This window comes from Ixodes scapularis, unplaced genomic scaffold (assembly GCF_016920785.2).
Source record: "Ixodes scapularis isolate PalLabHiFi unplaced genomic scaffold, ASM1692078v2 PGA_scaffold1__304_contigs__length_218370807, whole genome shotgun sequence".
NCBI classification, from domain to species: Eukaryota; Metazoa; Arthropoda; class Arachnida; order Ixodida; family Ixodidae; genus Ixodes; species Ixodes scapularis.
In genome coordinates, this window is record NW_024609846.1 from 62,584,101 (window position 1) to 62,818,573 (window position 234,473).

Below are 234,473 nucleotides of genomic sequence, written 5' to 3' on the forward strand. Positions count from 1 at the left end.
CTAGATGCATAAAGATAGCAATACCTTTTTGTGAAGTAGAGGACCCACTCATGAGAGCATTATGTTGCGTGACAATTCCAAGAAACCCAACACCAGAAAAGTGGTTCCGCTTTTAAAGGTGAGTACAAATGAGAAGGTACTAATGTCGGATAGAACACTATTAATTCTGGCATGTTTCCTGGATTAGTTGCTAGAATCAACGACGGCAGGAAACTAGCCAGAAATTAAAATGAAAGTGGCCATAAAGATCAAAGAATCCCTGAGTGAACAAATAGGATCGTTATGCGTTCGACTGATTTCCGCTTGCCGTAGGGGCCATTGCATGCTTAGAGAAAGGTACGACTTACGCACACTCAATTTATTTGATCCAGTTGCATACATTCCGGTAAATGCACTAAGACATATTTTAATGGCACTATCACTTTTTACTTGCATAGTATTGTTTTTGTATGGCTACCATTTACCGCTACACTCTAAAAAAAGTCTTTGCGTCTACTTTCACGCACAAAACTCGGAGACCCAATCACCGCAACTTACGGAGGCAGTTCAGCGAATGACGATGCGGAAACATATGTTTAGATTAAAGAACGCAGTCTGAGTTGTGACATTAAGCAATGCAAGCTTGACGTTTCGCATTGCTAAATGTCACAACACAGACTGCGTTTTTTGGTTTAAACATGTGTTTCCGCATCATCATTCGCTGAACTGCCTCCGTAAGTTGCGGTCATTGGCTGTCCGAGTGTTATGTGTGAAAGTAGACGCACAGACATTTTTTAGAGTAATATTGAGAAGCTAATAAATTTTATTGCAAATTCTAACACGGAGTTCGATAGCTCAATCGTGTAATCTCATATTTTCTTTAGGCTCCGCGCACACAATGATTTATTATTATTTTATGAAGTCTGCAGTTCCTTGAAATATACATATTATGTTTCTATGAGCCACAATCAACCCAAAAGAAAAGGAGAAGGTGAGGGGTGGCGAGCAATTAAAAAAAAAAACATAAGGGTGACGCGCCCTTAGCTTAATGTTGATTATAGATATTTGCACAGGATGAGCTTGTTGGGTTGCAATACATGAGTGGGTATAATATAGTAAAATAATACTTCAGACTTTTGCGCAGGAAGTTGAATAGGGAAAGCCTTGTTAATTAAAAAAAAAATCGAATACTTTATTTTCCCATTTAACGAAAAATGGGGGAGGCCGAAGAAAAAGCTGATAATTCAGCTTGACATGGTCCTCGGCCACTCTACAGAAGCAGTCGCGGCGGCAATGGAAAAATATATTTACCCGCTAGTTAAACACGTAAAAAGTGAACAACATGTAATACATAAATATAATTTTTTTTAATTACTTACTTTGCGCCGACTTCCATCACGTTTGATGCGTAGACTTAAACCTTTTACAAAAATTGGAGCATTTTGCGTCAATTAGGTTGATGTACGGATATACAGTTTTTTTTATTCTTTACAGATTTGGTTGTAAAAAATGAATGAAAGCTACACTTATGCGGTTAGCGGGAACGAGTTATACAGCAAGGGGGACTTTATATGGGTGGCTAATCTTTCCGATAAGTCGGCTAATTAATTAATATATTTTAATTAACGTTTTAGTTAGTGAAAATCGACATATGGTTCTAATCAGAAACGTACTAAGCATTATCGAAAACCACCAAATTAACTATTTTTAGAACGACTTGAAGCTCGTGGGAAACTTGGTGACGCACCAAAATTATCACTCTTGAAGCAGGCGCAAAGCTAGCCGCGGCAGAACGCGGATGATTAAAACATTATCGCCTTCCGTCACTGCCAGCTTTGCGCCTACTTCACTAGTGGTCACTTTGGCGCGCCCACAAGGTTCCCACGAGCTTCAAGTCGTTAAAAAAATAGTTGATTTGGTGGTTTACGATAATGCTCAGAAAGTTTCTTTTTGAACCGTATGTCTATTGTCACTAACTAAAAAGGTAATTAAGGAATTCTGATTAATTACCCGACTTATGGCACAGATTAGCCACCCATATAATGCCCCCCTTGCCATATATCTCACTCGCACAAACCGCATAAATGTATCTTTTATGGCTTTTTAAAACAAATCTTAAAAGAATAAAAAGCTGTATATATATATATATTATGTCTTCTACGTCCAGCAAGCAGCGAGGTGGCACAAGACGCATGGCGTGGTCATTATGTTTCAGCTCCTTGCTTTGTGATTCGTTCTTTGACATTCTTACTGACTTAGGTGGAAATCCAATTGGCTTCCCAACAATAAACAAAATGCTCGTTGTTCAGACCTACTAAAATCACTCTGGTTTATTAGAGCTTCAAGTGCTTACGTCCTGCCCAGTGTCGCAGTGCAGACGACATTTTGCGTCTAAACGTATTTTAAGTCTCCGTATGCACCTAGCTCAAGCCCTCTGCAGATTGCAGCGATTAGCTCTTCCATGTGCTTTGTTGGAAAGTAGGTGGACTGGATCTTCTTTTAGAGCGAAAGCTGCAGTGACCATGAGGGGGAGAGGGCAACCGGCAGCACAGGCGGGCGGGTGTTGGTGGTGCGACACCCCTGGGCACCCCAGAGGGTATATGGGTCTACCAATGGATGCCATACTCGCTGGGTTTCCGTGGTTATCGGTACGTCCTAAGAGCCTAGACAAAACAGTTTACCATTGGAGGTGTCCCTTCACATGAAAAAAGATGCCTAACATCAACGTCGTCGTACGGTTCCTGCCTTGTTATCGGAGTTACCAGTGGCCATCGCGCAGCGATCAGCACGTTTGAACGCATAGTCAGTGTCCTTCATGTACGTGATGTGTGCCTAACTTCCCTTTATGTACCACATGTATACACAAACACAAATTTTAGTCGCATTTGAATTCCCACTATCACGTTTTCGCCGATGTCGTCTTAGAAAGAGTCCTGTATTGTTTATTGGTGTCTATTTATGTTACCGAGATCTTATAATTACGCTGTGAGGAAGAAAATATCGTCTTGATCTAGAATGCAAACATGTGCGTGTTGGATGTCTTATTTGCGGAGTGGTCAATGATCAGTGTTTTATTATTACCTAATGCCACGATACTGCATTACTCTACAAAGTGTGGTTATTTTTTCATAGAAGTATGGGAGGAATGTTTACTACCACGTGAAATAGTAGCATTACAATTCGCTCAAGTTTTGCTGGTAAGGAGACATTCGTTTGAACATAACTATTTTTGCACGAAAGGTTGGGTGTATTTTTTTTCAAATCTTTATTTTTTCTTTTTGCATCTTATTTCTTTCGCCACTCATATATATTCGGAGTAGTTTGTTTGGAATGAGAATATTTATTTTATCTGTCGTCGGTGCTGACAGTGACAGTCGCGGATAATCTCCAAGGTTTCCAGTCAAGCGTCCCAGCACGGTCGCGGAGTTACGCTGTTTTTAATTAAATGAGGCGATTCACACACAATAAAAATAAAGCATGTCACCACTCCGGGTTCTTAGCCTACGAACAGTCATATATAGTAAATCACTTTTTTTTTTCTAAATTCAATCCATATATAGGTTTAGTTGCTTTACCCGTGCCAGGAATCACCTTAGAAACTGGCTGACGTCAGAATATGAAGCACTCCAAAAATCAAAGCAGAAAAACGAGTCATTTTGGCCCAGTTTATATCCACTGTACATTTATGTCGCCGTGAGCACGATTAAGCATAAAATATTCACTCTGGAAGAGTTAATATCTTCAGCCCAAAATGTGAATGCTTGAACCACTTGTCTGATTTAAATGACATTTACAGGCTTCTTTTCGTTGATGTTGAGAACATTTCTGCCAAATCCAGTTAACCTGGGTGAAGTACAAAAAATTTGCAGATGTCCAAAGATGAAAGTGGGCCTGTCTGTGTAGGAAAACTATCGTTTTGAAACTGTTTATAAATTTGTCATTTTAAATTGTTATATTGCTTAAGGACAGTTCAGAGCAGATAACTTTGGAGGTATATTTCTATATTATACAATTTTTCATGGAAAAAGTCGTATAAACACAAACAATGTTTTTTTAAGATTTCCATCCTTTGTCCAAACTTTTAGCACTTGAGCATAAAAAAATTACGAAAATAGAAAAATACAAGCTCCATAGGTATCTCCACATTAAAATTTCACCCCAGAAAAACTTATAAAAATGAATCCAAGTTACGAAAGAACAAAAGATAGTTTTCCGAAAGTTAAATTTATGCCAAAAAGGGGAATGGAGAAAAATGCGTTCAAAATGTTACAACCTCAATTTTTTCTTTAGCATCAATGGACGGAACATATTTTATATACAAAAAAAAAAAACTATGCAAGGTAAACTAATGAGACTTTCTGGGAATTCTCCCTCGATGTTGGTGGAGGTAAATATAACATTTTTTATATTATTGTTTTGTGCAGAAATTGTTTTTTTCTATATAGTGCCCCCCCCCCCCCCCCCCCCCCCTTAAACTGTCACGTCCAGCTCCTCAGCTTATTTGCCCAACTATACTGTCGTCAGGTTGCTAAGAATAAGTCTGTTCAATCACTCATTCACCTCTCGTACATATCGTATAATATAGTGGTTCGAATTCTGCAGGTTTCACGCGTTAAGAGGTTATGATAACGTCTCCGAAACTAAATGAGGTCTCATTTGATATTCATGGCTTGCACGTGACGTGAAACAGCACCGTAGAAGCCGCCATTGGAGCAATGGCAGCTTCTAATGTGCCCGTACCTTATGCAGCAATCATTTGGCAATATTGAATTTGTTCTTTTCGGCAAAGCTTGCCGCGAAGAAGACATTTGATGGTGTCAAATGTATGCTGCAGAAGGTTCGGACAGAGGAGCATGGAACGGAGCAATGTCGGCTGACGTGACGTCAATGCAAGCCATGTATAAAGTTGTTGAATATTTTCAAGGTGTACATATAATATAACCTCTTCCTAAAGATGGTTGGTCAAGGCTTTCCCTCAACTTTAGTAAGGCAACCCCGTTGCAACGCAACAGAACGCCATGCGGCAAACAAATAAAGATTGACCAAATATAATAAAGATATCAAACACCAAACACGAACAACACCTGGCGAACATGACTTGGTACTTGGCATCTATCTCTGCCTCTGATTATTTTTATCTACCGACCTCATGCGGAAGCGCATACGTGCACAGCTTTGAGGAACGCCCTGCTCGGGATTTCAGGACTATTGTCTGGTTTGTCCAGTTAGAACGGTATTTCCACAGTCTAATGATTTGTTGCCTATACACCGTGTTTCTTTTATATTAAGATAATTTAGCTCAACGCAAATGAACGTACAGGTGAGTTTATATTCCTGCAGAAGAAAAAGACAGCCAATCACGGTGCAACAGAAAGATTCCAGCAAATGTGAAGCTTCAAATATGAACAGCTCTAAAACATACACTGTGCGTAGGGACAAAGAACAAGAAAACCTCATGCTTTTTGGTCCCTTTACAAATCACAATTTTTAGACTTAATCGTATTATGAGTTACGTCATTATTTGGGACTTGGTTATTGTTCGACGAGATTGGCTTTATCCTTGTTCTGCGCGTTAGTGAGCTCACGCACGTTGCTTAGACTACAAGTTGAAACGACGCAGTTATTGTTGTTTCCTTGGCACTCATTGCATAATCAGCGACTTTCTCACCCGAAAAGTCGAATTTGCATATACAAGAAGGATGCATAAACACGAAGTCAATTAGTAATCTTTTGACTTGGTTTGAACTTAGACGTGCCATGCAATATATTTTGGCTGAAGTCCACAATGTATGATTGTACTCTTTTTTTTTTTTTTGGCGATACTAGGCGAAAAAAGATCTTCCGCGCGAGTCTGGCAGAGTGCCTGGCCAATTTCATGGGCGAAGGGAAAGCAATTCACGTGCATCGGAAGACCAACAATCGCGTCGCAGACCATAAAATATGAAGAAAGGGGCACCGTAATTTGCTAATACGAGCAGTCGGCTTTTCGCCGACCTAGGCAGTGAACTTAGCCTCGTGACCTTGAGTAAACAAACGTATTTATTACGTGTATACGTTCTACCAAGGCTACGGTGTAGTCAGAGGGAAGGGTAAACAGGATCTTCCGCGTCGCTATGAACTACCTCCGAAACGCGCTCGGAAAACACAGCCCGAGAAAGTCCGGCAAGAAAGGCACGCAAATTTGGCCTCCCCACGGACAAACTGATTCACAAGGAGAAAAAAAAGGCGGAATGGCCGAGTACACCCGACTCGGTAGGAAGGTGAGTCAGATAATCCACCTTCCTCCCCAAATCACCGTCATGTTCCAGCGGTACTCTGACGACGCGGCGTGGCCGTAGAAACATTTTTTGGGCAAAAATCGTGTTCAGACCAAGGAACTGGGAAAACCAATTTGTCATGATTCACGCCGAAATCCAATGCAATGTAAGGACATTGGACTCTCCTAAAGTTTTGTTCTACTGAAGATGACTGAGTAAGAACTCCTTCTCAAAGTCGGCCTTTCGAGCTGACGCTAACCAAAATTTTACTTTTTTTTTTTTTTTTTGCGCAGTGACCGGCACAGATGGCCTGTTCGCGACGTAGGACCCTGGACGCTTTAGAGTCGCATATACTCAGAGGAGCCTGGATGCATACTTACCCTTGAAACACAGAACCAATGATGAATATCTCTTTAATTGATTCGATTACTTAATAAGGTGAACGATATATTGTGCTCAAATGGTCATGCAGTCCCAATGGCAAGTAGACATCCCATATCTTTAGCGACTCGGACCTCGTGTACCTCGAAGCGTAACACAGCTATCCTCCCCAGTGGTGAAACTGATTTCGGCAGAGCATTGAATTGTGCCCTGAGGCTATCACAAGATACTATGTATAAGGGCACTTCTGAGAATGAAGAGCTTAGCGTTAAATTGCAGTCGTTACCGCCAGCATTTAGATTTCGCGTACATGCTACTTTCCAGACGCGGAAGCCTGTAGCCGTTAAAGAAAGAAAAAATTGCTCTTAACGACGCGTCAAGGTTTTGAGCGAGTTGTCTTTCGCTTGTTAAAGATCAAGGCCGGCATCACTTCCTGATCCGCTCTCTGTAAGCATTATTCACCCCCTGACCTTTCCTAAGCTATCATTACTAACCACTTCCTTGTACAATGTATACTAATGGCTGGAACGTCGTAAATCTATTATGCGCTCCATCCCCTCAAAATAAATTTCACACCAGTAGCTGAAAGCAGGTAATGTTAGAATATTATTGGTCCCATTTTTCGGATACGGGTGCCCCATTAGCCTCGACCCACAGATGCTATCCAGAGGGCGAGTAAAGTATTGTTAGTCAAGCAAGACGTACATAGTACAAGCTTTCTGGTTTATTCTTTCAGTGATACATAAAGAAGACTGCCGCAGCGGTTTGGGGCAACCAAATTGTTCAATGGGGCGTGTAGGCTTCTGCGTCTCAAGTACAAACTTGTAGCCTAAAGTGCGCGGGGTGCGCCAATTGGACTTCGGCGACAAAAGCGCGGCGTCATCGTCGCATTAGTCCAATCGGCGCACAAGGTAAACTTGGGCCCCGATTCTGCTCTTGATGAGTCAAGTTCCCGTATACAACAAGAAAATACTTTGCTCGAAATTCTAAGTTACTCACATTTTTTACGTTGGGAAAACAAAAAAAAAGGGAGAGTACTTTTGGAACACGAGGAAAAACAACAACAAATGAAGTGTTTTGTTTTTGGTGTCGACGGAGCGTGAGAGATAACCTTCATTTTTGTCGTTTTACAACGCGTATTTGGTGTACAGCTAATGTTTGTTCCAATTCAAAACTCGTTTTACTAAAAGGGACAAATATATATATATATATATATATATATATATATATATATATATATATATATATATATTTTTTAATATCTAACTAAACAGTGATCTAAGGCGTATTTGGAAAGCTGTCATTTTGAAGAGTAACAAAGTCCTCAAAAGAAGTCGTTGAAAGGCAAACTTGGGGAATTCGCTACTATTTCCACCCAATGTCAAAGCTGCAAAAAAAAAAAAAATGCTTCGTCAGATGTTAAAACCAACTCGCGCGTTCGTGTACCTTAGCTCGCCAAGCAGAAAGATTGGTTTCTGACGAGAATGTCCATGAGGTTTCGATACGCGGAAGCACTTCTCACTGTCAACATACCTGGACGTCAAAAATATCTCGCGCAACAAGCGTCCTTGTCGCCACGCGGTAACGGTTGTTCGCTCAAAACGTTGACGTCGTTTTTTTTTTTTTTTTTTTTTGTATAGCTTTAGTTTGCAATTTGCATAGTGGCGTGTCTGCCTGCGACAACACTGAGCCGACATATTCGAGGGTCTAGACGCGCACTAAGGCGACTCCAGCCTCGGGGTGACTAAAACATGCGTAACACACCGGAACCGTCATTTCGAAAGCTGTGTGGACCGATCTTGTTTGGAAACACAGCTGTATACACACGAGCGTGTCCTACGCAGTCCGCGCTTGTCGTCTGCGGACCGCGTGGGGCGAGGGGGATAGCACGGGCAGAGCAGCAGCGTAGAGGATGGAGAAGCGTGCGGGCGAGGCGTAGCTTGGGAAGGCCTGTCCGCTCAGGCGCATTATCTCATCACGCGAATTTTCTTGCGCCAATCGCGGCGGAGGGAAGCATTCGCGGTCGGAATTCACGGACGATCGATTGCGTATGGGATTTCTTGTCCGATGGCATGGCCGAAGGGATCTTATTCTCGGCGTCACGTTTTGGGTGACCAGTGCATGTGGCTTCCGCGTTGCGGGTAACGAACGACACTGAAGTGGCGACGGTCAAAGGCGACCTCTGGCTTCACCAGAAGCGTAAGTAGGGAAATGTTTACCACCGCTTGCACTTCCTCTTACAACGACAGCATGCGAAAGTTTGCTCAAAAACCTTGTCCTACCTTACCCATATTTGAGGAAATTAGCTTAGGACTTGCTCTCCCGCTGAACACTGGTTGTAAAAAAATCTTCTTCGAACTGCACATAAGGCCAAATTAAGAATTTGTTAAGAGTAGCAATGCGGAGAATTTTGGGTAGTTTGTAGCAGTTGCACATATCCAAAAAAAAAACAAAAAAAAAATATGGAAAACAACGCGGACAGGAATAAAGATTAGATTTGACCCCGGTCGTATGTTTTTCTTTATCGCACTCCGTGCTTTTTGAGTTGTTTATTCCTATAAGTTGTCTTCCATTATTTATCTTTTCAGGTTTGCTTCGTACCGTTTGTCGAGATTAAACCTTAGCTAAAATTATAGTTTAGGCAATGCAATATATATGTTGCTCAACTAAAAGACTATTCTGATCGTTTGGAAATCGAGCAAAGTTCTCTTTTCTTTTTTTGTGCACGCAATACTCGGGTTTCTGTGCGTGTGGTTCGTTTAAAATCATATTATTCATTTATTGTTTTCTGTGTATTTTATTTTAACAAGCTTACGTGTTTCCACAATTCCCATAAAGGTGAGCCACTTTTACTTCGCCACGACTAATCAATAGCAAGCAGGACTCCTTTTTTTGCTGGCTCCTCCCCGGCTAAGTATATACGGGAGGCATCTTTGCTTAATTGAAATATAAACGGGGCTCCTATTAACTCTTTTACCGTTTACAAACACATTAGCCGTCTCTTGCCCCCCGCCCAAGGAACTTCCTGTCGCTCCGTTTAGGCAAACGTTTCGAGCCTGTTGATGTCAACATTTTTTGGACGATGAAGTTCTACAGATATTACCAAGTTGAGCATCTAGCAAGGTGTAGTTCGGCCGTGCTATATAGCAGAAAAGGGGGATTGGTCGTCTTACAGGAGTAGTAAATAGTCTCCCATAAAATCTCTAGCGAAGAGGTCATTTTGTTAATTAACTAGAAAACTCGTCATAAATTATTTCATGAACGCTGCAAAAAGCGGTGCTATAATGGGTGTTCGTCCTCTCCATTGACCGGAATTTCGCGGGGACGTAATTTGCCAACAGCGCCTCCTTCCGGGGTTTTCAATTAACCGGTCTATAATTAGTGTCAGTTTAAATTCAGACGCAGCAGCCGCTACGTGTCAAGGAAACCAATCAATCAGCGTAATAGGCTCAAGTCACTGGGCCTTTTCTGTGTATGATTGGTTCAGCGATGGTAGGACACATACATAAACTTGACGAACGTCATGATTGTACTCATTTGACTCTGTCCGCTTGGTCCCATCAGCTCTTAGCGTCGGCATGCACCTGAACTGTAGGTGAAACAAAGTATTAAATCACTGAGGACTTGGAAAAAAAAACACAACAAAAAAAAAACAAAAAAAAAAACAACGCAATGCGTGGTTTGCAACAGTCTTTCGATTCGGAATAGTTAGCGAATTTGGGAGCAATCTCATTGGCTGCGGAGTGATAGATGCTGAGGATTTGCCAAGCGCCGCGTTTCTTAAGATATCAGTGACTATTGGAAACTCCAGCCCGTCGCTCGCCCTCTCGTGGATGAACGAAGAACCAGAGGAGTGGGGACGACGGAGGAGACGGTGGCAGGGATTGTTGGTCTTGGTGCTGCTGTTAACGCGAGGTTCTGGTAGGCGTGTTCGTGCGTTGTGCAGCCTTAAAAAAGAAAAAAAAAACGAGTGCGATAAAATAGAAATTATTTTTTCCGCTACGCAATATTTAAAATTCACCATTTTCATTTTCTTAACGCACATCAGCATCTCTGTCACCGATGATATCTGCTCCTGCCCAGACCTCTTCGTGTTTGTAGCCAAATGAATTAATTTGAGAACACTGTTCAGGGTCAGCAAGCAGGCGCTCGGGAAATTTCGGAGAATCTATCCCCGTCTCTTCCGCCATATTGAGACTACCACCCCACCATTTATAGGGCGTTGGCGTTGTGAATAGTTCTGGAGAGTCTCCGCAGGTAGCTGTTGGTACAACGTTAAAATATTTTGGTTGAATTACATACTTTTCTTGAATAGAACGGAAGCCCGTCTTTGCAAATTTAGCTGCACGTAAATGATATAAATATATCTTGGTTATTTTAGATATTGGCATTAAAATTTATTTACATTTATAGCACACGTTTCAAAATGTTATAGGGTTAGCAATGTCTAGTACACACTAAAACAACACGTTTTCTAGTGTAACGAATGAAATGTATTTTTGTAATTGTTTGTGAGTTATTATTGTAAGCAATCGTACTTACTAATCGTATTTACTTACATCTAAATTGCTCAGTACGTGTGTTTGAAATCTGCCTAGAACACGACACTAAGATACCATTACATGAAGAATTATATATATAATCTCAAACAATCCTCGAGCTCGTAATATATATTCGAAATTTAATCATTAATGTGATCATTGACACTATGATCGAAAACAAATGCATAAAATAAAAATTATTTTAACTACTGAACAAAATCAAGACCTATGAACAGCACAAATAATCTTCTTTTCTCAAAAACGCCAGGATCCCGATGATTCCCTTTGGCTATATCAACTTTCGTATTTTAATGTAGCATATATCCAGTTATTGCATATATATTGGTATGTTTCTTAAAAGATAACATGGTCAAAACGAAAACTAGGCACTTTACACACTAGTCTACTCGTATTATTATGTTTAAAATCGTTTTAATGTTAAGCCTAACATGTATAAACCTGTATAGGCAGACACAAGAAACGAACACGAAGAGATGAACAAGGACAAGCGCTTGTCCTTGTTCACTCCTTCGTGTTCGTCCTTCGTGTTTACGCGGCCCAGCTCATTTAGCACCATTAACCAACTTGCACAACAGGTCTTGATATCCCGAACTGTATCATGGGAATGGTTACTCATTGTTAGGTTTATACAGCCTAGATTGCACGTGCATATGTTTTAAGACGAAGAAAATAATATTCGAGTTGAGGGTTGGGAGACAACCGGGCTTACGCGATCGTATCCAGCTTAGTTTCGTCACAGCCGAAACCATGACTTCGACACTCGCGGTCAAACATATGTCACAATTGTTGTTATTTGGCCCGAACTCAAACTTTTATTGCGATTCAAGCAGCGAGGTAGACTCGATCAAATAGTTCAACTTGGAATGACCTTCGTCAAAAGTACAACGGCGTTTAGAGCATTAACATTTTATTTGGTACAGCCACGGGTGCGTTAAGCCTTGTCCAGGGAAACAGCTCTATGTTGTAAGAACCTGTTGCGTCCTTTCTGTAGAGCCAACGTGGAGGAAGCCCGCACATATTATGTGAACGGCGGCGCGCTCCGTGTACCCAAGACGACAGTCACCCTAGTGTTCTGTTTATCATTTTGGTTTTATTTATTTTTTAACATCTCATAAATGGCGGTTTTAAATAAGCTTCTGATATTGCATCAAAAGTCGAATTTCTAAATGTTATAGAAACAAGCATTTACATAAAAACGCAAACCAAACGAAATCACTGCTCAAACAAATTGTAAGCAATATGCGGGTGCACTGCGGGCCGGTCTTGGGCAATTGAATATACCCATGACCGAATGCGAAACGGGTGCGCCTTCCAAGGCCGTGATACATTTGTGAGGCGCAGTTTGTTTCCTCGCATCGGAAGAAAAAAACGCGCGAAGAGACAACTAAAAATAAATGAACTGTCAGGATAAAGCATGCTTCAGTCTTCACTGAAACGTATTGGCACAAACGAGCGATTGCCGAAGCTGACGAATATGCGACTCCTGGCGTGCAGTCACGCCAACAGAGAGGGATCGAAATTGCGTGGCGCGTGCTGTATTTATAGCACGGTAGAGGTCGACAGACTGCAGCCCTTCACGACACAGTGGTCTTGAACGCACGGTCACAGAACGCCGCTTTTCTGTCTAAAGCGTGAAACACATGTTAGCAAGAATCGCGTCGCGTCGCGCCGACGCTATGACGTGGCCCAATGCCGGGCCGTCACGTGCGACGGTTGCTATGGCTACGCTGCTTGGCGGCGCGGTTCGTCCCAACTTTTGCTCACATGTGTTTTGGGCAGGGCTAGAGAGAGATACTCCAAAACGTATTCGGGAATGCAAATACTGAGATACATGTATTAAGGCACGCAATACAGATTCTGAAATACTTTGCCTTTTACTGAGACACTCCTGCAAAAAACGGCGAAAAAGTATTCCATAATAGAGATATAGATACTTAGAGAAATGTATTTGTTCTCGAACGGTGCTACGTAGGGAGGGTGTATTTCGTGGCGAAAACAAATGGTGAGTTATGTGCTCCTTTTTTGTGCGATTTTATGCACTACGCCTTACCTAGAACTCTTTGCTTATCATTAATGCCACTAAAAATGGTGTCACGCCCGTTGAAGTACATTGTTCTAGAACTGTAAAGAGTGATTAAAGTAGAAGTTTGGGCTAGTTGGTATTTCATGATTAAAGATTAAAACAGCGCAAGGACACGGACAAGAACAAGAAGGACTCCTGTTCTAAAGAAAAGCAGGGTTGCACCAAAAAACACCACGACCAATTCGTAGACTGTGTGGAGGGAGTAGTGTACTCTATTCCCCTCTCGTGTGGCAGGAGATACGTCGGGCAAACGGGGCGATGCCTCAATGATCGGCTGCGGGAGCACAAGTATAACGTGTTTAGAGTTGTGTCAGGTCACCTTGGCCTGCACTGCCGAGACTGTTGCTGCGCTCCCGTCTTTGACAAATGTGAAGTGATTAGGAAAAATAAAGACAAACTCACTCGGGAAATCATTGAGGCGCGGGTAATTGGAAGATTGGGGCAAAACTGTGTCAGCATTCCGTCACTATCTTTGTCAGATAAGGAACGTTCCTATTTAGACAAACAGTGACAGTGCATAGGGATGGCTAGTGAGCACGTGGTATCCAGGTCAAGGTTTTTATTCATGTTTGTTTGTTGTGACAATACACTATTTATACTCGCTGTTAGAACGAATAAACTTCAGTTGTAAGTCAGAGCCTTGTTTGTCTACCTTCTTGTTCTTGTCCGTGTCCTTGCGCTGTTTTAATCTTTAATCATGTAAAGAGTGCCTGTTACGCTTGGCAAAAGGCGTCTTCCCGAAATGAACCCTGTTTCGCAGTGAAAGCGAATGTCACACTGTCGGTCTTATATGTTTCTGAGTCACCTACAGTGGACAACAGAACCGTTCCTTTTCTCCTTTAAACTCCTTTACAGCGTTCGCTCTGCTAAACGGGAAAGAGTGGAGGGCTTTGTGAGAGCAGTTGACATTGTTATTCTTGCAAGTAACCTTATAGGGCGGATGCATATTATGAATTCCGAACCAACTGGCACGAAGCAGATGTTTTATTTTTTTTTAATTTATCGTAAAAAGGACAACAAATGAAACGAGATACCTAAGCCTGGCAAAGTATCGCGATACAAGAGATACATTGAAATTGTAATTCATTACCGAGATACAAATACATTTTCAAATGTATCTTGATACAGAGATACAGATACTCGAAAGTATCTCTAATATACTATCACGATACTGCCCTGACCTCGGTTCAGGCTTCAGGCTTTCGCCAGCCACGCATGCATGCACACATCGAGTCTCTTTTGGTTTGACTGCCGAAAGCACCGATATCTTTTTTCATCTACTGCTTTACTGTCATTAGATCTTGGAAAGGGTTGAAATGTCAAGAAATCATAAATGACAGTACCAATGAGGCAAAAAGAAAAATCTTAGTTAATAATGACTTGCCAAAAAAGCAAAAAAAAAAAAGAAAAACCGAGATTGAAAGGTGAATATTGCCCGGCCACTCCTGATCTCGCTGTATTTGAGAAACTGCAATGTCGCACGTGGCGATTTTATCGTTCCGGCGGTTAGTACCTTGTGTTATTTTTTTTTTTTAGTGCCGATAATATATTTTTGTTCAAGGGATTTGGGAACGCACGTCCCCAGTTGCATGCAGATAAAATGACTCCTTTCTGGCTTAAATAAATTGAGGCTAATATAATACATACCATGATACTTAACGTTCCCACGACATTTCCACAAGCGCAAATACCGCCCAGTGTCGGTTAGACAAGTGCCACAGCTAGAATACATACGGAAAGAAATGTTCACAAAGACAAGTTATAATCTAAGAAAAAAATACTAAATAACAAAACGATGCCTTCTCGTTAAGGTTAGCGACCGTGGTGGACCTCTGGTTCTGAGTGTAAAGTGGAAATTAGCAGATTAAGTACATAACTTTAGTATCCAACTTTGGAAATATTTCTCTTAGTTGCCACATTAAGCTCAAAGATGTGCTGCCAGTTCTTTATATGCCATAGCTGCCGTTAAAAATCAAACTACTAAATTTGGCTAAGCGCTTTTCAATGGCATATTTATTCCCTGAGAAGACTAAATACTAGAGCTAGTTGAGAAAGAGTGTCGGAAGTCCCAAGAGGAAGTGACGTAAACCTGCATAGAGGGTTTGGGAGCGAGTCATCGCAAGGCGATGCGGTGATTAGATTTATTCCAGAATGTTTTACATTCCACTACGCAGTCCACGATAGTTATTCTTCTTCTTCTTCAAAAAAAAAAACAATAATAAATTACATGATGAAAAAAAAAAATAACGCGCCCGACATTTTCCTTTCTCGGGCATGTAGCTTCGCGCGCTTTTTTTCCCTTTGAGTTGGTGTGGCGGACTCAGGACGCCAACTTCGCAAAGAACAGAGTGGAACAAAGCGGAACAGAATTTAGTTGCTTGAAGTTTAGCACCAGGTACGAAACATGTCAACGACGGGCTGCAAATTTCTAGTTGGGGTGTGCTAGCGAAAACGAATACGTAAAAAAGTTGCTTAAGTTTTGGTAATTATTTGTATAATTATCACTTAAAGCTCCCTACCTTACGGTTGACGCTGTCGATAACGTTATCTCGAAGCAATCATTTCTTTATTTCAAGAGCCATTAAAATTTAAACAGGAGTTATTCAGTTTTTAGTAAAACTCCTAGCTTGTAGATGTACGAAAACTTCGCTTATTCCGACATAAATACAGTCTCAGCCAATCTTATTTGGAGCAAAGTTTGGTCGTATATAAAAATTGTAAAAGCTCTTTCTTTGTAACCTAACTGCTGTGCTAATAGCAGGATATCCGTCGTGTTTTCCTTTTCGATTCCCACCAAAATCCGTAAGCGCACGAGGATAGGTGTGGAGTGACTGCACGGTTATTCTTTGGGCATTTGGAGAGGGCTTTAATATTCCAGTTAATAGTGGCATTCAGATTTTCCCTTATAAATATGCGGATTATCTCGGTAGCCGCATAAGTACAAGTCTGGTGTGAGCAATTTCGAATGTTACTATATATATATTGTTGTTACCCCTCCCTTAATAGCCTTCAAGTAAGGCTGACAGTATTGTTAAATAAATAAATAATAAATGTGGAGTGCACAACTTTCGCAAAACGTAATCCGTTCACAAGACGGACGCGTATTTGCTTCCTGGAGTGGTGGGCATATAGAAGGTTCTGCCAGAGCGACAGAAAACATTGATCGGGTTGATATTGATCGGGTTGCAACGAAGAGCTGCAATCAAAGGCAAACGACACAATAGCGTTCTAGACTTCGAGCTAAGTATGTGCGCTGAATCTCAAGATAATCAACCCCGTAAACAGAGTAAAAGCGACCGGAAATGTTTGTGATTGAGAATGAAAAACCGGCTGCGGGATCTGAATCTGCTGACTGCCAAGGTGTTCGATAATACGTACGGTGACTGTGGGGAAAGTCCGCATGGGTGCGAGCCAAGATTCCAGCAAACAACACTTCTCCGCATGATCTAGCGTCAAGCATTGATGCTTCCATGAAATGAAACTAATCCCTTTCGCAATCGATAGTCGCCGGTTGCTATCGAGTGTGTGAATAAGATTGACTGCAAAAGTACTTCTCTCGACGTCTATGTTTGGTCACGATTGAGTGTTTCTGTGTCTGGCGGTATGGTGATTATAAAAGTGGTTGATATTCTCGAAGTAAACAGTCAAAGCTGAAACCAGAGAATCAGTCATACTTTCTTTCCCAGATTATGTCGAGCAACGGCAAATTACTCTTTGTCTTACATGTAGAATAAAGGTATCGTCACAGAATCCGTACCAATTATTAAAGTTGCCATATCTACTAAAGCCTATCTAAGATATGTGAGGGAGTTCATTTGTATTTATGTGTATATTCCAAAAAACATGCATCAATAAAATGTTATTCGTTCAACGAAGCTGGAACTTTTTCTAATATATTGTCAAAATATTAAACTAATGTAACACAAATATTCGGAATGAACTTGATGATTTCTGCATACTGTCGCCAATACCCTTGTATGTCGCAAAATTATTCATAATAAAATAATTAAACATTAATCTTGTATTGTTTAAGTGCATTGGTTTATATTTAAGTGTGTTGGGCCTACCTTGTAATAATATGAACATAATGTTCAGCACTTTAAAAATTGGAACAAGCATTATCCATTTTCAGAGGGTGATTGTCACACAAGAATACAGAAAAAGTTGGTAAAAAAAGGTCGTCTCGGCCAGAACGTTAAATGTATTCACTTTCCACATTCTGTACTATGAAATATAAATTTTACTGACGTTAGTTTGTAGAAAATATCTTCTGAAGTATTTGTGAAAGAAGTTCCGGAGAAAAGAAAACCCCGTTTTTCGGTCTTTAGAAGTAAGCTATACATCGCAGAAAGCTCGAACTCTGTGAGAATCTGAAACTAGTGGTTGGGATAGAACGCGAAAGATTGAGATCATGACGTAGCATTTGTCAGAGAATAATTGAGAAAAAAGAAAATTCTTTATGAGCCGACTTCCACCAAAGCCTACTATCGCTAAAAAATAATAATATTGTCAACGCTTGTGAAATTTATATCAGTGAAAAACACTTGTCGATTAGAAAGATAATATTGTTATCTTTCTTTCTGAAAATTTTGTTTTACTGAAATCGATGCTACAGGAGCTAACAATGATGATTCTTGTTTTGATAATATTATTCATTGATAGACATCGGCTCATAGCCAAATGTTTATCTTCTCAATCATATTTTGACCCAGGTAACGCCATGTTCTCAAACTTTCGTCTTCTATCACAACCTCTAGCGTTACATTCTTACGAAGTTTTAAGTTTCAGAGATGTATAGCTAACTTTTCCCGACTGAAAAATGCGGTTCTCTTTTCTCATAAAGCACGTTTATATCTTTCAATGTATGATGTATGCTTCTGCTCACAAAATAAGAGATAATAAAATCACGAGGACTACTTTACTTGTTTAATGCTCGGGAAAAGCTTTAGATGGCTTTTTTATGCATATATTTTGTAGAATGTTTTGGCTGAATGACAAAGGTATGGAATCGCAGTCCACATCATGCATTGAGTGAACATTTTCAGCCAAGCATGAAACCTATCCATTAGGAGAAATCCTGCGTATGCCGAATTCCGTTCCAACCTCAAAAACTAGGTATTTTTTTTACTTCTGTCTCTTTTTTTTACTTTATATTGAAAACGTACGGCAATGTTAAACATGTACAGAGCGCGACACGGTTAGCGCGAACAAGCGATCGCCGGATTTTTCAGTTTTTCCCTATGAAACTAAGGGAAGTCATCTAAGTTTTACTGCTAGGGAAAGAGCTAATTTAGTTCTGTAATGTAAGCGATAACATTTCGTGCTCGCTAATACTATTTAGAAGTAAAATGCGAAAATGCGCCGGTGTCGTGTTCGCGCTAACAGTGTCGCGATGTGTACCACGATTCAAACTAAATCTCAAATGAATACGTGCAAACCTTGCAAGGATAGGAACAACTGAACTTCTTAACAAGATACTAGGAATAAAATAGCAAGAAAGACCATTCTGCATCGAAATTGTCATGGTCGTCACACATTTTTTTTGTGTTAGTTACTGAAGCACCAACTATAAGTAACGTGAAATGAACTGGGACAACAAATGAATACAAGACAAAGGCAGAGATAAGATACTATTTTTCAGAGGAATGTGTAGCTCGGGATTAAGTTAGAAAAATGTTAGGCAAAGAAAAAATACAAACTGATAAATATGCCTACACTTTGGTAGGACGCTTGCATTTTTTTGAAATTATGAGGAAGCAGCGGCTTGCGAATTATAGTTTTTTTCAAATCAATGCTGCAGTAAAATAGTTCTGGGAAATAATTAATATATTTTTTAATGTGCAGAGAAGTCGTTAATTTTCTTTTTAAAGGTCTGAGTTAACTTTTGTAATTGTATTTTGATCTGCGTTGCAACAACTCCAACTCGGAGCTTCAAATTGTGTAGCCTGTGATACGGAGATACTCGCATTGATTGTAGACTATATGTGAAAAGAAAAGCATTTTAATTGTTTTGTGATGAAGAAATTGTAAGAATTTTGGAGCGCTGGTTTCACGTGAACATATGTTATTGAAAGAAGTAACACACATTTTTTTATACTAAACATCACGCGACCAACAACTAAAACCCAAATAACCAAATATAAAAGCTTCGTAAAAGTGCAAATGATATTATAGGCGACGGGAAAGATTTCTATTGTAGTGGTATAGTACACTCCAGTACATTTTTCTGCACATTTTTGCAATCTTATGTCTGTTTGGTATTCATGGGATATTCCTCGTGGCTAGGAGGGTTGTCACGTATACACGAGGGATGTCAGATAGACTGTATTGTGACTACGACGCAAAAAGGGAAGCAGCACATAACATTTTACCCTAAAAAATCGACGTTAATCTTTCCATTCCACAGTACAACTGATTTGCATTTGCAGTTCCCGTGTTTCTAACCTCTGCGTCGTCAATCATAGGATTTTCTCAAATGACGAGGTTGTCTCCCCTGTGTGGCAATTTGTGACTAAGACAATCGTTAGAAATTCCCAGGCTGAGTCAGAAGGAACAGCAGACTGTTTCTTAAAATTAAAAATAAAAACGTTTTGCTGAATCGCAAGAGATGTTGCAGATACAAAAACTACTAAAGACGGGGGTAGACCATGACCGTTGTTTCGCCATTCCGTAAGCGGCGAAGGTTTCGAAGACAAGTTTTAAAGCGTTTGTACAGAACCTAATAAGTTGCCAAGACTCAATATTGGTTTTCCAGTTCATGTAGAGGTTGGCTAAAACACTTAGAAGTGGAGAGGGTGAGAACGCGCTCGTTTTGCATCTTCTGCAACTGACAGGAGCTCGCGCTTAAAATGAAAATCTTGGAGTCTTTCGGGAAATCCCACCTTAGACAGTTGCTTTTATAATTGTTATGTGCGTCTTAGCCACACTTCATCGTTCGCCTCTCTCGAATACAGGTCTAGTTCGCGATATGGCGCTTCTTTATAAGGTGCTTAACCCTGTTCTTGATTTCCCCTTGCTACAAAGTAGAATCCCATTTTATATTACTGGACGAAAAATACATTTTCATATTTCTGTTTTGCCATTCTGGTTTTGAATGTAGGCCTCCACTGAAACGCATGACGCTTATATATGGCACGTTAGAAAGCTTTGACGTGGACTTCTTCACTAGTATATTTTGAGGAGTTCAACAAGAGTGCATAGAAATGATAAACAGTTAGTCATCTTTCTGTATTTCGCCTCATACACGTGCACCCCTCTATAGGCCTGGAAGCTCTGTGAGAACACAATAAACATGAATTCAATTAATGATACAATTAATTAATTTTAGAGCACGATGAGCGCGGACCACATGTTCACTGAGAAAACGGCCCGTTTCAACTCGCAGCAGCATGGTCCGGACAGCATCCACAGCTGGCTCACTGCAGGAGCATGTGCGCTTTCCACCTTCTTCGCCTTGGCTCCATTGAGGTCGTCCGGGATCCTTTATGTCATCATCATGAAGGAGTTCAGCGTGAGCCGAGAAGAAGCGGTCTGGACCATCATGCTTCTTGGGGGGGCAAGAGTGTTGTCAGGTGAGTTTCTTTCACGGCTTTACTTTCAATGCACCTATCCGTACCCTACAGCGTAATGAGTTACAACAGCCAATCATTGAACCTATTTCAGTTGCTGTTTTCTTGCCAACGCGTCAATTATATAAGAAATGACAAGCCTTTCAAATATCAGGCTTCTCGTTAACGTAAAATAGGACTTCTTAGTGCACAAACAAATTGGTAGAAATACTGGCTACAATGATTCTTGCCCGGCATCTCTCGTAGTATGCGACAGTTCTGCGATACGTTCTGTCATAAGGGCGCTACTGCAGAGCTACCGTGTTATAACAAGGTACTGCGAATTTCGTAAAGAATTGTACTAATTGTTTGTGGCCCCCAATCTTCTTACAGCTCTTCTGTTGCCTTGTGCATGGATGGATGGATGGATGCTAACGGATGTACTATTTATATAGGGCGGTAGCTTGCACCACCTGTACTAGAAATTAAAAACCAAATGTATGATCTCCTTCCTTCGCTAATTTGCTTACCCTCTGCAATTTCGTAACTATAACCAGGCGGTGTGGGATATCACTAGGAGAACCTTCGGGGAATCAGCAAAAAAACAAAACTTCACCCCCGCTTCTTCCGCCCTGCGAGGGAGTCGCCAATATTCCTGTGGTCAAACCTAGTCGGCGTTACCCCGGCACTGGGCCCACTGGAAGACAGGGCGGAGGCTTTGGGCCGGAGTCAGGCGGAAGGGGGTCCCAATTTGCGTCTGCCCTGTGTACCACAGCTGTGTCAGCTAGTTTTATTTAATTCTATTCTCCCTAAATAATTTCCTCCAGTCTTCCGATTTCCTCTTTGTTATTAAGATGCACTTATCATCCATTATTCGAATCTCATCTGCATGCCCCAGCTCTCCGGCTGAACACGTTGTCCCCTCCGGGAGGGCAGGAGCTAGCCATATGCACCTCAACACCTCATGCTCTAATGTCTCATTTTTTTTATTGGCATTCAGAACACCTCGTATGCACTTTTTCATACCTTGTCTTACATGTCCTAGTCCTCAATGCTCCTGTTCAAGCATCGAATAACAGCAAGCTCCACCGTACATTATCCTACCAATGTATATTCCTTATTTCTTGTTTTCGTACCAAACATAGTTAAGGCTTTATTTTCCTGTATTCTTTCCCCTCACATCTTTCTCTGGGCTTATTTTACTTTCATTTTACTTTCTTTTTCACAGAGGTAGCCTGTTTTGCCCCTGAACCTGACTGTCGGCATTGTAATTTTAGTTTCAGGGTACGGTTTGTTCATTTAATGTTCAAACGTTTTATGCATAGAGGCTTATACACTTTTCTCGCCCATCGTGTATCCTCAATTGTGACCAAGGCTGTCACAATTGAGGATGCACGATTTGACAAGGATCAAGTTGGCAGTGCACAAGGCTCTGATGCGGAGGCATGGGGTTCGAGCCCTGCTTTTCTAGTTTTTATTTTTATCTTTCTTTGCTCCTCTGGAAGGTTCCAGATTAATGTTGGCACTTATAGACCAGATTGTTTTAGCGTAGCTCGTAGACGAGAGCGGCGCTCTACTCCCGACACCGGACGGGGCTTGCTGCACAGGTGGGGAATGCGGAAATCGCGGTGGTACGCCGCAGTACGCACAGTCTACACGATTGCTTTGAGAGTGCCGTTTGTATTTCTGTCGTGTGCGATTTTAACACCGGTTTTAACTCCAGCGCACACGGGGAAAATGTCTGCTAAACCGCACTCCCCGCGAAGTGCCCGAAGGGCGGCACCCTAGTCGGCAAAAATATGGCCGCGAGTTAAAACGTCGAAACTTCGGGTCCATACTATTTTCTGCCTTTTTCTTGACAATAGAGTGCACATAAAACCAGCAGTAGCGTGCTGCGTCAGTCATTCTTAGGCACATAGATTTTTGTCCTTCTGTTAGCCGACATCGACGCAAAATGCTAAACAGTAGATATTGTATTTTGTTGGGAAACATGTTTGTTACCTTAAACCGTTAATTGTTGCAGTCAGTTTTTGTGAGAATATAGCACTCAGTTCATATTAAAAAAGTCATAGTGTTCTTCTTGATTTTCCAAAAAATTATGAAGACACTAAATGAAAGGTAAACTCCTCACCACTTTCTCTTTGCGATGTTCTTATGTCTAAAGTGAATCAATAAGGTGGAATGTCGGTTACAAAGAGACAGAACAGATTTCATCCCCCATCACGCACTAATATTTAGCCATAATGACCAAAGTCATAGGTTCAAAATTCCATAGCAGTATTTCAGGTCGTTGGGACCAGACCCGTACTTAGTGATATAATACCTCCCTTCTTATTTTACCTGCGAAGTATGTTGAATAGTTGAACCGGTTACGCTCACTTGCAGACTCCTAAGTTTAAATAGGGTAGCAACTTCGCACAACTTGAGAAGCCCAGTCTTTACAAAAAAAAAAAAAATACAAAAAAAAAAGGTTTGATTAAAAAAAAAAAGAAACTGTGTTTTTTCATTTACGTCGGTAAGTCGAGCCTTTATTTATTTTGCTCTTTTTGTCATAGGACTGCTGGCGGGACCCCTGGGCCACCGCTTCACTGCGCGGCCTGTGATCATTGTAGGAAGCGTAATCTCAGCCCTCGGTGTCATGCTCAGTTTCTTCGCCGACTCTATTGGGACGCTGCACGCCGCCTTAGGAGCAGTGCACGGTGAGTGATTTCTCCGGCGTCCATATATTTCGATATGGTATTTTCATATTCGTATTGTACTTTAGGAGCGACATATTACTGAAGGAAAAATTCTCTGAACGTCGTGGAAAAAAAAAGTTATCTTAGCCGCTTCATATCAATGCATATATAGTGGGTAACGTCTAAAAAATGTCTTATGTAATGACACGGGAGACGTGTGTTTTTCTCTGTCGGTACTGCAACTTCAATATACTTCGTCTCGCCCTACGATGGACTACACTCTAAAAAATAACCATGCGTTTACTTTTCTGCACAACACTCGGAGAGCCAATCACCGCAACTTACGGAGGCAGGTCAGCGAATGACGATGCCGAAACATATGTTTCAACCAATAAACGCTGTCCGAGTTGTGGCATTGAGCAATGCAAACCGTCACTCTTGCTTTGTTTAATGTCTCAACTCAAACTGCGTTTTTTGGTCCAAACATATGTTCCGGCATTGTTATTCGCTCAGCTGCCTTCGTAAGGTGCGCTTATTGGCTCTCCAAGTGTTGTGTGGGAAAGTAGACGCACGGGCTATTCTTAGAGTGTAAAGGCAAAAGCCTCGGACCGCGAGATCCAATCACGAGCCACTTAGAATTTGCGGAATATTTCTCTTCGATGCACGTATCAGTGCCTGCGTCTCGGATCATTGATGGGTATGAATGGAGAGTGGTTCTAAACGAATAGCACTGAGTGACTCAACAATTTTGAATTCCGAAGAAAGCCACGACACACAAGCGCTTTGCAGTGTCGAAGCTATAGAAATCATGCAGGGCTTTTGGATTCGGGGCATTATTCGTACTCCTCAAATCTGGATGTCGTAGTTTAGCTTGAAACGTGATTGCACTTGGCGGCCCGTTGCTTTGGACTTTAGTCTATTGTAGGATTAGACAAATTATAGCAAGGTTTTTTTATTTTGAATGGTTGATAACAACCCCGTCAAATATAATTCTACAAAATAAAACGGCAGAAATAACAAGACCAGCATCTCTTTTGGCAGATATGTTCATACAGCGTCAGAGATTAATGGCGTTATTGAACATTCCGGAATTGAAAAGCGGAGAAAACAAGAAAGAACGAATGGCGTTTGAAGGTATACCTCAGTGGCACTCTGGACCGTGGAGCAGGACCGCCATTCCCAATGCTTCCATGCCCTATCACTTTTAACTCTTACGAATTCTCTAATAGGGTAGAACAACATGCGTATTAAAAGGAAAAACTTTTTTCTAACATGTACTCAGAAAGTTCTATGAAATATTAAATCAAGCCGGAAGCACAAGTCATCTTTTATTAAAAAGTAAACCATGCACTCTAAAAAAAAAGGGTACCACCTTACACCCTTTTGTCCCATATAATACACCCCAAAACTTAATTTCGACGTAGAGCGCCCTATAGTCGAACAGACGGCACCAAATTTTACCAGGGGCTTGATAACGGTGCGATATAACTTATTAAATTGTTAAAGTACGTATCAGAGACCAAAGAAAGAAAACACGGAGCTTTTGCAGTACGGCCAAGAAAACTGCGCTAATCTTTTTTGTGGTCAATATTACGTACATCAACTATCTTAATAAGTTGTACCACACGGATATCAATCCCCTAGTAAACTTTGGGGCCGCCTCTTCGATTATGGGGCGATGTTCGTCGAATTGAAGTTTTGGGGTGTATTATATGGGACAAGGGGTGTAATAATACACCTTTTTTTCTGAGAGTGTGCCAGCTTTTGCGCACACCACGAGGGAATTAATGATTTAAGTTTCATAATGCGGACAAGCGGAGAAAGCGACAGAGGTAGCATTTAGCCTTAAACTTGTGACAGGCATTTCGATTCAAAGCGCATATATGACAGAATTGATATTCCAGCATGTTTGGCTCATCTTAGTTCCGATTGAGCGCAAAGAATAATTCTTACATATCATGCACTGAAGTGTGGCACAAACGCGAACATCGCAAACATGACTTACTCATAAATTAAAGCACTCGCCAAACTTCAACCTTTACCACATAAGTCGTTGCGACGAATAGACACTATATTCCGCATTAGTAGGATTGACAGAAGGTCTTCATTTTGCAACAAAAGAGACAAACGGTAAAACGGGTGCTCCCTTGTTTGTTCCGTTCGTGTCAAATTCCAGTGATCCATACTGAGGCTTTGTGGTTAGGTGAAGTGAATGTGTAGACATTTTTCATTTTTATGTTGAGGGAAAGTTAGGAAAATATGATATAGGCATTTGCTTGTAAACTTCCTAAGTTCTATCGTTCACGCTGTTCAAGCATGCGCATTACAATTTATTTATAAGGTGCCAGTACCTAAATTAACTTTCGAAAATACTTATGAACGTGGTTACAAAGTGCTCATTTGGAAGAAAAACGCGCTATCTTCAACACAAACGCACAAATATGTATGCAAGCACGCACAGACAAACGCCCACAAGTATAAAAAGAGACAAAATACAGATACTTGCTTGCGCACGCACACACGCCAGCACACACACACACAAACTCACGCTCGTACACACAGACACACATACTAAAAAAAAAACACGCACAAAACAATGCGCACTCACAAAATAAAATTTATACCGCTGGAAAAGAGCTCCCTCCTTTCGACGCAACATTCGTGGGCTGTACAAATGACTTAGTTGCAAAGAAAGACAATTTCTAATCTTACTTTGCGTGACCGAAACCGCTCAAGGAAGTAGCTGCCGCCTGTCACGCGCTGGTAAAAATAATCTGACTTGTTAAACGTGGCTTTGACGACAAAAGGAACGCTTGGGGTAAGTATAAAAATAGGTTGGTATAGTTTGGTATAACTTGATTGTGCCAATTCCGCACACATTGTAGCGGTCACTTTGTAATGACTTGGCAATGGGTAAACTAATGAGTTTTAAACTGACTACTTCGGTTTCTATTTGATAAATTATGTAATTATAGAAAGCAACAAAATAATTCAAAAAGGTTCTGACTCACCTAAGCGGGAAGGATTTTTGTTGAATAAAAAAGAAAGATTCCAAGTCTTACACCTGGAAATGTACGACGCTTATGAACCGAGCTAAAAATAATCAGTCCAAAAACCAGACCACGAAGCGTTTTCGTGTGTCGATGACATGTATGGTGAAAGTGACGCTATTTTTTTCCTTCTTTACTTTTGCTGCTTTCAAACCGGGAGTGTCATTTATATTACTCTAATTCATCACAATCTGGCCCTTTACGTGATATCCCGTACCTGCGCTGTCTAGGCCGTCGAAAACATATTAAAATGGGCGAGATAAGATAGCAGACGTAGAAAAATTGGTTGAGCGACTTAAGAAGCGAGGCTTTGCACGCGCGTTTTACGGGGGGTTGCCACGATGCTGTTATATCCGAAGCTACACTGTTACCCAAATTTTGATAGAACTGAAAATGTAACGTATGATGGGCTGCAATTCTTCAAGATAAACGGCAAGGGCCCGGTTCATAGTTTCTGATATTTCCTCACTGCACTTTTTTGACAGCAACGATGAAATCAATATAAGCGTCTGTAGGGGTTTGTGAGTACAAATAAAACCTCTATTGAAGATTGCCGCTTTTGCCAAGGGAGGAGGCGTACGAAGCCAAACGTCAAATGTTGATGGCAGGTTAATCAAACATAAGGTATTTCATCGAGGAATATTATACGCCATTAAACGTCGCTGGACGCAGGCTGAGATAGGCACATGGCAGAACCGGATATTTGTTCGTGCTATTCACTTAAAGCTGGAACTTTTCCCCTTGAAAGTCGGCACTACTCGACGTTGGAGGACAAACTGCCATTTGCCCTCAATCCGACCAACGTGTGCTCGATCCCGATCACTGATCACATTAGGCACCCCTGCGGTTTTGGATGCACCACATCACCTTTTCTGACCGTCGCAATAAAACTGACCCAATCAAGTAAGAAATTAGACTCAGGGCATAAGTTCCGTATAAAGATCTTTGACTGCTTGGCGTACGGAATGCTACGTGACCACTGCTGACACGCCACACATCTGGGTTGAGCAAAAGAACCGCTGACCCGTCAACGTCTTCGTCGGGATCACGCGCGGCTTTGGGTCAGGCATCTACAGGTTTTCCCGCTCATTTTAATCCAAGCGACGACCAATTTAATCCCGGGGTCACTCAATTTAATCCAAGCGCCATACAATTTAATCCAAGCGCCACACAATTTAATCCCGGGGTCAGTCAATTTAATCCACAATATATATATATGCACTTATTGTGTTCAGTGGTCGTGTTTTGCTTACACATTTGGGAACTTAGAATACTTGTTTATACAATATGAATTTTGGGGGGAGCAATTGATAATTTGTTCACTAATCTGATTACTTTGAGTTACTAGTGCCACTATTGACGAGGCTTAATTGATATGTTGGTTACTCTTTCTACAGCGCAGCTATTAGGCACCCGTTTCTGACTTAAGCGGCGTCGGCGTCGCCCACGCCGTCGGCGTAACCACGCGGTGCATGATGGGCAAATTCCCCCGCTAAATTTAGCGAAAAATTTCCTCGCTAAATCTAGCAGAAAATTTTCCCTGCTAAATCTAGCGGTACAATTTTACTGCTAAATCTAGCGGAACATTTTCCCCGCTAAATTTAGCGGAAAATTTTCCCCGCTATATTTAACAGAAAATTTCTCCCGCTAAATTCAGCGGAAAATCTTCCCAGCTGGATCTAGCAGAAAATTTGTCCCGCTAAGTCTAGCGGAAAATTTTCCCCTAAATCTAGAGGAAAATATTCACCGCTATATTCAGCTGGAAATTTTCCCCGCTAAATCTATCGGAAAAGCTTCCCCGCTAGATTTATCGGAAAATTTGCCCCGCAATGTCTAGCGGAAAAGCTTCCCCGCTAAATCTAGCGGAAAATGTTTCCCGCTAAATTTAGCGGAAAATTTTCCTGCTAAATCTAGCGGAACATTTTCCCCGTTAAATTTAGTGGAAACACTTTCCCCACTCTATCTAGCGGAAAATATTCCCCGCTAGATTTAGCAGAAAATTTCCCCCGCTAAATCTGGCGGAAACTTTTCCCAGCTAGATTTATCGGAAAATTTGCCCCGCAAAGTCTAGCGGAAAAGCTTCCCCGCTAAATCTAGCGGAACCTTTTTCCGCTAAATCTAGCGGAATGTTTTCCCTGCCAAATCTAGCAGAACAATTGTCCGGCTAAATTTAGCGGAAAATCATCCCAGCTAGATTTAGCCGAAAATTTGCCCCGCTAAGCTTAGCTGAAATTTTTCCCCGCGATATCTAGCGTAAAATGTTCCCCGCTAAATTTAGCGGAAAAAGTTTGCGCTAGATTTAGCGGAGAAAATTTGTAGTGCCAAAGCGCGACACTTATTGTGGTGGCTCACGCAACGTCTGGAGCTAATAGGGTATTTTCGTAGATCGTTTCTGCTGTCCCGCAACGCTCTCCGCAACCAGCTAAGCTAGCCGGAACTCTACAGTCAAGGCCATCGGCGCGCCGGCGCAGTAGCGGCTTCTTTGTTGTGGAGGGCTTAGCGGAGGGGGAAACACGGCCTACAAAAACTCCCTATTGACGTTTTAAGCGTGCAACACGAGCAGCACCGCTGGGACCGAGCTCCGGGCTCGAACAGAACAGCACGAGACTGGCAGCGTTCCACGGTGCAGCAGGGCGTCTCAGCGGAGCCCCCTTTTGATGATCTTTTTCAGTTTTATTGCGGTTATAAAGATCAGTTTGTTAATTTGCATCGACGGACGTCTTTCCTGAACCCCACAATTTTTCCGCTAAATTTAGCGGGGAACATATTTCTCTATATTTAGTGGGGAAAATTTTAAGCTATATTTAGTGGGAAAATTTTTCCGCTAAATTTAGCGGGGAAAATTTTCCGCTAGATTTAGCGGGGAAACTTTTCCGCTAAACTTAGCGGGGAAACGTTTCCGGTAGATTTAGCATGGAAGATATTCCACTAGATTTAGCCGGGAAATTTTTTCGCTAAATTTAGCGAGGAAAATTTTCCGGTGTATTTAACGGGAAAAAAGTTCCACTAGATTTAGCGGGAAAAATTTTCCGCTAATTTTAGCGGTGAAAATTTCCTGCTAGATTTAGCGGGGAAATGTTCCACTAGACTTAGCGGAAAACAATTTCCGCTAGATTTAGCACGGAAAATATTCAGCTAAATTTAGCGGGGAAAATTTTCCGCTAGATATAGCGGAAAAATTTTCCACCAGCTTAAGCGAGAAAACTTTTCCGCTACACTTCGCGGGGAAATGTTTCCGCTAAATCTAGCTGGGAAATTTTCCCGCTAGATTTAGCGGGGAAAACTTTCCGCTAGATTTAGCGGGAAAATTTTCCACTATATTTAGCGGGGAAACTTTTCCGCTTGACTTTGCGGGGCCCTTTCGCTAAATCTAGCTGGGAAAATTTTCCGCTAGATTTAGCGAGGAAAGTTTTCCGCTAGATTTAGCGGGGACTACTTTCCGCTAGATATAGCGGGAAGAAATTTTCCGCTATAAGTAGTTGAAAAATTTTACACTAGATTTAGCGGGGAATATTTTCCGCTAGACTTAGCGGGGAAAATTGTCCGTTAAATCTAGCTGGGAAATTTTTTCGCTAGATTTAGCGGGGAACATTTTCCGCTAGGCATAGCGGAAAAAATTTCCACTAGATTTAGCAGCAAACTTTTCCGCTAAACTTTGCGGGGCAAATTTTTCGCTAAATATAGCTGGGAAAATTTTCCGCTAGATTTAGCGGGGAAAACTGTTTGCTAGAGTTAGCGGGAAAAAATTTTCCGCTAAATTTAGTGGGAAAAATTTTACACTAGATTTAGCGGGGAAAATTTTCCGCAAGACTTAGCGGGGAAAATTTTCCGCTAAATCTAGCTGGTAAATTGTTCCGCTAGATTCAGCGGGGAAAATTTTCCGCTGGATTTAGTGGGAAAATCTTTCCACTAGATTTAGCGGGGAAACTTTTCCGCTAGGCTTTGCGGGGCAAACTTTTCGCTAAATCTAGCTGGGAAAATATTCCGCTAGATTTAGCGGGGAAAACTTTCCACTAGGTTTAGCGGGAAAAAATTTCCGCTAAATATAGCGGGAAAAATTTTACACTAGATTTAGCGGGGAAAATTTCCCGCTAGACAGCGGGGAAAATTTCCCACTAAACTGCGGGGCAAATGTTTCGCTAAATCTAGCTGGGAAAAGTTTTCGCTGGATTTAGCACGGAAAGTTTTCCGCTAGATTTAGCTGGGAAATTTTTCCGCTAAATTTAGCGGGGGAATTCACCCATCATTCACCGCGTAGTTACGCCGACGGCGACGGCGACGCCGACGCCGCTTAAGCCGGAACGGGTGCCGAAGAGCTGCGCTCTAAAAAGAGTAACCAACATATCAATTAAGCCTCGTCAATAGTGGGACTAGTAACTCAAAGTAATCACATTAGTGATCAAATTCTCAATTGCCCCCCGAACTTTCAAATTGTACAAACAATTGTTCTAAGTTACCAAATGTGTAAGCGAAACACGACCACTGATCACAATAAGTGCATATATATATATTGTGGATTAAATTGACTTACCCCGGGATTAAATTGTGTGGCGCTTGGATTAAATTGTATGGCGCTTGGATTAAATTGAGTGACCCCGGGATTAAATTGGTCGTCGCTTGGATTAAAATGAGCGGGAAAACCTGTAGTCAGACATCAAACTCAGCTTCTTCGAACGTTCGAGAGTTTTATTTCTCGAAGCGTGAAAGGTCGTATATAACCGAATTAGACACCTGATCAGCTGATTTGCAGATCGGGCGCCGAGCTCGCAGTGCAGCCGTTTGGTGATGCCATATTGAAAGCAATCAGTTAATGAAGAGAAGGTGGAGCTTTAATGTCTGCTGCTGATTTCTAGTTTTATTTGTGATACCTCAAAATTGACAGAGTAATCTGTACACCATAGCCTTAAGTATACGTTTCATGACTGTTATTGGTAAGTGCCATAGAAATTAATCTTTCACTCTTTTTAAATGTCTCAATAGCGATTTTTAAATATTTATTTAGATCACATGCGTGGACATCCGTCCACGCGGGATCAAAAATAAAATGAAGAAGTAAGGAGTCATCTTGTTGGTTTGGAGGGCGCAGACAATTGTGAAGTACGTTCGACCAAAAAAAGTCGCGTTGTAATTTTTTAGATATCTGACACCACCCTGTATCGTCTAAAAAGATTTAAATAAAAAAGCTTGCAATGGGTGTCAGAGACTTTAAAATACAATAAAACTCATAAATTCTATCTGATAGACTGTGATCAAAATACTAGAGGATTAAGTATACGCAAGCAGCTGGAATGACAGGGGTCATGTCATAGTCACAAATAGGTTAGCTACTCCCAGGAGACGTTTTACAGTGATCCTTTAACTGGCTTTGTTGAGTCTGCATAATCACAGTTTCGTATGCACACGTGACGTCGCAAGAAATTTAAACTCACTCATACCGCAATTGTATCATTAGAGTACCTCACTTGCGCCATTCGTTCTTACTCCCATGCCGAACATAATGTTTATGCATGGTCACAAGTGAATAATGCACGAATTTAAATCAAAGACGCTATAGCCCTCCCTTCCTTCTCACTCCTTAAAAATCTGTGAAGTAGCTCAGCGTGCACATTTAAAAAAAAATCTTATGCCTTATTTTATGTTTCATCACAGGTTTCGGAAGCGGGATCGTCTACGCAATGAACCCCATAGTAATCAGCGAACACTTTGTCAAGTACAAGGGACTGGCGATGGGCATCAACTTCGCCGGATCGACGCTCGGAACCTTCGTCTTTCCCAAGCTTCTCGAATATCTCGTGGGTGTGTTCGGATTTCACGGCGCCCTACTTATCTTCGGTGGCTTACTACTCAACTCCGTCGCGTTCAGCCTGTTTCTCCGGCAGCCCGTCTGGCTCAAGTCAGAGAGCACCACAACTTTAAACGAAGTCACCGATGAAACGGAGTGCCAAGGGCGTGCCGAGCAGTGGACCATTTCGGGATCTATAGCCGACAGGGACGCTATCGTTAAAGACAAGCCCGAATCGATGCTCATGGGCTTGAGCATCTTCAAGCTTCCCATGTTCTACGTCATCACCTATTCGTTCATCTCATTCAATTTAAGTTACGACTGCTACAACTCCCTTTTCATCGACTTCGCCATCGACAAAGGAATTCCGATGAGCAGTGCGGTGACTATGATGTCTCTTTCCTCGGTGCCTGACCTGGTTGGAAGGCTGGTCCTTCCTGCTGTGACGGATCGGGGACTGATCAAGAGGAGGACATTAATGATGGCCCTGCTCGCTCTAGTCGGGGTCCTGTACATTGTGCTGCCTTACCAGCAAGGCTATGACATCATCTTCGTGCTAACGTCCGCTGTGGCACTTCTGCTCGGCTGTGGAGTCGTACTCTTCCCTGTACTGCTCGTCGAGTACGTCGGCATAGACCGAATGGCTATGGCGACTGGCATGCTGACGGCCCTGTCGGCAACGTTTTCCTTTGGCAAGCCGTCCATTATCGGTAAGTTTATCTCTGTTAGTAACATGGTGTAATACTCCAAAAAAACAAGGACGAAAGTGAAGGGAGAACTGGACAGGACGCGGCGTAACTTTCAACTGAATTGTTTATTTCGATGACACAATTTTAATAATATAAAAGCAGGCACACTTGGCAGAACACAGTGATATGGTCTAATTATTCCCCCCTCCCCCCCCCCCTCAAATGCCAGCGTCATTAGTTCTTCAAATTGTAGAATTTCATCAGACAAGGACAATTGCTTACACAATAATTGTCGCGGTGGGACCTAATCAAAAAGGCTTCGTGAATTTCTCTGGTCGTTTTTGTTTTGTAATGGCCCAGTTCTCCCTTCGTTTTCGTCCTTGTTGTTTTGGCGTATTACACCATGATGCAAAAGCAGCTAACCCAACTAGACATCCTTACTCTGTTAGTAATTTTGTTCGTATTTTGTTATTATACGAATGTTTTTTCTTGTTTTAGCAAGAGAAGATTATGCTGATTGGTCGGTTTTCGTCTTTAACCTGCATCGACCGTTTTTCGTTTTGTTTGTGTTTTGTTAAATATACAATAACTGTGGAACATTTCATTCACTAGCCTGAGGCCATGTATTCAAATGACAACTGTGTCGCCAGTGCTTTGGAATAAAATAACTGCGGTTAAAAATTATGAAATAAGAGGGTAATTATTTTGTAAGACCCTGTTAATTTAGTAGGCGACATGAAGATGTTTAAGCTTATGTAGAAATTTATTTTTCAACAGGGCGCTATTATAAAATTCACATAATTTTTAGGCAGTAATCCTTACAGATTACCTAAAAAATACTTTAACAAAAGCAACATCGCATCTTTCTCGCGAAGTAAATACAACAACTAAGCTCTGAATCATGAAAAAAACGCTCTGTTTTTTATCGACTCCAGTATATTTTATAAAAATTAATTTTCCTTCATCACGACGGAATTTTATAGCAAAAAAACATATCATGTAACAAAAAAAATTGTTTTCTATTTTTATTTTTTATCAATATAACCACACACATCGAATAAATTTAAAAAGTTGTCTATCACCTCGCTGCCTTTTTGAAATAACAGTAATTCGTTCAGGAAGGAATTTATTGAAGTAAACCTATTGATTAGCGGCACACTAAAATAAATTGCACATTACATTTTCCTGTCTTTCGACATGCATGAGTTTCGGAATGTTTTAAGCGTCTTTATTGTAATATAATTACACATGAAAGTTTACTATTTGTTTCCCTAGTACCAAATGGCGCAGAAATATTAGCATGCTCTAGTAATTCATATATTACGAGCGAACGCTGCAGAAATAAATGACTTCAATCTTAATAGTCAGGCTAAGTGGCTCCGGTGCAGACCAATACAGGGTACATACTACGATATAACGGGCGTCCGCAAGAAAACCGAACCCTGTTTTTCGCACCGCAAAAATCCACTAGACATTGCGGAGAGCTCCAGCTTCGTCAGAGCATAGCCCTAGCCGTTTGAGCAAGATACCGAATTTTCGGCACCAACCGCTATAGCATTCAAAAGTTATAAGTTATATTCTGAAATTTTCAGTGGAAAAACGGGGTCAATTTTCGCCCGTTTTCAGTTTCTGGCGCCATAGAGCTGAACGTATTCGAGAGCTCCTTTGGCTGCCATTTTCCCATTGAAATTTTCAGAAAAGTTTATAACTTTTGAATAAGATAAGGGGTGGTGCTGAAACTTTGGAATCTTGCTCGAATTTGAGCTGGAGTGTGAGCGCTCCACGATTTCGTCGTCTATTTTTGCGGTGTAAAAAACAGGGTTCGGTTTTCTCGCGGACGGCAGGACGGCTAAAGGCTCACAGAGCTTGCATTCATGTTCCTGATGTATAGGATAAAACCCTTGGCGGTCTTTTAAAATTTATTTAGGATTTTCAACAAGAAATTTAAGCTACAGTCTATTTATTTATATCAAATTTCAGAGTGTCCTGCAGATTTGCACAACTATTTAATGGTTATACTTCAGAAGTAAATAGCACCGAACACTCTCTATCTAAACAGACGAATGATGTACGCTTCAACATCCCTTTCGTCGATCTAGAGTTTTACATTTTCACCACGCAGGTTTTTTTCGCGACACCCTGGGATCCTACCACTACCTGTTCGTGGTCTGCGGTTGTGTCGCCATCTCAGCGTCGTTGGCCTGGGCGGTTGTAGCAGCAGTCAGCCGCAACACCGTCAAGACAAAGTGGACTCTTCAACACGCCTTTACGGGAAGAGACATTTCCCCGGGAAAGTTTTCCTACCTTCCCTCCCTAATTATGCTCGACGACGGCCACTACGTGGACTACAAGCGCGTGGCGCGGCACAGCGTGTCGTCCATATTTTACTGAAAGTCAAAACATTGTTTCATTGTAAACTATTCACTTCACCAATCGCATAGAAGGATGCTGCGTTTCATAAGCTGGAGTCACGGATGGTTGCCGAGAGCATTTCATTGTACATCCCTGGCTAGCCCAAATACTTCATCGTTACAACGTGTTCGAAAATCTGATTTTCTTCACGGTCACTGTCGGCCTAAGAAACACGGGCGCGACAAGTCCAGAACGTCGTATTATTGTAGATGGTGTTCGAGGTAATACAAACAACTGATATTCGTACCTTTTACGCATACCTCCAGGATAAGAGGTAAAATAAATATCAAGTTGAACCGTTGTTTCTAACAGTAAATAGAGAGTTTTAGGGAACCGGTTTTGCACGTACGATACGGTACCGATATGCCCTCCGATACAAACTACGCATGCGCTGCAGCAGAGGACTCGCATATGTGCAGTTCATACCGGGGGGCCATGGTTACCATTAAAGATGTGCATAACCGGTTCCCTATAACTCCCTGATAACGCGTACTATCAACTTCACAACTGCCAATCCGTATCCAATGACGTTGTCGTAATCACTCGCGTAAAGTGTGCCCCGTTTTTGGAGTTGCGGTTTTTGATTGAACTTGCATTAGACAACATATTTCTCCTCGAGTCACAGCGCAACCGCCGTTCGTTACCAGCCTGGTGGACCAATTAGGTAGCTGTATGATGCAACTACTTGCTGCATCATGCCTGGATCATGAGTCGCCTTTTGTACCGTGGCCTCTAGCCATCAACACGCAGGTTTCTACATAAGCGCAAGATGCCTTCTGCTTGTGCAGAATGGCCTATACGTCCGTATTTGTAAACGACTTGAGTGTGCGTTTGTTTAGTTGAATAGTATACCTGATTTAGCTGATGCGGAAAGGAAATATTTTGAGTGCATCTAATCAAGATGTGAGTTGATATTTAAGGTGTGTGTTGAGAATGAATGCGGAAAACGACCATTGTAAACGTACGATAAGAACTGTTTTTAGAAGCGTTATTAGTGCGTTATGTGAACTTGCGATGCTTTTGGTACGTAATGACGAAGCATGTGTAAATTAAACATGATCTCATTGCATTTTTGTTCGGACGTTGTTCAAATAAATTATAAATGAAGAATTTTCTTAAGTCCATAGCGACTCTGTAGAAGGTAAGTATTGACTGAAGCCTCTGAAACAATTTTTTTTTTCGAATAAAAAAATCATAACATTGCTAGGGGGATATACGCCTAAAAAAATCGATGACAAGACGATAAGGGACAAACAGGACAGGGCTTAACTTTGAACTGAAAATTATCAGAATATACAAAAAAATGTTAAAACTGCACATGCGCAAAGAGAATATACTTATATTAAAAATCGCATAGGCCGATTGTCCACGACAGCGCTCATTTTTTATCTCTTCACGATGAGGAACATTCCTTTATCACCGAAGCCTTTGTCATTTATTAGTGTTGTCCGGCTTCTTGGGGTTTTTAATCTAAGTGTATCCTATTTGTGCATGCACCGTTTTACCATTTTTGTGCGTATCCTAATAAATTTAAGAGAAAGTTATGCCCTGTCCTGTGTGCTACTTACCTTCTTGTCCTTGTTTTTTTACCGATATATCTATGATCAATCAGAACAAACTAGCCCATCTCGCAGTTTTAATACAAAACATTTTATCGCATATTTCTGCCGCGGGACACATTCTGCCTAAGTAACGGTTCCGAAGTATTCGTGTATTTGAAGATGTAGACCGTTAAATAGAAGCGGGTTTAACGGTATCGCCCATAACAAGTCTTGCGAGGTATATATCCATGATAAAACGTTTTCTTAAAAAAAATTTTCATTTGCGGCATACATGACCTCCCCAGGCACGTAAAAAATACGTTATTTGTGTGTTAAGTGTCTCTTTAAGTAAGCCCTCTGTCAAGTGATTCTTTTACGTTGAAGCAGTGTTTTAAAATATAAATCATTCGCACAAAAATAAACGCTTGTGCTTAACCTTAAAGTTGGCGCAAAACTAGGCGTTTGTTCAAGCACCTGAAGTTTCTGAAGACGCCGCAGCGACTGAAATATTATACAACTTAAAAATTTGTTCTCTTGAAACGCTGATTTATTTTAATTGTTTCGCACCTACCCGTCCTAAGATAGGAAAACCACAGTGGTAGCTAGAAAGGTACTCTTACGCAAGCGACAAGTACGTGCGTTTTGCAAATCAAGAAATGGGCACCTCGGGACCTCTAATGTAAACAGTGAGCAGAAAGAGACGACTGAGATTAAATGTGCACCAGGTACAGTTTTAGAAGCCAAGTTAGCTCAGAAAGTCTTGGATAAATACTAGCTGCGAAACTGCTAGCTAAATGCTCCTCTAAAGGACCATACGGCTTGAGATAGGGTTCATTTTTATTATTTTTGCTACATAGTGCAGCCTGTTTAAGAGTCTCTAGTGAACACACCCGGCATCCATAGCATCCATTGCACTACCTCAGCGCCTAATACATTTATAAAATTCAATTAGCATAAGACATGGGTGGTGTTTTGTTTAGAATTATTCACTTACTCGGAGATAAGAAACTAGGGTCATGAGAAATTCAATTTATACGACGGTGTTTGACAGTGTGAGGCCTTTCAGGTAACTTTTTACTTCTTTCTGGCGACTGTTGATACTTAACTTACTAAAAAAGAAAAAAAAAAACGTGAAGCAATTAATTTTTACAGCAAAGCGTGACAAGAAAATTGTTTCGAAACTATGCTAAAACACTTTGAAAGGCTTTATGTCTGTCGCTCGGACAGACAGTACACAATATCTGAGAAATTCTGGGCGGACCACAAGTAAGCCTTGACCTCCGTGAAGATTAACACACCACAGGACTTGAGCAAATTATAAAAAAAGTTGCCAAGCTAAACCGACACATCTGTTTTATGGGCATCTTGTCTCCGTGTTTTTTATTAAATCAAAATGTTCTGAGATATTCGCCGCCGCGAAGACATTATGATGGCACTACATTATGATGGCACCTTAAAAGGCCTTTATGTGGAAGGCCTTTGGGCAAGCGCCAAATCAGCTCGTGATTCTGACTTTACGCGTGCATGTCTTGTGGAATGCAATGCTACACTTATTATTTAGAAGCCTCCCACCTAAAGGCTTTCGAAATTCTAATGTGACAGTGGTGTACACCAACTCATGTTTACAAACAAACCGGAGCGCCCGGAGCGCCCCTAGCGGACGCCACCGGCGCCGCGCAATGCGCGATGGTGGTGTGGGCAAGAAGCTCGCCGTCGCCCATAAACAAACCATTGAAATGCGATGTTGTCGGCGTCGGTGTGAGTCCCCGCGCTCTTCTTCGCGTTGAAATTGTTGATTCTACGTCCTTCTAGCGATGTCTGACTACTTGAGCGGCGTCAGCGAAATTAACGAGGCTCGTTACACCGCAAAACGTCCCGTGAATAACCTGACATGCGGCGATTCATTCCGCGTCGTCGTCGCAGAATGTACGCTAAAGCCTGATTCACATGATTAGATTTCGCTCGCAATTTTCAGTAGCGACGTCGCTCGGACTGCAAAAGCGTGAACCGTAGCTGAGATGGTTGACGTCGATACCTAAAATCGCAAGCAGAATCTAACCAAGTGAATCAGGCATAACAAGTCGGTGATGGCCAGTGGTAACAATGATCAACATCTCCTTGTATCTACTGTTGACGTCGAGCCTGCTTACCAACCTTCAAACTTAAGTCTTTTGAGGCCTGCACTTACTTCTTATCGCAAGTACCAGGCCCACGTTTGGTCTACGGGCCGGTGTCCTCTAAAAGAGGAGACGACAAGCAGAAACGTTTGAAAGAGCAGACGACAAGCAGAAACGTTTGAAAGAGTAGACGACAGTTCGAACGATCAGGTGACCGTTTGAACTTGAAGACGCATTGAACGTAGTCCGCAGGTGGTCCGTACAACTTGACGGTTTTCCAGCGTTCATTTTGGAACAAAACAAATAAACCTGATGGCCAGAAGTATCCGTGACTTCAACCCAAAATGCTTCCCGCCCAAGCAATCGTGGTCCGACGGCGTCTGGTTAACCCTTTTCGCGGCACATAACCACGTTCTCGGACGAACCGAGCACATGAAAACTGACCTTCAAACCTTTCTCGACTCTTTTGGTACAGCTCCAGTCGCAGCATTTTGACGTGAAGGCAGGTTTTTGTCTGGTTCCTTTCAAAACAACGCAGGAATACACGTCTCACATGGGCACTTCCGCCCACAGCCCCGGACCGGAAGTGCGTCCGACGCGCCACCACCGCGCCGTGAAGTAACAGAGATGAGTTCGTATATACCGTAAGTCCGTTGAGAAACAAATGTTTGGCCCAAGTTTATTAGTACAAATAGTGTTATTTGTATTTCAATATTACCAATGCCAAATAATTATCATTCGCAGATAAAGTTTCTATCATATACGAAAATTCTTCAAGATTCATCAAGAGCATTAAAACCCGGAGGTTACGAGAGTTCTCAACTCATAAATATTTAGAGTTAAAAAATATCACATAAACTATACAGTATACTATACTATATTCTTAAAATTTGAGTGAGTGACATCATCTGAAGTCGCGCCATGCATTTGGTACGTAGTGACGAAGCATGTGTAAATTAAACATGATCTCATTGCATTTTTGTTCGGACGTTGTTCAAATAAATTATGAATGAAGAATTTTCTTAAGTCCATAGCGACTCTGTAGAAGGTAAGTATTGACCCTCTGAAACAATTTTTTTTTCGAATAAAAAAATCATAACATTGCTAGGGGGATATACGCCTAAAAAAATCGATGACGAGACGATAAGGGACAAACAGGACAGGGCTTAACTTTGAACCGAAATTTATTAGAATATACAAAAAAATGTTAAAACTGCACATGCGCAAAGAGAATATACTTAGATTAAAAATCGCATAGGCCGATTGTCTCCGACAGTGCTCATTTTTTATCTCTACACGATGAGGAACATTCCTTTATCACCGAAGCCTTTGTCATTTATTAGTGTCGTCCGGCTTCTTGGGGTTTTTAATCTAAGTGTATCCTATTTGTGCATGCACCGTTTTACCATTTTTGTGCGTATCCTAATAAATTTAGTAGAACGTTATGCCCTGTCCTGTGTGCTACTTACCTTCTTGTCCTTGTTTCTTTACCGATATATCTATGATCAATCAGAACAAACTAGCCTATCTCGCAGTTTTAATACAAAACATTTTATCGCATATTTCTGCCGCGGGACACATTCTGCCAAAGTGACGGTTCCGAAGTATTCGTGTATTTGAACATGTAGACCGTTAAATAGAAGCAGGTTTAACGGTATCGCCCATAACAAGACTTGCGAGGTATATATCCTGATAAAACGTTTTCTTAAAACAAATTTTCATTTGCGGCATACATGACCACCCCAGGCACGTAAAAAATACGTTATTTGTGTGTTAAGTGTCTCTTTAAGTAAGCCCTTTGTCAAGTGATTCTTTTACGTTGAAGCATTGTTTTAAAATATAAATCATTCGCACAAAAATAAACGCTTGTGCTTAACCTTAAAGCTGGCGCAAAACTAGGTGTTTGTTCAAGCACCTGGAGTTTCTGAAGACGCCGCACCGACTGAAATATTATACAACTTAAAACTTTGTTCTCTTGAAATGCTGATTTATTTTAATTGTTTCGCACCTACCCGTCCTAAGATAGGAAAACTACAGTGGTAGCTAGAAAGGTACTCTTACGCAAGCGACAAGTACGTGCGTTTTGCAAATCAAGAAATGGGCACCTCGGGACCTCTAATGTAAACAGTGAGCAGAAAGAGACGACTGAGATTAAATGTGCACCAGGCACAGTTTTAGAAGCCAAGTTAGCTCAGAAAGTCTTGGATAAATATGATCTGCGAAACTGCTAGCTAAATGCTCTTCTAAAGGACCATACGGCTTGGGATAGGGTTCATTTTTATTATTTTTGCTACATAGTCCAGCCTGTTTAAGAGTCTCTAGTGAACACACCCGGCATCCATAGCATCCATTGCACTACCTCAGTGCCTAATACATTTATAAAATTCAATTAGCATAAGACATCGCTGGTGTTTTGCTTAGAATTCTTCACTTACTCAGAGATAAGAAACTAGGGCCATGAGAAATTCAATTTATACGACGGTGTTTGACAGTGTGAGGCCTTTCAGGTAACTTTTTACTTCGTTCTGGCGACTGTTGATACTTAACTTACTAAAAAAAAAAACAAAAAAAAACGTAAAGCAATTAACTTTTACAGCAAAGCGTGACAAGAAAATTTTTTCGAAACTATGCTAAAACACTTTGGAAGGCTTTATGTCTGTCGCTCGGACATACAGTACACAATATCTGAGAAATTTTAGGCGGACCACAAGTAAGCCTTGACCTCCATGAAGATTAACACACCCCAGGACTTGAGCAAATTCTAAAAAAGTCTGACCTAAAAACACAGCTCAGACTGCGTTTTTAGGTCTAAACAGATATGTCTTCGCATCGTCATTCGCTCAGCTGCCTCCGTAAGTTGTGGTGATTAGCTTTCGGAATATTGTGCGGAAAAGTAGACGCATGGGCTTTTATTATAGTGTAGTAGTAGGCATATTTAAACAATTCATGCCATAAATATGTCAAAAAGTTCTGGTTATAAAGATTCAAAGTAAGTAAAACAAAATGTCTAATTTTTGTTAATTGCACTAAAGAATATCACACAGATAGCTGACTGAGCGATAGAAAAAAATCGCTCGGTACACTTTAGACTGCTTACGTATCTAAATGCGAAAGCATTCCTACATGTGACGGCTTGAGGCACACGAAAGAAGAGGAAGAGTGGAAGACGAAGGTTCAGATATAAGAGGAAGAATTCGTTTAGCGCATTATGTAGACTAAAGAGAAAGAAGATTTCATTAAAATAGTTGCTAATCCAGCGCCGTGTCTGCCTTCTTTTGTTCGTCTCTGTGTGTGTGTCGCTAAAACGTTCAGCTGGCACCTTAACAAGCATTCTTACACGCAGCACATTCCTACAAGCAGTGTGCCACATCGTCTTCTTTCTCACGGCCTTCCGGCGGTCACATCATGCTCGCGCACTGCGCAGGCGCGGCAAAACCCGCTGGCTTCAAGACGGCTTCCGTGACGACGCATCTGCATTGCTGTGCTTTTCTTTGTGTTTTATTTCTGACGCGCGACGCGCGTCCGCTTTGACCTTGAGCGACCCCCGCCAGCTTCCGTGCCGAGGCATCTGCGTTGCTGTGCTTCTTTGCGTTTTATTTATGAAGCGTGTGCTTGATGACGTATTTGTGTGACCATCTTTTGGGCACAACGCCGCCGCCGCTTTTTCGCGTAATGAGGCAATTACGCGATAATTAAGGCTTTAGCCTTAATTATCGAATTTGAGCAGGCAACCAATATTTTCCCGAAGACTTCCCCTTTTATTCCTCGCGGCTTTTATACTTTCGGACGCCCGGTATTTATTGAGACTACTTCCCAGCACTCTCCCTACTTCCAAGCTTCTTGCTTAAAAAAAACATAAAAAAAAACGTCCCGAGCGCTTGAGGCGCATAAATAATTTACACATCCATGTGCCGGTCCCTCGAGAGTTTCGTCACGGTCACGTCCTCTTGGGGGCAGTCAGGTTGCAGGTTCAAGACCTTCTTGTTCCGGTTTGCCTCCAGAGCCAGGACGACGATCCACATGAAAGCTCCGAACAGGATCAGGGATCCGCATATGGTGAAGAGAGTATCGTAGGCGCCGATCTCGTCGCGATAGTACCCTGAAAATACACAACGGAGTCCGGTTTGAACCAAGTGGCTCCCAGCACCGGAGAGTTACTCAAGACAACTGTACAAATAATTTTTGGCAACATTGCTTTTCTCCAGATAGGAATACCAAATATTTTGAACGGACATTAATCTGGCGGTTCCCACAATTTAAAGGCTAACGCGTATTTCACACTCTCTGCAGTAGAGGACACTTGCGGCTGTACGCAAGACCCGTTGTACGAAAATACCCCCTCCAGTATTCACTTTTGCGTCTCAGAGCGTCCCTTAAAATATATGTATTTTTCATACCGTTGATAAATATCTTATTCCGACTTATCTAGTTTTTTTTATGAATTTCCAAATCAAACTTTGTGATACATACGTCATATGTTTTACGTATATACTCAGTATAGATGTCCATATGTAAATGAACGTCGTCGTTATGCGCTAGTCGTCCCTGCGTGTTTTTGTTATTATGATAAACTTATAAATTCGAGAATCGATGGCCAACCGTTTTTACCACCACGGCCGCTCGATCCCCTTCATCGGAAGAAGGGATCAAGGGGACGTCGGGGTATCATTAGCGAAGGTGCCGCTGAAAATAGGGTACTCGGTGCCTTCACTGCCGACCCCCACCTGTCGACATCTATAGGCTGTTGTGGCAATGAGACTCCTTTGGTTAGCACACGGCAAGCGTAGGTGGGGATTTAAAGTTTTTCGTTTCTAAATTTTTATGACAGGAAAGTTTTTTCAGTTAAAATTTTTATTCCCTTAATACACGTTCTTCGGCCACTGATGTGCCAACCTTTAGCTTAATATCTCCAGACACCAATTTATGCGTTTCCTTCAAACAGGAATCGATTTCTTTCCTTTACGCTGTAGTTAATACCGTTGCCGCGAAACCTGCCAGCCAAACCACGTGAGGACCGAAATGCTGAGGTGGAAGGAACAGCTAATGTAAATGATTTCCAACGGCACATGGTGCAAGTGGACCAAGAAAAATTACAGCATACGGTGTTGGACGGTTTTATTGACCCTTATTCTTTCCTATTCATCATACTTTTGTTCTGGTCATATTTTATGTTATTGCAGAATATATTTGTAGAGCATGCTTCGTTTGGACTTCCAAGTGCATTTTTGTTTTTCGTTTTGCAAGTTTAGGTGGCTTTTACAGGTTGAGCACTCAGTTCTTAGCGCTTAAAACCTTACAATCATAATGAAATTTATTATGTGTTATCATGAAGATACGTAAAGTGTCCATATCTATTTGAAATTGCAACAACCTAATAATGTTTGCGCAAACTTTTAACTTCTTAAGGGCTTCTAAAAAAGGGCTTTATAATAACTTTTATTTATTTCCTAAATTAAAAAAAATTGTTCACAGCTTTTGGCTAGATAGTGGCTCTCTGCACTTCACAGGGAGTAAAATGAGTTACTGTATCAGGCTCCTAATACAACTTTAGTGTGCCTCGGTGTGTGCATAAAAAAAAATATATATATATTTTTTCCTGCCTCTGGACACAAAATATACAACCTAAATGAAAACTAATAATTCGTTCTAAAAGGAGAGGGCACAACTTTATAACTATCTGATGTCTTATCGTCTTAGCAAATCAAAAATGCGCCTCCTAGCGGCATCTTCTCTTAAAGTTAGGGCATTTTTACAATTTCATTTCAATCGTTAAATGCTGAATAAAGATGCAGATAACAAGATTCCTTTAGCAGGAAGAAGCTGTCGCCACTCTTTCATTTATTTCTTATTACTGGAAGCATGTCAACACAACTAATATTTAGAAAATAGTACTTATCCTGGGCACCAACTGCAGCAGCAATATTTGCGCTTGCTTAACAACTATCCGTAAAATGCGAAAATAAAACAACGATATCGTGTTGGCACTCCATCGAGCTGTACCAGCGGTACCTAGAGGCAGCCCTAGGCACGAATTGAGCACCAGTGCTGCATCAGAGGTTGGCAGGAACTCTTGTTCTCACTGACTGAACACGAATTACAAGAAAAACACCGACGAAGCTCTCGTGTTCAGTAGCTCCAGGGCAGTGAACAAAAGGCGCCTCAATCGGCTGCTGGTCAGCTCGGCTGGTGGCCAGAATAGGAAACTTTTCTCCACGCTGTGCCACCGAACGACCGGGCACGATTGCTGCCTTACAGGCCGACAGTGCACTCGGACGTTCGAGCTCCAGATCAGGCTTAGCGACTGAGGCTGCAGACCTTTACAGGCTTATCAAACGTTCAGGTAAGATGGCGCTACCTGTCCAACAAAACTTCATAACGTGGTCGGTATATGTGCTCTCGTAAAGGCCTGCTGTAGGTGACGTAGAAAACAGAAACTTACGGCTTTACCCCTAGGTGGTGTTGACTGTATACTAGGGGTGGGCGTCGATTCCAGTTTAATCGACACCCTTTAATTGATTAATTACTCGATTAATCGGGTTCGTTCATTCATATGAACGCTGTTTAAAAATCGAATTTAATCTTCTTTTGCCTTTGCTGTATAAGTGAAAAAACGGCGCAATGTACAATTTCTGATTTAAATCAGCATATATATGCAGTGGATAACCGTTGAGTTACATACACTCACTAAGTTTTACTTCAGCCACAGAATCAAAGAGGTTCGTTGATATATATACTTTGGCATTACCGAACACCTCTGATTGTTCGCCCGTTTAGCGCGCGAGCAGGCACTCGCGCGGCACTGATGTAACCGGGACATGTACAAAATTATTCAATCGTTAGCAAAAAAAAAAAAAAAAATCTCGCCCCTACTGTTTATTTTAGGTAAGAATTTAACATAAAGTTGGCCTTCATACAGGTGTACTCGTCCACGTCTGCGTGGTGAAGGCGTTAAATTTTTACTTTCTTGTTTTTCAACATTTTACCGATTAACCGGTTAAAAAATTAATCGCGACTAAACCCTTAATCGAATAATCATTAAATTAATTGATCAAATGCCCAGCCCTACTTTGTATACATTTATTCATCTTCCGAGGAAGGGTAAGGGGGCCCGCGGTCAAAGTGCGCAGACCGGTTTTTTTCTAAATCCGTATTTGAGAAAATAGGCAATTGGTGCTTTTTTTCACTGTAGCACATTTCTAGTTGCACCTGACAGAAGAAACCACAGCGATGCAGTCGATGCTCCTCTCATCCGTCTTTTTCATTCATTCAGCCAATGAGAACCCTCACACATTGTTCAATGGCCATATTGTATCTGTGTAAAATAAGGTGGACGCCTTAAAAAAGGTGGGAGCCTTTTTGACATTGAGACAGTATGGCCAATGGGGCGCGATATTGCTCGGTCATCTCCGTAGCAAACGTAATTAGAGAATATGGTAAAGATATTCACTAAGAGTGGAGTTTAATGTCTCAGAAACAAAATATGGAGATGCACCTCACCATTTAATTTCACAAAGTAGCGCTTGCCGCCAACACGTGTTCTGGGCCAAATTCTTGTATGCTTTGGGGACTAATGCCTTAGAGTTAAAATTTATAAATGAAAGGACTGAGAATGAAATCTTGGTCTCAATGAAGCAGGCGTTCGCGTAACCTCAAGCACTCGCTGTTCAAAAATTCAAGTTTGTATCCACCAATTATCCAACCTTTAAAAAAAATAAAAAAGCGAAACAAAAAAAGCAAAAACAAAAGTTACACAAAAACTTACCGATGACGGATGGTTTCGCAAAGGAGAAGAATCCCGCAGAGGCGATCACCATGCCGTAGGCCATAGACACCCTTTCAAGTCCCAAGTACTCCGCAAGAAGCACCGGAAAGAGAACAAGTATGGTGCCCACGAAGTAGGCCAGCGCAATTGCAATCGCGAATAGGAGTCCATAGCTGTGAATATATGGCAGCACCAGGAAAAGGACTCCGAAGCAAATGAAGGTGATAGTAATCAGACTCCGATTCGTCAAAAGGCCCTTGTCGGCCGCCATCGGAAGAGTCAGTCTTCCCGCAACGTCGGCGATGGCGCTCATCGAGAGCATAGTAACGGCGCTTGAAACAAAGACACCACGATCGACAGCAAAGTCCACAAAAAGGGATATGTAGCACTCAAACCCGAAGCTGTACACAACGAAAGAATACATGAGTACGTAAAATATGGGATAGGTGAAGACGCTAAGTGCCTGGCGGAACGTCCCACCCGTTTGCTTATTCTGAACTGGATTACTGCCTTTTAGCTCGAGCGCTTCGTTGACTGATTTCAAGGTCGAGCCCTCTGCGCTGTGAAGAGCTGCGGTCTTAACCCATCCTGGCCGGCGAAGGAATAGGCTGAAGGCTAGAGCGTTTAATATAATGGCACCAAAGATGAGGAGACAGCCGCGGAAGCCGAACTTGTTCGTAAGGTACTCGAGAAGCTTCGGGAAAACAAATGTAGCCATGGTGACGCCTGTGAAGTTGATGCCCATAGCGAGCCCCTTGTTCTTGACAAAGTGCTCGTTTATGAACGTTGGAGATACCACGAAGATCATTCCACTTCCGATGGCTGTAACAAAGGAAAAAGGCACTTCGTTTTAGTTTTTGCTAGCGCGTGCTGATATTTTAGGGAGACTTGCAGAGGACTTGTAATTTTTGTCGCGTTGAGTGCATGGTGTGTTTCATTTCATAAATTGCTCGTGAATTGAGGTACTCAATATTAACGTAGATCTTTCCGAATTTTAAAGGTGCTTTTGCTAGGCTATTGTCGATTTTTACAACAATTTATTTACTTCTGTCACCTGATATTCTCTGTCTTACTGTGACTGTGATACACAAGCCCCCATCAGGGGTGCTGAATACAATTAACTTTTGGAGCTGTGCGCCTATACTCTGAGTAGGATGGCAGGGTGATCTGCTGAAATGTCTGTATGTGAACAATCTTACATATCTAGAGTTTTAAAAATTCCAATCCTAAGCAAAGTGAAGCAACCTGTAGGCATTATAACTCTTGAAACAATCTTAAACATAAATAGTAGGCCTTCTTTAGCCAGCATAAATGCTGTGATCGTTTGTCTCGGTCAGGAGTTTTTCCCTTATCTAACCAAAACGTTGCTAAATCACGCTTTAAGATAGGATGGTAGCTGACGCGGTCTCATACCTTGGTCGCTGTTTTGCATATGTGCGCTTGACTTATGAACGACTCCACCATCTAAGATCTGTTATCTGTTATTTTACGTTATATGCTCAATAATATTTACGTCAGTGTTTAGTATAGGTATTTGTACGTAAGAAGTACTGACGAATATGTTCGACATAACTTACCATGAACTACACCCAATGTAACAGTGAGGAATTCAATGGTCGTCGCGAAATAGCAGAGCATCGCTCCTACAGACGCGATGAGGGCTCCAGCGATTATCACTGGCCTTGCCGTGAACCTGTGCGCCAACGGTCCTGTGATGAGGCCTGCAAAAAGTATGAAAGAATAAAGCCAGCTCATTTCCCGTGCGCGATCGGCTTTAGAAAACTCTTTACTAAACGCTACGAACTATGAACCGCAATTTGTTTTTATATTCACCTTCTCATAACGTGAGACTTCTATATAGAAGCAGGAAGCCAGTGTACAATATACTAGAACGACAATAAAAACCAGACTGCGGGTAAAAAAGACAGATGCACTAGAAGGTGTCTGTTTGTTTCTGTCATGCTTAATATTCGCAAGCTCGTTTGCGCCCTTACATTCAGTGCGTCATTCAGTTATGACTTCTTCTTAAAGAAAGCCATGTTAAAAATAACCCTATACGATCTTTTTGGTGTCTTTCCACTTTAGAGATATTTTCATGAACAAGGACTTCTTACTTAAGGTACTCAGCTCATTCTTGTTGCTTTGACTAAAAAAAGAATGAATACACAAATATTTCAATTTGATCACGATGAGTCACCGGGAATAATTATTGACTCAAAAATCGTTGAAAGTGATTGCGCGAAAATGTAATCTTTAGACTAAGTAACGAACCTAGTTTTAGAGCTTGCTGAATATAACATACAAATAAATTACTTCTAAAAGAGTACGAAACTGCTCCCGGTATCGTTCCAGTAAAGTCGATCAGTGTTCAAATACCCAGCTGTCAAGACTGATTTCTCTACAATGTCTCCAAAAGCTGCTAATACCAAAATCATCAGAACAATTTTGAATAAAACGAAACTGTATAGAGGGAGTGAGTCTGCCTAGAAAGTAGGACCTTTTAAAGCAGAGGCAAAGTGCGGCCAGTGCAGCAGGCTGTTGCGACTGACAATACGGTAACTCCCTGTTAGTTATGCCGGTTCTTCCTGAAGACCCTCCGACGCTATGTCGCATGGATCACATTCCTAAATGTTTTGCCGAACGTCGCCTAAACAGAAGCCCCCGTGAAATTCATCCTGGGGTTGCCGGCATAGGTGCGAGCTGTCAGTGAGAAACGACACGCTCGAGGTGAGCCAGAAGGTACGGCGTCTGGATCGGCACCGTGAGAAGAAACTTTTGGTCTCTCTTCCTGGTTATCGTATCGAAAGCGCAGCGGGCCGCATTCTCGTCGACTAATGACGTAAACTGGAGCCGTGGAAGACTACGCGTCTGAAAAGGGGTTCAAATACACTGCGTGTGCCAACCCATACTAAAAGTCAACAAAAGTCAAGCTCATGTACAAGGGACTTGACTCAGTTTTGCTGTCTGAGTGTAATGTGTACTCGAAAGCAAGAACGACGGCTGGCAACAGGCCATGGAGGTAGGAGTCTTCTGAAGGGTACATAGCGCCGGGGAGAGACACGCCCCCAACGATGACTGAAAGACAGGGATGCTATTGGACGAAAAGGAGAGCTGACTTGGCTTTAACAGCAGCTTTGGTTACCCTCAGGAGGGTGACAAGAGGGTGACCAAAGCAGTTGTTGGCGCCAAGTCGGTTCTCCTTTTCGTCCAATAACGCCTCTTGGTTTTAAACATCGTTGGAGGCGTGTCCCTCCACAGCGTCAGGTCGCTTCCAGAAGCTTCCTGTCTAGATGCAGCAGGCACTGGCTGCCAAATTGAGTAATTAAATTCCTACCTAGTGACCTATGAAAGATGAACAGTTTAAAAAAGCAGGTCACTGATCTGAGGTGTACTCTCTCTCGACTGACTAAATAAAATAAAGTCATATTGAAGGTTTCTTGCATGTAGTGATGTAAATAAACCAGTGTAACCTTGCGGCAGACGAAGTTCGGACTCCGCCCGGGCATGCTACTCTGTTCGAGTCTCCAACTATGCAACAAGGCCATGGCTGTTTCAAGTCCATCATCAATAGTCACCTACACGTTCGACAAAGAGGGCGTGTCATTTTATCCTTACGCTTCTGTGTTTGGAATTCGTTCTTTAGAGTTGTTACCCGCTAGTGCTGAGATGTCATCGGGTGCGGAGCGAAAATAAGATTGCACTTGTGACGTCTTACGCGTCTTAGTTTGTCAGTAGCCATAAAACTCTTACACTACCTGAGAGGTAGATGAGGGCCCCCATAATCATGAGTGGCCAAGACCCATCCTGGCGGTTGACATGGAAGGTGTCCAGGATGGATACGTACAGGAAACCAGAGGAACGCCTTCCGGCCATGGCGAAGAAGCAGCACATCGAGCAGGCTCCTACATAACCAAATGAGGCGACTAAACCAGGCGTGTTGACGCTGTCGGGCACGTTGAGACACAGTGCGTTTGAACAACAACGTTAAGAATAATGCTAATTCATTCAAGATGATCGTTTTTAGAGGGACTTGACGGCAGTAAAATACTAGGAATATCCGTTTATTTTTCAGTAATGTATTTCCTTGGTGCTTTAATTCAGTTATACACAATTGTTCATTTCGTTCTGTTAACACGACCTTGAGTGAATAGTGTTATATTGCATTGAGCGGCGTATGAGGTCTAGCATATAATATAAAAACTAGGGAGCGTAGAATATATGGTGGATTCTATATGCTGGACATTCTTTTATGCTACAATTTGACGATGGCGTGAGGATGGCCATCGTTACGCCGCCGGCGCTTCCGCTGGATTCTGCGTTCCAGATTTGACCGCTCAGAAAGGTGCGTGGCACGAACTTCTATCACATTTTTAGTAGGAAAATAGGTGTCACACAAGCATAATTGTTGGATTTCTAGGATGCTTACAGCCAGTAAGATAAGTTATCACCAAGAACAGATGATCTCACAAACGTCTTTAGTGCACCTGTAAGGTCGTTGTCGGAAACAAGAGTTTCACACTCTTTATTTTATTTTCCGCATTATAAACATACGATGGCAATTATGCATACATTGTAAATATCGTAGTCACAGGCGCTAGTTGATTTAATTAAGATTCGTAACAAATAACTGGTTGACGAAGACTTTTACACTCTGCTAAGAAAATACTATCATTGTAGTCATTGACTTCTTAAGAAATGCATGGCGTGGTTCCTTATGTTTACACTTCTTGCTTTATAATGAGTTCTTCAGGGTTCTTATCAGCAAATACCGCACATTAATTGGCTGCGGGGCGACGTTAAGGTGCTCGAGACTTGCCAAGCCTTGCCTGTCATAAGCTATCAGTCACCATAGGCATTTGCAGCATTAAAAAAAAAAAAAAAAAAAAAAAAAAAAACTCATAAGATGATTAAGCGATTGTGAAGCTTCACTCTTACCTGCGATGAGCCAGCTGTGGATGCTGTCGGGGCCATGCTGAGGAAGTTGTGATAAACCTTTAAAACTTGGAAGCCAAGTCCCCGTTCTCGCTGAGACTTTCGGCATCACGTTTCGTTATATAATGCAAGGAACTATCACGTAGTCTTATTGATGTCTTGCCCGTGCGCTGGATCCATCTGTAAGATGTAACAACAGATACTTGACTTTAATATGATGGGGTTGAGGCGCTAAGGAAACCTTAAAGAATGCAAGTAAAGTAAGCTGAGATAAAAACAGACATAAACATGCTTGCGAACCAAGCGCCACGTTGTTACCGAGATATGAAACCTTACGCAAAGCTATTCATATTTGACTGCAGGAACGCAAAGTCCTTTCGAAAGAAAGCCACAGAAGGTTCTATCCATCCCCAGACTTGTAATAAAAAAAAGATCAATAGTTTTTCTTGTCACTCTTTTCCTGTGTCCTCCGATGGTAATCCCGCCAGGGTCAAGCCTGCACTGACAGCCCTTGCAGTGCAATTGAAGAAGCCGCCAACCGCGCCCGTACTTCACAGTTTGGCACGGGATCACAACCTTCCGATGACTGTAATCCAGTGTAATCCAATATTACCGAAAACGTTTGTTCAGTTTCATTTCAAGTTACTTAGTTCACATAGTTATATTAACATAAAGATATACACTAAATAACTATAGTCATTGATAGCTTAAAAACGAAACGCCGGGCGTGCCTAAACTCGGGTGTTTTTTCTGTGGCAATGAAGAGAAAGCTAGAGGGGGAGGTAGGCAGAGCTAACGACTTAGTGTTATGGCGCCAAGCAGCACCGGACTTTTTTTCTTTCGGTTACAGTTTGAGTTTTGGCGTGACAGTCACGCAGTTGCCGGAGTTCATCTTTCCGCGTGAGGATCGCGGATGAGGGCGCTGAACCGCGATTGCCGTGCATGCAGACATATCCGCCTCCCATTCCCAATGTTTCATCCGTTTTCAAACGCAGGCTAACGCTGTGACTGAGGCAGTGGGACCTACTTACCAGGTAAATTACACCGTGACAGATTTCCTTAAAATTGATTGGTTTTGCGACATTAGCGCTTCAGTGTTTTGAGGAAACTGATACGTAAACTCTTCTGGTGCTGCAAGGCACACGCCACAGCGCGAAGACAAATTCCAGTTGGATCGCGTTCAGTTACCGCTGACCTTAGGGGGAGTCAAGTGGCGCACCACAGCTGGGAACACGTACAGCGAAAGCTCGCGCTGCAGAGCCCAGGAATCCTGGGCTCAATTACCACCGCTGCTCGATTACGCTGGTGAGCTCGTTAACCAACCGGCATAACTTAACAATAGAGAGCCTCGGTGCCATCTGTCGCACTTGTGCGTACACGCTGCTCACCACTTACTTGGCTTATTCGGACAATTCTTGTTTGCCAAAATTCGTGAAAATCCTACGGGGGCCAACAATGGGGCGAGCACAGAGAATGTGCAACCGATACACCGCACCGATGTTAGCCAACGACGTACGTACAAGATAAAGACGACTTTTTGCAGGAGAGTAGAAACCTGCGGCGAACTTAAATCAAGAAAACCCGAAAGAGCTAAGACAAATAGTGAACTGGTCCAGTGTGTTGACGTTATGCATGACGGGAAAAACAGCTCAGAAATCACTGACTACAAAAAAGAACAAAAACTAAGACAATGCTGTACTCGCAACTGAAGAATTTTGATAGAGGAAACAGCGAAAAAAAAAAAAAAAACGCATACGCAGCGTTTTAAACGATCGCTCAAGAAGCACAGGGCCACACTCGCCAACCGAGAAACGTGTCAGTAATTTACATTTCTTACCCGTTCACTACGTCGCCCGTTTTTCCACGCAGGAAAGACATCTCTTTTCCTGATAGCGCCAACGAAGGTTCCCTAACACATGAAGGCCAGTGACTCTGAAATGTGGAAAGCCTCTATTATCTCTCTCGTCACACTATCTCTGTGTGTGTCCAAAGTGGTGAACCTGCCAAGACGACGATGTACCTGGGCGATAAAACTATATTTTGGTTGTTTTTGCCGCGTTCTAGAAAGGCGATTCTGGATTCCAAATCTTCCCACTCAAAAGGTGGTCAAAAGTGTCATAGCGATGTCGCGCCTTGGGTCGGCCCTCCAAAATCATGTTTGCATAAGATGATCAAAGGTTTGGGACGGCGAATTAGTAGACTGAAGGAGTCGGGGTTCCCGTTTGAACTCTTGACAAAAGTATAGCCAACACACTTCTGAAAAAAGCCAAGGGTGTAGAGTTGGCGTACGCGCAATAGAAAAAAAAAAGTGCATGGTGGTGATCCCCTACCTCCACTGTGTACCCCATAACTTGAAACAAGTAGGTGGTAGATATGGGATCAGGGTGTAAGATAGACAGGTGGGGAAACGAGAGCCAAATGAGCGACCGGATTGTGTCCCCCTTGGTTTTCTTTTTTTTCTGTGGCGCCATCTATGTGGAACACCGCGAACTCTCACTCCGGGTGGGCGACCGGTGGCGACCGGCTAAACTGACGGAGATGATTTCTCGTGGATTTTCAATGGTGGACTGTTGTGCTCTTGGTTTATTTTGCGAACTCTCCCATAGAGTTTCATGCAAATCCGATTCCGATTTTTGTTCTTCTCGCCGCAGCGCCATCTGTCGCAAATCGGCGGTACCCGCAAGCAGACGAGTACACAATCCGGTCACGGCGCTGCGGCAGGCTTCTATGGGCCGTATCCCCACCTGTTTATCTTATACACTGTATGGGATACTGGTAGTGTTCTCGGTGCCCCAAAAATAGTACATACCTATATCTTAAAGGGTTGGTGCAGGTAAAGATGGACGCTCGAAGGCGAAGTGCCCCAAGAAGCACAGAAAACCTTCTGTCGCGTGTGGTTTTGTGTGTTGTGTATAAGATTTCTTTGTCGTGCAACGAATGCTATGTGGGACAAACCGGTAGACGTTTGAATGATGGATTAAGAGAACATCCTTATTCGCTCGGATCCACGATTCGGGAACTTCTGCCAATTTATTGCAGAAATTGCAAGTGTTGGCCTTATTTTTGCGGGGTCACCATTCTGGGCACATCTAGGGATAAGGTGATAACAGAGATAATAGAAGCTTTTCATATTTCATGCCATGGGCATTCATGTGTTAGTGAACCTTCGTTGGCGCTGTCAGAAAAAGAGATGTCTTTCCTGTGGGAAAAAGTGAGTCACCTAGTGAGCGGGTAAGAAATAAAGATTACTAACCGGTAGCTTAGTTGCCCTGTGTTTTTTGTGCGATCCTATAAGATAGTGTGCATCTGTTCTTTGAAATCTGTTTCCTCTATTAAAAATATTCCGTTGCGAGTACAGCATTGCCCTGTCGTGCTTGTTCTTCGTGTTTCGCGTTTTCTGAACTGTTTTCCCCATCAGCTATATGTTCGAAACTTCCTGGCTAATAATGAAGAAACATTACGAAATCAAAGCCCTTCTTCCTTCGGGATTCAACTGCGGAAATATGTTTTTAATTGCTCAAAGGGAAATTGAAGCGGTTCTGTATGCGGGGAAAAACGCATAAATCGTCTTCATCCGGCCTCCAAAATCACAAATATCGATTTTTTTTTTTTTTAATTTGGTGCATGGAGGCTGCACCCTCCTTTTTTCCGGGGCGTGACGTCTGACGTCATATTAGGAGTTTTCGGAATCTCTGCTCTCGCGCATCTTCAGCGCCTGTCAAAGCTTTGCACGCGCACTTTTGCTATTTTCAAAAAGGTCAAAAAGAGACGCCACGACTAATGTCAGTGCACAAAAATATACCTGGCAAGATTGCAAGTGCACGCGCTGCCCACACGGGCGACATGCGCTTGGCGGCCCAAGGATCCTAGCATGACGCCACGACTGGTCGGAGGTTTTTCCTGTTTTTTTTACGTTTAGTTACATCTTCAGAGAAAATGAACGTGATATTTAGATTCACGGGATACAAATACGCCACAAGACCCCTCTAGCTTTTCTTTTTTTTTTTCAAAAAGCGTTTCAGCTTTTTTTTTAAGTTACACTCAGCAAATTATTTTGGTTGAACTATATTCAGCTGTGCAGTGAAACGGCGTGCTTCGGCTGTCTAGCTGTAACTCCATCGCCACAAAAAGTTGTCCCCAAATATAGTTACAAGAATCTTATTATCACTGCTCAGCTGATAACATTTCGGCTTTAGTTGATAGCAATGCCAAAGAACGAATTCCGAAGCGAGATGATGGAAGATAATATGTCAGGCCCTACGTTTTTTATGCTCTCGCGGGCTATCATGTACTTTATTATTGACATACTTGACATAACTTAAGCCATGCGAGCTGGATCAATGCCTTCCTTTTGAAATGTTTTTTTTAAGCCATCATCTTTTGTTTCTTGTTTAGTACACTACGTCAGTGACACTGAATACTACACTACGTTCAGTAACACTAAATACATTAGGGACACTAAACATTCAGTACGCCACTGACACTAAATACATTCTCAAATGATTGATTTGAAGGAAATGCGCTGTTGTACCGCACAAACACCGAACACAACATATCACAGCTGTTCAGTAAACGTTACTTGAAGAACGCGATTCCACCAAGAAAAAGCTGAATAGGTCGTGCTGCACGATTCCTTGCAGACCGGCGACCAGTGTGCAGCCGAAACACATGGCTCAAGCAGATTGTCGACAGCCCGTGTCCGTTAAGTATAGGCCTAGCAGAAGCTGTCATTCAACGAATACCCCGAGCAGTTCTCGGCGTGAGAAATACTAGTAAAATTCTATTTCTTATATTAAATAAATTGCGTTACTTCTAGGATTTTCATGTTTATAATCAAGCAATTAATGCAAGCGCCATGTCACGCAGACTCAAATAAAACATTATTTCGAGGTTTGGGAATGCATTAGGTACGCTAAAGCAGACAGATTGTCGGGAGGAGCGAAACCCTCTACAATATGTTTTACCGTATTCAAATACGGCTGGAAAAACACCCAGCAGCGGTGTGCAGAGCAGCGCGTAACTAAGCGAAACGGACCTGCAGCCCTCGTGTTGCAGGAAGCACGTGGCCGCCACTGTTGCAGACACGGCGTCGTCGAGGCAAGGGCGTCCGAACATGATTGCTAAGTCCAAAATCTAACAGCGAGATTTAGAAAGAACCCGAGGGCTCACAGATAAAACACTTCAAACTCTGCTATAAGGGAGTGTGCCCTGTCAGAGTGCAATCACTGTATTTGTAGACCTTTTGGATCCTACGTTTTTTAGACAGAGAAACACACGCTTCCAGTGATAGGCGTCATTGTTCCGATTCACTATCACTTTGTTTTCCGGAGGATCAGCCAGCACTTCACGAAGATAACGTTGTGTAAATTATTTTGAAATTTTGTGCGGAAGCGGCTTTCTTGACTTCGCAATATCGTTGACTCGGTCGTCTGAGGGCGGGATGCGATTGCTTTTTTTTCAAATGGACTTTCTGGTGACTGGCAGGTCCTTTTCCTGCAGAGATGAACGACAGCAAGGAAAGTGGCAGGGTGGCGCAGGCGTCGTCGCCTGCTGAGTCTTCTTATAACTGAACCTAGCAGCAAAAGAGGTCATCAGTTCCGTTCATCTAAACTGGACCCCGGAAAACAAAATACTAGGCACGATCGCAATAAAAAACAAATCCGTCATTAGTTGCGCGGTCTGTGCTGCGTACATCAGTTATGCAAAGGCAGACACGAATTTTCGGAAGAGCAAATGAAAATCCAGTTAGTAAGACAACCACATAAATTTAGGGAGCCCTATTGACTGACCTTGAAGCAGCGGTAATGTATTATCAGGAACATTACCCCTAAAGCTAGGCGTGGGCGTCGATTCAAATTTACCCGATTAATCGCCACCCTCTAATCAATAAATGAATCAATTAATCTGTCTTGCTCATTTTATATGCATCATATATCAACAATTATATATATATATATGGGCGGTTTCATTTGGATTCAGGCAACGAGAGGCAGTCGTATTTTTTGTTTTGCTTCGAATTTTTATATTTCGTGGCGCATGTTCCAAGAAGAACAATCCTTTTTATTTTAATGTCCTGACATGCTTAGTTTCTGAGAAAAGAAATCTCAAAGATGCGGGAAGGAACGACGAGGTTTTGACGATTGTCTTGTGTGGCGTTTTTGAATCACTCAAAGAGAGCGTCTATATATTTAGTGCGATATATATGCAAGTAGGTAAGACGACATTATAACTACTGTTTATTATTCGTCGCTCCGATCTTTGTAAAAATGCCCAAACATGCCTCCGCGAACATCTGTGACCTAAATTGCGGATTTGTTTTTTTCTTTTGAGTCGACTATGTTTAGTATCGCTTTTAAGAAAATAAAACCACGTGTACAACCTTTCATTGCCTTCCAAATTAAACAAAGTGTGTGTTTTTATCTTGTACGAGCACTGAGAAATAAATTATGAAACAGAGAGGGTTTTCACTTTTCGTTCCATTTCAGCATGCTGTATAAAAAAACTCAAATTTTCTTTTTTTTTTCTCGCGTCGCGTTTTCTTCACACCCTTCTTTTAGCCATAATACACTCTGTTAGAGGAATTTGCCATTGTTTTGAGTTTTTAGCCTCTAAATATGCTAAAAAAAGAGCAAACACCGATGGTGAGTTTTGGCGATTGTCGTGTGTGGCGTTTTTGAACCACTCTCAATCTCAAAGTATTCAAAAGAGTGCCTCTATGTTTTATTGTGATATATATGGAAGTCGGTAAAACGGCATTCCAACTACTATTTACTATTCGTCGATCCAATCTTTGTGAAAATTCCCGAACATGACTCCGCGAACAACTGTGGCCTAACCTGCGGATTTTTTTTTTTTTTTGAGTCGACTAAGTTTAGTTTTGTTTTTAAAATAATACCACGTGTAGCATTTTTCATTGCCTTCCACGTTATGTAAAGTTTGTGTCTTAATCTCGTACGAGTACTGAGAAATAAATGATGAAACAGAGAAGGTTTTCACTTTCCTCCAATTTCAGCACGCTGTATAGAAAAAAAAAACATTATTAATGTTTTCTTCTTTTTTTTTTGCGTCGCGTTTTGTTTTACACCCTTCTTTTACCCAAAACACATTCCTTAGAGGTATATGCACTGGTTTTGAGTAATAAGCGTCTAAATATGCTTAAAATGATTCTGTTCTGTTAGAAACATGAATTTCGCATTAGAAATATAAAATTTCGCATTTAAAAATCTAGTTTAAGTTACAATATCAGAGTTTGATATTTCTAACGTGGTATAGATTATGTAGCGCATAGGGTTTAGGCTTGAGGCCTCTCCCATCATGATATCGGCGGAAATTGTCTGAAAACCCGCTTTGGGCAGTTGCGATTTTATAGTGTTCAGAAGTTTGGAATTGCAAACTTGTTATTATAAGCCTAACAATATTAATGTATTTTACATCAGTATTGATTAAACGTCCCTTAGATTATTATAATAAAAAATAAAATGTACAGCTATAATCTACAAACCCAGCATCAGAACTTTTTTTTGCATAATTAGGGGCTTAAAACTAAAAACAAGTGCATATACCTCTAACAGAATGTCTGCTGGCTAAAAGAAAAGTGTAAAAAATACGCAACGGAAAAAAATTTAGAAAAGTTTTTTTACAGCGTGAAAACAAATAGTGAAAACCTTTTCTGTTTCATAATTTATTTCTTAGTACTCGTATTTGATTAAGACACAAACTTTACATAATATGGACGGCAGTGAAAGGTTGTACACCTGGTATTATTTTAAAAACAAAACTAAACATAGTCAACAAAAACAAAATCCGCAGTTTAGGTCACAGTTGTTCGCGTAGGCATGTTTGGGAATTTTTACAAAGATTGGAGCAACGAATACTAAATAGTACTTGCAATGTCGTTTTACTGGCTTGCATATATATCACAATAAAAAAGATATAGAATCTTGCTTTTGAATACTTTGAGATTGAGAGTTGTTCAAAAACGCCACACATGAAAATCGTCAAAACCCACCATCGGCATTTGCTCTTTTTTTAGCATATTTAGAGGATTAAAACTCAAAACCAAGGCAAAGACCTCTAACGGAATGTATTCTGGCTAAAAAAAGGCGTAAAGAGAACGCGACGTGAGAAAATAAAAATAAAAATATTTTTATTTTATACAGCGTGCTGACATTGAGCGAAAAGTGAAACCCTCTGTGTTTCATAACTTATTTCTCAGTATCCGTACATGATAAAAACACAAGCTTTGCTTAATTTAGAAGGTAATGAAAGGTTCTACACGTGGTATTATTTTAAAAGCGATACTAAACATAGTCAACTAAAAACAAAAAAATCCGCAATTTAGGTCACGGTTGTTCGCGGAGGCAGGTTTAGGGACTTAGTTCGACGTGAGCGCGTTGGTGAAGTTAAATAAAAACAGAAAGAATAAACATAGGGACGGACAGAACAACACAAATATTGGAGCGACGAATAATAACTAGTAGTTATAATGTCGTCTTAACTACTTGCATATATATCACACTAAAAAATATAGACGCTCTCTTTTGAATACTTTGAGATTGAGAGTGGTTCAAAAACGCCACATACGACAATCTTCAAAACATCATCGTTCTTTCCCGCATCGTGGAGATTTTTTTCTCAGAAACTAAACATGTCAAGACAATAAAATAAAAAGGACTGTTCTTCTTAAAACATGTGCCATGAAATATAAAAATTTGAAGCAAAATAAAAAATACGACTGCCCCTCGTTGCCTGAATCCAAATGAAACCGCCCATATATATATATATATATATATATCCGAGGTTCGCTTTCCACTGTGCCGCGTGGTATATCTCGCTTATTACAATTAATACACCCTAACATGAGTACCTATGGTTAATTATGACTAAGAATGTCTCTTCTTTGAGCGCTTATGTATTGTCTACTTTGGGTTGAGTATGCCTCATGCCACTTTTAACCTGTGTCTAATGCATTTTCGTCACATTCGAGCTTTACTCTTTTTGCATGAAACCCAGTCCGTCAACACATTCTCTGTTAAAATGAAGCCGCGTTTTTTTACATCCCTTTGCCGCTGCTTGTTTTTATTTGCTTACTGTTTATTCCTTCTGCTAGTTCATACTGTTCACGACTTTGTCAAATCCTTCCCCTTTTCATTCTGACAGCTGTGATCCAAACGCAGATAACAGCAGTTTGTGTGCGTTGATGCACCTTCCCCGTCTGGTTCACATGTACCAGCCCGTGACGTCAGCACAGTCACAATCAAGATCTCCTAAAAAAAACGGCCGCTGGTGCGAAGTCAGCCTGACTATACGCCAAACAAAAACTAAAAGCAATAGCCCCTGCACCACACAGGCAAATACACTACACCGGTCACGTATGGTTACGGGGCACTATGGTTAAAGCATGAGAGGGTCGTCATAATAAAGGAATATACTTCCAAAGTGAATATGAGTTACGGGAATAGCATCATGCTGACGGTCCTTGACGCGCTCGTAGCGAGCGCACTTGTCGTTTAGGGCATTCTTGTAAGACGAAAGTGGAAGCAATCAGTTAGTTTTAGTAAATTACTCTTAAAAGTGCTTTTGTAATATTTTTATTACGTTTCAGGAAAGATTGGCCAATTGGTCGATTAACCTATCAATAAATCGATTAATGCTTTAATCGCGATTCATATCTTAAACCAGTTAATCGGTCAAAATTTGACATACCGAAAGGAGAGAAAATATAACTATTTCACCAGGCAGACGGGGACGGGGACACTTTCTTTGCGATAAAACCTTTGGGTGAAATTTTAACCTAAAGTACACTCTAGAGGCAAGATTTTTTATCTCCAGACGAGTGCAGCAGGTTACACGCGTCTCGAACACTTCAACGCCGTGCGAGTGTCCGTTTAGCGCAGCAAAGGCTATTGAAAACAATCCAACGAGGTCGCTCTTGCCGGATAATATCAACAAACTCCTTTACTTCAGGCAGCTGAAGCGTGAGTGTCTGCAGCATCTGTGAGTGCGAGTGTCTTTGAACTGTTTTCAACAGCACATTCAGGTTGATTCATAATCAAAATTGTATATTTCACCATTTACTCATTATCGGCAGAAGCAATATAATATATATATGTATAAAAGTAGAAGCCACCGAGGGTCAAACAAACTTGGAAGGTTTAATTCAACATGTATAAGGTATACAGAAACCGCGACGTTTCAAAGGGGGACCCTTCTTCCTCACTTTTCAAGTCCCGCTTGAGGAAGAAGGGTCCCCCTTCAAAACGTCGCGGTTTCTGTATAACTTCTACATGTTGAATTAAACCTTCCAAGTTTGTTTGACCCTCGGTGGCTTCTACTTTTATAAAATACGCCTACAGCCTACTTAGCCCCAAGAGGTCATATATATATATATAAGTCAGAGATGCGTACTTGCGGAGTTGCTATGCTAGGAGTTTATTGTATGTATTACGACAGTTTCGCCGAGAGGCTCGGCTTCGTCAGGAGGTGGCATACATGTGAGGGCATCAGTTTCCGCAAAGCAGTAAGCGGCCAATGGGACGAGAAGGACGTGACGTCAGGAAAAAAAAAAAGTAAAAAGACATGAAAAGAGCAAACATATTAAAACAAAATGAAACGCCAAAAAAAAAAAAGAAAAAAGTGACTTGAGCGCGCTTTCACGGTAGGGCGGCGGGTTTCAAAGCTAAAGAGGCGTATATGAGATCTCCGACACTGCGATGGGTACAATAGGTCAGAAACGGACGGCACAGGCTCTGGTACGACGGCTTCGGTACTAATTGCCCGTAAGGCTAAGCCGATGTCCGTCTCCGCGACGGTCACCACACCTCCCCTCGGGCGCCGCACGCCGCGGAAGAGAGGGGAGAGGGGAGCAAGGGGCAGATCGCGGGGCAGGGGGCTCAGGGGAGAGGGGGGGGGGGGGATTCCCCCGGATATAGTTGCAAAGACGTCGTCGTACCGGACAGTGAATTAAAAATACAAATTGAAAAAATAATACATTAGACTAAAAATTAAAATTAAAATAAATACAAATAAATACGCATGCCTAGGGTCAAGACCGAGTAACGTTGTGTGCAGCAGGACAGCATTACGCGGAAGGCGCAGATTGGCTTCGCCTTTCAATAAGAAAAAAAAAAATGATTATGAACGGAACTTTCATATGAGTGGGTAAACTGACGAAAAAAGGACGCAGCGTGTACATAGCATGTGTGCAAAGCTCACTGTTTCGTACACACACACACACACAAAATCATGGTCCAATTCCAACAGCCAATACAGTGCCACTTGGTAAGGGTGAGCATTGGTGTTCCCTGTTAATTCTTAGACAACATTTTAACCGCTGCAAGTGTTCCTGGATTTTCCTGGATTCCTTTATCCTGGATTCCTGGATTCCTTTATCCTGGATTCCTGGATTCCTTTATCGATCGTGTTGAATTGGTATATGAGATACGATTCGCGCTGCTCCCGTTCGCGGTCTGACTTAAATCCGGTTTCAAGGATCGTTACCGAAAGTTTCCCGAACGAATGATGTGGGAGGCTAAGGTGTTTTGAAAGAGGTAGGCTTGGGAGTGATTTTGAATAAGATTTGTGATTATTAAAGCGTTCGCATTATTAAAGCAATCCGCAGTTCAACACCTTTGATCGGTACGACAAGAGGAGGTGAAAGGGAACGCAAGCAGCAGGACCTGCATGACACACGGGAGCCTGCGTGAAGAGGCGACTGTTGGCCCGAGCAGCTGGCTCCCAGATAACGAAGCGTAGCCCTTTACATAAACATATAACGACACTAGGTAGATCTTAACGCACAAGCTGATAGCGAAGCGGGCATATGACGTCAAGACTTAGGCAAAGCAGCCAATCGATATATTGGCGAGTGCGATAAACCTTCTTCCCTCGCGATTACTTCAGTTACCACGAGGGTTTCCTCGTTATCCAAGAGAGCTAGGACTCAAAGCGCTATACGTACCCTCGAAAAGAAGTAGGAAATCCGACAGCATATTTTACACTGATTCAGCATATAACCACGACACTTCGGATGACGTGGTTGCGATTACGCAGGAGGCCAACAGCCACACCTTCTGCTACCAGAACTGTCAATCGAGCTCAGGTCTAGAAATCCAAGCCTTCATGACGGCCACCAACCTAAACGCTGATACCCTTTTAGGATAATTAACATGCACTCAGGCAGCAAGGCAGTAATCGGACGAATTCAGATGAAAATACTACCCCCTTCCGCCCCTAGACCTAACCATACACGGACGCCGTGCCAAGCTTCATACTGACAAACGCATCCTTCTCGAACGGTCACCGGCCAACTTAGTGATTTGGGGCAATGAGCTGGCCCACAGGCTCACCCGTGATATACTGTTCTCTCCAAAACCCCTCACTCCCATCCCCTGGCCGCAAGACTACGACCCATACACGGATCGCTCAATCCTATACTCGCAACGCACCCGCGAACTACGCGATAACGGACACGCACACACCACACTTCCGTCACCAAGCAAACTCTTCACACGACATGAGCCCCCACTCTTCAGACAAGCACAAACGGGCACGTTACCCACAACACACATAACACACTGAATACTCGACCTACAAGGCCATTCCACATTCGCCGCATGTGATAGATACCCTAAAATAAAAATGTCCTGTGGGACTGCACCGTCACAAACCTTGAAATCACAAGCAGACTTTCTCTTCACCCACTGAGCTGGGAAGATTGGGTCGCTTCACGTCCCGCCCTTTTTAACTCCTGCTGGACCGCTCTTCTACACCATATCAGAAAAGACTCATCTCTACAACTTCGACGACAACGACTTAAGGGGAACTTAAAGTACCCAAGTAGAATGCAATGTTGTGCGAACATTCCTTGGGTGTTCTGAATGTTGAAGGAACGTTGAAACACTATTCGGAACGTTTTAGGCACGTTCTTATGCGAACATGCCCTACAAGGTAAGCTGCTCAACCTTCTACGTACGTTCGTTGGCGAACATTCGTATGCACAATGTCCTCAGAATGTACCCCTTCGAAAATTCATATACGTAACATTCCTGAAACATACGCTTGCGAACATTCCTAGAATTTTCGCATGTGAAGCCAACTTTACGAAGCTCTCACGCAACCTGTGGTTCGAAACATCATCCACTATATTTCTTTCTTTCTTTCTTTATTCTTTCTTCTCCCGATCGGGTCTGGAGATGGGCTGAGACTAAAGGCGTGATGCCTGACGAGGTCTCTGCCCACCTTACAGCTTTAGCACAGTATTGTAAAATAGTGCAAAACGTTCACGCAAGAAATGCCGTCAAGACAACATGATGTAAGCACTGGTATACATAGAAACAAGTAAAAAAAAAGCAACCGCACAACAGTTTTGTCAGAAAAGGTTAAAAGCCTGAGCGAAATACATAAATACCAAACATCAAATATGAATATAATTTATGAAATTGCATATGTTTCCTAACACAGTGTAACTGCCCACCAATATTTCTTTTAGATTTCTTTGTTTTAAATTGTAGATTATATTTAAAATCAATTAGTTCCTCTGTACTATTTAACATTTTGGTGACTTCAAAACATTTTGTCTGTCTCCCGTAATTGGTGCGTATTTTAGGAGGTCGTCTATGGATGTGTCGAAGTGTGTAATGTTTACCGTCATCTGGCTAAGTCATGAAAAGGTTTTCGTTGAGTATTTTTGTAATAGCTTAAAATAATAGATTTGATTGACTTTGAGTAGGTCATTTTTATTGAATATTGAACCGGTGGGGAGGTCTTGGGCGTTACCTTTATGGTTTTCAAAAAGTCGTAGAACTTTTTTTCTGTAAGACGGCCAGTCTATTATAATTTGTGGTCGATGTCGTTCCCCAAACTAAAATACAGTAATAAAGTTTTGAGAAAAATAGTGAGCAATACATTTTTTTTTTATTTAGCCAAAGGGGTATAGGATTTTGTATCTTGTATATACATCCAACGGCTCAAAATAACTTGGTGCTTAGCCTATTTATGTGAGCAATCAAATTTAATGCGCGATTGAACCACACGCCGAGAAATTTGTGTTCACTAAACTCCTCTATAATCTCATTTTTAAAACATTTAGTCACCTTAGTGTTGTCGAGTTTATTTACAGGACAGAAAATTATATATTCTGTTTACCTTGCATTTAATCGTAATTTATTGTTCTGAAGCCATACTGAGAAATGCCTCAAATAGCTCTTTGTCTCTAATTCCAGGGATGCTTTAGGAGCTGAAATAAAAAAAAAAATGCACTAGTATAGTCCGTGTACATGACAAGCTCCGGGGCGTTTAGAACATTTGTGATATCGTTAACGTAAAAAAAGGAATAATAACGGTCTCAGTATAGACCCCTGTGGAACCCCGTGCTTAATTTTGAGTATAGCTGAAGAAATGTTAGTGGTGTGCACGAACTGCGAGCGACTTTCAAGGTAGTTTTTGTTATTAAGGTCAGGGCAACCCCAGGTATGCCATATTGTTGAAGTTTGATTAGTAGTATGTCGTGTTGAATAGTGTCGAATGCTTTTTTTTTAATCTAGAAACTGGCCAACGGTTTACAGTTTATTTTCATTGTTATTTATAATTTTATCTTTTACCTCTACTAGTGCTTCATCTGCTGATTTTGATTTTTGAAAGCCGTACTGACATTTATTTATTACATTGTGTTTATACAAAAACCCTTTAGCCTAAGGTTAATAACGCCCTCAAATATTTTTGAGAATATCGGCAAAACCAAGATTTACGTGTAGTTTTGTAGAAGCTGTTCTCTTCCTTTATAGACCGGGGTAACTCTCGCAGCTTTTAGTTCGTCTGGAAATATACCAGTTTCCAAAGTGCGATTATTATATGTGACAAGAGTTCACTTATTTGTTGAGAGACATCTTTGACAGGCTTTGATTTGAAATCGTCTACACCAGCTGCAGCGTTATTTTTTTTTCTATTTTATGTCTAAGCCCTTCTACTTCGTATAATGTTGTTGGTGATAGCATTCTCGCAATCCATAGGTGGTCTCTGTGGCACAGCGTTGCAAAGAACTTTCGTGGGACTCGCAGTTTCGAAAACTGGCGTCTGGTGAACCAACGTTAACGAAGTGCATACTCATCAGATTCGCCATTTCTTGGCCACTTACGTTTATTCCATCGACAGTAACACTTCGTATTCTTTGCACGCGTCTCTTCCTATCAGTGATTGTGTTTACAGTTTCTCACATCTTTCGAGGGTCATTGTACACATTTGAAAATATGCCCTGATAATATTCTGACTTTTCATTCTTGAGATCGGAGTTCAATTTATTCATTCTTTTCTTTTCAATTCGGTGAGAAGGCGTTGGTCTCTACAGTTAAGAAAATTGTGGTACAGCTTATCCTTTTTCTTAATTCGTCTGTATAAGTCATTGGTGATCCACGGCTTTCGGACCTTTTTTTACGCCTATTTACCTGTATAAGCGGAAATGCAGTATAGTAACGAATCTTAAAGTTTCAAGAAAAGTTTGCGTGAGCAAGGTTTGGGCCGTGTTTTAAAATAACACTTTCCCAGCATGCTTCATCGATCAAAGCGCGAAAATTTTCTAGTGATTCGTCGTTTATTGGTCGGTAGGAGTAGATTTCACGTTCAGCTGTATTTTTCCTCGCGAGAAAAATGTTAGATCAAAAACTAGCATGTGGTCGCTGATATTATGTGTAAACAGGCACGTAGCCAGGATTTTGTTTCGAATTGGGGGGAGAGGGGGAGGGGGGAGGGGGGAGAGGAAGTCCCAGCAAAATGGAAGATTTCGGTGGAGGGGGGGGGGGGAGAGGAAGTCCCAGCAAAATGGAAGATTTCGGTGGAGGGGGGGGGGGGCCCATGGGCCCCCCCTCCCATGGCTACGTGCCTGTGTGTAAATACACGTGACGTGACTTCCCTAGCGTTTAGGTTAGTTATACATATGTCAATAGAAGTTGATGCTTCTAAGGTCACTCGGGTGGGCAGTGTCACAGTGTTTGAGCAACCGTAAGCGGAAAACAGATTATTGAACCGGATTGCACAGATATCACATTTGAGGAGGTCAATGTTTGTATCGCCCATAATAAAAAATGGTTTGGGGAACGAACAAAAAAATTTAGAAAACCTTCTAAAAACAGAGAAAAACTTCTTTGCTACTAGCAGGGGGTCTATAAATAAACACAATAGCAACCGTTTCGGCTTGTAAGACAAGGCACTAACGGGTGTCGTTATGCATTTCTTTTTGCATTTTTCTTTCAGCGAGTTTCTTTTGCTGCGTTGTACAAACCGTACGATAATGTTTTTTTCTGTCGGTTTTTTCGTGAGCCCGTTGTGACAAGTGTCGATGTCCGCGTCGGTAATAAGCTCACCTACGAAATCCCCGATTCGTTTTACGATGGCGGTGGGATCACCGTCATCGTAAAACGCTCCTTTGATTTCCAGGTTGTTTACCCTTTGGTACTGTTCCATCTCTTCTAGCCTATTGGCTAGGTTACGGTTCTCAAATTTTGTGCCAAAAATATGCAAACTAAGTGGAGTTTCTACAACCTCAACATAAGGGATCACTTTTAATTTATATGAGTCTACCGAGGAACGTGATATAAGGTGTAGAAGGAAAGCAACGGTTTTCAAAACTTGGGGTAATGAACTTGGCACTCACTGCGTATGTAAAGGGGAAGTTATAAATGGACCAGATTTTTTGTTTCTGGGGTTTAAAACTTTGAAAAACTTATTTCCCAGTTGATTGTGGGATGCCATGTGTATTTGTTCTTAAGCTCGGAGTGAGTAATCGGTTATGTATACAGCACATTTCGAATGAAAGACGTTGACAAGTGACAGGTAGGAGTAAACTGGCACTAGTACGTGCTCAGGCTGGTGCGCTGTAAAATCGGCTAGCTTGTGCTTGCGCCTTCTAAAAATCTATTTCGATGAATAAATATCGCCCTGTGAGGGGCTTTATCACATCCATATATGTAGTGCGGCTCCTTGGAGCTGTAACCTAAGCAAGCCATAATTGTGGAATCTTTGTAAATTGTCCTCAGAGAATGTTCTTTGAAGGTAGCGATGTACCCACTCCACGTTCTGAGGAGATTGAAAGGATGTCCCTGCATAACTTTGCAACATTTCACAAAACTCACAGAAGTTCTTGCGGTGTTCTGAGAACGTTCTTAGTACCTTGTTCGAACATTTGAATGTTGATTGAATGCCCTGGTAATGTTCTATGTTATTCTCAGAACGTTCTGAGAATGTCAGCTAGAAAACATTCCCCGACCCTGCGCCACATTCTGACAACGTTGAAAGAATGTTCTTACGTAAATTTGCAACATTCCAAGAATATTGCTTATGTTCTTTTGGACATTCCCGGAATGTTCTCAGAACGTTCTCGTGCTACTTTGGTAACTGCAAATCGCAGCCCCCCTCCCCCCTCCCCCCCCCCCCCCCGCCACACACACACACACACTCCGCGCTATGAACATGGGACCAATAAAGTGTTTTTTCTTTCTCTATGCTTTACCTCACTAGCTGCGCGCAGTGCTGTCAAAGTCACTGATGTGAGGGAGAGAAAAGCCGCTTTGTACGAATTTTCAGTTGCAGATAACTTCAGAAGAGGCGCAAAGCGATGATGGGGTATACTGCGCTTTAAGAAATACCTGCGCGTCTACTTACACGCAAAACACTCTAAGAGCCAGTCTCTGCAATCTAGCAAATCAGCTCAGCGAATGATGAGGCGGATCATCAGTTTAGACATCAGTATGAAGCCTGCGCTGTGGCATTACGCAATGCAGAGCGTCATGCTTGCATTGCGTAATGCCACAGCGCAGACTTAATTTTGAGATCTAAACAGATGTTCTGCCTCATCATTCGCTGAGCTGATTTCCTAGATCGCGGAGATTGGCTTTTCGAGTGTTATGCGAGTAAGTAGACGCGCCGGCATTTCTTAGAGCGTACGAAAGAGTCCATGCAAAACAGAAGTTCCTCTTTCGCCTCCAGGTCAACTGATAACATTACAGTCTCCCCTTGTACCTTTGAAAATGCTCCGCATAACTAGTGAGGTAGAGTATAACGAGAATATAGCCTAGCTCGCTCCTTTCCAAAGGGTATAAGGCGCCGAAAAAACACGGACCGAGACAAGAAGAACAACGACACAATGTACCAACTGGCCCATCTAAGCACACTATCGCTCCTTTGCATTAGGGAGCGCGACTTCAGCGCCAATTCACCCCCGAGCAGTTAGAAAAACCTCCACCCGAGAGAACGCATGCGTATCGCGCTAGCGACGCTGTCGCGCTTTCATTCTGCTCCGACTGGAAGTGCTACTGTCGATGCAGCGAGATAGCGGATTCGCCAAGACTGGAAAGACGGCTGTCTGCGTCGTTTCCACGGGAAGGCACGGCGATGGATGGCGGCACCCACTCCTCCAAATTTACAGGGGAAAACCCTGAGGCTGTGCCCAGCTAGCCGCTCAACCAATAAGCAAAATCTGTCGGCGCCAACGCCAATGGATTTTCGCGGAGTAAAGTCTATTTCCCAGTAAAGTATTTGAAGACCCTTTTGAAACTTCTAATTTAATATACACGTCAGACACATTCCACTGCTAAATACATTTTCAATTTATACTTGTCATGATCATTCTGACAAGCCCAGTGAGCACTTGAGTGTGTCGTGTGCGTAATGAATTCAAAACCATTCGAAGCTTTTGTAGCCAAGTTTAACTATACATGGTTTCACCTATAGTCTAGACGCAGCCGACGCTACGAGGAGATAAGATCATTCAGACAGCGTCAAACGCGTATCATTACGGTGTTCGTCATGTTTCTGAATGAGTTCTATCATCGCTGAAGCAATCACGAACAGAAAAGGCCTAGTGACTTGAACTTTTGGCACAGGTTCATTGGTGTCATTACCTCGTAGCGTCGTCTTCTTCTAGACTTAAGCTGAAACGAAGTATAGACCAGTGTCCGAAATCCTAGCCCGCAGCGATAAAAGGGGAAATAATAACCTTAGACGCAGGCTCTTGAGAAAAGAGAAGCTGCGCATAAAACAAAGCTTTTGCTTTTCACAGCACTTTTGGCATCGGTGTTGTTCTTACAGCTTCGTAACTATGCATTTTAGATGTTCTTGCACAACGGTATGTCCGAAGGATTCTAAAAAAAAAGAACAATAAAAACGGAGCCTCGCGAAACTACGTCATGGCGTTAGCATCAAGAAACATGGCGGCGTTCATGGAACAGATCAGACACAGGTCTGTAGCCATAACGCACGGATAAAGCTTGCAAGACACATTCTCTGTTCTGGGCTTATCATTATGATCAAAACAAGTTTTATTATTTTTTCTTTCTTTCACCCGCGTCTGCACGAGTGATCGCCGCCCTGACTTTTAAAAAATCCTCTTTCTTTTTTGGCTCAGGTAACGGCGACTCCGCGAAAAAAAGTAACTACACTATACGTGCACGAATGAACTTCTTTCTTGTCGGTTCACGTGGAGAAGCGCGTTGCGTCAGCACTAGTTAAAACAAAAACACACACCAAGCAAAAAAAGCGTTCGCTTTCGTTTGCGTGGTGTTCTTAACTTGCCTGACTGTACAAGTACAAATTATATCTCTGGTTCCCGTTTTCCAGGTGTACTAGTATGTTGTAGTATAAATATCGCTATACTGCGCTGTAGCATGCGTTGTACGGTGCTTTTTTTTTTCTTTTTGCTTGTGCAGGATTGGTTTAGGCAATGATCGCAAAACCACGAAGAGATTGGCGCCATCGAAACGTAGCGTTGGCTGCGGTCGTACCTATAGTGGAATAGAGTTTAAGAAGCGCTGTTTTCTACGTTCTTTTTGTTAAACTGACCTTTGAGAAAGTTATGCTTACCTTTAGAAAAAAAAAATAATTTTCTTTTTCAGGAACTATACTATACTGCTGTTCAGGTGCGCCTCTCGCTAAAAACAAACGTAGTGGACAGGGCGGGCTTGTTCGAGGATGGCTACACATTCGCTGTCGGGTAGGTTGAGGGTTGTACAGTCGTCTGCGGGAGATGACACGGATACAAACAAAATGAAACGCGAAAATAGGGCACATCATAAAGTAGACGCATGTTCACGCCCGCGCGTTATTTCACCGTTGTACGTCAGCGAGTGTTAATATCTTCTTTGTGCTTTTTTTTTTTTTTTTTTTATCAGCGCCGAGATGTTTTGTTGGCGCCCCCATATGTTGTTTTTTTTTCCCGACGTCAGGACCAGGATTTTCCTCGCCGCGATTCGCAGGGTTTGCATTTGCCTCGTCGTGATTGGCAAGAGTTGCCTCGCTGTGAAACGGCGATTTGCCATGCATTTTAATATTACAGAAGCAATTGTTCTGGCCAATCGCGAACTTCGACCATAGCCGCGCACTTGGTCGCGTACGTCGCTAATAGTAGCGGTACTTCACAAAACATGACAAGAAAACAAAGATCACCGAAGGATAAAAGCTTGCTTTATAAATTGGTTCGAACAATTCCAGGCATCTGCATTTGCGATGTCGTGCCCCGCCCGCCCTTTGCTCTGTTTTCAATTCAATGTATAATTTTGTTAACTATGCCGTCCATCCTCCGAGAGGAACTTGTGCCGCAACGTAAATCTGCCGTATTTCCTAAATTACTTGCGGAGTAATTATGAACTTGGGCCGCGAGTCTATTTTTCGGCATAGCACGCACATATCCCGCACTGCTGAGATCCAGGGACCATGCAAAGCGGCTGACGAGAGGAAATAACGTTTTTTTATGAACACATTGCGGCAACAGTGATCATGACATTGCACTACCTTGAACGCAGCTTAGATTGTAGTTGTCGAAAGAAACACTTACTTGCCATGTTTTTCTCGAGCGGCTCGTTGCCTATAAGTTACGCTGATCAAATATTCGCATGCTCCGTGGGACATTATAGGCACGGGAGTTCTTGAAGGGGCGATGCAACGATTTCTGTACTTGGCGCAAATACCGCTTAAAAAGAATGCCTGACGAGCAGCGTTCACCGTTCACGAGCAGCGTTCACCCTCTCAACTCGCAGCCAGAACAAGCTGCCACGTGATCTGGAGCCGATTATATGACGCCAATGTTGATCATAGCCACGCGCTGGGGTTGCCTAGGCACAGGACACGCGCTGACTTCCAGAAATTGTTATGGTTCGGCTATTGTCGTCCCTGCAGAGATTGGACACGGGCCCCTATCCGAATGCTTCTCGACCTATAGATTATCACCAGTCCAAATCGATTGCTCACGCAATGCTCGGGTCCAATCTATGAGCCTCATTCAAATACCTTCACTGGGGGTACTGTGCCGACACTGTGATCCTTACGCTACGTCATCAAGTTTTGCGACGGACAGATTGAAAGAAAACGCTCAATTTTGTCCTTGAAATTACACCACAACAAGGGAGTTTCTTTGTCAGTGGCATTGCGTGCTAGCCATCTATGGGTCCCATATAACGCTAGTAGGCTCTGTATTCTTGTGATTCGGGGTTTAATCTAGAAGGATTGGTGCCTTTTTGACTTACAATGCGATTGGCTGTGAGTTTAGGTCACTTCATCCAATTTAGCGAAATGTGTAACGTACACCGTTTTTCGATTTGCCGCGGCAGCAGAGGACACATAAAAAGAAACAGCGCTGTGTTCACTCTATGTGTCCTCTCCTCTTATCCTTGTTCGTAACGCGCCGTTGCAGTTAATATTAAGACCCTCCCTATTTCACAGTCCGATGTTAAGCACCACGGCTGTAATCGCTGAAAGCAAATTATCTTGAGTACTTCACTCGAAATATCATTTGTTCATGAGAATTTTCTGGTTCTTGTTGTCAAGACCACAAGACGAAGCTAGATTTAATGCTTCAATGAGACGAAGTATGCTAGCAGCAGAAATGTAAACACTAATCATTGGCTTATAGCCAGGTAAGCGCAAACTAGGAGTGTTATGATTAATTTCATTCGTGAATATGGCTGAGATAGTTTTGAACACCATTGCTCATTCTGGCTCAGAATCCGGAGTTTCGTTCCCATTTTTGAGTTGAATGGTACGAGTATTATCTCTTGCCCTGAATATTTCTTAAAACATTTTGGGATTATAATAGGATTTTTGGTATTTGTGACATGTTCATTGGAAAAACCACATATGAAAAACTTTATTTTTCAAAAAGAGTAGTGAATCAACGAAATCCTGGCAGCAAAAAACGTAACAGCATTTAAGGAATGGTTGCTTTTGCGGGGCGTCGTCACCTGTAAGCATCCGGCACCGTAAGTGGTTCACTTGGCCTGTAGCTTCCACCGTTTTGTCATATTGAATCCGAAGATATGCACGAGCGTCCGACCTTGTAGAAAGTTATATGCTCTGCTCACTGCCATGCAGGAATGTTCAAAGGGCTTAACATATATCGAAATGCAAAAGCAAAATACTTTGGGGAAAATGTATTTAATCACTAATCGAATTACACTTTCTAGTAAAGTATTTAAATACAAGTTAGAAATAAAGCGAGAGTATTTTATCCCGCTGAACTATTTTTACACAAATATTTTTTTCCGTATGCTGACATCGTACACTTAAGAGAAGATACAAGTTGGAAAAGGCAAGATAAAAAAAAACAATTTATCTTGGGTTTTACAGTGTTTAATTATTTTTGGACCTTCATATTTAATATAAAAATAATGAGGACCGCTTATGATCATGAAATTAGTCAAATGCGCATTTCAAAAACTCTTGGTAACTCAAAACAGCATAAATTTGATTCATTTTGGTGTGCGCGGTTCTTCACATTCTGACGTCGCCCGCCATCACATTTATTTTGAGAAGAAGGCCACGTCGCCTTCTCTCAACTGTCTTCTTTTTAGCTTCCATTTCTCAAGAAACATTCATTACAAAAATATCTTTTCCTGCTGCGAAAATATGTCCCTACACATCTATGGTAATATTCAAAAGCGTTTCTTTCTGGTATTTGGGGCATCTTCGCAGTTTGAGCGCAAGACGTTTCTTTAAAGATGCTTTGAGGAGGTTTCTGAGATCGCGTAAATTTGGCGATAAATCGCTGTGCTGGCTCTAAGCATCCTGAAAATCTCTAAATCAAGACGATATGCGGCCGATTACAAAAAGCAATCAAAGATCGCAACACACTGGGTCCTCTCTTTCCAGCTTGTGCGGTCTCTTGGTAGATAGGCTCTCACCGGCATAGTACAGAGCTTGGTGAGCTTGAGGAGCTCAGCTTTGAATAAAGGTCGTTTTACATCGACCTCAACAATGTTCCGTGCTTTCTTCACCCGAACAACAGTGACCATGCCTGGCGCAGCGTTGTTCAGGAAGTCAGTAAGCTTGAATTTGCCGAGTGAATAAACTTACTGGTTGTCAATGGGGACATACAGCACGCTCCGCCCGACATGAAGGTAGATTTCGTCTTTTGAGGCTGGCGCTACTCTCTGGCATGTCTTGCGTCCCTCCTTTCCATGAACGGTCTCGTATTCACCGTAGTCAGATTCCATTCCGTATCGCCACAGCCAATTTCTACCAGTTCGCGTGAAATTAATTATTTACCATCCTCTGTTTTACTCACTCCTCAGTTATTGTAACCTTGTCTGGGGCACAACAACGGCATCCATCCTGAACAAAATTTATCTGCTTCAAAAAAAAAAAAAAAAGTTAAGAGCCATCTTTAGCGCGCTATGACTCTCGCACTGAGAATATGCTTAGTAATATGCAAATATTAAAAAAAAATTCATAAGCTATCTGCTTGTAGACTTCTACTCACCATTAAGAATGAAATTAAAAAAGAAATTGTTCTTTTAAACGAGATATTTAGATTAGAAAAAAATATTACGGTTTACTTGACCCGCCATAATGAATATTGGAAGGTTCCCACATGCAGGTCAAATTATGGGCAGCAAATGCTTGGGAATTTAATTCCAAAGCCTCTAAACAACTTTGAAGAAGAAAATAGAAATATACAAACGATATCTTTTAAAGAGTTGCGTAATATATTTTTACATGTTTAAGTGTTCTGTGTCTTGTTTCTGTTATCCCATTTGATAATGTATAATTCTCTGTATGATTTTCTTTTTTATTTTTCTCATTGCACGAAAACTGCTTGTTCACTGGCTGCCGATGGGGCTGAGGGCCAGTCAAGCTTCTTGTTGAAGCTTTTTCCCTTTCGCTCCACCATTTCTTTAAAAGGAAATAAAGATTATTATTATTATTATTGTTGTCGAGGATAGACACGAGCGTCGATGAGGTGCTGCTAATAATTTCGGCAATAGTTGCCTTCAAAGGAATTTTGTATCCGTCGTTCACTAGTGTGGCTGAACTTGCTTGTTCCATAGCTTGTTCTTTGTCCGATTCGAGGTCAATCGGTGGTTTCGATGCCGTGGCGGACATTTTTGAGAATGTCCTGGCCTCCCCGAAAGAGGCCTCCTTCGTGCAGAGATAGGATGCCTCTTTTGTTGCAGGCGTCCTCATAATATCAGGTCGCTGGATTGTTATTTAACGGTATTTATATATAAATCAGGAGACACAAAGAGGGTCACCCGTAGCCAGACATGTACAAATTACTCAAAAAAGGTAGTTAAGTTAAGTTACTGAGTATCGACGCCAAACGTAATTGGAGTAGAGTAGAAATTACGCCTTTCTAGTAGTAATTGAGTAAACTACTAGCTACTGTAAAAAGTGGTGAGTTACTATGAAGTTACTTTCGAAGTTACTTTTTAATATTTTTGTGGTAGCAAAATGACCAGCAGTTTTGATCCGTGATAAACCCTGCGAGCCTAAAATAAATACAGTCATTTTATGGCTTGCGTTTTCACTAAAATAGTTTATTGCTCGCAGAAGCAATTGACTTTCAAAGTTCTTGATAGGAAAGTTTTCCCCTTTTCCTCCTAAAGACGTCCCAAGCCAAGCTAAGAAGACGTTCCACCAACGCGCTGCATGGAACGGCAGCGTCGAATTTCAGAAACAGGCTGTGCAGGATCAGGTAAGCGAGTCTCGGCATTTTAGGTGTTCATGACAAAACATGTGAGGTTTGCCACGGCTAGAGGGTCTTTTATAACAAACTCTCCTCCTTTTTTCTTTTTTCTTCGGCAAGTTGAGATCGTTATGAATGGCTCTTTATTCCCACGACGTTCGAAGAGTACGCTGAGCAAGTGCACCTGACAGTCAAGGGTTCAAGTCTCGCGGCACGACGATGAGGTCATCCGGACGACTGCGCGTCACGTTGCAGTGCTTGTGCTACGCTATTGAAAAGAAAAAATTGTTTCGGTTTAACGGAAGATGAAACAAAGTATAATTTGCCGCTGACGCCTGGTCCAACAAAAGGATCTCCTAAGGGTGACTCGCAATCCTCGCGGGCGACTGACATGACTGACAAATAAACCGACCTCAACAAAGAGGAGGTCTCCGTGGCTTAGAAGGTCGGAAGGACACGAAATATTACGTGAACAAGCATCGTCGCTCGTACAGTTGCAGCTGGAAGCGGGAAGGTGCTTTCATGAACAGATGATCCGTGTCTGCGTTTGTGCGCGGGGGAGTCCGGCTTTACAAAGGCGTACGCGCTGACGACGAGGCGACCATGGGAACAGGCGCCCAGCTGCAAGGTCATTCTAGGAGAGCTTCCCATGGAGCCCCCAGATCGCTTGAGGCATAACTCACTAAAGGCAGACAACATGAAAACAACAACGACCCATGGGGTGTCCCCGACTTTCACGGTTGCGGCTAGAGGCGCGGCGACTGCGTGCATTACCGGATTAGGTCAATACCGACCAAGGCTTGTTAAGCATCTCTGCCTGTGTTCGTACTCGCCGGTGTTATGTTTTGGCTGTTCGACGCCACTTTGGCCCAAGGACGCCTGTGATGCAGTTCCTACGGCTGCCGAGTATAAGTGCGTGGGAACGGATTCTGAGGGGTCCCCTGTTCGGGAATGCCACTTCATCTGACGGCGTCTTACTTATTTCTGCGTTCAAACTTTCGTCATGAGCAAAATTACCACAAGATTTCGAAAGCAGTTAGTAATTAGAAGTTACCTGAAAAACGTAGTTAAATTAAACTACTTATTACCCAAATAAAGTTGTAATTGAAAGTTACCAAGTTACTCGGAAAAGTAGTTAAACTACAGTTGTTTGAGTAGAGTAGTTAAACTACGTCCAAGTCTGCCCGTAGCTGTGAAGTCGTCGTTGTCGTCTTTTCCTGCGCTCTGCTTTTTGGTCGGCGCGTATTCATACGCCGCGGAGTAACATTGTGCAGAGTGAGGTTCGCGTCGGTGATTGGCTCACGAGAACTGTAGCTTCTACTGTACTGTACAGTTTTATTGAGATAGAGTGTAGATAAGCATCGTAGCGGCGTGCGGTCGTGTATCACTACTGTTTGGCGCACGTTAAAGACTCTGGGCTAGCGGTTGTACTGCACTGGCTAAATTTCTCATCTAAAGCTGAAAAAGAAGTCGCCCGTTTAAGCAGACACACACTAATTCTTTTTTTTTTTTTTACAGTTTAGTTATGCTTTGTGTTTTTTCTCTTCACCTATTATATCAGAATTGTTAGTACTCACCTCTACGTGTTCTGTATTCCGTCCTCTTTTGTCCTTGTCTTTTTGTGCGTGATTTTTCATCATGTTCAACATTTACGAGCTCGCCCAGCTTATTACCTTACTACGAAAGGGCTAACATCCTTTGTTAGCCGTTTTGAAAAATACGTTTTGTCTTTCGATTTTTTGTTTGTTTAAGACTAAAAGAGGTCTGGCACATTATGTTTGATGTTCATTGCACTGAGTAACTTAAAATGAGCGAATTAGAAGAGTTTACTGTGCACTTTTAAGTAAATTGTCATGTCTCACATCGGAAAAAAAAATATTTAGCATGTGCATTGCATCCACAAAAAAAAAGAAGAAAAAAACAAGAACAAATACGTATTGTAACTGACACCAGATTTATAAAAAAGAATATCAAGCTCTATAAACTGTAAAGGTTACATTTAGTTATTGTACGAACTTATAAAAAAGTGTTTTCCCTTGGCGCATGTCCCCGTGTATCTAACCCCGAAAAAACAAGCAGAAAAACACTGTGACACCGAACAGAGAGTCGAGTTTCTATATATACCAAGAATAAAGCGTCTAAGAAACAGTTGCAGCTCTAAAAATAAAACTTGTTTGTCATACCTACCGGTATAATGTTAGAAACACAATATATTCAGTACGAGCATAATTTTGAAGGCTCAGATAAGGCAATAAAACCCTTTCTAACAACATGCCGTTAATGCAACATCTCAACAATTAAATCAGCCAGCCAAAATTTTAATAATTGTATCCATCCCGTTCATTCCCTGTTCTACTCTTCGTTTTTTTTTCTTTCTTTTATGTGTAATATGAGCAAAGCGCAGCAAGTTACATACTCTTTGTATATGACTCCCATCGCGAAGAGGGCATACCGCATTTAATTGCGAAGAACAGTGTCAAAATTGTATTTTGGCAGTTTTTAAATTATAATCAGTGGAAATACTAAATTTTCAGTACTTAAATAAAGTAGAAAAATACAGTAACCAATACGTATATTAATACAAAATCTTCAAAGTGTTTTTAAATGTGAATTTCTAATATTTCTATCTTAAAAACTGCCCATCCCTGTTGCCAAAGGATCTCTATATTGCCCACGCTAAAAGGCAAAAACGAAAAAAAAAACACATTTCGGTTAAGACATTTATTGAGTGATGCTGGAAATGAATACGATCGGCATTCACGGAAACACGTAATTAGCGGCGATAGAGAAACCGTAGACGGCAGCATTGCAAAGTAAGGGCGCTCGATGCGTTTGCCGTTTGTCTTGCAAGTGGGGTCAAATGTGCCAGTGCACAAGGCCCGTATCTCGAGCGGCCCTTGGAAGCAGATGGCGGCGAAGCATTGAAATGAACGGCCCTTGAAAGCGAATGGCGGCGGAGCACCCGCTTGTCGCACGTAGACAAAGCGCGTATGAAGGCACCATAGTCGCACGTGTCTTGCGGTGCGGGTTTCCACAACAATGGTTGGCGGTACTTGTAAAAAAAAAAAAAAACACAAAGAGGCTTGATTGTAATTGTAAAGAGAGTGACAGCGCCATCCTTATCGTGTTCGAGAACTTTATGGACACGTGTTTTCGCCTGCGTTTATAAGATGGCGCCAGTGTATCTCGTCTACCGCAGATGAATGCAAGGTGAGAGTGCACCAAGTAGACATTACCACGTACTACCATCGGCATCAAATAGGTGTGCTGCGGACCAAACATGAAAGGCAGTAGCCGTGACGAGTATTTGTTACGTCAGCAGAGCGTGTGCCTCGGCAGCAGACTATTGAGCATCGCGAATAAGCAGAGGCTAGAGATGCTGATGGTGTGGAAACGCTTGTAGCGCATTCTTAACTTGTATCTCAGGAGAGAGTGTTCGCCGTGTCGAAATATATGTTTTCAAAATAAATAAAAAGTTTCAAAAAAGAAAAATGTAATTCATTCAAACTTGATAAAAAAAAAAAAAAAACTTTGATTTTAAAATAATTCAGTTATCTTTTTTTTATTTATGATATATATTTCTCAAATACCGAGGCGGCCTCAGAATACGATGCACGTTAAAGCTTGTGAAACATATCTGTGTACAAAAACAGAAACCGGTTCTATACAGAAGTGATGTATCGTCTCCAAGAACCGATAACCAATATTCTATCCGGAGGTAAAATGCTGCGTCAAAGAATTGAGATTTTGTTGCAGGGAATTTTATATCTTCACTATTTCAACATGGTCGTTAAGAAGTAACAGCTGTAGTTGCACGTTCAGGTTGTTGCATACTAACTTTTGGATTTAGTTCAAATATAATCTTATACGTCGTCACACTGCTTGGCCGAATTACAACACTTTCAATATGCAAAAAAAAAATAAAAAAAAGACGCAGATTTTAAAATAAATTGAAAAAAAATGTGTCTATTCTTTTCAAAAAAGGTCATAGGACCAAATAGCGCGCGTACTTTGTGTAGCTTCAAGCTAATTCATTAAACGATTTGATTGTATTACAACTCAAGTAAATCTTGGATGGCTTGTAGGTCGGTCTTAGAAAGCATCGAAAGTTGGACTTTTATATATATATATGGGTGGTTTCATCTCAAATCGTGCAGGCAAAAAGGGTCGCATTTTTAATTTCGTTGAAAAAAATATATGTTTGGCGCCGTTTCTAAAACCGCAGTCGACACAAACCGCAAGTTCGTCGGATTTTTTGTTCTCGACTTATGAATTTTTAAAGAGGCCGCGGCGAAAAGCAGTGTTTTTCACACCCGTCGCGGGTCGAATGTTTCGCTTGATCTCCCGCTATAGATGTTTAGAAAACATTATGTTATCTTTTTTTAAGCACTCTGTGGACACATTTAAAAGGCTTCAATACTATAAAATAATTTTAGGCCTTTTGCTTTTTTTCTGTAAAAATGTCAAAAACGCCTCCTCGGTCAATTGTCGACGAACTTTGACAATTAATTACTGGCGATCTACTTAGGTTACACCGATATTTTTATGTGCACGGAGAGCCCAAAACACGCTCTTTATATTTATTACAAAATGCCTTGGCTGTATAAAATATCCTTTCCGGTACGTTTACGTTAATATTATGAAAAAAACAAAAAGTACCATTTTTGAAATTGATTTTCTAAAAAAAAATCATTTTTTATTTTTTTTATTTTTTGTTCAAATGTAGATATGATAGTTGTCTACACGAAAATCAAGCCTAGAAAGTGTATATTTTGTTTGTATGTTCTACATTTAAGCATCAATATCGTACAAAAACATGTTTTTACGGCTCGAAATGGACTTGCGAATTGCGCGTCTTCACAAGCTTGGAAAAAGGGTTTTTCTTTTTTTCAACGGTTCCACATAATAATGAAATACAGTATTTCCACCCTGATATATTTATTGATTATTTAAATTTTATTATAGGTTGCAAGCAACATCGGAGGAGTTCCAAAGAGAGAAAGCAACACTTCTTAACATACCAGCAGGTGTCGTAAACTTTTAACGTGTATTAGTCGGCAGACGTCTTTTTGATTCGGGGCCCTCATTGGCCTGCATGAACGTCCCGCCCTTTCGGAGCCAGCAGATGACCACGACCTTTCGCGCTCGTTGTGTTAGATGGGACGGCCAGTGACAGTAAAGCGAGCAGCGCACCCTGTGTCACGAGGAGTGAAATGGTACGATTGTGTCGTTGACGCGGCGAACAGTGACAGCCACCCAGGAGGAGTCTGTCAGAGTATTGCACAAGGGAAAGCAAAGGAATCGTTGCCTGAAAGGATGAGGACACCACGGCTTACAATGTCCGCGGTCAACAACTGTTCTGCCACCCAAAACAACGCCGCGTGCGCGCTAAAACCGGCGGCGCGGGACAGAAATCCCGCAGACGCACACACGAAGATGGGCCGGTTTCGTTAGGGATGTGGGGAAATTTGAAACCAGCCATTCGTGCATGCGTGAAACGATACCACCTGTTTGCCCTTGCTTCGAGCGCCCTATCCTTACTTTGAAACGGCCGTGCTCTCTCTCTCTCTCCTCGGAGATCCGATAGCATCGAAGGGCTATCTATTAGAGGAAGAAAACGGGAAGGGAGTGTTTAAGTTTAATTATCCCCACCAACCCGCTCGTTCTGTCCTTATAAAGGGTTATCTCTTTTGGAAACAGCAAAGCCCGGAGACTTACATTAAAACGAGCGTGTTGGTAAATATACTTCTGTTTGTATTCTGCCCAGCGACTAGTTGGGTCGAAGTCAGCCTCCTTGTCAACTATAACCGTTTGTGAAGAGTGGACTTCTCCCGAGATGAAACGTTAGCGCCGGCTGACGTGTTCTTTTGAAAAAGGGAAGGGGAAAGAGAAAGTTTGAGTAACTGCAGAAACTACCTCGAAAGCTCCTCTCCCGATATGAAGCTTGAAGCATAGTCTCGCTTACCTTCTCGCGCATCGCCTGCTCGAATCTATTCTTCACTTTCTTTCGTAAAACCACTGTTCCGCACAGCCGTCGTGGATGTGCGTAATAGAGGGAGGAGCAGATTCGAGCATCATCTGGACGCCGTCATCCTGCCAGACTTCAATGTCGTGGGGCCGACTCGTGTGTGTTTCTTCGCCCCGCTGAACTTTGTTTCTCGGGTGCGGCTTTTTCTGAACGTTTTTTCTTTTTTTTTTTATGTTTTCTTACTAACTGTTTGTTAGCACTGTTCAGTTGTTGGGTTTATTTCGCCATGGCGTAGCGGCCTGGCGGTGATGTAGAGAGCGTGTTCGCACGCATTTGGTTGCGTCCCGTTTAGGGAATGCCGGGGGAGTTGGTTTTTGTTCTTGCCATGTGCGGCTGAGTTTTCCCGTCTTTATTAAATTATTGATTTTTGTTTTTGTTTTACCTTTACGTGCCGTCGACTTCTTTGTCTGACTCTCCACCAGGCGTGGACCTATCGCCTTGCCACCGCTCGAACCTAAATACTTTATATTTTTTTTTAACGTAATTTTCGTTAAGATCGGAGTTGGGAAATTTAATTCCTATTTATTTATTTTTATTTCCTACCCCTCTCCATGACACACTCTCTGTGTGTTTCGGACCGTTTCTGTGTCACCACTTTTGTGTATTAGGGAAATGAAAGGACATTCCCTGGTGACCTGTGCGATGTGCGGTGAACAAGCCCCAGTGTTTGGTTCCGTAAAGAATTGTATATAATATATCGACGATGTGGTGACTTTCTTTGTCTTAGTAATATGACAGCTAATAGCTAGTCGTGCTTGTTTACTTTGAAAGGTTTATAAATCGAAACAATACAACGTCTGTGCCTTTTGGTTATTGAAAGTCTACTAGGCCTGCTGATTTGGTTAGATATGTATCTCATGGTTCCCGCTCTTATCAAAACATACATAAATATTCATTACCACAAAATCCGTTTATAGTTGATTACAAAATACAGAAGAAAATTCAAGAAAACTTTTTCACAATTCATAGAGACGCATGGGTCGCTATGTCTGACTTAGGTCTTGCAAAACAAAGACGTCTCTTTCCGATATTGAGGCCTAAATATAAAACATGCAAACAAAATATACACTTTCTAGGCTTGATTTTCGTGTAGACAACTATCATATCTACATTTGAACAAAAAATGAAAGAAATAAAAAATGTTTTTTTTTTTAGAAAATCAATTTCAAAAATGGTACTTTTTGGTTTTTGCATAATATTAACGTAAACGTACCGGAAAGAATATTTTATACAGCCAAGGCATTTTATAATAAATATAAAGAGCGTGTTTTGGGCTCTCCGTGCTCATAAAAAATATCGGTGTAACCTAAGTAGATCGCCAGAAATTAATTGTCAAAGTTCGTCGACAATTGACCGAGGAGGCGTTTTTGACATTTTTACAGAAAAAAAGCAAAAGGCCTAAAATTATTTCATAGTATTGAAGCCTTTTAAATGTGTCCACAGAGTGCTTCAAAAAAGATAATATAATGTGGACTGCAAATCCATGGCGGGAGATCAAGCGAAACATCCGACCCACGACGGGTGTGAAAAACACTGCTTTTCGCCGCGGCCTCTTTAAAAATTCATAAGTCGAGAACAAAAACTCCGACGAACTTGCGGTTTGTGTCGACTGCGGTTTTAGAAACGGCGCCATAACATATATTTTTTCATCGAAATTAAAAATTCGACCCTTTTTGCCTGCACGATTTGAGATGAAACCACCCATATATATATATATATATATATATATATATATATATATATATATTTACAGAATATCATTTTTTAAGCTAAAAATAAAAATATGAATTGGGGATATCTCAATGTAACCTGGAACGCAAACTAAATTATGTAGAAATTGCATCGGGCGCTGATTGGCTATTTTCTCGGGTCATGTGGCATGACGTTGAAATGTAGTTTTTCTCTATGCAGTTCGAGCTATGCTCATAAAATGATGCAGTTGGCGGTGACGTCGAAATGTAGTCACGATGCACTTTGACGATGCAGTTAACTGAATGGTCGAGACGAAGCCGGAGATCGTTCTGCATCGCAAAAGATGGCGGCCAGGGATGGGCAAAATACATGCAAATATGTATCGAAATACAAATACAAAATACTGCGTCAAAAATGTATTTAATTAGAAATCTAATTACATTTCCAAAAAAGAATTTAAGTACAAGATACAAATACATCCCAATGTATTTGGTCTCCTCCAGATACTTCTCCAAATATATTCCTCAAAATTTGCGTCAGCCACTTCAGGGCACCTGCAACGGGTTTCTGGGTATCTTATTTTAATTTTGCATCGCACACTCGGGAGTTAGTGTGCGAGGCTCTAGTAACGTAATAGAAATATAATCACACAAAAAAAATGTAATCAGCTTGGACGTAATAGGTGGAAAAAGTACAGAGCTTCAAGCAGCTTTTTGTCGATTAGATTTTGGTATAGACCAAAAAAGAACCAAGACGACCAAGACGCGCATCACTAGCTAGATAATATTTTATTGCTGCAACTCGCACCAGTTACGAAATCTGGACGACCCGCACATTTAGAATGTTCCAAGCAGAAATATGGATGTAAATCAGGCTGGAAAGCTTCAAAAGTTGTCACAGGCACTTATATCTAGCCAGTCTGCCCTGGACTAGTACCGTAATCACAAAGTCACTAAACGCGTGTGCTTGATTGAGGGACACTGAATTCAATGCAGAACGTAGTTTTTTTCCTGCTCTGGAGAGTGCCTTTAAAATAAAGCCGGAGGAGAAAAAGAAAGGAAGCCCCATGGCCGAATAAAGTAGGGAGACTATATCTTACAACCACATGCATAAAAACAAGATGTATTTTCGCCCGCAAAATTGTATTTAATTAGAATTGTATTTGAAATACCCACGTTTTAGTATTTAAATACGAAGGCAAAATACACAAAGTATTTAAAATACGTATTTCAAATACTTGTATTTGAAATACTGCCCATCCCTGATGGCGGCCCTAACATATACATTTCTACTGTTGGGTTCGCCAGCGGATCGAGTTCTTAGAGATCACCGGGATGCTTTCGAGACGAGCGATGCGAGGTTTGTGGGCGAATACCGGCTGACCAAAGGGGTGACTCGCTGGCAGAGTGTCCAACCGAAATTTTCATCGGTTCGGTTCCGGTTCAAGTTCACGGCTTTCGGTTCGGTTCCGGTTCAGTTCGGGGGAGCAAAAAATAACGGTTCAAACCGGTTCGAACCGGTTCGAACCGGTTTGAACCGCTAAATTGAGAATATATTTTTCGCGTTCTTCTGGCAATATACACTATTTACGCCGTGAAACGACTAACTATATAGTTTCTTCGATCGTCCGTACAATTTACTTTTGTTTTTGGGCACCAAAAATATTAAATTCAGTTATTTAATTTCGACGCAAGAGTACAAAAAAATCTACATTAAAATACATAACGTCGTGTTCATACGACTCCACATCCCTTTGTTTAGCAGTAACACATATTTTACCTGAATCAAAATGTTTAAGTACAAGAGTAAAGAGTTGAGCTGGTTGGTACATGTCTGTAAATAGATCAGCTTCAAATTTACAACTATACTGTGTTTTATTGTGCTTTCTTCGTGTTTAAGTAAAATTCTAATGTTCAAGCTGATCTATTTACACGGTATAAAATGTTGTCGCAAAGTGTGGTAGGTCGCTTAAAATACCCGTTATTGGTACAACTTCGTGTCGCAGTGTTAAAAATGAAATCGTGATTGAGTCCTTGAACTAAGGAATTAATTACATCACATAAAATTATAAAATGAGCACCTCGTGCTCATGCTAATTATTAAATAAGGTTTACGAAATACACTTCACAATATATAGGTATATGATGACGAACAGAATGTAACAAAAGTTTTAGGATAAATCCTTTCAGTCTATTTTTTTATAGAAACACCGAGCGGCAATCCAAATGCTTGTTGTTCTAACCTAACATTGTTTACACGCAGCACCGCATGCACGCCACTAATGATGCAGCAAGAAGTAATCGCAATTGTTTACTCTAATCTATACGCATCTTCGCACTCAGATCGAAACTGGCCCAAAATAGCGCTTGCCCAAGTGAACATTTTCTTATGAAGAATAAGCTGGCATAGCCTGGCTGTAGAGGTTTGTTCTTGACAAGATGCCGGTCAATTTAATTTGCAAAGGAGCATCACCTTTGCTAACTGATGATTTCAACTCGATAGCGTTAAGGAGCTCATGTCGCAGAAAAGCCGATGTCGGTGGCGTGACTGGAAAATCCTGATTGGTCGATAGGTTCATGACGTCAGAGCTACATACCCTCGCGCAAGAATATCAAGCAACCCACAATGCTCACGTGAAACGTGACGTCACGCGTGGAATGAGAGTGATTAAAACATGACATGTAATGCGAATTAAAGGTCGCCGTATGTCTCAAATGATCTCACTTTTGAAAGTAATTATTTTGCCTTAAAAAAATTAAGAATTTTTGGGCGCGATTCGAACCCACGACCCTTTAGTTGCGAGTCAGACGCTTTTCACTAGGAACGGCGCTAGCGTTTTTTTTTTTTCTTCATTTCATGGTAGTTACAGCAACATTCATGTCATTCTAACAGCGCTGTACAGCTCTTTTGCACAGCGTATTAAAAATCACGCATTTCGAGGAGTGATTTTAAAATACTAGTCCACTCCGGTTCAGGTTCGCAGTTCAAATACACACTCTGTACTTGTTTTACAAGGTTGAAGAAATATATCCGTCTGGCACGACAAAAACGTGCTTTTTGGTAGGAGCGTTTTTACAAGCAAAGGAATTTCCGGAGTCACGCTTTTTGGTCTGCGCCAAAGATGCAGGGAAGAGGAACCTTTACAACACAGTATGTTTTTAAAAATCCCCCCTCCACCCCTCCCCCCTCCCCCCTACACACACACACGCACTTCTTTATACAGCGGAGCTGTTAAGGGCTAGTTTCCCAGTGTCGTGTCCGTCAGCAAACAAATGATGACACTAAACTCTGGACAGCTAACGCCATCTATAAATGACAACGGCAACCAGACAACTGGCTTGCCGGTTGTCTGGTTGCCACCGACGCGTATAGGTGGCGGCAACCTTTAAAGTCTTTCCACCCTGGCTTGTCGACCTGCGGCCGGCCATTACTTCATTTACACCATAGTACAGCTTCTTCACCAGAGTGGAAAGGCTGAAAGCATTCCTGAGGCATTGCCTCCACCGTTGGTGTGTGTTCATTCGAGGCGTACTGGTCCTCTGGCCCAAGTATACTCGCACAGGCCGCCACTAATTCAGAAGCATCTTTGTCGCGGTGTAATTGCGAGGATCAAATGAGACTATTTATTTTATTCTCGCCTTTCCAAAGAGTGATGTCGCAATTGTAGGATCAAAACCACCCGCCTGACGACAGTCGAGCGCGGCTCGTGGATTAGACACGAGGACTGCGTGAGCACTGTACATCGGCTCGTAACAATCAATGCCTCGGCGGACACTTGGGTAGTGGCTCATCTCCAACCACTACAGTGATGAGAATAGCCGAACTCTAACAATGCCTGAAGCTGAGCACGCGTTTTCTTTCTTTAAAACCCCAGCGCGGGGGTATGATTAACGTTGGCATAAGATAGGCACCAGGCCACGTGGCCGCTTCTGGCTACGAGTTGAGGGGATGAAAGATGCTCATATTTGTCGAAATGTTTGGCAACTGCCATTGCCTAGAAAAAATAGCGAAGCCAAGTTCAAACAGTTATTAACGTTAGGGAGTGATCCTGAGTAGTATTTAGTGATGTATAGAAATATTTTTATAGCTCCTTTAAGCAAAGTACAGAGGAAGTCAAAATTTGGGCAATAACTTGAGAACGACACTCGTGTGAGACTTACAGCGACTGCCAACGTTCGGCTGTCTCTTTAAGGTCACTAAGATATTTTTTTTTTAGTATTCCTTCCGTACACACGTGTAGTTTTATGTAACGTCATATTAATAAGTCGCATTTAGTAATTTCAGTACTTCTATTCTCAGAGACATCTTTCGGATGCAGTTCAGCAACAACGAAAAAATATTTGGGTGCCTCAATAATGTAAAATGGGTCTTGCAACATTTTTTCTTGTAGTTTCAATAAATAGTGTTAAGAAATAACCCCTAACGTTGATAGCTTGCGGAAACATCCATTAGTTTTCCCCTAATAGCAGATGCAGAAAAGATAAAGGAAAGAGACAGCTGTCGATATCTCCTCAACTCGCAATTTAAACAAGCGGCAACGTGATCTGATACCGCCAGTGTTCATCACAGTCACGCTCTAGGCGGCTAAGGTTTGGAAAGCAAAAGCTTGGGCTGAGCTTCAGATATTGTTAGAGTTGGGCTACTATCATATTAATTTGACATGAGCCGCTACCCGAATGTTTGGCGGTGCTGATTGTCACGAACCCGAGCACTCGACTATGTGTTATGAAAATCGCTTCCGTCACGGTGTCACGTGACTCTTGGTCCGAAATCGTGATGTCATGTTACGTCATGCTGTTAACAATGTTAATACATCTAGTGACTTCCTCAAATTAAATCGAGTTGACGCAGTGAGTCACGTGACGTCAAGAGGTCACGTGACAACATGTATTGACACCATGACGTCACGTGGCAACGTGACACATGTTTAATCATAGTGCCATGAAAACCCACAACTTACCGTACTTTTCAATTCTGTATATGACGATTTGATCCATAGATAGAAATACAGCCGCCAATTTTTTATTCCCATATGTCTTTTTGTGATACTAACAAAAAATAAAAAAAATATTACCTTGAACCGTTTTGAACAGGTTACCGTTATATTTTTTTTCGGTTCGGTTCCGGTTCAGTTCCAAGATGGCGGCGAAGATTTCGGTTCGGTTCAGTTCCGGTTCGGCTAAAAATAACGGTTTTGTTCCGGTTTTCGGTTCGGTTCGGTTCCGGTTCGACACCCTGCTCGCTGGCTGTGGGACCAGTTTCGTGGAAAGCTCCGGCGGCGTCACGAAGGGCCCCGTGTGCTGACGGTCGAAGAACAAGTCCTCGCAGCTCTACGGATCTACGCTGCTGGCGGCTTCTAGGGAACCGTCGGGAGTGACGAAAACATTGGTGTTCAACAGTGATCTGCGATTCGCGTACTTGTTGATGTCACCAACGCTATCATCGATTGCCCCGGATCGAAGTGGCTGTGTTTCCAGCAAACTCCAGCAGAGAAGGCGCTCAAAAAAAGGAAGTTCTTGGAGCGATGCAAGTTGAGCGTCGTGATCGATAATTATTCTAAATACTCTTAGACGATTCAACACGATTGTGTTTTTATTTGAGTGCACCCCATATAAACGACTTGACTGAGCGAAGAGCCAAGCAACGGTAACAGGCTTAAGTTGAGCTACTGGGTTCACACTTCAGGCAGAGAAAGAGAGAGAGTTATACTTTATTTTAAAACAGCGACTTCAGGTAAGGCCAGCTGAACTACAATAAATGTGTATACACATAAAGAAAAGACCATACACACCGTGGGACTAACAACTGATTTTCTTTTTCCTCCTCTTCTACTACGAACCCCACTTGAGGGAAATATTCTCTTTTCTTCTTTTTTGCTTCCTACTTCATCGAAAATTTAACCCCCGAAGGAACTTTTTTTTTTTCTCGTGCAGCACGCGAGAAGTTGCACAAACGTACTGAAACAAAGTAAAAAAAGTCAAATTTGTCGTTAATTGTTTATACAGCAGGAGGTTAGTCTGCCTGAACATGGCGACACTGTTACTCAGTGTAGATAAGCAATCTAGCCAGTGCAGTACGACTGCTAGCCTGGGGTTTTTAACGTGCACCACGCAGTAGTTATACACAGCCGAACAGCACACGCTACATCTAAATCCCGTGTTGGGGCGTGGCACACACGAGTATTCCAGTGGCCCTTCCATTCTGCTCGCGTTTTGATGGACAGGCCTTGGGCGCTCAGCTCGTCCACAATTCCGTCCCACAACTCGTCCCGCTCAGGCTGGGTCCGAAGACTGTCAGTGGCGGCCCTCACTAAAACTTGGTTTTCTGTCAAAAAGTTGTTCAGAAGGCTAATCTGGTGGACCGGCACGCGAGGACTTTACTTCCGCTTCTTCCTGTTGTCGGCTATGACTGCCTGCCTGCTCAACGTAAAGGGCTGGAGCTAATGCTAATAGTTTTTGTGTAACTTAAGTAAACTAAATATTTCATGCGACAAATTTCAACAAAAAATAGTTTAATTAAATTGCTCTGCACAATACTTTTCGGATACTTAAGAGTATTGCTTTCTAGAACCCTTCACTGCCGAGTTTTGCGATTCTCCGAAATTACATGTAGGGAGAAAAAAAAAAAAAAAAGATTTAGTTTCAACTCAATCGCCACACTTCGGCGACGTCACCGGACACGTCACGGTGCAGTTCTCTTCCGATTTAGTTTGTTGGCGATGGAGATTGGGCTCCTCCCACCGGCGACGTCACGATGCAGTTTCTCCACCGCTTTTTCCAGCCTAGACAGACTGACCTAAATAATAATCAAAAGTATGTTCCGCGCAGAGTAACAATATTTATTTCCGACCATGAGCCTGGGTACAGCTCCGGCTGCAAATGCCACTCGGCCTTAAAGCGTTCGTCGCCCTTGGGGGAGTGCGTCATCAAAGGATATTAGAATAGAGCGATTGCAATACTCCATGACCTCAAGCGCTGCATTTCCAAGTAGGCGTTTGTGCGTGATTTTGCTTGTGCATGCACACGTAACAAAACCTAGCATAAAACAGTCAAAAGTAAACGTCGGTCAGAAAGAGCAGTAGATGCAGACACCGACACGCATGGCAAGGTTCAATGCCACTGGCCATTCTCCACGCTGGACCAAAACAAAGATGCCAAATTATACCGTTCTTCATTTAGGTCAGAGCAGAGAGAGCGAAGTCTCGTCTCGGAAAAGAGCGGAACCGGTACGCTCACCTTTTCCCTCGAAACGGCTTCTGGTATGAACACCCCGTGGAGAGCAAGGCCGAACCACTGGTTCTGTCAAGGAGCGGCCAAGCTCTTTAAATCGACCGAAAAATTCGGTTTCTTAGCCTATCGCGTTCCGATCATTGGCCACAGGTGGTGCATTTTTGCTATAAAATTGGCAAAGAGCGAGCTTACCTGAGGAAAAAGTAAAAAAAAAAAAGAAAAAGGCTTAACTCCTATGGAAACGCAGTGAAGCCACCGGTCTTCACACCATACGGCGTCCATATGGTTTAAAGACCGGTGGCTTCGCTGCGTTTCCATAGGAGCTAAGATTTTTTCTTTTTTTACTTTTTCCTCAGGTAAGCTCGCCCTTTGCGAATTTTACAGAAAAAAAATGAAAGCCGTTTACAACTCCCTGTAACGCCGAATTAGAGCGCAGCTCTTGAGGAGGAGGAGGGAAGGGTACTGAGGTTCACGTGTTATCGGGGTGGGGGAGAAGTGGTCACGTGACCTTGGAGGGGTCACATGACCCCCTCGCCAAGGTCACGTGGGGGTCACGTGGCCTCGGGGGGTCACCTGACCTCAAGAGAAATTTTTCCGCTAGATTTAGCGGGGAAATTTTTCCGCTAGATTTAGCGGGAAAATTATTCCGCTAGATTTAGCAGGGAAATTTTTCCGCTAGATTTAGGGGGGAATTATTCTGCTAGATTTAGCGGGGAAATTTTTCCGCTAGATTTAGCGGGGAAATTATTCCGCTAGATTTAGCGGGGAAATTTTTTCGCTAGATTTAGCGGGGAAATTATTGATTTAGCGGGGAAATTTTCCCGCTAGATTTAGCGGGGAAATTTTTCCGCTAGATTTAGCGGGGAAATTTTTCCGCTAGATTTACCGGGGAAAGTTTTCCGCTAAATTTAGCGGGGAAATTTTTCCGCTAGATTTAGCGGGGAAATTTACCCATAATGCACCGCGCGGTTACGCCGACGGCGACGGCGACGGCGACGCCGACGCCGCTCAAGCTGGAAACGGGCGCCTAAGAGCTGCGCTCTAAAATGCACCACCTGTGGCCACCGCTGTACAAAATTGGAATGCGATAGGTGAAGAAACCGAATTTTGCGGTCGATTTAAAGAGCCTGGCCGCTCCTTGATACACCCAGTACATTGTCGGGAACGCGTCTCCAACTGGTGTGGTTAGCGTCCTATCCCACACACACATCAAAGGGGTTCGCGAAGTGGCTACAAATTTCGTTACAAAAGCCGGAGTGTTACGCCGTCGGATGTCGCAATCCTGGGGTCCTAGTAAAAGTTCAGACACAAAGCACGAGAAAACGCGAGTGTCGCTGCCGCCACGGCGACCCAGCGCCTGGCTGCCGAAGCCTCCGAGTACCGTAAAACTGCAGCAGAACAGGCGTGAACCACATCGACCACCGGCGCAGTTAAACCGCCAGGATCGCAGTCGGCGACAGGATGACATTTCTATGAGGTCATCAGACGAAAATCTAGGGACCACCTTTTTGAACACAGTGCGTACAACGGTCGGAGACGCGTTCCAGCCACTAGAGCTGTAGTTTTTTATTTTCTACGTTACCCAGAGGAGTCCGGCTCGGGAAACAGATCGGCCAGGACAATCGGTGAATGTCTCAGCCGGGGAATGATCAATGACTCGGGACTGGCCTACCTTCATCCCGCGCTGGCCCTCGGTTAGTGACGCAGATAAACAATACGTCCTTGGTTGCGTAGGAGGCGGTGCTGGTCTACTTTCCACCGAAGGGACTGTTCGAAAAAGCCGGCTTGTCACGGGCGCAGCGTGGGATGCAAGCGTTTAGCCAAGTGCTCCTTTCATCATTTATTATCTTTTTTTTTAATGAAAAATTTAGGTTTGAGAGAAAATTGAGTGTACAGCATTTCGCAGCCGTTCGCTGGGAAAATAAATTTATAAATAAATAAACCGTAAACAGTGCCTGCAGTCAACACCAGTTAAAGAAATCAAAGCCCTAAAGTGTTTTGATATTATCACAGGGAAATTGAGTGTAGACAAAGATTGAGCACGCGTGTTGTGCCAGCGTTAGGTGTAAACTCCTGTCTAATGAATGAGTCGAAAGACGCTCGGCATCGGGCTCGGGCCCCCAATGGGCAATATGCAAAATAGCAGCGCCCTTAGCGGTTCCGGTGCACTTTGGGAGAAGGAGTCTGTCAACAGGTAGCTTCGGTTTCCGTTTCGCCGGGTTGTGCATCTGTCGTCTGCTATCTTGACCGCACCGCCATTGCTCACGTCGTCGTGGATTACATTACAATTACGTGCGATCCAGTAAGTATACCCCTTTATTCTCGTCGCTACGTATCAGACGGGAGGCACTCACTTGATCGAATGACGTTTTAGCGAACGCCTATGTTTCACCAAATGGCCCACCCATAAACGCCGCGAAGCTTCGTTTTAGGGGGGGGGGGGGGGGGGGGGGGGGAGCAGATGGGTTGACAGTTTTGTAGTGAGCCGCCGCAGACTGTCGCCGCAAAACGGCGTAAGTGCGTGCAGCGCGGGGGGGGGGGGGGGGGGGGTCAATTAACATTTCCTAAAAGAGAAGGCTGTAGCGCTCTTCTCGTGACGTCGCGAAGGAAGGCCATCGGAGGCGCGCGTCGAAGCGAAGGCAACGCGCGTGGATCGACCATCGTAACGCGCTTTTCTGCACATACTCCTGTCTTGTTAGCTAAATTGAAAGCTGCAGATAGCAAGGGGTCTTGAAAATATTTTATTACACGGGAAAAATATTACGCTGCTAAATAATCGGTATGAAATGGTACGAGGTAGGCGTATAAGAGAAAATATTAAGTCACGCAATTATTGCTGTAGGAATGCATAGTTTACACATAAATACCTCGACAAAATGGCGAGACACGGAGTGACTGGACACAGCAAAACAGATTACAGGTAAAAGTTAGGTAGACGTAGTCAACGCGGACACGGCTAGGTAAGTGTCACTTACGATCATGTAAGCTATGTTATCGCGTGCAGTCACTGATTTCTTGCATCATACCCCGGCCATATGGAAGTAATGTAATTTTGATCGAATGACATTATGGGGTCGACAAATCAGCTTGCGACGCTCGTATAATCACTCAAGACTGCGAGCTGATTATCCCATATCATTTAATGACAATATATTAACTTCTCCGTGTGGCAGGGGTACTAAAATTACTATTTACGGTCAACTAATTTACTTCTCCCTATGGGCTCGAGCTGCCTTAGAACAAAATATCTTATTTTGTATACCATAATACTATTACCTTAATACAGTTAGGATTCTATATAAAAGCGGTAAAGGCAATAAAATAACATTAGTATGAATAAGCACATAAGCACAAACAACGCACTTTGTATAATCACAGAAACTTGTTATTCACCTTACAGTGAAAACTAGAATATTACCATGCATATTTACAAATGTTGACGCAACTGCACACGGATAACAACGACCAAGATGGCATTCTATCACGAAAAAGAAAAAAAACCGACTGCAGCACGTTACTCGCGTCCCACATGACCAAGAAAGCCCGTAAATAAGTTGTTTCTCACCTGTCGATCGTATCCATACTTCGCACAATATCCGTGACGAAAACTTTTGAACACGAAGTTTAAGTCTCTCTCTGTCGTAAAGCCCGTAAATAAGTTGTTTCTCACCTTTCGATCGTATGCATACTTCGCACAATATCCGTGACGAAAACTTTTGAACACACACTTTAAGTCTCTCTCTGTCGAAAGAGAAGTCTATCGATAATCGACCAATGTTATCGTTGGCTATTTGCCACACATGTCACTCAAACCGTAGCAGGACTTGTTCCGCGAATCCACGTAAATGCCGTAGTATCAAGCGAACACAAAAAAAGAAAAAAAAATCTACCCGAGACTGCGGTGACGACCAGGAAACGCCGGGAAGGATCAAAAGAACCACACACACATAAACACGAGAGCGGCGGCAGCAGTGTGGGAGGCTTAACTTCGTCGACCCATCTCTTGCTCGCGTGCGCTTCCTGTGGTGATGACTGGATTTTTTTTTCGGTTCCCTTCCCTTCTGAAAGTCTCAGCGTTCCTTTTTAGACAGTCGGCAGCTCACACACAACGTAAATTTACCAGAGTCGGAGCCCGTACGAGGGAAGAAAACGTCGAAGCGGACCGGTTCATTCGAAAAGTGTGGGGATCTGCGGGATGGCACGTAGTCCCGAGGTTACAGGGATAATCATAAATATAAAATTGGTACTTTCAACCTTGGTAGCGCGTTTTATATTACGCTTATATTATATATATATATATATATATATATAATAAATTGTACAATACTGCGCTTTTAAAACATATATTAATGTCGGATATATGCTCTCGAACAACCAGCGCCGCTCGACAAGAAACGTTTTTTATCACGTCGATGCCAGAAAATTTTTCTCACGCAGTTGCGCTATGGACTTCCTTCTCCGACATTGCGACGTAACCACTCGGAGCGCTACGGCCTTCTCTTCTAGGAGGCGTTGGCTCAACACGCGCTTTCGTTATTCGCTAAAACGTCGATTCGCTCAAATGCCGCTGTTCGCTAAAATGTGATTCGCTCATGTGATATGGACCCATATCAGACACAACGAACAACGAAACAATTACGACTTTGCTGGCACGGGGATCGAGCGCAAACGCCGCAACGGCGAAGTCAAGTAAGCGCAGATCGACGTACGCGGCCGAACGCCCAGCCAGCTCACTGCGTACATTTGTTTGCAACGTCGAGAGCATCCACTGAGACTAGTACTGCAGTGGCCAATTTCCTCACAACAACGTAGCAAGAGGTGCATGCTCGCGCTTGAACGCATTCTCGTACAGAAAGGCTCGTCGTGTACTGCGTTAGCCTGATTGAAAACAGCGATTGGCGAAGGAAGGGTGTTATAAAACTGGAGAACTAGTCTCAGTGTTTGCTCTAAAGTTTGCTAACACATGCACGCAGTGAGCTGGCACGGCGTTCGGTGTACGTCGATCTGCGTCCAGTTGACTTCGCCGTTGCGGCGTTTTCGCTCGCTCCCCGTGGCAGGAAAATCGTAATTGTTTCTGTTTGGACTCTTGTCTGGGCGAATTGGTGGTTCATGTTATTTTATATTACAGTGCACCAAGAGAAAAACACTCTCGGACGCACCCACACTAAACAATATCACAATCGCTGAGCGCTGAGTCACAACTCTTGGTTTGTATTCATTATCTTCTTTTACGTACGAAGACTAAAGCTTCTCTTATGCGCGAAAAACAATATTAGAACCCCAAACTGCAAAAATGGAAAATCATAAAACTGGCCGTGTAAGTGTGACGTCACCGCTCCAAACAAGCCGTTGCTAGGGGTGATGGCCGAATACATGGGGCTGAATTTAACTCCGAAAGAACGATGGGTAAAAAATCGGACCTGGAATTTAAACGTAAAAAAAAAAAAAATACGTTAAAGGGCAACTCCGGCCAAAACTCAAAATGAAATAAATTACTGGTATCGCTGTAGTGACACAAAACACGACCCCAGACAAAATATTACGTCCGGGGGACAACGCATTCTCAACTAATGCCGATAATAAAAATGCGAGCCGCCGCGAGCCGCTGCTCCTTAGCGGGCGGCCAGCAAGTTGCCGATCGCTAAAGCAGCATTAAGCCGTGACGTCAGTATCGTTCTCTTTTTTTCCTCCGGTCCGGGCGTTGAGCGGAGTGCGGTTTTTGAGCCGTTACCACCGCTACTTCGGCTTGTGATTGGCGCGTTCAGCCGTTGCTTTTATCTGTAGCCCGTGTAGCTTCGGTATAGCCTTTTGTTTATTTGCCCTTGTGAGGACTCCAAGACTCGTTTTAGCGAACAACTCGGTGCGCCCAAGACTGCCCTGCTGTTCCTCGGAAGATGCCGAGTGCAACTTGTAGCGCTGTGGGCTGCTCAAACAACCCGCTGCGCAACACGGAGGTGCTTTTTCACAAGTTTCCAACGGACCGGTAATTGGAGAAGGTGTGGGTGAACGCTGTTCGACGAGTGGACTTTGGACTTCGGTTTTTAGGCGCCCGAGGAAAAACGAACAGAAAAAACAGACGTGTACATCCCAGCGTTCGGGCGCCGCGGCCCGCGCCGGAGTGCCTCAAAGCTTCGTGTCTGGGACTGACCCGCAGCGCGAAAGCCAGAGGGCCCCCAGTACTGTACGTCACTAGCAGCGCGGCGGAGAGCAACGCCGCTCCATCCACGGAGCCCCGATGACAATTTAGGCCTAGCGGCAAGTACGGAAGACCGCACACACGGGAACAGCCGCCGAGTACGGCACCGAACGAGTTCACTCGTTTTCCAGTGGCTAGCTAGCTTTTGGGTATACAAGCGACGAGTACGGCATAGCGCACGCACGGCGGTGGCCGCCGAGATCGGCATCGTACGAGTTCACGGATTTTTCAGTCGCTAGCTTCTGGGTATACGCACTAACTCCTGCTACATATGCTGGATAACTACCACGTATACAGAATTAAAACAAAACCAGCTTACCTCCTATCTTTAGACGGCTAGCGCAACAGAGGTAGGTGCCGCTCGGCCTGCGTACACGTTCAACGAGAACGATCCGGACGTCACGCTCACGTAGCGGCTGATTTCCAGTGTTGCCGGGGCCTCGAGCGGCTAGTTTCGGTTTTGTTGGTCGCGCCCCAAACAAAACTTTGAGGCGTGGATATCTTTAAAACTATGCCCAATAACGAGAAAAAAAATTACACCTTGCAATTCAGGGACGCTGACTGCACTAAAAACAGTCATAATCCCAAAATCGAAGGTATGGACCGGAGTTGCCCTTTAAGGGAGTCTAGATTTCGCACTTACCACCGCAGAAGTTTGCCGAGAATCGGCTGTTTCTGAAATATTTGCGACGGCAACTTCCCGTCCTCGACACGCCTCGAAATGCCTGTTGTAGACGACGAAGGCATGACGAACGCACACGTAATGTTCAAAGTATGCCATCTGCAACAGTTTGAATCATTTGCACAATAATGCTATTTTGATTTTGCATTTATTTAGAGCATAGCAGGCCTAAGAAAACTAATCAGTCTTATAAAAAGGAATTGTATTTCCGTGCGATATGGGATGATGTCTGATGAAAATCGTCACACGCATGGAGATCTCCAAAAAATGCAGCGAGAAAAGCATCTGCTTAGGAAATTATATTGCCACGCGCGTCTCCGAGCAAGCGTTATCGTGCTTGGCTACCATTCAAAGGGCAGAGGTTCGATGCCTGGGGCCGGACGGCCTTTTTTGTTATTAGGCGAAAGATTCATATGTCTCATCGTTCAGTCGGCCTTCAAGGTCCTTGAGCGAAAACACGTCGACGACACGAAAGGTACCAAAATCAACGGTGTTAAGAACAGCGTACCTGGCGGGTTAACACCTCTAGTCTAAGGCTCAGGAATCTCAAGGGTCCTTCAATCGGTAGTTCGTACGTAATTTCCAATGCTTCCAAACACTTTTAAAACAGGCAATATCCTCGGTCAGCGCACACCAAACTTTCGATCACAAAGGCATGCAGGCACATAATTCAAAAGAGCTTTAACGGGGAAGTCGCAAGTTGACTTCGGTGGTTGAAGGGTACCTCAAAGAGATTAAGCAAAGTGGAGGCGTGAAACGAAACCTTAGGGACAAGACAAGAAGACCGATTTTAGTGTCTTGCATGCGTAAGTTCTCTCATAGCCTTAAGAGTGCAGTCAATACAGTTAATGTAGATGTAGTCTTTTCAGCCCCGAAAGTCTCTACAGCATGTACAAAAAGGGAAACTCGCCTTAAAATAATACAGAAGGCACAAAACGAACTTTGTTTCCTGTGTAGAAGATTTCATTTATTCCGCCCCACTTTTCTGTGGAGGAGAGTACATAGGGCAGACTGAACGGTGTCTAGATAACCACCTTCGAGAGTATGTCAACGACATTGTTAACGCCAAGTCGGGACGTTTAGGAATACACTGTAGTGACTGCGGGGTGTTCGGCGTGAAAATGACAGGTGTGTCAGCAGCCCATCTATTACTTTTTCAAACTGGGAATTTCAATATTTGGTTTGGCAGGTTTCGCAGGCAGCAATAGTGAAAATTCTTTTTTTTTTCATTTTTCATTTTTTATTTATCAATTTTTATTTTTCAACTTTACTTTTTGTTTTTTATTTATCCTCCTATAGTTATTTGCGAATAAATGTTAAAATTTTTAAAGTTTAAAGTTTTTGGATTGTCATATTGTTTTTTAGCGCTAAGAAGTTTTTCTCTGTATGTATAAGACGAAGATAATCGATACAAACCAAGAGTCGTAAGACAGCGCTTGGCAATTGAGTTTTTTTTTTTTTTTTCTTTTTTTTTGTAGGCGTGTTTGTGAAAGTTTTCCTTTCGGTGCGCTGCAACGTTAAATCACGTAATTGTTTCGTTATTCGCTGCGCCTTATATGTAGCGACGAGAAGAAATGGGTACTTATTGCATCGCGCTTAAGTGTGGAGCAATCCACGGAGATGAGAGCAATTGTGGTGCGAAGACGTGAGCAGACGACAGATGCACGACCCAGCGAAAACCGAAACCGAGACTACCTGTTCGCAGTTTCCTGCTCTCAGAGTGCACCTGGTCCGTCAGGGGCACTGCTATTTTGAATATTCTGCCCATTGTCGAGTGGGCGCCATTTTATACTTTGTTGCATAGTAAATGCGACCGCAGTCGAAGGCACGAACACATGCAACCACAAACACGCGTACCAAAACAGGAAAAAAAAACACTGCGCGGTTTTTGTTTGTGATTGGTTTAGCAATGACAGAACGCACATATAAACATGATGAATGCCATGACGTTCCGTTTTTTGGCTATGTTTGATTGACTCCGTCGTATCGTAGCATTGGCTGCATGCGGTCGCACCTAATGTGAAACGAAGTATTATGCGATGATGTTGCGCGGAGCTAGACGAGGCTGTTCACAGGTGTTTGACACTAGCCGAAAAGCCGATAGTGCAGCTCCGAAAGTTTAACGTCACAGCGTTAGTCGTTTTTAGTGCTGCTCATCCGTCGTCTCGCTCATTTAATCAAGCGCAAAGGGTGCGCCGTGAGCTTACGCTTCTGGCCTGTGCGTACGCACGTGTTTGCAGACTTGTGCTCGTTACTTGAAAAATGTAATGTATTACAATTACAAATTAGCGAGCCTCGAATGTAACGGATTACCGTTACAAATTACTTTCACGTTCATTTTTCCGCACACTTATCCAGAAAATAACAAAAACAATTTTGATTTTTTTTTCAAAAACCTTTTGCAGCACTGCTTTTCATTTCTCATACGCCCATATTATGGTAATCCCTTTAGACATAATATTGTATTGAAAAGAAAGAGTGTAGGGTGCCCTCCGGTCCCCTGTAAGCTGACAAGGCACCGAAAACTTGAACCACATCCGCCATCCCTTTAGCTTAGGCCTCTGGAACTGATCCCTGGAATTGTGCAAACAAAGCTAGTAGTGCGCATGCTCAGTAGCAGCGTCTACCTCCGCTACGAGATTCGGAGCTAAAGAAGCGATCTCCGAAAGCTCCGTTCCGTTTCGGGTGTTTCACTTGCTATTCAGAAGAAAAGAAAAACTTGGTTCTTACGTTACAATGTATATCCAATGTATATCCAATGCAGAATGCAGGTGTCCCAGCTTACCTTGATGTGTTTGTGTCGATTAGAGTTTGTTGTTCTTGCTGATGACATGTGTTGTTGTTTTTTTGTCAAGCAAAGTATGCACTGAAACTCTAGGATTCCGCTTTCTTTAATGCCCTGCATTTTGAACGTCTCATTAAGATATGGCCATGGAGACGACGGACACTACATGACCGAAAACTCAGCCAGTCTAAGAAAAAGTGGCGGTAACGGGTCATCGTTCGTTCACCGGTTCTCACTTTTATACAAATATTCGTGCTGGCCAGGGGAGGGGAGGGTATAGAGAGCGAGAGAAGCGGTGGCAATGGTCTCACAAAACAATACAGGATCACACCACTTTTACGCGTTCTCTCTTTCTCTCTCTGTCAGCACTCCTTAGATGGCCTAACCTGCTTCCTCCCCCTCCCCCCTTTATGTTGGAAGTTGACTGTAAAGTGAGGAGTGGCCTCGACTACCATGCCTAGACAAATAAACCAAAAGAAGTAGGTATCATCCGTACCCTCGAGGACGATGCTCTTAGCCTCGCGCCGGGCGCTTTTCAGCCGTGCCTCAAGAGTGTGCTAGAATAATGTAGCGCACATCAAAGACAAAAAGAACTCGACCCCCTCGCGCAAGGCTACATCATCTGTTACGCGAGTTGTGAACCCGCAAATCGAGGGGGTACGGACCCGCGTTTGATGTCTGTGCTGGTGGCGGGAGACGTCGAAGAAGTTTGAAAGGGTGATACAATGTAAAAGACAAAAACAAACAAACACGAAGAGCTTTCTTTTGCGCGGGAGAAGAAGAAAAAACACGATGGAAGGCGACGGAGGGCCTACTCGGCGTTGTCTTACTTGATCTTTGTCTTTTGTGTATTTGTACATGCCTTGCCAGTTTTTCTAGTGGTTCTAGTAACCGGTCATAGAAAAAATCGTGTTTTCTTTTCGGCTATTTTTTCTTTCCTGCTCTATTTATGCTGCTGATGGTTCTTCTCGTATCCAGTTACTGTATTATGTTCATCATTTAAAAAAAGCAACGAGCAATTAAAGTAATTAAAAGACCAGTAAAAGGAAACACACAGACAGTGCGCTGTGTCTGTGTGTTTCCTTTTACTGGTCCATCGTCTTTTTTGCGCTGTTTTAACCCATTCAATATGACCATCAACCAACTCGCCCAACTTTCCACCTTGTTGCAGTTCCTTAAAAGGGGCCATGAAATCAATTTTGGGCTGGGATAAATAAGTTTCTATTGAAATCTTGCTAATCGCATATCCTTTAGTGAGTCAAAAAGGAAGAGGGTAGAAAGTCAAAGCCCGCATTTCGGTACGAAAATTTGAAAATATGTCGGACCATTGCTTACCTCCTTTCCTTCGAAAGTTTATCCAATGAGATTGCCGTATCGGGCGATAAGAATTCTAAAGAACCGATCACGAAGGAATCAACGTGAACTTGTTAAGCCAAACCCTGCGTTACTTGAGCGCTCTGTGACTATAGTACTGCTCTTCGAATGGCGAAACATTGCAATCTGAAAAAAAAAAAAAGTCACAAAATATACCGCTCGCGAAGCCCGGAATGAATGATCGAAACGCCCTATATATTTTTGGCGATTAATTCCTTTTAAGTTAGTATCTTGCGGATTTCGGAAAATGTAGAACCGCTGTTAGAACATATATACCTTTCGAAAACTATCGCGTCACCTTTCTATGTTTTTCGTGGTGAGTTGAAAGGCTATACACGTATTTGCAACACGGGTGAAAGGTCTTTATGACTCGCTTTTTGAGAGCTTCTTATTTTCAGCATTAAAATGCCGTGGCGTTTTTCTAAGGTCACAAAAGTACGGCTTTACTCGTTTTCATTTATTATTGCATTTGCACAAATCTTTGGCAAAATAAAATGGCCAAGGTGGAAGACATCGCGTAAGGTACTAAATCTTCATAAAAATGTAGATATAATTGGTACTTACTTGCTTCAACAGCTAAAAGCTGTGGAATAGGTTTTAAAATTTATGATAGGATCGGCCGCACAACGGTCTGAAGAACTTTGAGTTGTTAGTTGATTTAGCATTTTCCGGCATTTTAGAGTCCGGTTGGAACTGGAAAAGTTACTCTGGGACGGTTAATTACACTACCATTCACTGCAACTTTTGATGTTGCATATGTAGTATAACGACGACGTGGCACCAGCAAGTGCCATGTCAGTGGGTGTTTGTGCAGAATAGTAACGAAAGAAGGTAATGTATAATAACAGGTAACGTACTTATTTTTAGGTTGGTTTTTATCACGTGGAAGTTTTGTCTTCTTTTCGCGTAATGAAAGTAACGAGCAAGAGACATACATTATCAATATCAGGTACCTAAATTTACACTCTATGTCAGTATAGGACGCTACAAATCGAATACAATCTCACTACCAATGTCAGTTTCATATAATAATGTTTTTAAGTAGCTATAAGGCATGAAGTTGGGTTAGTTGGTGCCAGTATCGGTAAAAAAAAGCGCAAAGAAAAAGATATAAGCCAGGAACCAAATGCACACACAATCACAAAGGGTTAAAAAGTTCGAAGAAGAAATTCTATGCAACAAGAAACTGTAAAGCACTCACCGGTGTTACATAATCCAACTGCGGTCAAGCAGAGAAGACGGGAAGACGGGGCCGGGTTTCCTTACGCTACCAGTGCGTGGTTTTCGCGCGGCTGTTCCAGTGCACAACACAAATGAAACTAACACCTGTTTTTATTTTTTTTACTTTCTGTTCAAATGGCGGCGCCCTTGCATACCAGGCAACCCAACTGCCCTGACTGGTTTGTCGATGGAGAGAAACCGCTGCAAGGGAACCGCCACAGGCGGCCTTGAAAGCCAGCTTGTTTGCAACAACTCGAGGAGAACTACTCCGAGGATGGACCGTCACTTAGAGCCAGCTATTTACGGCGGATGTTTTACTCTCCGAGCGTGAACCGGTCGGCCGTGATTGCGCAAGAAACGGCTTACGATTTCAGTCACGGCCTCCGAGATAATGACGCGGGCATACGGCTGTTTTCCGTAAACATTGTACGATCTGCTGACGGCTAACGAGCAAGAAAGTGTTCGTGGCGCGCGGGTTACGTAACCGCGGTCGTTAGTTCTCGCTTGTCAAACCGCGCGGCCATCTTGCGAATCAAAGAGTGAGGCAGGACAAAGGGCTCCCGCGCTAAACGGGGTAGAAGGCCAAGAATGGAGGAAAATACCTTATCCTTAATTTGAGTCATTCTGGGGGACGAATTGTTGGAAACAGGCGGTTGTTTTTGTTTACGTGCGTAATTCTCATGAAGATAGCTGATAAGAATGCTCATCAGGTACTTAGACTGTATGTGCAATAAGGTTTGCGCGAACACGACATCAATGTTTTATTTAGCATGCTACTTTTATAGGGTATTGGTGGGCACACAAGTTTACCGAATTAGAAATCTCAACCGCTCTGGTAGTTTGTATGCCAGCCTTTCGATTCCAAGACAAATGCAGAAGCCGGCAATCGCTCGTTCGGTCTAACGGTGTCACACTGTACACTTCAGCAGTATATTGATCTCTAGGGTGCACTTAATGCTTGCTGACACATTTGAACATCACACATATTTTTGGAGCACCATGGGAATTCTTATTGGGGGCTGGCATGCTATTCATCGTTTACATAATATACTGCGAAAAGGATCTCTTAACACCATATATTGTCCTTTCCAGGCACGTAGCCAGGATTTTGCTTCGGGGGGGGGGGGGGGGGGGCGCCCATTACAAAATGCTGTATGAGGGGGAGGGGGGAAAGGAGGTCACAGCAAGATGGAAGATTTCGGGGGGGGGGGGGGGCCCATGGGCCACCCCCCTGGCTACGTGCCTGGTCCTTTCCCTTTAAATTACTTCAGACACTTTAACAAGATATAATAACAGGATGACAAAATTCCCGCAATGTTTCAATACCCTACGTTTGGAGAAGGCAAGTAATCGTATCAATCACTGGTTTTGAGTATTAAACAGAGGATCAATCGAAAGAGGATCAATCGAAATAACTGGAATGTAAATAAAACGACAAGGTTCCTCTTCATTATGGACACTATGCGGAGGGCAAGTTCGTCTGCTCCTTGCGCAGGGGGTAGCGGTGACGTCAGAACGCCGAGCCCTGATTGGCTGACCGAGCCCCCCTATCTGAGCGTCATCTGCTTCTTTGCAACGTCGTCTGCTCGCAGACGACGTTAACTGCGCCAACCCGCCGGCGCCGTTAAAGAGTGAGGGGTCTCGCCGCACACGAATGGAGGTAAAAAGTATTTGGGAGAAAACTTGCGGACACTAAGCAAACAAACCTCGGCGCCCCGGGACACCTCGCCAGTGAGTCTTTTGACTTCCCTCCTTGATGCGCGTCTGCTAGTTGTTAGACGAAAACAACGTACCGCTCGAGTTATTTCGTCTGCCCTCCCTTAAAGGCCAAGTCGAGTTCGCTCCGAAAGTCGCAGGAAAGGTAAGACAGACGCAGACGATGTTGCGAGCAGACGACGTTACAAAGGAGCAGACGACGCTCAATAGGGGGGTCGCGATCAGCCAATCAGGACTCGGCGTTCTGACGCCACCGCTACTTCCTTTCTCATGCGCAGAAGACGAAAATGAGCCCACTTGCGAGGCGTATAGGTTAACGCTCAGCACGATGCACGCATTATTGCCAAAAATGTGAGGATGCTAAGGTTATCTTAACCACAAGCCCGTTGCGAGCAATACCAGAACCCAATACAAGTGTCGAGTTTATGTAATTTGTGATTTCCTAATGTGGATATCGTGGTAAGAACACTGCTCGATAGGCGCAAGTTTATCTTTAGATTTTTTTTTTATTCGCAAAAAATAATTCTTTAGAAAGGGAATTCCAGAAGCATACATCAAACGCGATCTTAAAAATAAAACCTCGGCTCTCTTCATGCATGCAACCGTTGAGTCAAATGGCGTTCTTTCAATCAGATCGCCGTAAACAGAACACACACCAAAAGACAAAATTCCAACTACAAGAAATTTCCTATTGCTTTTGAACTGGGTTCAAGATTCCTTCATAATGAGGAACATTTGTCCATGTATACTTTGTGGGAGACGAGGCTCGAAGACGACGGGGAAGAGGACACGTGGCAAGAGCTTGGCTGACGAGGGACGAGCTGGCGCGAGACAGCGCGTGCTGCGCGATGCTGGGGCCTGGCAGGAACGGTCGAGCTGATCAGACCCATGACGTTCCCCGGAGCGGTCAACCAGCAAGGTTCGGACCAGGACAGGCGGGAACGGCGAGCCGTGGCCATACCAACCTAGGCCAAGACGATCCAGAAGTCGTTCCGGAGCGAGACTCGAGCTATGATAGACCGGAACAGATATAGCGTACGCAGCGCTAGCGTGGGAGCAGGCCTAAACACGGACTTCTACTCCGAGCTCTAAACGACGGGCGACAACCAGGGTCGGCGGGCCCGGACTGCCGGTTCTCGAGGAAGGGCTACTGGGAAGTACAGAAAGGCCATTCGCTGTCTTCTCGTTTTGTTGTGTCACTCCTTGGGAGACGAGCGAAGCACAGACCGATCGGGCGGCGATTATTACAGAGCGACTCAAAAACGTTTTAATAATAACGAAAGGAGAGAACCTGAAATATATTGTTTTCCCGTTCATTGAAGTCCCACTTGGTTGATTACATCAAAATGTAATAGCAGGACAGGAGCATGACTAGTAGGAATTTTATACTTCAGCGTAGTTTTTACAAGCAAGTCCTAGCTTCATAAAACGTCATACCAAAAAAAAAAAAAAATCTTCGATTTACGAAGGGCAGTAATCAAGTGCCAGACGTATAATCTTTTCTGGACAGATCGTCACATACTCGTCAACCGGAGTAATCAAAGCGAATCATGACGATCGCTTTGATGGTCTTGTTTTGTCTTTCGAATGCAGCTACAATCATGGTCAAGGCTGCCGCGAACTTTACTGAAGCGAAGGTTTGATGATTGAATCAAGCGTTTCGAGAGGTTCAAAAGATTTTGAATTTTCGAACTTTCCGCATCGAGAATTTTGACAGAAATCGATTTTTCGAACTTATTAAACTAAGAATTTCGACGCTTTTCAAAATTTCGACCTTATTACGCTGCAAAATTTGATGCTTGTCGAACTTTCGAACTTGATAGACAAAAATATTCGATGATTTTGGAACTTTTGAAGCTCTTGCACTAAAAAGTTCGGAGCTTTTCGAACTTTCGAACTTCCTACGCTAAGAAATTGGATAATTTTCGAACTTTCGACATTATTAATATAAATAATTTGAAAATTGTCGAACCTTCGATTCCTGAAAAGTAAAAAATTCGATGAACTTCGACCTTTTAGGGTAAAAGTTCGAAGTTCGTCGAACTTCGAAAGACCGGCGGGCGGCTTCATTTGGATTCAAGCAGTGAGGTACATTCGTAATTTTTTTTTCGCATTCTTACATGCGGTGCCGCATTCCTTGCGAAAGACAGTGGCGTTTATTTAAATCATCTGGCGTGCTTGGTTTTAAAGAAATGGATTCCCGAGGGAGTGAGGAAGGACAACGGGTTTTCGACACTTGTCGTTTGTGCCATATTTGAAGCGCGCTATTTGGGAGGAGATCGAACTATAGGGGGCGCTTTGCCGAGGTTGTTGTCCCCACAGCCCGGTGTTTACTAACACAGCATAACAAAGAAATTGAACCTCGTCATGCACGGCCTGGACACGAGCGCTTCGCTCTGACCAATGCTGACCTTCGAATCGTCATCTTCGATATCGCTGATCAAAAACAAACAAAAAAATTCGGTTTGTTGCCCCCACAGCTGAAGCGGGCCGCTAGCGGCGTGACTCTTCGATCTCCTCCCCAATAGCGAAGCCATTTATGGTAGAGATGTTACAGTTTTTAAGAATGATCTGTGTATAGCCTAAGTAAGTATCGTCTTAAGATATGATCATTGTTCTTCAAGATGAGTTCCGAAGAAATATCCAAACATGTATCTACGGGCAAATATGCCTCAAACTTGGTAATTGTTTTCGTCTAAATTGTTGGAGGTATCGCATTTAAACTAACACCACAGACAGTACATATCCATTACCATCTGCAGAATACGAACTAATGTATTTTTTTTTTTCACGGTGAGGAGTAAATTAACTAATAAATAGGGGAAGATTTCTAAAATTGTTGAAGTTCAACAAGTCATAAAAAAACATTTTTAATTTTCTTTTGCTCATTTCACGTTCCTGGGACGTGTTTCTTTTAGCCTGTACACATTTCTGTAGGAGAAGCTTGTTTCGTAGTTCTGGGCCTCTGAATATGCAAGAATACAACACTTCCGGCAGGTTCTTGATAGTTTCTTGTTTCTCTCCAGTTTTTTTTTAAATTTTTGTATTCATTGTTATGTTTATTTATTTATTATTTTTTACCAATGGCCCAGTTATTTCGGTTGAAAAAACATAGCTTTGAACTTCCGAACCATCAAGCATGTGACGGGTAATGCCTTCTGACAACGAGTTTCTAACAATGACCATCTATGCGGTCTTTTATACAGTGAGGAGCGACAGTAGCTATACATATGCACAAATAATTTCAGATTAAAATAAGCTCGTCCATGGCTTCTTTCCCCGTCTTGTTTTTTTTTAACAGTCCGAAATATCTTGCGGGGGGGGGGGGGGGAACGAGAGACTGTAGCCCCCCCCCCCCTCCATTCCCCCTTACCCCCCTCCCCCCCCCCCCCCTTTTTCCCCTTCCGACGCCAGTGGCATGGTAGAACGCTCCTCGACCTCAAGTTGTGTCAGCTTCTGCGCTTTTTGCTCGGCGTTTCTTCCGTCTCGGAAAATAAACCTCCAAAGCAATTACAAGCTAAAAAATTGTCAAGGTGCAGGCGCGCTGGTTTATGTTGATCGTGATGCAAAATCGCGAGACTGGGAACGAAATTCGCAAGAAATAGTGTATGAATAAAGCAAAAAAGGGACAGGACAACGTCTCAAACTCAGCTGAGTTGAGTTTGAGACGTTGTCCAGAGCTGAGTTTGAGACGGTGTCCTGACCCCTTTTTTCTGTCTGTTCTTTCGAATTTCATTCCCAGTCTCAGGTTTTTGCATCATATACAAACTAAACTTACAATATGCCAGCGTCACTCGGGCGGCGTTCGATCGAATTACTACCAGCGTGCAAGGAAGTAGGGAGCAGTGTTGGAGGTAACGCGTTACAAGTAACGACGTTACTGGTAACGCGATACATTTTTCGCTAACGCAGTAACGTACTCGTTAGTATTCTGAATGCCTAACGAGTAAAGTATTTTCGTTACTTTTTTACGGTATCGGCTATGAAATTACGTTACTCTTTACTCGTTACTTTTGACCAAAACTGGTGAAATACTCTAGGTATTTGGAAAAGGTCACGACGCCTGATCTTACGTTTAGAATAGCAATATTGTGCATAAAACTGGAAACGTTAGTGTTAAGTAACGAAGGATTTTGTTAGAAATAAGTAAGATTTGTTTTAGAAAAGTCTATCTTTCTACAGTTGCGTCGGCATCTTTTTTCCTCTAGCTTTCTTTGTGAGTGTCGGCGTTTTGGAAGGAGCATTTGCGTGGGCAGAGCGGCTGGGAGGTGGGAACGGCTCCTCCGCGGTCGTTAAGAAACGTCTCGGGTTTCGGGAGTCTGCTCGGACAGATCCCCTCTTGCAGCTGGTTGTGGCTTTTAGCCGAATGTGCCTGTGTATAAAGGATTTTGCCGCTTAGTGTAAAATTGACGCTTTTTGTCCAATGCTATAACTTAGCGGTTGGCGCCAGTCAGACTGGGAAAATTGCAGAGAACAACTCTACGAGGAATTTAGGTTCGGCAGTTGGAGCCCCAGGATGACAGCTCGCCGACCATTGGATGACAGTTTACCACGTGAGAGTGGGGAAATTTGAAGTGATTGGTCCTTCTCTGGAGGGAAAGGAGGCCTCTACGAGTCTAGAAAGGGGCTGCCGAGAGGATTCTCGGGGGAATTCGGCTCTTGAGACGGGGGACTAAAGTATGGGGTTTTAATTTTGGATGTTTTGTATATTACCGTTGACTTGTCGTTTTGTTCTGAAAATAAACGTGGCCACACTGGCCACCGTAAACCTACCGACGTCGTAATGTGTCCAGCGGGATCGAACAACATTTAGATTTTTTTCTTGTTCGACTTTCCGGGAGACTTGCATCGGGCGAACATCATCATCGGTCGTCACCATCCTGACCGGGCCCCTCTACCCTCTCCCCACGGAAAGTTGACTGGTGCAGTCGACAGGATCCTGCTGACTTCCTGCGACGGGCGGTGAGCGAAAATGACGGCATCAACGGAGGCAGGCGGGGCGTACCTGGGCTCTATGCGACAAGTGTTTCCTCTACTGGATTGCGGACAAGGGTCGCGTCTGCTGGACTGCGGACAAGGGTCCCGTCTGCTGGACTGCGGACAAGGGTCGCTCCTGCCGGAGTGAGGAACGTGGCAATATCTACGTGAGAAGCCCGGGGGGGTACAGTTACCCAAAAAAGTCGTCGTCTGCTGGACTGCGGACAAGGCTCGCTCCTGCCGGAGTGAGGACCGTGGCAATATCTACGTGAGAAGCCCGGGGGGTACAGTTACTCAAAGAAGTCATCTGCTAGACTGCGGACAAGGCTCGCTCCTGCCGGAGTGAGGACCGTGGCAATATCTAGGCGAGAAGCCCGTGGGGTACAGTTACTCAAAGAAGTCGTCTGCTGGACTGCGGACAAGGCTCGCTCCTGCCGGAGTGAGGACCGTGGCAATATCTACGCGAGAAGCCCGTGGGGTACAGTTACCCAAAGAAGTCGTCTGCTGGACTGCGGACAAGGCTCGCTCCTGCCGGAGTGAGGAACGTGGCAATATCTACGCGAGAAGCCCGTGGGGTACAGTTACCCAAAGAAGTCGTCTGCTGGACTGCGGACAAGGCTCGCTCCTGCCGGAGTGAGGACCGTGGCAATATCTACGCGAGAAGCCCGTGGGGTACAGTTACCCAAAGAAGTCGTCTGCTGGACTGCGGACAAGGCTCGCTCCTGCCGGAGTGAGGACCGTGGCAATATCTACGCGAGAAGCCCGTGGGGTACAGTTACTCAAAGAAGTCGTCTGCTGGACTGCGGACAAGGCTCGCTCCTGCCGGAGTGAGGACCGTGGCAATATCTACGCGAGAAGCCCGTGGGGTACAGTTACCCAAAGAAGTCGTCTGCTGGACTGCGGACAAGGGTCGCTCCTGCCGGAGTGAGGACCGTGGCAATATCTACGCGAGAAGCCCGGGGGGTACAGTTACTCAAAGAAGTCATCTGCTAGGCTGCGGACAAGGCTCGCTCCTGCCGGAGTGAGGACCGTGGCAATATCTAGGCGAGAAGCCCGTGGGGTACAGTTACTCAAAGAAGTCGTCTGCTGGACTGCGGACAAGGCTCGCTCCTGCCGGAGTGAGGACCGTGGCAATATCTACGCGAGAAGCCCGTGGGGTACAGTTACCCAAAGAAGTCGTCTGCTGGACTGCGGACAAGGCTCGCTCCTGCCGGAGTGAGGACCGTGGCAATATCTACGTGAGAAGCCCGGGGGGTACAGTTACTCAAAGAAGTCGTCTGCGGGACTGCGGACAAGGCTCGCTCCTGCCGGAGTGAGGACCGTGGCAATATCTACGCGAGAAGCCCGTGGGGTACAGTTACTCAAAGAAGTCGTCTGCTGGACTGCGGACAAGGCTCGCTCCTGCCGGAGTGAGGACCGTGGCAATATCTACGCGAGAAGCCCGTGGGGTACAGTTACCCAAAGAAGTCGTCTGCTGGACTGCGGACAAGGCTCGCTCCTGCCGGAGTGAGGACCGTGGCAATATCTACGTGAGAAGCCCGGGGGGTACAGTTACGCAAAGAAGTCGTCTGCTAGACTGCGGACAAGGCTCGCTCCTGCCGGAGTGAGGACCGTGGCAATATCTACGCGAGAAGCCCGTGGGGTACAGTTACCCAAAGAAGTCGTCTGCTGGACTGCGGACAAGGCTCGCTCCTGCCGGAGTGAGGACCGTGGCAATATCTACGTGAGAAGCCCGGGGGGTACAGTTACTCAAAGAAGTCGTCTGCCAGACTGCGGACAAGGCTCGCTCCTGCCGGAGTGAGGACCGTGGCAATATCTACGCGAGAAGCCCGTGGGGTACAGTTACCCAAAGAAGTCGTCTGCTGGACTGCGGACAAGGCTCGCTCCTGCCGGAGTGAGGACCGTGGCAATATCTACGTGAGAAGCCCGGGGGGTACAGTTACTCAAAGAAGTCGTCTGCTAGACTGCGGACAAGGATCGCTCCTGCCGGAGTGAGGACCGTGGCAATATCTACGCGAGAAGCCCGTGGTGTACAGTTACCCAAAGAAGTCGTCTGCTGGACTGCGGACAAGGCTCGCTCCTGCCGGAGTGAGGACCGTGGCAATATCTACGCGAGAAGCCCGTGGGGTACAGTAACCCAAAGAAGTCGTCTGCTGGACTGCGGACAAGGCTCGCTCCTGCCGGAGTGGGGACCGTGGCAATATCTACGCGAGAAGCCCGTGGGGTACAGTTACTCAAAGAAGTCGTCTGCTGGACTGCGGACAAGACTCGCTCCTGCCGGAGTGAGGACCGTGGCGATATCTACGTGAGAAGCCCGGGGGGTACAGTTACCCAAAGAAGTCGTCTGCTGGACTGCGGACAAGGCTCGCTCCTGCCGGAGTGAGGACCGTGGCAATATCTACGTGAGAAGCCCGGGGGTACAGTTACTCAAAGAAGTCGTCTGCTAGACAGCGGACAAGGCTCGCTCCTGCCGGAGTGAGGACCGTGGCAATATCTACGTGAGAAGCCCGGGGGGTACAGTTACTCAAAGAAGTCGTCTGCTAGACTGCGGACGAGGCTCGCTCCTGCCGGAGTGAGGACCGTGGCAATATCTACGTGAGAAGCCCGGGGGGTACAGTTACTCAAAGAAGTCGTCTGCTAGACTGCGGACAAGGCTCGCTCCTGCCGGAGTGAGGACCGTGGCAATATCTACGCGAGAAGCCCGTGGGGTACAGTTACTCAAAGAAGTCGTCTGCTGGACTGCGGACAAGGCTCGCTCCTGCCGGAGTGAGGACCGTGGCAATATCTACGCGAGAAGCCCGTGGGGTACAGTTACCCAAAGAAGTCGTCTGCTGGACTGCGGACAAGGCTCGCTCATGCCGAGTGAGGACCGTGGCAATATCTACGTGAGAAGCCCGGGGGTACAGTTACTCAAAGAAGTCGTCTGCTGGACTGCGGACAAGGCTCGCTCCTGCCGGAGTGAGGACCATGGCAATATCTACGCGAGAAGCCCGTGGGGTACAGTTACTCAAAGAAGTCGTCTGCTGGACTGCGGACAAGGCTCGCTCCTGCCGGAGTGAGGACCGTGGCAATATCTACGCGAGAAGCCCGTGGGGTACAGTTACCCAAAGAAGTCGTCTGCTGGACTGCGGACAAGGCTCGCTCCTGCCGGAGTGAGGACCGTGGCAATATCTACGTGAGAAGCCCGTGGGGTACAGTTACTCAAAGAAGTCGTCTGCTGGACTGCGGACAAGGCTCGCTCCTGCCGGAGTGAGGACCGTGGCAATATCTACGCGAGAAGCCCGTGGGGTACAGTTACCCAAAGAAGTCGTCTGCTGGACTGCGGACAAGGCTCTCTCCTGCCGGATTGAGGACCGTGGCAATATCTACGTGAGAAGCCCGGGGGTACAGTTACTCAAAGAAGTCGTCTGCTGGACCGCGGACAAGGCTCGCTCCTGCCGGAGTGAGGACCGTGGCAATATCTACGCGAGAAGCCCGTGGGGTACAGTTACCCAAAAGGAGTGGTGGCAGCTGACAGGTGGTCCTGGGCGTCATCTCCGCCGGAGAACAGCACGACCTGCGGCTTCACCTGCGAACCGGCGAAGCATTTTCAGCGAGCGGCGACAGAATATCGGGGCAAGCCTCAAGAGGAGAGACGAGATCGTCACTGCAGTGCTGAACTTCGTTGTGGTGCCGGAAAATTGTGCGTTTTTTTGTGTGTGATGTTTTTTTTCTTCTTTTCGGTGAACGAAGAAGGAGCTGAGACTTCCAGACGGCAGGCACGATCGCCAGGCCGAGTGGGGACACTGCGGCAAGTGGGTGACGGCGACTGGAGGAGCGGCTAATTGGATTTTGCCAAACAACAGTGGGTGAGTCCCATTCCCGTTTTCTCCGAGGCTCACCATGACCAGAAAAACTAGATCGAAGACCCCAGGGTCTTCCCTCAGTGGCGCCAACTCGGAACCAGACACTGGCGCCAGTGAGGGAGGGCAGCCAACATATTCGAATGACCTTAGTGCTGAGATAACACTCATGAGACTAAAGATAGAACTCAAGAAAATAAAACTAGAGCTGCTCAAAATAACGGGGCAGCCTCAGGAAGAGAATATTCGGGGTACGGGGGGAAAGCCGGACGGTATACAAAGGAGCTACGTGCGGTGCTGGCGCCAATGCCCGAGACGGACACATTGGTACCTGCATGGTTTAAAGGCGCTGAAACAATATTGGTGAGTTCTGAGGATCCACAGGGCCTACACGGGGGGCACTCATCCTGCCTTTTCTAAACGAGAAAGCGAGCGCCGTTGTGGCAAACAGAGCAGAAGGACGGGTATTCCAGTACAAGGAGCTACGAGACGTTATCCTCGACGAGCTCAGGATGACTCCGGATGAGTATAAGCGGAGGTTTCATGTCGCACGCAAACAAGAGGAGGAGTCGTGGGCACAGTTCTCTACCGATCTGAATACCATGTTCGGCTACTTCATGGAGAGCCGCGAAGTAGAGACACTAGATGATCTAAGGCAGCTGATCATTTCAGATCGGCTCAAGCATGTCATGCCGGATGATGTCCGGGCCTACGTACATCAGAATGAAACCAAAGAATGGCTAAGGCCAACGGAAGTAGCGGAATTTGCTGAGAAATTCGAAGAGAGCACGATCGAAACTGGGAGCCCCAGAGGGCGGCCGAGGGGCAACAGGTGAACATGCGGGGTGGGCCTGCGGAAGTTGGGGGCGACCAGCGAAGGGTTGAGAAACCTCGACCGCAAGAGTACTTTTCGTGTGGGAGGCTGGGGCACCTTAAGCAGAACTGCCCTGGAATAGTGCATAGAGCCGTGGACTCCGGGAACAAACCGGCCTCCGCGTGTCCGGGTGCGGGGGCAACACCTTTGCCTCGGTCACGCGAGGCACTTGAGACGACGGGGACGCGCAGGCATGGAGGAACAGATTCGGGTATAGGCTAGGTATAGCAACCCCCCCCCCCCCCCCCCCCCCTTTTTTTTTCTGTTCGCGTTTGGGGTTGGTTGTTTGCGGTAACAGTTTTTCCTTTTTTTTTTTTTTGTTGCTTGATATAAATACTGGTCATGGTGGAATCTCGAAAGTGCGGGTTTCGGACGCACCGAACTGTGTTTGTTTGTTTGTTTTTGTTAATTTTCTCTGTCGCCCAACAGGTCTTTTTGCGAGGCGTATAGCTCCTTTGCTGTTGTTTTGTTTTTGTACGCTACGCGCATGTCTCGGAAAGGGGGACAGATGTTGCGCGAACAGCAAATGTACTTGCGACATTCTTGGTGGGGAGGTGTTAAGTAACGAAGGATTTTGTTAGAAATAAGTAAGATTTGTTTTAGAAAAGTCTATCTATCTACAGTTGCGTCGGCATCGTTTTTGTTTAGCTTTCTTTGTGAGTGTCGGCGTTTTGGAGGGAGCATTTGCGTGGGCAGAGCGGCTGGGAGGTGGGAACGGCTCCCCCGCGGTCGTTAAGAAACGTCTCGTGTTTCGGGAGTCTGCTCGGACAGATCCCCTCTTGCAGCTGGTTGTGGCTTTTAGCCGAATGTGCCTGTATATAGAGGGTTTTGCCGCTTACTGTAAAATTGTCTCTTTTTGCCCGATGCAATAACTTAGCGGTTGGCGCCAGTCAGACTGGGAAAATTGCAGAGAACAACTCTACAAGGAATTTAGGTTTGGCGGTTGGAGCCCCAGGATGACAGCTCACCGACCATTGGATGACAGTGTACCACGTGGGAGTGGTGAAATTTGAAGCGATTGGTCCATCTCTGGAGGAAAAGGAGGCCTCTACGAGTCTAGAAAAGGGCTGCCGAGAGGATTCTCGGGGGAATTCGGCTCTTGAGACGGGGGACTAAAGTATGGGGTTTGAAATTTGGAAGTTTTGTATATTACCGTTGACTTGTCGTTTTGTTTTGAAAATAAACGTGGCCACACTGGCCACCGTAAAACTGCCGACATCGTAATGTGTCCACCGAGATCGAACAACTTTTAGTTTTTTTTTCTTATTCGACTTTCCGGGGGGCTTGCATCGGGCGAACATCATCATCGGTTGTCACCATCCTGATCGGGCCCCTGTACCCTCTCCCCACGGAAAGTTGACTGTTAGGGAAACAATATTTAGGCCACTAAGCTCAATGGAGGATCTAGCTTCTCTGCTCGAGGGGCAACTACTTGCGCTCAAGCACGCAATGCCCAGGCAATGCCGTATCTTGCTGCTAAGACTTCGGAACCTTGGATTTCCTAAACCGGTGGGTTTTCCATTTAACAGTCCATCTATTCACCCATCCATCTCAAAATCCTGCACAAGCTTATCGCTGCACGGAACCAGCATCCGTCACAGTAAACATTAAAAAAGAAAACTTTGTGATTAAAAGAGACATCCGTTAAAAGGCTACATTAACTCGCTTCTCGAAGGCGAGACAAACCTTCGGCTACCAGCTAATTCCGTTCGTCCTCGTTTTTTTTTTGTTTTTTTTTTTTTTTTCATAGAGTTACAATTCACAGGGCTTGAACGAGCGACTGCGGTACATCCCCCTCCCCTTCCCCCTCTTCCCCTCCTGCTTTGTGCAGCAAAGGTGGACAGCGGGGGGGGGGGGGGGGGGCGGGGGGGGGGGAGGGTAACGAGTAACGCTATTTCGTTACTTTTCTTCGGTAACGGGCTGTAACGAACGACCTTCGCGGCCGGACCTGGACGCGGATCGCCACCCCTTTTGTAACATTCCCGAGGACGCGCCTTTCGCTGACAATCTCAAGCCGGGATTATTTTCCCCGCTGCCCTGGTACCGTCGACAAAAGAGCAAGACAAGCCTTCGTCGATACCGGCTCAAGTTGGATGCTGAAACGGAAATGCGTTCTCTTTGAGGCGTCCAAGCAGGAACCAACGGCCACGGTGATCCCTGCTAAGCCGAAAGGAGGAGATAAGCCGTGAACGGGAACTGCCCGGATATCGGCGTCCAAGGTCTTCTCCGTCCCGACTAGGGAGGGGGACGGTATCCTCCGGGCGTTCGTGCTCTCTTAGAGCCAACAAAACGATTAACCGGTGTGTCCGTTTGGGCGTGCTCATAGGCGGTGCCCGGACGTTTGGAAATGAGCTTCTCGGTGTCACCTCGACCTAGATTCCAGGAGCAAGGCCAAATCTCAAGCGTCACTAAAGAAACGACTGCCACTACAAGCCTGGAGGAACCGGAAGAGCACTTATCCTCTGTGTGTGCGTGTGCGTGCGAGTGGGCGGTGCCTGACCAGTTGGGGAACGGCGTCCTGGCCTAGGGACGTAGGGAAGGGGGACCTTATAAAGGGAGCGGTTTTACGCTCCCTCTGCGTGTTCTCACGTTGTTCTCATGCCGAACGGCAGACTGTACATAGTATGTAAATAAACAGTTTGAGAAGAGACACCCTGGCTCGCTACCAACGCTGCCCGATGTCCTGGGCGACGCATGGCTCCAGCGGAGATCGACTACATGGACAAGCCCCGAGTCTTTACAGGGCACAACACTGGTAAGGAGGCAGTTTGCCAGATCGCTTCAAGGTTTTTCTGAGCCTCAACCACCCAGCTGTCCCTGGCCCTTTCGAACTGGATGAGTATCGTTAAACAGTGCGTTCGTGTGATCACTACTTCGTGATACACGTTAATGACCCCCCGGGCTGGCGGTCACAATTACTGATCTATGGTCACACGTCACTCTGCACTGGCAAATATTCCTGCACATCCGGGACACTCATCGACTCATTTAATTGCCTGACCAACTACGCGCAGTCTAAATATCACACCCGAACTTTTCTAAACCTGATTTCGTGAAAACCTGTAAGGCCTCATTCACACAGCCGTTTTTTCCCCCGGCCCGGCAAAAGCGCCGGCTGTCCTTTCCGCCGGGGGAGAGGGTGTTGGGACCGGCTTCCGACCGAAATCCGGCCGCCGGGGCCGAAATGAGCAGAACGAAAATGTCCAACGTCCCCGGCACCGGCGCGAGACCGGGAACGCCGGCGCCCCGCCCCATCGAGGGACGGCCAATCACAAAATCGGAAACTTTCGCTGAATCTGGCGGATTCTCAAAAGTTGGGTGACCATGGACACGGCCTCGGCAGGCGGGAGGGGGAATTGACTGTACTTTGCCCTAACGACTAAGCCACGAAGCCAACAAAGCTCTTTTTGGGAAGGAGCGATGCCAGCCGGACGACGGGCGCATTGTGTGATGTTTACGGCTCTTGGAACAACGGGCACAGAGATTAGGATTTACCGCTGAGCTGCTGCTCGAAATGGTGAGACCGCATCGGTTCCTTTGCGACAGACGTAAATGCGATTTTAAGGAAGAACAGCGGAAAAAAAAAATACGATCGTCGATCATCGGGGACGAAGTGCGGCGTAAGGAGTGATCGATGTAAAACGTGCTCGCGGTGGATCTTGTCGTTCTTGTTTCGAAACGTGGAGACAAATAAAATGTTTTGAAACATGCACGATCGTTATCGGCGACCCAAAAACAAGCTCCAAGGAACAAAACAGTTGTGGCTGCGCCCATCAACGCCGATTGCCCGCTACATTTGGTGGTCGACGCCGCCACACAGCAGCCACAGATACGGGATTACAAGATTGGTAGTAGAGATCGAGGGAAGCGTGAAATTGCGCCCGAAATTAATAGGTTATACCGGTTATGCAGTTTAACGGGATATAAACGTTCGACGCGGAATTTGAAAGGTGCAGTCAGTCAGTCAGTCAGTCAGTCAGGTGAACCAAGACCCTTTTGGATCAGGGCGGGTACTCTGCAAGAATAAACGATTTCTAAGCTTGGTAGCGCAAGCTACCGCCCAATATAACATAGGGGACGCAGTCGGCAGCATCCATCTATTCCTAAGCCACCGCCGGCAACTCCGTCGCCGCTGGTTCGAACACTCCTACGTCCCCGCACCGTCCCGTTTTCGGCACGGCGCCCACGGCGCTTTCGCCGGGACGGGGCGAGACGCCGGCGGTGTAAATGAAGCCTAAGGCGTGAAAACGTTATTTGAAACTGAAACTGTGGCGGAACATGAAAGTCGGACTTCGAAATTTGCGAACTTGGATTTAAAAGAAGGTCGAAAACTTCGAAGCTTTAGAGCGCAGCTCTTAGGCGCCCGTTCCCGGCTTGAGCGGCGTCGGCATCGCCGTCGGCGTAACCGCCAGTAACCCTTGTAACCCTCGTGAGGGTTACGAGGGTTACAAGGGTTACTCTCACGAGGGTTACCTTCACGAGGATCGCGGGGGCTACAAGGGTTACTAACCCTCGTAACCCTCACGAGGGTAACGAGTGTTAGTTACCCTCAAAAGGGTGACCCTCACGAGGGTCACGAGGGTTATGAGGGTTACCCTCACAAAGGCTATGAGAGTTACCCTCACAAGGGTCACGAGAGTTACCCTTACGAGGGTCACGAGAGTTACCCTCACGAGGGTCACGAGAGTTGTCCAGGTCACGTGACTCCCCGGGGTCACGTGACCTGGGGATACCCCCTGAAGTCACGTGACCCCCGTTGACGTCATCGCCACTGATGACATCATCAGTGACGTTACAGATGACGTCACTGGCATCTGCATCGTCATCGTCATCATCACTGATGACGTCATCAGTGACGTCGCTGATGACGTCATCGGTATTCGCATCGTCATCGTCACTGATGACATCATGAGTGACGTCACTGATGACGTCGTCGGCATCGTCGCGTGACCCCCAGGTCACGTGACCCCCCACGTCACGTGACACCCCAAGGTCACGTGACTCCCACAAGGTCACGTGACCCTACGCCACCGGAGGTCACTTGACCCACCCACCCAGTACCCTTCCCTCCTCCTCAAGAGCTGAGCTTTAATTCGGCGTTACAGGGATTTGTAAACGGCTTTCATTTTAGAGCGCAGCTCTTAGGGGCCCGTTCCCGGCTTGAGCGGCGTCGGCGTAACCAAGGTCACCCCAAGGTCACGTGACCCCCAAGGTCATCCCAAGGTCACTCCAAGGACACGTGACACCCCCCAAGGTCACGTGACCTCCCCGATGACGTCATCGTCACTGATGACGTCACCGGCATCCGCATCGTCATCATCATCATCATCACTGATGACGTACCCGGCATCCGCATCGTCATCGCCATCATCACTGATGACGTCATCAGTGACGTCACTAATGATGTCATCAGTGACGATGACAATGACGTCACCGGATGACGTCATCCGTGACGTTACTGATGACGTCATCGGAATCCGCATCGCCATCGTCACTGATGACGTGATCAGTGACATCACTGATGGCATCATCGGGATCGTCACGTGACCCCCCAAGGTCACATGACCCCCCCAGGTCACTTAACCCCCCCCCCCCCAAGTACCCTTCCCTCCTCCTCCTCAAGAGCTGCGCTCTAATTCGGTGTTACAGGGAATTGTAAACGGCTTTCACTTTTTTTTCTCGAATTTAGCCCTAATGGAAAATCGAAACCTTCGAACTTTTCGAACGTTATGTAGAAAGAAATTCGAAATCTTCAAATTTATCGAACTTTATGCCTATACGAATTCGAAACGTTCAAATTTTTTTAATTTCAGATCCAAAGAAATTTGAAACATTCGATTCTCTCGAATTTCAAGTTAGGAAAGTTCGAAATCTTCAAATTTCTTGATTCTCAAGTAAAAAAATATTTCAAAAATCGAATTCGACATTTTAGAAACCGTGAAAGCTTCGAACTTTTCGATTTCAGAACGCCATGATTTTTGACAGTTGCGAATTTTTTTAATTCGAACATCCGTACGGTCGAAAATATCGAACCTTTCGAATTCGGACATCAGTTCGGTTCGAAAATTTCGAAACCTTTCGAATTTGAACCTAGGGTGGTTCGCGGCATTCCTAGTGAAGGCTATCTGTGATCACGAGGATCCTTCTGGCAGAAAGGAGAGTCAGACTGAGGTAGTAAACAAGTGCCTCAGCACGACTTGAAAAAAAAAAAGATGCTAAAGATACAACCCCAAAGAATCAATCGGAGCGCCAGAGCTAGGCGTCAGATTAAGTTGCGTTTAAGTGAACCCCTCCCGCGGAGAGATGTCAAGTGCTTTGCTTCGATTCTCTGGTTGGTTGGAAAGGGCCGTAGCGTTTTCTTTTTGCCATGCTAGGCTGAAAGGAAATATGGCAATTTCCACGAAACAATTTTGGTAGCTTAGGTACCATGTCGAAAAGTATATAAATGTGCCCTGCTCGGAGCAGGGCCTAACTTTCTGATTATTGTGTATGGAGTCAGTAGTTTTCTGAATATTAGCTTTTGTATTGTGACACTAAATCATTACACAAATAAGCAGCAGTTGGCACTGATGGCGGGGATAACATTTCATCGGATACATTCGGATGTCTAGACACTGGTTGAAATACCTTTATGTTTTATTTGTGGTTGTTCTGTCAGAGGCATGGTTCTATAGGCCTTCGCATTGTTGAGCTGGTGCTGCTTGGCCCCGCACTGCTGTGTCGCGAAGTTTTGCTCGCGCTAGTTATTAGTTAATAGGTTTACTTTGTTTTTGGCCCTCTTCGGGGGTTCGCTCGTCTTTACGGAACGGCCCATGTGTTCAACCGGAGTCGGGGGGCCCCATAAGGGGGGCGAATGTGAACGTGAGCGCTCGCCGTAACCTTGAACTTTGGTCGCAGCGCCCCGCGTTGGAAATGTTTTGTCTTGTGTGTGTTTGCTTTTGGGATCTCTACTTCGGAGGTGGTTTTGCTCTGTGTATGTATAACTTCTCTGTCTACGAGTGTGCTTTCTATTGTTTATGGCTGGTCTTGTGAGCTTCGTTTGGAATGTGTTCTGCATTGTGTATGCGCTTGTTTTTGGAATGTTCGTATTTGCTTTGGGCTCCGAGCCTTTTGATTGGTGCTAAGAAAACCCCTCTTGATTGGTCCTTTTAAAACTTTCTGATTGATGGTCTGGAGGACCCCAGAATGCTGCTGAGCCCTATATAAGCGGCCACCGAAGGGTATTAGCCAGCCAGCCGTAAGGCACTTGGCTCCCGGATGCCAAGCCCTGGACATCTTCCTGCCTCTGGAGGCCAACCTGTACGTCAGACCCCCTTCGGTTGTGGAGTCTTCCGCCCGCTAACTCGCAAACTTGGGACCCCTTACGGCTGTGGAGGAGTTCGGCTCGCCCGCCTTTGTGTGGATCCTTGTTTGTCGAGTTTGGCTGTGGCCGGGGCACCTGCTGAAGGTGTGGTCGAGGAGGACGGCAGGGGAAGTCGCCAGAGGTTAGGATTATTCCTCGCAGCATTTATTGACGAATTGGCCATGTCTGTTGTAAAGATTTTATATCCTATCCCTTAAATAAACAGTTGTGTTTGTTAATAGCAAGATCGTTCATAAACGGAGAGAAGATGAGTTTTTATTTTCTTCGTGACAAAAGTGGTGGGGTGTGCGAGGTACGACCGATTTCTACAATCCCAAGTTCGCCCGTCCTCAAGCAGCAAGGTATGCGGACTCGTCGAATTCACCCAGCGGAGGCACCCTAGATCCCTCATCATGGGCGGTGGCACCGTGACAACTGAGAAGACTGCGCCATCTCAGCGCAGCACCGCCATGGCGAACCTCCTCGTCCTCATTGCTCTGACGATCCTCCTCAGCGGAACTCTCTCCAAGACAGCACCTAATCCCCGAACATCAGCGTCTTCAAAACAAGTGAAAACTATCCGCCCGCTTCTAAATTGCCGTCCATTCCTCGTGAAGTACCGTGCACAATTGAAAAACTGTGCGAAAAGTGCCGATTGCCTCTTCAATTAATCCGACTTGGAACTTTCGAACACTGACGTCGCTCAAGACATTTTGGATCAACTTTAACTTCCTCGACCCAAAAGTTATGTAATTTTGTCGCTGGTGCGTTGCCCTAGTTGTGTATATAAGAGTCGTGCTCAAGAATGTAATTAGTGTGCACATAGAAAAGGGAGTTCAGCTCGACTATGTATTCTTATCATAACCTTTTTGTTTTCTAGCGCCTCGGGCCCCCAGAAGCCGTAGCTATGTTCCATACTGCATGGACTCTCTGGATGGACTCGGTAATTGCGCAAATTCTCCTCCTACTCTGGTGGCTCTCCTTGTCGGTGGGACAAAGTCCACTAAGGTTCAATACGGCGAAATAGCGCGATGTTGAGTATACTTGAGAAAGGATAGAGGGACGTGTGAACCGTCAAAGTAACGAGTTCGATTTTCAAGCCAATATAAGTAGCCGTGTTTTGGGCAACGGCAACACTGAGAGCTCTCGAATACTGCTCCTTATGTGCGAGTTGTTTTGTTGGTGGATTCGGTCCAGTCAGGTACTTCGGCGGACCACCCCGATGTTCTGCTTCATGCGAGAGAGGGCACATTTCTAAATAAGAGCTATAGTTTATCTAGGGCGCCCCCTCGACAAGTGACCTAGTTATTCAAACTTCCGAAAACTGCGGCATCTCATTCAATCTGCTAAGAAATAATCACCAAAAAATGTGTGTTCTGAACGTCGATGGAAGTGACTACTGCTTATGCAAAAATCTCATTTACCATTTGGAATTTTGAAGAATTTTCTAAAGCGACGACTTCGTCGACTGCGGATCAACAAGTTTCGGACTAGCGATAAGTATAGAAGGTAATTTCTTGTGTATTTCTGATGTCATGCACGTTATAACAGAAGCAGGTTTTCCTTTGAGAGACAGATCGATATTCAGTTTTACGTTTTTGAAAATCTGCGTCAACTGACCTCGTGATTAAGATTTAGAAATTGTATGTGTGCATATTGAGAGCGAGGTCACTCTTTTTTCGTAATGGGAAGGTGTCACGAAGTTTTGCTCGCGCGAGTTATTAGTCTATAGGTTTACTTTGTTTTTGGCCTTCTTCGGGGGTTCGCTCGTCTTTACGGAACGGCCCATGTGTTCAACCGGAGTCGGGGGGCCCCAAATGGGGGCGAATGTGAACGTGAGCGCCCGCCGTAAGCTTGAAGTTTGGTCGCAGCGCCCCGGCGTTGGAAATGTTTTGTCTTTTGCGGGTTTACTTTTGGGATCTACTTCTGAGGTGGTTTTGCTCTGTGTATGCATAACTTCTCTGTCTACGAATGTGCTTTCTATTGTTTATGGCTACTCTTGTGATACTCGTTTGGAATATGTTCCGCATTGTGTATGCGCTTGTTTTTGGAATGTTCGTATTTACTATGGGCTCCGAGCCTTTTGATTTGTGCTACCCTATTCAAAATTCTCACGTGTATAATAAATTTCTGTATCCAATAAACACATATGAATCATACAAGATATATATGAACATATATAAGATAGATAAAAAAAGAACCATATAAGAATCACATAAAAGCTATATAAGAAGAATATAAGACATATAAGAACATACAAGCACCATATAAGAAACTTGTAAATCACTTTCTTATAAGCTTTTTATATTGTTCTTATATATCTTATATAGTTCTTATATAGGTCTCACATTGTTCTTATATGTTCTTATATATCTTGTATGATTCATATGCGTTTATTGGACACAAAAAATTTCTCATACAAATGATTTTTTTCACTAGGGTAAGAAAACCCCTCTTGATTGGTCCTTCTAAAACTTTCTGATTGGTGGTCTGGAGGACCCCAGAATGGTGCTAAGCATTCTGGATGCTGCTAAGCATATAAGTGGCCACCAAAGGGCCGCAGAGGACTGGGCGCCCTGAACCATGCCGTGAAGATCATCCTGCCTCTGGTGGGCACCCTGCATGTCCAACCCCCCTTCGGCTGTGGAGTCGTCCGCCCGCTAACTCGCAAGCTTGGGACCCCCTACGGCTGTGGAGGAGTTTGGCTCGCCCACCTTTGTATGAAACCTTGTTTGTCGAGTTTGGCTGTGGTTGGGGGCCCCCGCTGATGGTGTGTTTGGTCAAGGAGGACGGTAGGGGAAGTCACCAGAGGTTATGACTATTCCCCCCAACATTTACTGACGAATTGGTCATATCCGTTGTAAAGAGTTTATATCCTATCACTTACATAAACAGTTCTTCGTTAATAGCAGGATCTTTCATCAGCGCAGAAGAGGAGTCCCTATTTTCTTCATTACAAAAGCTGTGTGGTCTGTTTGTCGATGAGCTTCCATTAGCGTTGAATAAGAAGGGGGACACGTTATGTGAAAACCGTCAATTTTACCCTATGCATACACGAAAACGTTTATACAAACAAATAATACCTAATGTACAAAGTCGGGTATTTTAGTTGACGTGTTGTGGGGTCAAGATCGGACCAAAATTGCCGTTTTGCCTGAGCACGGGCTTCCAATTGCGCTGACCTCCTCATCCGCGAAGCCTCAGCTATTCGTTTCAAACTACCTTAGAGCCACGTGCTCCAAGGTAGTTTGAAGCGAGTGTTTTCCTTTCCAGTTGTTGCCGGCGGGGAGAGGGCTCTTAACGCTCATCGACGCTACGGCGGCGCCAGATCGAAGCCCCAAGGCCATGACGCCGTCGAAACCCAAGAGGCACTGTACAATGCGCAAAGAAATAACGGTCCCCGCAACTGCAAAACACACACACACCGACACAAAGACAAAGATACACACACACACGTGCGCACGCACGCACACACGCACGCACATGCACGCACACACAAACACACACGTGGATATTGTTGCTAACGGGAGAGCAACAATGTTTTCGAGGTGGACGGAAAGCACTCGCTATATTTCACCAAATCAACAAACAAAGGGATGCAGTCGGTGGAGCACCACCTACACCTCGAGGCAGGACTACCGCCTTTGCAGCACACGGGAAAACAACGTCGGCTTTCCCGGAATCTTTTTACATACTTGGCTTATCACACAGAACCCCATTTTACAGCGATAGCTATTCAGATATAAATGTAATTCATCAAAATCTGGCGTTGTTCATATGCGAAATTCCTCGAGGAATTTCGCATATGAACAACGCCAGATCGCCATAGCGGGGAGAGAGTAATAGCTCCTCCGTGCAAGCCATTCAAATGGCGAGACGGTCTCCTCTCCTCCTCGCTCTTAACGCCGCTGCTCCGGCGTTCTGGAAAGCTCTCTGCGCGTCAAGGAAATGGGTGCGGTCCCGGACGGTACTCTTCCAGTTCTTCTCCCTTCCACACACGGCCTGTCCGTCTCTCTTACACACATGGCCTGACCACGCAAGATTTTTTGTCCGTCCTAGAAGCGGTAATCGTCGCAAATGCGCTACGCTAAGCAGAGTAGGTGGACCGCAACGGCACGAGAGCAGCAAAGGGCTCAGGATTCCGACTATCGCGCATGAAAGGCAGCACGTAAGCTCCCAAGGAGTCAAGGCTCCTACACTGTTAGCAAAAATAACACGCCCAGACGTGTAAACTGTTGTCCCATAGCGGACACGTCAAAACGTGTTCGTTTTACACGGAGCCATCAGTGTTTTTCGTCTACACATGAGGTGCTGTGTAAAGTTAACACGCTACACCGTGTTTGCCTTCCGAGAAGCACGGTTCAACGTGTTCCTTACGAAACATGGCGGCCAGCAGCCGAGAACAGGCGAGGGACGAGCCCAGCCAGCCGCGCCTTTCAGCCGAACTGAAAGCATACAGGACGCGTTCGTTCTCGTTCGATGTCTTTTATGCACAGTAAACAGTCTCCGAGCGGCGAACGTAGCTACGTGCAAAGGTACCTACGTGCATCGTCGGCGGTCGGTGGCGTCGGCAGCTACGACAAAACCGCTAGACAAAAACAAAAACCAAAAAAAAAAACGAATATTGAACTTACATGGATAAATAGCTCAAGCAAACTTTTGTAATCGGGCGGTAACTTGCGCCACCTAGTGCGATTTCTAGCACCAATCAAAAAAAAAAAGCAGGAGTCGGTGAATACGGTGGGAACTATCACGAGTAGACTGCTACTCTACATACATCACAGACAATACGAGCACCACGTATGACACAGCAGCAACACATACACAAACACAACACCGACACTACGCCCGACACTTCCTACGCTTCCTACTAACAACGGATTCTCCCCGCGGCGTATATATGCTTGACATGTACGGGTGAGCTCTTTGGTTGCTGACCGTTACCGATTTATAGAAGAAGACACAAAACACGGCACAATGGACAGCCGCATGTAAGAACTGTTTGCATTTAAAAAGTATGGAGGCAAAATCTGTAAAATGAGTCCTTTGCGAAAAACAGCGATGTACTAACAATAAATCTTAAACCGGCCATGAAAAAGTTCAAATTTTTGTTATTTTCATGCTCGACCAGTGTTATGAGCAGTCCGACTCGCTTGAATCAGATAGAAAAACAAATGATTGGGATTTTATCAGTACGTATTCAATAATCAATGGAAATTATACTTGCGCAAGGCATTTTTTATATATATTATTGTGAGGGACATCCGCCCAACACTTCACTTCCGCTAGTTGTAGTACGCGTACGGGAGCAGACGCCTTCACTTTTGGGGCGTTTTGATGCAGATTGTTGTCGTATGTCGTGTTGGCGTCGAGCGAAGCGGTGAGGCTTGGGAATTTGTGACCGGTGTTATTCGTGATCATTAATGTGGCGCTGATGCGTTTTTTTTTTTTTTTTTTTAATATTTTTATGTAGCCACAGTGAAAATTCACGAGCCCGTGGCACTGCATTATGCTAAAATCGCGAGCTCCTTCTCTGTTGACGTCGTTTTTCTGGTAGCACTCGTGGATACTGCAAGCGTTTAAACAGTGCACAGTCTCGCCTACATCCGCGGTGACGTACTCGACCTGTTGAAACTTATTGCTTGCGTCATTTTGGAGTACGCAAGGCAATTATCTCGCTGCTCTGGTTTCGGTTATAAAAGCAAGGCAAAACGCTCGTAGTTCCCGCCCTCAGTACACGTTGGACATCTTCCACACTTTGACACTGGATAACTGGATGAACGAGGATTTACATTTACTTCAGAGGTCACACTCGCCGCTTCCTCACCGTCGAGCAGCAGGATCAGCTGGCGACAAGCCGCGTATGAAAGGCTCGAGCATCAACAGCCCAAGTGCACTCGGTGCCGATGCGGGCGATGCGGGTTTCTGTCAACCGCTAGCCCAGCACAGACCGTGACCGTTCCAGCTCTTCGTCATGACGCGGTGTTGCAGAAAGCAGCGTATAATACCACTACACAGACCACCGAAGCGAACGCACTGTTATCGTAAATCTTGGCTTGTGATTGCGCCTAAATTTGTAAATAATCTTATTCTTTTTTCTGGAGACGCAAACGAAGGGCATAACAAAATCGCTTGCATATTCCGCATACCTCGCAAAAGCATCAGTCACCTTGCGAGAAGCGCAAAACACGGTGTCCGCACCGTCCTGACTTCCCAGTCTTTTACCTGCTTTAGAGCAGTTTGTACCTGTTAGTAGGTATGTCTACTGAAACTGCAACTTGAAACTTGGGGCAGTGCCAGAGGGAAAAGAGACAAATTCGGGCCTCTTCCCAATGTAAAGAAAAACCACTATGTTCTCTACGTAAAAAAATTGGTCTCAGTTCATGCATCTGCGGGCAGGTAGAAAATCTTGCCCTAGTTTATTCACACCGCATGATGAGCGCAACAAACTCACACGAGTCACACGAGATTTACAGGAAAACATCGGTGGTGACTTAAGTTTCCCTGAAATTCTGTATAACCGGTCGTTTGCGGGACCGAATCATCTACTCGAGCGGTGTGCGTCGCTGTGCGAACACGTCGCTGTGCAAATGCAGTCTAACGACACGAAGCATAGAAACGGCAGCTTTAGGGAAACTATCCGAAGTCCCTTGTTCAATTAAAACGACGTAATTTTGTTGAAAACGTCCGCAGCATTTTACTCACGGCATGCGTCGGGAATCTTCCACATTTTGAAACGGAACGAAGGAAGATTTACTTTTAAGAACGCTCGTTGCGTTCTCCCCGACCAGCTGGACCGGATCAGCTGACGACGACGGGGCTAAACCCGTCAAACGCAACCCCACAACAACCAATATGAGCTCCGCGTTAGTGCGGGTTTCTACCTACAAGCACCGCACCACACACCACGAACGTTTCGGCCCTTTCTCGCATCGCCGTGTTGCCCCAAACAGAACGAGATCGCCGAAGAACGCAGCGCTGTCGTGAACCTTGGCTTGTGGTTGCGCACTCGTGGACCCTGTGACTCCCCTCGCTTTCAAAGCACACACGACGAATGGTACTTTCCGTCTTCCGGGAACATCACAGGGGCACTTCTCCGGTCACGTCTTCACTATGTGCTCGCAAACTGCGAAGCTCTATGCGAAGCTTCTCGCGTCCCGTCAAACCAAAACAATAGCGGCTGCCGGAAATTTCTCCGGTCAAACAAAAAGAACGAAAGCCAACCGGCTCTTGCTTCCACCGTACATCGACGTTGCGCTTGCGCAATGGCCAGATCGGCCAGATCGCTTGCAGTTGAAGCAGTTGAAGCGTTGAAGGTTGAAGCAAAAACGAAACCAACTGCAATGTCACGTGTTCACGTCGAAGACACGGTTTTTATATCCATTTTAACTGTTTTGAACGAATAATTGGACCCATGACTTTATTTATGGTGTGTAAGAGACTATTATCAAGAGCCCTAAACTAAATGCAAACATGGGCGACATGAGGGAAGCCGCATTGCCATCGATCAGAAAATGGCGGCGAGCCACGGTAAGCGCGGGTTTCGCCAACGTCCGGCGACATGGCGTAATTGCTTTTGGTGCATATCTGTTTCTGAGACATGTTTCTTTCCGCGGCATTTGTCTCGACGGTCCTTTCTAAGTGTGTCCCCAAGCATTCCGGTGCTTCGATAGCCGGCAATGCCGCGGTCGTCGCCGGAGGCGATGCGTGTTATCGATGTCGGCTACACGGTTATGCGTGTATGACCGAACCAAAACACGTTTTTTACAACCTCGCATGATATCTGAACGTATTATCCGTTACTCATCGTGTAAATTTATGGTAATTTGTGTAAATAGCGTGTTTTTCACCCCAAATATTCACCAAATACACGGCACTTGCTAACAGTGTATCCTATGTTCGTGAGGCGAAGAGAAACCAGCCGGGCCGAAGGCGGACAGCTGCGGAAGCACTAGTGGGATGCAGAGCGGCGGAGTCGGCGGTACCTGCACTATTTCGTCCCTTTGGCTGTTTAGCTGCCTGCGGATCAACAAAGTCGCAAATAGTTAGTTCTGTAGAAACATAATAAAAATGAGTTCACTTTACTAATAATCACATAAGTTTGCACAGATAATGTAATTTTGCACTCAACGGTTTCAAACAAACAAAACAAAAATGATGGAAAACAAGATTTTGATCTTTTCTTTTTTTTTTTTTGGAGGGGGGGGGGGGGTCGCCGTTTTTACTTCGGGATCAACCGGATTCGCGCAACTTATAGCATTCTATGGATCTCATTTTGAACATTCCAAGTTGGTTCAGGCGTAGGTTACACAATTAAATGACTCTAGCAATAACGTCAGATTTTCATCCATAAGGCAAGGGGTGAGTTTCTCAACAAGTTCGAGCGAACAAACGTTGCTTTCCTCTTGGCCGCACCCCATTCCAGTCACGCGCGCATGCTTCACGAGAGGTGCGATCAAGAAATAAAATTCCATGCTTCGCTGACGGAACCCTAACGTCAAATCCGCGGCTGTTGAATTCTTCTAGAAAAGAGGCAGAAAGAGAAAGAGAGAGAAAGGTGGGAAGAGAAAGAAGTGGAACGCCACTGCGGCAGATTTTTACGGTTTGTAGTTATCATGTCTTCACCAGTGCACTACAGCAACCCTCGCCAACGTTGGCACTTGTATTGAAAAGGAAAAACACCTTTAAACGTAAGTAACTTTTAATTAAGGCAAGAAACGATTCATCTCGTACTTAAGATAAAACAGCAACTATACTTTCTAATGTATGGAAGAAATTCGACATCCATTTTAATATAGTTTCGTCGTGTTTATATGTAGGTAATAAATACATTAGAGAAGTCGTGTTCGCAATAAAGATATTAGCACATAATGTGTTATAGGGGTGGTTTTCATGAGATGAGTCGAGCGTTATACGTTACAAGAAATCCCGGCAAGCCACCGTGCCGTGACCACTAAATATGGCGGGAGAAACATCCTTCGCCCAATCTAGCTTACGCCGGAGATAAGAAAAGCTGATAAAGAATCACCCAGCGCAGCTAAAATTCCTCCGCATGTTTCGTGTCTTTCGTCATTAACTGTAGGTATAAAATTTGTTTTTAAATGCTTGTGTTAATGGGGGAAAATATAAGCACAATGGAGTTAAGGCAAATAATTATGTTAGAGCGGAGCATCGAATAAAGGGGTTTTGACGGGACTCTATTTCTAAATACCCTGTAATTATTCGATGTAAATAAGCGACTACAATTTGAATAGGCGGCAATATAATTCCAGTTTTTAGAGTCTTTGCAGCTCGGTCACTCGTGGTTGGAATGCAATTATATAAATGTATGCACCATAAAATAATAATCGCTTACAAAGATTTGTGAAATATTCTCCACACCGCAAAAGAAGACAGTTTTGATTTGTAAACTAGAGTACGTCTGGAGACTTGAGATGAACTAAATTAAAAAGTCAAATAATTTATTAGAAATCTTATGCCAACATCGGTGTTCGGTTTGTATCGAAGAAAGTTTCTTTAGATTAGGAAAACACAAATAAAAATGCTATCAGTAATTTCGATTGTGATGGTGGAAATACGACGGAAAAGGTAACAAAACTAAAGCCTATGCAGAGCCAGTGTGTAAAAAAAAGAAGAAAAACGACATCTTAAAGCTTAAAAGCGAAAACAATGTGCCCCTTTCGCACAATATCGTGATAAAAGATCTAATGATAACATTGAATACACTGTGTTTTGACTCACATTAATGCTGCAACGAGGAACTTTGTATGCGTAGTTCAGGGCTCGCTGCCAACGTATCATCGTCGCGCACCTTTAAAAATTAATTCATGAACAAGCGAACCGCCGAGCGAAAGGGGAACGCAAAGTGCGGGTTTCTGGCGTTGGCACACCGCAGCTTCGACCCCGCGTTGTTCGTCGATTCCCGCGAAGCACGTTGCGTGTTCTCCTCTCCAATCGCCTCCGTGAGCACCTGCCACCTCGGATGTGAGCGCGCTCACTCAGCACCGCTCGGTCCGAACGCGGCCGGCGCTACGACCTGACGTGACTCTTTCTGTGCGTGATTAGTTTAGCAGGCGAGAGGCAAGCTTACAAAGGCAAGGAGTGCCATGACTATTCACTTCTGGCGCCGCTCGACGGACCCCATCGGATTGTAACTTCGGCTAAGCTTGAACTTGAAATGAAACAGTATAGGTACACGCGTATTCACGCGGGACTCTTTCACTATACGTTTCACTAAGGTACGTGTAGGGATTGACGTTTTCCGTCTAAATCGATACACACCGAAAAAAGTGTATGCCGAACTCAGTCACCCGAATTCGGTTTCAACCGAAAAACAAAAAAGTGAAGGTTTCCGATGACCTTGTGATGCACGTGACAAGCTCATCGTGTCAACTTGTCACGCGCGTCAGACGCGTCAGCATCTCGAGTTGGCAGTGAGCTATCTTCGAGAGTTAGACGGCGTGCAGACTTTTACGGGTTTAAATTCTTGTTCTCATTTATTTTGTGTGGCGATTTTGTTTTTCTGTGTCAAGTTCGCTCTACTTCAGAGATGGATTGTTGATTATTTTCATCGTTTGAACGTTGCGAAAATCCCGGGGGAATTTTCGGAGTTTCCATCAATGTACCAATAAAGACATTCAATCGTTGTGGTCAGTTTCGTGTGTATATGAAGTACGCGGTGCTTCAAAACGTGCTACCGCTTGCAGTTGGGCGCTTACATTTGACTGATCGGTCGGCTTTAGCTATTGTAGTACTTCGTCTCGGCAGCTTGCCGATTTCGGATATAATATGCACCGTCACTTTAGGGGAGCATCGAGCGGCCGAGGTGAATGGTTGGAGGCCGTTCCGGAAACTGATAGTTTGGGTTTTTCAGGTAAGTTCGGCCGACGATGTCCGGCGCCAATTTTTAATTTTTGCGAAAAATAAGTTTATGGACTCAATTCCCATCAGAACAATACCGATATCAGATTTGCAAAAAAATTAAAAAATCATTGGGGGGAAAAAATTACAAACGCACACTCAGTGCGAAGAGCTTTCTAGGCATTGCGCGAAGTTAGCATTTGTTTCACCGCTTACCCCCCCCCCCCCCCCCCGCCCCCCAAAAAAAAAGAAAAAAAAAAAAAAAAAGAGAACTGTCGTGCTTGCCGGTTTAAAAATATTTACTGGAAAACTACGTATAAGGAGGATTGAGTCAAAATATGTATTATTAAATATTGACGTTGGTAATTTGCGGAAAAAAATCGCAAACATAGTACATTCGACAAAAATAAAAAAATAAAAACTCTGCCATCGTGTGGTCCTGTACCTTGTTAATATGAGTGCTAAAAAGGTTGTCCTGAGCAGCGAAATAATTGTATGAGAAACGCTGAACGGAGGTAGCTTTAATAATTACGAGTTACTTTGAAACTTAATTAAAAAAGCCATTTCTGAATCTTTTTAAGCTCTCCCACATTAAGGCCAAAGATATGTACTAACAAAATCTGCAAAAACATGTCACATTATGTTTGTGTATTTGAAGTTATAAAGCTAGAAATATGACCAGATTGAGGCTACCGCAGCACCATGAATGGGACGAATTCATTAATTTTACGAACTGTAAAAATGCTTGAGGGCGGTCAAAAAGAAATAAATTGACGCACAGAGGGCCCGAGTGTCAGGTTTCTTCCCGCCGTGCGCAGTCGCCTTCAGACGGTAATAAGAACGGAGAAGCCTTTCACCCCATGGAGTTGGACTGCGTTCTTGAAAAGGCACCCACAGGCCGTAAAACGCGAAGAAAAAGATTGATACTGAACGGTACCCGAAATGTAAAACTTTATTTATAATTCTTCACCATCACATTTTCATGAGGTTCGTTGAAGCCGCTTTGTACTACACTGCTCACAGATTCTGGTGGAAACGAGTCTTAATTCCGAAGTGGCTTCTTTGTAGACGCTTTCGTTTGGCGAAAAAAATATTTCCGCGAAATTTAGGGGGAATTTCACCTTCGGGACGTCAACGTGACGTCACGTGTGATCTAACAAGGGTAAAATATTCCGGCTATATCCGGCGGAACTTTTCCCCGCTAAAATGTAGCGGGAAATTTTCCCGCCTTATTTAGCGCAAAAATTTCACCCTCCTGACGTCACACGTGACGTCACGTCTGACGTGACACGTGACGTCCCGTGACGTCACACTGAACCCTCCCTTCCGTACACACCCCGCTTCCTTCGCAAGAGCAGCGCTGCGTTGTGTTACAAGAGGAATGTTTGAAAAATAAAAATTGGCAACTGTATTCCTATGTAGCGATGAAATTGTCATATACCGATCTGCAGTGTATGGGAATTCATGGGCTTTTCTGGGGCTCTTGTTTTGGTACTATGATTAAGCATATGCCACGTGGTCACGTGACGTCATGGTGTCAAGACATGGTGTCAAGCAATGTCACGTCACGTGGCCCCGTGACGTAGTCACGTAACTCGCTGTGTGAAGTCGACTCAAAATGAGAACGTCACCTGATATATTAGCGTTTTGACACCGTTGGCGTCAGATGGCATCGCGACTTCTCACCGCGAGTCACGTAACACCGTAACGCACGCGCCTGTCATGAACCCGAGTCGAGTGCTTGAGTTCATGACAATCAACATGACAATGGCTCGTGCTAAATCAAAGATGTGAATGGACGAACTCTAACAATTTCTAAAGGGCAACCCATGTTCTATTCTTTGCAAACCCCGGCTCATGACTACGTTAAACATTGACGGTATATAATTCGCGTCAGATCATTTGGTCGCTTTTTCTAATAGCGAGTTGAAAAGGCGAGAGTTGTTTCTTTCCTTAATTTTGTCTGCGTCTGGCAGTGAGCGGAAAGGATGACTAATGGGTGTTTTTGCAAGTTATCAACGTCAGGGATTAGCTCTTAGTGGTACTTATTGAAAGTACAAAAATTGTTGCACGACCCATTTTAAATGTACACATCATTGAGCCATCCAAACAGGTTTTGGTTGTTGCTGAACTGTCTCAGAAAGTTGTCCCCCTAAATAGAAGCACTGAAAGGACTAAATGTGTCTTATTAATCCAACGCTAAATAGAACCGGGAGGGGTACCTGAAGAGAAAGATCCTAGTGGCTTCAGAGGGACAGCCGAAACTTGGCAGCTGCTCAAAATCTTACTGTAGTGTCGTGCTTACGTTCTTCCCCAGACTTTGACCACTTCCGTATTTTGTTTAAACTTCACCGTTTTCGGGTGCAAAAGAAACAAAATGGAGGACTACGGTTAATAAATGACAGAAATATAGTTGTCGAATTAACACCCCTAACGGAGGAGCGAGTCCCTCAGGAATAATAAGTATTGTCTAGAGAAACATCAAAAAAGGGAAAAAAAAAGGGGGGGGGGGGCGGAGGGGGTTGTGAAAATTTACTGTGTTCTAAAGGTTCCTCTGCAGAGAATCCTCGGCATAGTGCAGAAAGCATGGCACCGGAAATTGCTTTGTTTGCAAAAAACACTGCTGCCAGAAAGTGCGTTTTCGTGGTGCCAGACGCTCGCGTCGTTCCTTACGACGCTGCACCAAGCAAGAATAATTTCTCTCTCAAATACACAACTAGCACTGAGCGTGAACCTTATGCAGCGTGCATTTTGCACCACCTTATTTGATTTTCTCAGCAGGAACAAATCGTAATGTCCACCAGCATATAGTGCAATGACGTCAAGTGCAAACCATGTTAAAAGTTTAGTTTTCTAGTGAAATGCGATGTTCTCAACACTGGCAAAGTGGACGTCCAAATTTTAAAAGCTGTGCTGCATATATAGCAGTCTCGCGATGATATGTGGCTGCCTAATAAAATGTTAGAGCGCGCATGAGTGATGAAGCAGGGAGTTGTAAATTGTGGGCCAAAAACAAGTGCCCGTAAAACCGAATACAGCATTAGCTTCCCGAGACCGTATTTTGCGAAGTTTCGAGTTTGTGCAAGCCGATGTCTAAATGGGATCTATATTAGGAATATATTCTCTGTCCTTCGCACTATTTCTGTAATTAGGAATATTATTGCATAGCTCACTATGTATTTATTTTTGCAGTAAGGCGTTGTGCATGGGATTATCCAGAAGAATACAATTTATTTTCTCTCTTTCTTCGCATTTCGCGCATTTCCCTTCAGATCTACAATATAAAGACAAAGTCATTTTGACATATCCCACGACCCGGTGTTTCACACTGTCTATTAGCGAAAAAAAAACACGTTTCCGCAGTTTCAGCAGTTGTAGTTTTCGAGTATCGTCCTCCCGTGTCGGTCTCAAGCGGTTATGTGAAATTGCTACAGTCAAATGTATTAATGGAAATAAAAATATATTTAATTACTGACTGAATGGCTAACAACATAAATAAAGGGCCCACTATCTTAAACATATATATCATAAGTAAATGCGCGCTCAAATTGTCTAAAATCTGTTCTGCCAATCGTTTTACACGTTTTTATCCTCGAAAGGCACGTCTAAGTGATAAGTGATTTGGAAGAGCTTTAAACAGAGTTATGATTTCGAAGCTGCTGTAAAAAACTATGTGTTCCTGACACATATTTAACTTGTAAACCACATAGAAGTTTGTTATTTTGTCTTGTATGGGATGAACAACAATGATACGTGTAGGGATGCTGCGAACTTTTTTCGAACCGAAGTTTTGACTATCGAATCAAGCGGTTCAAAAGGTTCGAAATATTTTGTTTTTTCAACCTTTCTATATTGCAAAATTCGACGGAAGCCGAATTTTCAAACTTGTTAAGCTAAGAAGTTCGACGCTTTTCGAACCTTCGAACTGATTACGCTAAAAAATTCGATCCTTTTCGAACTTTCGAACTTACCACGCTGCAAAATTCGATGCTTGTCGAACTTCCGAACTTGACTGACCAAAAAATTTGATGATTTTCGAACTTTCGAACTTCTCGCACTAAAATGTTTCAAGCTTTTCGACCTTTCAACCTTTTTACGCTAAGAAATTCGACAATTTTCGAACTTTCGAACTTATTTATCAAGAAAATTCGAAAAGTTTAGAACTTTCGATCCTGAAATGTCAAAAGTTTGACGAACTTCGAACTTTTAGAATAAAGGTTCGACATTCGTCGAACTTCGAACGACCAGCGGACGGTTTCATTTCAATTCAAGTAGTGCAGTATATTCGTAATTTTTTTTTCTCAAATTTTTACATGCGGGGCTGCGTTCCTTAGGAAAGACAATGCCGTTTATTTTAATGTTCAAGCACGTTTAGTTTTAAAGAAATAAATTCCCGAAGAGGCGAGGAAGGACGACGGTTTTTTTGACGATTGTCGTTTGTGCTATATTTGAAGCGCGCTATAGCTGAAGCTATTTATGGTAGAGATGTTAAACTTTTAAGAATGATCTATGTATAGCCTAGGTAAGTGTCGTCTTAAGATGTGATTATTGTTATTCAAGATAAGTTTCGAAGAAATGTCCAAACTTGTATCTACGAATATTTAAGCCCTAAACTTGGTATTTTATTTCGTCTAAGTTGCTTGAGGTATAGCATTTAAATTAACACTACAGAGAGTACATATCATTGCCGTCTGCAAAATACAAAATAATGAATTTATTATTTTTTTTCACGTTAAAGAATAAATTAACTCATGGGAGAAAATATCTAATATTGTTCAAGTTCAGCACGTCATTAAAAAATAAACATTTTATTTTCGCTTCACGTTCTTGGGACGTGTTTTTTTTTTTTTTTTTTTTTTTATCCAGTACACATTTTGGTAGGAGAAACTTGTTTCGAAGTTTTGAGTCTGAATATGCAAGAATACAACACTTCCGGCAAATTCTTTATAGTTTTTTTTTTCACCATCTTTTTAGCCCCGCATTTATCGTTATGTTTATTTTTATTTATTTTATTTTTTTCTCAATGGCACAGTTATTTAGGTCGAAAAGACATAGCTGTGAACTTCCGAACTGCTAAGCATGCGACAAGTAGTGCCTTCTGTCAACGGGTTTTCGAGAATGACCATCTACGGGATCTTTTATGCAGTGAAGAGCAACAGTAGCTATACATATGCATAAATAATTGCAGATTAGAATAAGCTCGACCACGCCCTCTTTCCCCGTATTGTTTTCTTTAACATTCCGAAGTATCTGGAAGAGGGAAACTATAGCTAAAGCCCCCCCCCCCCCCCCCTTTCTCCCCGTTTTTTTTTCTTCCGACGCCGCTTGCATGGTAGAACGCTCCTCGACATCGAGTTGTGTCGGCTTCTGTGCTTTTTGCGAGGCGATTCCTCCGTCCCAGAAAATAAACCTCCAGGACAATTACAAACTTAATTTACTATATGCCAGCGTCATTGGGGCGGCGTTCGATCGGATTACTACCAGCGTGCAGGGGGTAGGGAGGTAGTTTGCCAGGTCGCTTCAAGGTTTTTCTGAGCCTCAACCTCCTGCCCGCCCCTGGCCGTTTCGAACTGGATGACCATCGTACAACAGTGCGTTTGTGTGATCACTACTGTGTGAGGCACGTTAACGACCCCCCCCCCCCCCTCCCCGGGCTGGCGCTCACAATTACTGATCTATGGTCACACGTCACTCTGCACTGGCAAATATCCCAGCACATCCGGGACACTCGTCGTCTCATTTAATTCCCTGACCCAACTTCGCGGAGTCTAAATATCACACCCTAACTTTTCTAAACCTGATTTAGTGAAAACCAGTGAGTCGCGAAAACTTTATTTGAAACTGAAACTGTGGAGGAACATGAAAACCGGACTTCGAACTTTGAAAACTTGGACCTAAAAGAAATTCGAAAACATTGAAGTTTTTTTTTCGAATTTAGCGTTAAAAGAGAATCGAAGCCTTCGAACTTTTCGAACTTTATGTAGAAAGTAGTTCGAAAGATTCGAATTTTCGACCTTTATGTCTATAAAAATTCGAAGCGTTCGAATTTTCCGAATTTTATATCCAAAGAATTTCGAAATCTTCAAATTCTTCGAATTTTGGATCCCAGGAAAATCGAAATTTCCGAATATTTCGAATTTCAAGTTAGGGAAGTTTGAAATCTTCGAATTAATCGAACCTAAAGTAAAACAAAAATATTCGAAATATTCGAACCCGAAATTTTAGAAACCGTAAAAGCTTCGAACTTTTCGAATTCCAAACTCCACTGTGATCATAAGTTACGAATTTTTCTAATTCTAACCTCGGTCGGTACGAAAATATCGAACTTTTTCGATTCGAACCTCAGTTCGCTTCTAAAATATCGAAACCTTTCGAAATCGAACCTAGGGCGGTTCGCGACATCCCTATTTATGGATCTGTGGGTGGGACAAAAGCAAAATACACAGGGACGCGTGGCGGAACTGTTACGATTTTGCACGCAGACCGCCAGAAGGTGACCAACTAGGTAGCTGCAATGTCACGTAGAATATAAAGTACTACTATGGTTCTGTTTAACAAAAACACTAATTAGCAAAAGTGGTGCCTATTCCCAAATTGAATTGACCGGCCTTTTGTCAAGTACAAACATCAAACGCCAAGCAGTGCAGAAAATGTTCACTTGGCTACGCGCTATTTTAGACCAGATTCGATCTGAGTAAGAGGGTTCGTATCGATTAGAATGGACAACCTTGATCACTGTTTTCTGCATGATTATTTACCTGCATCATGGTGCTGTGTGTAAACAAATTTGACCAGAATAAGAAGCGTTGTGACTGGCGCTTGGTGTGTCTATAATAGGTAGACTGCAAGGCCTTGTCCTAAAACTTCTGTCACATTTTGAAAATATTGCTTTTAGCTCAGTGGCGTCGTCATCATACATATTCTGAAAAAAAATTCGTAAACTAGATTTCACAGTATATGTGGCAAGGAGGTGCCCATTCCACGATTTTTTGCACTCTAATTAATTCCCAAGTTCAGGAACATAACTAGAATTCAACTTTTAACACTACGACTCCAAGTGGTACCAATCACGGGTATTTAGGCGACCTACCAGACTGATAACCTTTCCATTCAGGTAAAATATAAGCGACTGAGGTATACAAATAAAGGTTGAGTAGTATAAACACGACGTTTTGTATGTTAATCTAGCTTTTATTTTCTGTTTCGTTGAAATGAAATAAGGCAATTTGTTATTTTTGAGACCTGAAAATAAAAGTGGATTGTGCGAGGGATAAAAAGTTGCGAAGTTTCTCGTTTCACGGTTGAAATTGTGCCTATTGCCAAAACAACGCGAAAATATATTCTCAATTTAGCGACCTAAACCGGTTCGAACCGGTTCGAGCCGTTATTTTTGCTCCTCAGAACTGAAAAGGAACTGAACCGAAAGCAGTGAACCCAAACCCGAACCGAACCGATAAAAATTTCAGTTCGGCACTCTGCTCTTGGTTCTTCCTTGCTTTTTGGATCAGGTGGCGAGTTGGTGAAAGAATTATATATTGAGTTTCTTGCTGGGAGAGATTCCTCGGGAGCAAGGTCTGGAGACAGCATCGTTTTTGGTACGAATCAGAGGGAAAAAACGCATCTCTCAGGCAAGCACGTAGCCAGGATTTTGTTTCGGGGGGGGCCCGCCCATGACAAAACGCTGTATGAGGGGGAGGGGGGAGAGGATGCCCCGGCGAAATGGAAGATTTGGGGTGGGGGGGGGGGGGGGCACACGGCCCCCCCCCCCCCCCTCTCTGCCGGCTACGTGCCTGCTCTCAGGTTGCTTAAGAGCTCTGGACACATGTTGCAGCTTTGTACTAGGCTCCAGGCTCCTCCACGACTCCACATGCTGCAATGAGGCTTGATGAAATTTTCTTAAGGAGAACGCTCTCGATCTCCCTCTTCTTCCGCCTTGCGTAAAGCTTCCGACATAGCGATTTCAACTCAGTCCGTGATTTCAGATGTGATATTTCTGTTGATCGAATGAACCTGTTGGGGCCCTCGATCGCTGCTTCCTGAAGAACCCGAATTTCGTCAGGCTCAGTTGTCTCCGGATATTTTTGGCGAGCTTCTTGAACCGGCTGAAGCAGTTCTGACACAGAACGTCGGCATCTCGGATAGAGTGAGCTGCTTCTAGCATATGCTTTCTTAAAGGGATACTGAGCCGAAATTTGGAGTTCGCCAAATAAGGCCGCAGAAGCGTTCAACGGGACGCTACGAACTCCAAAACGTCACTCATACATTCATATCTCAAACGGATGGCCCTACTTTTGGAAAAGAAGGGCGCGATCAAGCGAGGTCTTTGACGTCATAGTCCCACTGTCAAATTCGAGAATGAGGGGATGCGGCCTCGCTTCTCTCGTCCTTGCTTCGGTTCACCAGCTGGACGGGACGTAAGGAGGAGGAGGCGGAATGAGAAGCGTGACGTGTGTCTCTCGCCTGCATCGTCGGCCATGTTTAATCGCGCACTTCTTTTCCAGAAATACGGCGATCCGTTAGAAATATCGCTGTATAAGTGAATTTTTGGGGTTTTGCAGCGCCCCGCCTATTCGTCCAGCCTTGTTTTTTTTTTTTTTTTTTTAATGCGAAAGCATTAACTGTCTTGTTGAGAGAGCTGACGTCGTCAGTTTGAAGCGCGAAAACGGCGTATAGTTTCACCGATCCTTCGGTTCCATTGGCTGGCGCGCGTCGACGGGGCTCCTATTGGCCGCTGCGCTCGTCAGTTTCCACGACCGCTCACCCCATGGCGCTGAATGTCCATCAGGGCGCCGTTGTACCCCTGGGCACGGAGCGTCCAAGGCCACCGTGCCCAGGGGGGCACACGCGCTGACCGGCGAGGAACAGCACGCAGCAGACGAAAATGGGAGCGGACCAGTGGTTTGCATGCTTTCGCATTCACAACTTATAAGAAATGCTTACGTGTACCTCGATCTTTCTGAGCTCGTAATCTGGATTAAGTATCCCTTTAATAAAGCGATGTCCAAATATTTCACACTGCAAAAGTTCGTTCGATATTAGATTGTTTTTTCTTGTGCCTGTTGCTATAGTCAGTGCAGAACACTCGCTTTAAGCTGTAGGATTCAGCCATTGAAACGCGGGCAGCCGCTAGGCCTATGCAGTACTCACGGACGATGTTCACGAAGCGTCCGCCGGAGGGTACACGAGAAAGGCAGGTGAACTTCTCTGGGTCTCCTATCAAAACGCCATGTTATGTTACCGCTAGGCAAAATCCTGAGATAAACAAATGTTCCGCGGAGCCGCCTTTCTATACGTGGCGTACACAAAGACCCGACACGCCGGCTATCGAAAACAGGCCCTGCGAAGCATGCGACATGAGAGTGCCTCTCGATGGCTCCGGACCGCACGCATTTTCTGCGACTCTTGTACAAAACGGCACGAAGAATTCTCACTTTAAAACTACCGTCAGCGTCTGTGTCATCAATTTGTTTCTTTTCGGGCCACCCTCGAGCCTTTTTACACTTTGCAAAAACCAAGCTTTATAACTTGAAGTACACAAAAACAATGCATCATGTTTTTTTGCAGATTCTGTTAGTACCTATCATTGGCCTTAAATGTAGGAAAGTTAAAAAAAGAAATCGAAAATGGCATTTATTTTTAAATGGAGTTCCAAATTACTTGTAATTATTAAACTGATTCCATTTCAGCTTTTCTCATAAATTTATTTCGCTGCCCAGGACAACCATATTTAGCGGCAATATAAATAAGACACAGGATAACACACTGGAAATGTGTGAAAGTGAGGTTATTTATAGGCGCAAAGAAATAATAATAATAATATGTAAGTATTTTTGCAGAATGTTGCGATTTTTCTTCTAGAAATTAACAACGTCGATACTTAATCATAGGTATATTAAGTCAATCCTCATTGTACATTGTATGTACGTAAATATTTCTAGACCCGCCACCATGACAGTTTTGTTGGGAGAGGTGCCCGAAATGCCAACTTCGCACAATTAGTGGATAGCGCTTCGCACTGAGAGTGTGCTTCTACTTTTTTTCTGCAAAGAGAGCAAAATTGTAAAACGAGTTTAGGTTTTGTTCTGATAGGCATTGAGTATACAAAATATATATATATATATATATATATATATATATATTTTTTTTTTGTAAAAATTAAAAATGGTAACAGGACGTGGTCGGCCGAACTTCTCTGAAAACACGCAGTTATAAACATGAGAACGCGGACGCACATTACTATATATAACCTAGAAAATTGCGTGCTTTAAAAAAAAAAACTAATAGATCTTGTGCGAAATTAGCTGCGCCATCTTGCTAACGGAAAAAGAAAATCACTCGCAATTTTCATGCGTGGTTAAAGGCGGAGCGAGTCAGATCTGCGTGTGTTTGCGACCGTTCCCCTCGTTGCCGTCAAAATTTCTCTGCACTGCAACCTGCCGTTGTGAAAACAACGCGGAATCACGGACAGCAATGGTAACAAAGCATGTGGCACAAAGCTTGCTTTCTCAGCAATAAACGAAGCAGACGGAAAGTGCTGACGAAGCGGTGCGTGAAGTCGCTTCATACTGCTCGTCCGCCGCACCGAGTGTTTTCAGGCACGCCGATGGAGGATCTTTAAGGGTGCGCAGGGCATTGTGCTCGCACGGTGACACGGAGTCTTCCTAACTCGATGAACGTACAGGCCGAATGGAGGCTCTTACTGCAATGTCAGGCCTAAAGAAATAGTAGATTTTTTTTCCGTGCTGGGTCAAAAAAAAGTCAAATTTGGGGGTTTTACGTGCCAAACCTACGACGGGCATCTGGCACGCCCCAGCGGAGGACTGAGGATTAATTTCGACCACCTGGGGATCTTTTGACGTGCAACCGAAAGCTCGGTTACACGGCGCCTTCTCCGCAATAAGCCTCCGTCATATTGCGGGCACCTCGGTCGGGATTCGAACCCGCCACCTGGGAATCCGTAGGCCGGCGCTCTCGCCTCGGAGCCACCGATTCCGTGCTGGGTGACCTCGTGGTTGCGTTAGATGTATTCGATGCAGTGGGCTATAATAGGGTTTTTTAATAACCTCGTCTTCCACACATCCGAACTACCGCGACATAAGTTCGATGGCAGTAGAGATTGGAATGTAATTGCACAGGCCGACGGCCGTGAGGCCAGCACGGAAGACTTAACCTGGGCCAGAAGAACGTGTCGTTGTTTCTTTGCTGTTTTCTGCCCTGGGCTTAGAGAATTAGATGTGCGCTGTGGGCCCTCGGTTACCGAGGGTAGATAGATTGACCAACGCTGGCGACCGAACCTTGCGATCGCGTTCAACCGCACGCGACTGTGCTATCGCGGACAACATGAGCCGAGAGAGTCATTCGTGTTTGTTTTGCCTACCAGCCAGTTTTTGAGGCAGCAGGCCGGTGCCTGCCCATGAGAGCGATCTGCTGGTCGGCCGCCAAAAGAAACAGAGAAAGACGATGAAAACAAATTAGAATGTGGCAAATGTCACTATAGTGTATCAGCAGTGCATCGCAAGACACATGGGTCCAAGCATCCGACCCCCCGTTCCAACAAGTCGTCCCAGCGGGCTACGAAATGCACGTAGAGCGCGTGGAATGCGTACGAACAGTTGGTTGAGCTTATCGTTCACATTCCATCATTGGGAGGTAAAAAACACAGCTGCCGTGCCATCGCACACTGCCCTTACGGTCGTCTCCGATGCCCCCTCCGTGCTTCCAACGACGCTTGCCTACATTAAAATGGCGATGTATTCCGTGTTGTCAGACCACCAAGCGCCTGAGTAGCCAGACATATTCAAGATTGATTGTTTTTTCTAATATTAAGGGTTATGTTCACGCTGGACAGAGCCAGTACCAGCGACAATATTCAAAATATGTGAAACCCCTCCTCCAACTCAACGTGACGTCATAACACTCGGATGGTGCTAAGTTAGATATTGGACCAAAGGCCGGGCGTCCTTCCAAGTACTGACTAGACACGAAGCCCTGCCAGGTGCTGACGCAGTGTTCGTGTTCAATCTGGCTATAAAATTCGCAAGAAAAAGCGGGCGCCTGCAAATCGAGCTCGTTCGAATTTCAATGAAAGGCTGTATATTTGCGGTGCATTTTACCTCTGGAATTCCAAGCCGTAGTTGCCTTCGACTAAAGAAACGAGACAAGCCTTGGAAAGTTCAATGACGGACGCCAACACGGACTATCGAGTTGCGCCGTGCATGTTGTGTTTGGTGTTGCTATCAAAAGATGGCGCAACATGTAGCAAGGACGAAATATTGCGACATACATGCCATGACGGCTGCTGAAGATCAGATTGAAAATAATCTTCGTGCGATGTAAATTTACTCTACAAATAATTACTTAAAAATAGCTTACCACCGGAACCAAGAAAAAGAAAGGAAAGAAAAATCACCAGCCACAATTAGCAAACCCGCCGTAGTGGCGTCTGACATTTGTTTTTCATTACTTTGCTCTAACTGACCCATGGCACCACGTCTCCAAAGTGTAGTTACTACCAGCTTAACAAACGCAGAGTGTGGTGACTTTCGAGTGTCACATGGCACTTTGCAGCCAATCAGAGCGCGCCATTTGCTGATTAGGACGTCGAAGAACGAATCACGGAGCCAGGAGCGTGAACATACTGAGCCACACCCTGCGTTTGTGGAGCTGTCAGCCGTCTCTAGCACGAAATCCAACTCTCAGCGACGTCAATCACCGACTTGTGCCAGCGTCCGTCGTCGAAATTTACGAGGATATTTAGGATATTGAACTTTAACGAAGCTGTGCCTCGAAATTTGACGAAGCAACGTACCTCGCTAAGACGAATTGATGTCACTGATCTAAAAGTATTAGATGCAGCGGCCGATTTTGTTTCTCGTCGCCTTTAATATGCCTTAGGACCAGATGGGAACCCCCAGACGTCAAGATGCAGTAAGGTTTATTCGACTAAGTAGTCCACTGCTACTAAGAGACAGAACGGAATAATTGCTATTCAGAAAATACAATACTACCGTGCTTAAAGGGGTACTGACACCCCGAATGTCCCATTTCTTATTGTCTAAAACGATGCAAGTTGTAGTCATAGACACGCAAAAAAATACCGCATTGCAAAAAAAAAAAAAAAAAAGACATTCCCACGCGCGCGCGTGTTTTTTTTTTTTTTTTTTTGTCATTTTTCTCTCCCGCTTCCCACCTCCTCGCTTCTTTTGATTTGTGATGTTAAATATAATAAAATTTAGAAGCTTTGCAGGCGAAATTTCTATAACATTTAATAACGGCAGTCGTAAAACATATTTTTTAACGCAACTGCGAATGCGCTACGCCCTTGTTTTTGAAATACCAAAAATCGGAGTCCAGTGTGATGTCGCCTCCTGGATTTGTATCCTACCTCGGAAAACATGGCGGCTCTCGATGCATTTAGCAGAGGATGGTCGGTGAGTCAGGGAATAGGGGGAAGTGGGTCTTTCTTAGGTGACCGACGACCTCTCAGACTTCGAAAAGAAAATCGTCAAACGGTCAAAACAACTAGGTCTGGTGTCTGTTTATCGTAGTTTCAGTTGTGACTCCGCCGGGGTAGCCTTTCACGCAGAACCTGTGAGATGTCAAGCGTCGTCTTCTCGGCGCTCGCAGCGATAGGCAGGCGGCACGGCACGCAAGGAGGAAACCGGGTTTTCCCGGTACGCCGGCGCCCTTTTCTCCCGCTCCTCACCTCCTCGCTTTGGGTCGTGGCGGCAAAGGCCTCGGAGCGGAGGCGTGAAAGAAAGTTGACTCGCAGGGCAGCTCAATATTTGACGTCACTGCACTGGCGCGGATCTCGCGGGAACTTCGCATTCGGCATTTGGAAATTGTTTTTTTACTCCACAAATACTGAATTCTTAATCTCAAGTTTCGACTTTTGAGGGTAATGTCCAGGAATCGTTTTCAATCGTTTCGGATTATAAAACATGACACGATTTTGACGTGTCAGTGCCCCTTTAATATCACGTGTCAACTATCAGTTTGTTAAAACAATATTGCAGTCGTCTTATTTAACCTAATTTAACACGAATTGTCGCAATAAAACGTATTTTATTATAAAATATATATAAAAACAATTGAAAAACCTTGGAATTTAGCAGGCAGCTCTTGCCTAGACAATCGTTGGACAGGCTTATGCCTAAATGGTTGCATATTGTTCCATAGTTTAGACTACATGTTATTAGCCGGGATTGGTTTTGTTAGACCCCCTAATGTTGTGCTGATATTTTAACAGGTTAAGTGCATTGAAAAATTGTAATAAAATACTTTTTACAGCCGCAAAACTCACAGGAATTTCTGAAGAAATCAGCGGCTAACAAACTGGGCATGACTTGCAAAGACTTACATTCAATTTCTGAAAGTATACCCGGCATGCGAATGTACGGACCCGACAGCATATACAGCTGGATGACTGCAGGTGGGTGTACTCCAGCGCTTCTAAAATTTTAGTTCTAACGTGTGTCCATCCTTAATGTTTGCTCCAGTTTAAAGACATGGCTGATTGACATGTTGGCTGTTTCTTTAAGTGCAAAACGTAATAACTGAGTTTAGCAAACAGTGGGCAAATGGCAAAGCAAGCCCTTTACCTTCTAGTCAGTATGCTAGACACACAAAGTACTGTTAGCCATTAGTATATTTCGCACTAAATTAAGACGGCCGGGTAGTCCCGAACGCCTCATCTCGTATCACTTTTGCTTCAGCGAAATAGAAAGAAGCCAAAGGAAAAAAATATAAACTGCTTTATGTTATTTCATTTATTCGTTTCATTTATCCTGCAGCTGACACGTCTTTTCTATCACCTATCTGAGTTTGTGGTACGCTTTACCGTCCTAGCTTCAGGAAACATGAGAGGTTCCCCTTCACAAATTCATTCCAGGTTAGAAGGATAGAATAACTAAAGCAATAATTGAAACGATGAAAAAAACAAAGTATAATTACATTCAAATTCTGCCCAAGTGTTTCCACCGCCGTAGTATGTAAAACAGATTTGGTTTTGTGGCTCGCGTTTTAAGCCGATTTATTCTAAAACAGTTTGCATGCACAAATGAGTTTAAAATAAATGAAATAGTATCAGCCTCAAATTGATATTACGAATAATTACCAGCCCAAGAAAATAAAAGTGTCTTGTATATAGTAAAAGAGAAAACGCAAAAAAAAAAAATCAGATCTACGAAATGGTAATAAGTCGTGAGGAAAAGAGTTATTTTGTGCAGGCGTAGAAAAGAAATAGAAAAACAAGTATACAATGAAAAATGCACGAAGAATATAAATATTTCGGTAATGCAGACTCATTTGCATCTTTGTCAGCATTATGTACGCGGTGACTGCTATACGTCGTGGTATCATCCCGGTCTACAATTAGCAACCTACAATTAGTAATACAAAAGATAAACACGCCAAAAATGAAACAAAAGGAAGAAAAAAAAAGCTCTCTCAATTTTGGATTTCTTGATAATGGCCGAAAATAGTTTTGCAAGAATCAAATCCTAAAATTGAAGTTGCTATGCCACTTGATTATAAACTGGGGGACTTACTTCTTGATAACTAAGCATTCACGCAAAATATGCCCCGCCAGAAAATTACCAGTATTTGTGAATAATAGGTGGGAACATATTTGATGCTCCTCGATCAGTTTAAAGTAAAGAAAAATGTTAATGCAATGACTGTAAATTCCGCTAGCATTAATTTACGAGTGAATTTAGTAACGTATAAGGCAATCAATGAAAGCAAGAGTTATAATGACGGAGTCATTTGAAAAGTAAAAAATACGCAAATGGCGATTGGAAGCTTGGAAATAAAAAACGTCAGGGTACTCAGAAATGTTGTTCGGTAATAACAACCTCAAAGTTAGCTTTTTATTTGCTTGCCACGGGAATTCAAATTGCGAACGTCAAGACACTCACAATATTTAAAAACCAAAACGAAAACAAACTTCTTGTTATAAATCCCTGTAATACAATATTACTGCTCTTGTCAAAAAGAAGTCACATGTGTAAATCGCTAACTTTCCTACTTCTTCTTGGCCTTCATACGCTATTAAATAGGGAATGAACGTATTTATTCTACTGTTTCTTTCTTAGTATCCAGTAGGTTTCAACGCGGGTATATGCCAATCTTTTCTGAATCGTATGGTGTCAAAACAAACAGAGATGAGGGGTGTCTTCTTCAGCAAAGCCCTAACTAAACATGTAGAGTGCTTTGTGCTTTCAGCGAAGAAAACATATTCCAGTAGCCGACAATGGAGTATTAAAACAGCTCACTCTGAATTAACGCAACAAGTTAGGCTAGGTAAGAGAAAGTGTTCCTAGGATTCACACTTTTCAAAACCACACCGCAGAGATCCCACTGTCATATATTGAACAATAAAATAACAAGCGCACAAATCTAAACTCCAGAAGGTCTCCGCTAGAATCAAGCTTGTTTTAATGTTGAAAAGCATCAACACCCGGCACAAATATTGTCCGTTTTATAAAAATTTAGCAGTGGTCAGAGAAATTTCTCTAACGGCGGGTTTGGTGCAATATTATTAACGGCCAATCCTTTTGCTCCAGCCTGCTGTGTTCTGTCAAGCTTCTTCGTCTCCGCCAGCATACGATCATCCGGCATTCTCTATTTCCAAACTGTGGAACACTTCCACGTGACAAGGTTAAAGGCTTCTTGGCCAATTATTGTATCGACAGCTGCAATGCTGGCATCAGGTAACTGTGTATTTTAAATATTTAGCCTATTTTGCTTCTTTGCAAATATTTAGAAATACATGTATACTGTTAGGTCAGGCATTTTAATCTGTCTGGAAAAGTTTTTGGAAATAAACCTGTAGATTTTAATTATTAAATATGCAATCGTAACTAATTGATAAGGACTAAATAATGACGCAAAACATTTAACTATTGATTATTGACGTCCGAGATATTGCTGAGGAAATGAACTAACCCAGTTAGTACGTACTTGCTCTCTGAAAAAAACCACATGCTTCTAAAGCTAAAGATAATAGTTTTGAGACGTAAGTGCCGCAAGGCCCGAAAACCACTAACGCTTCGTCGATGCACTTTTTTTTTAAAATATAATGTGCCATGGAAGCTTACCTTCGTAAGCTTCCATGGCCTTAATGTTGCACCACGCCAAAAGCTTACGCTATACCACAACCAAGCAGAATAATAAAAATTTGAAGTGTGGCCTTAAATAAACCAGATGCGTTGAAAAAAGAGCTTGTAGATATATTTTAAACAAGAAAAATATATGTGAGTACAGCGCAACCAATATTTATTTACTAGTGCAGTGTAGAAAGCACTCAAAATTCAGTTTAAACCGTACACATGCAAAAAAATTCAAAATAGTTTCAAAGCACTTAACTTTTAGGCATTTATTAAAAATAAATATGGAATATAGAAAATATATTCTTATAGATAATAATAATCTTATAATAATACGAAAATATAGATAATAATAATCTTTTGAGAAGAGTTTATAACTTCCTCAAGAATAAAATGAATCCTTATTGACGTTGCGCATTCTTTACGAAAACCAATTAAAAAAAAATGTTCAGGTAAACTTCTAAATTCGAACCACTATATTTTCACAAACATTTTTCCTTTTCATCTTTGTATTTTTTTGCTAGATTCATCTAATTTCTTTTTTAGATTACAGACAGCTCTCTGACTAACCGCTTCCTCATTACGTGTTCCATTTCCTTTTCCGTTCCTATCATAACGTAACCCAGTAAGGGAAGGTGACTTAAAATTTTCATTTGTATTACTAAGGGTCACCAGATACCCACCAACTTTTTGAAAGTTACTAGTCACTTTTAGCATTCGGCGATATTATTTACTTTTCAGAAAAAAAAGACAAGTAAAATGATACACACAAAACTGAGATAATTCCAGTAAGATGTTCGTTTGAGCTAACTAAATGATCGTTTAAGATAATCAAAAACTACGAACAAGGACAAAAGAAAAAAACATACATCACGAAGTTTGTATTGTACGTGTTTCTCCTTTGTGATTGGCTTTTTGTTTTGTAATTAGAGCTTTATACGTGGATAGTCTGAAATCTATTCCTACGCCTAATGCGCCAATTGAAAGGAAGAGAACAGTAACACTGCACCCCAATGATGATAACAAGTTTTTTTTTTTAATACAGTGAACTTTTTAGAACCTAAATCGAAGTGGTGCTTTCTTGAATATCAGCTGAACGCAGAGGAAAATCAAAGGAGAGGAGAAAACAAAGACACACACTGCTGGACTATCAACCTTTTTATGAAAAACTTCCTTTTCCTTGACCATATCCGTAGAGGTAACTTCTTCTTCATCTGCCGGATCGGACAGATGATGAAGATTACCTCTACGGATAGGGTCGAGGAAAAAAAGAGTTTTTTTCATTAAAAGGTCGATAGTACAAAAGTATGTGTTATTGTTTTCTCATCTCCTTCGCTTTTACTCTAGGTTCAGCTGGTATTCAAGGAAGCATGTCAGACCAACCAGTTCAGCTTCAGGCCGTCATGAAATATTTTGATAACAGGAACATGTGTGGCACTTTTCAGGATTGGTTTCTGGGCCTCTGGCAAAGCGATTCACTGTAAGGCCAGTAGTTATAGTGGGGAGCTTCCTCTGTTCATTTGGATTGATTTGTTCATACTTTGCGACCAATATTGAGGAGCTAAGCATTGCTTTCGCTGTCAATGGTAAGTCATTTGATCTTTGCATTTTCTTATTAGTTGACATCTATCTGAAAAGCTCGTGGTAGGAACCAAAAGAGCGTAATTATGGGAAACCCAAATTTAGAGGGAAGCCATCAGTATAGCTTTGTAGTCGGGCCACCCTAGGCTAAGTGTTAGCCCTCCATGCTGCAAAAGACAGGAACTAAATGTTTCTGACAGTATTGTAGGCCCGCCCACTTACACGCCAGCCTTTATTCGTTGCGAGATGCGCTTCCACCATGTCTGTGGCTGTAGATTGTTTACACCTTATAGTCATTATCTCTCGCGACGTGAACATTTCCCGAGCTCTATATATTATACTGTCTGCTGGAGAATCAAACAGAATTCCTTAAATTGCTGCTTGGAGTCACATCGATGCTAGATGAGGACGTTGTGTAGTATAGTGCTGTGTTGCGCTGGTTTGATGAAGGCCGGTTCTTAAATGCTCAAAGCCCAGGCGTTTTCATGCACGCAAAATGTGGTCATCAACAGATCGTCGTCTTCTGTCTAAGGTACCACATTCCTCCTGCTTTAGTTTTAAGTAGAAGCGCGAACAACAGCACCGGACGCGTGAGGCAGTATGCCTTGTGTGTCCGAGGGACGCCGCATGATTCGAGGATTTCGATGAGGTTCTAAATGCGTCTTCCGCCGAACTTACCCGCATCGCTGGAAGTAGGGTTCCTTCTGATGAACTTGGAAAACCTAAAGCATACCCCGTGGCTTCGCTAAAATTCTCTTTCGGAACTAAAAGCATCCATGGTGATGGACCCTGGTTACCTATAGACTCGGAAACTGAGTGTCTGAAGTAATAGATGTTAAAGTGAACGGAAATCGTACGATTTTGTACTTCCCTAACATACTAAAGTGGTCTTCCTCGGGAAACAATTATTCCTGCGGACCAAGAGTTTCTGTGGACATCTCGAACGAGGACGCGATCATTTGCCTCGAAATTACGAATGGATCTTCGGGACTTGTCATGCACCAACTGTTGTTTGCGCACATGCTTATTCACGGTTCGTTCTATACTTGGTTTAGTCAAGTCAAGTTCGAAGCAGCCGCTTGAAACACAGTTTAGCTGGTGTCCACTCCGTGATAGTGTCGAGAGTAGTGCTGTAATTCAAAAGAACTCTGGCCAGTCCTTGTTTGTCTGTGCAGCTAGTTGGGATTCCTGGTGCGGGGTCTCTCATCCAAGCTCGCTTGAATAACTGCTCCACTCACTCAGACGCTTCGTTTGATCATTCATGTTATGGCGATGTACCAATGTGCTTCACCCCGTTTATTCATAAAAACTTTTTGAAAGTCTGCGGAAGTAAACTGCGGTCTGTTATTAAAGACAACCTGCGAGGACACTCCATAAGATGTGAAGAGATTACACAGAAAATCAATGGTGCGAGCGGCTGTTGTCGCGTTTGTGAGTAGGATTTTTGTCCACTTCGAGAAGCTGTCCCTGACGAACAGGTAGGGCTGCTTCTTGTGTTCAGTTCAGTCAACGTAGCTTATTTTCACGGTTGTCTTGCCCAATGCCCAAAGCAATCGGTGCAGAGAGGCTGCAACTGGTTAAGGGGAAAGACTGGCTAATTTGTTTTCAGATGCAGACTCTATGACGGGGAAAATGTGGGACCAGTGGATGCGAATGTGCAGTAACCAGTTCCTTCCCATCAAGCCTGGTTAAGATTTCCTTGGACGACCGGAAATGGTAGCGTCCCGGCCTGATCTTTCTACGGGACGGGAACTTGCGCCTCTCCTAGAACAGGAATGGTGTTGCCCGTGTTTGAGCGGATATGCAAGGTCAAGTGTCGGAGTTGCAAATTGCGCAGCGATACATTATATTGTCCATTTAAAATTATGGTTAGAGACGCTCCAGTGTTATGCAGTATTTTCACAGGGTTTCCTGCAAGCTTGAGCAGGACCTAAAAGGCGTCGCCGACACTGTGAGTGCTGCAATCTATTGTATGCAGAATAATGTAGGCCTCTTGGAGACTTTTTTTATCTAAAACTTTACTGCGTCTTGCACACATGCCTCGCTCCGGCAAACTCGAACCACGTGTCCCTTCTTCCAGCAGTTATGGCAAAATTTCCTTTTGTAAGGGCAGTCCTAATGAAGGGGATGATCGCAACAACGGTAGCAGATACGTAATGCAGGAGTGCTTGACGCTGTTGACGCCGGGTTCTTTGTTGGACGCGCTTTCTTAATACTTCCGTCGTGAGGAGATTCATGTTGAGTGAGCTAAAAAGTGTTCTGTTTGGCGAGTTCCAAGCCTATAGGGCGATCTTGCAAGCAGACTTCAAAGTTATCATCCTCTCGATGATCAGGCGTTTGATGTAATACTCCTCCCTTAACCCACACGGCAGACCGTCTTTAGAGCGCGGGACACTAGAGCGCCGACGTTAGAGCGCGTGACACGAGGGCGCTGCGACTGTAGCGCGCTTGACACTAGAGCGCACGTCACGAGAGCGCATGACCAGTTGAGCGCGCGACACGAGAGCGCACGACCAGTTGCGCGCGCGACTCGAGAGCGCACTAGTTCAGCGTCCGACACGAGAACGCACCCCATTTGAGCGAACACCGCAAAATGTGTGATGTACCCACGGTTCCACAGACAGAACAAATTGTGCGACTCATCGGATTGAAGAATTTGTGATTTTCGATTTATTGAATATGCCTTTAATAAAAACTAAAACGGGTACGACTCTTTCTAACCAAGTTTTTACTGCCACCAGAGAAAAGAGGGGACAGGGGAGTGTGCTGGGACATATAGCTACCGGGAAAGTTTGCAGTTGAGTGGAGCAGCGAGTCTAAAATTTCTTCACAGAGCTGCGTGTGCCTCTCGGATATACTATAAATAGTTTACTTTTATCTATATTTGGTTTATTCTTGACAGGCATTGTGGCTCCGATCTATTCTGTGGCTATTTAGACGTCCCTCACATAAGTTTAAATGGTATTCTGACGTCCATGTTCATAATGAAGAAAGTTCACCGCTAAAAAAGTATGAGTAAAAAACTCATCGAAGGAAAGCTCAGCGCAATTTTATCGGACGCATATCTTTCCAGTCTTTTGACGGATACCGAAAAATCCGCCTGCAAATCTATGATAAACAAAATCAAAGAACTAATGAAGCTAGGTCAGCTGCAATATTTGTTCCTGCAAAAATGCAAGCTACAGATATTAACTTTTTTTTTTTTTTTTTCCTGTCAGTTTTTTGGAACACTTCTCGGTTTGTCACGCGCAAAAGTTTCGTTGACTGGTTTAGCACTGTCATTGCTGAATTCCGCGTCATAAATCCCTGCCAATTTACTTAAGACACGCGATGCCCAAACAAGTGGTCGGTCCGGGCTGGCCACTCGCGCTGGACCGGTTGTGCGCTCTCGTGACGTGCGCTCGGTTAAGGTGGTGTGTGCTGGGTGCGCTCTCGAGTCGCGCGCTCTAACGTAGCAACGCTCTCGAGTCGCGCGCTCTAACGTAGCAGCGCTCTCGAGTCGCGCGCTCGAACGTAGCAGCGCTCTTGAGTCTCGCGCGCTAATGTCGCGGCGCTCTCGAGTCGCGCGCTCTAACGTCGCTGCGCTCTAGTGTCGCGCGCGATAACTTCGTGGCGCTCTACTGTCGGCGCTCTACTGTCGGCGCTCTTGTGTCGTGCGCTCTAGTGTTGTACAGCCTCCCACACACGCAACGTTCACAGAGGGCATCGTGTGCAAGAGCTTTTTAAGCGCTGTGATAAAGTCAGCCACGATATCTCCCTCCTCCCGATTGCGTTTTTATAAGCGGAACTATTGTGGAATCTTGATTGGCTTGGGCTTAAAATGCTGAATGAGAGCTTCCTTGAGACCTTTGTACGAACATTCTGTCACTGTTCTTGGAGATACGAGGTCTCGTAAAAGGTCATAGGTCGGTGCCTTAAGCGTCGCAAGCAAGATATCTGCCTTCTTACGTTCCACAACCTCGTTAGCCGCAAGCCAACGTTCGAATCTTTCGATCTAAAGGTCGAACCGCTCTGACTTGCCCAACTCGGGATGCAACTCAAACTTTCAAAAAAGACCGTGCGTCTACTTCTCCGCACAACACTCGGACGATTCGGAAACACATGTTTAGACCAAAACACGCAGTCTGAGTTATGACATAAAGCATTGCAAGCGTGATGTTTTGCATTGCTTAATGTCACAACTCAAACTGCGTTTTTTTTTTTGTCTAAATATATGTTTTGTCAGGTTCATTCGTTGAGCTGCCTCTGTTAGTTGGATTGGGGTGATTGGCTCTCCAAGTTTTGTGCGGAAAAGTAGACGCACGGGCTTTTTTTAGAGTGCATCCTCACCACGTGTGTAATGGCATGGGCGGGGCCTTTTCAAACGTCCCAGCAGTCGAAGGTTCCTCCAGTCGGTTAGAGCTGTGGACCAATCAACCGATCAATAAAAAAATCTGATTTTATTTCACATAGAACGATGGTACCTGGAGCAAAAAGTTGCAATAAATGCAGCTTGACAAGGCCTCAGCTCCAAGATGAGAGTTCGCGTACAGTACGTATCTAACACAGTGAAATATTAACTTCCCTATTTAATCTTATGTACAGAGGTGTCTTTTCCTTTGCAATATTTGACTCAATACGCTTTAATATCAAAAGCATTTTAAAAGGTAGATAATATCAACATAAAGTCATCAAAAAGTCAATTATGACTGAAGTTCTTATAATTCAACGTGTTTAATAAACATGGTAGAAGGAATTTGATGGATGCGATACCATGGTTTGTGCGGGGGGTTGGTACATGCGACTCTTCACATAGCCGTGTGTGACAGGAGATAACATTTGTAGTTAAGTTCGATAATTGTAATAAAACAGTACTTCTATTTTCGTGCTGATTTAAACGATAATAGGAGCCGGTAATAATGTAGATTATGTGCTCTAAGAAACTTAAATTGAGTAAAAAGAGCATCTGTGTGATAAAAGTACGACACATTACGACCAGTCTTAGTGTTTATTTTTTCTTTTTGCAGAGTCAGGATTTTGTTTTTATATATTGCAAGGTAGTGGTACCCCATTACAAGTTGACAATACAAAAAGTACGACTGCACGAGACCATTGAAAATAATTTTCTTAACTGACGGCGTGAAACTTGTACGGTATCCGGACAATGTACCTACAACTTTTCTAGCATTTCTATGAATATAGTCCACATGCTCATTCCGGGATAAGTGGTTTATAAATATAACACCTAATATCTTGAAGGACTTTACTACCTCAAATGCACCCCCACGTAAAATGATATTTAGGTTAGATAAAATTGCCCTGTTTGTACCCCGGAATAGCGGGCACTTTGTTTTGTTTGCGTTAATTCGTAATTTATCTATTTCTGTCCATAGGTGTAGTGTAGAAAACATACGATTCGCCGTATTTTTAATCTGGTCAGATGTATTGTCTTTGAAAAATAATGTAGCGTCATCGGCATAGGCTATAACTGTAGAGTCTGGAATACAATATCAATATCATTAGTAAATGGAAGAAATAACAAGGGACCTAAGAAACTTCCGTGAGGTGCACCTGTTATCACTGTTTTTGTAGATGTTACTGAAGCATTGATTTGTACAAATTGTCTAGGCTCCAACAAGTGTGATTTCAATAAATTGATTGCATCAGCCAGTAAACTGTAGCATTGTAGTTTATTTAAAAGAGTACTTTAATTTACTAGGTCATATGCCTTAAAAAATTATGTATATCGCTCATGTCAACAGTTTGATTTCGATATCACTAATCTTTACTTCTTTTTGGGACAGTAGAGCGGATTTAGTAGAGCTTCCTTTCCTGAAACCGTGCTGGCAATCGGTTGTTAAAGAGAAACGCTCCAAATAGGCGGACAGTTTACCATAAAGGATCTCTTCCAAGCCTCTAGACAAACTATATAGTATATATATTGGACTATAGTTTCCCAACAAGTTAATATCGCCACATTTAAATATCAAAACGACCTAAGCAATTTTCATATGTTCAGGAAATTTATTTAATAACATTGAAAGATTTAACATGATCGTTAATGGTGAAGCTAATAAGTTAATAACAAATTTGAGTGGTTTTATACTCAGGTCATTTTAATGTCCTTTGGTATTATTTAGGCTTCGAAACGCTGATATTACTTTATTTTCGTCAATTAAAGTTAAAAAGAAGATTGCGTATGTTCATAAATATAGCCACAATTTCTTCTTCGTTGCACTCGAAGTGCTGTTGATTAGGTCGACAAAGTAGACATTGAAAGCATTTGCAAGCGACGTACCAGAAAACTTTTCTCCTCGGTGTTCAATTTTAGTTAACATGGCTTTCTGATCGTAAGACTTCAAGACGCAGTTAATATTTTTCCATAATGTCTCTGGCTTACTTTTCTCGATATTGTTAACCACTTTTGTATGATATTAAAGCTTAGCTTTTTTATCGATGCGTTCGGTTTTTTCTCTCGAATGTCTTAAACTTTGACGGATCTTCGCTATCTATGGATTTGACAAATTTACGACACACATTATTTTTATGTTAATGTATTTCAACAGATCATGTTAAACCCAACATTTTTCGGACCTCTTGCCAGGCTTGATGAAGTTGTACGGAACTCTTTTCTTCTAAATTTCGTGCACGAAAGAGAGGTAGCGTGCAGTGAACAGTTTTTTTTTTTTTTTGGTTATCTCGGGGTGTATTTGTTGCCAATAGTTTTTTCGAGCACTTTGTGCACAGTACGGAGACAGGGGTTTGTCACAAAGCAGCGTATTTAAATAAATACGAAGTTAAAAGATAGACTCACCGGCGTCAGCCATTAAGAGGGAGCTGGACGCCCGTCCACCACCGCGAGTGATAACAGCATTAAGGGGTTTTAGTGTTGCGTATTGGAGCAAACGCAAGCGCTGTGCGTTTACGTTAGCGTTGCATGCTCGACGTTGCGCGTGCGCGTCGTCGCCATTCGCGAATCCGAGACGTAGTTTGGGACTCCGCGCACGCTTAGTGTGAAACCCGTAAATCCGCGAACTCAAGCACCGCAACACGGTGCTTGAGTTTAATTATATATTCAACACTAAAACTCAGTAGTGAGTTTTAGTATTGCTTACAAGAGCGCACGCAAGCACTGCGCGTCTGCGTTAGCGTTGATTGTTATACACTGCATGTGCGCCGGAGCCCAAACTACGGTATTCGATTGGCGTATCGCGACGACGCGCATACGCAGCGTGTAGCACGCCAAGCTAACGCACATCGCTTGCTGTTGCTCTTGTACCCAGCACTAACGCTCTTTATTATTAAGTGTGCACGTGAACTGATTATGTAGGCTAGACGACTGACAGTGTTCGACGCAACAAATCAATTGCAAGCCAGTCAAAGTTTGCCTACGCAATTGCTCAAGACAGAATTGTCCTTTCTGAAAGTGTTCTATAGCTTTATTACAAATAATATTTGAATGATGCTCGTAGTTAAACATTTGCAATCCCGGACGAATTGTAACCAAAATATACTTTTTGTATGAGGAAGGTTACATTCATACAAGTTGCTAAACCAATGCGTATTAAATTACTACTCGCTGAGTCAAACTTTGCGAGGATAGGTTTTATTGTTCAGAGTTAACGATGCAAATATGATGCCGCCTCTTTGTTTTCCTTGCAGGTGCCGGAGCAGGAATGGTGATGTTGACGCACCCAACGTGCATCAACCAACACTTCGTTAAACACAAAGGCCTTGTCATTGGCCTCAATTTCGCTGGATCGACATTAGCATTTTTTGTGTTTCCAAAAATCATCGAGCTTCAAGCTATCGCCTATGGATTCAAAGGAAGCCTTCTCCTCTTGGGGGCCATCTCGCTCAATTCACTGCCCTTCACCTTGTTTATTAGGCAACCTCACTGGCTAACGAAACAGCCTGATATAAGCTCTCCAACTGCTATATCACACGCTCAGCAGAACGGAAGCGCTGTCAAAATCCTCAAACACTCTTCGAAGCCGAGCCTCTTTCAAGACTTGCGCAATCTTTTGTGGAATCCGATTTTCTACATCATACTTTACACGTACCTTACTTACAGTTTTTGCTACGATTGTTACAGCTCGCTGCTTGTTGATTTCGCCGTTGACAAGGGAATTTCTTTGTCCAAGGCGGTAACGCTGGTATCCATGACAGCTTTAGCGGATTTTGCCGGGAGGTTACTGCTTCCGACGGCCATTGACCATGGACTCAACAGCAGGGTCCTTATGGCGGTTCTTCTGGCTTTTATGGGGACTTGTTTCTTACTTCTACCTTTCGCGAACTGGTACACATTCCTTTTCATTGTGACCTGTGCAATCGGGTTTGGGATCGGCACGTGTCTTGTGAGCGCTTCCGTTATCATCACCCAGCGCGTAAGTGTGGAGATGGCGTCAGTGGCCTTTGGAGTGGTGTACGGGATCTGCGGAATTCTGTCCTTTGGGAAGCCACCGATTATTGGTAAGTCCCTTTGTATTTCTGAGGAAATAAAATACGTTAGGTGCATTGCCAGCTAGTTCAGTCAGAGTTGTGCCAATAGACACTTTAAAACAATATACGCGCCCTTTAGTAGGTGTTGCGCCGATCATCCGTACCCGGCATCGTTTGAAGACATACTCGAAGCACGTATTGAACACCACAAGGGCTGCGTCAGCGTTCGGCGAGGACTCGGGTGCAATCATGGGCCCCGTGCCCGCGTAAGGGTGACCGCCAATGTTGCTCGACTGAGTTTGGAAAATGTCTATGGCAGAACATTCTCAGACTTTTACTTAAGAGGATACCGCACCTCCCAAGCCCTATGCAATTCCAATGGCAACTTTTTAGTATTTTTTTCTCGAGAACCACCGAACGGATTGACTTGGGATTGGTTTTATTAGAAAGATAATAAAAAACTGAGTAATATTGTGGCGCTACATTTTTCGATTTTTAAGCTTAAAAAGTTTTACGGGAACTTAAAGATGATTGAAAAAGCCTTTTTCTCTCGTTCCGTGCTTCGTAAACATTTAAAAATAAACCGGGGCCTAAATACAAATTTAGGCTCCACAATATTCAAGACCAGGACTTTTTGAATATATCTCTTACAAGATCTTTTTTTGAGAGATTCTCATTGTAATAAAATTTGACTAAGTTTGTAGCCTATCAGAACGTCAAAAAATCCAGCTGTCTGGTGGCGCCATCTATGAGTGTGTCCGCAATACTTGCTCTTGAAATTACGCAATGTGTTGTTGCCCCCGGACTACTTGCATCTTCAAGGTCGTCGGGTTGAGAGTGGGGATTTTGAGGAAGGGTGCCTCTCGAAACAGATTTTTTTTTTTCTGTTTCTTTCTGTTTCTTTTTTTTTTTTTTTGTTTTGTTTGGGGGTTGAAGGTATTTTGCGGGTTATCGCGATAGTGAGTAAATACATCGCCCGAGCACGCCCTTGGGAGGATGTTCCGTTCTTTGTTGGTGTTTTGGGGTCGCACCAATGCAAGTAAAAAGCTTGTTTTTCTTTCTTTGTTTGGCGGTGGAGATATTTAGCGGGTGGGTGAGAGCTCCCTAGTGAGAGCAATCGCCGGAGCGCGTCATTGGGAAGACGTTCCATTCCTTGTTGGCATTTCGGTTCAAGAAAATGGGAGTGAAAGATTTCACGCTTCAAGCGGTCCATGCGTGAGGCCTCAAGTTAGCAAATGCAGGCAGACAAAAGCTACCGAAGGGTCAAAGAGTAGATACTGTCTTACCACTTCTTTCTGTTCGAAATAGGATAGATAAAATTTGATCTGGCGATTTCAAATATTCTGCAGATATGCATTTAAAATGTTTACTTATTTTAAATGTGGAAGAAACATACGTGAGTTCGTCGATTTTGTTTTAATTTCGACATTCGCTTTGCATATCAGCTTGTAGAGGCTGATTCTACCCAAATAAAACAAACATTGCGAAAAAAATTCAGTGAAGCTAAAAACAGAACAAGCTTTTTGGAAGTAGGCGTGACACGGTGCTATTTGGAAGTTGTGCAAGTCGCGCCGAAGATTCTTTGTTTGGCCCGAACCAACACACTCTTGAATCAGTATTTTATGAAATAGAGGCAAATGTATTAGACAGGAACCCGCACGCCTTTTGTTTTGGTGTTCGTAGATTGCACTGTCTTGGCTGCGATGAGCCCTTGGCCGGCTGTTACTCATGAGCGGCGAACAAAAAAATGTCACCGGAGAACGGGCGGCGGAGAAAAGCTCACCAGTTAAATGCTCACTGCAAAATCGACAGATGCAGAGAAAAGCTCATTTACGAAATTTATTATTTTCGCATTGCGGTGTTTATATTTAAAACTCACGTCCGCACTTTGCTCAGCGCTCGCGCGCTTTTTGCGTATTCGTATATTTGTAAAACCAAGTGTTCTCGTTCAGCCCCAGAAGAACAGCTTACTTTCTAAGAAAAATGGGGAAGAGGCAGACAAATCTACAGTTTTGCAGAATGCGAACATATAAAAAAGCAGCAAATGTTTTTTTTTTTTTTGTTAACTTTTACATGGAGACAGGGCATTGCCTCAAAGTTGAGTACTACGACGAACAACAATGTTACCTCCGTCTCGGCACCTGACGACTCCTGGCCCCCAAAAAGTATCAAGTTCGTCTTAGGCCACATAACCGAAGGAAGTCATTGTTTACTACAAAGCAAAAGAAAAACCGAACATAATATTACCGCGTGCGCAGCCAGCCAACCAGGCAGCACGCCCGTAGCCTAACGGTTACCGTGCTGATCTTCCACGCAAGTAGCCGAGGTTTGATGCCTGACCGCGGATACACCTTTTTTTATTCTTTATGTAATGTCGCATTCTGGTGAATTCCAGAACCCTGTTGCTTATTGGAGGTTAGAATGTTCTGCGCGCCGAACCTTCTACGCCGGTTGTTGTTCCAGAAGCCCACGCGTGTAGGTAACGAGCTCCCCGTGGAGAGCCGGAGTCAGTCCCGATCCTGTTGTTTCGCCGACATCGACGCCTTCTATTTTGTTCGCCCCATTAAACGTTTAGTTTTTTTGTGTTTTTTTCAGTTATTCACCGCCTTATCATTTGTCATTCGTGACATTACCTTTATCCTTTGAACGAAAAAAAAAAAAACACTATTTACAAAAACGAGAAACGATCTGGCCATAAACCATGACGTTCGAAAAAGCGGTGTTCTACGAAACGGCTTCGATGAAATAGACCTATTGCTATATTACCCTAGCATCAAGGATAATGCAGCGATTGGTGTTGCACGCGCCACACGTGCTGGCCTCAGCAGTAGTAACTTTTCTAAAACAAATGGCATCTTGCACACGCGTTCATCAATGCTTTATTTTGGTTACTTACTTCGAACCTTTTATACAGGGAAGGCGTGGGCGTGTGGCGCGTGGAACACCAATCCCTGGATTCTCTTTGATGCTTGAGTAATAGAGCAAATGGTCTCTTGCGTTCAATTATATGGCGTTCATTTAAATAACTTTGATATAACAGAGTTCGATAAAATATCGAGAGCAGCGAAGAAATAATGTTGAAACGGTTTGTAAAGGTGAGGTTTTTTCTCCGCATCTATCCAAAGTCTGGTGAGCTCTTCTCCGCATCCGCCGGATTTCCAGTGAGTTTTTCTCCGCCGGATAACAGCGCAACACCGAGAGGCTCACGGGAGAAAAGTTTACCGAAAAACTGTCAGATGCTGAGATAAACCCACTCAAGAATTATACGATCAAGCTTTTAAATTTAGTATTTGCGGCTCTACTCTAGGGGCCCTGTGGGGAACACAAACGGAGATCTTTTATACAATATTCGAAAATTGCAGGCACCAAAATGAATGAAGAAGCAGAAGTCCACAGTTTTGCAGAATGGGAACAATTAACAAAGGGATAGGCACGTCTTTTTCTATAAAGACATTGCCTCAACGTTGATTTCTATGATCAGTACTATGAACAGTAACGAAGTGACCTCGTCATTGCACCTGACGACCACAGAGAGCCCCCAAACTGTGTCAGGACCCATCACACCAGAAATGTTAAGTTCCAACAAATAAAAAAGTATGGAAAAGAATGTTTCTTTTATTTATATACCAAAAGAATGCCATTTCCGAAAACGAAAATCGTCGGTGAGTTTCCACCGCATTCAAAAAGAGGCCGATGAGCTTTTGTCCGCGTCGGTCGGTCTTGCGGTAAGATTTTCTTCTATTAGCTTTTTTTTCCGAGATTTGTGACCTCGGCATCGATCTGAACCTTTTTTTATATTGGAACCGCAGATGATCGCACGGGCCTCAAAGACGATGCCGGTTTTCAGCCCTCACATTTTCACAAAGTGAGGTACCTAAGGTTCTGTTGCGCACTGGAAGGTCACTCGCCCCTACACCGGACATTTTATCAAACGCCGTTTCATTGTATGCGTAAAGTTTCTGCAATAAAATTTGAAAAATTTTCATTGTCCTTTCGTACGACAGACGCCTGGATGGCACGACGGAGGACACACCTGCATGGGGTGTACCCAAGCGGATAGGGTCGGGTTCCACCACGTCTCCCTCCACTAGTCCCAAATTTTTTGTTTTGTTTTGTTAGCAGCGTTTTTTGGCCGGCTATTAGAATTCTTTGTTTAAAAATACTGGCCAATTATTGCAGTTGAACGTTTCGGTCAGGGACGAGCACTTTTTCGATGAAACGGCGTTCGATGAAATGTCCTGAAACATACGCGTTTGCCACTTTGTTTTCTTCGGGGTTATTTTCCCGATTATTCCTTTGCTCGACGACAACTCAGGCACAGCTTTGTACCCCCCCCCCCCCTTTTTTTTCTCCCTAAATAGAAACCGACAAAACTCCTCGATATGTCATATAACTAAACCTACCCTAGCCACAAGCCAGTGGACCCCCTCTAATAGACCGATCTCATCAAGTGTTCGGCACATGCGTGAAGTCGACATAACTTTAGTTCACAAGAAGCAGGCGGCAGTGTCCGAGACGGCTCGTGCCGTCTCGTGCTTTTCACGCCCAGAGTTCCAGCGAGGTTCGGGCACAAGCTGAAATACTAAAGTTCTCTCGATGCATTGCGGCAACGGTGGCGTAGTCAAACTGGCTGGTGAGATGGGAGGCCTGGTTGCTCTGGGGCAGGGGGTGCGAGCGCATCCGCAAGATGCGACCATGTTATGATGGCTGAACCATCCAGGTGGCTCTGTAACGTTCGATTTTGCACGTGCCACGTTCGAATGCAAGCATCTGAAAGTGCGCGATAACAAAATCTTAAAAAAAAAAGAAAAATTATGCAGCTCGCGGTCGCAGAGTCCTATTAAACATTCCTTTCATTTTTGCCTTCTTTCATAGCTTCCGCGAGCACGCATGTTTCACCTTACGTGATATCGAAGCCGAAGCTACTCTCAAAAGCACGTCCTCCTGAAAGATGCGCGCACTGCACGAGCGCGCGTGCTTGACAGGGACGCTGAAAGCTCGCAGCTCGCTCTTGTAGCCTCTGCTACGCTGGCACTTAGATTGGAACGAAGTAAAAAAAAACTCTAGTGGGGAAGCGTACTGACGCATGTTTGACACCTGAGCCAAATATTCTATTTTTTGCTCGCCTAGAGCGCTGCTCAAAACTTGAGAGCTACGGGCCTATTAGCGGCGAGAAGTTTTAGTGGGGCCCTCATATGGTTACCTTTCGTGACGTCATTACCTTGCGAAAAACAAGTTCGATGGTGTTTCTAATGAGCATGGTGGAACCTGGAAATCATTGCGCTCTTAAAACAACACTGCCAACACCGTCAAAATCGAAGTTCTTACATTCCTCTTATTTCCGTCGATGAGAAATCCTTTGCTGACGTCATAGTCAGCATTTGGCCAATCGTGGAAGGCCGACCACAGGCCCGTAGCTCTCAAGTTCTGAGCAGCGCTCCAGGCGAGCAAAATAGAATATTTGGCTCGCGTTTAGTACATGCATCAATTCGCTTCCCCACTAGTTTTTTTCTACACTGTTCCATTCTAAGTGCCAGTGAAGCAGAGCCCTATTGAAAATTCTCATTTGTATGAGAAATTTCTGTGTCCAATAAACACATATGGATCATACAAGATATATAAGAACATATAAGAACCGTATAAGAACCATATAAGAACTATATAAGAACTATATAAGATATATAAGAACATACAAGCACCATATAAGAAACTAGTGGGAAGTTTCTTATAAGTTTCTTATGGGGTTCTTATATATCTTATATAATTCTTATATACTTCTCATATACTTCTTATATGGTTCTTATGTGTCCTTATATGTTCTTATATATCTTGTGTAATTCATATGTGTTTATTGGACACAAGAAATTTCTCATACAAATGATTTTTTTTGCTAGGGAGGCACTCTAGCAGAGGCTACAAGAGCGAGCTCCGAGCTTTCAGCGTCCCCGCCAAGCACGCGCGCTCGTGCAGTGTGAGCATCGTTCAGGAGGACGCCCTTTTGCGAGTAGCTTCGGCTTCGCTATCACCTAGAGTGAAACATACGTGCTCGCGGAAGCTATGAAAGAAAGCAAAGGTGAAAGGAATGTTTAATGGGACGCTGGCGGCCACAAAATGCATAATTCTGTTGTTTTTTTTGTTTGTTTTTTTACGTTTTTTTATCGCGCATCTACAGATGCTGACATCTGCTTCTATTCGAATGTGGCACGTGCAAAATCGAACGTTACAGCGCCACACGGATGATGCGGCCAGCGTAACATGGTCGCGTCTAGCGCAAGCAAGTCTTCCGGATTTGCTGGCGCCCCCTGCCCCAGAGCAACGGGTCTATCCCCAGGGCAAAGAGGAAGCATAAAATGTTCGTCGTTTCGTCAACCTTTCTTTGCAACATTGCGGAGGTTTGTGGAAATTTCCACTTCAACTGAGAACAAAGTTGGAAGCCGTCCGCGCCAATATGGTGCCTCTAATAGCCACGAGAACGAGCTTGCAATCAGTTTAATGATTGGTTGCTCTATCCTCGCCGTAGCATCACTGGCAGAACAGCGGTTTTGTCCCCAGGAGATTAGGATTGCGCGAATAAAAATATAGGCCCTGTGGCAGTGTAGGCACGATGATTCTTGCCTTGCAAGAATCAGGCAAAAATTACCATGGAATATATTATCAGCCAATACTAAATTGTTTCCGAGACGGCTCTAAAACTCTACTAAAAAAACTTTTTTTTCCTTTTTTTTCTGAAAGATAAATCTAGAAACTGAAATAATGCATTCTCTGCTGAAATAAGGACTATACCCGTCGGTGCACCGATCTCATGTTTTTAAACTTGAATCGGTCATAGTATCCGACGAAGACCACTGCGGAGGTGGCCGCAGTACATGGTTCACTGGCACGCAAACATTCGACTTTATCTCAGTTTCGCTCGACATATAATGAACTCATTTCGAAAAAAAAAAATGTACTTGTGATTTTGTAAAAAATGTAATCACATGGCCCACAAATCAGCCAGCGCACTTTTACTTTTTTACTGTGTGCGTTTACTTATTTCAGTGATTTGCGGTGGCCGCGTCTCGTCCGGTCGAACAAAACAACAACAAATGCGGTGCTCGGTAAAATATGCTAGGGCCTTAGTGGCAATTTAGTTTTGAGAAGCGATTAATCGGAACAGGTAATTATGGAAGTTATTGTTTTAATAACTTGTTTAAAGCATAGCTTTGTGACAATAAAACTACGCTTTGATCAGTACGCATATAAGACGCAACACTATCTAAACTTGTGGTTATTAATTTTTTGGCATTTCGGCATTACAACAGATAGTTCTGGTTTCACGCCATTTAGAAAACGCACACCGATTTAGGAATTGGGGTGACCGTTGAAATCCGGTGCTCTAGAAAAATAAGTTGGGACTGTAATGGCTGCTTATGGTATCGGGAAGTGGCTCATTTCGTTTCGTTTTTCGCACAAGGAGATCAGACACTATTTAGAATGAGTAGCTTTATTTTTTAAAGCACTGCTCCGGGGGAATGAAAAGTAGGCTCTAAGGGGCCGTCATTCAGGACGCAGCACCGTTCTGACTTGTGGTAGATTATTTCGCTACATTATGACACGACACATGGCGTACTTCGTTTTGTAATCACGATATGGCATATTTCGTTTTTGTAATGACGATATCAACAGTCTACATGCTATTATCGTACGAAAAACCTCGGAACGCGAAGAACCGGGCCAAATGAATCCAAAGTATCAGGCAGCTAAATGAAGCGTTCTCCAACCGCGTTTTTTTTTTTTTTTTCTTCTTAATCTGGTAAGAATGGGACAAAGGGCCTCTTCGCGATGGCCTCGGAGGCCCACAACACTCCCCGCTATCCTCTTTTTGAACAAATAAAAAACAAAGCCATTCTCGCAGCTCGCAGGGTGCAGAGCCTTCTGCAGGGCGGTAAGACGGGATGGGTGGGTTAAGTGGGGGGCTTTCAGGGTCAAGCTGTCCGCTGGTAACCGGAACAAAAAGTCGAGCTTTTTCTTTATTTTTATTTGGAAATAGCACTATATCGCGTAAGCAGTTGAGTGGGAAGGCTTGCCCCCCAGTGCCATCTGGATTTTGAAAAAGTTCCTATCGGAGATGAAATTCTACTGCTATATCCTCTTAAATTGATAAGTTGATTACTGAGAACTTTCCCGTCGCATTACTCCCGATCAAAGATTAGCGTGAATTCGATGGATGGATGGCTTTATCAATTGAATCCCATAGATGAAGTTCTTAACGTTGTAGACTACGATTTGCTACAGAGATGCCAGTAGTGGGTGTGCTTATGATTTGAAAGTATGAAAATATCTACGCAGCCAAGCAACGCCCAGCTAAGTCCTTTTTTTTTTTTACAAAGTCATCATATAGTGATGTGGTTTAGTGGTGTTATTGCGACAGAAAACACTAGTGCAATGGAGAAAAATTGTAGTGGCTTTCATTTTATACCATTCGTTTGGCCGCAATAAAAACCACCATGTCATTTGACAGTTTCATGGGGGCTCTAAATAAAGACAGGCTCCATTAAAAAATTATGTTCTTCTTTGTCATCAGTATTCACGTGAACTAACCCTTGTATATTTTTGCTGAACAAGGTACCATACACGTACACCTCTGTGATAAATTTCAACATAGAAATATTCTATAATGTTAACGTATGAAGTCATTCAAAGCGTCACCGGGCCATCGTGATCATACGGAACGTCAAATACACCGCTTGTCAGGAAACGACAACTGTTTTTACCGCTGCAGATTTTGATAGATCCTGTTTATGATACAATATATTAGACATGTGTCAGTTGTGTGACAGTTTTCACTGGACTTCCAATTCATTTATTCAGTCCCATTTTGTTAACCTCTTTTGATGCCGGGCCTATAAGTAAACATAGCCAAATACATAGAATGGGAAAAAACGTTCGAGTTCAAGCAAGAAAAAAAAAGTGGAAGCCGTTTACAACTCCCTGTAACACCGAATTAGAGCGCAGCTCTTGAGGAGGAGGAGGGAAGGGTACTGGGGGGTGAAGTGACCTGGGGGGGGGGGGTCACGTGACCTTGGGGGGTCACGTGACGATGCCGATGATGTCATCAGTGACGTCACTGATGACGTCATCAGTGACGATGGCGATGTGGACTCCGATGACGTCATCAGCGATGATGACGATGACGATGCGGATGTCGGTGACGTCATCAGTGACATCACTGATGACGTCATCTGTGATGATGACGATGACGATGCGGATGCCCCCCCGAAGTCACGTGACCCTGGGGGTGGTCACGTGACCTGGGGGTGTCACGTGACTTCGGGGGGGGGGGGGGGTCACGTGACTTCAGGGGTCCCGTGACCTTGGGGGTCACGTGACCTTGGGGTGACCTTGGAGGTCACGTGATTTTGGGATGACCTTGGGGGCCACGTGACCTTGGGATGACCTTGGTTACGCCGACGGCGACGGCGACGGCGACGCCAACGGCGACGCCGACGCCGCTCAAGCCAGGAACGGGCCCCTAAGAGCTGCGCTCTAAAAAAGTATGTTTAAGAGTAGGCTTAGGCTGGAGGCAGATGCGCCTCTAATTTGAACCATGCGTGCTCGTAAGCAATATTATGGTGATTAAATGTTTTCCATGTTTAACCTGATTTGCCATCCGTTTCCGTTTCTAAATGACAAAAAAAGAGATACGCCGGGCGTTCAATAATTTATCTACCTCAGTAGAAAAAAAAAGAGTTTTCACACAATTTTTAATTTTTTTATGTAGTTATAGGATAGCTCTATACACTTCATAAACTTTTGCAGCAATGAATTTAACCCATTAAAAACGTACCCTTCAGTCTTTGACGTCCCTGCATCCTTGGCGTTTGAAAGCTTGAAAACTGCTGTCCACAGAGAATTTTCTTCAAAAATCAAAACAGGATATATTTGGAGGGAGCCAGGTGAAGACCGTGTGGTAGGTAGTTGAGCAGCATGAACCCGAATTCTTGAATGGAAGACCGTGATTGACGTGCCATGTAAACCTGCTTGTTGTCCTGAAGAAAGAGCAGGGGTGCTGCAAGTTTTCCTCATTTCTTCTTGATTGACTCCCGAAAAGCAATCAGTGTGTTTAACTAATTCTCTCTGGCTATGGTTGTCTTGCATGATATAAACACCAGAAGTAAAGGTCATTCCACATCGAAAAAAAAAACAGTGCCCATAACTTTGCCTGCAGATTTTGTCTGTCTTGTACATTTGTGGAAAGGATTGACTTCAGCTTCCACGGCATCAAGTTCATTTTGGAATTTAGATCACTTTGATCAACCCAAATCTCATCTCCAGTCACAACCATATGAAAAAAAACAATCGTTGGGTTTTCACTGCGCACCTCCAAGTTATTCGACAGAACGGGAGCTTTGAGCCCTTCTGGTGTGGTTTCAGTATTATTGGAAGCCATTTTGTGCTAACCATTCATATGCCCCATTTCGCATTAATGATTTTCCAAGCCGAGCTGACGAGATTTCCCTTTTTTCAGCTACTCGGGAAACCTTAATTATTTTGACTGACAAAATGAACTGCTTGTCTTCTATACACAATTTTCTGGAAGTTTTTTCCGCAGTCCGTTTAATGTGTCGGTAATATTTAATGAGTTATCTAGCCCACTTCAAGTGTCGGTACCAAAATTTAACCTTGAAGATGATGTGGCAGGCATCTTATAAACTGAACGCGTGAGCTTATAAATATTTTTTTTTTTGCGAGAAATTGTTTTACAAATCTTTTCTCCAAATCTAGAATCTATTGTTTTTTATCCGCGCGAGGAATCTCGCGATATCCTGTGTCTTGGAGCGGTTGACACCCACAGAGCCGCAATGGTGCATGAATGCCATGTTGTGCAGTCACGCCACAACATGCCGAGACTTGTTTAAGCAGGTTTGTTATGTTTATCTATACGCTGGTAGATAGATTATGGAAAACGCCTCATATATCCTTCTCTGCGCAATAGACTTTGATCGTGCTGAGTTTGGTACTGCTTTGCGAAACCTATATGTTAAAGGCCCCTCTGTAAAAGGAAAGCACAGTTTAAAGACATGCTTGAATGAAAACTTCAGTAGAAAGCACGAAAGTTCTTTACAGCTTCTTTGTTTCATGAAACCGTATGAGCACGTAAAAATATATTGTCAAAAGCTAGAAGAAACAAAAACATATTTTTACCGAGCTAGAAAGAACGGTAAACGGACAGTAAGCATCTGAATATAAGAACCATTCTGGAAATGCGCTCATTATTTTTCGTAATTGGTTGTTATATCATCTTTAGTCTCATGGAATTTTGACAAGGATATTTGTCATACCCAGAGGACACCACATACATAATACGCGACGGAGTATACGCTATTGAAAAACTTGAATATAATACAAAGGCAGACAGAAATTAAAATCCGGTATATTAGTACCGTCTCTTTAGAAATGTACCTTTAGAGTGGTGCTCTGCTAATTTCTGAACTACATTAATTAAAGGCGTCGTTTCACTTCTACCCCTGATTCCAAAATGGTACCTTGTTTCCTGGGATGTTACTTAATGTACTAAAGCAAGACATAATTAGTTTGATATCTAAACGGAATCTTTACTCGTAAGCGGTTCCCCTAGGGCTTTCCCGTTTTTTTCCTTCGAAGCAAACGTGACGTTATGGCGGTAGGTACGGCACGCAGCAGGCTATTTAGTAAACGCGGTTTCTAGCAGTGGACAAACAGGTGCGCTCGCACTATCCTAAGTTGGCATAGGTAAAAAAGAATGTAAGTGACAGAGAGTTTAAGAAAATCATTGTTGCAGTTGCGATACGGATGAGCCATGGCCCTGTATATTTGTTAATTTAGGCCGTAAATACTTTTTCGCCTCAATACTAAGAGTGCGGTTCCACTTGCCGGGAGGGGTTGGAGAGTCTTGAAGTAAAAATGAAATGAACTACACTGCTAAGAAACGTGATTCTAGGCTAAAAACGAGAAAACAACGCTAAAACAACACTGTGAAACACCAATGCCGTTGAAATTGTAATTGCTGTAGAAACCAACGGCAGCCGTAAAGCGAGAAGAAAAAATAAATGAAAAGTAAATTAACCTGAAGACGTCGTATTGTTTGCATTGTAAGTTTCTACCGTAAAAGTGTAAACATTGTAGTTTAACCTGGGTCCCACAAACGCAAACAGCCATTGCTGAGGCTTTATAGTGCCGATACGCGTAGAAGCATTCTACGCTTAAGTAGGCCAGTGGAATATATATATATATCCATATATATGTTTTTTTTTTATTATTCTTACACCTTTGTTTAAAAAAAACAGTGAAAGCTACACTAATGCTATTTATGCAGGTGGGTTATACGGCCAGGCGGACATTCTGTGGGTGGCTAATTTTGCGATAAGTCGGTTAATTAATTTAAATTCGTTAATTAACTTTTTTAATTACTGAAAATGGACATATGGTCTCAATTAGAAACTTGTAGAGCATCATTGAAAACCACTAAATCAACTATTTTCGGAAGGCTATAACGCCGGGGCAGCATGTTACGGCGTTTTGTAAAAACGCTCTATTTGGACGCGTTTCTAGATTTCAGTTTCTCATCGGAGCACATCCCAGCGCCCGCGGTCTTGCTCCCCATTGCCTGAGACGCGCAACACACGTGAGCCCTACTTCCCTCCATTCTACAAAGGAGGCAAGGGAGTGGCTTCGCGCCCCGACCACCGGGGAGCAGGACCGCGGGCGCAAAGATGCGCTCCGCATCACTCAAGTGTCCAGTTCCAGTTTGGTCTCGGTGTACGCGAGCGGGAACCGAGACCAAACTGGATACGTTAACAGCGACACCCTTTAGCGACGAGTTAAAACATAAAAGTTGGTTCATATAGCTACTGCGAAATGGCACTGAGAGATTTCGCCACCAGCTTTTGCGCGACTCGACCTAAACCAATACGTGCAGCCGTGCAGTTCCCGGAGTGGCCGCTGCAGCAGAAATGGCAGTGTTACGGTCGCCTTTAGTTCGGTTGTCGAGTACGGATCGGAGCCACTTTTCCGTAGCAGGCTCTATGGCAGTTTCCCAACTGAGTTGTTCTAGTAACGTTGTTCTTAGCCTTAATTTCAAAGTTAAGAATATTTCAATGCAAGTTTTCAACCTAACACGAATGACACTTGAGACGTGCATTCGTAATTTCCATATTTCGTCCTTTTTTTCTGAATCATTCGGACGGACAGTGCAAGTACCGAGCGTGACACTGTTAGCGCGAACAAGCAATCTCCAGTTTTCTGTGATTTTCTCTTAAAACCGAAAGGCTGTCATCAAAAATATCATTGTTAGAGAAAGAGCTCATCTAGGGCTCTAATATAAGGAGTAAAATTGTGTGCCCACTAATACCCTTTCCTAATAAAATGCGAAAAGGCGCCGATGCCGTGTTCGCGCTAACAGTGTCGCGATGTGTACATGCAAGAAGTTTAAGTAGGACGTAGCATCATTAGCAGGCTATGAACTCAGTAGATGCTTTGACTGCGGCACGCGCTCCTTACTTTCCGGCGCGATTTTGGCTGCGTGTGTGGTGAAGTTCTTATCAAGGCCAGAAAGCTCGCGCTCCACGCGAAGCATCTATGGTGTTATTATTCTGCCGCCGACTATACCTCCTGGGCAATGAAGCTTGGTTTGACAGGTAGTGCCAGCTTGTGGGGAATTTGTAAAATGCTCAGACGGCGTGCGGCCGCAATCATTAGACCCGATCTCGAGCTCGAACGTCGGAGTGCCCCGCCGAACCCTGACGCAGAACTCGCGTCCAATCGTTCGGTTGTTATACCTTGCAGAAGTTTGTTCTGTCTCTTACTATAGGCGACTCTAGAGAAATCTACGGCACCTAGTGGTTAGAAGAGACAACTGTGGTGGCAGGTTTGATGTGCAGCCTGTTCTCGAGCGAATCAGTTATTCATAGCACCTAAGGGTCTAAAGACGAAGTCAAAAAAGTAGGTTGAAGAACACGCGATGAAAATCAACAATACTTCTTTATGCTCACGTCTCGTGTCCACTGCTACCTCAGTATGCTTGGCCTTCAACTTGCAAGGGTGAGGAACAACCGCAGTTTGTTTCGTCATTGAATCTGTCGCAAACTGCGTAGCATAAATCACCGAACATTGCAAATAAAGTTTCACCTAAGACAGCAAGAATCATACTAGCGCTTCCCGATTAGCATGTTTGCCTGCCCGCACGTAGCATGTGCGAATACAAAAGGATTCCACAGTAGAGAGTAGAAAGTTGTCTAATAAAATTTATGCCGACGAGGTAAACCGAAAAGTGAGTACCAAAGCGACCTACTTTTATTTTCCCAAAATATGATGGATGACAGTTTCAAAGAAATTATCAATTTAGTCAGCTGAATTTTAGACAAGTTGAACACTTAAGAAGCGGCGGTGTCCTCCTTTAAAAGGACGGTAAACAATACTTGTGTAAGTATTGTTTACCGTGTGTAAGAGAGAGAAAATATGTAAAATATGTGTTTTTTGTTTTTCAAAAAATATATTTATCGTAATATCCAAGCCGTGGCACACGTTATGGATAAGAAGCGAAACTAAAACTAACTTCTATATTGAAGCTGACGTTTAGAAATAGAAGTTTGTTTCGGTTTCGCAACTGAAAATAAATTTCACCCCGTAAATCTTGGATTATTAGATTTTGTATTGAGGGGAAAGAAGGGAGGGGGGGGGGGGTGAGAACTTCATCTTGTGCTGTACAATTCCTGCTCGAGCACTGAAAAAATATTTTTTTGGAACAGTTCAAGGCTTCTAAGGGGTTTAAGTTTTTCATAAACGCACCGAGACTATGCCCACCATTTGATTTATGCGTAGAAGAAACAAAACAAAAACGGCGCAAATCGGCAAAAAACGAAAAGCACTTACTGTTGACGTAGTCTTGACATAAGGGATATTTCAGGCGGGCTTTGTGCAAAATACACTAAATACAAAATTTGTTTTTTTCTTTACCTTTTCAGGATACTTTCGGGACAACTGGGGCACTTACGACGCAGTTTTCAATCTTTGTGGTGGAATGTGCCTGTGCGGCTGCGGCATCTGGATTGCCATTTCTGTTTTAGAGAAATTTAGCGGAACCAAGAAATGGAATCCACAAGAAAATCTCAGAACAGAGGACATTGTTGCTCTCAGGTTTTTCTATCTGCCAAGCTATATTTGCACGAGAGCTCAGACTTTTATAACTCCTACTCAAGAAGAGGATTACGATATAAAAAGATTTTAATAATCGGCGTTAAGATAGTGCCATCATGTTCGCGGTAAAAAATGAGTAACGTTGTTGAATAAAACGATGCAACGCTAACTACATTTCTTGCGTCCCAAGTGAGAATGGCCATAGTGACTATCAGCGTGTATCTTCTCGCCAATATAAGGCATATGCAGTTTCTAATCGAAGGGAATATCAACCTTTGCCGTGCCAGTCGATATCGCCCTCCTAATTGCAGCATCTACCCCGACATGACAGTTACTTTAATTGTAGGATAAAGAGCCTGTTTATCGACACAACACCGGAGTTCGACACCCGTGGATTACAATTTTCAACATTCACTTTGTTCCTTAAGCTCGTGTTTGTGTTTGTTTGCTTTTTAATAAAATATATAAGTATTAAGTCCCGTCTTATCCTGCTATCCCTTCCTCTGTGTTTTTTCTTTTTTCTTTTTTGCATGGTATGTTAAAAATGAAGCAACAATTATTCTTTGTTTTAACTTAAGGGCCAGCTGAAAAACCTTTGAAGAAATCTGAGTTAGGAGCAGACTTCTAACGGTTTTGTCCCGTGAATTCAGTTATCGCACATACACCTACACGTACAAACCGCACTTATCTTGAATAATACGGGCAGCAATTTCCGCCTGGCATGCGGCGATCATCTCTGCCTCCTCTTATCTCTCAAGAGCGCCGTGACGTCATCGACAGCATACTCGAGCCAGCTCAGTGGTGAGTAGACTTGTACGTAACAAGTTACAAGTAACTGATTACTTGTAATCAATTATATTTTACAGCAAAGCTGTTACGTGCTAGGATCTTGAAAAAACAATGCCTCCATGGATGTTAACGAAAAAACTCCCGTTTAGACGGCGCTCCCTCGCTCCGATTCGTCGTGAAAAGTATGAATAAAAAGGGGAGAGGGGGGGGGGGCGACTCGCGTGAGTCAGCCTTGTTTGGCATTATTAGATAGTGAGGTCTTGACTCTTGACCCCTTCTTATCATCTACGGTCACCGACGTATTTCAGCTAAGAGTGTGCTGTGACGAAGCTGAGGGCAGAACGCGCCGATCTAATCGGACAAAACTGTCCTCGAGGTTATGTCTCGAAAAATTGGGTTTAGAACTTACAACGTCGTGAATTGAAAGAGCCTATGGCCTTCATGTATGTATGTCTTTATTCTCTCAATGTAGCAATTCGCCGTAACGTCCCTGTAAAATCTACAATAGCTACCAACACATGGCTGTGTTCCTTTGCCTCTTGACGTAGCCATTTTCTAGCGACGTTATCGGTTGCCTTTTGGACTCGCCACGGGTAGGCCGCGTGTTGCTCGCTCTGAAGACGAAGAGCGCGCCTACAAGGATCGTCGGCACGCTCAACGGCGCGAATGTGGGCGAAGGCTTCGAGAAGCCGAACGCGCAACGGCCCAACGTCGTGCGGCCGATGGTGTGGGTCCATCGGCTTCGATTGATCTTCCACTCACCGATGAAGAACGTGCCCGGCTAGAGCGTCAGCGGCAACAGAGGCGGGAGTGGGAACGTCGTCACCGGACGAAAATGACTGACGAAGATCCGGCGGCCGATGCCAAGAGGAAACTAGTAGCTTTTGTCGTAAAGATAAGAGTTACGCTGGTCCTCCATCTTCATGTGAAGTGGATGGGCGTTACAATTTCTTTGGTACCTTTTTAACACTTCAATTACTTTTTTTCCGCTGTAACGTTCACTGTAATTCAATCACTATTTTTCTGTAATCAAGTACAAGTAATCAAATATATTTTTCCTAAAGAGCTAGAATGATTGAGTTCTTTTACGTAAACAAAAATCGCTTATCGGCCCCCGCGTCACTTGTCTATGCTCCACAAACGTTGAACACTTTTTTGACACTTGAATGACTAAACATTATATCAAGGTACCAAAAGGATTAGATTATCATTGCGCCCAGCGACGTTCTGACAATCGAGCTGTCGAGAGTGCCTCGTTTCCTGTGTACGGGTTGTTACACTCCGGTTTGGCCACGACATAAACGGCTGTGTTCTGCACTGACCTCATCTAGGCGCAAGAAAGACCCCTCTCCCCCCGTCCACTCCATCTCGGAAGAATTCACCAGTGCGTGCTTGTACTTTAACGATTTGGGCGGTTTGGTATACCTTATGCATGATGAGAACAGCTCAAACGAAGAAGACGAAGTGAACAAACATATACGACAGGACGAAGTAGTGCTCGCTACTAAAGATTTATAGTGAAATAGGTAAGTGCAAAACAACGTAGCGAAAACATAACATCAACATCCACCTACTCAGCTATCAAGCAGCACACTAGCTTGATAGCTGAGTAGGTGGTACGTTCTTAGGGCGTTCTTGTATAGAACCTACTAATAACAGAGAGTTCTCTAACCTAAGATTTTCTTTTGTTAATAGATCGGAATTTTCAATAGTCCAGCATGTAGCTGTTTATTAATCATTCTCTTTCTCTCTCTCTTTTTATACGTCTACCTCTATTACTGGGGTAAGTAACGAATTATATTAGAAATAGCTTACTTTGTTCACAATATGCCCACGAAGATGGTCATGCGCACTTTCCTTGGAGTTATAAAATGGAAAATCTTCACAGGGCGTTGGTAGTTCCAAGCCATTTGTTCGAATGTAACCACTTCGAACAAATGTATGCATATATTATTTCGTAAAAAAAAAAGTAAGAAAAATAACCTGAAAAGTAATAATCTACTTTCTGGTAACTTTTCAATTACTTTTGTGATGCCGTAATTGATTACTATAATCAGTTACATTTTCAATATAATAATTGTGATAAGTTACGTTCTTCAGTAACGTGTACGAGACTAGTGGCAAGCAACGTGTACTAGTGGCAAGTAACGTGTACGAGACTAGTGGCAGTTTCGTGGTTTCGTTCTGTTTAGTTTCCGAGGGTTTTCTCGGTGTTGAGTTGATGTGTTGACGGAGCCATGTGTTTAGTACTTAAGTTTCGGTCCTAGTTTACAGTGGGAATGTCTTATTCAGCATGTGTGTGGGACTGGCTCGACAGTTTATCCTTTAGGATGTGACACGCCAGGCAGCGACGTTGTAGCTCGCCTCGGCACGCGTCTCAGTTAATATATTGAATCTACAACAAAGGCGAGCTGGATATCCCTCTGCCTTGCTTGCACGTAACAAATGTTAGTGCGTACAATACGTAACACTGAGAACTTTGGCACGCTTTTTGTGCCTCCATATCGTGAAGCCCGTCTTCGAAACGTTGCAGTCTCAGCTTGCATATCTGGGTCCCGCAATGTATTATCCTGGTTTCGTTAGTTCATTGAATTGTTTAGATTTTCTTTTTGGTTCGTGCATACCAAGCGGGTTAACTACGAAACGAACAGGATGTTAAATAAAAAGTGTTGAATGCGAACCATGCCTTCTTGATGTTTCTTGACCGGCGCGAACGAACAAAGGTTCTGGCGAGGTTGTACCAGATACACGCATTTTACAATCAACTTCAAGTCTTATGACACAACATTCAACTTCTTTGTCTATACAAAGCTCGTGAAATGAGTCAGCAAAAACAACTGTGCCGCATTCTCTAATGTTAGGCATAACCAAGCAAACGTAACGTTCGACCTGATAGCCAAAGTTCTTTAAGAAGTTTCTCTTTTTTTTTCAATATCAAATTTAAATTTATATTATTCAATTTTCTCCATAAATGAAGAGAGGACAGAGAGAAAAAAGCAACCTAGTTGTTGCTGGACAAAACCTTTGCATCCACCAACAGCAACAGCAGATCAGAAAAATTAGGAAACAGATTTACAGAATCACAAACAAAAATACAAGAAAACAAGTTAACGTTGAAGAATCAACATACCTTCAGTTTGCATTCAAGTATATTCAACAATGACAGATAAATCCCGTGCACGTAATTATAGACGTGAAATATAAAAAAAAAATCAATTTAACATACAATAATAGAACCATGGACTCACTTTGGATTCGAGTATTTAAACACTGACGGATACCTAAATAAATATCGTGCGTATATTTTTTATAGATTAACAAATGATATCTATGTTCAGTGAGTCTAAACTATTTAAAAATAGGGGAGTATATATTTTAGATTTGAATCCCGGAGTTTCTTCCGGAGTGCGGCACTATCCATTTTTCTACGTAGCGGGTTTCAATAAGTTTTTTCCTTCGCTGAAGGCTCGTAATTGTTGGATACATTTTTTTTATTGTTTTAAAAAGAGTTTTCGTAGGAAAGAGCAAGTATGTACAATATTAAATTTATTAAAGAGTGGCTACGAGTAACTGCCATATGGATCGTGGTATATAATACGAATTACATTCTTTTGCAGATTTTCTTATTTTTCTAAGATTTGTGTACGTCATGTTACCGCAAACTAAAAAGCAGAAGTTACACTGCGAATAAAAAAGAGAATTATAGGTGAGCAGTAAAATCAAAATGAAGAGTGTATCACGATAGTTATAAATTATTCCAACAGCCCAAAATCGTTTTTCACATATACGCTGCATTGTTTTATCCCACATCATATACTTGTCAAAGATTATGCCAAAAAACTTCTACGATATCCGTTATATCTGTTTTATTTCCATTAAAAATTATTTACCATAAGAAAGCTATTTGTGTTACATGCACTAAATAAAACTGCCATCATTTTGCTCTCATTTATTTGCAATGAATGACCTTTCGTCCAAGCATTCAGCTTAACAAGAAACTTATTTGCACCTTTTATATTTTGGCTGGTGTGATTTCCTGAAACAAAGACACTCGTATCGTCTGTGTAGATATTAAAACGTACATTATGATTAATGTTTAGAATGTAGTTTACGTTTAAATTGAAAAGAAGAGGTCCAAGTATGCTGCCTTGAGGTACACCTGCTTTTTGTGGCCTAAAGTCAGATAGTTTCTTAACAATTTTTATGCATTGTTTGTGGTCTCAAAGACTGTTTTTAACCCTTTCATTGCAATAATACTAATAGCATAGAGTTGTAACTCTTGGAGGAACGTTTCGTGATTTAGGCGGTCAAAAGCCTTCCAGAAATGGATGAATACACCCAGTGTTACCAGCTTCGTTTTGATATGATCTAAAATTAACTGATTTTGATTTATCGATGCAATTTGAGTCGAACGACCCTTCGTAAAACCGACTGATACAAATTAAGTATTGAACATTTTTCACAAAAAAATATTTAACCTCTGATGCGATGACCATTTTTAATCATCTAGGAAATACTGGCAAAATGGAAACGGGTCTACAATTTCCTACATTTTTTTATCTCCGGCTTTGTAGAGAACTGATACCTTTGCTACCCTCACTTTTTAGGAGAAGTTCCATTGTTTAGTGCTAGATTAAAAATGTGCGTGAAACATGAAACAATCAACCATAGTTCATACTTATTTGGTTTAATTTGAAGGTCGTAAATGTCGGAGTATTTACTTTTTATATTTTGAAACACCATCATCAGTAGGAAAAAGAAACAAGCTTTCGTTAGCACGCAGTAAATATCTCGAAGCATTTCTGATTGTATGCTTTGTACAAACTCAACGAAATACTCCTTGCCTTTTTCTGCTAAAGCCACGCCACTTACTTCTACACCATCAATCGTAATTTCTGTAACCCTCTCTTCCTGCAACCTGTATTTTAACAAGGAAATGTCTTTTTTTTTTCAAACAACATCTGTTTTTTTATTACCTTGTAATAAAGCTTGTCTTACGGTTGGGAATAGTAATTTTTTTTAATAAAGACAATATTTGAGTATTTATGCTGCTCACAAATCGGCTGTAAAGGGCTTTTTTATTTATACTTTTTTTAAATTTTACGCGCAACCCAGGGTTTGCTAGATTTGCGGGGAAATTTTAGAACTCGGTAAGGAAAACAACAATCTTACAAAATAAAATGAAGACTAACGCTTGGAGGCACAGTTCAAAAGCAGGTCTACGACCTGACTAACAATGTGCTGAATCACAGAGAACAGATAGACTCGCAAGTATAGTGCTCAATGTTCGGTTTTCGAAGATACCAAAGTTTTGTGAAAATTGCCGACCGGGAAACGCCCATGTAATGACGCAGGGAATTCAAAATTGGAAACAGTGGTTTCCTACAAAGGACACAAAAACATCCAACACGCTTTGCAGTCTGCATTTACATTTCTTTTTTTTTCTTTAACAGTTATAGCTAAGGGATATAGAGAGAAAAATGCACACATGGTACGATACACCGTTTCAGATATCCTGGACAGACGTTGCCGGTGCATTGAAGCAAGGTAGACACCTAAGCACTTAAGAGTTGTGAATGCAAAAGCATGAATGTAGTTCTTCTGCTCCCTTAGTTTGTGTGTGCTGTAGTGGCGTGGACGGCCATGTTTCGCTAAAGCCCCTTCCTGTTTCAAAAGTAGAGCAAGGTGCGTCGATGCACGAGGCACGTGCAACTTGCAGCCCTTGGAAAAATCATGGCGGCACAGCACAGCACTGAGAGGAGCCGTTTTGCTAAGCCAATGGGAGAATGGGCATTCCTTTCGCGTTTGTTTGCGGCTAAATGCGCCGCGAGCTCCACTCCATGGGATAGTTAATGATTTCGCATTAATAAACCTGCCAAGAGAATAATCAAACGCCTCGTCAGCCGATGTGCTAGATAGCACCGCTCTCCAGCCTTCACAATTTAGGTTGAAAAAACCCCGAGACTGCGGGTAAACGACACAACACTAGAGTTAGAGACTTTTTAGTGTTGTGTCGTTTACCCGCAGTCTCGGGGTTTTTTCAACCATGTGCACCGTACACCAGCTCGTTTGCGCCCTTACTTTTTGTTCACAATTTAGGTATTCTTCAAAACGTTCAAGGTTCTTTGTGCGTATATTTCCAAGATATACTCCATTTCCCACAGGTTACATTTCCATTTGAACCTGCATCAGCAAGAATATAACTTGGAAGGTGATCACTGACGGTTTCTCCGATCACTCCAGGGAAAACATCAGATTCACAAACATGCGTTAAAAACAAGTCAAGCAACGCCACGTGTTGAGATGAGATACGAGTGGGTTTAGAGATAGCCTTAAACAACCCGTATGACTGAAATAATGACATTTTAGTTGATATGGCGAGGATTTAAACATATCTATGTTGAAGCCACCGCCCAAAAGGAAAGTGAATCCACCATGCACGTAGCCAGGATTTTGTTTCGAGGGGGGGGGGGGGGGGGGGGGCGCCCATGACAAAATGCTGTATGAGGGGGAGGGGAAGAGGAGGTCCCAGCAAAATGGGAGATTTCGGGGGGTGGGCCAGGCCCCATGGGCCGCCCCCCTGGCTACGTGGCTGGAGTCCACTTTCCCCGATATACATAAAAAACGACTCTGAAATTCTTGAAAATAATAAATGTCCCTTTCCGGCGGGTGATACACTACAGAAACACTTATTTTATTGTGCTGTAGAATCACTATCTGATAGTCGTTCGTGGTAATTGTAATACACATAATAACAGTAGATTCGAAAGCCTTCTAAACACATACAAACTCCTCCTCCATTTTCTATAGCCTCTGGTATGATTAAAATTTACATAACTCTCTAGTTGACCGAGTTATCATCAGGTATACCACGTTTCGGTGAGCACGATCACATCCCATATAAAGTTGAAACTGTTTAGGAAAATACCTAACTCCTCAGATTTATTTCGCACGGTTTGCACATTTAAGTGAAACAAGCATTCCACATCACTTAAAAAGTCGTTGAAACTGCAGTCGACTGCACATCTGTTTTCGGAAAATTTATATTGAACCGAGGCGGCGCTTGCAAGCCAGATGTTGTTTGTTTCACCGCCACTTCGGATCGCTTTTCAGTCCGAGCTTCAAAGTTTGAAGTTTGAGATGTCCAAAAGAGGTGAAAAATATTTTAATGGGAGACGTCAAGATGATATTGAAAAGACTAGCACGCCTTCAGGAAGTGGCGTTGCGACGTCAAAATAATAATAATACACTTTTTTTATTATTATAGGGGTCGAAATAGTTATTTTAATATATAAACGTCCTTGCGTCAAGCCTACAACGGTTGGGCCCTCTATCGCTTTCTGGCGTAAACCGGCAGCTAGTCCGATATTTAATTTACAAGGTGACAGAGAGAGGGCGATAGCGGTCGTTTGCGAGCGTGCGAGGCTGGTTTCCATGGGCTTCCACACGGAGGCGGAGATGCCATTGCGTAAATCCTCTCCATACACAGACGGCACTTGAACACGCATAAAAATGGAAGCTAACGCCATCTATGGTTAGCAATGACGTATAGATGGCCTACGTCTGCTACCGGAGGGGGACGCTGCTCCGTGACTAAAAAGCCTTGAGAAAGTACACCGCTGATAAATTTGGACGTCGTTAACGTGTTAGGTAAAACTTCAGAGTCCCGCCTTCATCGTGAAATTACATTAAAAAAATACAGTGCTCTGTGATAAGCTTTTGCGGCTTCCTATATCAGCTGCAGCAAAAACCCTGAACATTTTCTGGAGCACACGTACTACATACTTCATATATTTTATCGCTTCTATCACACTGAAAGCGGTCTTGGCTTTCTTTTGTAAGCACATGCACCACTAATGAATGCCCATGAAAAAAATAATTATTACGCTGTCAAATTAATCGGGTAACCTACCGATTAATAATTTTAACGCGCTAATCGGCTACATAATTTTAACTATCGATAAATAGTGAACCACTCTTTGTGGTTGTCATGGGCATTATTAACTGTCGTAGTTAAATTTAACAGCACAAATTAAACAAAAAGTAACATCCGCTTTTCGGGACGGCATACTCTAAACGTACATAAGCGCAAAGTAATTATTATTATTTTTTAACTAGGTATGCAAGAGAATATCACTATTTACCATGCCCCGAAAGTCGTGACAGAAGCTTCTAATCCACTTGTCTTGCCTCACGTGGCGTATTCACCTTCAGCTTTAACGCCGTGCGCCAATTCGCGCGATGTGTGTCGCGTGAAAAGAGCAAACTAAAAAAAAAAACAAAAAAAACAGTATCTTTAAAGATAAAAAAGGTCGATAATGAGTGTCTTTCTGTTGCAACATGCAGATAATTTTATAATTCTCCCTTACCATTTCACGACTATACTGCAATCAAAGGAAGAACCTCGGAACTTCTAAACAGCAGAAATTATCGCACGCATTTCTATAGTTCCTACAGTTCCTAAAGTTTTTATAGTTCTTATAGTTGACTTGTAGTGCGATATACTTAGGTACCTTCAGATTATACTCACTGTGTTGTCAGTGAGTATAATCACAAAAAATAAGCTAGTATTCGTGGTTGCATTTGTAAAAGACGTTTGTAAGGATTGATTGTGAGCTTATGTATTCCATGCACATAATTGTTTAAGCGTTGATTTATATGCACGTTTCGCCTGGTGAATGTTGTCACCAATGAAAAAAAAAGAGATGAATTTAGAAAGAAAAATGAACGTTTAATGAGGTGAACTTATGCCACAAACTTAAAGGCGCGGTGCAACGACGCTCATTTGGAACGTTTTTCCCTTTACGCGAGTTTACTGTCACTAATACGAACCAAATATACTCGCACGCAATGCCATTGACCAAGAAACCTCTTTGATGCGGCTTAATTTCAAGAATGACAGCGAATGTTTTCTTTCAATCTCTCTTTCGCAAAATTTCGTGCGTTGTGTGGCGGTCTCAGTACCGGCGCCCAGTGACGGCACTTGAATGCGGCTGATAGATTGGAGCCCAGCATTGCGCGAGCACCCGATTTGGGCTGGTGATAATCAATAGCTTGACAAGCATTCAGGTAGCGACCCGTGTGTCTAACATTTGTAATGGACCGTATAATCGCCGGAATCTATTGCAAATAAATCTTGCTGCTAGTTTTTGTATTTTTTCTAGGTCTTCGGTGTTCCTTTGTGTGTATGGGTTCAAAGCACGCGCGTGTACTCTAAATGTGACCTTACTAATGTTCTATAAGCGCCAAGTTTAACAGAGGGCGGGGCTAACGGTAGCTTTCTTCTTAGAGACCACAGAGTCTTGAGTGCAGTGGAGCACACATTGGAAATGTAAGCGTCCCAACTCAAGTTTTTAGTAATTGTCACACCGAGGTATTTTACTTGCGTTGATTCCCCAAGCCTAACGCTGCCAAATGAGCAAGAAAATGTTTTTACTGTCTTTTTGTTTGTCACTCGGAGCACTGTACATTTATTCAAATTTAATGGCATTTGCCGCTCCTCGCACCACTGGAATATGTTTTGAAGAGTTCCGTTCAGTTTAATTTGATCTTCACTGGATTCTACTTCTTTATAGACCACACAATCATCAGTAAAAAGCTGTACAATAACCCCTTCACCCGCAGTTTCAACAAAGTCATTTATATAAATAAGAAATAGAATGGGCCCGAGAACTGACCCTTGCGGGACGCCCGATGTGACCGGTATGGGACCTGAAGAGTGGTGGTTAATTTCTACAAACTGGGAGCGATTCGTAAGATATGAATGAATAAATTCTACAAGGCTGCTTCTCATTCGTATTGCGTAGAATTTCTGTACGAGTTTGTTTGTTGTGCGATACTTAATCACGCCTTTGCCAAATCTAGAAAAAATGGCGTCAAACTGCTTTCTTTTATTAATTGCTAGCGTGAAATCGTGAAATATTGTAACCAGTTGGGTTACCGTCGACAGCCTATGCCGGAAGCCATGCTGTGCACTTGTAAGCAAAATATTGGTTTCCAAATAGTCCGTAATATGTTTGCTAATAATATGCTCGAGCATCATACAGCTAACGGAGGTAAGGGATGTTGGCCTGTAATGGCACACACTTTGTGCATCCCCACTCTTCAAAACTGGCAGAACGCGTGCACAACGCCAGTCTGATAGAAGGGTCCCTCTTCGCAATGACAGGTCAAAAATGACGTACAAGCAACGGGACATCCACTCGGCATATCGCCTAAGAAATGCCAACGCTATATTGTCTGGTCCACTGGCTTCTTAAGTATCCAGATTAAGCAAAATGTTAAAGATACCCTCCTGACACAAACAGAGTTCTCCCATCAGTTTGCGTGACTCACTTGCTTCATTGTCTGCCGTTTGCCTATAAACACTGAAAACAAACTAAAAGTACTGATTAAACACTACCGCAATCTCTTTAGGATCAGTTATTTGGCAGCCGTCAACAGATATACACTCAACTTATTTTTCTTTGTCCCAGATAAGAACTTCCAGAACTTACTGGGTGCTTCTTTAAGAACGTTGCCAAGAGTGCCCAAAAAAATGAATCCTTCGCAATACTATTTTTTTCTTTTAATTCCAGCTGCATGTTGGAAATAGCTGAACGCTCTTAAGGGTGGTTCCGCCATTTCCGCTGAAGCCTGCGTTTTAATTATTTCCCTCGTTATCGATGAATTATTTTGTCGTGATTTTTTTATTTTTTATTTTTATTTTGTCGGGGATGTACGTACCTGTCGATTCAGTGATTACAAATATTTTTGAATATAGTCCAGAAGGTGTCAATCTCACATTCGTGGCTAGAGTAATCAAAATGAGTTGCCAAATAGTCCAATATACTAACTTCATCGGCAGCGTTGTAAATTTCAACCACCCATTTTTGTATTGCATTCTCATGACTGTTTTTTTACAAAGCTTGACGTGAAATACAGCGACGTATGGTACGGCAGTCCGTACGGCAGCACATCAACAGTGTAATCTGATATTAGGCGCCCAACAAAAATTAAATCCAACATAGTCTCTGTTGTGGAACCCACCCTGGTCAGCCATGAGACTACTTGATTTAGATCGCACGAAAATGCACCCCCCAGTAACAGTTCCGAATCGCGAGTTTGCAAACCTGTTGGTCTCATGTATGGCCAATCAATGTGCGGCAAGTTAAAATCACCGGCTAAAATTAGCCGTACACGATCATTACGAAAACGAACCAAGTAGTCACTGAGCTCTTCTATAATTTTTATACTGGCATTAGGGGGTCTGTAAACAATACCCAGGACTACACTGTTCCCATAAAAGTCTATCTTACACGATAAACTCTCGGGGCTAGGCATGCCTGGCAGTAAAAATGCTTTTATGTCAGCTTTTAAGACAATACCGACACCCCCTCGAGACGGCCTGTTGTTCCGATATATTTTACGAGTTGGCGGAATTATTTTACTATCATCCATTCCGGAATGCAACGAAGTTTCTGTTGTCAGCCTTCCGTGAGTGTCTAGGTCAAGCAGCATGGTTTCAAAATCTGTTAGTTTATTCATAATACTCCGTGTGTTAAGACACAAGGCGAAACACTTCTCTTGATTGGCGTCATGGGTGGTCGGGCACAGGCGCGGTTTTCGTAGGATGTAGTACCCGTGTCTGTTTGATATTATCCCAAGAGTAAATATCCCCATTTATATGCAGCCTGTCGCGTAATAAGAAAACCTTGTCGCCATTTTTGTTGTTAGGCATTGCGCTCTCCCAAAGCAACTTCCTTTTAGTTAAAGTTTGTTGGTGTTGTTCCTCCCGGTGGGGTTGGAGGCACGTTCCGCTCCAATGGTCTGGAGCGCCACGAACGTCGCTGAGTGACGGGTCGACTCACTTCTTGAATAGAACTATGTGCATTTATTTACACTCTAGTTACAAGTCCCAACTTGGGAGACCATCCTGCCTCGTCTAATGTCTCGACCCCCGTCCCCAATTTCTCTCCATCAAATCCAAAGTCCGAATCCCCCAAAATCCTCTCCGCAATCTTTTTGTAGGCCCATAGGGGCCTTTTTCCCCCTTAGGAACCGACCAATCTCTTCAAATTCTGCCGCTCTGCCCACGCAAACGCTTCCTCCAAAACGCCGACACGCACAGAGAAAGCTAAAAAAAAAACAATGTCGACGCAACTCTGGTAAGTTCTAACAAAAGAAAACACCTTAATTAATAAGCATGATTTCTATATACTTGACTCTTGTTATGAGCGTTTCTTTCGAAAAGTCCTGCTGGACAGAATTTTTTTTTTTTCAAGCGATTACAATTTTTAAGCACCGTCATTTTTTCTCCGTAGTCCCCGAAGTGTAAATTTACCGGCCTTATCTTCGACCCTTCTTTTCGTGCAAGAAAATGCATCCGGTCAACAATGTGAACTGTCACGTCCAATTTAGACTGGAAGATTTCAGTAAGCACGTGGTTTTTGAGCGATTTCGCTGTTTCTCCAGATGGTTAACTAAGCCCAAGCATAACAAGATTATTCCTTCTAGACCGGTCTTCTAAGTCAACAGGCCTATTTTCCTGTAATTTGGTTGAACGCTTCAGTTCACAAATTGCCTGCGCAGGAGGAGCGGTTTGGGTGTCTCTTCCGCTCAACGAAGTCGCATCCTTTTCAACCTCATCCAGTCTAATCAATACGTCCTTTATGAAGATATCCAAACTCCCTTGTTTCTCCCTGATTTTCTTAATGTTATTTCGTATCTCCGTTTGACCAGCAAGAAGCTGGTTAAGTATTTTTTTCAGTAGTGGGACCAGGGTTCGGCTCTACATCTCCTGACAAAAGCAAGAGCGATAAAAACAAGTCTTTACAAAATGAGGCAACTTTTCTAACAAGGTGTCGTGGACTTAGTGTCAGGAGCAAACAGCGATCATCACTAGATGACAATTCGCAGGGTACTTACTGGTGACTAACCTGAAGTATGAAGAAAATACGCGTGTTTAGCGTCCCTACCATGGCGAAGTCGCCAAGTCCACTGGAGCGCACAAGTTCGTTGCACCAATTCATAGGTGAGGTAGTTGAAGTGACACTCCCATGGAGTAATATACACAAGGTAAAGAGCGGACACTGGCATAGGCCCCAGCGGCCCAGATAGAAGAGTGACAGCTAGCACTCCTAGCGGACGGCATTAAACACAATGTAGTTCCGGTTCCGGTCAAGTTAGTTTCAGTTTCGGTTTGGGCATTTTGCTCCTGTTCTTCGGTACCCTTCTTTTTCTCTTTTCCCCCCATCTTTCCTTCTTGCGTCGCTCCTCGCTACGCTCTCGGGAGCTCTTCGGCTCCCGGAGCCACTGTTTCTTTTTTTTTTTTTATGTTGACGCAGTTTTATTTTAATTTTTACGATATAATCGGTGCAAAATCTGTAAAACAAAATTTCTACTTCACAAAACAGATGCGTATCTCTTGTTTGTTTGTTTTTACTACTGTAAAACATTGAAGTTACACAACCTCCACATTGACTCCTAACTGGTGGAGCATTCTGGGGTCAACAACAGTAAGTGGTTCGAAAATATTTTATTGGTTCACATTCGTATATACATGATTTACTTCAGACGCTCTGTATATTTTATTACAAACATACAACTCACAAAAATAAATGAACATGAACCAGTCAAAAGATTATAATAAGAGTGCAAAACACACAGCGAAGAGTAGGATTTCCCAATTTCCGGCTATTATAAAACATACGAATTGGCATAGCCTGAAACACGATGCGGGCGTGCCAATACCAAACACTGAGAACTCTATTCGGAATCTGACAATATTCAACGTTCTTAAACATTCCTCGAAATACATTTGACCAGAAAAAAGTATGGCTCAAAAAAAAAAACGGCTAAAAAACTATAGGCAGTGGATACAAAAGTGGATACGTTTTCTATCTAATATCTATAGCACATATACACTATTTTCCATAGAAATTCTGTAGAAAGTGGATTAATACTTTTGCAAAGGGGCCGTGATACACATTTGCTGGAAATAAGGGAAACCGATTTTTCGAATGCAAGCTGCACCGCTCAATTAATACGCACTTTCTGTTTCTGATTTGGCAACAACCTTCGTTAATACACTATTAACAGTTAAACTTGTCTAGTTGCTTTACAGCAACTGAAGAGTGTAACCAAACTTTGTCCAGGTTCCAGTTAAGAAATCGAACATGCCAACACAAGCGTATTCTGCGCAACATTTTTAAACACCATTTGTGGCACTCTGAGCAATGCCAAAACTACCAAGACCTGAAAGTGTGCGATACAAGATAGCACACACTCCTCAAACATGCGCCACACTCTCTATTACGGCAAGAAAGCAATTTTCTAGTTGCTGAATGAAATTAAAGGAAGCCTGGGATGGTATATTAGATTCCCGAAGAGCTTTCCAGGCACGTGATATGCTTTAAGTGCAAGTAAGTACAAGTGAGGCCTGGCCAAGCTGTCAGACTCTTCCCTCAGAAGCTGAGAACAGCCACAGCCGTGGGTTGTGAGTCCGAGGAAATGCTTGATCAAATAGCCCCTAACGTAACAAGCGTACGAGTCATCAAATATGCTAAACCTGATGTCTGACGTCAGCTCAGAAATATCCTCGAGTGGCGGGAAGTTATCAACTGGAAGAAGTTACAGATTGTCTGCAATTGAACTTTCGTGATGCAAAAATATTGGCAACTCCTTCAAGAGGTCCAGCCTTGTCATCCTCTACGTTTCCATTGTTCGACAGTTTGAACAGTTTCTTTATCCCTATCTCTTTCAGTCCTGAGGTGAACTGATACAACTTTGAGTTTGTATTGCAGCCCTGCATTTGTCATATAGCTCCAAAAATGTTCTGAAGTGGGTCTTGCTGCAGGCGTCGTGTAAGTAAGAACTTAAAGTTACGGCTATTTGAAAGCTCCTCCCAGAGCACGGGGACACTCTTTATAGTAACGTGCCATCCTATGGTGGTTTTTGACTGCATCCTACTTTCGAACTTCCATGTTGAAATCGATCCGAGTTGCAGGTGAAGGAAATCAAATACCTCAGATTCTTGTTTCAGAATGGCATGACGCACCTTCTGCCCTGTCTTCTAGAATTGTGAGCTATTTAGAAAGCTGTCCATTCTATCGCAGAAACAGTCTGTAACCATGGCTGCCTCAGGAAGCTCCCTGGCATAAACAATGAACAGGATTGCAAGACAGACTGAGGCACTCATTACCTGTGCTGCACGTTTTACTTTCATATTATTGAAAGGGTTTTGAAAAATGTGTCTTTCAGTAAGTTTCAAAGCCAATGGCAACCTTATCACAAGGGTAAAACGATAAAGTTTAACAATATGGGACCATTCAATGACCTCATTTACAATGCAAAATTTGTGTGCTTGGAGATTGTTCCTGGTTGTTTTGATAAGGTGCGAAACATCAAAGATAAAGTAAAAATATTCGTTATCAACTTCAAAAAACACGGCTTACCCACAGAGTCACCAAGTTGGTTGGCCAGGCTTACGTTTGAAGCGCCCTGATCACAGACCAAAGCCTTTACTGTGAAGCCAGTCTTAAGCTCTTGCAATGAGAGAAACGAGGAGACTGCGGATAACAGAAAACGGTGTTGAAGTGTGCACAACAGTGTATGCAAGTGGCTGAACCCACCTCCTGGAAATTCCAGAGAGCACAACAGAACAACCAAGGATCTACCTGAAACACCGTTCAACACCGTCATCTGTAAATCCATGGACAATGGCGTTCGCAGAGTAATAAGTCAAGTCCCTTTTCAATGAAATTTTATCGAAAATCAAGGTGCACACACGATTGCAGACAGCCCGAGGGAAACAAGAGCGCGAGAAGCTCAAGCCACTCGGCTTCACAAGCTCACGCCGAGCATGCGAGCACGCGGGCAGTCATGCGTCACCTTGTTTGATGCGAAGCCGACCGAACACGCTGCAGCAGAAAGCACAAACGGACGGCACGGCACGTATATACGGCACGGACGAACGACGCACGGACGAGCGGAGGCTATGCAGAATGATGCTGACGCGACGGCGTATAGGCAAGCGGGCACGCGGCAGGCCGTGGCAGGCGCCATTCCTTACGTGATTTTGTGACGTATTAAATTAAAACTATTCAGGGCCGGTTGCACCAACGCCGCTTAGCGCAAAGCGGAGCTTAGCCGGGAACCTAAGCTTAGTTTTGGTTTCGTTCGGTTGCACCAAAATTGCTTATCGCTAACTCTAGCACTAAATTACGCTTAACTTGAGCGCTCAACATTGGGCGCTTTGCTTTTGGTTGTTTCTTAATCCTGGATTGAAAACATGGTCATGGCGGCTGGTTTGTTGCGGTCGACGCGGTGGACTGCATTGGTTGTGCAGTGTTTTAGGCTACATCGGCGTGAAACTCTCAACAGAATGACCTTCGATTGTGACAAGGATACAAAATATTGCCGCGTGAAGTGTTTATCGACCCCTGTTTTCAAGTAGGCTCTCCACTCTCAGGGCGTCTCAGCCCTAACCGAGATACGTACGGAGCTGTGGGGCTCACGTCTGTCTTTCCGTTGGTTCTTACGTCAACGAGCTTATTCGTATGTACTTACTAATGTTTGCATAACTGTAACGTATTGTTATTTACCACCTTGTTTATTTACACTTGCAGCGCGTATCCTTCAATCCGATCAGCGCGTTGAATAGTGGCAGTACATGATCTCGGTGATCAGCTGATTGTCCACACCTCTGCCGTTTGCATTAGATCGCGGCGCTTTTAAGTAATAAAACAGCGAAAATTCAATTTCTTTCGTTTTCTGAGTTTTGAGACAATCTTCAGTGAATTTTCCTAATCTCGCGAGTAGAATCTTGGCTTCAGAAAACTGTATCGTTCCATAACCGTAACTTTTTTGGTGATCGCAATTTTTTAGGAATATTTTGCTTTATACCTTTCATTCGTGGCGACGACAAATCGTAACGACTACTGTGTTAGATTCGTTCATTGCCGTATCGGGGCAGGCTGGGGAAGGTGATGCGAAGAGACGTCGACGACCGTTCTTATCGGCACGATGTGATGTACTAGTGGGAGTTTTCTTTTTGTTTTTTTTTCTGAACTCGACAGTGTGAAACTGAAGTCCGTTTGGCTGCGGCGGATGTTCAACGACGGTACAGTGCAGTTCTGTCACCTTGCTGGTAGCAACGAGGACCGTCGGTGCAAGGTCTCGTGACCTGACCTCTCGACGACTTCTATTCGACGACTTCCGGGCATTTTCGCAGCTGCCGTGGCGAGTTCGTCACTGTTTTGAACTTCATCGGTCTCAGGCATGACTTGATTTTAGTAGTCACCTTACCTGCCTACTTATTCTCGATGATGTTTTGTCCTCAGCGATGTAGCGAGTAGAGTGTCCTTCTCGCGTTCGGTGAGATTTGGGGCCCCCGATGGCTCCTTCATCTCAAAATGTGAGCACGAAAACTACTGCCACTGTCAAAATATCCTGTTATCAGCCGATATTAATTACACAATCACAGATGTAAAGAGCATTCGTGTTTATTTAAAGCTTTGACTTCTGTTATTGAAAGTTAAGCGAAAAAAATGATTGAATTTGGAGACTCACCGAAGAAATACAGCGAAAAGCAGACGCCGACGATGACTACTACGGCAGTTTTTTTGTTTACATGGCGTGATTTTTCTCCGCCAATCGTATTCGTCCCTCTGAGCGTTCCTTAGTTCGCTCTGTTTGTCCCTGCATTCCCTACGCAAATCCAGCGTTTAGCTAGGGGCGCGTCTGTAAAGCCGGGTTTACGTTGGTGCAACCGGAATTTAAACCCGTGCTTATCCGAGCTCGTTGTAGCACGCTAAGCCGAATTAAGAAAGTGCCGCTTTAGGTTAAGGTAAACGATGTTGGTGCAACCGGCCCTTAGTCGTTTTAAGCTCTTTAGATAATTCTAAGGCGCAACAATTTCAAAAATGAATACTTCTCACGGAAAGAGTTCTAGCTGATTTGAACCAAATCACAGAAAAGCGCCATGTAGCGGAGGGCATTAAACGCACTATCTGGGCCGCGAATCGGCTTCAGTGTCCTCTCTTTACGTTGACTATATTACTCTATGACACTCCGATGATTGGTGGCGCACTCGAAGCTGTACTCTGGGGGTGCGTTTTCCGTGACTTGTTGCATCATCGTTGACGGTATCCTCTATCAGCACCGGGTTGTTGTAGTCGTTTGCGGTGTCGCTTGCCACACGCCACAGAAAAACCTGAAGAATGAAGAAAAGACGCTTGTTTAGCGTCCCTGCCATAGCGAGGTCACCAAGTCCAATTAGGGTCTGTATGCTTAGGGTCTGTATGTTTCACTAAATACGCAGCGCAAAAAAAAAGACCAGGACCAGACCATCTGGTCCTGGAGCTTTGCCAGGCTACCGACTCTCAATCGCCTTTTCAAAATTCAATAACCTAACTTGGGCACGAACCGCATTCGCAAAGCCAACGTTCAAGAATAGCAAAACGCGGAATCGCGCTGGCAATTTTGTCAACACCCGCGCCCTATGCCCGGGTAACACAATCGCTGCGGCTGTTGTTGATGACCCAAAATAAAATCAGCGAGCTTCTTTATTTCTGTTACATGCGTCTTGATTTTTTGTAACAAATGAATAAGCTTGAACAAACGCGAACCAGACGAAAAGTGTTTAAAATGTAGTCACAAAGAAAAAGGTGCAGACATGTTAGCCGGCAGATAAAGGAGGTTTACACCGCATATTTCGGGGCTTCAAAGACAAATTTCAGGGACATATTATTTGATGTAAAGTTCCGACACCACGTTATCGTCATGCCGTCAGATTTCCCTTTTTCATAAAAAACTGGTATTTAAGCAGACGCTGTGAGAATCATTTCGTTCACCACGAAATGAGCCTCACCACCCTGCTTAAAGGACCCCCTGAACCCGAATGGAGAAGCTTGAGGACTTTTAGCTTCTCCGTTCACGGACTGCCACTAGAGCTTTGCACCAAAACGGTGGCGGCAACTACAGGCAAATCTGCATCGTGGGGACTTGGTGCCCACGATGCAGATTAGCCCACGGGTCACACCGTGGAACACTCCGATTGAATTCTGCCGACGCACCACCGGCTCCGCTTTTTACGGCTTGCCGGAAAATCGCTCGAATTTCACCAAGGATAGCGTCTCAGTTTTATTCATACCGCCGTTGAGGCCAGTCGTACACGCAAGGAACAAATCAGCTCTTATTTTTTTGCCCGCAATGCTGTGGACAACATGACGAGGCTTGGGAAACGTTAGCTCGCCCGCGGAAGCGGAGTGCCAGAAACGTACCAGTAGTTCCTCCTTTGAGCACCAGATGGCGCCACAGGTTTTTGTTTTTTAAACACCAGCGTACGGAGCGTATAGGCTATCATACATAACGCCATCACGAACGGGCATGGAGAAGCTTCAGTGGCTATATAGAGGGGGACTACGCTCGGCAGTGGGGATCCCAAGAGCCTGAACAAGAAGTCACAGGGTCTCTTATATAATCCGTAAGACGACTTGAAGGTGAAAGCCCTAGCGTCGATGCATTAAAGACAGACCCCCCCCCCCCCCCCCCCCCATGAGTTACTTAATTCACTTTAATTCCTCTTAATTCACTTTGTCATGCTCCTTAGTTTTATTGTCTCTAATTCGCCTGATTGGCCACGTAAACGTGATAGCGAAGCTCCGAAGGCAGCGCGCTCTCTGACGACGCACTTTTGGCGCCGTTTCATTGGCTCACTCGGATCGTGGCGTCGGCTGTGGTTCCGGTAATAGCGATCCTGCGAAGACAGCGCGCTCTCTGACGACGCATGTTTGACGCACTTTTGGCGTATTTTCGTCGTTTTCGTGTCGTCGACGCGTTTTCGCTCAAGAACTTTGAAGGCCGACTGAAGGATGAGACATATAAGGCTTTCGACTTAGTAAACAGTTTTGAGAGAGATGGGGGGAAGGGGGGCTGGGCAAAACGCATAAGGCAACAGGAAATGCGACAACGGCACCAGCTTTCAAGAATAGCTACTACCACCCCAGGCAGATGTTTTTTTTTTTTTTTTTTTTTTTTTTAACGAATGCAAGAATTGACTGTGGCAGAGCAAAATATCGTAATGCAGGAATTTCTCGTCGTGGCGGCACCGCTGCCGTCAAAAGACGACGCAAAAGTCGCAACTGGAATGTAGCAGAAATCGTGAGTGGCATTCGAATAGGCAATCTCAGGTGCAAAAAAGACCAACCAGCTCTGCTTACCAACACTGCAGTAGAGGATCGCCTGAAAAAGAAGCACGCTGGAAAGCTATAAATTTAGACAGATGGGTCGGTAAACCCGGTCGAGAACCTCAAACACTGCGTCGTTCTACATCCGGAAGGCAGGAATGGAGTGGAGCGGAAAACTGCAGAAGGCAGCGTCCTTCCTGACAGCGGAGCTAGTGGTCATCGACAGAGCCCTACACGCATCTTAGGGGCTGCCACTTCAGCAGATAGTCGTCCTCACAGACTCTAAGTGCACCCTGGAGAGACTGAAGAACGCAGACTGCACTGACTTTTTAACAACGTCGGTAACATTTGTGGTCAGCGCCCTAAAGACAAAATGCAGAACGCAATTTTCCCAGTGGGTGCCGGGCATGTCGGAGCTCAAGAGAACGAGAAGCCAGACAGACTTGCAGCGAAAACCCACCAGGAACCACCATTGGTTGACACTCCGACAGACCCGCTCGAAGCCATTCATGATGTGCGAGGCCACGTAAAAAGCGGGAAACGAGAACCGTCCTTGCCAAGGGGAACGCTGGTAGGACTGCCGCGTGTGAAGGCAACGATTCTGCGTATAACTCCGAACACGCGCGGCAGCTACAGACGTGTTCCTGCACTAAATGAAGACGGCCTATACCGGACCTGCCACAACTGCAACGAGGCAGAGACGGTAGACCACATGCTGTTGGTATGCCCGGCATACAAAGTTCAAAGAGTACAGACAAAACACAAATTGCAAGGGGGGGCCCAAGCCTCCACCACACGACATCCTCTTCCCAGGCGGAACACGCAAGAGGTGTCGCAAACCTTTCAACGCCTTGCTGGACTTCCTCCAGGCTAGAGGCCTCATGGAACGCCTTCAACCACTGCAACCACTCTTGCCCATGCCAGCAAAGTTACTGCTAGGCAAATATAAGGGACAATAAAAAAATGAGGAACTACTACTGCTATGCGCGTAGAATTTCTGGGTCCGAGCGCGCGGCATAAACAGTCCATAAATGACTACGTTTTGCGTAACTAGCGCGTTGTGTCATACTGCAGTGAATTAGAATGAGGTAGTGGAGTCACCGCTCCCCGCTTGCTGAGGCGGTTCATGTCTAAATTGAGAGATGGAGCTCAAGTTGGATCCTCTTGAAGCTTTTCTGCGCTCTTCTGCGATCACGCGCGTATCAGCGCGTGTATGCGTCGGAAGAATCGTAAGAACTGCGTCGGTCGAAAGCATGGATTCCCATGCTGAACGCGTACCTCTTTACCGTTGGTGACGTGCTCGTAACCTGTAATTATGGAATGGGGATCAAAATGTAATTCGCACGAAGCAGAGGTCTTGTCCAACGTCTGGTTAGTCTGATGCAAGTTCTTATCCCAATATTTTCGATGCTCCTCTTCTTCGGGTATACCGAACAAAGACATTTTTGGCGCGTCCTTCACGAGATCGTATCCTGTTTTACAGCCAGGTGCTAAACACTAGTTTCACCGGCAATTAAACATTCTTGCATTTGAGTCGAAGAACAATGCCGCAAGACGACAGTAATTACAGTGATTTGAGGCAAAGGGATGCAGACGAGCACACGTGAATTGCAGTCACTCACTTAGGGACCATACCAAAGCCAAGTGCAAACACAAGCGGCCTGGTGTAGCCCACATACTGTTGGTACGCCCGGCGTACTGGACGCTTTAGGATGGATGGATGGATGGCGGAAATTCACTTTGAAATGGGCGGTGACAGGAAGAGTCGACAGCAGCGCCCCCATCGGCCTCTGAAACAACCGACACAGACCGCCTCTCCTCGAGGCATGGGCGAGAGAGGGCGATGGAGCTCACTACCCAACTCTAGGCCACTGTATACAATAGTATATGTGTAAGAAATGTTTCGGTCCAATAAGCGCATATGATTAAATAATATCATATAAGAACCTTATAAGAACATAAAGGAACAATATATGATTATATAGGCAGTTATCAGAAATCGATAAGAAGTTTCTTACAACGTTTTCTCGCATTGTATTCTATGTTCGCGTAAGGTTCTTGTACGATCTTATATGATCTTATTTAATCATATATGCGTTTAATAGATTAAGACATTTTTTATTCACGTAAGAACTTTAACTATGGTGGTCATACTACGGGCCGGGCAGCAACAAGGGAAATCCTAGAAGAAGTACACCATCTCGTCCATACTACGACCAAGGTCAAGCTTGACAGCTGCTCGCAGCCCAAAAAGGTCCATCCGTAAGGTGGTGCTCTACTTAATTGGGTCTTTATGGGTAATGGGTTTAAGAGAACGATAAAAGCGTCTTCCAGGCCGTTGGCCATCAGATGGTAGGCTGCTGTGCGGACGCGGTTCGTTTCAAGGAGGAGCAGCTGGAGTAGTGTGTACGCAAATTGCCGGCCTCAGTCTGTCGTGATGGTTGAGAAGACACGGAATCTAGAAGGGCTGGGCTTCGATTAAATGTATTGCACAACTGGTCGGTTTTGTGCATGCATCAAATTTCTTAAATGTGAGAATTACTTGTTGTTGTTTTTTGTTACCCTTTTAGCTGGATATGTGTGAAAGCGCTGAATACAAAATTTTGATTATGAATGAACCTCGACGTGTGGTTGACAACAGTTCAAAGAAATTCACACTCGGAGATTGTAACGTAAGCTGCATGAGGCAAAGGGGTTCGTTGATACTCTCCGACAAGAGCGACCTCCTTTGGTTGTTCACAATGGTCTCTGCGCGACGAAATGAACACTCGAACGGTATTGAAGTAACGGAGACACGTGCAACCTTCTGTACTTGTCTGGAGTTACAATTCTAGCCCCTATAGTTTATGTTCCGTTAAAAGTTAATCTGAAGTTTGCCCTTCTTGCATATGCGCTCGTCCACGTCCGCGTGGTGAAAGCGTTAAATTTCTACTTTCTTATGGTTCTTAAAAATTCGACCAATTAACCGGATAAAAACTTGTCACGATGATAGCGTTAATCGATTAATCAGTAGGTTAATCGATCAGTTGCCCATGATGACAGTGAAAATCAATATTTCAACTAAAGCTCGGGCGAGGGTGTCCGCTTCAATATACGTGATGGGTTTCGTCTCAGGTCATTGTGTAAACCTGTCGATACAGGTAAGGGGATACCGATGCCCGTCAGAGTGAGGGAGGGAGCAGACGATGGGGAGGAATCGAAATGTTGTGAGCCATTCGCGAAAGCTGTGGATGGAGCAAAAGTACTATTCACTGAACCTTCGATTTTTTTATATTCAAGGCGGTTTCTGGCTAAGGACCTAAGATTGCCCGTCTCTCTGCACACCAGGAACTGTGGAATGTTTACTAAGGTCAAGGGTTGATTTCACGCTTAGGGTGTATAAAGCTTCAGTTGTGTGACCATAGGCACTCTGTAAGTTTTAAAAGTCTGATATTACCAATCGTTTGGTTGAGTGTGCCTTGCACATGCTATAGTATGTTTTTAACTTTGTTGACTTGAGGGAGCAATCAATAAATACTTCAAACTTCATTGCACAAGGTTTAGAAGCAATGAAACTCGTTGCTGCAATTTTTATCTTCCCTTCCTTGAGATAATCTAAATGGCTGAAATAATGCCATGCGCGCTTTTTCGATCTGACTAATTTCAGCCCGTAGTTGTAATGCTAAAGCGCCGGCGTTTTCTGAGTTATCTGCCATTGTTTCTATAACATTCATTAGGGGATAAAAAAAAAACACATGATTTCCTGTGTTAGAGAGGCCATTCTTATTGAGACTACGACGCACTTCGAACAATGACGCACGTTCGTCTTCGTGTTAGGGCATGGGGGCGAGCTAGAGATTTCTGGTATCTGCGTCCTGCTTTGTAGTGTGAAGTGCTTCATGGCGGCACCATATCCGTTAGCGATTGTGTATATAAAATTACAACAACGCTATTATATGATACTCCGTCAGAATCGTATAGGTTTCAGTGATAGTCAAATTCAGACGTATAATAGAAAGGAAGAAGGAGAATAAAAACAATTCCGAGGTCGCGTAAGCACTTCTTATCAGTTGTGAATGCGAAAGCATTAATGTCCTTCTTCCGCTGCCTTAGTTCGTCTGCGGCGTGCTGGCGTGGACGGCCACGTTTCGCCACTGGCCAGGTAACGGCCGACGGCCGAGCGTGCGCTCTTGGGAAGTGGCCGCGCCGCGCTGAGCTCGGCCGTTCAGCCTCTCCGGAGTTTGCCCGTGCGGGCTCCGCGGCCAGGCGCTCCCTCTTCGGCGGCCGGGCTGCTGCGTGCACTACACTGCCATGGAGAGGGCTTTTCTGATTACGCTCCTCGGAACTACGCCGCGCGAGAGCCAGTGGGAGCCTCGTTCCCTTAAACTATGACGCGCGCCAGCCGATGGGAGCCTATCCATCAGATTTCTCCTATAGGCGAAAGGCTTCGCTCCATCGGGACAGGGGAAGGTGCCGTTTGGCGCGGTTTCAAAAGCTGATGACGTCGGCTCGCTTTCGCATTAAAACGAAAACAGATAGCAAACCCGTGACCCGTACCTGGTGAAAGGCAGAAGAGCGCAGAGTCTGTTGTACTCCGTCACCGTTTTGTACGGCGGTTAGATATTGCAAAATGATGGGTGGAGTCACGCAGCTCCAGCCATACTGCAAAGGCGCCATTCAATGCAAGACTTTTTGAATCCAAGGGCAATCATTTGGTTGCTGTGAAATTAACCAGGAACGGCCGACCACGTGTCAATCTTTCGTTAGTGTGCTCAATTCTACTGGGACGTGCTACAGCGAACCTTAAAAAAGATTATCTTCATCACACCACAACGAACTTGTTTTTTGGCGTTCAAAACAAAACCTCACACTGTGAAATGCCAAGCTGATGCGAAGGCATTGTACGTGTATTGTGCTGAGGTTGTCGCAGATATCAAAAATGTTTAGAACATCTGAAGGGGGTCATAAGAATTTTTTTTTTTTGTTCTTTGAACAGCTTAGATGGAGAAATAATTTCATAAAACGAAATTTTAATGAATAAAAAAATAGAGCTATCGTTACGGCACAAACGAATTTGTATTTGGCGCCCGCGGGAGCCGCCCCTAGTTACGTGGTAGCCCTTTGCTCCGCCGCCGCCGCAAACTCACGCCGCCGCCGCACGCTGAGCCTGATGCGCCGCCGGTTCAACGCGTTTTCCACGCCACCGCCGCCGCCGGAAGGGAACACACCAGTGCGCCACCGCCACCAATTTCTGACCGGCGCACAGGTCTAGCACGTGGTGCTTCGCTCTTTCAGGAGTTTAATTTTGGCTCGAATAGTTACTTACTAATCTTCGTTCTTTATTGCAGTTCATACGAAGATTAATATAACTTTTAGAGACCACAGGAAGCTTCCGAAGGAGCGCAAGCACTACGTGATAAATAGCGACCAGTCACGTGATAAATAGCGGCCACGTTTTCGCGGCGCCCACAGGCGCCGACTACAAATTCGTTTCGCGCCGTAAGCACAGCCTCTAAATATTTTTCATTTAATGCGAAAGCATTAACTGTCTTATGAAGCGAGCCGACGTCATCAGCGGCGCCAAACGGCAGCTAAATTCCCCTGTCTCAAAGGATCCCAGCATCCCAGATTCGAAGCCACGCAATTAGCCACGCAAAACGTCAGCTAAATTCACCTCTCCAAAGGGAGCGAAGTTAAGCCAAATCCCTCATGGATTATGCTCCCATTGGCTGGCGCGCGTCATTAAGGAACGAGGCTCCCATTGGCTCTCGTGCGGCGTGGTTCCAAAAGCCGCCACCGGAGGAGCCCTCTCCATGGCGGCGCAGCGTACGCGGCAGGCCGGAGAAGTGCGGTGCAGCCAGCCTGGCCGCTTGGCCTGGCCACAGAGCCAGCTCGGGCGAACTCGGAGGAGTTTGTACAGCTGAAGTCAGCGCCGGTCACGAGAGCACGCGCTCGACCGTCGGCCGCCGCTACCTCGGCAGTCCTGAAACATGGCCGCCCACGCCACTACGCTGCAGACGAACTAAGGGAGCGGAAGAACGACATTTTTGCTTTCGCCTTCACAACTCATATAGTTCTTTATCGTACAAACATGATGTGTTCACGCGCAATGTGCCTTTACTCTGTTGCTTGGTTGTCATAATATGTGGCTAAAACCTATTTCTTGTTTGTTTATTTACTAATATACATTTGCATTCGAGTTGGTTGCCTGGCTCACCTAAAAACAGACTGCTGCTTACGTAAACCAATTATATTCTCTGTATTATATTATACTGCATTAAACACTTGTATTTCTCCATGTTCTTGTTCTTCTTATTGTTCTTGTTATTATTATTGCCTGCTAAAGCTTTTTTTCTTTTACTTTGCAAAAGCACTTAGACAAATTTAAAAGAATAAAAACGTAAAAATCGTTTGACTTTTTTGTTTTTAAAATGAGCAAGCTCGACTTTGATTTCCCTTTTCAGATTGCGTAGTATCACAGGTATGTATTTCTCGCTGAAATAGTTCGCTTGTCTGGGTTTCGAAGTTTCTACAAGAAAATTCGAGACATTCATTGTTCAAAGATATCCTCAAGGTCAGTCACGTAGCCAGAATCTTTATTCGGAGTGGGGGGGGGGGGGGGGGGGGGGATCCGCCCATGACAAAATGCTGTATGAGGGGGAGGTGGAGAGGAGGCCCCAGCAAAATGGAAGATCTCGGGGGGGGCGGGGGGTCCCATGGGCTCTTCCCCCCCACTTCCCCTGCATACGTGCCTGCCTAGGGCTAAGCTTCTGCCCGAAAACTGTAATTGTTGTTGTTTATTGTTTATTCTTATTTTCAGTGACCCACCAACAGCTTGACGCCTCCTTAGTGGTGCACTTATTCCTTCAGAAATACAACGCTAAACAGGATAAAAGCGAAACGTTAGGAAAGAACAATAGCCTCAACACACTGTCGAAATTTACGCTTTTCATCAAATATATCAAGGCTAGCGTTCGCACAAATTCGTTCTAAATGGTTATAAGTCAGTTGTAGGCGTGTTATGGGTGCAGCATGATAAAAGTCGATAGGATAAAACAAAGTATAAAGTCTACAAGACTGACGAGGAACGTGCAAATAGATGTGGCTGAGTAGCTCTGGGGAGTCAATTATACCATGTACAATCTTATACAAGTATGTCAGTTCACGAATTGTTCTCCTGTTGTGCAACGAGTCTAACTTCACGAGTTCACAAATCCTCTCATAACTATAGAAATAATTCGGTTGAAAATAACGATCAAACAAAACACGAACAAACCTACGTTGAACACTCTCAATTAAACCTGAATTTGACACTCCAATACAGTTCCAGACAACTGAGGCATATTCAACACGACTACGCACCAGTGAAGAAAACAAACCTAAAATACAAAGTGGTTTAGAAAAATCGCGTGTCACTCGTGTAATGGCTCCCAGCACTCGAAAGGAAGCATTCGTAATTGTGGTCACGTGATGGTTGAAATTAATTGCAGGATCCATAAAAACGCCTAGATCACGGATGACCTCAACGCGAGTAATATTGGTGGAATCTAATACATAGGGAAAACTCAGAATTTCACGCTTCCTAGAAAAGGACATAACTTTCGTCTTTGACTCATTTAAGAGTAGGTCATTTGAAAAACACCACGCCGAAATAGAATCTATATCGCGCTGAAGACATTCAGAATCGTCAACCGTTTTAACCGCTGTAAACAACTTAATATCATCAGCAAATAACAAAAACCGCGTGTGTTTAATACAGGAAGTTAGATCATTTACAAAATGCTGTATGAGGGGGGAGGTGGAGAGGAGGCCCCAGCAAAATGGAAGATCTCGGGGGGGGGGCGGGGGGTCCCATGGGCTCTTCCCCCCCACTTCCCCTGCATACGTGCCTGCCTAGGGCTAAGCTTCTGCCCGAAAACTGTAACATCTCAGAACGACTTTACCGTGATTTTTTCTTAGCTCTTTGATATTACGGTCAAGCCTATAAAGTATATTTAAAAATATCGGCCAGTAATGCCAAACCGCACAAGCATTCAGGATCAAGGAGATTCTGCAAGGGCCTCTTTCGACGCCGGAAAAAAATGCGATCTGTTCAGGAGGCAAGGTAAAGAAGTTGAACAACTCTTGCTTTCCTTGTCCATCAAACTTTTGCGCGCTGGTGGACGTCCCCGTAGTACACCTCTGTGTTTGACAAAAAATATTGTAATTGGTAGTAATATAAACCGTGATTCCAAACAAAATTACGACCTACGATCTGTATCAAACTACGACATTTATCTTTGATTCGCAATGCGTCACCGTGTTGCACAACAATTGCTGTTCGATAATACAATGAATATAAATTAGCATCTAACTCCCAAGCGCACTGTTTCACAGTTAATACGTCGGATTAGACCGGGTTTGCAAGAGAATAATTCTTGCGCCATTAGTGCTCCAACGTTTTTCTGCAAGAGGTGCTGGGAAGGGGGGGGGGAGGGTGAAGGTGTGGGGGGGAGGGGGGGGGTGTGCGGTACTCGATATTAATGCATCGCGGATCACAATAGGTCCGCGGGCTGCCGCCGTCTGACTCCAGTCATAGACAACGAGTCCACTTTAAAACGCATGTTTGCAGCAGTTAACGCGAGTGATACTTTTACAGCATGTTTTCACAAGATGGCAGTTTACATCCGTACTCGTGTTTCTTTTTTTAAAGCTTTGCTTTGTTTGATTTGCATTTGGCTGTGTATGTTGGTGATAGGCAGTCATGACACTGCTTTTTCCCGTTCACACTCTCCTCACTCTTCTGGGTGTTTCTTTAGAACAATATGACTACGAAAATCTAAATGACCTGGTGGTGGCTGGCTGTTGCCTCTGAGGGTAGGGTGCTGCCGCCACCTCAAAATTGGCACAAAACTAAACGCATAAGACTTGCAAAACAAGAGGTAAAGCGGGTGCTGAAATCCGACTTATAAAGAATACATCTAGTTGGAAATAGATGTGTAGAAGTAAAATGGGGGTAGAGGGGCTTTGCGCTATTTCCTTCTCCAGTTTGTTAGTGTAATCTCCGATTGAATCCGATTTTTCACGTCGTACATTATATTTTCGGTATTTCAAAAAATAGGCAATTTATGTTAAATGAGGGGGAAGTTAGAACAACTTTATTTCTTGCGACGTTTTGTAACGACACCGCTAAAATTTATCGGCAGACATCCCCAATGTTTGGTCTTCACCAGATCAATATATTAAAAGTTCGGTTCGTGCAAATGTCAAGGGCCTGGTCACAGAAATGCCGGAGCTCCCTCCAGTCTTATATCCCCTTTCGCCAAAGTGGGACTTACATGTAATGCATCTATTCGGTCATTAGCATTCGCGACCCGAATATAAAAATATTTCTTGAATGAAGTAAAACCACGAAACAAAAAAAAAACTTTTTAGACAGATATGCTATGCTTCTCTTTAATAGCCCGTCGAAAGCCTGAATCATAAAAAAGAAAACTAGTCCCAAGTTTTGATCCTGTGTGACAAAGCCAGCGCATGTAGATACTTTCGATGTACAATCTAAGAACCAAAAATCGCGAGCGCCCGCCATCCTCTGATTTATATCTGAATCAGAGTAAACATTAAACCCACAGATTTAATGAAAACATTCAGCGCTGATTCCACCAAATGGCCTTCAAAACCCCCCATCCCTTCTTTCATGGATACCAAGTAATTCAACTCATACATCGATAATTTACTAATATGGCCCTCATCCTAGCTTTGGCATTGGCTTCGTCATATGACCGAGAAGATATGACATTGCACCGGCTCTACACATGGTTCTTTACATATCCCTTTCTTTTGCGCCTGGTAGCAACCGTTATTCAGACAAAAATTTATTCTAGATGAAATTTCAACGCTTCTTGAACCCCCCGCCCCTTTCCAAACCTGCACTTTGAAGCCGATAACACCGGAATTGTCAATAAAGTCACGCATCAAAATAAAGTGACCTTGGTGAGGCGCGGTGAAACGGTTTGCGTTTGCGCTCGACCCAAGCTCAGTCATTCGGTATTTCTCATTTTTCTGCAAGCGATCTCAAATAGCGCCCCAGCTCTTTTTATATGCGGCCCTGGACCTTGCCCTGCTGTGAAGAAAGGAGGGTCTCGAATACATACAAGTGTACTGACCAGGAACGAACAATGGTGTCGAAAAATGGGAAGAATCAGAGTGCAAATATTTCTTTTGAGTATCACGATGATTACAAATTGTAAATTGGGGTCACTAAAACACCAAAAATCAGTACATACAGTTACAAAACCATTTAAGGCCCGGAACACTACCAATAATATATATATATATATATATATATATATATCTCAGGGTCATTTTGCCGCCTGGAGTGGCTCATATACTACCGCTAGACATTCGGTAATTTTTAATTCGCTGTGACATTTCAAATCTGATTCTGAAATTCATTCCACGCAACCCAGAATAGGCTTAGCATTACATTTATTCAGTGACAAAGTCGTTAAACAAAAGCTATTTACTTGCCCATCAATTCCTAATGCACCTATAGTTGACGCAGCGCAGTAATGTTTAAATATAAAAAAAAATTTGTGAAATAAGAATATTTTTCCCTTGATAGCACTGTCGTTGCAATTGAATATGAACGTCACAAGCTAAGGTGAAATCAGCCTTCATTATTCGTCTCTGCCATCTCTTAGATATTAACAACTACATATTTGCTCAAGACATCTGTTGTCTACCTTTTAGTTTCAACTCGACCTATTTGCTCTTGATTGAACACACCATGTTTAAACAAAACAAAAAAATCAAACAATCGACAAAAGGAACATCCGGATGCCTTAGTTATGTCTAAATTGGGCTGACGTTCAAAGTTGGGCTGACATTAGCATGGAAACTGAAAGGATACCAATAAAATATTTGATAGCAAACAATGCAAAAAGATGACGGTTCGCCGATAGGAGTGGGAGGTGTAGAGAGCCTGAGCAATTTATCTGTTTCGTTACAAAGGTTATTCTTTGCAGTAGTGCCTTATCTGTAGTGGACAGAGCTTCACATCCGGTGCTGAACCAACGTCGCTTATAACGGGTTGCTTTGCTCTTTTCTTGTTAATACTTCAGCTTGGGCGAGCTGGTGGTTCATGCTCTTTTTTCTTGCAGCGGAGCCCGCAAAATAGGCTAGTCGACTGTGAATATGGACTCACTATATGAGGGTTGGATATTCACCATAACTGTTGTATAGTTACTTGCGATATATTGAATTGTGATCTCCCAAGTGTAGTTCCCAGAAACTTAAGCATCTTTTGTTAGAACCTACCTCCATTATTGTGGTAATGAGGACCGAAACAGAAATTAAGAAGCAAGGAGACCTTTACGCCGGCATTCCTTATAGTTGTTCCTCTTCGAATCTCATCAGCTTTCTCGGCGACTCATCACCAGAATTCTACGCTTCACCGAAGCATCTGCAGTGTTCGTCTAGTTATCCCCAGGCAAAGCCTAAGGTAAGCTCAATTGTTGAAGTATGGCGTGGTTAAAATTTTCAATTATACCCTGAGCTCGGACGCCACCCCTTCGCAAGTTGCAAAGGAACTGTGCGTTGATATTCTATCCCCGTCGTAACGATACGACAGGGATTGAACAACATGCCGACAACATTTACAAATCAATTTTCTGCTCAATATACAAGGGATATTTGCCGACGTATTTAAAACTTACTGAAGCTTCAAGTTAATTGCGCTGGGGTTTAATTTAATTTTTATGTAAAAAGAAAAACAACTTGACTCTCTAAGGCAAATCAAACTCCTTGAGGCTATTCCCGGTAGTGTACTAGATTTGTTACAATACTATACAATAATGAGTGTGCAATACATGTGGCCGATCTTTTCTAAAATACATCTTCCTTTGGTCGCAACGAGATTTTCTATTTAAAGTTTTAATATAAGTTTAGATAATCACGTCATGGCGCACATTAATTAATGTGCTAATGTGAGCAATGTTTAGTTTTTGTGCTCTTCAACTCAAGTTGCCTTGCCGGTGGTGCTCTCAAAGTATGAATGCGTATCTTTAACACACACGCGCAAACAAAAATTGCACAGATCCACAAACACACTCACTTGCGCGCGCGCACGCACACACACACATACACGTGCCCACACACACACACACATACGGACGCACGCGCACGCACACGTGTTTAAGCATTTGGCCCCCTAGAAGGCCTCGATGTAGAAAGTTACTCGCCACTTTCGCTCCCAACAAAACATCTTACAAATTTTGAGCTCCTGAATATTTCTTCTATTGCCCGGCCACACCACGAACATCCATCGCTATAACGATTGTGTGCGACATTATTATCCGTGTCAAATATTATGAGACGCAGAGCGCGTCGCATCCAGCTCGTTCTCACGATCTCATATATTTTTTGCTCTGTCACAAAGAAAAAGGCGGCTGTAATGAATGTTCAATATTAATCTATTAGCGAATTTCTAAGCAAAGATACCAGATTTTGGTGCCAAGTTTGTTTTTGGCATTAACATTTAGAGCTAAATTGAAAAAAACTCTGTCGTAATACCTGATTGGGCCAACTGTGTCCCATTGTGCACGCTACTCTTCATGTATTTGTCATTAAAGACTGTCAGCTTTATACAAGCCAATATTTAAAACAAGCTACCTAGAATACATTAAAAGGTTTATTGTTTTGTTTTTCAGTTTAAGCAACATGGGCCTGACAGCATCCACAGCTGGCTAACTGCGGCAGCTTGTGCGTTGTCCACCTTATTCGCCTTGGCTCCGCTGAGAAGCTCTGGATTTCTCTATGTGACCATTATGAACGAATTCAACGTGAGCCGACAGGAGGCATCTTGGACAATCATGATCTTGGGAGGTGCAAGATTTCTGTCAGGTCAGGCCTTTACCCCTTACTGAGGACGTGATTCGACGGTACTTCACCACCATCGAGTGACATAAACACTCAACAAATCTCTCTTAAAAAATTTTTTGGTCGGTTTTTGAGGGTGTGTTGTAAGAAAGCCTGAATGATGAACTTAAGGTTGGACACCGGTTATTGATATCAATAATTACAGACCTTTGTTTTACTTGAATCTGTCTTGTTTCCGATATTGAATGTTTTAAATCCTCGAACGTTTGAGGAGAGTGCTAAAGCACCAGTGAATATAAAATCACCAATTAAAAGTCCACGACTACCAGTTGATGTATTTGTTCGTAGAAGTTTTTTTTAAACCAGAAATCCTAAACTTTAAGTACCACCCTTGTGCCTTTTTCAGACTGTTACTGTGTCCCGGGCTGGCGATTACATTTCGTTTTTTTTGCACACCCTGTAGGTTTATTTTGCCATCGCTTAGGCACTAATTGCCGCAGATAGCCTTGGTTTTAGTGTTCTCCGAAAATCCAGATAAACTCAATCGCTTCGCCATTGCTTCCATAGTGCGCCTCTGGCTAGATTGTATGTGTAAGCGCCTTTTATCCAAATGATTGGAAAGGGGCAAAGGAGAAAACGTTTCTTGATTTAGCAATCCTGACCACTCTGTTAACTGACAGGCTAAGAATCCCGGGGCGTTGCTTATTATGTTTTTTGCTTAGGGACTCGTTGTTCGGCTTTCTATACCTGCTATTGACATAATCCCGTTGGCAACAGAGCGATAATAAGATGCCCTGGGCTAGCTACGCTTATTGCTTCTAAAGAAGTCTGTTACCATGGAATGAACAGGGAATGATGTTCTTTAACGATGCGAAAGGCGAGGTGCACGGCGTGCTTTGCACTGATAGGCTCTTTTCAACACCACGTCAAGCAACATTGGCGGTGGCTGTTTCTTGGTCACGAGGCGTTTGACTGGATCCGAGTCCTCGCCGAGCGGTGGCGCAGCTCCGGTATCCAAGACATGCTCAGAGTACGTACCCGAACAATGACGAACCCGGATAATGGGAACGTTATCTGATATGATGAATAAACCTTTATTTATCGAGCATCAGGTGCAGATGTTAGGGCACCCGCCCGGTGGAGGGCATCCTTAGTCCGGGATACCTTGGCTACGGCTGGCTATCCGGGCCCTTGTCACCAAGTCTTGCTGGATCCCAGGGTCCGGGCTGGTCAGACAGGCCATCCACTGCTCGTAGGATGGGGTGGGTTTGGGAGTGAGGTCCGGGGTTCGTTGGCATTCCCATACCTGATGGTAAAGGTTGCCGGGAGAAGGACAAAAATTACAAGTGGCGGGGTATTGAGCGGGATAGATGGCGTGAAGAAGGGTTCTGTGGGGATATGTGTTGGTCTGCAGTCTTCGGAGGGTGGTGGCTTCATCTCTTGATAATCTTGGGTGCGGTGCCGGGTATTTTCTTCGGTCGTGACGGTAGTGGGCTAGTATGTCGGCATAGTTGATGAGCAGGTCGGTCGTGGGGGCAACAAGTGAGGTTGTTCCCTCTTGGGTAATGGCCCGGTGTGCATGCGCGCGGGCAGCGGCATGTGCCGCCTCATTACCTTCGAGGTGTTCGTGTCCGGGTACCCAGACTAGGTGTACTTCGGGGAGCCGGGGGATGGCCTTGAGGATGCGAAGCGCTGTTTTCGTGATGCGTCCCCGTAGGTAATTCCGACACACTGCCTGAGAGTCTGTGAGCACTGTGATTATATCGTCGCCTGTCGTTGCGGCTAGGGCTATGGCAATTTCTTCGGCGGCTTCTGTAGATGTTGTGCGGACTGTGAGTGCGGTCATTTCTTGCCCTGCTGCATTGGTTACACATACAGCATGGGCTGGCTTATGCGGATACGGGGACGCGTCGGTGTATCTTGCAGCTGGGCTATCGCCGTATTTGGTGTTCATGGTTCGTGCTCTAGCAATGCGCCGAGCCTTATTGTTAACCGGATGCATGTTCTTCGGGATCTGGGCTGCACGAATGGCTTTTCTTAGGTGCAGAGGTACTCGTTCTTTGTGGTCTTGCAAGGAGGGTGTTGCGTAGCCTAACTTTCTCAGTGTGGCTCGTCCGGTAGGTGTTAATTTAAGGCGTTCTAACTGGGAGATGTGATGTGCTTCTTGTAACTCTTCCCAGGTGTTGTGAATTCCTAGTAGCAACAAATTCTTCGTTGAAGTTTTGGGAGGTAGTCCTAAGGCGGTCTTGTATGCTTGGCGCAGGGCAATATTAAGTTTCGATTTTTCGGTTATTTTGAGGGACAAATATGGCGTGCCATAGGCGACCCGGCTAATGAGTATGGCTTGTACAATAATCTATCAATATAATAATAACAATAATAAAATCACTATAAATTTATAAAAAAAATACAATAAACAATAATACAAATAATCTATCATCTGATAGATGGCGCGCATTTTCGAATAGGATCTGTTCCTTCTTACTTTTTTTTTCTCACTACTTTGTTTTCAGTTACACGATTCTGCAGACCATAAATCTGACAACGTTTTTTTTCTTTATTTGCAGACGTTGCAAATGGTAAATAACAACTCCAGTCTTTTGAGAGACCAGTCACGCAATAAATAAATTAAGCAAGTTAAGAATAAACAAACTCCACATGCAGCGTTTAGATGCACAAAAAAAGAACATATTGATGAAATAAAACACGCACGAGAGAGGAATCACGAACTCATTGACTAGTCAACCGCAATACATATAGATTAGACAATTGAAACGCACCAATTCGGAGATCAGCGTCTCCGCAAAGACAATATTTAATGTGTGTTGCTTTGTCCTCGTCCATATGTCACGTAAAACATATATGGAATTCTAAGTAATGTACTTCCAAGTAGAAATGACTAGTGAAGACAATAATTATTTGGAATAGTAGTTAACGCAACCTCTGTTAAAGCTGTTTAAAGTTGAAATCGAGATCAGTGCAGCGAACACGTGGCCAAAAGTGCGTTCGCCTTACCTCCACGCAGCGAGCGTTCTTTGCCAAACCCTTTTGACATCCTTCAAATATTAAGAACGTTCTATGAGGCAACAAACTATGTTACGATTAAAAAACAAAAAAAAAACGTGCCACTTAAATTAAAGGTAAATTACGATGCGGCACTTAAAGACAACTGCGTGTTTCTAGTAATAAAAGGCAGGGAAAGCCATTAAAAGAAATACAAAAAAAAAGCTTTGGGGTTGTTTTTCAGACCAGCACACCAAGAAATGTTACAACGTTTGGAGTGTTAAAGGGGTGTTCCAGAGACTTACACCCGAGGCTACATTGATGTAAGTCTTTGGGGCATACTTTTTACACCTTTAAGCGAAGTGAAAAATCACTAAATTGACAACATTATTAGAACGATACATCGCAGCGCGATCAATATGCGCCCATGCCACTTTTTTTTCTCCTATAGAAACACGCCGTTCCAAACAATGTGTCACTGGGCCAGGGTTCAGTATCTGACTATAGTAGAATATAGCAAGCCAGAGTCGTGATCTTAAAGGGGCGGTGCAACACTTTTATGATTAAAAGAATTTGCATCTCGTCATTTTTACGTTGTTTATCGTGTCCCAGAGGATAGAGAAAACGTTTCCTTCATTAAAAATGTCGCGATTCCGCTGCATAATCGCAAAGCAAAAGTCGAGCTTTTTTTCCCACCTGCAGCCCCAAGTGGCAGCCGAAGGAACTACGGCGGAAAGATTACGTGACCTTGCTCGGCTCTAAGCTGCAGCATAGCGCCCGCTAATGCACGCAGAGAGAGGGAGGGGAAGCGTCCTCTGAGATAGCACACGGGAAGGTACACGGCACTCCGAATGACGTCACTGGGAGTGCGACCAGGTGTGACCCTGAAGACTGGGAGTGAGTTGAGGAGTGCCCGAAATACCAATCTTTATCTTTTTTTTACGCAAAAACTAGGAAACGCAGGCGAAATCGGTTTTCTGTTCTTTACTTCAGAAGTGTCAGGGGGCAACTTCCAGAAATCTTTGACCGAAGTCCGAAAATCGTTGCACCGCCCCTTTAAGGCATGCTGCTGGGTCACATATTTCGATATGGCCAGCCACCCTCTTGAGAGGATTGATAAGAACAGGGCGTTGTACAGGAGCTCGTTCTTGTAATCAGTGCCGTCTGATCGCCTCTGAAGAGATAGATGCCAACAGCCATACTCTATTGGCCTACATACTCCTTTTCGGGGACGCATACATAGGAAGCTAGTTAAAAGAGAGAAAGACTTCTCACTGTCTAGACACTCATCCTAGCACACATAAAGCCAGTAGAAGATCCCGAGCCAACACTCACTGACAGACTTAAGGGTAAGAGCATACCCTTCGGTTGTCGGAATATCACGGCGCGCCTTCCTTGCTGTGTTAACTAACAGCGCGTGCACTTCGAAAGCTCGTGCGACGTCAGAAAGTCACGGAAACTCAGAAAGCTCACAGTGAAGGCAGCCGAACTAAAAAAGGTCGTCCGCGAACATACAGTGCTCCGCAAAGAGCCTGGTCTTATGAGGTGAACAAAACAAAAATACCGCATTTCAAATTCACCTTGGACTCTCCTATTCGGCTGGAAACAACCGGCGGCGAATGAACATTTTAATAAAAATGTGCTTATGTGCTAGATTTCAAACAAGATGCATCACGCTTGAATGTCACGACAAACTCGTTACGCTAACGCCAAGACAACATAAAACATACACAGCGGCATAGCAGGCAATGCATAAGCATCCAAGGATTGTGTAAGGCGCATTAAGTCCTAAACATAGACATATAATAATAACTATACCTAGTTTCTATAATTATTTTTTTTATATTGGAATATTAAATATATATCAATATTATGATTATTATTTTTGTATTTATTATTTTTTATAATTTGTTTTTATGTTTATATTTATATGTGTATTTATATATATATATATTTAATATATTATTAAAATATTTAAATAAAAAAATAAGCACTACGAAGCATTTCTAGAAGACCCAAAAGCTAGGCCGACTGGACGAGATTATCTGGCTCCCCCAAGCACCGGAAAGATATTTTCAACCCCCTCCTCCGCTTCAAAAAGGAGGCTCGTCTCACTCATTTTATTTAATCGCCATTATATCCACCCCGAGACAGCAATGACGGATTAAGCCCAGATGACCTGGTGCTCCTTATTTTCCTTGTTATTAAATACATTTAAAGCCCTTCACTCTTTCTACTTTGGCTTTGTTTTCCTCCACTCCAGAGTTCGCTTACAAAACTGAAAATAATGGAGGGCTTTGCCATGAATTTTTTATCCTGCTTGTTCTGGATATCCAGATTGTCCTGCATTTCTTATGCTGCAATAAAGTACAGGCAGAATTATTTGCAACGGGTGAAATTAGAGAGTTCTAGTATATCGCTCCCATGAATCCGGTAAAGATACCCGATATTTCGCAGCCGTCTTTGCGCATGCATTGTATTTTATCGAGTATCGCTATCATATTTTGTATGTGCGTTTCGATTTAAGAAAAAAAAATATAAGAATTTTTACTGGGTCAACTAAATATATCCGTTTGAGTGAGTATTACGGGGGTCTACGGTACGCGTAAAAACCTGCGCTTAAAGTGTGAGAAAGATGCCGTGAAAAACAATGGCAGTGTTTTGTCACTTTTGCAGGATTGCTGGCGGGCTTCCTTGGAGACGCCTTTACTACCAGACCCCTGATTATCTTTGGGAGCATCGTGTCCGCCTTGGGTGTAGCGCTGTGTGTTTTTGTCAAAAGCATTTGGGTGCTACACTTGACTCTGGGCTTGATACATGGTAAGTAACAACGCAAACTATTGATACCTCGTGCGAGTTCTTGCTCGATATGTGATGAATCTGTTCTGCATCGATTTTTCACATATTGTCAACATAATTCTGAGCCGTGTAAAGTTGATCTTTTTAGCAGTGCAATAGCCGATGTTCTTTTAATGGCCACCGATGGCTCGAGCTGTGCTTTTCAGAGCATCGAATGTAGCGTACATTTTTGTTTTCATCTAACCACCCAGTTACGTTTGGGCGAATAAATCTGAATGTTTAAGAGTACGGAAGCACAATTATTTGTGGCATTCCTGGTTGTCACCCGCATCAAAACTGGAATCTGCTTTCAGGCTAACTGTGTCGTTTATATTTAAGTATCTATTTCAGCTTTAAAAAAAATAAAAAAGGCGTGGACTTTGGTGGGCCAAGTCATTGTAATATGTATACCTCAATGGAAAGTACTTTTTCTTTACATCTTGCAATAGGCCCTAGCAAAATCGATCGTTCTGATCTCTCTCTATTCAACGTAAAAAACAAACCTCCCCCCCCCCCCCCCCTCCCTGCAGAAATAGGATATCACCCGAAGGAAATAGCATATCAGAGCAGAGAACAGGATATTACCCAAAATTCGAGTTCGCATCATCACTTCTATTTTTTTTTCCATTTTGTTTGTCTGTTTTTATTTCCGGAAGTTATTTGAGCACTTTCTGATTCACAACCTTTCGAAATTATTTTACTCTGCATGGCGTTTACCAAAGACGAAGGAGAATTACAAATAAGAGCCTACAAAATAAGAACAGTAGTCCCGCGGAATAACGTTATCGATCGCGGCAGACATCAGATTACGAGTATAAAGTAATAATTAGACAATTAATCACCTGAAACCAATAAACTAATAGGTTTTACCTCCTTGCGGTAAGGGATACGGTGGTCGTTGTCAATATATGCCATAGCTATCGTTAGAAATAAGACGGTGAGTTATGTTCCTATTATCTGGCAAAACGAAGCCGTGAGGAAACTGGGATCCAAAAACTATACACCAACTAAACTTTCTGACGTTACACCACTGCGGCAGCTCTCGTGTCGGCACAGGGCATACGCAGGCGCTTTATTTTACGTGATTCTGGTTTCAGCGCATGCGCGGCGCCCCCACCTGGGGGTCTATTCACTTCACCCAAAGATACTTCATACCGAGACAGTGCATCCCAGACACTTTTGCGCGAAGTCGTTTCATTCCAAGACATTTCATCCCAAGGCGTTTAATTCCATATATATTAAATACCAGTATGGTTTATAGCTTCCACTGCTTCTGCCACACTTTATAGCAGGATACTTCATTCCAGGGCAGTTAATCCCACGCACTTCATAGCAAAGACATTTCATTCTAAGACAGTCTTTACCAGGACGTTCTATGCCAGTGGTATCTAATACCCATACCTTTCATACCAGAATAAGTTGGTGCACCCACGAGTTGCTGAGCACATGCAAAAAGAGACATTCCAGACTATTCATTGAGGACCATCATAGCCGTCACGTCAGGCAAGTAGCCGGGGAGGGGGGGGGGGGGGGGAGGGGGGAGGGCCGGGGGCCGGGGCTGCCCGAAATCCTTATGTTTGCTGGAACCTCCTCTCCCCTGCCCCATTTATCGCGGTTTGCCATGGGCGCTCCCTTCCCCCCTGTCGAAATAAAATCCTGGCTACGTGGCTGCGTCACGTTCATGTAAAACGAGCAAATTTCATCAGTTGTAACCTCCTGCTATCTGATACGGGCCCATATTAAACCACGATAAAAAGCCTTTTTTTCACAATACTACCATTTTGGGTTTTGCTCGCTGTATTGAACTTTAGCGAAAGTCGGTTCATTCCACTTAGAGTCATTACGTTTCCTCTTTATATCTCCGCTCTCTTTTTTTTAACCCTATTTGGAGTGCCGCTAAAAAGTGTTGTAGTAATAGTCCAATTTAGTTATTCTCAAAGCTTCACACAATAAATAATTACTATCGCAGGAACCGATGCCACGCGAAACCCTTCCGAAATGTATCGTGCCAAGCCAACATTCACCGGAAATATTAAAAAATGAAATGTTTATTTGACAGTTACACACTCATTAACGTAAAAACATAACAAAACTTCACAGCACACCGATTCAGGCTAAGAAACTCCTCATATGACTATATTTGGAATAATGCACTCAAGTAACAATCACTAAGTACAAGCCTTGAGCACGCTTTGAGAAAGCTGTCTGCGTCTTGAGTGCTGTAGTCCTACAGCATCCTCTTCAGACGCTTGTTTGAACGCTCGTATTCTTTCTTGATATACAACCCTGGCTCATGACCTACGTCGAGCTGGGATGTCAGCGAGTTCACAAAGACTTGTTCAGAAGTAAGCGCGTCCATCAACTTGAATACTGTAGGGTGAGATGCACCGATAGAGCTTTGGGATACCTTGTGCCATAATTGTATGCTGTTCTTTGTTCCGGGAAGGCTGACTTCTGTCACGCGCTTGCAATTCCACATGGTTAATGCGATTCTGGGATTCTTAAGGTGTAGACCGACTCAGGTTTTCTGGAAGTAGTCTAAGAAGTCTTGGTTCTGTTACGTTCGTCCTAGCAACTCCAGCAGCTGTATTGTCAGCATCCGATATCGGTCGCAGACGTTCAATATATAGCAGAAGCCAGTGCGACGAATTCCTTCAGCATGAGGTGGCAGCTGGATTCATCAATAAATCGCACGTGCATGCCAAGCTCTTGAATTCGGCTCCAGATTCTTTCCACATAATGGAATAAAAATCCATGCACCTCGACGTCAGGCAGGCAATTCAAAGTCTATGACTACTGTACGCATCTGTCGTGGTCTTAAGGTGGCATCGTCAATAGCCTGAAGTAGCATGCGCGTTGCTTTTTTTGTACGTCGTTTCGTGCTTGTTCGCACAAAGACAGAAAGCAAGGAGAGCAACCTGCCTTTGTAGAGGCCACGAGAAACCCAAAGCTGGTCAACTATATCTGGTGATACTTTAAGTATACCGTCGCACAACCAGGTGCTACAGGCGTTTAAGCGGCACAGGTCCATTTTAGAGGCGAAATTTATTATTACCGAATCATCGGAGGCCATGTCCCGACTCCCCTGCGACAAATATTTAGGAGACAATGTTCTTGTCAAACGCTGGTGTTCCGGTATAACTAAGTCTTCAATTTTGTGGGGTTCTTGAACAACGCCATGTGTACCGCGTCGAACTCTGTTCACTATCCTTTCTAGTGAAGATAGCTTGGGGAGCTTAGCAATAGTTGCCGGTCTTGCCCTTGAAGGCAGGCGGTTACGAACTTTCGAGAGTTGTCGAGGAAACGTTTGGCCGCAGTTTTGACCTCATCTCGTAAACGTGCCGCAACGACATTTTCGGGACTCGGTAGATGTCACGTGTTTCCTTAAGTCAGAGTGGTCGTCTCACCTGCTGTAACAACACGTCCCCGGCGTCCCTTTTGGAATTTCTCGCATCTACATGTCGTATTCTCAAAGTCGCTCCTGTGCTTCGTCTAGATGCAACCTTTGAAGAAGAGCTTCGGTGAACTTCCACGAGAAGCCCAAAAGGTAGCTATCTTCTATAAACAACCCGATGCCAACTAATGAGTCGGGACCGCTGTACTGCTTGACAGATAGGTTATTAATGCAAAGTGCGGGAAGGCCTTGACAAAGGCGAAGTGCGTCTGCGGGATGCGGACGTGAAAAGCCGATTTACTAATTCATCATCTAGGCGGGAAACTGTATGGTATGAAATATCAAGGTATGGAATTTCCTTGGTTTTAAGGGCCCTGGGATGACGCGTGCCGAGATAGAACGTCTTTGGCCTAAAGTACCTGAAATAAAGTCTTTTGAGATGAATTTTATCTTCTAGACAGACGATTTTCTGACTTGAAATATCCACGTATGGGATGTCATTGGTATGAAGCGTCCTGGGATGAGACGTCTCGGGATAGAACGTCTTTGGCATAAAGTGTCTGGGATGAGGTGACATGGTATCAAGTGAGCGGCTCTCGAAAGTTTCCTGGACGGCCCTGGATACTGCATGAATTATTCTGGCATGAAATGTTACAGTGCGGAATGCTAATGGGATAAAGTGTAGAAGGATGAAACACCTTAGGATGAATCAACTTTGATATAAAGTGTCTGGGATGAAGTCTCCTGAGATGAAGTATGGTACAGCCCCCACCTCATGTGAAAGAAGGGGCTTGCTTGTGAACACCTAGTTTGTGTATGCACAAAGAAGCAGCGAAAGTGACATCCAGAAACAACGTCAGCCTCCGCAGCGCGCGCGTGTCGCCAGTCATCGCGAACCGATATGTCAGCGCTGTGTTGTTTAAGGCTCACGTGGTCGTAGAGGACGCGCGCCATACACTGTTATCTCCTTGAACTCGAAGCTTCTGGCGCATTTCTTCCAGTAGTTTCGGAAGGGCGGAACCTATATGGTCACTGATAGCTCGAGAAACGCGGCGAGTGGCGAATCCGGGGTATCATATCATGGCTCCGCAGTCAATGAAGCTGCGTGATTAGTCGACAAGAGCGTCAAAGAACATATCACGAAGAAGTGTGAATATAAGCTTCGCCCTGGGCATTTATTAAGTTGTCGACAACTAGAGGGAGCCTAACTTCTCGAAAGGATAGCGTGGAGTGCAGTCTAAAAAAATATTGTTGTAAAAGAACTCTTAGGGGTTCTTCGTCATGCCCATTTTTTGTACCCTAAAAGGATCTTTTAAGCAGCCCTAAAAGGATTCTGTGTGAAAAAAAAAAAAATCCTATAGGCGTTTTTCTAAGCTCATTTTTTACGCAAAAGAGTTCGTCATCACCCAGTTGCCTTTCGAGTGCGCACGGGGGTGATAGTGCTTGAGGCGAAACCGGTCTTCACGAGCTGAAACAGTACTTGGGGTGTCGAAGAACCTTTTAAGAACAGATTTTCTTAGATTGCACGTATTTGTTTTCTGCATTGTAACAGGCGCTATGGCAAATTTTAACGGCGGGCAGCACATTTCTAAATGGATTGTGCCAGCTAAGACTAATATTTAGAAACATGTTTCGTACACTTTAGGTAGTTCTAAATTATCACTTTACAGTGCTTAGCTGATGTCTTTTGCAGTCGATACCAAAATGAATCTTTTACACATTCATGCAAACCTTTTTTTCACAAATGCCTTTCAATAGTTGATGAAACATCTTGCATCTGGTTAGTTATCTGAACTTGACAAAAATTCTGCTCACGTGCTGATAGACAAAGAGATTAACTTTGTTCATCTCCTCCAATGTCGCGGGGGGGGGGGGGGGGGGGGAGGGAAGGGTTGATATCTAACAGAAGTGCTCGTCTTGGTATTTCGTTTGGTTCGCGTATTAAGGTTATAGGGGGAATTCATGTTTATACTTCATAATATTAGCAACACACTATAATTTAAGCGAAATATACGCTGCTCAAAAGTAGGTGTCAATAGACAATGCTGCAAGAACCCGGAGCTCACAAGTTTCCTTTGTTTCTTTTTCTCACGCAGGATTTGGCAGTGGAATCGTCTATTCAATGAACCCGATTGTCATAAGTGAACACTTCATTAAACACAAGGCGTTTGCTATGGGCATCAACTACGCCGGTTCCACTCTTGGCACCTTTGTCTTCCCCAAACTTTTAGAGTACGTCGTGGGATTATACGGCTTTCGTTATGCCATGCTCATTTTTGGCGGCATACTGTTTAACTCCGTGGCATTCAGCTTGTTTCTACGTCAACCATTCTGGCTAAATAAACGCGCCACAGTGAGCAACACCTCTGAAATATGTGAGCTAGGATTTCAAGGGCCGACTGAACCCTTCATCATCTCGGGATCCATAACAGGCCAAGTTACAAGCCACAACGACAAGCCTAACTTAATTTATAGAGGTCTGAATATCGCCCGCTTGCCCATGTTCTACGTAGTTACTTTTTCCTTCATCTCGTTCGGTCTGGGTTACGATTGCTACAATTCCCTTCTCGTCGACTTCGCCATTGACAAGGGGATAGCCAAAAGCAAAGCCGTCGGAATGACATCTTTGTGCTCTGTGGCCGACCTAGCGGGAAGGTTGATCCTGCCCGCGTTGACGGACAGGAATCTCGTCAAGAGAAGCACACTGATGATTCTATTGCTTTCCCTCGTTGGGGTATTATACATCATGCTGCCTTACGTCAGCGAATGCGGCTATATTTTCACACTGACTCTCGGACTAGCGGCTTTGCTCGGCTGTGGTGTAGTGCTCTTTCCAGTACTTCTTGGAGAGTATGTTGGTCTCGAGAGTATAGCCATGGCAACAGGGTTGATGACCTCACTCTCAGCAGTCTTCTCATTTACCAAGCCCTCAATTATTGGTAAGCTACATCCTTTTACGCTAGTTTAGTCCTCCAAATGTTATTTAGATGTGAACCTATCTAAATGTAACATGTTATTAGAAGAGGCCGGGATGGATCTTGCTGCAGTCCTTATAATAATTTTATTTATATTAAGCGACGGCGACCCTTTCTAAAACTTCGAACTTAACTTTCGGCACATGTATCTACTATTGTGTTTTAAGTTGCTTAAATGTCTCTGGGAGCTCAGCTTTTAATAGCTAAAAGAGAATCGCCTGAGTTAGTGCCTCGATGGGGATGTTTTATTCAGAGAAATGAAGCACCAGGCGGAGCCGTGACTGTAATGAACATAGAGCATTAAAGGACAATTAATATCATTTTCTTGTGTCACAGGAAACATACAAGTTAGTGACACCAGAAGGCGAACCCAAATGTTCTAGCCTCATCGTCCATCGCGGTCACAGTTCCTTCGGATAGTTCATTTCTGTAGGCAGTGAAGTCAGTTCGTGCTCGTCGTCGTTAGTCGTAAGAATTGGTCGTCGCCACTTATCGCATGCGGTCGTGGTAATTTATAACCTTCATCCTCAGCCATCTCTCGTTGTCATCGCTGTCGTTCGTCGTTGTCATTGCCGGCTGTGCTTCTTCGTATTTCATCATTGGGGTTCGTGGCTGCGGTTTGTGGTTTACCGTTGTGGTTCATCGTTCGTTGTTGTTGTACGTCGTTATCGTTCGTCATTCGCAGCTGTCGTTGTTATCGTTCTTCGTCCGTTGTTGTCGTTCGTTGTTATCGCTACTCCTCGTTTACCGTCGTACATCGACGTTGTCAATCATCCATGTCGTTAATTACCACTCACCATGTTTCATCCACCCTCGTAGTCCTCGCCGCGGGCATTCTTCATGGTCTTCAACGGGGAGGGGGGAGGGGAGGGGTTGAAGGAATTGAGTCTAGTTGGGGATACTCCTCACATCCCCAAAATGTCCCGGGGGGGAAGTGACGACAATATAACTGAGAAAAAGAATGGTTATATGAGGCAAACTTGTGCCTGCCACCGAAACAAAAGCGAACATCGTACATATTTCGATGGTGACGTAAGGGCTATACTGCCCCGAAGCAACGCGGAAGTGGTGCTCTTATTCGCATTTTATCTTCAAAACGTTTCTAAGCCGGAAGGCATGCTCACTATTGCGAATGATATGGAAATTTCGAAAAAAACAATAGTAACGAAAAGTAAAAGCAAATTCAAGGCAGGTAGGTTTAAAACCTGGTGTGTTTATGTGACAGCCTCGTGCAATGCCATCAGTAACACGCGCGCAGCCCCCCCCCCCATACGGTCCAGTCGCATTAAAAGGGCGCGGGACTGCCTCTACGGCAAACCCGCAAAGTCCGAGAGGTACAATTGAGGAGAGTTAAACAATAATAAACAATATAAATTATTGACAATTTCTTTACAATGGCCACCGACAACTCAAGAAGCCTATCATGTAGCTTTTATGTTCACCCGTCTCGCTCAGTGATTCGTACCTAGGAGTGTTCATTTGGTGATGCCTCACTCTCATGGGCTGCGAAACAATAGGATGCTATGCACGTACCCCGCCCTACGTTTTTCAAATTGACAGAAACTACGGAGTTAATCTGTCTCTTACTCGCCAGAGAGTTCGATGATTGATGTTCAATTACATTGTGTTCTGGTAAACAAAAATGCAGAAATGTAGATGTGAGCCGTTTTAAATTTTACTTTTTTTTTGTGTACAGGTTACTTCCGTGACACCCTTGGCGCTTATAACCTTCTTTTTGTGGCCTGCGGTTGTGTTACTATTTTGGCGTCATCGACATGGGTGGTTGCAGAATATGCAAGACAGAAGACCGTAAAGAACAAATGGACTATCGACCAAACGCAAACTACAACCAACATTTTGGTGGGGACATATTCGCTCATCCCTTGATTATACACCTCGTTTACAAGGAATGTCTACGGGATAAACCCTTAAGAAACATACTGTTAAGTGCCCACTTGCTTACTTAAAAATAAAGTTTAACCAGCGCGGGGAATAATTTATTTTATTTATTGTCATCGTAAAAAAAAGTTTAATAAAATATTCTAAAAACGTTCTTAGAAATGTCTTTCATATACCGAAGACACCACACGACACATCGCAACTCAAAATGCGCATCCAGTTTTTCCCTGATATGCTACCTTATATAAAAGATACAGAATTAAAAAAGTAGTAAAGACTATGCCTTGACACGAAGAAAGGTACCAAATGTGAGCCTATTAATTACTCTTCGACAGTTCCTCATTTATATAATTATTTTTGGAGAGCGTTCCTGTAAAAAAATATTATTTAGTGTACTCCACAAATACATTTTTTAAAATCGATTTCTGCTCTTGCCAAGAAGTCTGGGAATAACACTGATTTAGGCTTTGTTTTAGGCATTAATATAATTTGGGGCTGAACACAGGGGTTTTCATAGCAAAGATTCAATAAATTTGTTTATTTAGCGCTTGCAATATATCTTGATGTCTAGTTCACCAAAACGCCGCAGAAATTTCCAAAGTCTAAAGAAATCAACGTAACAAAAATGGTGCCTGGACGTCCCATGACCGCCATAATATTCCGCGATCAATTTCTGAGTTCTATCCCGCCCGATGTAAACATTGTTCTCAAAAAGAGCGCATGAAGGCCTGCGTGACATTGACGCTTGGAAGAGCGACATAGTCGTTTAGGTGACGTCGTTACTTGTTTCGTCGGTACGCCCACCAAGCATACACTGCCGAGTTTGTTATGACATAATCGAAATCATGTCGTCATCCTTCCAGGTGTTATTGTGGGCCGGGCTCGCGACGCTCTTGTTATGCGTAAGTTTTAAATCCGGCAAAAAGGAAATCAAGAAAATTAATTGAATTATATCTAAAAAAACAATTACTGTTTGGCAATTTTTTTCGAAAATTGATCTGGCCTTTAATGGTAATTGCCGTTAATACTGCAACTCCAAACAAGAACCCTAAAACTAATATTAGAAGTCAATTGCGTGATTTTAGTAAATTACTCACCGTGCCTTGGCAATTAACCCCTCATATAATTTCTGAGGAATCCGATAATTAAATGGCGAAGACAAAACACTTCTAACTCTCGCCCCCTATTAGGGGAAGGAAGATATATGTTTGAATTAAACTAAATACACCCCGTATACAGATAGCAACTTCCAGCGAGTTAACGTTCCTCCGTCGCCCACTATACTCCTTTTCAACTAAAAAGAAAAAAAAGAAAAAAAAGCTTTTTTGGATTGTTTTTGCGCCGTGCGATGTAGTTTTTGCTGCATTTGGTTGTTGGAGGAAGAAGCAACGTTTTCCGCGTTTGAGACGTGTGCGTCTCGATAATATAACGCATTTCTAGTCCAAAGTGCATCTACATATATCTTAATTCTCCACATACAGCGGGAAGTGAGTAATATTCCAGAAGGAGCCGGACTTTTTACACCACGGGTATTGAGGTGAAACCGAGTATCGAGGATAACACCAGGACCCAGATCGAACGCGAATACTACGTTTGGCTAGAACTCGCGTTCCACCAGCGAAGAGAGGAACACCAGCCGAACACTGACCACTTGTGCTCATTCTGCGTCCCACACTGGTCTCCGCTCGGTGGCGCTGAAAACCTAGCACCACGGCCTTGCTACATATCGGAGCTGTTGAGTCAGGCTTAGCAGGAAAGTGAACGAGAGGGAGGGTGAAAATGGTAGGGAGATGAATAGCACAACGAAGCGCCTAAGTGCGCAACGCTCCTCGTCCGATTCGCGAACATGCAATCCCAGGGCACAGGTGTTTGAAACCCGTGACGCATGCAATGTTAGAAAAAATATATATATTGCTACGGTAAGTCAGAAAGTACGCATGTCATTTGTGTTTTTCAAGTTTGCTAGAGGACACATGCTTTTGGAAGAAGTAACAGGTGCTAGAAAAACAACATATTTTTTTTTTATGATATGATAAACATGTCGAGGTTGGTAAGTACGACAGGCAGATAAACTGCAGCTCTGCGAGAAGTTAGAAAAATAGTTCTCACGTGCCGCGCAATAACGTCATTTTAAAGCAGATTGTGTTTGTCGACTGTATTTCGCGGAAAGTCGTAAGGCCCTGAATATCTCAAGGAAGCGTTACACTTAAACTAAGGCAACATAAAAGACGCATAGCCCGTAGTAGGCAATAGATAAGCAAACAAATCCTTTAGAAGGCATAATTACTCCAAACAATTCATACATTATCATAACTTGGGGCACACAATCGAAATCAGAAACATTCACCAAGGAGCTCAGGGGGAATCGAACACCGGACAGGAGATTAGAAGTCCTGCACCTTCGCTCGGTGCTACTAGTACGAGATGAACGACAGGGCAAGCAACTTAACTAAGTATGACTTACCGCCGGCGGTCGCTCGCACTAGTAAGTAAGTAAGTAAGTAAGTAAGTAATATTTATTTCAGCAATATTGTGCTGAGGGCACCAGACAAAAAGCTTCCATGAGGTAGCTTGACTGGGCCTGGTGCCCCTGCACTTACAGGGCATTATAAAAAAAACAAGTACTACAGAATACACTTTGACTAAACAAAACAAACACGTACATCTTTTTTTGTTAAACAGTGAATATCATTGTGGTCTATAAGGAACTTGTTAAGTAATGAAGGCAGGTTATGCGCAATAGATTGGAGTGCATAATTTGTACGAAAATGAGGCACGTTCCAGAACTCTCTGCGTCTGACAAGGATGAAGGATTCACGTTTTGTCAGATGGGATACATTAGACAAAAAAGAAGCAAACTCAGCGGTCGAAAATAAATAAGAACATAGCAAACGGTACTCGTATACACTGGCAATCCTCATGATGTTGAATTTAAGAAATAATGGCTCAGTATGAGTGTCGTAAGGCACGTTTGCAATAAAACGCAGCATTTTCTTTTGTAGGATCGTGAGTTTGTTAATATTAGATTTGGTTGTTGTGCCCCAAACCAAATGACAATAGTTAATTTGTGAGCTAAACAGAGCATGATAAATTTGCATTTTAATATTTACAGGCAACAAGGAGCGACAGTGGCATATTATTCCAACAACTTTTGACAGTTTCGTAACTAAGTATTCGATGTGATTATCCCATTGCATATGTTCTGAAAAAATGACACCTAGCGTTTTGTGCTGTTTAACTATTTCAATCTGGTCAGTTCCAATCTCTAGAGTATAATTACTAATAACGTGCTTATTTACAGGTCTAAACAAAATTGCTTTGGACTTTACAGTGTTTATTTTAAGACCATTTATTTTTGACCACGAAAGAAACTTTTCCAAAACTAAGTTTCCCATGGGTATAAGTTCGTCCATATTCGATGCAGACAGAAATATACTCGTGTCGTCTGCATACATTACAAAACGTGCTTGATGGCAAATATTGACTAGATCATTTATATATACATTGAACAGCAGAGGGCCGAGTATGCTGCCTTGGGGCACACCAAACTTCAAGATTTGCAAAGAGGAAACATGATAACTCACGGAGACACATTGCTTACGGTGTTCTAAATATGAATGAATAAGTATCAAAGGCGTGCCACGTATGCCATAACATGAAAGTTTATCAAGGAGCGTCGAATGGTTAAGACAGTCAAACGCTTTGCTAAGGTCAATAAATATTCCCAGTGTCAGCAGTTTGCATTCTATATTGTGTAATATTATTTCTTTCTGTGATATCAGAGCGCTTTCCGTGGATTTTCCCTTGCGAAATCCGAACTGGGAGTCAGTTAGCACTGAGGTCTTCGTAAAAAAATTGTCTAAACGATATAATATAATTTTTTCCAGCCCTTTAGAAAATATTGGAAGAACAGAGATGGGTCTATAATTTGTAACTAAATTTTTGTCTCCACCTTTATGCAAAACTGAAACTTTTGCGAGTTTCATGTTATTCGGAAATTGACCACTCGACAATGCTAAGTTAAATATATATACCAAGAGTGGGGCCACCACATCGATTACGAATTTAACGGACTTTATTTGTATATCGTCTATGTCATGGCTTTTACTGTTATTCAATCCCATAAATACACGGATCACTTCCAATTCGTCTGTAGGTTGTAGGAAAATTGTGTCTGTTACACGGTGCGAGATAAACGAGGAAGCATGCTCATTGTGCGCGCTAGAAGGCAAGTTAGTAAAATGTCTGTTAAAGAGCTCAGATAGTTGTACTCCTGATACGCTCTCAACAGAAAGTGAAAGTTCATCTATTGAATTCTTCTGCTTGCTGCGTTTAAGCACTTCATTTATCGACTGCCAAACAATCGCAGGACGCTTCTTGTGGGCGTCATGAAAAAGACGTTTGTGATATTCTGTTTTTGATTTTTTAAGTGCAGATGTCAGTTGATTGCGATACCTCTTAAAAACTGCATGGTCACCGTCATCCTTTGAACAGAGGTACTCCTGATATAAGCGATTCTTTTTTCTTAGAACGCGACTGCCCGCTGCGAGTGATACATCGTTCAGTATACTCAGACCGGAGGTAGCGCGACCCTCGGCGGAGAGTAATACATAGTCCAGAGAATTTAGCGTGTTGTACGGAACGGTGTTTGAAGGGACGACGCTCCTGGAACGCGTTCCTTTTAGGAAGAACGAAGAAATACCGGCGTTGCATCTTGCATCGGGGGAACTTAAGCAGAAACTTGTTACATTTAGGAAAAAAGGGTACGTGTTTCTTGTTTTGTTGTCCGGTGAGGCAATTTTTAATTATTTTTGACGGCGAAACTCTAAGAAGTGTAAAACAATAACCTTACGAAGAGCAGGCTCTCGTTGACTATTGTGTTACTTATTTTAGGTGGTTTTTTTTTGTTTTTTTTTTTTTGTGGGGTTCATGCTTGGCTATAGTCGGATACAGGCGATCTTGTGGATATTGATTCTTTTTTTCAGTAATTGAAAGAACCATTACCAATTAACACGTAAGATAATTGAGGCGGCTAATATCTTGAAAACGAGTTATACCTCTGTTAGTAGTCCGTATATTACACTTACTGAAAAAGAGCTCGAGGGTCATATGTGTCATAGACATAGCCATTTGTTTGGTACAAAAGACAACGAAGCGAGATATAATCAATTTTCATACCGATAAAAGAAAAAGGAAGAAGACGGGTATACAAACTAAGTTTTAAGTTAGCGCGACGGGAGTGATATTTTTTCCCGGAGTGCGTGCATTTTCAGTTTGAGTGAGTTTAAGTTTGCCCTATTTCCTACATGATGAATAAACAACTCGCCCAAGCATCCGTCCTAAGAAGTCGCTGAAATTATTGGTTAAATCACACAAAATGTTTGAAATTAATATGCACATAACGTGAGATTGCTCGCGCTAGCACGCGATCACTGGAACTTTTTTTTTTCTAAGCATTGAATCAATGCCGTTCAAAGCATCAATGTAATTTCAACCGCTCATTGATGCAAACTACCCTATGTTGAAAACGCTTGATAGCGTATACCTAAGAATACAGTTCGAGACAAATATCAAAAGCGCCCATGGAGTTTTTTGTGTTAACATTGTCATGCAGTGGGCGTATTTATGGATGTTCTATCCGTTATACATAAGCGACTACATTAACTATTATTAATTGTGGGAACTAAAACAGCAACATTCAATACAGAATTCAGGAAGTAAAGAAGTTGAGCAACTCTCCCCACGTACTCGAACCGAAAATATGTGTGGTAAATGCTGTGGCCGGAAGGTGTAAAGACACAAGCATTTATTTAAAAAAAAATTGCGACGAACACCAGACTAAGCTAGCTTTTGTTATTATCGATTACACAGATTTTAACAGAAAAGAAAAACGATAATTTTTTTTAACATTTTAGCAATAACACATGAACGTAAGACGGGTTGCAGCTTACATAAAGCTCGGTACCAAAGTGTAAGATCTTCATACATTGCCGTCAACCTGGACGCAGGGCAGTTTATTCATCTCGAATCTTCTCTCGGCTATCAGTTTTCGGAATGAAACTGCCATTTTTGAAGTATCTGAGGATAATGCGTTATACCGGGTGTTCACGTGAAGACTGGAATATACCTACAGGCTCGCTCCAGCAAGCGATTGCTGTAATTTTATGTTCTTATTTTTTAGGAATCAAAGGTATGCCGTTCAAAGCACCAATGTAATTCGAATGCACATTAATGCAAACTACCCTATGCTAAAAAAGCTTGGTGCCTACGAATACAAGCCGAGACAAACGTCAAAAGCGCCGTTGTCGTTTTTGTGCTAACATTGTCAAGTTACAGCGGACGTCCGGGGCTGAAAAAAAAAGACATACTAGATAGCAAACTAGATACCTAGAATTTATAAACTGTTTAATAAGTGCGAATAAATTTATGGTTCCAGTTGCAAACTTGACGAGCGTCATCAGAAACTCCCATATCCATCCACATTTTAACCTATCATCCATGCTGGGATTTTAAATAATTTACAAGCTCTTCCTTAGCCGAGACTCTTGAGCAACAAAAAGCACAAAAATAGACCAAGCATAGACGAAAACCCCACTCCCCATGAATGCTGTGCTAGCGGTTGGGAGAATTCGCCAGAGTTATAAACAAGGAGGGACGGACGTTGAATAATATTTTAACCGAATTAATCATGAATCTTCAATCCATTCATCTATCAGTTGATAGGTTGTGCTGACTTAAATACGTAATATCTACAGAAATGTTTAACTACAATTTATGTTTCACTAAATCTGGCTGTAAAACAAATGACAAAATCTATAGACATGCAACCGAAATCTCGGTTATACAGAAATATATTCACAATGAAAACAAAAAAAAAAAAATAAAGCGGGCGAAATAATTGTTAAAATAGAAATATTGTCACGAATGACAAGTGATGAGGCGATAATAACTGACGAAACTAAACGTTTAATGGGGCGAACTTGTGCCAAAAAAAAAGGGAACAAAAGAAAGTAGAGCGTCGCGGGCGTCGAAGTCGGCGTGACAGCAGGGTCGAACGCTGGGGCGAAACTGACTCCGGCTTGCCACGCGGAGCCGCTTTTGTACACGCGTGGGCTTCTGGAGCATTCGGCGTAGAAGGTTCGGCGCGTAGAACATTCTAACCTCGAATCAGCAAGACGGTTCTAGAATTCATCAGAATACTAGTCTGCAGGAATAAACAAAAAGATGCGCCACTCCCAGGAATCGAACCCTGGCTTTTCGCGTGGGAGCCAGGCACGATAACCGTCAGGCCACGCGCGCGCTGCCTACTTGGCCAGCTGCGCGCGCAGGAATATATACACATTCTAATTTAAACCTGCAGTCAATATAGATCGCAATCATAGGGAATTCAAAAGTGTTTTACCGTGCAATACAAGTGTTGCGTCCTAAAATTGGTGAATATTAACCAAGTAGTAAAGCAGGTGCTTTCATTTTGTCTTCAAAAATGCCAACTCAGAACCGAACAGATTAACCAGTCAAATATATTACTTGAGTAATCGGAAGGACAAAATATCAATTGCCGAGTTCTAATAAGAAGATAAGCTTAGCGTTAACCGAATTACAGGAGAAATGTTATTTTTGTTTACAGGAGACCGGTGTCTAACAACAGAAACAGACTTAGTGTTTTGCTGCTTTGTTGTGGCCAAGTCGATGGCGACTTCAAGAATCGCCCCAGCTGGCTTTGCTTTATTATTGATTGCTCTTTGTAGCTCTACCAGCTTTACACCTCGGAGCAGAGCCCTAGGAGTCCCTTGTGGCGTCATCCGAGAAGTCCAATAGAAAACAGAACCAATCCATCTGCTTATGCTATAGAAAACCGCTTTCGCAGGTAGATTCAAAACGACTTTTGGAACTGTTATTCCAATAAACATACCCTGCAAAATTTGGTTTTATTCCAGCATCTATTTGCGGAGAAGTCTGAGCTTTCGAGGGTGCGTAGTTTATTTTCGGCACCACGAGGAACACGGTTTGCTTTTGTTCGCCAAGATCAGTATATCGTTCTCTTCGGGTGTCGCACAGGAAAGCGGTATACAGGAAAAGGTACAACAATAAAACACACATGTATATATAAAAACAAATTCGCTGATCAAGACTTTCGTGCGCATGATATTTTTGATTGATAAAATACTAAAGGTGGAAACAGAGTATGTTGTTCTGATATTCAGGCAGATGGTTTCGGTTTTAACGAAACGAGTTGCATTGCGTAATATGCAAACTAAAGAAAGCAGCACTGCTTTAATCCGAAGTTATTTTTGGAGTGATATGCGTCTTTGATATTTCACGGCTTCAGTTCTTTCCTCAGCGGCTCACTCAAACGAAAAGACCACTGAGAAGAGCATTTTAAAGAGCGCGCTACAATTCCGCATTTCAGCCGCTAGTGATAGAGTAGCACTCCAACACCGACAACAACAAACAGCAACAGACAACAGCAAACAGCAACAAACAACAAGAAACAACATCAATAAACAGCAACACTAAACAAAACAACAATAGACAAAACGACAGAAATGAAAGACGTTTACAATTCTCTCTAACCCCGAATTAGAGCGCAGCTCCTGAGGAGGAGGAGGGGAGGGTACAAAGGGGAGGGTTACGTGTGAATACAAGAGGGTACAATTTTTTCACTAAATTTGGAGAGAAATATTTCCGCTAAATTTAGTGAGAAAATATTTGTGCTAAATCTAGTGGAAAATTTCTCTGTTAAATTTAGAAGAAAACTTTACTGTAAAATTTAGCCAGAAAGATTTCCTCTCGTGACGCCACACGCGACGTCACGTATGACGTCAGTCGTGACGTCACGAGGGCAAAAGTTCCCCGCTCAAATGTAAGGAAATTTCCCCGCTAAGTTTAGCGGAAACAATTTTCCAGGTTAAGCGCATAACGTGTGACGTCACATGACGTCACACGTGACGTCACGTGTGACGTCAGAGGGTAAAGTTTCCCGCTAAATCTAGCAAAAAAATTTCCCGCTAAATTTATCGGAAAACATTTTTCCGCTGAATTTAGCGGAAAAATTTTGCCCTCTTGACGTATGGGAAACCTTCCATAATGGAAAGCGCAGTTACGCCGACGGTGACGGTGACGGCGACGCCGCTCAAGCTGTAAACGGGCACAAATAGGTGCGCTATAAAACTTCAACTACAACAACGACAGCTATAACGACAACAATAATAATATTAATAATAATAATAATAACAATAATAATAATAATAATATTAATAATAATAATAATAGTAAAGGGTTTCTTTCTATCGTACCTTGATGGTGGCGATCAAATAAAAGAGCTGTATGGCGCAGCTTGACAAGTCCTTGACCGCCTACTAGGCACAGTAGCAGCAGCTCGACGGGGACAAAAAAAGAGAAGTATTCACAAATTTTGATTACAAGAATTTAAGAAAGTATGTTTCAGAGATATTATAATTTATTATCAGCTATAACAGAAGAGGGACATATTTCCAGACAGAAGTTATGAGATCACAAAGGTTTAGTCCATACTCAGATTCATTTAGGAAGGAAATTAGTCGAATTTGTCTAAGGGACAATGTACTTAATTCCAATCCTTTCTCTTCAAGCAGGTTAAGTTTTTTTGCGATAGTATGTTTAAGCATTTGTGTGTTATAGTTCGTTCTTACAGTGACCACCTCCCAACATTCCACACGACGTCTAGAATACGCGTGAATATTTTCAGAGAGCTATCAAAGGTTTATCCAACATTTTTACCCCTAATTGACTCTAATTTTAGACAACAACAATAACAACCAACAAACAACGACAAGAACAATAATGGGGGGTTGGAAAGCTAGGAGCCACCTTCCTGTTAACATTTCGGCAAGATCCTGCTTTTCAAGCCAAGCGTTGACAATGCTCTTCAAATCCGATTGCATTTATAGCCTTATAGCGTCTTTGTGGGCAGAGCTTGCGGCGCTATCAATTTAATGTGGGGTTGAACATCCCGAACTCTAAATTCTCTCTGCTGCCAGCCATAAGGGCTATTAAAACGGTTATCAATGTAAAAAAAAGAATATCTGAGATCATTAGACACATTTCGAGTAGCAGATGTTCGAAACATGAAAATGTATTAGCCACTAAAGCTAGATTCAACATTGGTTACTCATATTAAACTGATAATGCTAGTCGTGCATTTTATATGACAACTAAAAGCAAAAACAAATCTGCAAACTGCTTACAACGGGCTGCAAGAGGTGTGAGGGAGTGACGGTGGTTTAGCCCCAAGTTGTATCGGCGAAACAGCTTTACAACTGTTGGCGCTCCAAAGCACTCGATCGAGGCCGAGAACAAGCGCGTGAAAATTATCGAACGTACTTTGGAGCATTAAAAAAAAAACACACAAGGTTTACACCCGCTGCTGTTCGTTGAAATTTCGTTTTGGGCTGGACGTTGAATAAATATTTTTACCCAATTGATCGTCACCTTTTAATAAATTAATTATTCGATTACTCTGTTTCTTTAATTTCCATGCATATTATGTTTGGAACGTCTTTGTTTTTTTGCCTTTATTGTGTATGTGATTTACAGTACAATACACAATTTCGTTTAGGAATCAACCTCGATGCGCAATTAAGAACAGTTCAAGAACTCTCAAACTGACAGAGTCTCACTTCAGTTGCATGAGGCAGAGCGGTTCAGTGAAATTTTCTGGCTAGAGTGACCGACGTTGGATTGTTCACGTCGGCCCCTACAGTTTACTTTGGTTAAAATTTCCCCTAAGATTTGC

The 234,473-nt window shown here is 43.4% G+C and overlaps 4 protein-coding genes across 11 annotated transcripts; 3 read left to right on the forward strand and 1 right to left on the reverse strand.

Annotated features, from left to right (window-relative positions):
- The first annotated feature begins 8,485 nt into the window (after window positions 1-8,485).
- Window positions 8,486-35,598, forward strand: LOC8027264 (monocarboxylate transporter 12). Of its 3 annotated transcripts, none has more exons than XM_042290761.1 (5): window positions 8,486-8,816; window positions 20,647-20,833; window positions 23,365-23,508; window positions 32,187-33,031; window positions 35,132-35,539. In XM_042290761.1, the coding sequence occupies exons 2-5, from the start codon at window positions 20,758-20,760 to the stop codon at window positions 35,447-35,449; spliced, it is 1,383 nt and encodes a 460-aa protein (XP_042146695.1). In that variant the 5' UTR covers window positions 8,486-8,816; window positions 20,647-20,757; the 3' UTR covers window positions 35,450-35,539. The 3 variants fall into 3 exon arrangements, with proteins under 3 accessions (XP_042146695.1, XP_040078512.1, XP_002407680.3); XM_040222578.3 differs by having other exon boundaries at window positions 20,650-20,833; XM_002407636.5 differs by lacking the exon at window positions 8,486-8,816 and adding an exon at window positions 12,924-13,181 and having other exon boundaries at window positions 32,187-33,029; window positions 35,131-35,598.
- Window positions 35,599-42,815: 7,217 nt separating this feature from the next.
- On the reverse strand, window positions 42,816-177,461 carry LOC8027265 (monocarboxylate transporter 9). 5 transcript variants are annotated; one of them, XM_042290762.1, is made up of 6 exons: window positions 177,348-177,461; window positions 51,776-51,952; window positions 50,596-50,742; window positions 48,418-48,561; window positions 46,841-47,662; window positions 42,816-43,177 (listed from the first exon to the last, which is right to left on the reverse strand). In XM_042290762.1, exons 2-6 carry the CDS (start codon window positions 51,879-51,881, stop codon window positions 42,975-42,977), a joined length of 1,422 nt encoding a protein of 473 aa, XP_042146696.1. In that variant the 5' UTR covers window positions 51,882-51,952; window positions 177,348-177,461; the 3' UTR covers window positions 42,816-42,974. The 5 variants fall into 5 exon arrangements, with proteins under 5 accessions (XP_042146696.1, XP_042146698.1, XP_029838470.2 ...); XM_042290764.1 differs by lacking the exon at window positions 177,348-177,461 and adding an exon at window positions 170,470-170,520; XM_029982610.3 differs by lacking the exon at window positions 177,348-177,461 and adding an exon at window positions 54,103-54,196.
- Window positions 147,874-176,268, forward strand: LOC8027266 (monocarboxylate transporter 9). Its single transcript, XM_002407638.4, has 5 exons — window positions 147,874-147,964; window positions 150,099-150,245; window positions 152,087-152,227; window positions 159,864-160,673; window positions 175,625-176,268. The coding sequence occupies exons 1-5, from the start codon at window positions 147,874-147,876 to the stop codon at window positions 175,885-175,887; spliced, it is 1,452 nt and encodes a 483-aa protein (XP_002407682.3). The 3' UTR covers window positions 175,888-176,268.
- Window positions 177,462-207,771: 30,310 nt separating the features above from the next.
- On the forward strand, window positions 207,772-223,856 carry LOC8027268 (monocarboxylate transporter 12). Of its 2 annotated transcripts, none has more exons than XM_029968285.2 (5): window positions 207,772-208,214; window positions 209,422-209,614; window positions 215,270-215,413; window positions 220,922-221,764; window positions 223,497-223,856. In XM_029968285.2, exons 1-5 carry the CDS (start codon window positions 208,047-208,049, stop codon window positions 223,685-223,687), a joined length of 1,539 nt encoding a protein of 512 aa, XP_029824145.2. In that variant the 5' UTR covers window positions 207,772-208,046; the 3' UTR covers window positions 223,688-223,856. The 2 variants fall into 2 exon arrangements, with proteins under 2 accessions (XP_029824145.2, XP_029824148.2); XM_029968288.4 differs by having other exon boundaries at window positions 209,428-209,614.
- The last annotated feature ends 10,617 nt before the right edge of the window (window positions 223,857-234,473 follow it).

Coding starts and splice junctions, on each gene's coding strand:
- LOC8027264 (XM_002407636.5), top strand. Junction 20,834..23,364: donor GGGGGCAAGAGTGTTGTCAG/GTGAGTTTCTTT, acceptor TTTTTGTCATAG/GACTGCTGGCGGGACCCCTG. Junction 23,509..32,186: donor CGCCTTAGGAGCAGTGCACG/GTGAGTGATTTC, acceptor GTTTCATCACAG/GTTTCGGAAGCGGGATCGTC.
- LOC8027265 (XM_042290762.1), bottom strand. CDS start 51,881: ATGCCGAAAGTCTCAGCGAGAACGGGGACTTGGCTTCCAAGTTTTAAA. Junction 50,743..51,775: donor CCACAGCTGGCTCATCGCAG/GTAAGAGTGAAG, acceptor TTGGTTATGTAG/GAGCCTGCTCGATGTGCTGC. Junction 48,562..50,595: donor GGCCCTCATCTACCTCTCAG/GTAGTGTAAGAG, acceptor TACTTTTTGCAG/GCCTCATCACAGGACCGTTG.
- LOC8027266 (XM_002407638.4), top strand. CDS start 147,874: ATGACTTGCAAAGACTTACATTCAATTTCTGAAAGTATACCCGGCATG. Junction 147,965..150,098: donor ATACAGCTGGATGACTGCAG/GTGGGTGTACTC, acceptor CTTTTGCTCCAG/CCTGCTGTGTTCTGTCAAGC. Junction 152,228..159,863: donor CATTGCTTTCGCTGTCAATG/GTAAGTCATTTG, acceptor TTTTCCTTGCAG/GTGCCGGAGCAGGAATGGTG.
- LOC8027268 (XM_029968285.2), top strand. CDS start 208,047: ATGAGGACCGAAACAGAAATTAAGAAGCAAGGAGACCTTTACGCCGGC. Junction 208,215..209,421: donor ATCCCCAGGCAAAGCCTAAG/GTAAGCTCAATT, acceptor TTTGTTTTTCAG/TTTAAGCAACATGGGCCTGA. Junction 209,615..215,269: donor AGGTGCAAGATTTCTGTCAG/GTCAGGCCTTTA, acceptor TCACTTTTGCAG/GATTGCTGGCGGGCTTCCTT.